Below are 288358 nucleotides of genomic sequence, written 5' to 3' on the forward strand. Positions count from 1 at the left end.
TCCAGGCTGCCAGCACCCACCTGGAGCCAAGGTGTCCAGCACCATGGAGGAGCAGCCATGACACAACATGATGACTGGAGAAAACATTGCACTGGAAACAAGATGCACATTTTCAGCACTGAAAGCAGTTGCATGACTTTCAGAGGCACACAGTGAATTGTGCATTCCCCCAAAGTTCTTTCAGGGAGAGAATAGGTAGCTTTCTGAAATTGGTGCTGTTTCTTCCTCCCAGCCCTTCTGTCCAAACAGATCAGCTGTAGTCACTGCGGGAGGGCAGAACAACAACTGATAATGTTTACCCTGGTCTTAACACTCCTAGATTCTGATACTTTCAGGATAAAAGCTGATGCATCTGAGTGATGCCAGAATGTCCTGAAGCTCCAGGAGTCTGGCTGGTGCTGTCGCCTGGCTTATCTGGCACTTTAATAGCACAGCAGTTAGCTTTACAGCCGGGTTTTGGGAAGGCCAGACTGGTGTCTGTGTTTGGGAATTGCTCTGTGCAGCAACATGGTTTTCTGGGAGAGAGCAGGCTCTTGCTACTCCTTTTGCCCCTTTTTAAAAAAATACTCAAGTCTCATTATTATTGACACTTATAAAACTTGCTTAAAAACATGGCCTGAACTCCTTATTCACTTTGTCTATTTCTTCCTAGCCTGGAAGCTTTCTCTTTTCTCTGCTAATGCTGTTACTCCCAGTGACAGCCCCGGCTATGGGGATGAGCCACTGGCAGGGCCCTGACTCGCCTGTGCTCTCCACCTGGGAGTTCTATCTGTCACAGCCTGGCTCCAGTTGTCACACTGAGTGCTGTATGGACAACTGTGGGCACCCAGACAGTGGGATGGATGGATGGATGGATGGATGGATGGATGGATGGATGGATGGATGCACAGCCCAGAGCTGCCAGCACTCATCAAGAGGGTGGCTCCCTGCTGAGGATGGCAGAAATCCCTGCCTCTTATCCAGCATTTTATAGCAGGTAAAATCTTACTGGTCAAGGGCACAACAGTGGGAGAGACTGGATTGCAGGCAGGGCAATGAAGAGCACCATTTTTTGCTTCAGTAGGCAAAACATCCATGGGACTTCAAATTCCTGAGGAAGGTTTCTACTGCTTTGGAAACACCCAAGGAAGGACTGGCATTTTGGGAGTGTTCAAGGGAGTATTGCCACATGAAGTTACATCACCATCACCTTCTGTTACATGAGCCAGTGGAAGGGCTCATCTTTTCAGAAGTCCTCTTACCTGCCACAGACCTTCACTTGAAAGAGCATTAAGCTACCTGTGTTCCCTTCCTCTTAGTATCACAGAATTGTTTGGGTTGGAAAAGACCTTTTAGATCATCAAGTGCAACCATAAACCTAGCACTGCCAAGAGGATAAAGTGCCAAAGTCTGCCCTAGCAAAGCAGCGTTGAGCACGGAGGAAGAAAGACCAGTTCTTATCAATGAGCACAGCAGTACAGCTAGCAATAAACCCAGGCTCACTGAAGAGCCCTGCAAGCCCCACTCCCACAAAGTCCTGGCAATATTATATATTATTTGTCTTGTGAGGTCCTTGTGAAGGTGATGGCCTGATCAGCAGTGTTAGGCATGCACATTGTGCATATAGGAAAGTGTCAGTCCTGAAGTAGAATCCAAGTCACTGGAGCAGGAGAAGGGAAGGGCTGTGGGAATGTGTGTCATTTCCTTGAGAGGGTATAGGCTGATTATAGTTCAGATTTTAACAGTATTTGGAAGCACAGAGATGTGGGGAGGAGGATTCCCTGAATGCTGCTTGCTGGAATGCTTCCTAGCACAACCTTTGGTGCATCTCTGAGTGAATAAATGTCTTTAGGGATTTGGTCTTTTACTTGTGAGACCTGGGACTTCAGCACCAACTTCCCATCTCTGGAAATCTCCAATGGACTTTTAACCATGGAAGCATCTTTAATTTGCTACAAGGTAAGGCTTCTAGATCAGCAATACACTGGGTCAGATTTGATTGTTTCAGATGTGTGGGTTGCTGTACCAGTGCAGTGGGTCAGCACTGTGCTTGTGTATGTCCTGACACCCTTGTGAATCCTAGTGGATCCTGTGAGCGAGAGAACTGGGGTTTCAATTTTTGCAAGGAGGTGGTGTGGCATAGAAGAAATGAGGATTTTAAACTCTGTGTCAGAGAAGAAGGAGCTGGCATGGTTGTGAGCATTGTCTCAGGTGGGCAGCATCCTGCCTTCCCCATGGGGATGCTTACAGCAGGGTGCAGAGGTCCCCCCTGGTTAACAGCTCTGTCAGTGCTCCCTTCTCCCGCCTTTTTCCCTGTTCCTACAGATCAGATCAGCCCTCTGTACCACAGCCTGTCATCTGATTTATGGGAGCCATAAACTGCAGAGCAGAAAGAAATAAAAATACTAAACACTTAGTTTTTTAAAAGGCCAACAGCGCGTTGAAGTCTTGGTGATAATTTGCTCATAAAGAAATATTATGCTTCAGATCATAATCCCAGGCTGCAGATGGAGGCTGAGGTCTGGCCTGAGTCTCTCACACTTAGGCTGTAAAAGGAAGGCAATGGGATGAAAAAAACCACATAACATGTGGGGATTAGGCTCTGCTGTCTTGCTGTCCATCACCTCCGGTGCCTGGGAGGTCTTGTGGAGAAGAGAAAAAAATCTGTCCTGTGTTGGAAGGACAGTGGGCTCATGGAGGGATGAGAGGCAAGAAGGGAGGGGAGAATAATAATCCATGAGCAGCAGTCCAACAGCTGAGATTTGTAGGCTGTGTGCAAGTGCCCAAGTGGGGAGTTGAGGGCTGTTCCCCATGAGCCCCTGAGTAAGGGGCTCATCTGCATTATCTGTAGTATTGTCAGCATGGCCAGCCAAATTCTTCTCAGTGCTGCTTGGGCAGCAGTTGCCTTTAATAATTGTTGTTGAACACTGATTTTGGTCAATGCAGATGGGTGTCTTGGTTTCCAGAGGTGAAAACCAGCCCTCTGCCAGTAAAAGCAGAGAAGCAGTAGGTACGTGAGCAGGTGAGACCTTCACTGGTGTCAGTGTTTGACTGCTGGAGAGGTCTCCCAGCTGCCCCAGGCAGGGGCCTGTTCTGGGTGGATAAAATTCCTTTCTGGTTTGGCTTCCTGCTACAAACACTGTCTGTGTCTGTTTACCTACTGGTCTTGCACTGGGGACAGGCACATGGTGGTTAAAAGCAATGCATGTCTTCAAAGGAGATCACAGAGTGCACAGCTATTCCAGTGCACACATATTTTCTCCTATCTGATCTTCTCCACCTTACCCTGTGAAAACCACCTATTAGTACACTGCTGTCTCAAAAGAATCTTGCTGTGATGCTGGTAGGGTTGCAGGAGGGCAGGGAGGGGTTGTCAACTGTGGTTTTTATTTTTCTTTTTTTCCTTCTGTCCTTTCCTTATGTTCTGCTGGCAGGAGGGCTGCTGGCAGCACTGTCTTGTGACCTGGACAACACAGAGCTTAGTAGCCTTTCTCAATTCTTCTTCCTACAAGAAACTCTCCTTTGAAAGGAAACTTTTCTTCCTCAGATACACATCCTAAACTTGGTGGTATAGGCCCACTTATAAAGACATGGGAACTGAGAGTCAAGACATGGGAACTGGGGGGAAATAGTAACTTTTGAGTTTTTCCTTTGTTTTTTGAGGGGTTTTTGTGTGTTTTTTTTTTTTTTTTCCCTCTAATAATAAAAATGAACATATATTCTAGGAGTTCTATGAACACTTTTCTGGGATTCATAACACCCATGAAGCATGCTATTCCAGCTCTGTTCCAGATGCAGCCCTAGCAGAGCTGAATTATGCTCTCCCCAAGGCCTGCTGGCCACACTGTTCCTGACTCTGCCTGCTGTGCAGTTTGGGTTTCCAGTGAGACAACTGCTAACTCACACACTGCTTGGCAAGCCTGTGACTCCCAGCTCCTTTTTCACCGGACAATTACTTGGCCAGTCTGTTCCCAGCCCATGTGGATGCCTGTTGTTACTCCTGCCTAGGGCAGAGCTTTGCACTCCTGTTCCTGTGCACCATGAGGCTGCTGTTGACCCAAAACCTGAATTTCTCAGGGTTGTTTTGTATCCTCAGTTTGCTGAGAGTATGATCATTCTCCCAGGCTACATTTAAAAGGTTTTTATAAGTCCTTGAGAACTACTGAGTTCAGCCTTGCTGCATCTCAAAGGCTTGCTGGCAGTCTCAGCAGACACATGTTAATGGTAACCAAAGGGGCAGGGTACTGCTTTTCAACAAGTACTTTCTTAATTAAAATAAGAAGGCTTTAACAAAAACAGATCCAAAGCATAAGTAGCCTGGGTGAAAAGGGAATCTGAAGTATTTAACTTCCCCCACAAAGACGCTGCTCAGGCAGTTCTGGGGTGGTCCTGGGCTAAGCAATGCCTGTGCTGCAGCGGCAGGAGCTCCTGTGCTCCTCGTACAAGCAGGATGGTTTCAAACACTCTTCATCAAGGACGAGTCCAGTTTAACTCTCCCTGGGGAGTCACTTTTACCTTGTAACTTAATCCAGTCAAGAGTGTTCCCTCCTCTGCAGCCCTTTACAGTATTGAGTACTGTTGGAGAAACTTCTCCAGGAGAGAGGGCTCACAAGCCATTTCTCCTCTAGTTAGAATAGGCAGTTTATTTTCTTGGGGAAATCAAAACTTCTGTCTGCCCCCATCCTTTCCCTAGTGTTTCCTGAAATGTTTAACAGCATCCTCTTTGCCTTTTTCCCAGAGACTGAGTTCCTCTTTGTGGTCAAGGTTCCTCTTCCCTCCTCCTTAGTCACTGAGAAACAAGGACCTTGTTAATACATCTTTGCAGGGAAAACAGGTGATCCCGATGGCCAAAACACACCATTTCTTCTGGTAAGTGGCTGCAGAAGTGGAACTTTGTTCCTTTCTCCAGTTGTATTTGCTTCTGCAAACATGAGGGAGGAGGGATGATTTCTCCTACCATATGCCCATTTGTAAGTGTGGAGAGTGTTTAGTGATGCCTTGTAATAGCACACAGAAAGGAATCACCTCTGAACCTCCTTCCCACCAGATCCTGCCTTTGATTAGAGATGACAGGTGATGTGTGTGTGCAAGTTTGGCACTAGGCACTGGTAGCCTGCATACAGCAAAGAACATCTCACTTCTAATAGGGCTGAAATAGTGGCCCTTTCTGGGTCACAGCAAGCAGTAGCAGTGTGTTCTCAACTGATCCCAGAAGTGGTTGATAAATCACCAATTGTTCCAACAAAATGCTTAAAAATTAAGAATGCTTCCAGGAACTTTACTTGGGTGTTTTTAACTCTGACCTTCACAGGGCACAGATATTTACAAAGAATAATCCAATTATACTGTTCATTATAAGGTATGGACATAAACCCTGTGTAAACAACAGAACTATATGCTCTCTGGACATCTGCAGGTTGGGATAAGCAAGCAAGCACACCTGTGCATCACCCTGCAATTCCATGCAGCCTTGTCTGTTGGCAATCAGGCCCCATGCTGTCACCCACACTGGTTTGGGCAGCAGCTGCACAGCAAATGGAACCTGTTTGGCTCTGTAACTTGTGAGCCTGCAGGGAAGACGAGGGTAGTATGGGATCTTTGGTTGCTCTGCTGGTGGGGAGGGACCTGTAACTGCTGTGTAACCTCTTCTGGCTGGGTAACTTGATCACTGCAACAGACGTACACCAGGGTAAGTAGTGGTGATCCCAGGCCAGGCAGGATTCAAAGCATGCCACCTGCTCAGAAACTCTTGATTTGATTTTGGTTTTGGGGCCATCCTGCCCAGTGACACCTTTGAAAGGCTGCACTCAGCTTTATCCATCAATGTTTCTCTCCCAGGTTTGATCCTTTGCAGGTGCTCTGTGTGCACCCTCACTGCATCCAGCGGGGTGACCATGCTCCACATCTGCCAGGGTCACTTTTCCCTCCAAAGGAAAGGCCTCTCAGGAGCAGCAGATAGAAAACCAGCCCTGGGAACTGCATTTTTTGGAGGTAAGCTGCCTAGGGTGGGCTTAATGGCCTGACAGGAGGCTGGTTGTGGGAACCCCAGCAGTCCCCCTGCACAACTCCCAGTGCTGAGGGATACAGCCCCGTTGCTCTCATGGGACTCTGCGCTGCCACACTGACTCCATGACCCATCTCTGCTTGTCCACTTGGTTAATTTTTCAAGTGACATCATCTATTGAACACTTTAAGTTGGAGCACTGGAGGTGTGATTAGATTAAGGTACAATTCCAGCTGCAGGGGATAGAGACACTTAAACAGTGTAATCTGCCTTCTTGACAGAGAACTTCCTCCTAAACCTGGGGACCCTTTTGGGCGTCACTTGGGTGCAAAACTGTTTTGTCACAAGAGGAGGAAGGAGAGGGGTGCAGTAGTTGAGCAGAGCTGGCTCCTCAGGCATGAGGTGGTGAAGGAAGCCTGTCTCATGACCCCAGGTGGTGTGCAGTGGCTGCCTCTGAGCAGATGGGCAGTGGATGCTTTCTCTGCATGTCTCTTTTATTCCTAGGAAATCTGCACGATATGCTTTTCAAGCCTGCTGTTCCAGAAGAGCAACTGAACCCGTGCTGAACTTTGATCCTGTGAGTGCTGGTGTTAATAAGTTACAAACTGACCTGAATGCTCTGCAGGAGCCAAAGGTAGCCCGGGGGAAGTTCTCTGCTTTTCAGTAAGAGGCACCTTGTTACACCTCATCTCAATCCCATCAGCTTCATTAACTCAGGCAGCCCCTCCAAGCTTGGATTTCACAAGGGCTCTTGTATTAGCTCAGCTCTGGGCTGATGCAGCAGCCAGCTCTCCAGCTGCTGAAATGCCACTCTGCAGCTTGCTGTGTCCCTTTTTGCCTGGGGAAACAGGGAGGGATCACAGAGAGGCCAGGAGCTCTGCCACCAGCCTGCTGCCCAGCAGCTCTTTCCCCTTTCTTTCCCAGCTATTTCCCCTTTTCCCTTTCTCTGACTTTTTGAAGATGAAGGCCCTTTGCTTCTATCTGGCTTTTTGCTTTATCTGCTTACGGAGTCTTATTTGGTGGCTTTAGGAACAACTGTCTTCCTTCTGCAGCTTAGATGTTGCTGAGAATCTCTTGTCCATCAAACCTAGTATGAATCTTGCTTATAAAGCACAAATATACTTTATAAGATCTGCTGAGGCTTCACTGTGAAGCAGAAAGTGATGCTGTTTAGATTCAAGGTTTCTACCTTTATTTTGAAGTAGGAATTTTAGAGTTTTCTTTAGGAAAAATGTGTTCCTGAACAAAGCTTGTCTGGACGCCTCCCTGTTGGTGGTCATAGAAGTTTTTCTCAAGAATTTATTTATAATTTATTTAAAATATACCAAATATAATGAAAATATAGGAAGAGAAACTGCACTTTGGGTAGAGTCTTCCTCTTTAATGACACTCCTTAGAACCAGAAAATGTCAGAAACTGCTTCCCCAGAACAAGACTGAGAAATGAGACTTTTTAGTTGCATGCTGCCTCCTCACCATCCCTGTTCCTTGTGGACACCCGCAGGCTCTACTAGCAGCATCCCTGCAGCAAATGTCTTGGTTCTTGTACCTGGACCCTGTTCTGTGTGCCAGAGCTCTCAGCACTGCTGCCACAACTGTGGAGCAGGAGTGTACTGGGGCTCCTTTGTAGTCCTAGGTGCTGTCCCTCATGTTTGCGCCTTTCCTCTCTTTCTTTGTCTTTGCTCCATTGGCCATATTGTTTGAATGACTTCCAGATCCTTGCAGGTATTTCTGTGCATTGCTAGGATTGGTTGTGTGAGCAGTGCCAGTGGAGAGGAGTGAGACAGCTGAGGGTGGCCAGGGCAGGGACTGCACAAGGCAGAGTGCTGAGCCCAGGTGAGCCAGACCTCTTTGGGGCTCTCTTGCTGGAAGTTATCCATGTGCTACAGCTGCCATGGGACCAGGAGCGCTTTGTCCTTTGGGCAGTGGCATGGGCACCGCGAGGACACCCTGCTCCTGCGCTGGAGAGCATCCCTGGCTTTCCCCTTCTCTCTTCCCTGGCCATTCCAATGCCAGTGTGCAGTGGGAGGAGAGCTGGCAGTGTGCTGCAGCTGGGGACTGACCCCTCGGGAGCGCTTGGCAATTACAGCTCTGCCCCGAGACCAGGCAATCTGGATCCTGCCACCAGCCCTGCAGGACCTGGGGGGCTGCAAAGCTGCAGCCACAGACATGGCTCGCACAGGGGGTGCCACAGCTACTGCTTGACAAAACAGTGGAGGCTTGGCAGAGGTGTCTGTGCTGCTCCTAAGGCTGGGAGGGATACAGGTGGCGTGATGGGTGGTGCGTGCTCCCAGATCTGCTCCCAGATCTGCTCCCTCACTGCTCCCTCTAGCCAGCAGTGCCAGCCCTTCATCAGTGGTGGGGGGGTTAGGGCAGCCCTCACCATCACTTCTGCAGGACCTGGTGACCATTCCCCACCTCCCCAAAGGCACTCTCTGGAGGGAGAAGATGCTCAAGAAGGGGCTGCCGAGTGCCCTGTGTGCGTGGAGAAACACCCGTGACCCGTCCGTCTGTCTGCCCTGCTCCTTACCTGCCCCGTGTGGCAGGAGCAGCGTGGGCCCGTGAGCCCAGCGTGGGCCCGTGAGCCAGCCGGGCACGCAAGGCAGGGCCAGGCCAGGGAGCTTTCCGCATCCCAGGGCTCCCTCCAACAAAGCCGTGTCTGTCCTGCTCCCACTATTCCTGCCCGTGCGGTTGGGGACCGGGGGGCCGGAGGAGCACAAAGGAGCGCAGACAATAGGGCGAGCGGGAGAGCCCCTCACACCCATGGCGGCGGGCGAGCGGGCTTTGTGTGCAGCCGCGGCCTCCCTCGGCGGCGGGGGCAGGCGCTGCCGGCCGCCCCTTTGTTCGCTCGCTGCCTGCCAGGGGTGAGACGGGCAGGTGAGCGCCGCGCCGCGCAGGGGGCTGGCGGCGTGCGGCGGCGGCCGCATATTAATGCATTTCTGCAGCCTGTCGCTGGATGCTCGCCTTGATTCATGAGGCTCCTCCGTCGGATGCGGCCGGCAGGGAGAGCGAGCAGGGAGACAGCTATTGTCTGCCAGGCCCGCGGCCCTGCCGTGCTGCTCCGGCGCCTGCCACAGCCCCAAAAGCGCTTCGCACCTTCGCCCCGCCGTCCTTCCCGCCCGGCGTGTCCGTCTGTCCAGGCCGGGGAGCGGCGGGACTGTCTGGTACCCCAGGTGTGTCCCTGCTGAGCAGGGGAGAAGGCAGGTGGGCAGCAGGCAGCTCCCCAAACACCTCTGAGTGCAAGGTGGGGTGTCCGGGCAGGGCCGCGTCCAAGGAGGGCTTGTGCAACTAAAACCACTTCCACCCAGTGCCTTAGTGACACCAGCAAAATACCCTTGGTATTTTTTCCTTTTTTTTTTTTCTTTTTTTTTTTTATGGCTGTTGTAGATGTCACGTTACACTTCATGACTGTCTATAATTTTCAAACAAAGCAAATAGGCAGCTGGTGGACAGGTATTAAGCAGGCAGCAGTCAGTCTGTCTTGAAAAGGCTGATACAGGTACAGCATTTGATAATGCTCATGCGGGAAGGGTGTGGATGATAATCCCAGAGAAGAAAACAAACTGGACAGAGTGCACTCCATCATGCTGACAAAGAACTGGATTGTACATGCTGGGGTGCAAATAGGATTGTTTGCATATTCAGCTGACTCGCTCTCCTCTTTTCCCCTTCCCTGAACATAGGTGGTGCCTGACCTCCTTGGGGAGCTGTTTGAGTTGGGGGACAAATGTCTATGGGGGAGGGGGTAAAGGAGCATGTGGAGGAGAATGAGAGTTGAGAGGATGCTGATTTTAGGGGCTGCAATGGCTAGCTAGTGGGGAAAATGTCCAGGGACTGAATATAGGAAGCTACAGATATGCTAGTCTGACAGCCTTCCTTTTATATCCCTGACATGCAGCTTATCCCACTCTGAAACAGACATTGGCTCTCTAGAGTAAAATAAAGGTCCAAGGTCTGATTTTTTTTTTTGTCCCCCTTTCTTTCTTTTTCTCAGCTGTCAAGGAATAAATCTGAACTGAGGGGGAAAGGAGCATTTATTCCCAGTGGATAAGGAGAGAAAGGCTGAAATGAAGGATTTTCTCCAATGATAGCCCTCCCTGGGCAGCAAACCCCACCTCTGAGTTTCCAGTAAATCTGTTGGGAGTACAAAGCAAACCAATCCAGAAACATCAAGGCATATTTACTGTCCTATTAACCTGGTGCCCCATTCCCTCTCTGGCACACGCTGGCAGCACACAAAGGTGTGTCCAGTGCTGTGTGCTGGGGAGGGAGCATGGCTGTGAGCCCAGCTGGGGCAAGGTGACCAAATGGCTCCTGACTCCTGCTCTGCAGCCATCACAGCATGGAAAAGGGGTGCTGGAGGTGAGCCTGTTCTGGGAACAGTGGTGCTTGGGGGCTGTGCCAGTCCTTTGTGCTGTCTGCTCTCAACGAGGCAGAAATTCAATTGTAACAAGGAACTCGCACACCCTTATCTGCAGCTGAAGCCAAAGCAGCTTCTGTTAGAGATCACCTTGATTTGACTGCTGTCAAATGCTGGTTGCAAGTAAGATGGGTTTCCTGAATGCCATATTTTACTTGGTGACATATCTAAAACTTTTGGAAAGAGGTTTTTAAAATAAGTTTGTCTTTAAGGTTTTTGCAGGTGTCTTTTTTACTTTTTTTTTCTTCTTGTAAAGAGAATTGGGCAACCACAGAATTTTGATGCAAGTTGCCTCCTATTCTCTTGCTTCATAGCCCATGGCCATCCTGAAGAATAAAGGAAATGCTGATAAATTGGGTATATTCCCCATCTAATGCTCCTCTATGCTGTCTTCAGAGCATGTCCTGCCCCTAGTTGCTCTGTTAACTTGTCTCTGCTTATAACACTTGGTACATAAAACACAACCGGGCGCTTTTCGCTCTGATTAAAATCATGCTGTGCAATAGGAAATACAAATTAGCTCTGGCCTTTGGGCTCCTGACAAGTTTCCAGCTCTGCGGCTTTCAACACCACAGAGATTGTGTAACTCCATCTGTGCGTGCTCTGTGTGGTGACGTCTCCCCCTCCGTCATGAGCCGGGCTGGCTGCCACTCACCCAGGTTCAGCTGCTAATACTTCAAGCAGCTTTTAGAAGTGAAGGAGGAAGAGATGCTGCCAGCAGCTGGGTGAAATGCAGAAACCAGCTTTTCCTTGCCAGAGGACTTTGTGGGAAGAGTTGAAAGGAGGAGGACTTCCTAGGTAATTCCCCCAGTCTTGATGTTTGTGCAAGAACCTCCCTTTTGAATGAATGACTGGGGAGCTCAGCACAGCAGAGCCAATGGTTCAGTACAAGATTAACCCCTGAAGGAAGAGCACAGTAGCCTCTTATTCAAACTGCAGCTTAAGTTTGTGTTGTTGTGAAGTGCACGGCACTTTCCTGCTTCCTCCAGGGACTCAAGCCAGGCATGCTGTGTTACATCATTTCAGCATTGCTCACAGGAGGGCTGAGGCTCCAGCTATGGTGTCACATTTTCAGCAGAAACCTTTTAAGTCTCGGCGACTTCCTGTGAGGATGCTGAAGCAAGCAGTGCCCAGACCTGGGAGTGAACAAGTTGCAAATGACATAGTGGGTTTGAAACGCTGCGTGGGCACGGCGTGGGCGAATGTTCCCTGCACTGGGTGTTTTCTAAAGGTCTCTGAAGCATGAGGCATGACTGAATGACTTCTGTTTTCTTTAAATGATGAGTGGGAGAATTTTGAATCGTTGGTCTGCTTTTATTTTTGTTAAATGTGTGTGGGCTGACAACATGACTCAGTATTTTCTCTGCCGATGCAAAGATCACACTGCCAATTCTGGGTATATTTCAGACAGTTTCCTACGGAGAACTGGAACAGTTTTTCAGCCCAGAGCTTTGTTTTTCAGCAGCCTTAAGCCTATTGATGTGAAAATAAGTGATTTTAAAAATGAGTGTTTTGCCAAAATGTACATAAATACACTGAAGAAATGACCAAACATGGGGAAAGTCCCTCTACTCCTATGTTTTCCCAACAGTTTATCTGATTTTTTTTCATGACTATCAATGTCTGATTTTTCTTTCTGATTCTCCCTAGCCTGACTTGCTGCTGGGCCATCTCTTTTTCTGCTGGATATCATCTCTGGTGTTTATTTGGCCATCCATGTCCTGCTGGGTGACAGTCACCATCCTGTGACTGATGGCTGTGAGTTCTCCCCTCCTGCCAAGAGACAAGTAGGCATATTTGTGGGTACCTGTATGTGGTTCAGCCAGAAGTACCAGAAAATTCCCCTTTCTCCCTTCTGGCAACCTCCCTGCCCTGCTCTTCTACTTTATCCTCCCTTTATGTCATGTACAGTGTATGGCATGTGCTCTGGGAGATACACAAAGCCAGGCATGGGCTGTGGATGCTTTTATTGTGCAACAATCAGTGCCCTCTTCTCCCATACCCTCTTCTCTACTAATGTGCAATGTGCTGGTGATTATGTCTTTGATAGGAAGAGGTTTCTGGCTAAGACCCTCACCTGCAGTCAGCATTCCAGGGCTACCAATAAACCACTTTTCTGTGCTGATAGCAGCCCTCAGCCCTGTGGCCCTTGCTGAGGGTCTGTGAATGGCTAGAGGATAACACACTAGTGGATGAAGGATGTTGCACAGCAAAGGTTGTCTGTGAAGATGACGTGCCTGTAGATTCATTCTGTAGAGCGTGCAGAGTGAAATGAATTCCATACACTCTGCTTATTTGGTTGTCAATTTCAACCATAGAATTGCCACACTCAGTCCCTAGCAATGGCCTAATGTGACCTGTACTTAGCACCCAAACCCCACTACAATCCTGACTCCATACTGGCCCCTACAACAGTGAGCTGTACCTGACCCATTTATTCACAAGCTTGCACTACAGTACTAGACAACTGTATCATCTTCCTATCATTCTGCTTCCTCAGTCCTAAGATTTTCTTCCTATTCTCTATCTTCCACTGTCCAGCCATGGCAATATTTCACCCCAAACTTAGGCCTGAGTAGATCCATCATCCCTACAGATCTCATTGGAAGCCATTTGACGTGGTTGACTCGAGTGCCTTTGCAGGCTTATCTCATAATGATAAGAAACAGGTAGCAGGCCTTATAATTTCTGCACAATCCTCACATAATTCAGGAAGAATCCTACACTTAAACCCTTTTTAGCCTACAGCCTGATTCCAGCCTTAAGGATAAACTATCAGCCAGCATTCCTTGAATCACAAGAAGAAGCATTGTGCCTTACTGAGCACCAGCACTCAGGCTTGTCCTGAAGAGCAAGCAGAGGTGGTGCTCTTTAGTCCCTGGTGCCCCAGTCTCTAACCCTGACTTCAGTGTCTGATGAAGATCCAATGCTCCTCACTCACAGTCCTGTACTCTGAGTGCCAGAGCCACTCACCCTGCCAGCCCCAGCCCCATCCATGACTGTTTCTAACGTTGTTGCTGGATTCCAGGCACAGAGATGGGGGCAGTCACTGGGACTTGCTAGGTGTACAAGCTGTAAATTGTGTTTTTCAGATTGGGTTTGATGGGGCAGAGCATGTCTTGGTGGATTTTAGGGTGGAAAGATTACGTTTGGGCATGGCTTGAAGAACTAACTGGCTTGCTCAGCTGCTGAGGGGATGGTGGGCTGGGTACAAGACAGGGCATGGGGCAGAGTGACAGTATCTGTACATCAGTGAGCAAGCAGGCAGTCATGGTCTGTGGCACTGATCGCTCTGCTTTCCTAAAACAAGCTTCATTGTTCCCACCTTCTTAATTCTCACTGCCCTTCCACGGTTTCTTCATCACTGTCTCCAGCCTTTTTCCTCCAGCCTTTGGATTTCTAGAGCTACCAGCTGCTCTAGAGCTGGTTGTTCAGCTCTCCCCAGCTCTCTGTCATTGCTGCCTTGCCTGGTTTGGCAGTTAGAGCCAGAGGCCCATCATATGAACCCTACGCTGGTTCATATGGTATATAGTTCTAGACCACTACTAGAAGGTGGTCTACACACTGTATTTCACATTGATGTGTCTTGCTGGTTGGGAGACAAGAATGGAGACTGCTATGGCCTCAGGTGTCCTCAGGTATCATTGTGCAGTTGTGAATATTGAGCTTGCTTCTGAAGTTTTTTTGGGATTGGCCTTTAAACTTGCTTCATTTAATTTTTTACATTGAAGGTAGGTATTGCATTTTTGTTTCTGAACTGTATTTAGTAAGATTGTCATAGAAAGGCTCTCCAAGTTTCTGGCAAGAATACTTATTAAAAGGGGTTTTGTAATTGTTATGGTGTGTGGTGCTCAGCTTTCCTGAACTTTTGCTATGTTACATTCAAGCATAGTCTACTGTTGGTGAAAGACAGCTTGGAAAGAGAAAAGCTGACAGCAGGTCAGACAGAGGGAGATGGAGCTGGTTTATGATACTTTTTTTGCAACAGATGAAGTTGGCATTCCCCACCTGATTGAGGTGCAGCAGACTGAATCACTAACACACCTTGTTCTGAAATAAATCACAGTGACAAAACGACATTGCTTGTGGCAGTAGGCAAAGCGCTTATTAAACAGCGAGCGTTACTTTGCATGCTTAAATCACAACTACTCTTTTTCAACAAACAAACAAACAAACAAACAAACAAACAAACAAACAAACTTTTTTTTTTTCCCATAATCAAGGCCAGTAAAGGGCAGGTCCCACAGGGTGCTGAGTCCAGCCCGTTTCCTCATTCTCTGCACTCTCACTGATGGGTTGCTTTCTTCTGTGTCAAGTGAAAACTTCCTCACCCAGCCCTGAGCCCGGCCAGGTCCCCTCCCACGCAGTGCAGCCCCAGCCCATCTCTCCCGGGAACACCCACCCCATTCCCACCTGCCGTACCAAGGGGGGCTCAGGGGGTTTGTCCTTTGCAGACACTTCCCCATACGCAACACGTCTGCATTTTTATGGCCGGGTTGGATAAAGACATGACTCCAGATGGTAACTGCAGCTTCCAGATAAGACTGACCCCGTGACAACATAAGAAACACCCAGCTAAGGAGCAAGGAGTCGCCCATTTTCAGGCTCCAGGGTGGCTACATGTGCCAACACTTTGTTGCACAAACACAGAGTAACCACTCTAACTGGAACACTCTCTTGGTAGTCGTTACCTTATCTGTAATTGATTCTGCAAGAGTTTGCAGGCCCTACTATTAGAAAGCAACTTCCTGCCTGTGTCTATGAATCAGATTAATAAAGGGAAACAGTATTTTTAATGACAGAGCCTTTTTGTATGTATTATTTCCTGAAACTCTGAAATTGTAATTTGTTGCCTTACTGGTGTTTCTTGTCCCTAATAAATTTACATCAGCTTTTTAGAAGACTGAGTGTCTACGGCCCCATTTTGAGTTGCTGAAATACCAAGGTGTGTTGGAAAACTAAAGAGTATTGAAACATCCACAAACAACATCCTGCAGGTCAGAACCTTGTGCACTTTCTAAATAGGTCAGGGTTTCGTTCGAGAATCTGGTATTTCTTGAACATATCCTCTACACTTCCTTTATTTCTCTGTGTCATTCTCCATTCAGTCACAGAGCCTGCGCGCTGGATTTATTTGTTTTACATTTCTTTGCTGTCCATTTTGCTGCCAAATCATCATCTCGTGTTGCTTGTCTTATATAAATGTTAACATTAGCAAGCTTCACAATAACAGTCTGGAAAGGAAACATTTACTTCTGAGCTTCCCTCTGGCAAACAAACCTACAGAGTTTGCTTTTTTGTGGCTACTAGTGGTTAAGGCCATGGGTTGTAAAATTATAATGCTGTAGGGAGTGTCTATTACAGTTATGATCACTGTAACATGCACTTGGACATATTTATTGTTTCGCTTTTAAATCGGTACATTCAGTGTGGAGGACATGGCTCTCCATTCCCTCATACAATATAATCTCCATAGGTCCTTGAAAGGCTGCCGGGAAAAAAACCAACTCTGTTTTTAAATCAACTTTTTCGTTCGCGATGACACATAATGAAAGCATCAGTGTTACTTTTGTGTCCTGAAAGGGTGACGGCATGGAGCGGAACAGCGCATGATGCGCACGTAGGCAGCGAGAGCTTGACAAGAAATAAACCATTGCCACCCCCGGCTGGGCAGCGTGGAAGCACCGGCTCCTCGGGGGGTGTCGGGACGGGCCGGGGCAGCACCGGGCAGGGCGGGGCAGCACCGGGCCGGACAGCGCAGTCCGCCCCGGCCGCCGCCGCCGCTCTCGTTACATAACGGGGGGGGGGGGGGGACGGGGACGGGGGGGCGGCGCGCGCCGCGTCCCGCGCCCGCCTCCTGCCGTGTCCTCGCGGCACCCCCGCCCCGCCCCTCCCCGCGTGACACCAGCGCGTGTCTCCCCGCGGCCCGCCTCCCGGGAGGGGCGGCACGTGCGCGCCCCGCCCCGCCCCGCGCGCTCCACGGGGATAAATCGCCCTCTCCGCTCCCGGCCTGCCCGCGCACGCTCAGTCCCCGCCGCTTCGGGCGGCGCGGCGCGGGGCGGGGCGGGGCGCAGGCGCGGCGGGGCGCAGGCGCGGCGGGGACGGTCGCCGGGCGGGGCGGCCGGGGCGGTGCTTCCCCCCACCCCCCTCCCATCGCCGTCCCCGTCCTCCTCCTCCTCCCGCCTCCACGGGGGCCGGGTGACGCACGTGCGCGCGCCCCCGCGCGCTGTTGTCCGCTCGCTCCCGTGCCGCCCGCCCCGTGCGCGTGCCAGCCGGCGGCGGGGGGCGCGCGCGGCGTGCGGGGCCGGCACGCGCGCTGTTGTTATTGGCGGCGCCGCCGCGGCCGCGGCGGAGCGAGCGGGGCGGGGGGGAACGGGACGGGACGGGACGGGGAGGAGCGGAGCGGAGCCGGGCGGGCGGCTCAGTCAGGGAGTTCTTTAAAGATGGCCGGAGCGACGGCCGCCGCCGCGACCCCCGTGTACTGCGTGTGCCGCGAACCCTACGACGTGAGCCGCTTCATGATCGAGTGCGACATCTGCAAGGACTGGTTCCACGGCAGGTAAGGCGCCGGGAGCCGCGCCGGGGCCGGGCGGCGCGGCGGGGCAGCCGGCGGGCGGCACCGGGCACAGGCGGTGGCAGTCGCCTTCCCCCCTCCCGCCGGGGGGGACAATGGCTGCGCGGCGGCAGCACGGGGGGAGCGGCGGGCGCTCGCCCGGTCCGGCTGCCCCCCCTCGCCGCGGGGACAGTGCCGGCGCCGGCGGCCGTCCCCGGGCACATGGGTCCGCGGCTGTGAGGGGGCGGCCGGGCCGGGCCAGGCGGGGGGGGCTGGTTACGAAAGAGCAACAGATGCGGGGCTGGCGGGGCCGGGGCCACCCCGAAGTTGTGCCGACTCTGCAGAGGCGTCGCGTGTCCCCCCGCGCCCCCCGGGGGTCTCTCCCGGGACAGGGCGGTCTCCCGGCGGAGAAGTGCGGACACCGGGGCTGTCCCCGGCCGGGTGCGAGCTCCGGGCTGCCCGTGCGTTTTGTTCGGGGGACGGCGGAAGCGGAGAAAGAGGGTCGCCCCGCGCCTCTCGCCGCTTTGACGTTTCCAGCCCGGTCCCGAGCGGCCGCCGCCGCCGCGCGTGTGTTTTGCGAGCCGAGCGTGTGAATAATAAAAGGCCCGTCGGCAGCGGCTGCGAGCGGGAGGAAGCGGCGGCAGCGGCGGCGGAGGGGATTCACGGGCAGTTAAACAAAGGAGCAAGTTGGGGGCCCGCGGCGGTGGCGGCGGCGGCTCGGCCGGGCCGGGGCTGCGGGGCCGCTCGGTGCCGCCCCCGCCGTGCGGGGAGCGCCGGGGAGCGCGCGGCGCCCGTGATTGACAGCCCGGCGTTTAAATACCCCGAGCGGCAACAACAACAGCGGCGGCCGCCCGCGCCGCGCCCCCTGCCGGCCAGGGCCCGCAGCGCCGCCCCCCGAGCCTGCCCCCGGGCCCGGCGCTCGCAGCGCCCCGGCGGGGGCCGTGCGCGGGGTCGTACTTGTTTTGGTTTGTTTTCCCTTCGTTTATTTTCCCTCAAACAGCAAAAGACAAACGCCGACCGAAAGTAGGTTGCGTACTGAGGTGTTACTTAACAGTAATTGTTACACGCGGGTGTTTTGTTGCCACGTTTGAGGTGGAAAGGAAGGCTCGCAGCGTTTCAGATGTTTACTTGTTTGATTTGTTCTTTGTACATGGGCTTCTCCCGGCTCGAGCTGCAATGAAGTAGAAAGTGTGAAAAGGGCGTTGTAAACCATAAAAACTGGCAAAGCAGGATCGTTGTACCTTAAAAACAACCTCCAATTAATATTTTTAACTAGACTGCTACTACTCTTGCCAGTACTGTTGTTTAGAGAGAGACACAGAGCAGCTCTTCGGTTTACAGCAGCTTAATAGAAGTTTGTCAGAACTCGGTCACTGCCTGCAATGAAGGTGCAGGCATTGCCTGAAGTGTTTGTTACAGGTTCTTTCTCTTCCAAGTCTTCTTCTGCATTTGTGTAGTTGCTCTTTCAGAATGTCCTGGCAATTGCTCAGGTTCCATGCAGGCTTAACTTAAATGCCAGCCCTGTGCGTCAGTATTGCTGGGGTATGGGCGAACTAGATTTCTGAAATTGTTACGGGGAGGAAAGCATTGCCTGATCTAAAGGTGGGACAGACCACTTGGTAGCTTTCTTGGATCTTGATGTGCAAAAAGCTCCCCACAGGCTCCTGTGATTGAGCTCTGTCATGTACTGGGTAGAAGAAGCCTGTTAGCACTGAACTGCCTTGGTAGTCTGAAACCCTAAGAGTGGAAAGTAAGCAAGCAGGCCAGCAAGAGCTGGCAGCAGCCATGCTGCTTTGGGATTTAGTTGCATGCTCACCCAGTCTCATGACTAAGGGGCAGGTTTTTGGGAGACTCCTTTCCCCCTGCCAGCTGTGTCTGCTCTGGGAATGCCTTTCCCCTTGCTGTAAGAGTGTATGCGGACAGTTACATAGCTTGTGAAAGAAAACACACACTCTCAAATCTTGAAGTTTTTGGTGAACTTCTTAGTTTCCTGTGTTCTTGATTTTATTTCTTTTTAATTTTTTTTCCCCTGGCCTGTGGAGTGAGACTGATGTGTGTTCTATCTTAAGAAACATAAACCCAGGCTGTGGTGTGCTAGCATGATACCTAGCGCATGTTACTGGATTATGGACTCTTTGCTGCCTTCCTGTGTATAGTCAAGAGAGTGCCTGAACAGTACAGTGGAGGCTGTACAAAGTCTGTTCTGGCACATTGTTACTTAGTCCCTTCAAATTTTTATGTGATTTTTTTTCCCATGTGTTCTTCTTGCACTCTCTGTCTTCAAATGATTTGTACTTTGGTTTGCTGTTATCAATATATTAGTATTATGAAATACGCATTTTATTGCTTTTGGCAAATATTTGTGTTAAAGCAGATGTGTTTGTTATGCCTGGCAAGGCTGTGAACCTGCTTTGTGGGTTTCAGTTACTCTCGGAGTGGGCCTAACATGCAGCCACAGTCTGGTGTAATTACCCCTTGTGAACAAAAGAGCGTAACACGGGTGCCTGAGCGCTGTTTGAGGCTTCGTCGCCTTCCTGAATGGCTTGTGAGAGTGCAGAGACTACAGAGCTTCAGATGTGACAAACTGTCAAAGCTCTCAGACGTGCAAAGCCATTTATGTTTTAGGCAATTTTTGTGTTTTCCCCATCATTTTATCTGCTTTAAATGAAAATGTCACATTAAGCTGATTCCCGCTTTCTGACTTGTCTAGAATGTACTCCAGCTAGAATGAAGCATAAGAAGTCCTTTATGCTGCTCTGTGTGTTCAACTTTTCTTGGATCTGTTCTGCAGCTCTTGAAACCTCTTTAATTTTTTGGTTTCATCTTCAAATGATATGTATCATTCTATGATACTTCTTGTGCTGTCTCTGCCTTCCTTCATTTTTTGATGCTTTGCCTCAGTTATTAGGTTAACAACATGCTGTCATCTTGTTTGTGTTTTTTTGCTGTGATATGTTCTTTGCCAAAGTTACAGATCTTTTTTTAAACTGCTCTTGCAGTCAGCTCTGTTCTTGAAATATATTTGTGAAGTTTGCACAAATCCTGTTGAAATTTTTGTTCTTTTTTCTGTCCATGATACATGTACTCAACTAGATTTATATGCCTTGCATAGATATGACTTATTCCGGTAGACTAGATCTCAGGTCAGAACAAACTGAAGTTTAAGCATATAATTCAGTTTTTGTCTGCACAGTGTAGGGTTGTCTGTGATATTTCAGAAGTAAAGTACTGTATAATTGCCTTTTGAGCAGGCTGGCTTTGTAAAGCTGCACTGGTACTGTACTAGCTGTAAAGGAGTGTCAAAAAGTCAGGTAAACTGAGAATTAAAAATGCAGGTGTCCCAATGAAGTCTTGTGTGTTGCACTTTTCTGGGGATGTTTTGTTTCTCAACAAACCTACAGTGAACTTCTAACATGTCTCAATGATTAATAGGTTAAGAAATTATCAAATGTGTGCATCTCAATTAGAGATCTCTGCCTTTTGAAATGCCTGCAACTTTTCTAATGTATTTTTACATTACAAAAAGGTGTTTTTTTTTTTTAATTAAAGGAAATGTTGTACTCTTCAAAGTTAGAGCAATGGGGTATAAGAAAGGGAAAGCATAGTTTTTTTTGTTGTTGCTCAAAATTAGCAGTTTACCTGAAAATTTCATAATGATGTCAACTTTGGTGTCTTCCCCTCAAGGAGAAAATTTTTTATGTTTACAGAAATAAATATTTAATTTGAGCAGCTTAGAGGGCAGTCAGGGAAGTACAGACTAATCTGTATGTAGTGTACATAAGAACATGCTTCTGTTGCAAAGCAAAGTCAGATTGATTAAATTTATATGGAATTGTTTTTAAATTGATAGGTCTTGCTCTCAGGATTAATTTTATATTTTGTATAATCTAGAAAGAATTAACTTTGCCCTTTCCTACAGCAGTTCATTGGTGGTATTTTGCCATTAAGTGTTTGATGTTTTTTACAGCTTTGTCACTATTAGAAAACATTTAACAACATAATTTGAAAAGAAAGGGGATTCGTGTATCGTTTGAAGATTAGAATTTAAACTGCAGATGCCTTGAGGCCTTTTTTCCTCACATGGAGGAAAAATTCAGTGTCAAAGTCACATCTGAGTGAAGTTCACATAGAACATATTCTTTCTGATATCGTATGGGTTTGAGCATGCCGTTGTTTGGTTGCTGAAGAAACCCAAAACTTCTCATCCCCACCTTCATGTGATCTCGATGTAAAATCCAGGTTTCCCTCTTGCAGCTGTTAGGTTCTGTGGTACAGGTCTGTCTGAACACACTGATTTGTACTCTGAAGGCAGGCTTTCTCCTTAAGAAAAGAAGGAAATGCATGTGCTGTACTGACTACTTCTCCTGAATTGGTTCTTTGTTTTGGAGCTTTATACATGAGGTTCTGCACCATGGGCTTTGCCAACTCTTTGCTGCTGAAAGAGGCTGTCCTGCTCCTGCCTGTGTGCTGCTATAATTCCTCTTTTGCTGGTTCAGTGCTTGCCTGATTGGTAAATCAACTCTGCTCACAAAACTGACAGAGCCCATTCTCTTGCTGGGTTAGCTTTTTGTTGGGTTACTGAGTTGAGTGGGCTTGTCAAAGGCTAGGATGAGTCCCAGAGTGTTGCAAAACACTTGAAGGAATGTGTTGTTGGAGATTATACTGGTGGGAAAAGACAGAAGAGTTGGTAATTTTTTTTCCTCACTGCCCACTTTGGGGTTGATAGCTCACCCAGTTTTGTAGAGCCTTGTTTTTGTGTCGCAGTCTCCATGTGTGATTCTGCCCGGGGTCCAGTGGAATCAAGGCATTTCCAGTGCAGCTGCAGGAGCACGACCCCAGAACATCACCTGTTGCAGGGGTAGGTGAAGCTCTGGTGTCTGTCGTGGAGGTGGAGGACAAGGCATGGTGATGCTCCTGTCAGGGAATGTGGAGGTTGCAAAGAAAATGCTTACAAACTTTTTCTGGTGCAGACCTTCTCTTTAGAGAAAATTAAGGCCTTGTAGTTAAAAACATTCAGGGACCTGAACTGAATCAACAAGTCCTTGTCTGGTCAACAGAGCTCTGGTCCGGCACCAGAGAACTTTGAAACTTTCTGGCTCTTGTGATGTATGAGCCTTAAATCCTTCATGTGGCAATTTGGTGCATCTTAGGGAAGTGTTTTAGACCTCAAGGGAAAGCTGATGTGTTTAATTTTACTTTTCCTTGGCTTAGCCATGTTTCCTCAGAAGTAAGATGGAAGTCTCAACTTCAGTCCAATGAGCTGTGGTGCCCTCTGCCAAAGAATTAAGTAACTTGAAGTGACTTCAAGCTCTTCTAACAATACAAAAGCTGAAACAGTTTTGGTTAAACTGAAAAGAGGCTTGTTATAATGAGGATACCAGACAAGCACTTGTGTAACTGGATGTCTGTTTCCAATCCTTTTATATTCTTCATTTGGACAAACCATTTTTTTCGTCTTGGTTCCCATCTGTGAAGTGGGAAGACTTATTAATATATATTAAAGTTAGATGTGTTCTACCATAATAAGCACTGAAGAGTTGCAAGTATTCAAATTGCTTCAATTTTTGAAACTGTGTAATAACATGTAGAACTGTGTGCAAGTTTCTCTTTATGGTTTTCTTGAAGAACTGGCTTTATTGGAGGTAGGTGTACTTTGAAAGTTAACACTCCTTTCCTTGAGATCTGTAATTTTGTAATTTTTTTTCATTTGTTCTGGAATAAAACATAGTAGGTGGTTCAGCTTATGCCTTCTGATAAAGCAACTAGGACAAGAAAAAACCACATTGTCCAATGAAGATCTGTAAGAGGACTGAATGGTATTCAATTCAGCTTTTTAAATTAGAGTCCAACAAGATTCTAGTGAGTTTCTAAGCAGTTATTTAATGGTAATAGTTCTGATTTCTAAAGCACAAATTATTACCTTTTCAGTGTTAGTTAAAAGAGTTATTTAAACACTACCTCTAATTTTCTGTAATATTATAGTTCACCTATATTTTTGGTATAATTGTTTTGTTTTCGTCTTGACTGTGCAAATGAAGGCACTGTAAGTGTAGTGAGTTTTTAATTAGCTAGTTAATTTATGATGATTTTATATTCTGAAATGTTATTTGTTGATGCTCATGAAGCACTTCAGTATCTTCCTTTCCCTTTATGTTTAATACATAAATGATTTGAGGAATTGAGATGTTTTCAGAAGGCTCAGCTTTGTGACTTCTGTATCTAAGAACTGGAGAGGTGAGAGGAGTCTGATTGTGGACTGCTGCTTGGTGCACCTAATTTCTGTATATACCTACTAAGTGCTACAGTGCAGAACGTGAAGTATATTCTTTTTATTTTAAACTTATCTTTATCTGTTAATAATAAAATAGAATAAAAATAAAATGATAATAATAATAATAATAAATAATAAAAATAATAATAAAAATAAAATGATGTGTTCTCTTAGAGCAGCACATTTGCAGTCAAATGGCTTAAGCCTTACAGTGGAATATCACTCTGTTAACTGCCAGTGGGCAAAATCACATTAATTTTGTTTTCATTCTTCATTTGTGGTTTCTAGCTTTTTTTTTTTGCGCAAATTGAAGATGAACTAATAGTCTTCATGTAACTATTTGTACTTTCCCTACATCGCATGTAAAATAAATACCATTGTCTCAAAACAGCTCTGAGTAATCAGTAAAGATTTCCATAGGTGCAATGCACATACTTGAAACCATAAACATGCTCACATTTTACATTTCTCATTGCTCAAGTATGAAAATTCAATTAACAGCATTGCTCTTGCTTTATTATCAACATATGAGAGGTATTTTAGTGAAATATATAGCTTTTAAAAAGCTAAGCTATTTTTCATTTTGTCAGTCCTTTCTAATGTATTATAACATTAGCTCATGAATACACAGAACTAACAATCTATGGAGTATGAATTGTCTTGAGATGTCTGCTGTGTGGTGGTAATATGGATTTATGTGGCTGGTAACCCTCTTCAGGTCAATTCTGCTTTTGAATTGAATTAATATTTAATACTGTTTTCTCCATTACTTCAACATTAACTAAAGTAGACTTCAAAACTGGTGTTTCTATTTGAAAATACTGAGTTCATTGTTGCTCAGGCAGGCATAAATGCTGATGTTCACCTCAAAAGCAAGAAAGCTTTTTTTTTTTTTTTTTTAATCCTCCCACATTATTCTGTCTTAAAAGCCAATTGGAGTAAGTATGATTGTTCTAGATTTTTAATATATTGTGGTCTGAAGTCTATTTATTTTCATCTGAAACTGTTGGCTGACATTGTAGCTAGGCTGGGAAATTAATTTCTTAAATTTAATTGTGTTTGTTCCATTTACATGAATACTTTATTCACTTAAAGGCTCTTAAAGCTCTCTTCATGAAAATGAGTGCAAGGAAAGGTGACTCTCTGAGAAATGGAATCTTTGATATTGAAGATATGTGATTGCTCTGTTCTGTCATTCTTGCCACTTATCAGGCAGTATTTTCTAAAGAGAGTGACATTTTTCTTTAGAGATATTGATGTTTGCCAATAAACAAAGTCCAGATGAGATAAATGAAGAGCAGCCAAAGAAATTGCTGTATCTTATTACCCAGCAGTACTTGTAAGAGGTTGTCTTGCTCAACATACAGGTTTTTAGTTTTGTTTCAATAACAAGAATATTTGGATCTTTTCACTGAAAGATTTCATCATGCTGTTGACTTGCACAACTTGGTGTTAAGAGCAAGCAGAAGAGGAGAAATGAGGTGTTGCAAGTCAGCACAGGGCTTTCAGGGTGCTGCTGGGCACATCTCTGAGGTGCAGAGTGCTGTAGGGAGCAGTCTAGAGCAGTACCAAAAGCAAGGTAGCTGTGCTAACGGGGCTCTGTGCTCAGGAAAATATTAAAAGTCTGCCCCCTCAGCATAGAGTTATCCCTTATTCCATGGAAGCGTGCAGTGCTGACATATCACAGCCTCAAGCCCACTCTGTCCTAGGTATTTCTCTGTGCTTCTAATGCTTATGTAACAGAGGACCAAAATCATGTCAAGGAAATTGGTGTGCATATGTAATCTCTTAAATCTCAAGCTACCTTCTGACTACAGTAGTTGTCTGCCCATAGGACACATCAGTGTGAGGCACAGGTGAGCAGCAACTTGCTGCCTCTGATGCTGTGCTCTCCTGTGTGAACAGCTAGATGATCTCTGGGCATCCCTTTGCATCTCCTAACCCTGCAGTAAAGTGTGCTGCCCTGGTGGAATGGGTGTCACAGGAGTAGCTCAGGATGCTGTTCTTGCTCTCGCTGAGAAGGGATGGAGCAGCTGGAGCACTGAGTGACTGGCCTGATGTCCTTGCTGAGAAGTGCTTATTTAGCACTTGAGAACTGAGTGAAAGCAGATGCCTTGGCTGTACCTTCCACTTGCAGCATGGTCAGCTGGCTTGTGCTTGAAGCACCATGAAACTGGAGGATTTAGGTATGAACTAGGGTTAGAGCATCATTTGGGTAGATCAGAAATTGCTGAAGCAAAGGTTCATTCCCCCAGCTCTGAATACCTTCTGCAAATGTTACCTCCTGACTTTTATATCTTAACCAGTAAGGGCAGATTCTAATTTCCCTTTAGTTTTTGGAATTGATGGCTCAACTAGCATCGCCAGTGAGAATATACTGAGCATTCTGTTTCCTGGTCCTTATTTGACTGTGGAAACTAAGTTATTGTCCAATGAAAAAACTACAAACCCTCACTTTAGAGAAGAATAAATCTTTATACTCCTGGTTGGTTCTGATACTGAATAGATCTATCGCTGTAAGAGGGAACAAAATCCTGTAGATTAGTGAAAGGAAAATATCACTGGTAGCAGTGTTCAGCCTCTCAGTGTCAGGTGCTGTTACTTGCTTCCTCTGAAGATGCTTTGCATACTAGTGGTCTTTTCCTGCAGGTAGTCCCTTTCATAAGGGAAGAGACCTGCCATTTCTCTACAACCCTGTTTGCTTACTGCACACTAGTGCTGTTGTGCCTTTTTTCATTCCCCCAGCATATGAATGTTTGTGTCTAGTTGGCTGGATCTTTGTTTTTCATAGGATTCACTGTGTCTAATTCTCCTTTTTTTCTTTGATGTCTGAAATAGTGATGCTGTGTGGGGACTGGGACAAGGAAATGAGCCAATATCATGAGCAAGTGTTAAAACATGGAGAAAAAAAAGCTTTTAGCCTTTCATTATGATCAGTGAAATGATGTTGAGCAGACATCTTGTTTGTCTGGACTAGACTTACATGGAAGAGGCATGGGTGCATTTACACCATGTGATGAAGAGTGAGCTGCAGAGCATTCCTCACTGCTCCTGGTACACCTGTGCTGAGAAGGGAGTGAATGCATCCCTGCAGTGTGTGGTGGCAGTTCTCAATGCAAGCTACATGGAAAATTCCCAGGGAGTTGCTAGTGGACCATAGAGGAGCTTGAAGCACTAAAGCCTCTGTTTGCAGTTTTCCAGTCCATTCCAGGGCAACAATAGTAAACTCTGACATGATTTTCATGACACATTATTAAATGCTTTGAATAGTCTATTTTTTGGTGTGGTGGCTTTTTTTTCCTTTTTTCCTTTTTTTTTTCTTGTACCTTTAATAATGAATTTGGAGAAAGAAGTTGCAGATAAATGTTGTATATAAATGTGTTGGTTAACCTAGTAAAATAAAATTCTGTTTCTTATACCAGTCTGAGGAAGCTGGATGAGCATCTTTCTAGTGTGAGCATATGCATTGCTCTGAGCCCATGAGAAACCCATCAGCTTTCTATGAAGCTTGTGCACAATATTTTGGAACAAGTTTTTGTTAGGAAATGTGCTCTGTCCTTTAATATGCTTGCCATGTGTTTAGAAGAAAAACTGTAAATCTCTGAATTACCATTGTTGGAAACATACTGACTATGTGCCAAGAGGATGGGAGTAAAGTAGATACTTCCTTTTCAAAACTGTACCAGACACAAAATAATTGAATGGAACTTACGGCTTTCAGGTGTCTGAAAAATTGGAACTGAGATCAGAAGATTTTTCTATTCACATGGGGTATCTACAGAGGGGGTAAGCAGCCTTGTATAAAGGAGTCTTGTAGGTGAAAAGCTGGATGGAGAGATGAGGAGAAAGAAAGACAATGTAAAGAAAACTTATCAAAGCAAAGAATATGTGGAGAATATTGACTTGTACTGCAAAAGTGTGAAGTTTTAAATTTGTACATTAATTTGTGACTGAAAAAAGCCTCTGTGCTAAAGTGTCTGCTGCAGTGACCAGTCACTCTGAAGTGATGTGAGGAAGATCCAGGTTCTAAAGCAGCCAGTGGGTTTGGTGAAACTTGCTGATACAAATGCATGGTTGAGTTTTTGACTGGATGGAAACTACTTTATGGTGTGCAGAACATAAGGAGTGATGATCTACATAGATTCAAATCTAACCTAAATCAGCTGCAGCTAGTCCAGTTTTAATTACTGCATTTTCTGAAGATAAATACATAGTTTGAGGTTGTCTTACGTAACTCTATGTCTTGAATCGCTAAAGGAGAAAATATGTCTTTTTAAAGATGTCTTTTTAAAGACTGGGTGTATTTAAATTGATGTACTACACATTATATTGTAAGGTTGGGGAACAATTTGTTTATTTAATTTTTTAAATTTTTATTTAATTCTATTTTTAGTTAGTTTCATAGCTGGTGCTAATGCAATATAAACAAACTGATAAATAAACTTTTCTTCTGTAATTGAATTGTAAGAAAATAGCTTAGTAGTTCACATTCAGCAATATGTCAAACTCATTAAAGGCTCTTTAGAGCTCATTGACCTCTAAATCTTTATCTAGGAAACACTTCTTGTAAGAGATTATTCTTCTGTCAAGTATTTACTACTTTTTGCTAATTATCAAAGAACCTCTTTGGCACTTTCACATTATGTTAGTGGAGGTTGTAAAGAAAAGCAAAACATCATCATTATCATTATTATCATTATCACTTTGAAGCCAGAAAAGCAACACCTGTTAAGTGTTACTTATACTCCAAAAAGCCTGGCAGGTATGCAGCATGTCTTTGGCAAGTTTTAAGTCCTTGCCAGTTCCTGAAATGTTTAGAGAAATGGACAGTTCTGCGTTTTTTAAAAGGAAAACAGGTGCATTTGTAGTCCAGGGGATAGACTGCTATATTTCTGTAGGCAGTGCTTCCTTCAGATTAAATCTGAAGACTAAAAGAAGTACTAGTATGTGTTCAAACTTGGAAGAGGTTGTGCTGCAATTCATGCTCACTTTATCCACTTATTCACTGATGTCAGGAGCAGGGACCAGAACTTAAGATAATCTTGTCAGTGTCTGAGGGTTTTAACCAGACCCTTGTGCTGGGGTCATGTTACATTCTGTTCAGGGCCCAAAATTCTTGGATACTTTGCTGGAGAGTAAGAGGTCCTAAGTGGGGGAGATAAAGAGTATCTTTACATAACAAGTGAGCTTGAGGTGAACATTCCCCTGAGATCTGTGTGTGCTTGAACTCTAATAACCTGAATAAGCACATCTTGGTTGGAAAAACAAAGTAACTTCTCCCTTCGAAACAACTTTTTAGTGCCCAGCACTTTGTCAGCTTGGCTTAGAGACCAGGGAGTGTGGCACAGGCTGGGTGGGAGCACAGAGTGGGCACAATGGGATTTTTGGGTGAGTGGTGAGGTGCTAGCTGAGTGTAGGTACTTCTGAGGTTAGCTTTCTTCTGAGTTTAGGTAGGCTTTAGGGACCAGCATTTTAACTGGATGTTGCCCTAATAGCCATACATGGATGAATGATTTCTTCTGTGTTCTTGTAATTTCTTTTTTTCCCCTGCTGTTTAGATGGATTTCATATGCTTTCATCTGTGGCCATTGGCATTTGTCCTGTCTGTTATTTTTGCCCTTCCATCAGGGCTATTTTCACACATTGATATTTACACATATTGGTAAGAAATTTTCTCCCAAAGAATTAATTTTGTGTTTTTAACAATCAGTGAATCATAATGTCTCCTGTAATTTTTACTGGAATGGTAAATCAGTATTCATCTCCAGGGGACCTTTGGCAATAGGCCCTCTGCTTCATGCTTCATATTTTTCTTGTGCATTTCTTTGAACATTCCTGTTGGAGTCATGGGAATTTTGCTCACTATGAAGAAAAGGTATTTTAAGAGATACATATATGCACACTACACATACACTGATATATGGATAAAATCATCTTCTTTTTCCCCATATAAAAGCACTGGAGCTGAGTAGCACAGATTGTGAAGTCAAGGTTACCTCTAAATGTGTGTATGTCAAATTTAGATTAAAACATGTGGATTTGTGCTTTTGCAAATAATTCAGATTACTCTTAAGTAGTATATGATAGAGTAAAAATGGTTTTGGTAACCTGGATCTGAACTCATAAGAATTTTAGATTAAAATCAGTATGTCCAATTATATCCAGAATAAAAATAATGGATGCAGATAGAATTCAGTGCTGATGTAACTCAACCCCCAAACTCTTTTTAGCTTTGTTCTTCACTATTTGAAGTTTCCACATGGTCTGGAAATTACTGTGCTTCATTAATTCCATCTGAAGAGGATTGAACAGTTAGATTTCTGTAGCTAGAATAATGTGTAAAAGTAACTTCTTGATATGTTATAGACTGCATGGTTGCAGTTTTGACCAGCATGCCCCTTTGGACCTCTATAAGCAGCTGAGAATCCAATAAAGATCTCTAAATTACAGGCATTATCTAGTTGATTGAAGGAGCTTTTTCTACTTACTGCTATGCCAGCCAGCCAGTGTAACATCTGATATTTAGACTCATTATCTGTGTATCTGAAACAGTTTGCTTGTATCATAGCTTAAATAGAAGTTAATGTAATCAGATACTCCATCTGCTTTTGAAACGAGCATGGTGAGCTAGAGATGAGCCAGTTTGCTCTCAGATTTCCTCAGAAATGAAGCATCTGTCTCTATTTGCTCTTGACTGCAAATCTATTTGCCTTATACAAGTAAGGTATTTCAAAGCTATAGGAGCCATCGTGTAAATTTTTGTGTTGTGATTAGAAGATGCAGAAATTATTCAGCTTAATAAAAAGTTTGCTAAAAGTCCCTAGCAATGTCTGAAAAATATTGCAGGCTGGAGGAAGAATTACTCAGTTCAGAAGAAGGTGAGTTGAAAAATGTTCTTGATTTTTATTTTTAATTTTTTTTTTCTTAAAGGAAAACTGTTTAATTAATTGAATTTTGAAGGCACAGGAAGCTTTATTTCAGGTACAGCTGTAGAGGCTCTGAATGCTACTGTGAGTGTTAAGTTACTTAGTAGACAGCTCCAGGAGGTCTTTAAAGCCAATCTGGTTAAGAATTTTTTTAACCCAGTTAGGTGGTAAAGTGTTTTTGGTGTAAGGAGCCAATTTAAAGGTGTGTAAAGCAGGCTGAAGCCAAGTTTGCTGTTGCTGCAGGCTGTAAAGCAAACAAACAGACACACAGTAACTCAGGAGTAAGGGATTTGCAGCAATGGAGTTTTAAGGTTGTGGTAATACTGTTTGCTGGGGCTAGAATGTGGGAGACAGAAGAATGTGCATCCTATTTGTTAGCAAAAAGTCCTATTTTCAAATAATTCCTGACACTGGTTTTCAATTGAAGTGGCTGGCACAATGTAAAAACAACCATAAGTGTCCTAATCAATCCCCTCAGGCCAGGAAGTCATTGTGGGTTTGTTGTTGTTCACCTCCAAATCTTTTTTTATCACTTGAGATACTTGAGAACAAGACAGATCTGATGGCGTCTACTGACAGTGTTACTCAGGATGTCATAAGCTTTGCAGACTGTGTATTGCATAAAATAACAGTGCTGATAGTACTTGATAGGCTTCACAATCTTTTTAAACAGCTCATCTTTATTAGGCAACATGATCTTTCTAAACAACTCATCTTTATTAGACAACCGGAATAACCAGCTTGTACTCTCTCTGTAAGAGTCTGCAGTCCGTGCTCTTTGTAGGTGAGGAACATTTGACACTTCTAGCTGTTGAGAAGGAGATGGAGCTGCTGAAGACATGGCAAAAAATTCCCAAATGGATTAAAAAATGCTTAGGGTGCAGATTGCCTGAAAGAGGTGGTTGAACTAATATTAGAGACACTTGTTACATAAAAATGATATAATAAATGGGTTTTTTGTGAGGCTTTGATGTAGGTAATTATGGAATTTAGAAACTGCTGAGAGTATGCAAGTCAGTGAGTATGCAAGAACCATTAGTGAGATTTTGTTTTGACCAGTCTCTAAAAAACACAGGTATCTTCCCACTTCAGAGTGGTGGTCTTTATGTGTCTCTCAAACTAGAAGGTGGGAATTTAGCTGAAGGTTTGTCCTTTTGATCCTCTCCTGCTTTACAGAAAACTTTGTTTGATGTGGTGTAGAAATGTAGCTTCCAAACTTTTTGGATTACTTGTTTTATAGTTCCTGTTGTACTTCAGTGCATTATTGGAAAGAGTGTTTGTAGGCGAGTAATATATTGGTAGTGGCATAATGTCATACACCTGCTGGGTACTTTCCTTAGCTACTGCTGGAGCTACAGGTAACTGATCTCAAGGAACTGATTAGACACTTCATCAGAGAAGGATGCCTAAAAGAAGCCAGACTAAGACCATCTTAATGCTGTGCTAAAAAACCTTGGTTACATATGACATCTAGTGCTGGTGTATGTGTCTCTTGGACTCAGTAATGCCTCTCTTGATGTTGTGCAGGTGTATGGATAAAGTTGAGGAGGCTCTTCAGGTGTAGGCAGGGAAGTTCCCTGCAGTCTTATTAGTAAATTATTGGCAGTGTATCTGTTAGGCCACAGTAGTTCTGAGTCTTAGTGAATAATGAAGTCCCAACAGTAGGCTTGGCCAGAACTAGTGGCTTCCACTGAAGCAGCAGTCCTGCTTCCCATACCTTCCTCTCCAGGTTACATAGTCCTCGTCCCTCTCTCATGGATTGCCTCTCACAGTTGCCCAACTATGACTTGATAAACAGGCAAAAGACTGGCTAGGTTAGTTTCTGTCAGAGTAGTGAATAAAACAGGTTGCCTTGTAGCCAGGCAGGTGTCAGGGCCATTGCAGGGAAGTGGAGTGGGAGTGCTTGCTTGGAAGGGAGTGGGTGACCTGCTCTGTTACAGCAGCTGCAAGCCATTGATTCATTGCAAGCTACATCATGTCATTTGTTTGTCATTTTGGATTGAACCTCAGTTTCTCTTCACAGGGTGTGTTTTTATAATTCTGTCAATTTCTGTCTTTTCTTTCCCTTCCAATACCCTCTCTCTTTGAGACAAGTAACTAATATGTCTCTTCTGTATGTAAAAGCCCTTGCTTTACCTGATAGGAAACTGCACTGGAAATGGAACTGAAATTCCTGTTTATTAGGCCAAAAGACTTGCTTGGGGTGCAAATAGATCTTAAAACCATTTAATATGCAGTATTTCTTTGAGGTGGCTAATGAGAATTGACAGGAGTCTGTGCACAAGTTGGAACTGAAGAAGATTAGGACAAAAACCTGAGAATCTAAAAGTTGAGGCAGGCAAATGAGTGTAGACTGTATATCATTGAATTGTTAAGGTCAGAAAAGACCTTGTAAGATCATTTGAGTCTAACCATTAAACTACCACTGTCATGTTCCCCACTAATCCATGTCCCCAGGCACCACATCCACATGTTTTTTGAACACCAAGAGATGGTGATTCCGTGTGTATATATATATATATATATATATATATATATTTCTTTATTTACACATGTAATTAATAACCAGGGACATGTAATAAGAAGCTTTAATGTGCTGTGTTGAAGTTGCCATGGTTGCTTTGTTCCTGAGTGAACATTTAATTAACTTGTATACCAATTTCCTTTTTCCACCCTTTTGTTATCTGTGTAGAGTTTAGGATATTTCTTCCTTGCTTCTACTGGGGAATAATGGCAGCAGGTTTGGGTAGTAGTTTGTGCCTTGGTAGAATGCAGCCACACAGAGGTGCTCAGTGGATGATAAGATGGATAGGTGGTGCTCTGTTTCAAGATGGATATGGAGGCTGCTTTAAACGGTTGAAGATTTTGTAGTGTGGTTGGTTTTTTGTTTTATAGAATTCAGACAAGAGTGTTTGATTTGAAAGTATTATTTTAAAGTACCTTATTTTTGTTTATTGTAAGTTCAGGATTTTTTTTTTTTTATTAAGCACAGCTAGAATAACCCTGTCTGGGAATTGAAATAAAGAAATTACCTAAATAAGATGTAGTTATGTGTCAGGGTGGTTTACTAGGCTCTCTTTTATCTTAGTGGGGAAGAGGTGAACTGTTGACTTGAACTCTTGAGGAGGAGATAAAAGTATATCATTGAAGAACATCTTTAATGGCCTAGAAAGCCTTTGTCATTAGTGTATACAGAAGCAGTTATTTTCTCTTTTTGTTTCTCCCTTTCAAAGCCCTCTCTCTCTAAACCAAATGACTAATATTTTTTTTTTCTGTGTGTTTAGGGCCCATAGTACCTAATACTGCTTTTACAGACTGTGCATTGTAACCAGAACTGAAATTCATGCTGGCTGTGGTCAGATAAATTGGGACTCCTGTGTTCCTAGAATTAATTGAAATCCAATGTTAATCCTTTTTCCTGCATCAGTTGTGGGAAGGACAGGATAGTTCTCATTTATTTCAACAGGCTTCATGCAGTTGCAACTTCACTAAGACACAGTGCTTGAAGTCAGATTGGACTATTGTTCCTTCTTCTCTTTGGTGTGTCAGTCTGGCCATGCTGGGAAAATGAATGGAGACAGAGGAGTCTGAACTGCTGTACAGAGTCTTGCTGAATTCTTGAGCAGTGTGCTTTGCTTCGTATGTGTAGGGTTACATACACTACTGGCTTTATAGTGCCGAAAAGAATTTCTTCATGTCAGATGAATGTATATTTTTTCTTACTTTCAAATGAATCTTGTGTCCTGATTCACTGGCTGGTATCATCTTTGTTTCTCTCAATAGTTCCACATTGAAATAAGGCCTTCAGCTATCAGAGCTGCTTTTAAAATGTCTCTTTTTTTTTCTCTGCTCTCTGACAAGTTGTTTAGTTTTGAGGTCTGCTGTAGTTTTCTTAAGTGTTATTTCTTTGATTGTCTTGAGGCAGCTTATTTTGCCAAAATCTACACTAGAAGATTCAGGTTCCTTCAGACCTTCATTTCTGTAAAGCAGTGTTTTTAAAAGAATCTGAACAGAATTAATTGTAAATACTGTTTTAAAGCAGCTTGATGCAAGCAGTCTGGTTGGGAAGAATAAGTAAAAAATTCATTTGGCATAGGAAGGATGAAGAATTTGCTGTATGCTGAATAGACGATACTAAACAGTAGGAGTACATCAAAAGTACTTCAGTAATGTTAACTTGGCTCTATGAGGAAATTGTCATTAGGAAAAGTAACTTCTCATAAAGGTGCTGCACAAAATACATGATGATGGCTGCCATTATGGATTAATTTGGACTGTGTATCTCTTCCTAGAAGTCATACATTTTAGTGAAAATCTTGTTTGACCTCAGTGTATATTTTTGCACATAAAACTGGATTTTCTGAGCATGTAATTGACTTCAGTTTGAACAGTCCTATGACTTCTTTTTGCTTAAATTCCTAATTGTTACATGAAGTGCTTGTCTGGAAAATCAGCTTTCCACACAATCTTTTCACCAATGCTTAGAAATAAGAACATGTTGATTATGCCAAATATTCTGTTGTCAAAGTATTTTCTAAAAGTAATAACTCTCTTACCTTCATTCTAGCAATTTCATTAAATTGAACTTAAAAACAGATCTTGGAAAAAAAATGTTGAGTTTCAAAACCATACCAGTTTGTTTTCAGACTGGACTGGAATTGTGGAATGGAGGAGTCAGTTTACAAATAATGTACGTCACTGTTTTTCCCTGACATTTCAGGTAACACGATGAGTATGTAGATTATGTGGCTACTTTCTCAGTACAGGTAGAAGGTTTGTTGTATTTGTAACAGAATCTATTTCATTATGTAACTCGATAGCTTTGTTCTATTGACCATAATTTTCTTATTAAGTTTCTACATTTCAGAGTCTATTCTTTAGAATTAAGCTTTCGTTGACAACGTATCACATACTGATTTTATTTATTTTAACCTCTGGGCTTTGAGGGAGTGAAAAGCACTGTTTCTTGAGAATGAATTATGTATACTGATTTTCTTTCTCAACAGAAAAATGTGCAAGAGTATTGCCATTAAAAGTGTATTCTGAAAGGACAGCACTAGCATCACTATCAGACTTTAAGTTTTATTTCAGAAGGTGCAGGAAGTCTGAACCTTTGGAAGGTCCTTTGGAATTCAAAATAGATCATACACCTGTCTGCATGTTTGTGTTACTCCAATACTTCATTTCAGATAAATATTACATAATTTAAAAGCAATAGGGTTGAATTACATTAGGGAAGTCTAAACCTATGTAATGAACATTAACATTTTTAATGTGCAATTTGATGTTTAATCATAAGTAGACCAAGGCCTCTTAGGACTTGGGAAGTATCAGAACAGATGTGTCTGAGCAGTCAGAGGTTTTTGTATATTATGGCGTGCAGCATTATTTTTCTTGGGATTATTATCTGTGTTGAAGGATGATGCAATATTTACTAAGTTAGTATATTTTTAGGTATTTTGAGAGTTGGCCTTACATGTAATTTTTCTGTAGTTAAGAACTTGGTGGAATGTGTGTGAGTGAATGTGCAGAAAAACTAGGTAAGCTATTGGGCCAATATGCACTTATTCAATACATATCTTAAAACATTGTGGGCTGTTTGTTTTGTTTTTGTTGGTGTTTTTGGTTTTTTTGTTTGTTTTTTTTCCTCTGAGAAAATGACTAACTTAGGGGAAGTTTTCTACAGAAAGAAAAACAGAATAACTGCTATTTTATAAACAATTTTGAAGTGCAGTTTTACATGTTCTTTGTGTTGTGTCTGATATCAGTTGCTCCCTTTTAAAAGGAATTTTGTTTTGCAAAGTGAATATGGAAAAAGCAAAACCTCAAATATTTTTATGTGAGTTTTTTTTTTTTTGTAATTTAAAGTAGTAATTCAGTATCTAGTGTATAGAATTTTTTAATTTTCAAAAAGTGCTTCATTTCTGAAGTAAATCCTTGTAAGTTTATTGTATTTCTAAAGCTCTAAAGCTTTTACCATGCTTATCATGTAAGATGGAGAGATATTTGAGAAAAACGCCATGTTGCTTTGTGGCTTCTTTTGGTCTGTTTTGTTTTCTTTGGTGTAACTGCATGCATTTTGAAGAGTGGGGCTGGAGGGGAACTCTATCTAGCCTAAGGTCCAGGTTTTAAAAGCTCACAACATTTATTTTAGGTTTTGAACTCTTCTTCAAATAAACTTCATTTTTTCATCCGTTCTTGTGCTATGGGATGGTATGGAGTCTGTCCATAGTATTGTCACACTGACTTCGTCTTTCTCTTCCTAATTAAGCATTTTAATATTGTCCCCTAACAAGTGGCAGATGTGGCTGGTTGTGGCAGTGACATCTTTAGTACTTCCATTGTTTTAACCTGTAAATACTGCCTTGGCATCCTTTTCCTACTTGGAAAGCATAGACTTAAGGAATTCTGGTTAGTCATTTAACTTAAAATCTGCCAGACAGACTTCCTACCCTATATTTTTATTTGCATTCTTGGAATGGAGTAGGAGAAGCTAATGTTTGCATAACTTGCAAGCTCGCTAACTAATTTTGGCAATAATTACAATAGGTTTTTTTGGTTTGTTGTGCTCAAACAGATTAGGACTGAAAGTAGCAAGTGCAGACCTTGTTACAGGTAAAATGCAAAGTTTGCTATAATGCTCAGTATATTAACAGAAATAGCTCTCCTCCTGGGTGATTTGAAATTCAGTATTAAGGCTTGATAGTAAAAGGCACATTAACAGCATAAGATGGCTAAACAGTCATCTCCTTGTTGTTGAAAAATCATTTTTACAAAGAGAAAGAAGAGAGAAGTAACAATATTTTCTTTCATATGTCTTCTTGAAAATAACATTGTTGTATATTTGTTAAGTAACTGCACATAAGTGAAATGTGCATAATTTTATTTTTTATTTATGGAATTTTACTGTCAAGGTTTCTAAAACCTATCTGAAAAAGTGAGTTGAGTGGCATTTTTTTCTTTTTAGATCAGCTTATTGAACTGACTTGTCATGTGGCTGCCTGATGGTTTAGATCTGGTGAGAGAAACAATGGAAGCCGATGGTGGGGCCTGTTTTCAGCAGCACCAACTATGTTCACTTTAATGCAGTGAGAAACTGTACCCTGTGGTAGTGACTTTGGTTTTGGGACAATTGAGGCTGTCCTGTTACTAATGAATCTTTGCTACCTCCAGCATTGCCTTGGTCCTGTCCTCATCACTGTTAAGACCCAGCAGAGAATCTGTATCTCTGTATCTTGGCTGCTCTGTGGATGACTGGAAATAGAAAAAGGATTTTGGCCATCTGCTCTGGCAGATAATAGGAAACATCCCTATACCTGTAGTAATTGTCTATAGCCCTGTGTTCTTGGTAACAGGAGCATGCTTTAATACCCCTAGTATTTTTCCACTCTTCTTTTTTGTTCTTTTCTTTTTTTTTTTTTTTTCCCTACTGGATGTCAAGACCTGTGCTTTTTCCTTCCTTTTATAGATAAAGCCTGGAGTGCTCACTGAGGCACATCAGGGAAAGGTTGTGGGTGCTGATGCAAGGGTGGACAAGGATGTGCTGAGTTCTTGCTCAGAAAGACAAAGGATGGTACAGAAAGGAGAAGGTTGTCCTCAGTGTTTATTCATGGAGGATATAAGGCGATTTTGCAGAATGTAATTTTTAGTAATTTTTTTGCTTGGAGAAGATGCAAGGGTTTGTGCTTGACTAAACATACTGGCAAAGAGCTCTAACCTGCATTTTTGCTGCACAGTGACCACAAAAAAGTCAGATTGTTCAGGTTAGACAGTGGAAAACCAAGAGATCTTGGGGCCTGAACTTCATGTGTCCCAATAAGTAAAAAACTTTAAAAAAATTGCTAGTTTTCAGCTTTAAATCAACATCTAATTGTAAAATAATGTCTATCCAACAATATCCATTGAAGTAATATTGGACATGCTGTGATGGCCTGCCCTGTTTCCTCATCTGCTAGGTGAAGCTTAGTAGGTGCAAAATGTGGTGCTGGTGTGGAGAGGAGTGGAAGCTGTTGTGGGAGACTTCCTAAAAAGTCCAAGTGCATCTAGGAAGGTGAGCCTATTCAATTGTTTTGCACATGGAAGGTGGAAAAGGACCTTATGGAATTGAATCAGTAGGGGGAGGGAACACAAGAGGGGTATCTAAGAGGATGATGTCCCATCTACAACCCAGCTTCTTGGCAAGTTAGCTCTTTTTCTGTAGAAGGTGATTCATCTGTTTTCTGCTGTCTTTTTATTAGATCATTGAGAATTGCTTGCATCTCTGTTTTCAAGATTTTATTCTCAGTATGCCTCATATACAGGAAATCTTGGAATATTCCTAGTAGGAATAGCTCCCTGGTTTCATCTAGGAATTAAACTAGGAAAATGGGCATCCACACTTTGCTCATTTCTTGAGTGCTTTTTTATGTAAGCATTCCCTTTTACACTGGGAGTTTTGTATAATGATAGGGTGCATACACTATTTGCTTTAATAAATTAGTTTTTAAAGTAGTCATATACCCTTAAGAACACTGACAATAATGCTTTTGATCAAAAGTGCTTTGGATTTTTTCTTAAATCAGGATTCTTTCAGTCATACTAGTGAAGGTAGTTAAGCAATCTCTAAAAATGATTTGGTTGTGCTTGATAATATCCGAAGCCGGGAAGAGAAAAGCCAGGCTGGCTTGAGAGCAAGCAGGTATTAGATGCAGAAGGTGCAGCAGCCTGTGTGGTGACTGACACAGATCCAATATTTATTCACACTGTGCTGCTGTAGGGGAGATGTGCCAGGTGCCTTGGGTGGCTCACAATGTACAGCCATGCAGTCTCCAGGGATGAAAGTTCCTGTAACTGTCCTGGACTTGTGCAAACTCCTTGTACAAGACATTCCAGCATAATTGTGAAATGGTTGTTTAATCTGTCATTCTGAATTATCAGTACCTACCTCCTAAAGTCTAAATTAATAACAATACTGAAGAAGAGAACAGCCTCTGCTGGACTTCCCCCTGCACTGTGGAAGAAGCCTTATTTACCCTTTATTGAAAAGCACGGCTCTACTGGTACTTGTCAGATGTTGGAGTCATCTTCTGATTGTTTTTGATTTATACTGGCTGCTTTTACATAGGTACAAATGTAATGATCAAATGGAAAGCTGAGACTAAGTCAAAAGCATGCACATGCACCTTCTAGAGAGACTTAAGTTGGGAGAATGGGTCCCTCAGACTTACAGTGGCAGGGGATTTCTTCAGATGCGAGGGATGGGCATGTTCTTGTGTGTGAAAAAACTTTCCACTTTCTGAGATCTTCTGCTACCTCTTGTTGACCTTCCCTTGATGCTAGATACCATGGGAGGTATGGAATGTCTCACCAGTCGGAGGCTGATGTAATGGAATGTATTTTTAACTAACTTTTTTCTACCTTGCTATTCCTTCTAGAGCATTGCAAGTGAAATTGGGCCTGGTTAACCTTTTCACCTTCATGAACAGAATAAAAGGTGTATTTTTGAACAGTCTTGTATGGCTGTTTTGTTTTTTCTTTTTAATTAGCATTATTGTATTTTATTGTTTAACACTGTAAGCTTTCCAGTGTTCCTGAGGATTAGTCTGTGACCTCCCTGTAGGAGATGAGCAATTCAGAAGCTAGGTAATATATACGCAAGACATTTCAACCCAAATGGATTGGGTTGATTGCAAGGTGAAGGGTAATAATATTTCATACAGGAGAACATCAGTAGATTGGGAGTTGCAGTGTTTGAGTATGTTAATGTTTTCCAGGCTCTCTGCTACCTCTTGGTGACCTTGTTTTGATGCGTGAGGTCTGAAGTTGCATTTGCCACAGTAATTGATTGCTTGCTAGTAGCCAGAGTGATTAATGTCAGATTCATCTGTGTGTGTTGGAGAAAGGGACACGGGGAAGTGACTTGTAATGGTGCTGTGTGTGATTGATGTGCTCTGTGGCATCCCTGGCAGTGCTTGTTCCTGCAGGTGCTGGCACCTCGCTTGCCCTTTGCTTCAGTCAGGCATCTGCGGCTGGATTCGCTTCCACGATCTCCAGTTAGTGTTTTGTGTTTCCAGTGCTGGGTTTACAGGATAAATAGACTGGAAATGTTTGCTTCCCTTATTGAATGGCTATTCCAGACATTATAATACCATTCCAGTCTCTGTACACAAAATCCCATGTGCCTTCATGAAAGGTTATGGAGTTAGTCGTTAGTACGAAGCCTGAAAATAAAGCAGAGATTCTGTTATCTGTAACATTTGATAAGAGACAATAGAATTAAGATTCTTAAACAGAATAGGACAAATAATTGTCAAAGCTATTTTTTGCTATATTTTTATGCAAATTTCTTGTGGTTAGCAAGATAATCTGATTGGAATGATGATGAATGTATCAGATAAACACCAAGAAAAAAGGAAGGGAATAAATGAAGTGCAAACTTGATCAAGATACAGTTCAACATAAATATCTTTAGCTGTTCAAAAATTAGAAATTTAGCTAAAATAATGAGATTCCTAAAGATGTATAAAACCAGCCTTCTGATTTGGGGCTTTTAGAATGTACATTTTAAAACAATTTTCTTATAATGCATAGGATTATGAGTCATTCATCTATTCTATAAAAAGAGAGAGAACACAAGCAGAAGGAAATGGGACATGCATTTTTAAAGACTGCTTCTGCCTTCCTTTTTGTTTATATGTCAGCTGGATTTTCATGTAACAATGGTTCTTGTAGCTGTGGTCTTATAGCAGATGCTAAATATTGCAAGAATTGTGATGAACTATGGCAGCTGAGTTTTGTGTTTAGATTTTAATATAGTATGCATATAAAAAAAGCAAAATAATTTCTGGATTTCATGTGGTATGTAGGGAATGGGGAAGTAGAACCAGCTGAATGTTTAGGGGGAACTTGGAATGCACTTCCCATTGATGGTTACATGGGAGATTCTCTTCAGTTTCAGATTGGATTTGCTCATTGTGCTTCCAGTGCTAGACTGTTTCTTGTGTTGTTTTGGCAGCATGTACTGACACTTGCTGGAGCGTGTCAGCATTTTGGCACAGGGCTGCTGAGGAAAAGACTTTGTGTAGCTGGATCATTTCAAAGCTTCAGTGTATAAGCACTCATTACAGTTGATATGGAGTGGGTTACGTGACTGGGGCACTGTTCCAGTTCTTGTGTTGCTAGAGTGCATTGAGTGTACATACCTCATTTTGGTGGAAATGTTCAGGGTTGTACTGTTTTTCTGTATTAACTGTAAAGTCAGCAGTTTGTAAGTGTCAGTGAACTTTTCACAGAACGAAGAACTCTGCCAGGATTCAGACCAGCAAGCAGGGATTACTTGTTTTTTTTTTTTTTTTTTTTTTTTCTTAAGAACTTTGTGCAAAAGCACATGTTCTCCAATTAACCGCTAGTGTTTCAGCTTCTAACAAAATGTACTTAATTGACTTTAACATTGTTTTGTTTAGGTATCAGCAGAGTAAATGCTTTGTCATGACTTGTAAAAATTTTGCTTTTAATCACATTTTCACTGTTTTATCTGGAAAAAATATGCACTGAGAAAACATTACATCTCTCAAGCACTCTTTAAAATACTTGCTGCTATTTTAAACCAAAACCAGTTCTTCTAAGTTATTTATGTGGTCACTTGTGTAGTTTGAATCCAGTTCTATTGTAAAGATTTCAAGAATAACATTAAAGTATTCTTCATTAATTTGTCTTAGGAGCTAGGAGTCAGTTACATGATTTTTGCAGAAAGAAAAAAAGACAAGGAAAATATCCATTATATCTTCTATAATTTAACAGCGCATAAACCTCAGTTGCTTTTTGTTTTTTTTTAACTCATAGCTTCTGTGAGGAAAATTGCTTGAATGGTTTTGTAAAAACTGTTTCCTGTAATTAGGATCAAGGGTTTTGGGGGTAATGGTGTATATATTGTGGATTTGCTCATTTCTAAAGGAATTTGATTCTTGTTTCATGTTTATGATTTTTTAAATGGCATTCTGTGTTCAGTGATAAATTGTTACTCAAAATTTATGTGGCAGCCCAGTAGTGGAGATAATCTGGCATCTCATTATAATTTTGTAGAGTAAGCACATTTTAATAAAAACCCAAGATTTAATTATTTTTTAGCTTGAAAAGTAAACCCTGTGTGCATTCTCATTAACATGTAAAAAATATTATTCCAGCTGCGTTGGGGTAGAGGAGCACCATGCTGTTGACATTGATCTATACCATTGTCCCAACTGTGCAATTCTCCATGGACCTTCTCTAAGTAAGTATGGGTTATTCAAATTTCCTCTTACACCTTCAGATTGTTTTCTTCCCATATACACCTGCAAAGGACTGTTCAGAAGAATAGTCAAGATGAGTTTGGTTATTTAGAAGGCACTGGTTCTGCATGGCTAACTCTGAGCTGATTAAAAACCTGCAAAACAAACAAACCATCTTGAAATATTCCCTGATGTGGAGATGCAGATAGAGTATAATATAAGGCACAGCTATAGATTGGAGAAATCAAAGTGCACAGGGTAAGTAGAAAACAATCTGGACTTGGCAGAAAGTGAGAAAATGAAAATTTGAGAATCGTAATTAAAAAAAAGGAAAATACAAAAGATGGTTTCAAAGGTCCTATACTTTAATTATCCAAGTTCTGATAAATATACCTAGGAAGCCAACTTTGAAAAAATGTACAAGTTAGGTGTCTTTCCTTTCTTGATGGTTGTAGGTTATATGCTGCAATAGTCAAACACAGCTTTTCAACAGTGACAGCAGAATATGAACATCCTGTGAATGGTGTTTGTTTGTGCTTTTTTGTTTGTTTTTGATTTTATTGTTTCCCCCCATTTATGTCCCTAAAAGTTACACAGTTGCAAATCTCAGGTTTCTGATTTATGAACAAGGTTCCACCAGGGTCAAAATGAGTTGCCAGAAAAGTCTGAAACAGAGTAACAAGAGACATCTCTTTTTTGCTATAGAGATCTGCAGTGGCAAAATGGAACAGATTTTCTTTTGCTAACTACTGAAAGGATACTGCTTTATCCAACTCTTCTAGATTTTCCTTCATGTCCCCCCTTCTCAAATGGAAACAGGGTTGTAAAAAATATATTTAAAAAAAATTACTTTTCCAACCATGAATTAAATTTCTGTGTTCAGACCTGAAAAGTATTTATAAGCAATGTGTTATCACTGTCCAAGCACTGAGCCATGGTCATTTGTGTTTCCTAATGCAGGTTTGTTTGTTGGTTTTGTTGTTTGTTGTGGTTTTGTTTCGGTTTTTTTTTGTTGTTAATTTGTTTTTTTGTTTATTTGGAAATTTTTTAGTTGTTTTTTTGGTTTTGTTTTGTTTTCCCCTTGAAGACACCACATAATGTTTTATAGTTTATACTGACTTAAAAAATATTTCCAAATCTAAATTTACTTTACATTTAGTAATAAGTTTAAGACCACCCTCAGTGATAGTCTTGTGGAGTATGAACAAAGTGATTAAGCATCAATAGCTGATATAATTAATACATGTTGCATGATATGCATTTTCTGTAATATATGAGTTCATGGTCTGTTAGCTAAAAAGTAAAGTAAATGCTGGTTTATGTGCTTGTAGTTTTTAGTATTCCAGTGGTCATTTTCAGTTCAAAATCTGCATGTTTGTCTTATAAATCAGAATACAAAAAACAGCCATTTTTTCCCTTAACTTCTGTCTCTCTTATTTTTTTTCCTGTGGAATAGAGGGACTAGGAAGAGGAGTAGACAAGAGATAATATCAGACTTTTCAAAATAATAAACTAGTAAATTTGAAACTTCTTTTCTTTTCTTTATCAGTGAGAACTAGTCTGCTTTACCCTGATGCCTGTAAATAATCTTTTCTGTAATGTAAGTGCTGTCTCACCTGCAGCAATTAGACAGTGAGATAAGAGGGATTTTTGTTTTGGAAGTCTTTTCAAAAAGACAAGAAGCTGTGGTAAAAATTATCCTTGTTATTTCATATTGCCTCAAGTGTGTAGATCATCTAGATTTAGTAGAAACTTCAGACATGTCAGTTACCAACCCAGACAGAGGTGATACAATTAAATATGTCTTCACATTGAATTTCATTAATTGTTCTCAGCTGTCAAAATCAAATCTATGGTAGTTTGTGGTTTGGGCCTACTTCCTTCAGATTTTAAAGAGACTGATAATGAATGTCTCATGAGTTCAGGTAATGCAGAAATATTCCAGAGTACTTCATTCATATGAAATTATTATCTAAAAAAAAAGGCATTTTAATTTACAGCTTCATATTCTAAAATCACTTTGCCAAAGAGTTTTAAGAGACAAAAATTCAACTGTTGAAGAGGGCAAGTATATCTGTGGTTTCAACAGAATATGTAATCAAATGAGGTGGTGCAAAAAATTTATTTAAAATATACAAGAAACACATACCTTACAGTAGAAATAGGTGGTTACTTTCAGTATCCTACAAAATGAATTGTGTAAAAGTTCCAGTAATGAAAAGAAAGCCACTGCATAGTTAGATGGAAAAATGAAGTTAAAAAATCAATTTTTCCATGTATTTAAGAAAAAATCCTGATCATGATTTGAAAGAACAGTTTTACAAGACCTTTAGCAAGCAGCCATGTGTACAAAATGCTAAATAATAAATCCTAAAATCATAAGTAACTTAAAAAGAGAAAAAATTTTAAAAAATAGTAATATGTGGTGGTTTTTTTTTAGATTATTTGACTTAGAGTATCCATAGTAATTTTGTTAGTTTCAAAGTTTTCTCAGTGATTCTCAAGTCTAAGAATGCTCTATTTGTATGAATGCTGAGTCAGCTGTGTCACCATCTTGTGGTGTCCAGAGCTTTGAGAAAGCACAATGTTCAGTAAATGTTAATAAGACTGTAGCTGTCAGGACATCACTTTCTTTATCTGGTTTTGCCTTCTCAATTCTGTCATACCCTCCAACCAATGTCTTTTTGTTTGTGATATTAATGCCTGTGCTTGGTCTGAGCTGAGACTGAGATGCTGGACCAGGCCTTAGCAGAGTGTGCTGTGATTTACTGCCTGCTCCTTAAAACCTTCCAGTGCCAACATTTCTCTTGCCTTTTTGGCCTCTGGGAATCTCCAGTACCCCTTCCAGGACCTGGGGGCTCATTTTACATGTGTATACCTCTTGATGGTCTCCATTTGAAGTCTAGCAGATGGTGATGTCTGTGGGAAACAGTCCAGTAGTGGGAGAAGGCAGGGAGGAGTGTTTGCCTAAGTAGAGTTATTGGCCCATTGTTTTGAGTGTAGGAGGGATATAATTAAAAAGAAAAGAAAAAGTAATCTTTCCACTTAATTTTCATGAAAACTTCCAGCACACTTTTCTGTTCCTCACCCTCCCTGCAACTGTCTTGTGCAGTTCTCAGTGTTGTCACAGTGGGTTTTACCTCAATTTTTATAAGCACCAAGGGTGAACACTGGTTCCTTCCTTAATTTGAGCATTAGGATCCATTCATTTAAAATGTTTTTATTTTGCAGTTGTTTCTGTAATGTCTTAAGGGGTTAAAAAACTCTAAAATGAAGGGATAGGTAAACAGAGAAAGTTTTCATTACTGTTTCCTCTTCTTCAGTGTTCTCTTATGAAAGGATGATGTACATTGCCAAGTACAAGCAAATGAATGATTATATTTTCTGATTTGTAAGTGTTGCAAAGACAGACTTTAAAAAGTGTGTCTGTGCTATAAAATCTCTTAAGCAGCTGTATCATCTTACAATTTTAATGAGCTGTTGTAACAGCAGTGAATTTATGGGAAACTACTCTGTTGAAAATTAGTATTAGCCACTAATTTCTTGCATTATTATTTATGACTGAGAAAATAGCTTTGAAAACTTAATAAACCTGTCTTCATTATTTATGAAGTATTTGGATAGTTGGCTCATTAAGCAGCACTGGTTTTGAGTTTAGCAAAGATCTATAAATGTCAGTTTATTCTCTTAAAAGTCATCTAAAGGATCCATGTTGTCATGTCTGTGGGAAACAGCACACCAATAGGAATTATTCCCTCTTATGTGTAATGACTATAAATGTCCATTATTCCTGTATAAACAACTGTTTTATCTGGAGAAGCAGCAAGTTGGTGTTTTTTTTTTTTTTTTTTAGAAAGTATTTTCCTCTTTCTGATACATCCTCAGCTTCCTATTATAGTGAGCTATGTTTTCAGTATTGCTAGTGCTTTTTACATTTTGAGTGCATCATGACTTAGTGAATTTTAGAATGAGCTCTGCCATGACGTTAAAATTTGTATTAATGCAGTGGTTTTGCTGGATGTTGTATTTCAGGCTGTTTGGCAGACAACTGTAAAACATTATTTGTGTTGACAAATAACCTTGGCTTTGTCCTCTTCTGAATTTCCTGAGCATATGTAACTGAATTTCTGTTTAACATTAGTGGTTAAATGACAGATCTGGTGTCAGTAAATCTTCTTGGGGCAGTCTTCCAGTAGCAGCTGTCTAGCTGGGGAGCAGAGTTTGGCTTTTTTAGGAAAAACTGAAATGCAGCCTTAAAATTATGGGACCCATAGTGTGTTCCTTAGTACAGTAAGTGATAAAGGTAGGAAGTTCAGCACTCTTGGAGGTTGATTCCCAAATGGTGAGATGGTGGTTCCTTTTGCAGAGACACCTCTTGATGATTTAATAGGGCTTCTCAGCCTGTTGAGAGTTTGAGGATGAGAAATAGAGGTTTATTTGTACAGGGGGGAAGTGCTCCAAAGAGCAGTTTACTAACAAACAGATGATACAACCAAGGGCTTCCGTTCAAGGCTTGTGCTCTTTATAAACGGAGATGAAAAATGAGTGGTTGAGGAAGCCAAATCAATGAAATAACCATTATGAAATGATTTGTTATGAAATTATGAAAATTGGAAGAGAGGCAGTTGAGTTAACCACAATATCATAAGTCACTTTGTCCTCTCCTTCACTCAAGGTCAAAAAATTCAAATGGGGAGGCTGTATACAGCTTACTAAGTTTTACAGAACAACTTTCCAATATGTAAAGGGGGCTTGTAAGAAATAAGATGAATTTTTACTGAGATCTTTAGTGATAGGACAATGGGTGATGGCTTTAAGCTGAAAGAGAGTAGATTTAGATTAAAGAAGATATTCTTTACTGTGAGATTGGTAAAACACTGGCACAGGTTGCCCAGAGAAGTGGTGGATGTCTTATCTTGGAAGTGTTCAAGGCCAGGTTGGATGGAGCCTTGAGCAATCTGGGATAGTGGAAGGTGTCCTTGTTCATGCCACAATGTTGTAACTAGATCATCTTTAATGTCCCTTCCACCCCAAACCATTCTGTGATTCTGTAAAAGTACATACACTTTTTCTATATATGCTTTTTTTCATTTGGGTGTCTGTCATTTGTCATAGGGAGATCATCACAACAAGTTTTTATGAGAATGTCTAGTGTTTCAATTTCCTTGTCCTTTAAGTATAAGGAGCAGTTAGGAATGTAATTTTGCTACTATTGAATTCTCAGTTCCAGATTCCCGAAATTGTAATAGAACTTCATTTATTCTTTATTTTTTATTACTATGCTGCAGCAGTGCATTAAAACTTCAAACTGTTAAGAAGTTGTATGTTTTGGAGTACAGTGCTTTTGTTACATATATTGTCAAGGTCACACCTGCCCAAAACAGTTTGCACACAAAACTGTAACTGTAACATAAGCAGTAGAAATGGTAGTGAATAGCAGTAATATTATCAGACTGGATATGGCTGTGTTTATGGGATGTAATAGCACAGTGGGATTAAGTCTTGTAACCTTGTGTGAATATGTAAAATGAAGTCTTTGGCTTTTCAAGAGCTGTGATTCTTTTGTTTATTTAAAAAAAATGTCTGAGCTTTAAGAAATTAAAGTTCGATTGTTCGTTTTATAGCTGTCTTTTTGGATTTGTACAGCTTTCAGGCTGCACCAGTTTACTTGTGTTGGACTGGATATGGAGTCTTAATTTATGTATAGTGTGCACTGAGATTCTCACGTAGAAGGAGCATAAAAGTACAGAGTTACTGGTGTCTTGCAGATGTCATTTGTTGGAAATAGGTAGAATGTCACCTGATTACTGTGACTAATAAACCTTATTTTTTTTAATGTGATTGAGGCATGTCTGTGTCACCGATGGGATGACTGCTAATCTGAGCCATCTGACTTAACTAATTCCATGTTTAATCCTTCTGAAACTTGTAGTGAAGAAGAGGAGAAACTGGCACAGACATGACTACACAGAGCCAGATGATGGCTCCAAACCAGTGCAGGCTGGAACACGGACCTTTGTTAAACAGCTGCGGGCTCGCTCTTTCCCAAGGTACAGAACTTTCCTTACGTACTCTGGTGGGAAAACACAGTGAAATGTCATCTGAGTATGTCTTAAAGGAAGTGACTAACATTTCTCTGCTTCATATTGTGAAGGTTGAGGATGACTTCCTCCTTCTTCAGAATTCTTCCCAGTGCATCCCTGTTTCAGATGGATACATTTGCCTTGTCATGCAGTAGCTGTTCAGTTTTGCACTGGGATGGGCTATCTGTTGGGACTGCTGCAGGGTGGTCTGAGAGGTTTTGAGTTTTGGGGTTGGTTTGGTGGTGTTTTTTTTTTTTTGTTGGTTTTTTTTTTGTTTGTTTGTTTTGGTTTTGTTTGCTGGGTGTGTTGGTGCTCTTAATGTAAGAATATTGCCCGTCTATTCCTTTAGTTTTCAGTTTCATAGAACATTCATGTGAACTGGTAGAGTCTACCTATCCTTGCATGCTTTAGAAGAAAGTGGAGAAACATGATTATACTTTAATCCTGAGTTTGGTTGGCTATCTCACTGAAACATAATGACTTACAATTCTTTAGAGCAGCTGGTGGTTGTTGTTAGCAGAATGTACTTTAATGCCTTATATGAGAATTCCTTTTCCCCATCCTTTTAAGTTACTCTCTTTGGTCATACAGAAAGACTGCGAGTTTCCAGATGATGTGTTACAGCAAAAATTTCTTTGCTTGTTGAGGTTGTTTCCTTGCTCTATTAGTTAAATGCTTAGTAAAATGTGTGGTTCTTTTTGATTCAGATGTAGCCATGCCTGTCTGTCCTCCCCCAAACTGAGACTTTTTTTATTTCAGTAGTGCTTGGAGGATGCTTTTCTTGCTAATACTCCATCTTTTCTTTCCACCAGTGCTGATGAAGTAATTTTGAAAATGCATGGAAGCCAGTTAACACAAAGATATCTGGAGAAACATGGGTTTGATGTTCCCATTATGGTTCCTAAATTAGATGGTCTGGGACTCAGACTTCCTCCACCAACTTTCTCCGTTTTAGATGTGGAACACTACGTGGGTAAGAGTCACTCTGGAGTACTTACTAAAATGGTCCTGTCTGTAAATTAAAATAAATTCTTCTAATACTAAATGATTAAATACTAAATGATTATAAGAGCTTCCAGAGTGCTAAATATTTATTCTAAGTTCAAGACTAGGAGAGTGTAAAATCAGCGCTGTGGTTTGGAGTGGTTTTTTCTTCCCCCTCCTTTTTTTTTTGTGTGTGTGTCTGTTTGGTAGATGTGTGATAAGACTACAGCCTTATGTCTCAACTTTCAAACCTGTTAATTTCAGGGCAAGCTATATGTGGAATGCTGAAGGTTTTTTCTGCTACATGTAATCCAAGGATAATGAGAATTGAATCAGGATTCACTCTTAGGATTAATAAATTTAATCATTGGTTAGGCTATGACAAAACTTAATGTTTTGGACTCAATATATTGGCCTTTCTGAGTTAAATCTTCCTGAAATTTTCTTACCTTGGCATCCTTTGCCAGGAGAGGCTTCCCAAGGGCCACTTCTTTCTTATCAGATCTCTCACCAATGTGTAATTGTGCCAGCCTGATGTAAGTGTGCAGACAGAGGCTGAGGCAAGTGCAGCAGGACATTTCCTGTAACACATGGTATAGCTGAGATTCTGAGTGTGTTCTCACCATCACCTGATCTAATGATGTGTGCTGAAAGTAGGTTTTCTGTCCATCAATATTTTACAAAGGCACCAGAATATGCAGTGTTGTCACCATTGTGAGGATAAATAGAAATGTCTGTTCTGCCTTAAAGAGTAATTATTATGGTGATATTTCTGAATCTTTTTTTCTGGATTACTGCCTCTTTGGATTCACATAGAAACTTGACTGTCTCATCCTGACCTGCCAAGTTTTCCAGCTCAGGGGAAAAATTGGAATGTCACAGATATACCTTCATATTATTGAAATTAAAAATAAGAAAACTGAATAAGTACTATTTCAGCTGGAATTTATCAAGATGATACAAACCTACATTTTTAAAGTGAATGTGTTTATAATCTACATCTAGGCATGTTTCCAACATTCCAAAATCAAGTGTCAAACTTGGCCATTGTGTAACTAAAAGGACATAAACCAATTGCTGTTAGTCCTTTCTCTTGGCCTGTCTAGTTCTCTAAGTGTATCACTTCAGAACACATGGTCTGTGACCCCCTCTCTGTTGTTATCAGAAATGAAACACACCCATGATAATTATTCAGTGAAAGTACTGTGTGCTTGCAAGTTGTGCCTGTATGTAAGGAAGGTGGGGGGTTGGTGGTGCTTGATTGGAAAAGTGAGGAAGAGATCTGCCTTGATAACTTTGTCCATGCTGCTCTTTGCAATTTCAGCCATAAACCTAATTTTTTTTAACAGATGCAGCCATTCTATACTACTCTTTCTTTTTGGTTAACCACAGGAAAGAGGATTTATTTTTAGAGTGTTTTCAGTTCTGTCCTCGGCTGATTATAGTAATTAAAGTTAAACCTAATAAAAAGTTGGTTTATACTGATCTGTCTCTCTTCCAAGAGAATAATGATAGTAGTAGAGTTTTTCTGCAGAAATGTTTTGATGAAGACTGGAAAAAAGCTAATTTTCTCTTAAATTCCTGAAATGTCTTTTATCTGTGATAGCCTTAAGAAGGTCATCCTGTTTTTCACAGGTGGTGACAAAGTGATAGATGTCATAGATGTAGCAAGACAAGCAGACAGTAAAATGAAGCTCCATAATTACATTAAATACTTCACAAATCCTGACCGACCCAAAGTATTGAATGTGATCAGCCTGGAGTTCTCGGACACAAAGTGAGTATTGACTTCAATTCCTTGACTGTAGGAAGTGGTTTTCACTAAGCTGAACAGTATGTGTAGGAATATAATGCCTGTAGTGGGAAAGACAGGAGGAGGTGTATTTTATGTAGACAGCCACTGTCATGTAATGTGGGTATAAAACATATTTATTAGTTCATAAGTAATGTCTTTGTAGGAAGCTGTCATTTAAAAAGAGGTGTGCTTACTCCTGCTTATATTAACAGTTCTTTTTTGTTTGTTTGTGTTTTAAAAGGATGTCTGAATTAGTGGAAGTACCAGACATTGCCAGAAAGCTTTCGTGGGTGGAAAATTATTGGCCAGATGATTCTGTCTTCCCTAAGCCTTTTGTTCAGAAGTATTGCTTAATGGGTGTCCAGGACAGCTATACAGATTTTCATATTGATTTTGGAGGAACATCAGTTTGGTACCACGTTCTCTGGGTATGAATGCTGCTTGATTTACAGAGTCACAGAATATGCTGAGTTGGAAGGAGTCCATGGGGATCATCAAGTCCAACTCCTGGCCCTGCTCAGGACAGCCCAAGAGTCACCCCATGTGCCTGAGAGCATTGTCCAAACGCTTCCTGAGCTCTCTCAGGCTTGGTGCTGTGCCCACTCTGCTGGGGAGCTGTTCCAGGGCCCAGCCACTCCCTGGATGCCTTTGACTATGTGAAACAAAAGTTACTCGGTGTGCAGCCTTCTGTTGTAGCATTATCACCTGCATGAAACCTTGGGCTTGCAATGCTAAGGGAGGAGGTTGAAAGTGAATTACTAATCTCTGGTGTTGCATTTTTATGCTTTTATTTTAGCATGACTTGTAGACTGTAATTGGTTGACTGATCACTTCAGTAGACTTGTGGGTGATACAGTAAGGTTTTAGTAGGAAAAAATAATTGAATGAAAATCTCAATTTTTTTATTGTCAAAAATCTGACCATGTGTACATCATAGAAGAGGCAAAGTGGTTTCATCCATTCATTATCTCCTTTGGTAGGTGTGGACATATCCATGAATTGTTTATAAAATCTGGATATTTTTGTATTCCCGTGAAAAGTTCTGATTGGTTTGTTTGCTTCCTTTAAATCACAAGACACCACCTGTTTAATATGCTGTATCTAAGCTCTTGGTGGATTGCATTTGTGAGACACTGCCTGAACATGCCATAGTGGGAAGATGGAATACTTTACATTTAGGTCAATCTGTTACTTCATTAGGAGTGATTCAGAGGTTGTAATGTACCTCTAGGAAAACATTAATTTATTTGTTTGGTATATTTGTTTAATAGGGTGAGAAGATATTCTATTTGATCAAGCCCACTGATGAAAATTTGGCTCTCTATGAGTCCTGGAGTTCATCTGTCACCCAGAGTGAAGTATATTTTGGGGACAAGGTTGACAAGTGTTACAAGTGTGTTGTGAAGCAAGGACACACTTTATTTGTCCCAACAGGTAAGACTTTACTCTTGGTATTAGGTATTAGGTATTTTAATCACCAGGAATTATGAATATTGTAAAGTAACTGGATTATCGACATTTGGTATCCTCTAAAATTATAGATAAAAGAGAATAATAAAACAATTAGAACTGTAGATTTTCAAAGCAAGTAATTAGCTTTTAAGATTGACTGATAGTCATAACAATTATCAGGGAATGAAGGGGTATCTGTTACTCAATTAGAAGACAACAAATTAAAGTTGATTTTGATTATCAGGGAAGTATCAGTTCCGATTAATAAATTCAGATTGTTCACTATTTGTTAAGTATTCAGACTGAATTCTTATCCTAATTTTATAATGCAGTTTTATTTTTACAGATTTCAGTATTGCAAGGCCTGCTAAGCCTAATTATTACAGAAACATTGCATAAACTTCTTATGCTGTAGGCTAGAGTATGAAGAATAAAAGTTGGGTGGGTTTTTTGGTTTGCTTTTGTTGTGAGAAGTGTCAAAACAATTCTTTAATAAAAGAATAAAAAACAGACAAATGCTTCAAACAAAACACCTCACCCTACACAAACTCCCAAATGCCATAAGCTTACAAGTCTTTAATAAATCAAACAATATTTTGCCAATGAAGTGACTGCCAGGTTTTGGTATTTTTGCTTATCCAACCTGTCCCTAGAAATGCTTTTTAGTATTTTATTCTTGAAAATTTGTACTGGGTGCTGTCTTCTCTTTTTTGACTGGAAAGAAAGCTTTAAATACATGGAGCAAGAAAATGGTTTACAATTCTAGTTCTGGAAGAAACCTTGAAGATTATGATCAGTACATTATTCCATCCTGTACTTTCTAGACTACTTCATTTTTCTCATAGCTCAGTTCTGTACCTGTGAGGTTCAGTGTTCACTGTTCTAGTTCACAGCTTGTGCAGAATAAGTACTACTTGATGAGGCCCTCTATGTGCTTTTGATATTCCTGAGCAGCCAGAGCTTCTAAAACCAAGTATTTCCAGTAAGAAATAGCATTCATTGTCCATGTACGTAAGTTGCAAAGATCTATGAACAGAGAAAGCAGAATTACAGAATGACAAACTTTATTGTGACTGACAGAAAATAGCTTTCTAAGTAATCAGCTGAATCTGAGCTATCACTGTAATATGGCCGTGAAGAAAAGTATCATCAGATGATAATTTCTCATGTGTACATGTATTTCATTGTGTGTACAAATAAAAGAGTACTTCCAAATACACACGTGCATGTATGTGCATACACACATATTCATATACATATGATGGAGTGCAGCAGAAGAACCTGTAATTTAAACTAGGTTTCAAGACAGGTGTTTAAAAAAATGGGAAATCATCTGTAAGACTGAGGAAAGACTTTGACAAAAAATCCCCTGATCTCTGGTGAAAATCACTTGCTGTTTCTGCTTGCACTGGTGCTAGTGGATGTCATGATTATTTTATAATCTTGGAAATATGTTCAGTGTAGTCTTATCTAAAATTAATTCTGCATGTAGGTGAATAACATCTACTGGGAGGCTCTTCAAAGTTATTTAGATATTATTCAAGATATTCTGTGTGGTCTACACCAAATTTTCATTCCTTGTTATGTAGACTTGGATCAAAAGTGCAGCATAAAAATAGCAAGCAGGAATGAAAAAAAATTACTATCTTAGGTTGATACAGGTATGCCATGAAACTGCTCATCATTAGCTGAATTAGGGCATAGATTTAATGCTAGTTTGTAATATGTAGTTGTTTGTGATTTGGTCTGATCTTTCCTCAAATTGGGGAACTTCCTGTGTTTGTCCATCTTGCCTACACTCGGTGAAAGCATGAAGTAGTCTGCAAATGTCTGGCCAGTTCACCTTGTGTCAAAGAGCATCTGTAGGCATGCAAAATCAGATCTTGACAGAGAAAGTCTCCTTGTAGTTTACTTACACTAAAGCTCCACAGTTTACTTACACTAAAGCTTTCACAGATAACTATTTTTAATCAGGCAGCTCATGTAATGTGTTCTTCTGTGTGCTTAGTTGAAATTATCCCCTAGTAATTAGCTACATCGATAGTGTAACGTTGGCCATGCTCTACCATGTTGAATAGTGGATTTCTGAAGGACAATATTTCAGTTATGTGACAAAGTTTATAGCGTGTCTAGACTGGGTTTTAAACTGATCATAATTTCACTTGACTTAGAATGGCTGTATTTAGAATAATTTATGGGACCACTTCTGAATTCCTATTTGAGAAACTTCAGTATTGCTAAATGATTTTATGTTGTTCAAACAAGCCAGTTACTGTAAGCAACATGTAAATACTGAAAGACATATAATTTTATTTTTATGACTTGATCTTTTGTTCAGTATATTTTTCCATTCCTGAGTTGTTTATATTTGTGGATTGGAGGGAAAACTTTTGGAATTTTTACTCGACAAGTTGGCTTTGCATCCTTACTGCCCCCTCCCAGTGATAAATGTTTTAAACTTAATTATTTCAGAAAACTACAGTTCCATTAGATTTCTGAAAAACTGTAGTTTACATGTTGTTAAAATTACTTGTTCCTAGCACAGCATACAAATCTGTTTGCTTTTTTTCTTTCAGGAACAGCGTTTTTACTTATATGTGTATTTAAGAACAGTCCTAGAACAATTCATAAGTATGTATTAAGTTTCACAATCTGTCATTTCAGGCTGGATTCACGCTGTGCTCACATCTCAGGATTGTATGGCTTTTGGGGGAAACTTTTTGCACAACCTCAACATTGGCATGCAGCTCAGGTTAGTCTCAGCTCTTCCTGTACTTGTTCCCCAGTAAGTAGGATATTCTTTTCATAGAGATTTTTCTTCATGCACTTAACCAGGATCAAATTGGTGCAGGCTCTCTAACAGACTATAGTGGCATTTTCAGTTAGAATGTATCAAGCACGTTCTCTTGTTTTACTTCTGCAAAGTTTGTTTCAAAAGCAAAATGATGGCTGTGCAAGAATTTAAGTGACTAAAAGAAGGAAAAAAAAAAGAAAAAATCTACTTTGGAGATTAGTATAAGTGAGTAAAACAAAACTAAGCAAGCCCAGGTGTGCGACACCGAGTTGAAATGAGCATCCTCAAGTCAGCATTGCTCTAAGGGCAGCTGTATTTAGTTTTTGTCCAAGATGTAGAGCTGTCTTCTAAACATATTGTTTTTATTTATTACAGTGGAATCCCGATAAAATTCCATCTGTTAAAAGATCACACATTGGGTTTGTATCCTAGTTTTATGAAGTCCAACTTTATTCTTAGAAGTGCCGCAGTCAAACTTGATAAGGTCAGAGCCTGAATGAGACCAGAGTTCAATCTTGTCTGTGGTCTTGTTGGGGTTTAACTATGTGGTACTTGACTTCTTTTATTTATCATGGCCATGGTTATTTTATTTCATTTTATTTTGGACATTGTGTCAATTTGAATGATTACATAGTTGAATAATGAATTTGATAATTAAAGCATTCATGTTTTGTAATAATTGCATTTATTCAGGTGTTATGAAATGGAGAAGAGGCTAAAAACCCCGGATCTTTTCAAATTTCCTTTCTTTGAAGCCATCTGTTGGTTTGTGGCCAAAAACTTACTGGAAACATTGAAAGGTAATGCATGTTTTTTTTTAACAGATGCACATACACCTGCTTTTACAATTCTTTTTCTCTTAAATGATAATGGACCATGGCCTCAGTTTTTCTCCCAGGCTTTTTTCATATAATTTAAGATCTTTGAATATCCTTTGATAGCCTTTACTTTAAGCAAAGAGTTCTGTGAAATGATCCCCCTAACTTATATCTGTGAGTTTCTTCTTGGTGGCTTCACAACCAAACACAGAAGTTTTCTTGCACTTCTACAGTTTTCTTTGGCCTTTCCAGTCACAGTACTTGCTGTCCTCTGCTGCTGGTTGTGGAAGGAAAGATGTCTGTGAGGGTTTTTGTAGGAAAGATGTGTACCAGTTCCTATGGGCTGTGTTAAATCACTATATCAGTGTTTATCCAAGAGGTGTCTTAACAGCTGTTGTTCTTCTCAAAACTTCCTCACCCATTCCTTAATTACTGTAATTGTACTCATGTATATTTGAGAGAGTGCCTATCTGACTTCACCTTTTTTTGCTCAAGTATCTTGCCCTCTGCCTGCTCTGTTTAATCTTAATAATACAGTGTATTTCAAAGGACAGATGTCAACCTTCAGAGGAGGCTGCTGAATTCAATTTCTGTTTTGTAATAGATCAGAATTCCATGTAACTGTTTCTAATGTGAAAACAGTACAGGTTATTGAAAATTCTCTTCTCCTTTCAGTAAATTAAAACATTGAACAGCCCTTAATTCCTGAAATGAGTATTTGAAGTCTTGCAGTGACCCCAGAGCAGCTCAGAAATTTTACCAAACAGTACAAACTTACAGAAAACTTCTTCTTCCAAAAAGAGTATTTTTATCTTGAAAGCTTGCTTTGGTTTCTCTCATTCATGCATATTTAATGTTTACAAACTTGTCAGAAGCCATAGGAACTGTGTTCCTGCTGGAAAAGCACATATGTTTCTGTAAGATCTAGCTAACTATAAGCTGTGTGTGTTCACCCACTCTTCCCTCTCCTTTTTTTTTTCCCCATGACTCCTTGAGTCCATAGGCTATGAGCCCCTTGTGTCTTAGGGAAGAGCTGTGAAGCTTATTCTCATATTATATTAATCTTTGGTTTAGCAGATGTTTTGTCACTGAACAGCATTTTGACCTATAAGCATCACAAAAAATAAAAACTGATGTTTCCATGGCTAGGGTGAAGTTTATATTGGATTTTGGCATCAAGGCTCACATGAATTAGGTGTTTGCTAGTCAGAATCCATTTTTTTATGAATTAAGGATGATGCCAGTTCAGTTTTGTGGGGTAATGGTGATGTCCAGCTGTTAGCAGTACTTTTTATGAAATTCAGGTCAGTGAGCAAAATCAGCACAGCATGTCTTTCTGCTTCATTTTATAGAATGGTAACAGGGTCATAAACATTTTGAATTTGACTTTTTATTGCCAGAAGGTGTTTCAGGATAAATATTATTGCATTCACCTAAATAATTTTCTTAATTCTTGGTGTTTCAAAATAGGCGATGTGTGCTGTAGTTCATGGATGCTGTAGTCATTAATTTGAATTACTTTTAACTCATGCAATTGTTTCTATTGCATCTACAAGATTCAGCCTGTGGTAGTCCATTATATTCTTAAAATTTTGCCAACTAAGTCAGCTAATGGGCAGGAAGATTGCTGCTGCCAGTACCTCTCATACCCTTTAATAAGTAGGAGGCCTTGGAGAGAAGAGCAGCTGTTTACTCACAGAACCTTCCTTTTCCTGCCAGCTTCCTAATACAATAATCCATAAGAATGATGTTTTATTACTGTGTTCTTTTAAGGGCATAAAATGAGTCAAATGGTTCTAGTGTTGATCCATTTGCTATTGACAAGTGGAAATATTTATCAGGAACATGAGGAGAGGTTTTAATCTACTTTTGACTGCTTATAAAGGATTTATTTTTTCCCTTCTTTTTTTTACCCCTATGAAGCAAAGAGAGAATGAAATAGAATTGCAATCAGTTGGGAACACAACTTCCCTAAGAAGAGAAGATTCTGAAGCAGGGTGGTTTCCACCCCCTGTCCCTTTGATTTTGGGAGTAAAAATGATGTAAACCATGTGAGGGAGAACTGTGATAATTGGAAGGGTGACAAAATGTTTGGGAAGTGGAAGTATGCTAGTGTGAGCCATTTGCATAGGTATGGAGATAAGCAATGCAAATTCAAATTTAGAGATACATCCCACATCCTGCTGGTCCCCTTTGACTAAAATATTTCTCAATGAAATAAAAGTGATTTCTTTCTTCAAATGTGTTATTTTTTTTTTGTTCTGTATTTTAGATCTGGATTCTTTTTTTCCTAAATGACCTTGAGTATGTTGTAAACTAACCCTAATTAATACAAGAAAAAGTTTAAAAAAAAGGAAGTTTTATGTAGAATCACTCTGGTGTTGGATTTGGTTTTTTCATGGTCATTCTTGTTACAGTATGCACATAAATGCAGCATGCCATGTTTCATTTGCTTGAAAAATTTTTCCTTTACTGTGCTGTTGCACAATGGCAACTTTATTGGCTGAAGGGTAGGTATCTTTGTATTTTCTCTTGATGTGTTTCTAAATTGGTTTCTGTATCCTTTTTAGAACTGAGGGAAGATGGTTTCCAGCCTCCAAGCTATTTAGTGCAAGGAGTGAAGGCTTTACTTACTGCTTTAAAATTATGGATGAAAAAAGAAGTACGTATAAGTGATTTTGTTTGCTATTTTGGTGAGCTCTGTTTTGATATAAAACTAACTGAAGATCTATGCCCTTTTAAAGTTTAGGATTATTTTTATCTGCTTGTTAATGAGTACTGAAAAAGTCTATTGAAAGTATATACTGCTGATTTGGGGAAGAATCATAATGACAATTTTATATTCCATGATTAGTCACTGAACAATGCTATGACCTATAAACTTAAACTTAATAAAAAATAAAAACTGATGTTTCCATGGCTAGGGTAAAGTTTATATTGGATTTTGGCATCAAGACTCATCAAGACTTACATTCCAATAGTCATGATTCCATGATTATTCCAAGTCTGTTAGGCCATTTAATAAGCTCCAGTATTATAGCTGATTGAGGTAGAATCTTGCTTTACCTCAGGATAGGGTAAGAATGCCAGAGGATAAGGTGATAAAGTGGGGAATTTTCTAAGAAATATGTTAATACATTCAATTAATCGTCATCTGAGGCAGTGGAGGGATGGAATACCATGGCATTTTCCATTTTCCATTCATGTCAGTGGTGTGGAAAGCACATTTTAGCTACACCTGCTGAAGAGTCAGTTTAAATTCAGATTGAGGAATATTAACTTCAGTTGAAAACTCTCCTTGCTCAACATTGATTGACTCTTGTAAAATCATAAGTATGCCATCAGTGCTGGCTTTGCTGGTGCTCTTTTCTCCAGGAAAGCTTGTTTTGGCACAGAGCTGGGTCTGGCCTAACTCCATGTGTTTTTTCATGTGCCTGTGCTAATAAACTCTCTTGGAAGCAGTGCTCCTGGGAAGTGCTGTTCACTGACAGGCAGTTTGGTTCTGACTGAGGGTATTAATTCTACTTTGTTGCTGGTTGTGATACTGCCTTGTTACAAGCCAGACTTGAACTGGCTCTTTGAGATCTCTCTGTTCTTTCTTCTCACAAATTCTACTTGTAAGAGAACTTATCATACATACATATTGCATGGTATTATGTATGATAATTGCATAATACTGCATCCCAAAAGTATGAGCTCTGTGGAACTGGACATGAGGTGCAAATGCAGAGGTGGTTTTTATGTGTGGAATGTGCTGGGGTCCAGCCTGTGTAGCATTACTGATCCCAGATGAAACTCTGCTGGCCCTCTGAGTTGGTTCTCCAGTGTCTCTTGGTCTCTGCTGTTCTGGATGAAGGCTTGTTAGCAAGCAATGTCTCAGTGTTTACAGGACCTAAGCTCTTGAACCATGTGTGAATCCAAGCCATCTTTGCATCTGTGGCATGGATAATAAACACAGCCTATGTAAATCCTTATTTTGATTTGAAATTGGATTAGCATTCCTTTTTTCTAGATTGCTGTAGTGTAATATTGTAGCATTTGTGTACTGTCTAGTAGGTCATTGAGTATTTTGATTCATGTGGAATGTGGTACATTCTCTCATTCTCTGTGGAAGAGAAATCAATTGCACTTGCTGCATTCTGAATGCTTATTAATGAGACCTTTGAGTATTCCTAAACCACTGGATGAGCAGACACAGCCATTGTGAGTGAAGTGCAGAGCCTCAGTGATTCAGCCACAGTGATGTCTGCTGGCCACCAGCTATCATGTTTCATACCCTACACCCATCTTCTCTGGCTGCTGCTTCCTCCTTGAGCCAGTCCTGCTGTGCAGCAGACCATGTGTGTGATAGGTTTGGAGCGGTGGGCAGGTGAGGACAGGAGGAGCTTTGTGCGTTGCAGTTTGAGCTGCTCCTGCTGAGGATTTCAGACAGTTCCTGTCCTGAAAAATGGCAAATACATGCTCCTCAAGTGAGAACCCCTCTCATGAGCTTTCACATTTGTGTCATGGAGCATGTCTTTTTAACATAGGTGAATTATCTTAGAGAATTGGTTTGTGCCATTTTCTGGAGAATTTCAAGCTCATCTTCTTTTGAGACAGTGAAGTAGGAAGGATTTAATGATCCTAAAATGACCGATAACTTGATGGAAAAATTACACAGTTTAGTGACAGAGCTACTGTTTTCTCCAGGGTGAATGTGTAGAGGTGTGATGCCTTCAAAGAATGAACAATGGTAAATAATAGCAGCTGATCTAATCTTCCCTGTAGAATTAGGGGCACTGAAATGAATAATCATATCATGATTATATGTTGGTGTTGTTTTTTTTTGGGATGTGGAGAAAGCATTTGTTATGATGACTGAGAGGAAGCCAGGTTCAATGAAATGCACATACAGTATTGAATTGCTTCTAGCAATCATTTTGCTGCTGAATCTCATTTTTGAAATGTGGGTAGCTGAAAGTGTTTGGGATGTTTTTCCATTTAAGTAGTTGATTACAGGAATTCACAGAATCACACAGAATCACAGAAGTTCAAGACTGGAAGAGACCTATAAGATCATCAAGTCCAGCCGATGTTCTAACTGTTCAGCTAGATCATGGCAGCAAGTGCCACATCCAGTCTTTTTTTGAATTCTTCAAGGGATGATGAATTCAAGGCAGTCATTCTAGCCTGTGTGTTAAGTGATGTTTTATCTGTTTAATTCTAGCTAAAAGTGTTCTAAATGGACATTTCAACTACATACAAAATATTTTTTGCTGGATCTAACTAAGGAGTATTTGAACTCTTGTTGTGTGTGTATATATGAAATCTGTCTCTGATATGGTTTCAGAGGATTAAAGGGAACATAAACTCTTACAACTTCCTATATTTTTATAAGGAATAGGCATTATTTTTCTGAGTTGCATTTTCCAACCTGCTAGATTTTAAATAAACTAAGAAGGTAAATTTTAAGAATTGGGTATCAGGAAGATGTCTAATAATCTGCATCTTGGTTACTCATGGTTATTCTTGAGATTAAATTTTTGTCAGGGTGACATTCCCTTAGTCTTAAGGTGTTTTTAAAGTCATGACTCTAATGAATGTCAAAGTATTGCTCTATTCTGACCATGGTAAAGGGAAAAAAGGAGATTACTGTACTGAGGATAAAAAAAAAATAAAGTGGTTGTCAGTATGGCTTTCTGTTATCTCTTCTTTGGAATGCTGGAGACACTGAGGAATATCTGCTTGCTACTAAAGCTTGGACTGGAAGCTCCTGCATGTGTATATCAGTCCTGGCAGTTTGTGATGATTATTACAGAAATGAATCTGGTTTTTATTTTACTTTTATTTTTTCCCTTGTAGTTTTGTTTATTTCATATTATTTCTGCTTTTATCTGGGAAAAAACCCCAAAACTAAGTATCTTTTTCTTCTCTCTTTGCACACAGCTTGTAACAGAACACGCCTTTGAAATTCCAGACAACATTAGGCCTGGGCATCTCATCAAAGAGCTCTCTAAAGTGATTCGTTCTGTAGAGGTAAGAACAGAGGCAGCCCTACATAAGTCTTCAGAAAATAAATCTTTGAATCGGGCAACTCCATCAAAGTTATGCTTCTGGGTGACCATGTGCACCTTTAAATTTATTTACCATTTATTTAATATAGAATATCAAGAGGAAAACTCTTTGGAATACTCAGCTATGGGTATTTCAGCTGAAGAAAATGGACAGTGTGATTATTTATTATTTTTATAATTATGTGTTTTTGTTGATTTTTAGATTTTAATGGTGAAATTATTTGTAGTTTAGCATTTCTAAAGTGTAGTTACTTATAACTACTTAAAATTATTATTATTGTGTTAGTTAGTTCTGGTCCAGTTGTCGTCTGTTTTGCTCACTCCTCTGTTTTGTGGCTGTGTGTTCTAGTCAGTGGGGGAGGGTGGCTTTTTTTTTTTTTTTGTTGCTTTCCCATATCAGTGTTTTGCTCCTTTATTCTTCAGTGGTTATTGATTCTTGAAAAATTTTCACATTTCCATGTGAAGAGAATGAATCTGAGGGGATGTGATCTGTTGTGTACAATACATGTCTATCCTGTGCTGCCTTCCTGAATAAAACCATGTGTTTTGGTGGCACTGTTCTGGTGGAATAGCATAAAAGCTTCAAATGAAAAAAAGGTGCAGTAGAACTAAACTTTGTACATCAAATCCAAATGCAACATGTAGTTACTAATCTAAAATGTCTAACAATTTTCCTTACATAATTTACATTTAATTAGATGAATAAGAAGCAGTACTTAAATATGTGGATTTATTCCTCTGAGACTATTCTGAAAAGTGCTTTTAATTACAGGAGGAAAACAGCAAATTAGTTAAAACTCAGGGAATTCTTGGTGTGTCTCCAAGTTCACGATCTTCACATGAAACAGCTTCCCCTCACCACTCCAGGCGAAGGGTGAGGAAGCTGCGAGACCATGCTACCAAAACTCCTTCCAATCTGGACATCCTGGAACTTCACACTAGGGAGGTGCTGAAAAGGCTGGAGATGTCACCATGGGAAGAGGCAAGTATTGAGCGGTGTGTGAGAAAAAACAGAACCAGAGTAGTTTTCTAATCTGTTGAAAAGAAAATGGTTTTAAGATGCGTAAGAATACAGACTAGAACTCTGTCATATGTGATATGGATATATTGTTTCAGAGTTTGTCAAATTTAAATTGCTTTGAGCTAAGAAAGTTCTGCTTAAGGCAAGTTACTATCCATTATTGATATTTTGCTGTCCTTTAAATCAGTTCTGAGATATTAATATCAGGGAGCACACACCCAACCCAGGAGTTGCTGTAGCAGTTCCAAGCCCAGCTTCTGGTTTGCGTTAGTGTATTGGTATTTCTCCAAAGGAAACATAAAAGGAGTATTCTAGGAAAGTTGTATTTGTTTCAGGTGCTTCAGGAGAGTATAAATGATTCAAGGAAGGAGAAGGTGCAGTCATCTCCTGAAGTTCTTTAAATCCAAACATGTTTTGTCTGAGCTTTTCTCAGTTGGTTTTCCAGGTGGTAACCATGCTAGTAGTGAAATTAATCTTTTATGGAGAGCAGAAAAAACCAATTGAGTTCATAGGAGGAAATAATAAGCAAGATTACTTTTACCTCTTTAGGATATCACAAGCTCAAAACTGAATGGGAGGTTTAACAAGCCCTTTCAGCCCTCTTCTACAGTACCTGAATGGAGAACAAAAGACAATGATCTTCGCCTTCTGCTGTCAAATGGAAGAATAATTAGGTATAAAGGATTGCTTGTGAACACTCTTTCCTGGTTATTATGGTCTGGAGTATGCAAGTTGTTAATATTTCTATTTGTAGAGCTCTTAAGTTCTTACCAGTAAGAGTCTGGCTAGGAAAACAGGAGTGCCTGTGTCTGCTGTCCCCTAGTGGAGCCACAGTTAGGAAGTGAAGAGGAAGGAATTCTTTGCATATTCCTTTGTTACAGCATTTCATTCACTTGCTCAGTACTGAAGGGAATGCTTCAAAGTAGAAAAAGTTGTTTTGTATCTGTTTATAAGAGTGCTTCTCATTAAAAGTACTCTGATGTTAAACTTCATATCTTTATTGAAATGACAGTTGTATAGGAAGTAAGTGGGAATACCTACAATTCAGAATGAAGAGATGAGCATAAGAGAATCTTACTGTTATGTCTTGAAAGTGTGTTGTAAATAGTGGAAGGAAAATGGTTGCTTTAGGTTTTTAAGAGTAAAAACTAATTTTTTTTTTTCTTGTGAGAAGAGATGAGAGGCGTCCATTTACAGATCGAAGTCTTTACACAGCAGACAGTGAAGATGAAGATGACAGGACAAGGTCAAAAAAGACAGCTGTGAAGGTAGAAGAGCAGCCCTCAGGATTTGAAGGAGAAGGGAATGCAGATGCCCAGAAACCACTGAACAGTAAGATTGTCCCCATGTCCTATCAGTTGAACATTTTGATGGTCTCAATGAGGGTCTAATTACCTTTTGTAATATTTCAGTCTGATTGAGTATATAGATGATAAAGAAATAAATCAGAGCAGTAGTATTAGAAGTTACACAAAACATTTCTTAGGTATTTGTCTACTGAAGAAGCTAACAGGATAGAGATGAAAAGTAAAACTCACCTTTTTCTGTTAGTGCTGTCATGAATGCTATGGAGAGCATTTTTCACAGCGGAGATTTAATTGATGTTCTGGATGAGTATTTGTTACTCTAGGTCTGCTTCATAATGTAAGAATGCTGATTGGATTTTGTTGTTAAAACCAAAATATACCTCATTGTGAAAAACTCATCATTTCACTCTGGAGAATGAAAGATCATAATACATAGCCAATTTTAAACCTGGCAATTTCATAGTTGATCATACAATTTTGTATGTTTTACTAGTGAATTGCTTTATTCCATACAAGTGAAAAGACATAATTTAACATTAGTAAAATCTTATGCATTTGAGCTTTGTAATCTGCAAGGTTAGGAAAGAACTTAGGTTATCTGTAAAACACTTTCATTCCACTTTCCAGTGCTTTAAACCACCCTTCACTGGGAACTAATCTTTAGTGGTTTTTGGTAGCCTCCTGCCAAGTGTTCAGCAGTGATGATCACACAGTGTATTAGTAAAGTATCAATACTAAATGCCTGTTGCCAATGCCTGTTTTTAATAGCTCTTACCTGTGTGCAGATAGAATTAGTCCTTGACATAGCTGTTCATAGCTGCTTTATTATAAGTCACATCCATTCACAGTAGAGCTTAAAAGGGCTCAGAAGGTGTCTATTACAAAACTGAAGTCAACACTTAAAAGATGGTTAGACTCCTCTGGAGACTTCCAGTTCTGAGTTTCCTGCACAACAGACCATACCATTTGACTCTGCTGTCAACCTGAATAAAATATTTAATTATTTTCATTAACAAGGCAAACTATAATCCCTGTTGACTGTGCTTCCATATGTCACAGAGGACAGTATTAAAAAACCTGCACATGAGAGAAGTCTCTCTTGGGTATTCTTGAAACAGGGCAAACAGCTTGTTGAGTGAAGGCTTACTGTAGTGGTTTTCAACTTCTAAAATTAAACTAAGTAAATCTAACTAAATTTTGCCCTTGAATCAAAGATTAAATCATACAGAGAAATGGTTACTTTGCTTCAAAATTATTGCTCTTATTTGATACAGAATGAATATGGCAGCGAGTACCCAAATGCATTAAATGTACTTAGAACTATAAGTGAATGTTGGAATTGTTCTTCCAAAAATTGAGCACTCAGGACTAATCCCGATATTTTTAATTGAATATTGAGTGTCTTCTGACTTCCCTGAGTTTGTGTTATGTGTGATTATTTTACCTTAACTGAGACTCTAGAGAGAGAGGGGAAAGGCATTGTCTGCAGAGAATTCTGGCAGAGGAACTACCTGTTCCCAGAACAGCTGCCAACTTTGGTTGTTCTTACTGGGATTGAGGCCAAGAGGAATGTCCACAGACAGATGCCTTTAAACAGATCAGACTCTGTCTAGCTTTGTGTGTCATGCCAAGATCCTGGTTTTAAATGGTGACCCAGTGTTAGCACAGGGACAGAGATCAAGTGCTGTCCTTAATTGAGCAACATACTTGGTGTGAATGAAGGGAAAGTGGTTTGAGATCTTTCTTACTTCACAATGTCTTAGCCTGATCTCACAGATAGTGACTACTCTCACTTACCCAATTTGGGGAATATTCCTCCTTGTCTCTGGAGGCATACAGAGCAATATAGTTTCTTGCAAAAGATAGTAGTCTAAAGGAAAGTTCTTTTGATCTCTAGAATTGTTTTCTGTATTGTTCATACTCTTTCTTATCCTAGAATCTTATTTGCCTTTTTGAAATGAGCCAGAGGCATGAATTATAGTCAGAAATCCCTTGAGTTGCTTTGAGCTGCAGTAATTAAAAGCATTAATTTATCGTTATATGTTGAGCATTACTTTATAAAGCCTAATTTCCTATAGAGTGGTGTTGCTCATTTAATGTGCTTGGATATTCCTCATGGTTCTTTCTAATACTCTCTTAAGTTTAGTCAGTCTTCTCTAGCTTTTGGTCCCAGCTGTTCAATTTACTCACTTTCTGATGACAAATCTCATGTTGGCTTCCTTCTGACTCTAAAAATAGTTATCACTGGGCAGTGTTTAGAAATCAATAATATCCCTTCAAATATATTTGATGCCTAATTGTGATCTTTGCCACAGTCTTCAATAGGAGCAAACCTCAACTAGAATTGCACTGTATACGTAGTTACAGGTACATCCTTTATGCTTGCATAATTATAGTTAGGAAGAATTGTTTTTATGTGATTTCATGTAAAACTATGCTGAAAACAAACAACATTTCAATTTTACTTGTCTTCATTCTAAAGTTAGTTTCTGATTTGTTCAGTTTTGCTTTCAGCATTGTTTTGTATGAAACTATAAATACTTTTAAAGTAATGTTTTTTTCTTTAGATCCTATTTTCTTGAAACAGTAATTATTTTTTTACCTTTTTTTGCTTTTTTCCAAAAAACTTATGCTACCTGAACTGCATATTGTCATCTTTAATGAATTTGTACTTAATCAAAATTTTTGCCAGCAGCCTTGACCCAGGTATACATACAGCTCATTCCTGGCCTTGAGCCCTGGAATCCAAACACTTAGCAATGTGTTTCCTGCTTGTGGTTCCTTGGGACAAATGCAGTCTTTTAAGGGCACATGCTGGTGAAAACTGCTCTGACTCCAGCCTGTACAAAAAAACCCAGAAACTATCCAAGTGACATCTCTGAAGTGGGTGCCCTTAGGGAAAGAAGAAATATAAACTGTTTTTTCCTGTCTTCATCTGTTCAATTACTTGAGGAGTCTGTTGGTCAGCAGTAGAAAACTGACTGTTATCCTAAGCAAACTTGTGAGCCAGATCACTGTATGGCATTTGCCTTTGTTTACAGACTGTAAAAATATGTGTTTCTTGGATTTTGTTTCAAAAATAGCTGTTAAATATTAACATAGTTAATGTTGTGTCTTATATTTTAATCCTTCTCTCTGCAGTGTTCTTTGAAAGTGTGAAATCAGAACTCAGGAATGGATCCTCAGAGTACTCTGATATTTCTGATTCAGAAGAATCTGAGCCTGATTGCACTACACAGGTACATATAAAAAAGCCTCAGAAATGAATGAAGCAATTAAATATAATTTTGCTCATGTGCTTCATATTTGTCTGGTCAAAATTTGTATTAAAGCAGCAATAACAAAGTATGTAGTTCTTGTTCAGATTAATATCAAACAATGTGCTGCTTCATTTTTCATTTATTCTAGTGGTGAGAAAAAAGCTATACTATCTTGAAATTTCATATTCTTTGTCATTGACGTGAGGTTGGCAGAGGATGAACCCTGCTCTGGAACAAAGATAGTCTGAGGAAAGTCAGGTCCCAGTTGCTTTATTTCTTCAATAACAAGTCTAAATTTCTTCATTCAAATTGCGAGTATCTACCACACAGTTTTCTTTTAGAGCACAGTTAATAGGAAACCATCTTACAGGTATTCAGTTTTATAAACAATCTGGAGTGGCTAAATCCTTTTCAGGGATTTTAGACTGTTGGAAATAGATGGGAGTCCTCCATTTGAGGGTCTAGATTGTGGTGATTTCTTCAGAATTAAATGAAGTATGAATGCACATATATGTGTAGATATTTACACACATATTTTTAATACAAGCTCTAGAATTTAGAGATGTGTGAATGTGTCTATAATTTTTAATTTGCAAATTGGGTTTGTACTTAGTAATTTAAATTTTTATTGGTTAGCAGTAAGGTGAAGTGATTACCTGACACTTTTGTTTCATGCTTCTGGAAGGCTAATGCCTTGGTCTTTCTTTCAGTTGTCAGCCTATTATATGACTTTACAGGAAGTCTTCATATTCCTACTTTTTCCATGGTGGTCAAGATTTTTTTTTTATGCTTCCTGTCTTTTATCATTACATAATCTAAATGTTGGAGTAAGTGATAGGAACCTTCATGGTGTGATTTCTTCTGGTTTTCTAAACTGCATTGCCAGCAGCTTTGGCTCAGGTTTCCTTTTCTAAGACACAGAATCAGTGGTGGCTCAGAAGTGATACATTTCATCTTTGCAGGAGAATATAGCCAGTTTTGTGTGACTTTGTAAATGAGTGAATGTTTTATATTTATGCTGTACTTACTCTTTTCCATGTTCTCCTGCTTTTTAATTTTAGGAAGCTGCTTGTGTGAATGAAACTATTATATAAAAATACCTCTTGGTGATAAAATGCACTTCATTCATTCCACTTCTGTTTTTGATGGTGGGGATAATAGTGTCAGTCTTTAAGAATTATCAATGTTCTGATCTTCTGTTTTCAAAACCTCTGTTAAGTATCACATATACTCCTTGGCTTGAGAAAAAAAATAGTGATGTTCTCTGTACTTGTTGAAAATAGATTAGTCTGAATTACCAAGATGGAACATATGTACTGTAGCCCTTGCTTCCTGTAAAGGCATATTGAGTCACATATGGTTGCTCCACCTTTGAGAAGCTCCTGCCCATACAAGCTGTAATCTCAGCAGGAGCTGAAAAGCTCTTTCATTCATGAAATGAGGCTGTGCCTCTGTAAGAGAGGCAGCAGCTGTTGTGTCTGTGTTCCTGCTGTCCTCTGGATTTACCTGGGAGCATCTGTCATTCATCAGAGATGGTGCTGTTGAAAGTTATGTTTTGTGAGAGCAGGAACCAGAAGCAGTTTTGTGGGGCAGAATGTGTCCTGTTATATATAGTAGGCATCAATTCTGTCTGCTGCTTGGAACCATACTTCTGTATTTTTATCCTGTACTTTGAATATTGAAGATAAGAATAATTAATGCTCTCATTAAAGAGAATGCAGTGATTTGTGTATGGTGTAATATGTGAGGTGCTTTGTAAAAAATGGATTTTTGGAGATGCCTTCTGTATTGTGAAACATGTACTTATCAGTATTGCAAAATTTGAATGTGTAGCATCTCAGCTGCTGTATTCAGATTAACTGCATTCTGGATACTATAAGTATAAAAACAGTTGGACTCTGAAACTTTTGAGTTCTTCACTTAGCATAAATTAAGGTAGTGCTGCCTTGTGAAGACTGACCTAGAACAGAGGCTAGATAGAGCTAAAGGAATACAGTAGGTGTTTAATAAAAGGCCTCAATAGATCCACCCTGGGCAGCACAAGAACCCAACCAGAGCTGGACCCAAGATGGACTCAAAAATGGTCACAAAATGCACAACCAGTCACAGGGTCTTATACTTCAATAAGTTCTGGTCCATTTTCATATTGGAGTTAATTGTCCAATTATAGCTTTAGGTTAGGAAGTGCCATCCTTCTTGTTTTTCTTTCTTCAGTTCACATTGTTGATGCTCTTGGACCTGGAATTTGGATCATTTGTCCTTGGTGCCAAGCTAGGAAAGGAATTGTTTTGTCTTTCTACTCTGTGAAGAGAGCTTACTGACCCTTAATATGAAGCTCAGAACTACACACTAAAACAGTACAGAATCTGAAAAATATAAAAGCTAAAACCTAAGGCATCAATTCAGTCTTTGTTTAGGAGGTCTGGTGACCATTCTGCATACTGTTTCTTCTTGTTTCAGCAGAAGGATTCTTCCACAGAGGAGTCAGAAAGCTCAGGTGATGAAGAGAAGCAGGAAGTAACATCCAATTTCAAAGAGGAATCTAAGGTCACACGAGACCTTTGTCAAAATACCCAGAAGCCATCCAGAAATGAAACTCCCAGTAAAAAGTAAGCACATTGTGGGCATTTTTATGAACTGTTAGATCTTTTAGCATGTATTTATGGTTCTACTTTATGGCAATGTAAAAATCAGTCCTTCAAAGGGTTCTGTTTGAACTGCTCACTACTCCCTTGATTTTCCTAGGGAATGTCCTACCTCGACAAGTACAGAAGAAGAAGCTATTCAGGGCATGCTTTCTATGGCAGGATTGCACTATACTACATGTTTACCAGGTCATACTCAAAGCACAGACTGCACAAGTAAAAGAACCTCTCTTCAGGAACACAGAAGCTACCCCAGGAGTCGGCATAAAGACAGACAGCCATCCCAGAGCCACAAACCCATGGAATGTGGTAGGTATCTGAACTGAGGAACTGCTGCTCCCTGCTTTCGGTACAGTGCTCAGAATAATCACTTAAAGTTACATTTTTAGATTTGTAGTTATTAGATTAGTAGCTTTTAAATAAATCAGACTGACATTTTAAAAGGTGTATTCTGTGGGTTTGCATTGTTGTATTTTTCTATTAAAAGTAAGTATGACTTCTGAAAACTGGAGCAAACTTAGCTTATCATCAGAATATTTAAATATTTCTAAATATTTCCTTCTAAAAGTTTTGTGGCATACTTACAAGAATGGGAAAGTTGTGGCCAGAGTGAAAGTATTAAAATTTAAACTTGTTAAACTTCTCTTTAGGTAGGTCTGTGAAGGAGGAGGAAGGAGACTTGGGAACTTCAGCATGGACTAGACACGTGAATGAAGCTTCGAGGATTATCCCTCAGGTAAAGCAATACTTAGAATATATTGGACACATTTTCATAGGAGAAGAGATGGTGAAATTCTAAGTACAGAAGGCATGGTGGGCTGGTCTCTAAATACTGTGTATCTCACAGATACTTCTGGTTCTGGTAACTGGGTTATTTTTGTCATGGATTTTTTCCCTGTTGTTTTGGGTTTTTTCCTTTCAAATTCTTTTCTCTCATAGTGCCTAATGTTAAGGTGCTCAGGACAATATCTTGAAAAATAAAAATTACTGCATTAAAAATGTGTGAATTTGTATTAATTCCAACTGGGGAAGCACTTTGTTTATTCATTGTTATTCCTTACCAGAACATTAGAACAAGGGGAACTTGTTGATAGTATGTATAGTAAAAATGCTTGCTTAGGAGATTGGTACTGCTAAACTGATAGCTTTCAACAGCTAGCAGGTAGAAATAGTTTTGTTTTCTGATGTCCAAATGGAATCCAGCAAGGAATGAAAGGTTGTGTGCCTTACACTCTGACAATCTGAGCTTTTCTACATTGTGAACTTTTTTAATATTTCTGAACCTGTCTGTATTAGAAGTATTAGAATAATTAACTAGAACAACTAAAGTTGCAAAATTACAGCCATTAAATAGGCTTTTTAACTGTGTGCTTTGTGGTGTATGCTTTGTAAGAATATTTGACTGCATGGTACTCCTTTGCAGTTTGTAATTCCCAATTTAGCATTTATTCTTTTATCAGCTGAATATTGAAAACAAATTACCAATAAAGTAGTCAGTGATTATGGTATGGCTTGTTATAGTGGCTGGTTTAATCAAGAACAATTGCATTTGTTTTGGTCACTGCAAACTGAAAACAAGAAGCGGAGAAATTGAGTACATTAGTATGTGTACTTTTACCCTTAGGTGAATATGGAAAACCTTGCAAAAAACTATGTTATCTTTAAGAGTTATCTATTCTAAAAGAAATGATGGACTCATAAAATGGCCAGATTTTGGTGGAACTGCTGAAATACCTGTTTCAAAGACACAGTAGTATAATTGGAAAAACTGGAGTGAACCTCTAGCCAGAAGCTACTAACTTGTACATCTCTTCTTCTCATTTCCATACTAGGATGCAAATAAAACTCAAAAATATATCAAGAAGGAGGGTGCACCAGAAGCCAGTCTTAAAGTTCAGGAAAATAGAAGCATAGTCCACAGCAACAGCTTGAGTTTTCAGCATGGCAAATACACACGAGACTCCAGCCTGATGCAAGCAGAGTGTCAGCTGAGTGATGGCAGCCTTAGCCCTGACAGGCCCTATGGGGAAACGTCCTTGTCTGTCCCACTGCACCCAACGAAGAGGCCAGCATCAAACCCACCCCCCATCAGCAACCAGGCAACAAAAGGTAATGCTGACTTGGCAAAGAGGGCTGGGGGAGGGAAGTAACAGACTGAATGCAAAAACTGAGTAAAGGATAGGATTAGACCTTGAGGGAAAATACCAAGTGAGCATGCTGTGGACACTCAGATTTTGGTACAGAATATGGGGTAGTGGAATTAAGAGAGATGTAACTAGTCTGAATCAGATTAGCTTAATGAAATGTTTAGAAACTCTTAACACTTCAGAAACAGTCTGATGAGCATACTATGTAGGTTTTTGGTTTCTAGTTTATATTCTGCAGTTTACTCAAGAATAACTTGAATAAAATTCAGGAAGCTCAGTTTAAGTTCTCGCCTACTACACCCACTGTGCTTCCTAGACTGGAAATATTTGTAAGTATTTGTAAATGTTAAAAGTCTTAACTGGTCCATATATATAAGCATTTAAGTAGCTTACTGGTATCAGAATGACCATTTGTGTCAGGCTTCATACAGAGCTGATAGCCATAATACACTCATTTTATTTATGATAAACAGTTCCTGGGTGTGTTCTTTCTAACTACTCTGGTTCCCTGCTTGTTTTACAAACTGATTCCAGTGAAAATTTGGCTTGCTTCAACTTGAAAGCTGGGTTTTCACCATTGTTGTACAATAATTAAAATTGGTCCTGAAATTGCTGACTGAAGTCCTTGCTTGGGTTTTTCAGGCAAACGTCCAAAGAAAGGAATGGCAACTGCTAAACAGCGCCTTGGGAAGATCCTGAAGCTGAACCGGAACGGCCATGCACGCTTCTTTGTTTAATGTAGCTGCTACCTGTACTACTGCTGTCTTTCCTACAGACCAGTATTGAGGGCAACAGAGCCTGGAGCTGCTGTTATTCCTCTGCTTGAAGCAGACTTGCATGTACCATAGAAAACACTGCCTGATGAACAAAAGAAAGAAAGAAAAAGAAAAAAAAAAAAAAAAAAAGGAAAAACAAAAAACCCACACAAAAAAACCCAACCCAATGCTGCATTTTCACTGTGCCACACCTGCTCAGCAATAACCATACGGGAACGGGGAAATCTTCAGAGAGACACGGACTGTGAGAAATAGTCTCTCATCAGGGCTTGAATATCATTTGTTGCTGGTAGTTTCTGACCTAAATTAATGAGGGGAAGATGATGAAGGTGGTTTATCAATAATTTATTTCTGATAGATTTTTCACAACTTTAAAATTCATTTAAGAAACTATTTATTTGGAAGACTTTTTCTGTGGGGGGGGGTTATTAATTTAGATTTAATAATGTGAAAGTTTTAAATTGTTTTGATAATGTGTGTTTGGTGCAGTGGAGAGCCACATTAATTGTGATTAGTCTGGACTCCTAAATTTGATATTCAGGTTATAGTCTTAAATAGGGGTGAGATGCATTATTAATTATTTTTTAAATTAAGGCATAAGGAATCTTATTATTTTTTCCTGCTTTTTGTAAGCTATTGGCTGGGCTTCTGTTGACTTGCAAGTTGCATATTCTCTGCCAGCTTGATTATTTTTTGACCTGTCCTTTTTAATATCAGATTTATTTATTTAATGGACTAGAAGAGACTCCTAAAGACAGAAGAATTTTCTTATGTTGGTCCAGTAGCTAACTTGTTTTAAAATACACCTCTTTCCTTCAAATCTGAGTTCATATTTTCCTCCTGATGATCTGTCTGTGATGATTTTCTTGTGTAAAAAGACTCCCTGAAATTGTATTTGTACTAGTTATTTAAGAGCTAGTACAAAGGAGGAAGACCCATTACATCTTTTGGAGGAACGAGTACATCAGTTAAGATAAAAGTTTCTTCATAACAGTTGCTCTCAAATAACTATAAGATACACATTGCAGTTAAAAGATTTGGCATTTTACTTAATGTAGCATGGAAGAAGCATTAAAATGTTATTGTATGTTAAATACATTTTACTGAGGAGTCATGAAAGCAGGAGAATGTGTGCTGCTTTCAAAGCTGGGCAAGACAGCAAATGGAAAGTCTTAACTGGTCCATATATATAAGCATTTAAGTAGCTTACTGGTATCAGAATGACCATTTGTGTCAGGCTTCACACAGAGCTGATAGCAAATGCCAATTCTGAATTATTGTAAATAATTTTGATTTAAAATTTGTATTTTTCTGTAATATAAAATTAAATATTTAACTTTTGAGGGTCGGGGATGAAGGCAGAAAGGGGAATACTTTTACTTGATTCTGGAAAAAGGGCATTTTGCAGGGTCCAGCCAAAATGTAAATGTCAATATGCTAATGACAACAATATTGTTGGTTGGGGTTTATGGTTTTTGTTTTTTGATTGGTAAGAGTAAAAATACTCCTGCATAGCTGTCCAAGTCATCAAATTGATTTTAATTTTCCACACCAATTTTTCCTTCCTCCATATCCTATACTGGAATAATTTTCTCTTGTGGTTTAAAAACAAAGTCAGTTTTATTTTCCGGAATATTTGTGCAGAGTTATTTTTGTTTAGGCTAGACTATGAGTTTAGGAATTTGTGGAAATAGTTCTGATGTCAGGTGTTCTTTATTGCTGCAGGGTCAGAACCAGTTAGCACTATGTTATCCTGTTTCTAAATGGAGAAGCATCAAAATGGAGTGCCACTGCAAAAAAAGTCAGGTAGCTTTCATAGCTTTACTTTGTCTGGAGATTGGAAATTATAGTTTAGGAGTGTTTTTTGCAGCCTTGCTTTTCTATTATGATGACTTAACTTCTTCTGTGACTTGTGTAGGTGAATTTTTAAACTATTTTTTTGTTTGCTAATTAATGTTTCACAAAACCAAGTTTTTAGTCTTTTCTTTTTTTTAATTTAACACAAGTTATCCACCTTTAGAATACTGGGAATCGAGGTAGTCAAGGATTTCTAAAAAGCAGAAGATAAGCTAAGTAGTATTCTACAGGTGCTGAAAATGACTATAAGGACTTGCTGTTCTCAGGTGCTATGTTTTCTAGATGGAAATAGTTAAAAGAGAATGTTTTAACTATCTTCTAATATGTTCTCACCAAAGTAAGTAAAAGAAATAAACTATGTTGTCAATATTAGTTAAAATTCTATACCCATATAAATTTTCTCTTCATTTAAACTTGAGCAAATGGGTTTAATGCCTGCCAGGCTTTGGAAACTGTTTCAGCTTTAGCATATTGAACCAAACTGCTTCCTTCCTGCTGGCTGTGCAATTTCTAATGATAGAAAATTCCAGTTTAGGGCAGCAATCAGATTCAGAGCAGAATAAAGAATGAATTCTCTCTCCTTAAAGACAGATTTTTGTCTAAAGTAAAAGTATGCCAGAATAGAATCTGGAGTAAGGAATTTTCAGATACAGAGTATGCTTTCTTGTACATGTGATTGGTTTATACAGAGTCTCTTTTCTGACCATCCATGCTATTTATCTGTATCTTACAGTTGAAATATAGATATGGCTGGACCCATATATATTATTTCTTCTTGGTTTTATCCTTTCTATTGCTCTAATTTTCTTTTTTTTTTTTCTGAGTGGCTCTCCACTGTCATGAATTTATGTCATAGTCTCTTCACAGGCTGTCAACAGGCAGAGGTTCATTCCCATTTTCTTCAAATATCCATGCTTCCAGCAGAAGTTAAATCTGATGTTCCAACTTAGAACAAGTAAATTCAAAAGAAATTGCCATGTTGAGCAGTATTTAAAAAAAAAAAAAAGCAAAAACAACAAACAAGAAAAAAGAAATCTCCTGGTAGCTGATGAAGAGGATGTGGTGACCTCACTTGTTTTGTGTACTTGTATGTAGAGATATATTTATTGTATTCTAGCTGAAATCACTTCTGCACCAGTCTTTCTGTAGATGGCCTGAACCTTGTGTTATTGTAGTGGAGAGAAAAAGCCCAATTTTTTTCTTTGCTGTCTCACTTGGGGTGGAAGAGGGAGGGAGTAGGGAACACTGGCTAGACAACAGCAAATGACACCTGCTATGGTAACTTTTTTCAAGGGTAATATTTTTTGAAAAGTCAGAGAACTTGCATTTGGCATAAAACTCAATTTTTAAAAAATTTTTGTTTGTAGGCAGAACAATAGGAAATGAAATATTGTAGGGGTTTTCCCACTCTCTTAAGTTCTCATGTTCCTACAATTGCAGAAAAAGAAACAAATATGAAAATGGAAAGACCACCTAGAAACTATATCCAAGATTCTTCCAGCAACTTTCCCTTTTCTTTTCCTATTATACTTGCTAATAAACCCTGGCTACAGGGTAGCCTTTGTTGACCTCTGAGGTAGATTACCTATGCAACCTATAATACTCTACATGAATTCATTCTTAAAGAGAATTTTGGAAGGGTTAGATGTTGAGAGTTAAAATTGTTGTTTTCTGATCACATGAGAGGCTTTGGGGTTTTGATTTTTTTTTTTTTAATTTTTGGTGGTTGAAGTTCTCGTGTTACCTTTGGTAGAGATGTAAGAGAGCACAGTGTCACAACCACTTTTTTGACACTTTGGCTTTGCTTAAGGCATAAGCTACCTTCACTCATGAGACCATAAAGTTGCAAGTGTTGAAAATTTTTGCAGGATTTCAAAGCCAGAGCTGGTGGGAATCTTGCCTACCCCCTTTTTGGTAGCTGTGGAGACTAAGCAGAACTAGAATGACCCAGTGGCTTGTGCCCTCTTCAGGCTCCACGTGCCCACCTGTCCCTTCACACTCCCACCACGACCCCCAAGCCTTGTGTCTTTCCAGAGTGTCAGTCACAGAATACTTCCAGACCATTAAAAGCTGTTTGTAGTTCTGGGGCTGAGTGAGCCCAGCACTACTCTTTGACAGAAGAAATACAAATGGAACCAAGGGCCTTACTGTTTATTGTTAAACAAGATGAAAAGCTGCAACATCCATTTTTCTAAAAAATAAACCCAACAAAAAACCACCCTGGTAACCCTCTTTGTGGGAGAGTATGAATGATAAGTCATGCAGTGGATGGGAAATGAAAGTAGCACTGATAAGGAGATGCATGTTCTTCATAGGCTGCATTTCTGTTTGGAAAAAAAAAAGACTTTTTCTACTTTTAATATAAATTAAGCCATAAGAGTTTCATGCTGTGGGAAGGGAATGAAAGGGATCACTTTAACAGATTATATTGATATGTATTGTCACTTCTGCTGGGAAATGTGTATTGCTGCCAATGCTTTGGTGAATCTTTTTTTTTAAAAAAAACAAACATGGAATTTGAAAAAAAAAAACCAAACAAAAAATGGGGCTAGTTCTTGGCTATATTTACTAATTTTGTAGTAATGTTTTGCTGGCCCATTTGTCTCTTCCTCCTTTTTCTACTCTCATAGTCTAATTTCTATCTTTCCTTCTTAATGTTTCTGAAAATGTTAGCTTGTCTGCTCAGTAGGGGTCGGTGTATGTGTGTCTTCCTTTTTACAGAAACGCACTACTGTGTTAAGTATTTGGCTGGGAAATGGGATGCTGCAGCTTTAAGAGCATTTTTTTCAATTCATAACAGTATTTCCCATCCTCTTTTGCCTGCAGGCAGGGAAAGTGTATGTACAGTATTTATTTTGTTTTGATTTTACTTTAAATTTGTAAGTTTCTATAAGTAGTTCACATTGATTATTCTAGGGGAGGACAAGTGGCTTTGTTTAAATTTGTATTTGATATTCATAGTTTCCACTTTCTGTACTTTAAAATACTGAAATTAAAAAATTGTATGCTTATGTTTTGATTTTAGCACTGGAAAGCGTTTAATTTCTTCAGACTTCTGCTCATTTACTTCAGTGTAAATACAGTAAAATGTACAGAGTATCATCAGGAGAAAAAATGCTTTTCTAGGTCCAGTCTCTGTGCCCTTTGCTTGTTATATTTTAAAGAAGAAATTTGGTGGAGAAATGTGAGGGAATATTCTCATACCATTTTTAAAAAAAATTTTTCAAAGTGCAAATTTCATTTCAATCCAAGTATATTATATGGCAACTTAAATGCATTTTGTGAAGATGTGTATATTCTTTTTGAATCGTAATATAAAAAGGAGGTGGAAGTGTTTGTGATTCATCATATTATTGGATCTAGATTTGTAAGAAGGGTGTCAAATGGTATTTTTGTATTCTTGCTCTTCGTTTCTGTTCAGGTTTGTCTCATGCTACTGATGGCTGACTCAGCTCTTGATTTATTGGTTGGTTTGTTTTTTTCTTTTTCCTTGAAGTGTGTGCAGTTTCTGCAAGAAGAGCTTTCTCTTTCACACTTACATGTGCTTAGCCACACTTGCTTTTGTCCTGGAGGACTTCCCTGCTGCTTTTCCCTCCAGGCATCATCACCTGGTTTGCAGCTTGGTGTGCAGCCTTGTCCTGTGCCCCACTGAGCTGCTGCAGTGCCCTGCTGAGGGTCAGTCAGCCTGAGATAAATGATGCACCAGGGGCACTGGAACAATCAGATGGCAAAAGGGTTTGAGATCAGCATCCTGCTCAGGTTTGCTGCTTACCCTGGCTTCTGGTTTACAGAGAATTTCTGGGTGACTAGGAGTAATGACTAGGAGATCTGACTTGTGCCAGGTGCTTTACAGAAAAGAACAAGAATGCTGGCCTCATCAAACCATGTACTGCCTAAAGGGACAGCTGAAAACCCATGGCAAACTGGGAAGCTGTTTGGCCTAAAGTTTAAAACATGATAGTGTTCCAGATCTGGTGAGCAGAAACTTCGATGCCGTTTCAAAAACAAATTTCATTTGGGTGGAGGGAGAAATAGAGTCAAGTACAGGGGTTGATGATACAATATTTATACTTCAGATATCTGTTCCCACTGTATTTTGACATGCCTTTACATCTTTTCAATTGATGTGTTAAAACTGATTTTAAATTTGGTTAGCCCAAGATTTGCCAAAGATCTGAAAGAACTGTTTGTCTGTCAGAGCAACTGCATATTTTGGAAAGGTCTTAATCACTGTGATTGAATAGCAATGCTACAGCCTATGCATTTCCATCAAATACTCATCTGGATCTGTCACACTCAGCTCGCTGCTCAGACCAATGTTTTGGTCTTCAAGTGATAGACTTAAGAGAGCTCCTTAGTGGGCCACGAATACAAGTTCCATGCCTGTATAAAAACCTAAACAAGCAACTTTACTATTTGGCCTTTTGTTTTTTGCCAGCTACAATTAAAAGATTTTTTTTTCCTGTCTCAGCTATTTTAGTGGATGACAGGATAATACACTGGAAAACATGAAATATCTCAAGTGCTGCTTTAAATGCTGCTGGACAGCCTTCAGTATTTTCATTAAAAGTCAGTTTCTGGTCTCCTGCTTTTCTCTTTGCAGAGAATGGAGAAATAATTACTTGGATTGTTCTTTCCTGAGGGACATAAGGGTTTTAAAGATTTCAAGGCTACCAAATCCAGCAAAAGAATTGAATTTCTAAAGTCAGGGAATGAACAAGATACCCATCTTGGTATCTGAAGACTGAAATACTGATTTTGGTCTTTAATCAATAGTATTCTGCTGTGTTTGAGGTAAAGTACCCACTGGTAAAGTGCCTACAGACTGGCTTTCCATTTCTGTACATTTAGTGAAGTTCAGCTCTCTCCAGAGGGTTTGTCCTGACCTGCTTAAGCTGTGAAGCTTTTGTGGTGTTGGCTCATCAGGTAACATCTTCAACCAAACCTTTTCTGGTTAATTTTGTTTAGGAGGACCTTTGGATTCATGATGGAAACACGACTAATAGCATGAATATGGTAAAGTCAATCATGCTGAGTGTTAGTTTCTGTAGAAACTTAGTTTTTTCTTTGTATAGAAGTGTTTGTCCTGGGAGCCCTTGAAATTACACTTTTAGTGCCGGTAAGTAATGTCAGCTGTCTCAAGCCAAAAGTTAATGAGGACTGAAACTGTAAAACCAGAATGTTATTGTAACTCCTGATACAACCAGGATTGTTGAACTCCTTGGTTTCTACAATGGTAGTGACTGAAATTTTTATCTGCAGAAAAAACAGCTGGTGATCAAGACAGTGAATAAAATCTGTCATTGCCAGAGCTTGTAGTATTCCACCTAACATCTGGCTAATAGCACAGTTTGCTCTGTCTAGACTAAGGTCTGATTTTTCAAAAGCCAATTATATTCAGTCTTTAGAATAACTACTGCAATTTTTCAAAGAATTGTGTTTGGCTTAATAGATCTATTTATCTGTACTGCTTCTGCTGTATTTGCTTTGGTCTTGGAAAAAATACTCTACTTTGGAACTTTTAAGTCAACTAAAAAAAACACCAGTATACAAACAGTCTGCTTGCTTGTGATGCTTTGCCCCAAAGTTTATTCCTTGTAAGAAATTTTGCTGCAATGAATGTGAGTAAAGTTCCCATCCATACTTGGAGAATGTGATATCTGTCTGGAAGAAACATTTGCCCACGAATCATACACTTTGGTGGTAAGTCATAAAGATACAAGTTGGCTTTTTTTTCTGGTTAAGCTAAAAGCCAACAAAACTCTAGAAACTGCTACTCTGGTCTCCTCAAATAGGCTGTGGGCTGTGGAAATTTTGGCTTAATTTGGCAGCAGTTTCAGCCAAGTATTAATATGAAGATATTAAATCTTGTGCTTAATTCTTGAGTTGATTTATAGTTACAAAGGGTTTTTTACTTTTTACAAAAGGTGTTTGAATTGCTTTGTCGCAGTTCTGATCCAGTAGAAATTTTCCTGTGCTCAAACAGCTCCTGTAGAAAGAGTTTTAAATTCCATCATGATGTGGTTGCTGAACAGAGCTGTTCCCATGTGTTAAAGCATGGCACCTCTTAAAGGAGAGCATTCAAAGTGTATTTCCCATGCCAGCTGTCCTTAAAGTAATGTCAGAACTTGTTGTTCAGATGAAGTTCTTCCTTGAGTGGGACCATTTTGCTTCCCAGTCTGTTTGTATTCAGCCCAGGTCTGTTGGGAGTGGGGAGAAGAAAACTCTGTGGGCTGTGCAGTGCACTGCTGTGAATTGGGGTGATTGCATTGCAGACACTGCTGGACAGCTGTGCCTGGCATTAAGCACCACAAGTGGTGCTGACCTGTAGTCTTGGGAGAGACACCAAGCATTAAATGAGACATGGCATGTGAAGGGTGCCTCATTCTCCAGCTTTTGCAGCAGATCAGAAAAGAGGAATTTGTGAGATGCTTTGGGAAAACTCAAAACCACTGTGTAACAAACCTCTTCTGGTGCTACAGGAAGTTATTTTAGACACTGGTTCTGTTAATTCTCTTCACTATTAAGAGGATTTCACTTTAAGAAGTTCAGTTTATACAGAACATGAAAGATACTTTGTGTAATACATCCCAGCTCCCTTGTGAATGAGGTCTGTAAGCAGAAGTGATTTGTGTTGGAACAACTGAAGTATTTGGAGAGTGGGAATTCCAGTGCAGCACTCACTGTTGTGATGTAAGACATTTCCTTCATACAAACCTTATGTACTCACAATACAGGGCCACTGCTATGCCCTGATAGCTTATAGACTGTTTTCAGTAATGCTGGCATTAATTTTCTGTTGCCACTAATATCAGTTTTGAACAGTATAAAATATTAGCTACCAAACTCTCAAACTCTAGTCATATTAGCTATAATTAAAGGAATGTCTTCACTAATCCTTTTATTACACATTTCAGTAGACACCAAAATAGTCCTGTCAATACCTTAAAATACTTAAATTCTTTTCCCCTTGGTTGGGACATTCAGTCATTTTTGTATTTTTTCTTTCATTTTGCACTGATGCAAGCTCTCACTATATTTTGCAGTTCATGGCTTGAAGAAAAAGCTGAGTTACTATTCTGTGCTGCACTGTTGTGGTTCACGGAAAAGGACTTAGAGATTGGGAACAACACAAAAAAGAAATCATTGATCTGTTAAACATTCTGTGGAGCCCATACCTCCAGTCATGAAGCAAATGAGCACAGGTATAACTTGATATCTTAAAGGTGTCATGTTGACTCATCAGATCAAAATGTACATAGTGGTAGAGAATAGAAAGGAAACCATATATATAAAATTAAGTATTTTTTTATTACTTGTATACAGGAATACTAGATTTTTCACTCTCACCTGCATGGAGGAGTTGAACTAAACAGGCTTAATCCTGAAAGATTAGGTTGATAGAAATCACTGCAAGTAGCAGGGCTGTAATAGGGTTGGTTTCTAGCTAGAAGCTCCACTGGCTTGGTTTTTTAGGGAAGAATTTATTTGATTTGTACACCATGTCTACCCTTTACTTCTAACCAGTTCTTATACTGAACATGCATATGATAACTCTGATGACATTAGTATTAATGCCTCAGCTGATACAGTGGTGTATCTTTCAGTATGTCCCTGTTCCTCTGAGGGTTTTCAGGTGATGCTGTGGTTTGTTCTTTTGAGATCCTTGGTCAAGATTTAGGATGATTCAGAACTCCCAGTGCTCTTCTGGAAAAAAGTGATTTGCTTTGTCCTAGCCTGCTGTGGGAAGGAGTCAAGATGACCTTCTGTGGTGCCTGGGAGTTGCTTTCTCCTATGCAGGAATTCTTTGAAGGTGAAGACTTTGGATTGTGCTGCTGAATCAAAACTTTTGTTTTGCTAATGTGATGAGGACCACTGGGGTGTAATAGTGAGGGAAGGGGTCAGAGGAATTGCAGGTCAGCAGAGTATTCCAATCCTGCCAGCCCCTGTGTGCATGGCATGGAAAGGGTGGGACCCTGAAACATCCCTGCCTCCCCCTGCCCGGGGTGGGCAGCTGAGAGGATGGGGAAGGGCTTCTGGTGCTCCTTCCCCTCAGTGGCCTCCTCTTGTCCTTGGCATGGATGTCAGGATTGCAGAGGTTAAGCACATTCCTGTGATAAACATGACAAAAACTAACCTGGAGTTACCCAAGCTGTACCTGGAATGGTGGGAGCTTTCTTATAAATGCAACCCCTGAGGTCAGCTTGGGTTTGGAGCTTTTTGAAGTGTTACTGAAGTCTTACTTTTCCAAACCAAAGTGACTTATGCTACTGTCATAATATGAAGTGAACCTCTCAATTTTGCAATTTTGGAAAAGTTATTTCTAAACTATTGCCATTTTGGTTTGTTTCATCCTTCCTTTGTTACCTTGAAACTGAGTGGAATGTGACTTTGTCTGGTGTTCCAGTCACAGAATAGTGGAGCAGCTTTGCCTGGAAAGTCCTGTTAGTGGCCCTGAATCATCATTTCTGCCACTGCAGTAACAGGATGGAAGGAGGTTGAACAGATATTTTGCTTTCGTAAAAAAACTTCTAAACTAAGCATCTCTTGGAGACTTGTTTAAAAACTCTGGATCCCTCTGGTTGAATTTCTTAATTAGCTGCCAAAAAGATTGGGCTATAATGAGTCCAGACTCTGGTTGGCTTTGCAAAGGATCTGAACTGGAGGATATTTACTGGCTCTATTTTTTTTAATATATCTTTAATTTCTCATGGCTTGACTTGTATACTGTTGCAACCAAGTTTGATACAAGTTAAACATGAAAAATCTGATAAATTTTAAATGGCTTAGTTCTATATATTTTTTAATTTTTGTAGCTGGAAGCTAAATAATCTCAATGAGCATTTTATAGATCTATATTGATTTTTACTTCTTCTCCAGTTAATTTTTTTGGTTATGCTTTGCAGTATTTACGCAGTGAAGTACTGATTCCTTCTCACTGATGTGATTCTCATATGTATACCAAGACATCTCTGGCCTTCTCTTCTACATTTTTCAAATTCCCCAAATCTTTGGGGATGTTTCTGAGTGCAACTCTTGCTAGCTGATTTTCTTGTCTCCTCAAATGCTATTGATATTTGGAAGTGCTAATTAATGACACAGTGTGAGCCCAAAGGTTGGCATACCTGTGAACAGCTAGTACAACTCAACAGCCCAAAGAACTTTCAAATCAACACCATCAAATCATCATCAATAACATCAATACATAGGAAATTTTAAAAGTGTAACAGTAAAATTTAGAAAAAAAGGATTTTTTTCTCTTTTGGAGATGTTATGGCAAGGACTTTTAGACCACTTTCAGACATAGAACCTGCATCATTTTTATTTTGCAAGGTATCTTAGAGCTGTGCAGAAGGAAAGATGCATATTTGTGTCCATGTGAATGCAGCACATTTAATCCATGCTTTTCCCACAAGTAGGGGTTGATTTGTGAGGTAAATGCAGTTGGACAGAGGACCAGGCTGTCCCTCTGAGCCATGGTGTAGTCCACTTCTCTCGCTCTTTGGCAGAACCTGAGCAAAATCTAGGTTTTGGAAGTCCATGGTTTGCACCTCAGGTATGGAATAAGGGACAGTGATCATGTAGAAGCAGCAAGGGAAAAAAGAAAAGGAAGGGATGCTGAAGATTGTGGGGGGAAATGAACCCTCTGATGTTACTTAGGTCAGCTGTTGAACAATTCTCTGCCAAGTCATCAGAAGGATGTGCTGGACAAAACATTTCTAAAGGGAGCTTTTCTAGTGCAAGATGCTGCATTTAATTGCTCTGATGTGAGACATCTTGGGTGTGTACAGAAAATGGGCAGGATTAACAACAGTTTCTGTTGGCACACCCTGAGGAAACTGCCTGATGCCTCCCTCTGAAATCTCCCTGTTGTTTTTTGATGGCAAGGCTCTGAGCCTTTAAAGGCAGATGTGGTGCCAAGGTTACGTTTCTACTACCTGGCTGGTAGAGTGTGTATAATAAATAAATATAAATAAATTTATACATGTATTCACATATTCATATATTTACATATCTTTATAAAGAAACCAGAAGGTGTTCTGCAGTGCTATAATGTCATATTCTCATGGCCAGCCGCAAAGGGAGTGGAAACCATTGCTAAGTGACAGTCTTTGCAAAAACTCTTATTTTGTTTTCTTTCCTTTCCTCCCTCTTGTTTCACTAGGGTGTCACTGCTTGTCCTTTGTCATGTGTCCTTTCTGGGATGGCAGCTGTTGGATGCTGGATCATTGTGCAGTGCCTAACAAAGAGATTCAGATACCACCTTGGACAAGGATTAGTTATAATTCAACTGTCTGTAATATTTTTACCCATGCTGTTTGATTAGGATAGAATTCCCCATTCTATCTGTTCCATTCCAACCCCAGAAGATGGTAGGGATAACTCCTTCCCCTTTCCCTCTTGTTGTCCTGCAGACTCAGCATGGAGAGTGCTCCAACAGCCATAAATGTTTAGGAAGGATGTATTTCCTTGGCTGTGGGTCATGCAAGACTGGAAAGCGCACAGCAAATGAAATCAATTCTTCTGCTTGGAACAAAATGTGAAACTTGTGACTTTTATGAAAATTCCCCAAATACGAGGGGTAAGGATGTGTTCATTCCCTTTAGCCACATGTGCAAGCAGTGAGGAATGAAAGCCTTACATCACTCCCAGAATACGTGGCTCATTTTGCATTTCCACTTTGTGTTTCTTGAGCATACAAGAGTCGCAGAAATCTGTATTTTTATCCTTGAGCTCCTAGCACAGGGAAGTTAATGCGGCATTCCTGACCGCCAGGAGGAGCTCAGACACAGCCTGCAGCCTCCGAGCCTGCCAGGATTCCTCCAGAGAGGGAGCTTGAATGGGAGCAGTGCAGGGGCAGCCACCCCTTGATGCTGTCAGTGCTGCCATTTGACCTAGGAATGCACAAAATAAAACTACACCTGGAAAGGTAAAACCAGCCAAACCCGAGGGCAGTGGGACAATGCCATGGGCAGATGCTGAGAAGTAAGAGAATGTGATTATCCATCATGCTGTGAATGGCTTTGTTTATACAGAGAATCCTAGCCTCAAACAAAACTTCCAAAATCTGTCTTTTCCCCCTTGGTAAAAAAAAAAGGCAAGGTGGCATAAACACCAGCTGGCAGCCAGAAGAGGGGAGTGTTCCCATGGTACAGTGCTTTTTAAAGTTTTAGTAAAGCTCTTTATAGGCCAGTCAGTAATGCCACTCTCTTCACCAATGTGAATGTTCCCAGTTATCCAGGGCAGCAGAACAAATTTGTAAGTTAAAGCCTGGAAGTTTTTATTGTGGAAATGATGCCTGATTTCTCAGAGCACAGAGCTTCACCTTGCAGCTGCTGATTTTCCTCTTCTATGACAAAACAGGACAGAGCCACCAGCATGGAAATTGATGAAGAAATTATTTTAACAATTTTCTGCAAAACTGCAGGATGAATGAGAAGAACCCACTGTCTGTCACATCTGTTCTGCTCTCTATTTTTGTACTTGTTTTAAAATCTAGTATTCAACATTGCCTCAAGACTAATCCATTCCCTTTTCACTGAGGCAAGACACTGATGTCTGTAACCCAGTGACTGTGGGTACCTTTCTTCTTGCTGAAAGAAATCAGTACTGAACAGAGTCTTTTTTATCATGGCTGAGCTCTTATCAGCCCATCTCCCTTTATATTGCTTCCTTCCCCAGCCATTGTGGAAACAGACATCCTGCCTAAGGCCCCGAAATCCGCAATCTGCTGCTGCTTCTGTGGAGCCTCTGGAATTTTGCCAGCAGCCCCTTGGGGTGGTCCCAGATGTGATTGCTTTTTCTGTGCTACCCTGAAAATATCCGGTGGAAACAAAAGACAGCGACAGCTTTGCAGGCCAGCACTTCCTCTGCTCTCAGGGATGTACAGTGGGAGATGTTAGGCACGAGGTACCCCAGAGAAATCATGACTGAAATGGCAGGGTCACAGTCAAAGGGATATTCCTACAATAGAATAAAGCCAATCTTTTTATTGCATTTCTCAGCTGGTCCTCAAGTTTACCTCCTGTTCCCTTGAACTTAGGAGATGTGTATGGGATGTATTTCCCACAGCGTTCTTCTGCAGGGAAAATGCAAATTCCTTGCACCTATGTTGTGTGTGAAAGGAGATTAGGTTTTAATACTGCTCTCCTTCAGTGGGGGGAGGGAAAGGGAAGCAAACAATTCTATTTTTATTTCAAAGTAACTTGAGCTTAAAATAGCCACTGCCCTAAAATAACACCAAAATGTTTTGTTGTTTTTTTTTTTTTTTTTTTTTTATTCAATAGCTTTTCTGGGGACAAGGCTGTGGGAGAGAGGAGGGAAGTGAAAAAACCAACTTGTGACAGTTTTTGTGTTTTGGATAAGTGGCGGGGGTTGTGCTATTCTGGTAGGCTTGGAGTTTTCAGCAGTCCTGTCTATCAGAAATCCAGCATTGTAGTGCTGGCTGTTGCTGTCAGTGGTTGAAGATACCCATGTGAAGGCAGAGCAAATGCCTCTTCCTGCTGGGTTTCCCTGTGTAATGTGTTACAGCCTTTTATTTTTCACTTGGTTCTTTGATCTTCCCTGCAGCTTTCCTGCTCCAGGTTGCCTGACAGAGTTCCCCATGCCTGCTTCACTCCTCAGGTGTTTGTGCATGCTGTAAAACTTTTAGAAGGATTTTAGAACCATCATCAGTTTTTAGGCATTCACTCCTTGAGGAAGCACAGGTGAGAATCCAATGCCATCTTCACTGTGGGTTTATGGTTGTTGGTTAAAGTAAGTGTTGAGTGTCACAGGAAAGAAAGAAAAAGTCCAAGTATCTCTTTGTTGGGATCCATCTTGCAATCTATCTGTCACTAAAATGAAAAGATTGGAGGGAATTCAAAAGAAGTGAAGAAATAAAATATGGTTCACAGTGAAAGCTACACATGTCGTGTCTCACCAGTTCTAGAAAGCCATGTGTTGTTCAGCTGGGCTGAGGCATTGTTACCCCTGAAGGCACTTTATTGCTACTTTAAACTATGGAAAACCTCTGCTCTGCAACTTGTTTTCCACACTGAAATACTTGGAGAAAGTTGATGTTGCACTTGTCCCTTGGATTTTGCAGTGTCTTTTGGAAGAATGTTTATGTAGACCCTGAAATTACTGCAGTTTTTCAGGACTGCAATTTACTGTGTTATTCTCCCTCATGTCTCCTCAACTAAACCCAGCTAGCTTTCTGAGATGCAGCTCTGGCTGTCCTTGGGGCCATGTGGGAAGGTTCTCATGCTGGGGATGTAAGGGCTGTCCAGTATGGCCTTCAGGTTTATTTCCAGAAACAGAAGTGTATCTCTGTGGCATCTGCTCTGTTAAACATTGACTTTCTATCAACAGTGTTAGAGGTAAGGAATCTCCCTGGAAAAAAATCAGCTCATGGGGATTTGCATTGCTTTTCTATGACTGGAACACAACTTTTTAAGTTAATTTTTTAATATTTTTTTTTTTAAGTTGGGACAGAGAGGTGTTTTGAAGCATCTTTTCATACAAGGCAGGAGCATCAAAAAACCAAAGCACAGGGGTTGGTACTCAGTCCTTTGCAAGCAAGGCTGATAAAGCAGAGCACCTTAGTGACTGAAAGTCTGAGATGCATTTTAAATAATGCCTGACTATTTGTTGTTACTTTTCAGAAAATGCCCTGACCTTGCTTGCTTACAGATGGGTTTTTCTTAACACTGGGTGCAGTGCCAGCTCCAGCCAGAAACACAGCACCCTCTGTGAGCCAACAGCCTGAAATAAAGGGCCAGAGGTGGTTGTGAAGTGTCAGGGAGCTTGAGCCCAAAGCATGATGAAAACTTGTACATGAGAGGAAGATGCAAGAGCTAAATCTGATGGTCCATGGAAAACTGGTGATAGCACATAATGGATGTGCAGCCAGGGAGGAGGGAAGTTCATTTGTGCATTTGCAGGCACGCAATGCCAGTCTATAATTGTTGCATGTGGCACAGTCTTGGCCCTTTGCATCAGAAGGGGCTCTGTAAAATGCTGTGAGGTGAGCTCTGTGCCTGTCCCTCTGCTGTGGTGTCAGCTGACTGCTAGTCAGGGAGGGCCCATGCCAGCTGATGGGAAGGTGAATTTCCAAGGGCTGATGCACCACTTGATACCCATTTATTCCAGAGTATTCTGCCAAGGCTTCCATGAGGATGTGTGGGGGAGAGCTCTTGCCCCATCTCATACATGTGTGTCACCCAAACCACAGCAAAGGAGAGACATGGAAGCAATGCAGTGCTGAAGACACCAAAATAAGCTGATTGCAGAGCAGGGACCTCTGCTCTGTTGCCCCCCTGCGTCCCCAGCCTGACTATGAGAGTTGGCTGTAGCTATTTCATTTCCAGGAAAGAGGCTGATGCTATTGACCCTGAGCATTATTTGCCTAATGAAATACAGGGAACTGAGGGGTGGGGCTCGATGTGAGCATCTGCAGCTTGCTGGTTTTCCTCCCTCTCCTTCCCTGGAAGTGTTTTGCAAGAATGCCTCAGCACTGCCAGAACACTGATGGCTGGTAGAGACATCCCTGCTCCAGGGGTGTCCTATCCTGGAATGCTCTGCACTGCTGCCTGCAGCCCTTGCAGATGCAAACCACGTGGCTGGAGCTGTCCTGCACGATGAGGAGCCACGGTGTTAGAACTGCCAGGACCTTGCAGCAGGACAGTGTTTTGCCAGATGCCCCAAGCCCTCAATGGTTCTAGAGAGCCCCTCGTGTCTGGGCCCTGCCTGTGACACTGAGCCTGGCTGTTGCCTTGTACCCGTGGCCCAGGCAGAGCAGGGAGTTGGCTGTGAGAGCAGACTGGCCTCAGCCTGTGCTGCTGGACCAGCTGGGCTCTACCAGGGCTGCTCATTCCAGCAGCTTTGCCACTGAAAGCAGAGGGGGAGGCAGGTCATGTATCAAGCTGACTTCTGGATAGTGTGGCATCTTTGTTTGCTAGAAAGCCCAAATGGATTTGCAGATTCCAAAGAAAATGCCATCTGCCTCATTACTGAGCTGCATTCTGTTCCAACTCTACCCCCCATTTATATTCCCCAACAGGGATTTATTGTTCCTTTCAATCTGATGTTTTAATCTCCAATTCCCATGTTGGTTCCCTTTCCAGAGCTGCTGCTCTCACTTGTGTCTCCCCTGCCTTTGCCTTTGGAGTGAGACACTTGCTTCCCTCAGAAGCAGCTTTACCTGCCCACTCCCGCTGTCTACCAAAGGAGAGGAGCTGCTCTGGAAACACAGCAAATGAAAATACAGCCACAAAGTTGCACTGCCTTTCCTACCGTGTTCCTGTGAGTCAGGTATTAAACACCTGAGCTGGCATGCACAGGCTCTGGGCTTTTCAGGAGACACCAAAACCTGGCTGGGGGCTGGCATTGTATCTGCACTTGCCCCAAGTCCTTTGTAAGCCAACCCTGTCCAAAGAGAAGTAAGGAAGGAGAATGTGCACATAGGCATTGCTGTGGCATGCACAGAGCTTGGCCAAAGTCTGTGCTGCATTCATACTCAACTACTCCTTGCTCCTGAAGGCCTACAGGAAAGCAGGAAGAAAAGTGGCCCTGGCTGCTTGCTTTGCAGAGATGAACAGTTGGTGGCAGCTGAAAATGAGGCTTTTAGTAACAAGGTTGTCTTTCCCTGCAGGTGGAAGCTGTCTGGGAGGAAGGACTAAGGCATTCTGCATTTGAGGAGCTTCCAGAAAAGCCTGACAATTACATATTTCAGAACATGTACCCTTAGATGAATAACCAAAATATTTAAGGGTAAGTCAGCCAGTGATGTGGCACAGCAGGGACAGAGCGTTTGCACTCGAGTCCCAAATCCACACCCCTCCTCTGTGTCCCAATGTCTACGGCGTGTGCTGTACAACAAGTCCCTTCTGTCCCAGAAAGGGCTGTGTTTCCTGTGGTTTGTCCTGTGGTGCCTATTTCTCAGCCTTTCCTGCTGAGAGGATGCGAGAGGATGCCATGGCTGGAGTGGGCGGGTGGCAGCGGCAGGATCGGCCCTGCTGGCTCGTGCCAGACCCTGTGCAGCTGCAGGGCTCAGTGCCAGGGGCTCTGCCTGTGCTGCAGAAAGCCTGGCTCAGAGCTCAGCAGCAGAACCCTCAAGCTGTCTCCAAGGCCTCCTAGAAAAACCATCTCACTGCCGGATGTACTTGCTGGCTCGTTCCGTCTCATGGATAAACATCTTCCATTCTCTCCCCATGGCATGGGCACAGGGCACCCCCAAAGCTTCACCTCGAGGATCCCGGGCTCCTCACTGCTTCAGGGTGTGATCAAAGTGCAAGGGTTTCTGTTTTCTTTCCTTCCTTACCCTAGAGGTCTTTACCTAAAACTTGCTGAAACCTGTGGAAAGACTTGTTGGCTTCTCCATGGACTGAAATTATGGTTTGCTTCTCCATCAGCTTCCTGTCTGTGGCATTCTGCTGGTGCCTTTCTAGGTTACATTTCTCAGGATAAAACAAAGAGTGTAGAGGAGGAAGGGGAAAAAAACCCCAAGAAACATTTTCCATCATTTTTCCTTCACCTAAAAGAGCACCAGGTGGCTGGGGAGGGATGAGAGAGTTACAGGGATTGCCAGGACTTAGTGATTTGGTATCCTCTGTACCTGCTGCTGAGCAGCCACCTGTTAAATAGAAACAGTTGGATGCATGTGGAATAATCTCTTAATACTGCTCCTACTGTCTTGTCTCCAGTGATATGCAGGATATGTTGCATCTTCTTTCTGGATATACTTTGTGAGAGTACAGCAGGAGGCTAGATGTGTTTTGCATGTGAGTACAGTTGCATAATGCATGACCCATTGACCTGGGGCTTGGATCTGGGCTGTTGGAGCTGGAATGGTAACACTTCCCACCAAACTGGTACTCGGATGCCTGTTGGGGGCATCCAAAGAGACACTGGGAGAGGAGAGGGTGATTGACAACCTTGGCCACGTTGGTGAGTCCAGGGAGCAACACTGACCATGACCTACCTCTTTGTTTGTCCCTGAATCTCTCCAGACCCCAGCACCAAAGGGCCAGGTCAGCAGTTATCTGAGGCTGCAGTGGGATGGAAAATGGCTGGCAGGGACTGGCAGTTCCTGGTAGTGGTGGTGGAGTCTGGGGATGCTCAGCATCTTCTGATTGAAAGCAAACACTCTTGGTGGCCCAGAGGTCCAATTCTGAACAGGACTGAGGAGTATTCCTGACATCTGTTTAACTCATCCCAGCTGATTATGTTTCAGTCCCAAGCTTTGACGAGTGCAGAAGCCCAAACTGTGGCCAGTTTGTGCTCCCAAACACCCATCTTTGTGTGGCAGTAGAGGCCCACATGGCTCACTATCACTGTGACAGGGAACAAGGGCTTGGCCCCAGCTGTGTAGTTGCTCCCCTTGGAAGTTTTTCCATTTCTGGAAGGAGAGTCTCAGCTGGTGCAGCCTGTGCTGGTCCCAGTGACGTGTGGAGGCTGTTACGTGCTTACATCAATCACAGCATGCTAGTTTATTTTCTTTCTCCTTGGATGTTTTGTAATACCTTCTCAATTCAAGGGCTAATACTTTTCATAATTGCATTTCAGCAGCTGCATCAATCTGGAATTTGTACAGATGTCCTGAATTTTGCAATGTTCTCACTTGCATGAGGCACCTCTCCCAAAGCACTGATGCCACAGAGGGGGTGTCCCATGAGGCAAGCAGCACTGCTGAGAGTGCTTTAGCCCTGCCAGAGCAGTGACCTTCCTCAGGTAATGGTCTCCTTGTCCTGACTACCTGGGAAGCTGTAGGTGCCCTGAGCAGTCCTCTTGTTCTCCTTGTCTCACATGGCAAGTCAGCTGGGGACAGAAACAAGCAGAGGTTTGAAGCAGATGGAGCCAGGTGGAGATGCCAGGAGCTAGAGACACACTGGCTGGTATTGTTTCAAGGCATCCAGGAGAGGAGCTGAATTCAGATTTTCCATATTCAGGGTGGTGACTCCTTGGCACTGGCCACAGTGACCCCAGATCCAAGGGCCTCACAGGGTGACAGCCGAGTCCTGTGAGGGAAAGTCCTGCCTTCCTCTCCATGTGCATTCTGCATCTGTGCTGAGCTACAAGGGAAAGAAAGCACGTGGTATTTCTTCCTTTGTGCAGCCTGCAGTGGAGCCTTGCTGGGCTGCCCTGGCTCAGTGCTATGTGCAAAGGAAATCTCCTCCTGAGACATCCCACAGGGCTCAGATTTGCCTCTGAAGCAGGAGATGGAGTGACCTCTGTTTCAACATGAACAATCCTGGTGTAGTTCCTGCCCCTCCACTGATGCAGGTCTTTATTAGAGCTGACTGGGTCCATAACCTCTGCTGGCTGCAGGCTCTCCCTGCTGCTGGTGCTGTGTGAAGTGCTGTTTGTACTTCCTTCCATTCATGCTGACCTTACCTGCCAGGAATGATGCAATCAGCCAACAAGATCTAGGGAGGTTCAAAGTCCAGGATGGAAAAAGGAGAGGGAGGGGGGGAAAAAAGCACCAAAAATAGAGTTTCCAAGGCTGAAGTTTATTTCAGTCCCCTGGCTCAGGGGACATCAGAGGCAAGCTGGAGCCTCTAGACTGGGGGGGAACATCCATTTGGTGCCTTTCATTTCCTGCAGCTCTCTGTACTTAAGCAATCACAATTGCAGCTGTGTTGAGTCCACAGGCTTCAGGGAAACCCAAAGAGAAGTGAACCTCTGGGGGCTGGTGGAGCCCTGGCTGCTGGAGAGGGAGGGCTGGCAAGGACCATAAGCAAAGGCTGCCATGAGCTGATCTCTGAGGAGAGCTCCTGGAGGCCTCTGGAGGGACATGGCTGTGGGGAACAGCCACAAGCAGTGCTTGGGATATTCTGAGTGGCCTTTGGGAGAAGCTTCTCCACAGGATGGTGGTGCAGCACTGGAACAGGTTACCAAGAGAGGTCAGGGACTCTGGAGGGGGTTTAAGCCTTGATAGACCAAGCAAGGGATGATCTGAGCAAGTGTTGGCAACAATCCTGCTTCTTATGGGGGACAGGGCCAGAGGCACCCAGAGATCCTTCCCAGCAGATACCTCCATGACTGTCCTTACATTAAAATTGAATAAACATGCCCTTGTGTTGACTTAACCTCCCCAGTGAGCATGTTGATCTGGTTTTGTTGACATGCTTGTTCCTAGAATCCGATTCTCACTAAATACAAGTGAAAATGGGGGTTGGCCTGTGTGTTACCTGAAAAAAATAGGAGTTAGGTGTTTGATTAGTTTCTGGTGCCATCCCTGTGGCTCTGGGGAGCTGGCAGGGGCTGCACTGCCTGAGATGATATGGCGCCATGTTATATAAAAAGACACATGCTGTCTTTACAAGTCACTGCTCCCTGTTAGCCAGGACAGACCAGGACGTGTTCCTGTGCTGTCCTATGGGGGGTGAGGTTGGGGTCAGAGAAAACCCTTCTTGTTCCCCTTCCTTCCATCAGGGGCCTGGAAAATGGTAAGGAATTAATCTGAAATGTTGTGTAGTAAAATATAAATCCCCATTGCCTGCAAATTGCTGGATAAGAGCCAAAAAGGCCTAACAAGAAAACATGTTCCTTCCAGCATAATTGTATATTTGGCTTATATTTTATTAAATGAGTAACAGCTGAGCAGAAAGGCCAAAAGGAGAGACTCCCCCCACCCTGGGCTATGTTCAAGGCAGAGGTTGGGCTGTGTGTGGGTCAGGTGCCAGAGTGGGTGATTTAGCATAAAACACTGAGGTTTAACTGTGGATTAGACTGTGTAGCAACCAGAGTTAGTGACAAATGCAGGTGCAAAGGGTTGTTGTTTTTTAATGTTTAAATTTCATTTTGAATTCCTTGAAGGTGGAAAGAGAAGGAGCAAACTCAGGCTCTGAGGTTGAGTCTGAGGGGAACTGGAGGCCTGAGGTGATAAATCATCAGCACTGCAGTGAGGTTGAGGGGAAAACTAATGTAATATATGAACCAATACAGAAAGAGGAATTTTATTACTTCAGTCAGCTCTCAAAGGATTCCATTCCAGATGGTTAAAGCAGGGTAGATCAGGAACCCCTATTGGTGGGGCCCACCATCTGACAACAGCAAAAGCAGCGGAGGGTTTCTTCTGACTCCAGCAGGAGTTTCACCAGGAGAGACCTGTAGCAGGATAAGATTGCTGGTATTAGTGAGAAATTACCTCTTGGTAAGGAAAGCTGGTGATGAGCGTGACCATTTTGGCATTTTCCCCCATCCAGGAAATGTGTCTTGTTCTTGCAGAATGTTTATGGAGAGGCTTAGGGATCAGTGTGCAGCTCCAGAGCACTGCCTGGCTCTGGATGATGGTGTCATTGGCCTATTGCTGATGGGAATGCTGGCCTTGATGAAGAGCCCACCACAGCAGCCCTGTGGATGAGTAGCAGCTCCCATGAAGCAGCCTGAGTCTCTCAAACTTGTTTTTTCCTAAGTCGCCAAGCAGTGGCTGGGAAGCAGTGTCCTTTATAGCCCTCAAAGGCCTGGTTCATGGAGGAATTTCCCCTGCAGGAGCAGAGCTGTTGAGCATTGGCACTGCCCAATCTCAGATCAAAGGCAGACAAACCCCAGACCTCAACACTGATGCAGTGCCACAAACCATTGGAATGAGGAGGGATATTTCTCTCTGGATTTTTTTTTTTTTAATTTAAAGTGCATGAGAAGAATTCTCATTTGGGGAAAGTTTGGCTGTACTTTGCTACAACATTAGACTTCTCTGTTGGGTGTCTTCTGCTAGAAACGTTTAAATTTATTTTTGTTTGTGTTCTGTCTTACGCAGCTAAGAAAACAGTTTTGAATAGGACAAATTGTCTTGTTCCAGGGAGGAGGTCTGATCTAGAGAGTGAAAACAGCTTGCTACTTGGAGGACTGTCCACAAAAGAACAAAGCTCTGAGGACACTTCCCTGCACTGTGCCCCACTAGAGATAATGTAGAGCCAAGATGTTGGCCTCAGGAAACATAACTATGTGAGACAGTCTCTTGTTAAGTGTTTTGTTTCTTTCTTTTCCTAGGATTCATGTGCTCCAGTGCCTGGTACTCTGGGTGTTATTGCTCCTTTGTATCTGATGGGCTGGGAGGAAAGTGCCTTGGTTATTCTCAGCTCCTGCTTGCAAGAAAGAGGAATCATGTTAGTTCATCTTACAGGGATGCTGGTGCACCTTCCTGACAGTCTTTAATAGCTGGTGCTGTGGAAATAGACTGGGGTCTTCTTTAACCAGGTGTGCATGTCTCCAGATTTGTGTTTTGCATGTCACTGGCAACATGTGAGGAAGAAATACTCATGAAAGGGCCAATGCTCCTGCACAACAACATTAATGGCAAATCAATTCTGGATACACAGAAGTACAAGTTCCTTGTGGCAGCTGAATGGAGAGTTATGGATGCATAGAAAAGTGAGATGATGGTGTATGATCCATGCATCCTGGAAATCAGTCAGCACTATGGTTACAAAACATCTCCATTTGTCTGCTTTGGCAGACTGGTCATAATGAAGAATTTTAAACTTGGTGCAGAATATAAATCCTGGTAGCAAGGAACTCTCAAGCCAACAGGAATTTAGCTGCTTGAAAATCTTGGTCTTGGTTTAGTCCAATTTTTAGCCAAAGTGTGGATTCCACACTTTTAAGTTCTCAATTAAAAGGTCATCCTCGTATCATCAAGCAGTCCAAACTCACCATACCATCAGCCTGTTTTCCAGAAAAATCACCCCTGTTGGAAGGACAACTGGAAATGCCTAAATGAGATGACAGAAATTCTGTGACCTGAGCCAAAAGCAGTTTTGCTGTAAAGGCAAAAAAAAAAAAATTCATTTAGACAGAAGTGTTAGGAAATAGTAGTGTTTTGATAGACAGTTCACAAGATGATATTTGTGAAACTCTGTAGAAAGAGAAGCCAATGGAAATTATTTTTACATTTACACCTAAGGCAATTGCATGGATTTATTACTACATCTGGGGCTGCAAGCCTGAGACTGATTTATTAACTACTGTCCCTTTTGGTTTCTTATCCAGGGTGGCAAACGAGCTGTACAATGCTGAAAAGAAGTTGAGCTGCATGTCTTGTCCTTTCAGCCTGTTTCTTGTGTTCATTTTGGTCTATAAACAAACATCTCTCAGGTCTCCTAAATAGATTTTCTGATTGAGTTCCCAGAACAGACCACCACCAGCCTCATTAAAGCTTATTTATGTTACTTTCATGCATGAATAAAAAAGCTCCCATTCACTGCTGATTTTATTTAGTTAGATTCTGTGCCTTGTGGTAGACATTGAATTGGAGTGACATTTTTGGCACCAAAAAGAAAAAAATAGCGAGACTGCGAGGAAAAGTTTGACACCTGCATCTTTTGCTGTACAAAAAGGAAGGGGTTAACCTGTTCTTGGCAATATGACATTGATTGAGGATGCAAAGAAAATACAGCTGTAAATATTTAGGAAGATTCCCTAGTAGCTGGGGTGCTGTTTAGGGGGTAGGTCATAGAAGTGGGACTCTGGAGGTGTAGTCTCTTTTCCCAGGGATGCCACTCGCTCCCTGCGTGATAGGAAGAGAAAGGTCACTCGTTGTTCTAGGTCTCAGCTCCCAGCTGAGAGTGATGCTGTCTCTCTCCTCTCCTTTTCCAGCTTGCTTGTTTATCTCACTAGCTTTTCATCAGAGCAATATCCCCTCTGCCTCTGTGCTGAGCACAGTGGGTCCTGCTCTTGGCTGGGGCTTCCAGACACCACTACAAGTAACAGGCATGGTTCTCCCTTTATGCTTGTCTCCGCCTTCTCCGTCCATGCTCCAGTGCTTGTGAGGTAAGATTAACAGCTGAAAAACCCCCAAACTAACATTAAAATCAGTGTAAATGAAGAACAAGGAAGGAAAGATCCAGTATATGTGATAAGTTGTGCAATAGCTTAAAGTGGTGTTTTTCTCCAGCCCTGGTGACTGATGATCTCTCCCGTGTAAAGGTGCTGCCTTTTGGGAGAGAAGGGTCTGAGCCTGTCCTTTAAGTCAGAGGGGTGAACAAAAAGCAGCTTTGCCTCTTTCCTTTGCACTAAGCACATTGTGAATATTCTTAAGCATTGCCACAAGGATTAACATCCCTGAATTTTAATGTGCCTGGTGCTGGAATGTAGCTGGAAAGCAGAGCAGGCAGGAATGGTCTCTCTGGGCTGTGGGCTCTGCTAGGTGACTCTTTGAAGTTCTATTCAATAGCTTTCTGTTACTCTTTACATTTTTTCCCTTTTCCACCTTTTTCCCTCCTCCTTCAACCCCTTCTGGAACAAAAAATAATAAAGAAAAAAAAAAGCATGGGGACAGAAGTACAGTTTGGTGTTTACTTTGGATCATTAACCTGGTCTGTAAATTTGATTTGATCTCTCTCTCTCTTTTTTTTTTTTTTTTGTTCCTCCCCTGCTCTCTCTGTGTAATTTCAGAGCCTGCAAAGAGACGCTGTCTTCTGTGGCTTCAGGATCCCAGCAAGGAATCTGATGGATTGTAAATGCACCTGCTTTGTTTAAAACCCCCCAGCCAAACAGATAAGTGCACTTTTAATTCTCTCCAAACGGTGCTTTAGACGTAGCTCTGCACAGCATCTCTCTTCAATTCAGTTCCAGTTTGGTGAGGCTCTGTGTTTCACCCCTGCAAATGAATGCTGTGTGGGTTTCACTTCAGCTGAGAAATACCAGACAATATTGGTGTTTCACACTAAGGTAATTAATTGGTGTCTGAGGGAACTGCAGCTGAGGGGCTGGGAGGATCCCTGGGGTCTATCCCTGCTCTTCCAGAATCACTGTCTCCAGCAGCCCTGTGAGGTTTTGGGACTCTGAGGAGCAGCTCTGTGGGACCAGACGAGGCTGATGTGACCCATCTGAGCCTTAAAGAGCCCTATGGGACTCATTAGAGGTTTAGTAACTAAACTTGGCTGGTTTGATTGAGAAGATGCTTGTGCAGGCTTGGCACAATCTCAGAGGAACCAGCTCATGCTGCTGGCAGGAGAAAGAGCTTTCTGCATGTGCTTGTCATATGTGTGCAGAGAAAGTGATAACCCTGCTTCCTCCCACCAGCTTCCAGGTGAGAAAAGAGCTGGGGAGGGGGGAGAAAAGACCTTGGTTACACTGAGTTTACCCAGGGCAGGCAAAGAAGTATCATGGGTGAGTGGTGGCAAGAATTGTCCCCTCCAAGTTGGGGGAACATTTTTATCTCTCTACCAAGGAAGCAATTTGTGTCTGCTTAGGTCTGCTCCTAGAGGTGACCACTGTCTCCTTGTGGACACACCACTGCAATTACTAAATTATTCAAGAAACCCATAAAATAGGGTCTCATGTAAAGTTTAACTTTGCAATAATATACAACCATGGGGCTGGGGCAAATATTCACCATAAAGCAATTTGCTGTGTTAGAATAATGAAAAGAAAATCACTGAAACTGAGTGCATGAGCATTGTTGGGGATGTGTGGCAGGAGGCTGGACAAGAGCCAAATTATCCACTCCAGTCTTGTCTTGCCTGCTCTTCCAGGGATAATTACTAGTGTAAAACATCTACCTTGCTATTAGGAAAACTACAACTAGGTTTGCTACAGCAAATTAGGCTGTAGTAACTGACCTGAATTCATCTTACCTACCTAAGCAGAAGGTGAGTTTCTTGGTGAAGCTGCCAATTTAGGGGTGATAGAGAGAGACAGGAGAGATGAGGAGAGGGGAAGTGGGAGGTTGCTGCAGTTTGTGAGAACTAAATCTGGATCAACTTGTGATCCCTGAAGTGTCTGAAGTTCCTTCTTTTCTAGGAAAAACTTCACTGCTGCTGTTATTACCAAGAAATTTTTTATATTAATAGAAGAAATGGCACGTCTGTTAGTAATGACTAAGCTCTGTCTTACAACTGTAAACAGTATTTATTCCTGACTCTGCAGTACTTTGAAAGCAAAAAAGCTTGACACTATATTAAGAAACACTGATTAAATGGAGCTCTAGTGAGAAATCAGGGCTAGTTCATTCAGCCAGGGTGGATAGGAAGTTAAAAAAGCTTAAATCGTCTCCGTGCACCAACTAATGCAGCTTAATGTTTTTCTCATCTTGGAGATTCTCAAGGTATTGATGGTTAGGTTGGCAACTTTAAATCTCTTTTCTGCAAGTGAGCTGAAATCAATGCATCCCCCTATTAGATCCCATTAAATTAATCCCAAACTGGCCAGTTCCAGTCTGGGCAATCTGACGTTACTCAAAGTCAAATTTGGGCATCATCCTGAGGTGTGGCTGGCATGCAACAGGTAACACTCTGTGCTGCCTGGAAGAAGAATCAGAAAACACTTGAAGTGTCTCTTGGGAGCTATACTGATGAGATAGATGATAGCAAGGGTGTTCTGCTCACCTGTGGTTTGGCTGATACTTCCTGCAGCTGAGGAGAACAGATTCAACAGCTCCTGTCCAGTTACTGAAAAAAAATTTTGTCCCAAAAAGAAGATCCTTGAATCCCTAACTCCTTGTCTTACAGGTGAACCTTGAGGACACTTGGGAGACTGTAGCTCCTGAATGTGTGACCTTCCCCTGTGATTAGAAGAAAGCCATGGGGAAAGACAAGAAAGAAGAGGCCGTCTTCCTGAGGAAGAAGATCACTTTGCTGCGGGCGTTCTCACTGCTCATCGGCAGCATGGTTGGCAGTGGCATCTTCATCTCCCCCAAGGGAGTCCTGAAAAACTCTGGCAGTGTGGGCTTCTCCCTGCTTGTCTGGTTTTCCTGTGGGCTCCTCTCCATGTTTGGTGAGTGCTGAGCTTTGGAGCCCTTGCTGAAGCACCTGGGAGGTGAGGGGAGCCTGCACGTTTTTATGTTTAGAAAGTTGGGAGATGAATAAACCCAAAATTTCTAGTTCCTGCTGTAACAAAGATTTAGAAGTCAGGGGATGGTCACTAGGAGTTTTTAGTTCAAATTATTTCCCTGGGGTAATGGACAAAGTCCTAGCACTTATGGTCTGTAATATCAATTCATGTACAAGTCCAGGGCAGGGGAAGAACAGTGACTGTGAGTGGAGACTGCATGGTCTGTGCCAGGAAAGCTGGGAGAGAATGAGGGGACTCCTTCTGTAAGGCAGAAAGGAGATGGAGGAACCTGAAAGGGAACCTGAGGGCTGTGCTGTGCTTTTCACTGTGAAGAGAGGAGGAAGGGAGAGTCCCAATGTGCCCCATAGGGGGACCCCTTTCTGTCAGGGAGAATGGCTGGAGCAGAGTGCCTGGGGAGCTGCAGGGATGCACCAGCCCAGGGGGGGTGCTGGGTGTCTGTAAGACATGGTGTGGAGATATCTGATGCTGCCCCACTTTCTGTGTGTTACTATTGGCTTCATTTCTGTCATTTACTACCAGTCTTTTCTCATAGAGGTGGTCTTTTTGATGACAACTTCATTCTGGTTCTTTTGAAATAATGTTGCTCTTCTAAGTTACAGTGGATAAAACATGTGGCTTTTAGTTTCTTTCATTAACTGTAAAAATCACCATCTCAGAAACTCTCTAAAGGTGCTATTAGGACAACTGCAAGTTCTCCCAGCCCAGGAGAGAAATCTAATGCTTATTATAGTGGGGGACTTTAACATTCTTCTTCTGATGTAATTTGTAAAAAAAAAAAAAATCCACCAGAAGAAAAAAATAAGAAAGGAGATATATTTCATGTGGAAAAAAATAAAAAGCAAAGTGAGTGTCACTCACTTTGACACTGGCATGTACATGCAAGTTTAGAAATTGAGACATTCAATTGTTAATAGGGCAACAAGTTGTTCTTGCTCTTAGCATATGTGTACCAATATTTCACATTGCAACTGTGAGTGGCTGTTTGGTGAATTATACACTTCTGCTTAAAGAAAAGCTGACATGTGGGCATGGTGTTTCTTTTAACCAAGGAGAGCAGTAAATGAGAATGTGTGTGTAATGTATGTGTAATGTATGTGTAATGTATGTGTAATCACATAGCCAAGCTCTGCACTTGTAAAGGTTTTTCTCTGTACAGCATCCTTTGATAGATTCTCCTGGAAGGGCCTTGGGAGCCTCTTTACCAAGTGATTGCGTTTTGTAGCTGGATTTGTCAGTTTGTTCTTCTCTTTTATCAGCTTGATGACCTCCCCTGATCATTTCTCTGACACTTTTTTGCAGTATATTTAAAAGATCTGCTTTCTTTTGTGCTTTTTTTTTTCCTTTCAAGTGGGGTATATATAAAGTCCCATCCCATGAGTTCAGCAACATACTTATATGCATGAATACTTGAATGCTTAAATGCTTGTGGCATTTAAAGGGATCCACTGGAATAAACCAGATGAGCTCTCTGCCTATATTTGATGCTTTGAGCAGGAGTTCTGCACAAATTTTCCAACAGGGAGGCAGGAAACATTGAGCTTGTCACCATCCTGCATGACCTGAATATGGCATGATTGCCATGGGACTTGGAGGCATGGCCATGTCACCACTGGCTTCAAAGGAGGGAAGGGATTTATGTGGAGATGCAAGATAAGGACACAAGAATGTGGCCTGGGATCAAAAACAGGCTGGAAATGACAGTTCAGCCATGGCTTGTGGCTGAGCTGCTGTAGCTGCTTTGTGAGCACCATTTCATCAGTCTAACAGTGAGGAGAAGTGAGAATCCAGGGTACCTTTCAAAGGAAACCTCTTGTAGCTCTGTGCAGCATTTCTATCACACACCTTTCTTCAGAGCTTCCATGGAAATGTTGTAGCATTAACCACAAAATAGAGAATTTCTTTCCACCTGACAGGTAAGCCAATAACTTCAGAACTTACTTCAAACCACAGTAGTGCACAAAAATAGAGAAAAGTGGTTCTGTTAAACCTATTTTTCTTCCTCTCATTCACTACTTATTTAAAATTATTTGTTCAATCCCTGAAAAATCACACAGAAAGGGAAAAAAATCCCTGGGATTATTTACTTGGTACATTTCTACCTGAACTTTTCCAGGTGCCTTGTGTTATGCCGAGCTTGGAACAAGAATCACCAAGTCTGGAGGACATTATATCTACATTTTGGAGACACTAGGGCCTCTGCCAAGCTTCTTATTCCTGTGGGCAGAGTTTTTTGCTATCAGGTAAGAGATTTGATTTGCTTGCCTCTTCCTGGATGCAGTGATAATTTAAAATACCAAAAGTTATGGCACCAGGTAACAGTCCAGACAGTTTGTAAAGGAAAGAGTTGAATGATTTTTCAAGATTTTTCAGTGATAAAAGGAAGATGACACAATGTGGAAATAGTTACAAATGTTGAATGTGTTCTGTTCTTGAAGAATATTTCTCTTCTGCCCTGGCAATTCCTATCCCCCAAGAGCTGAGGTATATTTCAGAGACTGGCAATAAATGCCAGATTTATTTCAGATCTTATGTTTTCAGTGTGAAACTTTTTTGGTTTCTTCAGATTCAGAAAGTGGAGACAACTTCCTGGCTTAGCCCCAAGTTAAATAATTTATAACATTGTGAACTACTTCCTTTTTTAACATTAAAAAGCAAGTCCTCACCTCTCAATAACCTGTATCCTTCATGTAAGCTTAGATGAGGCAGAACATATGAACTACACTTGCATTGCTCAGTATGATTAATCTCAACTTTTGCTTTCAAATTGGAAATTAATAATTTTGCAGCATGTGGTTTTTAACCCATTTACTGAGAAAAACCCATGAGAAAAACTCGATGGGGATTCACCATCTGCATGGGTGATAGGATTAAGCCAGATGGGGAAACTTGCTCCCCTTCCCAAGTTTTGTGCAGTTTTACCTCCTGCCATTTTTCAGCCATGCTCAGAGCAGTTTGTGCTTGGTTCCCCCCACACTCCCCACTCCAGGCCTGCCAACAGTGCTGTGGTTTCCCTGGCATTTGGGCGCTACATGCTGGAGCCGTTCTTCGCCCCCTGTGCTGCCCCTGTCCCTGCAGTGAAGCTCGTGTCTCTCCTAGGCTACTGTAAGTACCAACATTTATGGGATTGTCCATCCTGGCCTCCCTGCCCTAGACTAGGAGCACTTGGGGTGTTATTTCCTGGATAGCTGTGGGATAAGACAGCTGTATTATCACCTCAGCTAACTAAAATGTTCCAATTCAAGGTGATGGTGTTGGGCCACTATATTCTCTAGGAAGTGGAATGGGCCTCCCTGTTGACCAGCTGGAGCCCTAGGTAGGGGGATTTTGCCAGGTGTGGGAGAAGAAACTCTCCATGTGTAATTGTGCAAAAGCCACATGAGCTGTGGGTGTAAGGCTAGAGGTTTTGGACTCCTCTCCTGGTGCATCCAGCCTGTGAAGCTGTTCTGCCTGCTCCAGACTGGTGTGGACTGGCACAGGGAATGCTGTGAAGTGGGCTGCTGAGATGTCCCACACCTTTCCCCCAGGCAGGTGTGGATCACCCAGCAGGAACCAGGTTCCTGCTGCCTTTTAGGAGCGTAAGTCAGCTCCCTCTTTAAACACTGTATACTGGACCAATGTTTCCTGGCATCTCTCATCCCAGGCATCCTCTCTAAGGCATAAAGATGCAGCCTTCCCCCAGCATCCCCAGGACAGGGAGAGCTGCTGTATTTTCTCCTGTGTGTGTTGAGCCCAGGCTGCAGCTGTAGCAGTGTTGTTTCCTCTCCAGACACGGTCCTGACCCTCAATTCCTGGAGCGTCACCTGGAGCGCGCGGCTGCAGATGGCTCTCTCCGTCGTCAAACTCCTGGCCCTTGCGCTCATCATCGTGCCAGGGATGATGCTGCTGGCCCAGGGTAGGTGTTGCTGCTCCTGTGGCTGAGGAGGGTGCTCCATGTGACCCCTGTCATGGCTTTTATCAGTGACAAGTGACAAGTGTGGTGCTCACTCAGCTGGCAGGAGCTCCCTCTGTCCGTGTGCCAGATATGAATTAGCTGGGAGCTGAGACCGGCACAGCTGGCACAAGCTGCATCATTGCACTGGGCTGGTGCACCTGGCTGCGGGGTGCTTTCTCCAAAATTTAGTGGGTCTTAGTGCCAGAGGATGTGTGAACCCCTACCCAGGTCACCCTAACCTTCCTCTGGAGTCAGACTTGCCTATTTCCAGTGTAGCTCAAAATCTTTCCAAAGCAGCACATATTCGATGGACATTTAGGATATGTGACAGCATCCCCTGTGCCAATCACAGCTGTGTAATGAGTTACAGCCCTCAGCTGAGCCCTGGTAATGGCATCTCTAACCCTTCTGTGGCACAAGCTAATGTTTTTTACCTCCAGATTGAGATGGGTGGTAATTCAGTGAATTTACAATGAACTTGGTACAGGATTTCATGCCCGTATGCAGAGTGGGGGAGATAAACCCTACCAGTAGGATCTTCTGTGAACCATACAAGAGTACTGGCTTTAATCCAAGCCTCAGTTTATAGAAAAGCCCAAGGCATTCCCACTCAAGGGATGAAGCCTGCTCCCTCTTCATGCTGTTACCTTCTTCTGCAGAGAAAACACCATAGGCAATGGGCTCCGTGTTCATGTTTCTTTCTGATGTCTGGAGCTGGCTCCTTTGAACATGCAGAGCTCCCCTTGGGCTGGCTTCTGAACTAAAGGACTGCCCTGCAGCTAGGAATCCCCAGCCATTATTGTTAGGAATGCCTTCAAATGACAATCTGGAGCCCTGGCACCCGTCCTCTGGTGGGGAGGATAAATGCAGGTGACATCTGGAGGGAGAATTCACCAAGAGACTCCAGTATGACAGGTTGTATTTAATGTGACTCACGGGGGACTGTAAATTGCTCATTAATGCATTGCAGGCAATAAATCCTTTTCATGCACTATCACTTACCAGTCATCATTTTGGAACATAAAAAAGTACCCCAATAGACCCACTCCTATATTTTGGGTTAGTTTTCTTCAAACCTATTTTCAAATTGACTTCATTTTTTCTTTTTTTTTGCTGCTTAAAAATCAGTTTTGTGCTTTTACAAAATTTTGCCTGATTGCTTTGCCTTGTGCTACTTTGTTTAGATTGCACTTCTGTCCTTTCCTTTGCCATTACCTGCTCTTTGGCTCAGGCTTATATTAGAGATTTGCTGGGCCGGCATTTCAAGCTCATGTGCCCAAATCTTGTCACTGCACTTCTTGCAGAAGCACCTCCACAGAAGTGGCCTGACTTTCTCCACATGCTCCATGCCATGTCACACCTTGCCTGGTAAATCCCAGCTAGGAAAGCTTCTCATCTCTTGAAGAGAGTTTATTATGGAAAATTGAACATAGATGTGGCACCAAACCTTGGGCTACCTGGATTTGAAAATATTGGGAATGCAATTCTTTCTGACTGCGTTTGAATGAGAGGCCAATTCAGAACTGCTCTCTTCCCTAAATCCTTTTGTTTTGATTTAGAGAAAATCCTGACTTTGAATTTTTTTTTTTTTTTTGTTAAGTTTTGTTTTGTTGTTTCAAGCAGAGAACTTGAAGGAAAATTAGGGGTAATATTGGTAAATATCTCTACTTTGAGACACCTCTACTTTGGACATGTTATTTGCTTTGCACTCTGCCCTTTCCTGTGGGTGAGTGGTGGTGGGTCAGGCTGGCAGGTGTTGCTCCCACCCCCTCCTGCAGCTGGTTCCCATGCTCTGGCCAGCACAGGGCTGGGGTCAGTGCTCCAGCAGCAGGAACAGGAGGGAGCACAGTGAGAGCTGAGTTAGCTGCCTCGCTGGCTGCACCACATCAAAGGGGACTGTGTCTCCAGCTGCTGAGGGGGCTGGGGACTGAACATGGGGGTCAATCCAACAACTTAATTTTGGGCCTGAAGGAGGGAGAGGACAACATGGATGTGCTCCTCTCCATGATCTCCTGTTCTCACATCAGGGTCTGTTGGAAACAACTAGCTATTGTTGTTGCCCTTCCTGAAATGCCTACCCTAGCTGGACAAGGGATAGAATTTTTTTGTTTTTTAATGTCACTGTAGGAAAGTAAACATATCAGCAGCAACACTGAAGTTAAAGCAATGAAATGAATTTGAATACCCTTGTCCAGGAAATCACAGACACTTCCCAGGCCTGGGCAAGAGGTACAAGGGATGTTATTCTACATGGAAGGAAGCCTGTCTCTGATGTTCTTCTGCTCTGTCTCCGTTGTTTATCTCCTCTGCAGGCCACACGGAGAACTTCCAGCATGCTTTTGACAGGCAGTCGCTGGTTCTGGATAAGCTCCCCCTGGCTTTCTATGCAGGCATGTTCGCATACTCCGGCTGGTAGGTGCGGTGGGAGGGCCCTTCCCGGGCGGCACACGGGTGCCCTCAGCATGACTGACTCTCACCCCGTCTCTTCCCATCGTGCAGGTTTCAGACCGGCTTTGTGCGTGAAGAGTTGGTCAAACCTGAACGGTAAGGCTGGCAGGAAGCTGCCCTGGGTTACCGGCCTCGGGGCTCCCACACCTTTCCCAAGTGCAGTGCAGGATGAATAACTTTGTGGGTTCACCTGACTGCAATCAGTATCACTGCCAGATAAAATCTGCAGTAATGCCGTGCATAACAAGGGATAGCAGCTTGTTCTTTGTGTGTGTGTGTGTTCCCCTTCCTTGCAGAAATATCCCCCTGGCTGTCATCGTGTCTGTGATCACAGTAATTGTGGGATACATGCTCACCAACGTCTCTTATTACACAGTCCTGGGAACAGAAGATGTTCTGGCTTCTCCTGCTGTGGCTGTGGTGAGTTGTCATTGCTATTGTTATATCTGCAGTGTGGCCAGCTTGTGCTGTGGTCATGGCAAGTCTTTCAGAGATGGTTTTCCTATAAAATGCTTTATTGCTTTGTAATTTCTCTGGAATACTGGGCAACAGTAAATTCTTCTTGTTGTGGTGCCTAAAAGATAATGAAAAGTAACCTGGAGATGACAGTAGAAAAGGTGAGATTTATGACTTCTATACTCCTTCAATGGAAGAAGTTTTCTTTTTTGCCCCTGATGTCACCTAGAGATCACCACATGTTCCCTAAAGTCATGTTTGGTCTTCCTCCAGAGCTTTGTGCAGCGAGCCTTCAAAAGCCTGATCTCCGTGGTCCCTGTCCTTGTCGCACTGTCCTGCTTTGGAACCATGAATGGAGGGATCTTCACCTTTTCAAGGTCACATCCCTAAGGGTCTATTATGATTTTGGCTCATTGAATCAGAGGGAAGCATGACCAACCTGTGCAACTACCCATCCACACAGTGGCATTTTAGCCACTCTTGTGGGAAAAATAAGGCTTTTGACTCCCAGGCTGTCAGCTACAGGATGGTCCCTTTTGGCTAGGAGTCTACTTTTTCTATTTCTGACCAGATCCAGACTTTGGTACCCAGGACTGGTCACAAACAAAGATTTTTATCTTCTCCCCTACCCTTTAGTTTAAATCTCCAGTTTAAAGTGAAATTTCAGTGTTTCTGGTGAACTAAAGGCTCTGTTGATGTTGGCAGCTGCTCAGTGAGACTGAGTCTTCTTCCACTGGGTTCACCCAGCTGTGCTGCTGGAGGGCATGGCGTCCCTCTGTTGGGAGGCTCTCTAGGCAAACTCTCCCTTGAGAACTTTGCTTTGAAGTCAGTGAAATGTCATTGGGATGGGCTATTCCTAAAGCAATAGTCAAGGTTCAAGAAGTCTTGTTATAGCAATAAGAAAAGCTTTGTCCTATGGAAAAATAAACTTGCCAGCTTCACCGTCTGCCACACTGTGTCCTTATGGGAGCCTTGAAATTGGAGAGGAGGGCAGGCCTTATGGACAAGATACTTATGTTGTGCTGGTCCTGTGGAGCTGAGCAAACTCTCTGCAGTGGGTTTTGCTTCACAGCTTTGATTGCAAAGGGAAAAATGAGTTGATCTGAAAGGAATGTCTCATAGCCTGAAAGCTAATGAATTATCTGATCCACTACTCTGAAGTCCTGTATTAAATACAGGTGTGGATGATCATTCCCATTAGCTGCTCCAGATAATTGTTTTCTTTGAGGATGAGAAGTCTCTGGGCAGCACAGAGGTTCTCAGTGTCCCCCACTGACCTTCTCTCCCCCATCCTGGCATCATTAACATAATCACTGCAGAAAGCCCATATAAACACTGATGGGGCCTCCCTGGCTGCCTGCCAGCCACACCCCTGCAAAGCCACAGAGACAGCAATAAAACCAGTTGTACACTTGTGCCCCAGCTGCTTGGGGCCCTGCTTCAGCCCAGCTGATGCTCTGGCATGGTTTGTTTGAGGATATTAAATTTCTAAAATTGGATGTGATTGTCTTCTCCCTAATTGCTCTCTCACGAGTCAAAGGAGGGATGCAAGCAAGGAACTCTCTGCTCTCATTTTGTAGCTGTTCTTATGTGTAGCTGGTCTCTTGGCAGTATGACAAACTGTATTTTCCAACAGCTGACCAGAGGATTGGAAATCATCTGTCATTTGAGGAGATTGCACTTTATTTTTTCTTTATATATACATGTAAGAATATAGGCTTCAAAGCTGACAATGCCCTTTCATAAACTCACCAGTTTCTCTTATAAAAAATTGAAGTTTGTGACCTCTCCACTTCCTTTTCACTGGAAAAATTAATTCCTTTTTTGATGGCAAGAGACTTTCTTACTCCTGTTTCCAGTCTGAGTTCATTCATGGCCACTTTGGACTTGCCCAGAGGTCTCTGCAGATGAGGCACCCAAGGAGACCCTGCCAGTGGCTCTGATGGTGGGCTCTGAACTGCCCTGAACTGGTCTTGGCAGAGCTGTGGGAACTCAGCCTTGGTTTTCTTCCAAATGCTCCACAAAGTGGAGCTCTGAGCAACTTGGTCTAGTGGAAGCTGTCCCTGTCCATGGCGGGAGGGTGGGTTCCAACCCAACCCAAACTTTCTATGAAAGTGCAGCTAAAGGCAAAACTGTGGCCTCGAATAGCAGCAGACGTGCTGGGGAAGGGAGCGGGTGCCTTGATGCCTCAGGTCAGTCCAGTGACTCATCTCATTTCTAATGTGGCTGTAGAATGTTGATGTACATGAAGTCCTGTCTTTTCCTAGGACTCTGTTTGTGGCTTCCAGGGAAGGGCAGTGGCCTCCTCTCTTCTCCATGATCCACATTCGAAGGCATACCCCCCTTCCTGCTGTCATGTTGATGGTAAGGAGATCTGGCTCTGTGTGACACGCCCTGTTCTTTTGCTGTCCTGGCTTTCTTGCAAGGACTGGATAAACTGAGGAGTTTTAGAGGGTGTTGGGACATTAAATTTCTCCCAGAAAAAAAAAGAAGGCAGGATACAGGAAATGGCTGCAAAGTATTAAATCCCCTTGAGCCAGCAGTGGTATCCAAATGTACAACCTTGAAGTCCCTGCCTTATAACATTACACACCTTTTTTAAAAGTACAGTCCCTACAATCTGCCACAGGTGCTGCTTGATATTGCCCTATGAAAATAGCTCTGCCAGGCTTTGGCTATCTGGAAATTTAAAATTCCCAGGTGTGGTGAAAATGCAGGGAATGAGCATTTGTAGAGATGGTCTGGTCTCGTGTTTTGGTTTGTTCAGGGTTTTTTTGTGGCAATGGTCCAGCTCCATCCCAACTGTGGTGCAGTGTCTGTTGTAGCTTCGCTGAGCTTGTAAAACCTTAGCAGATGTCATTGTAGATAGCCTGTGTACCAGCAGGGCAGGCTTTTGGATCATGCATGTTTTAATTGCCCTGGCTTGGACATGAAGCATCAAAGATGCTGCTGATCTTGGAATGATCACTCTTTTCTGTAGCACTACAGATCAATGCCTTTAATCTTTTGCCTTCAGTCTGTGACACTGTTTTGTGAAACTCTCTGACCTCCAAAATGCTGGGGCTGTGAAGTAGTTGCAGGGGGCTTGGAGGAGGTGATCCGTGGCTGTAATGACTGTATTTCATGTTCAAAACGCTCAGTTCCCTTTGGTCACTGCCATGGTGTGCATTGGAGACATCTACCACCTACTGAACTTCTTCAGCTTTTCCCGATGGCTCTTCATAGGACTGGCCACCCTGGGGCTCATCGTCCATCGCTGCCGTCACCCGGAGCTGCACAGCCCCTTCCAGGTAATGCACAGCACGGACCTGGCAGCCAGGAACCTGCAGCCCTGCCATCCCTCTCCTTGATTTGCTCATAATTACAGCATCACATGGCCCTGGCTGCCTTTAGGCTCTAAGGGGTTTCAGTCTCTGATGCTTGGTAATGTCTGTGAGGAGCTCCTGACCAGCACTGGTTGGTGTGCCCAAACAGCCAGATGTGATAAATCCTATAAAGCCAGTTCTACATGGGCTCACCAGATGCACCTGTTAGAATACTGCTTGGTACAAGGAACAAAGTTTCAGGCTTGGGACTGGGAGATGTACGGACAGAAGTTCTCTGGCTCATCTCCTGTGGCCTACAAGAAGGATGTTATTTGCCTGGATGTTATTTCAGTGGCAGCTAAGTCTCAGCTCTGGCTGAGAAGCAGGAAGGTGTCAGGCTTGGGGGAAAAGGAGCATGGGTGGAGGGGTCCTGGGAGCAAAGCTGACTTGGGAGGAATCATCTGCTTGTATAGAAATATTGTCTCATGTAAAGCAGTGGGCCCCTCTTGTGGCCTTTCTCACTGCTCTGGGTGCTGGGATCCCCCCTCATGTCAGCAGGGGATGCTGGAGCAGCTTTCCTGTGCTTGGGCACCTTTCCCACTGCCGGATAATGTGCAGGAGGCATTAATTAGGTTGGGGCGGTGCTTGAGGCGGGTGCAGTTTGCTCCTGACTCTGGTCGCCCCTGCGTGGTGTCCCCTGGCAGCAGCTCCCGGGAACAGAGAGGACCTCCGGGGCTGTGGGCACTGGGCAGTGAGGAGCTCAGGGGACAGAAATGCTTCCTGCAGCTCCCAGGGGTCCTCTCTGAGCTGGGTGCATCCTCCTGCAAAGTTTGGGGTCATTTTTCTTCTCGGTCTCCGCATTTAGCAGAGACCTTGAGGCTTCTCAGTTTGTTGGTTGGCTGCACTCGCATACTCCCCCAGAACCAAACTGAATAAGTTTAGTTTAGTTTTTCTTTCAAACCAATCTTCTCAGGGGAGATTTATTAGTGGCTGGCACTGCAGATGGTTTCAGATGCTGAGATTTTGCCCTGGTTCTAGCGGCTCGTAAATGCTGATTAAACGAGGGAAGGAAACACTGGCCCTTTGGTCAGTTCGGCTCGTTTCCCCTCGCCTTTCCTCTGGTTTTTGTCAGCTCTGTGCAAGGGCTGCGCGCAGGTGGCGCGGGCCCGTGCTGCGCTCTAGTGGCCGCCCGCGGCTGTCGCCTGCCGTGCCCGGGGACAGCAAAGCGTGGCACAGCGTTGGCACTTGCTCTCTCTGTAGCATTCTGAGTTAAAAACGGTGAGAAAACCCGGGAAAGAGGAGGGAGCAGTCCGCTCGCACACCTCTCAAGCAGATGTGTGCAGCGTGAGCGTGTGCATGGAGGAGCGGCTGGCAGAGGATGCTCTGGCTGGAAAGACAAGAGTACCTAAGTTTGATGGCTGGATGGCTGCCATACCTAGAGCAACAGAACTCTTCCAACTTGGCATGTTGAGTATCTAAAATACAATCATTATTACTGGTAAAGATTTTCACCTTATATGAGAGCAGCTCCTTCATTCCATCAGCCGTGGCAAGGAGTTGCTTGGCAGAGTTTGCATCCAGAGACAGAGGGAGTGTTTCACAGTTTTATTATTTATTGCAGTCTTCCTATTTGCTCTCCAAATAACCCAGATGAATTGGCTCATCCAATAGGGTATGGCTGAAGAGCTGAGTGCTGCTTTGATTTTCACCATGGTGTCACTGAAGCTGAAATTCTTGCTGCAGGTACTACAGAGATAGGGAGTCTGGTTTGTCTTGGTTTAGTCACTATAAGTCCCAGGCAAACTGAAGGCAGGTCAACACTAGTCATGGATTTATAAGCAATGAACAGTTTGATTCAAAGTGTCTCTTCTTTCTTGGTTTCAGATATTCCCTCAGTGGCTGCCTTAGGGGGCACATAGGTATGTGTGTGCCTGTGCATGCACAGGTGCAGGACATTCACAGAGCCGTGGGCTGTAGGTGGCTTCTCCCCCTGCTTGGCTTCCAGTTGCAAGTGAGGTTTAGATTTTGGTGCAGATGAATATAGGAGGCATGCACCTCACAGGGCACACTGGGCTCTGAAGCTGATGCAGTTGTTTGCAGTCTGATAGTACAGAAGCATTCTGCAGGACAGGTTATGATTATTCTCCTTTTCTTTAGGCAGAGAAATGGATACAGCGTGTGCTGGCACATACAGAGGCTGATCGGCTACAGCCACCAGTTTTCCCTGATAGTCTCCTGTGCTCTTTTCCTCAGGTTCCCCTGTTTGTTCCTGTCTCTTTTACCATCATCTGCCTCTTCACAGTGGCAATGTCTTTCTACTCAGACCCTGTGAACATCAGCATTGGATGCACCATAGTTTTGAGTGGTTTTCCAGTCTACTACCTCATCATTCACAGGCAGATGTCAGACCGCTGCCGCAACCTGTTTTGTAAGTATGCATTTCACTTTCAGTATTGTGGACCTAAACATGCCCAAGGGTCTGGGGGCTGGTTTGTTGCCAGGGCTCACCTCTGATGCAAATTGCTCCTTGACCAACAGACCTCATGAAACCTAAATCATGACTGCTGGCATCACTCTGGTGTCTTTCCCAAGGCACAGCCTCCACAGCCAAATTTGTTTTAATAAAGACAAGGCTGAGGTCTACCAACAGGGGGGAACAGAGAGGGTCTATTTCCCACCCCAGCCCTAGTACCTACTAAATTTTATCACATCTTTGGGATCCCAGCTCTGGGTGAAATTTGTCTGACATGGAGCAGAAAGATGACAAGTTAGGATGGAGGGGCTACAGGCAAATGCTGTAAGCCCATGCACAAACTTGCTTGCTGAAAGGCAGGGGAGAGGACTGCTAGGAGAAGAGTACTGCCAGAGGTCTGTGTGCTTGGTGAAGAGGCCAGGATGGTTTGGGTACAAGTGTAGCTGTGGAAATGAAGTACATCTCCACTCCAGGCAGTGTAGTACAGACTTCCTTTGGATGTAGGCATGGCGGCACAAGGGGTTTTTCAGAAATGAGAGCCTGGGTTTGAGTTTAAATTGTTGTTTCTGTTCCAAGTCTTGTTTTCTTTTGATTTGATGTTGGATGGAGGTGCATCACTAACCACTCAATAGAAGACAACACATAGCAAGAAAGGAAACAGATACAGTGATCTGCCAACATTAAGTGCTCCAGCCATCAGTGCTGATGCTCTTGATTTTCATTCATGTCTCAGGATTGCCTCTGGACTAAACTTCCTTTTTTTTCCACCCTTTCAGATTATCTTACACACAAACTACAGTTACTGCTGGAAGTTGTCCAACAAGAAATCAAGACTTACTGAGAAAACCATCAAAACTCAGAGAAGACAATAAAAATCTGCTCACACCATTTTTGACACCTTTGATCCTACCAAAAGCAGTCCATGCTTTTATTCTTTTTAGTCAGGGCAACTGAGGATGACTGAGCCAAAACCTTGCTGCAAGTGTTCCTAAGCTTGCCAACTGGGATCTGTTCCTGCCCTTTTATTTTTTTTCAGGAAAGCAAACTAGTTCTCTGAAATGAGCTTGCTTTGCCTGCGGAGTGTCTTTGAAACCAAGATCCTAATTTTGCAGCCTGGCCCAGTCCTGAGAAAAATTGTGTGTGTGTGTGTGAGTACAGAGACAGTATTTTGTTTTCCTGGCTTGGCAAATAGAGGAAGTGGGCATGTTGCAAAACTTAGAATCCAATACATAGAGGCCAAATGCAAGTTTCAAACAGAACCACTACAGCAGTCTTGTTGGCAGAGCTAATTAGAGATAAGGCAGATGAATTGGAAAGGGGAATACAGGGGGATAAAATTTTATCCACCAGAAACTGCAGACTGAGATACTGAGAAGATACTTGAAATTCAAGTATTAACAAACTAAAGTCAGAATATTTTGCTTTGATTTTTGTATAAGCAGAATGAGTTTTTTAGCCTTGAAATGATCTTTCAACTTTGAAGCTTACTTTTCTGAAATTGCATTTTTAAATGTACAAGTGCATTTTTAAAACAATAAGTTAAATATCATCTAGAATATGACAGGAGACATCCTGGTCCCTCCCCCAGCTTCCCAGACTCACTCCTTACCCGTGGTGTTGAAAATTCAGAATTTGGCCTAGCTCCAGTGAAATACAATTCCTCCTTTAATTAGACAGGACCACTGATGAGACTTGGGCAGATTCCTGAATAAATGCATCTTCTGGTGCTGTAAAAAGCCATGAGTGACTTCACATCCAAGCTTTAACTTGCCAATTGCGCACGACTTGCTGATTTAATCCATAAATGCTCATTTGAACTAATGGCATAAGAAAGGTTTCCATTATTGGATTACTTTGGTTTACATTATTACATTATTAATGTGGTGATGTTATGTCCAGATAATACAGCAATTACCTATTTACAATCATGTAATTGTTAATTGGTTCCTAAAAGATGGGAAGTAGCATGCTGAGGCACCTCTAATGACTGCTGGAAAGAGGAACAGCAGAATGTGGAGCATTTTTAAATCTGTTGTATCAAACATTTATGTACTTAAAATAAAAACAAAGTACCATTTACAAATCCAATGTAATCTACTGAAACATGTAAAATTTTGGAACGCAACTTTAGGGTTATTTTCAAAGCAATTGAGAATTATTATTCTTGTAGTGATTGCTTCCTGTTCCTGTGCTGAATTAAGCTGGGACAGCAGCAGTGTGGTTGCAGGGCTTGTTTCCCCACTACCCTCCAAGAATTTAATTTACAAACCACTGGACGTTGTCCAACAGGAAACACAGTCTCACTGGGAAAATCCTCACAGCAGAAACCATCACACCCTACAGGAGAAGTTACTGGCTTTAAACGATAGAATGGATTCAAGTGAGATCTGGAAATGCTTCCAGGATCCCAGACAAGAGCCAATCCCTCCTCGTGCCAGGCTTTCCTGAAGCTGAACTGCCTGGCACACCTTCCCACAGCACCCAGTGGTGGACCAGCACCCAGTATGGGTGGCTGGGGGACCAACCTGCAGAAGACCTTGCAGAACCAGGTGAGCTCAATCACCCCAACATTTCCTGGGTCCACCCACTTTGGTTTAGGGGATTTTACACATCTTAAGGTAAAAGCATGAGGTACTGCCAGCCTGGCTGCAATACCCATGTGAGCACAGTGTGCACGTGTTGTAGGACCAGGACTCCCACACCAAACCTTGGAGCAGTCTGAAATTGCAAAGGAGATGCTGTGTGTCACAGAGGCACACACAAAGGGTGAAAAGTCCCTTCTTTGTCCATTTCCTCTGAAGAGAAAAAGTGAACAAGAATTGAAATTCCTGGGAGGAACTAAGTAATGCTACCTGCTGGACCATGGCTTCTTTGTAAATGATAAGTCATTTGACATATGCTGGGAAACCACACTTGGGTGCCTCCGCTGACTGTGCAGGAATATGATCTTGCAGGGCTATACATAGGAAGACTGCTCTGAGACCTGTTCCATTCCCAGATACTGAAAATGCAGACAGATATAGTACCATGACTGAGAAATCAGAGGTTCAACAGCTCCACAGATGACATTGGAATTGAAAGGGATAAAAATAAAAAATACGGTGTTCAGAAGATATCAGTTTACAGTGAGCTCAAGTTTCCAGCTTGCAGAGAGGTGTTTGTTTTTTAGAGAGGATGGTGTGCTGCTCCCAGCAAAGATATGTAAACATTTTCTACCAAGCCAGAATGCTCTTCCTAAAGCTCCTGTCTCATGTCTACTGAAGCATTTAGGCCTCAGCGGGTCTAAGAGCTTCAAGAATGGCCAGAAGCAAAAGAAAGTGAGTTCATAATCACATTTGTGGTGTTGTTTTTTTTGTTTTGTTTTGGTTTTTGTCTGTGTGTGCTAGGGGTTTTGTTGTTGTTGAGTTGATTTGTTAGTTTTAATGCTATGACTATAGAATGCACTCAGAGTGTACACTTTCTGGAAACTCAGAGATTTATGTGTTTCAGCCACTACTGATCTGGTATAACTGGAATGCCAGGAAAGAAAAATGTTCTGGGCAGTTCAACTGAACACAATCTGAGATGAAAAAAAAGTCAAAGAAATGCTTTTGGCTTAACAAGTTTGCATCTTAAGACTACTTGACATGCTGTTAAGCTTTATGCCTCAGAGCTCTGCTGGGAAATGTTGTCAGCTTCTGAAAGGCTGGAGGTCAGAGTGGAAAGCTCCTAAGCCTTGTCTGATTAGTGTGGGGAGGAGCAGAGAGGAGGTTCAGACTTCAAGGTGCAGGAACACAAACACCTGGGACCATGCAGAGCTTTGAGGGCTGAGCAAGCCTGTCTTGCAGAGCTCTGTGCTCAGCACACACAGGTTTGGGAGGCTCAGTGTGGCTCTGCTTGCTGCAAACCCCCCAGCAGTGCCCACACAGCCCTGGAGAGAGGGGGATGGACAACACCCACTTCCTGCACTGAGATTTGGGGGGGCACTTTGCAAGGCAATGCCAGCTGTTGGCTTTCCAAGAATGATGTTAAACAGAAGCTGCATGTTATAGAGAGGAGCAAGTCCTGAATATCCCCAGCCACTGGAAGGCTGAGAGGAATTGGCTCTAGGTAAGTGCAATGACAGGAACCCAGAAGCAGGGATAAACTCTGCTGGTTTGCAGTGACACTGATTTTGCAGCTGTATCTGCCGAAGCCCTGGGCCGTGCTTGGCAGAAGCGCATGCGTCTGTCGCAACCAGCAGAAGGAAATGTTACTCAGCCCCACTTCCTTAAGGGTCTGTGGCAGAGAAGCACCGTGCTCCACGGAGAGGCTGCGAGTGACACAGTGAGGTACAGATGTGCTGTGGGCAGTCCACAGGGAGTTCTCACAGTTCTGCTCACCCTCACAGCCAGCTCTGGCTCACTTCGCTGCACCCGGGCCACCTTTGCCATGCAGAGCAAGGGTTAAGTAGGCTCATCCAGCCTGGCAAGCACAAGGCTGATGCCCTCAGCTCCTGAGGGTGGTGACCGGGCAGCCCAAGGACAGAACTGTGCCAGGGAAGTGGCACATGCTGGGCTCTGACAGCTTCCCAGGATGCAGCTGAGAGGGGAGGATTGGACACACAGGAAGTTCAGGTTTCATAGCTTGTGGGCTTGGCTTTCGGGTCTGCTGGAGGGTTACCTGCTTGCACTTTGTCATGCTGTAAGTTGTGTTTGTATCTTCATTCATTCATCTTTTTTCTTGTGTAAGGGAAAAGGTGGCATGAGGCTGCTTTTTAAGTATAACTTTTTCTCTGTATAAAGTTATTCCTGTTAAGATATAAAAAGCAAATGCAGAGTTGCACAAGACCATGTAGCGAAATCTTCAGCAAAATGTGAAAGACGCTACCTCTCTTGCTGGCAAAACATTTCTGTCTGCTTTTGAAGTGTTTCACCTCTGTTTATTTCTAGTTGGGCTTAGTTGATTAGTGGAGAATCCCAGCATGGAGCAGAAATGCTGGAAAGTGAAAAGGAAAGAATGTCACAAAGGGACAGATTTGCAAGCTCATGTGATTAGGGCAGACTGGGAGCCCCAAGTCTCGGCAGGGGAGCTGGCAGGGGTTAGCAGCGGTTATCTGGAGTGGGGATAGAGGGAAGAGAGAGTTGGGCAGCAGTGGAAACAAGCTGCCTGGAAACATCATCCCACCCCACTTCCCTGCTTTCCTTTCCATTTCCCCGCTCCCCACCTCCCTCCTCAAATTCCACCCTTCAAATCTGCCAACTTCAAATTCTTCAGCCGTGCCAATAGCAGCAGCATCATCGTGCTGTGCAGAGGGGAAAAAAAGGGACAGCCATGTCCAAAACATCTCCTGGTAGTGCTGGATCTCTTGAATGCCCTGCAATGGGAGACAAGAATAGTTTGGAGCATTTTTCTAGGATCGGGCCTGGCCGGTGTTGCTGTGTACACAGGCAGTGCTGGAACGAGCTCTGTCTGCGAAGGAGACCCGGGTTCTTCCTCACTCTTTGCTCTGGCAGTGCGGGGCTGCCACGCCTTTCTTTTGGGGACCTTTGCACTGTAAACAGCTCTGTGAGGGAGCTGCTCCTGTAATGATTTCCCCTCATTGGCCTGCTCTGAATACCCTTGATCCCTGCCAAAGTACAAAGGGCGTCAGAGCTGGATACATGATCGTTTCCAGTTTCTGTTTCGATATCGTGTTCAGATTCTTCAGGCAGCTCAGAGCAGCTCTGTCACAGACCCTTGGAAGCTCAATAGCTGGCAGCTTTTGGCTATGGATATGTGATCCATGATAGGCAATGTTGTAGAGGCAGTATATTGGTGAGATACATTTAAAAAGGTGTTCTCTGGGTCCAGTACGGAGAGATTAAATGAAGGGTGAAGCACAGCAGGAAGAAAAGTAAAATCCCATGGGTTGGAATTATTGGTGGCTATCTGTTTCATTTTCTTCTCTTTGTAGGTGCTGTGTCTAGGATAGAGTGCAGAGCAGAGACTTTGCTGGTAAGTAATGATATCCCTCCTGCAAGTGAGAGCTGCTTTCTCACTCCTGTCCTCAACAGGACAGCAGGGAGAAAATAAGATTCATGAGCTGAGATAAAGCCAAGGTGAACATTGGGCAAGACAGACTTCACTTGGGGGAAGTTAATTTATTGCCAATTAAAATAGATTTAAATTGTGAGAAAAGAAAATTAGATCACTTATTCCCCCCTGCATGGATTCCCAGGTTCAACTTCACTCCTTCATTCCTGAATTTTCTACCCCCTCCTACCAAAGCAATGCAGAAGGGAAGGGAAATGGATGTTGTCCTCAGTGTGTAAGACTTGCCATCTACTCCTCCATCATTCTCAAAAATTTCCTGTGCTGCAGCAGGGTTCATTTCCCATGGGCTGCAGTCCTTCAGGATAAACGTGCTCTAGCATGGGTTTTTCTCCATGGACTGCAGCTTCCCTGTCCACATGCTGCAGCATGGACTTCCCCATGGGCTGCTGTGTGGATCTCTGCTCCATGGACCTCCACATGCTGCAGGGGCACAGCTGTCTCACCATGGCCTTCTCTATGGGCTGCAGGGGAATCTTGGTGTCAAGTGTATTTTCTTAAAATGTGTTTTTAGGAAGATACATTTTGGAGAAAATCAGTGGCACAGGTCCAAGCCACAGAGGTCAGGGTCATTGTAAGGTACTAACTATGCCCCATAAGCATCCAAACACAAATTCTTCAGTTCTGCATTTTCCAATTGGAGGGAGGGGTCTCCTTTTTTAAGAAGTGAAGAGATTTCTGATCAGACCAGGGATACTGCACAATTTAACAGTTTTGGAAAAGACCCCTACTTTGATCTGGATTTCTTTTCCAATGCAGAGCAGAGCAAGCAGCCAGGTGCCCATCAGCTCTTCTGCACTTGTGTTGTCTCCTGACTCATCTGCCTGCTCCTGAAAATGGAGTATGTCTGGTATTGGCTCGATGATTCCAACCAGTGGATTGAGTATGGGAAAGAGGTGAAATTCATCTGCTGTTCATGCCAAAAGCTTTTGTTAAGCCATCTTTGGAGAGTCCTTTAGAGTGTGTTGTTCTGCAGCTGGTGAGCTCTACACGCACCGCTGGGTGCCCCTGCAGTGCTGCTCCAGTGCCTGCATGGAATTGTCTTCTTAATTGTCCCTCAAAGCAGGACTGGAACTCTCTGAAAGCTTTCAAAGGACTGGCCTGGGAAGCGGGTGCATTTTCCAGAGCTGACAAACATCATTTGGCTGGAGCTGACCACACAGGCTGTGGGGTTCTTTGTTGCTGCTGTCAGAAGCAGCTGTGCTCGGTGGGGAACCCTTCCATCTCTGTAGAACAAAATGCTTGAAGCCACAGAGACTTCAAAACATTCTCCTGCCATAGGGGCTGGGGAAACATTGATATTTCCCCACAGTAGCACCCAAACCAAAGGGTGGTTTCTAACACCTGTAATTTCGTTGTTCTTTCTGCAGCACCCAGGTCATGCCACTGCCACTGTAACATCTGCATTTCTGGAGAATGAATATCAAACTGACAAGAATGGTGTTATTTTCTTCAGGGCTGGTTCTCAGCAGTATCAGTTAGACTTTGCAGGTGAAGTATCTCCTTGTTTTAATTTCATTTCATAGTGCAGCTGGCTTGAAGGTTTTCACATTATGTCTGCATCTCTTTGAACAGCTCTTCTTCCTCCTGCAAATTTTCTCCAAGCAGAAATTGAGTAGTAGGTAAATTTCTCTAAACTTTTGACATGCCCCACTTGAGCTTCTACACTTGGGGCATCTGTAGTCAAAAAAACATACCTGACAATATTGTACATTCAGAAGAAGAATTGAGAGTAAATGGCACCTTGGCTTATATATTTGTGTTTATACACCTGAAAAAGAAGAATGAGAAATCGGGAGGGGGGAAAGGCACTGAAAAGTCAAAAGGTGAAGAAGTGAGCCTATACTGAACATCTTGGAAGCTTCTTACAGGGAGAGAAAGCACAGTGCAGCAAACAAAAATTTAGGGCTGGTTGCATAGAGAGAGAAATGGGAAAATGAAAAATGCTTTTCTGTTTCTAATTTATTTACTCATCTTAAAACTCCTGTTAGCTTTCCAAACTTTAAATGTTTCCTGGCATGAGTAAAGAGTGGTGTTTAAAGGAGGAAACAATGGATAATTAGCCATGTCACACAGCATGTGCTCTGTGATATTGTTACAGGACTGAGAAGGGAGGGCAGGCTTTGCTTTTAGCACCATGGAGCAGCCCTGTGCTGCCAGGAAAGCCAGGTTTGTGGCCCCCATTGCACTGAAAACTCTTTCCTGCTGCAGGCCTGCCATCAGATGTGGTTTTCTCTGGCCAGCAGCCTGGATGTGAATACCAGTGCAGGTGCAGTTGGTGCTTGGTCGCCTCCAAGTTTCACAGCCTGTGCTAGCAGGTGGCTGACCTTGCTGATCTCCAAGTAGGAGCAGTGCAAGTGGGAATGAAGTTTGCACTGGGGTGGGTGGGATAGAGAGGGCACCAAATGCAATATTCAGGGCTACCTCCTCTTTTATTTTTACTTAACATGGAAGAGCTTGTCCCTAGACAATGAATTATCTCATTATTGAGTTAGTGTGTTTTTCTTTCAAGACATGGTCCAAACAAATGTGCTCTTTAAGACTCAAAGAAGTGTTATTCGACTGCCTAAAGAGTCTGAAGATGGACAAGATGGAAGGTAATACACATTGTTTAACAGTGTCTCTAGAGGACAGCACCTTTCTGCTAAGAAGTTCCTCCTACCTGCCTAGAATGCAATGTTATATTTCTTAAATTAATTTTTAGATACCTTTTTGTGACTGGTTTAACAGTACATTTTGCAGTGACAGTATTTGTAAATTATGCAACGCTTCTGTAAAACTCTCTGGAGGGATGTTCGCTGGCAGTCTCTGGCAGCTGTGACAGACCACTAGAGCAGATCTGCTCTCTCTGTGAGAGGCAAGGCCACATAGGGCTGACACAACTGTGCCAGGAATTTTTATTCCTTGATTTATGCCCCAACACTAATAAATAAACTGTGCAGCAATTAGGAGCGAGGGACTGCTAGTCCCAAGAGCTGTGGTGCATGTGGATGTCATCTCTGGGAAAGCTGAGGATAAACTAAAACTCAGAACAGGCAAATCCACTGAAATAAAGTGAATTAGAGACACTTACTTGAGATACCCTATCTTATGGCTTTTTCTAAAATAAGTTCAGCTTAATTTAAACATATCTGCTTATAAATGTTATTTGTGCTACTGATTTCTTTTAGTAAAAGCTGTCTCTGCTTTAGCAACTCACCAGCAGAGAGTGCATGCGAAGCTGAGGGTTCAATTAAAATGTTGGTTCAACCTAAGGTGTGTTCATTCAAAAAGAAAACAAACTATAGCTTGTGAATGGATGCCTGAAGGCTGCTTTAGAGCCCATGGTTAGATTCACCAGAAGGGGGATTTGGTTAGGAGTATCACCAGCTGACTGGCTCCTTTTTCTATTCTGTAGCCAAAACATGACTCTATCACATCCTGCCTATCCTCCACAGTGGGACCAAACTGCACTGCCTGATATTGGGTACAAGGTAGGACTTTACAGCTCTCCAGTGGGTGGGGAGGACTCTCTCCTGTACTGATTTTTTTTCCAAGACCATAATTCAAGCCAATTGAGATGTTACCAGCTTTTAAATGTGTCTTGTAAAATAAGCAGCTATGGTGTGAAACAAGACTGGCAGTTTCATATTCAGAACAGACGTGCATTTCCTGGGAGGCTCTCTGAGAATGATCTGGTATCATCTCCCCTATAATACCACACAGGGTAAGAAAGGCCATTGCTGCTCATACCTATCCTTTACACTCTCCCAAGGCACTTCATCCCCTGAGAAACCAGATTAAATGTATCTTAAAGTGGTATTTCCTCTGTCAGTTTGGGGCAGGATGTTATTTGCTGTGGTAAACTGCAGCTGAGCCCTGTAGGGCAGAGTAGACTAGTGTGTCAGATAAAGGGGAAACTTTCACTCTGCTTCAGCCTGAATGCTGCTGTGCATTTCAACTTTAGGTTACTCTGAGCTACAAATAGTCCTGATATGAAGGTGCACCCTCAAAAGGAAGCTTATGTGGGGGTGCACTGGTTTCCCTCAGTTGGTGCCTGTGCTTCCACATGGAGATGGATGGTAAAGGAGGGTTGATAGGAAAAGCAGAAGCAGTTTGTGATTTTTGTGGAAGGACTTTTCAGCAGATGTGAGAAGGCTGAGGAGTCCTTTGAAAGGACTGGGTGTTGTTACTCCCAGTAATACCTTATTTTTAGTGCTTAAAAAATTTTCAGTTAATACAGCTCAGCACTGATTCCCAAGAATATATAAAAATCAAGAGGCTGTTTGAGAAGACAATGAAAGGTTACTGCATCAACCAGCTGCAGAGGATTCAGAACCCAACACTTTGGGACATCTTTCAGTGGTTTGTATCTATTTTATTTCGTTATCTTTACTGTATGAGAAGACTGGTATTTCCTGATCTCTTCTCCTCCATAGTCTACATTTGGAGCTGCCAAATTCAGCAGTCCAGCAGAGGTGAGGCTGACACATATCTCTCTGCCCAGGTCTGGCTGGTGGCCCAGACTTATGACTGTCCCAAAACCTGGCTCCCTGAGGCTGAGGCTTCCCTGGGGCAGTCATGGAAGGGGACTGGGGCTCCTCTCTCTGTGACTGAGTTGTTAGCATTGTATCTGTATTCTTTTGTGTGTGCAGAAATGAACCTTTCATCCCTAGCAAGATATGTGTGTGATTCTTGATAGTGTTATTCAAAAAGTAAATTCTTTTCCTTCATCATAACTGAGCTTTGGTGTTTCAGGTTTATTCTTTTGGTTTTAGCCTCTTCCACATAGGAGTTAGGAAAAAAAAAAAGGAGGAGAGTTTTTTTGCTGATAAGGGCAGAGATTATACAATTCTCACTGTAGTTTCACACAGCTCTGTTTTATAATCATATTTATGTATTCAGGATTTATATAACGTGGGAACTGACCAATTCCTAGTTAGAGATGTTTGTCTCTTTACTCTCTCATGTGGTATGAAGTTGTGGGAGACACAGTCCATAGTGCTGCAGAGAACTTTTTGTTTTGCTGGCAGGAGCCAGCTCTGTGGCAGAGTACCAGAAGAAGTGCAAAGCAGGCAGTAACCCCACCGAGAGTGGTTTGTGTCACTGTTCCTCCATGACCCAGAAGTAGGAGGAGTTGAGTTGGGAAATTTTCCTTGTTTGAACCAGGAAAACAAGTAGGGGTTTGTTTTTTGGTTGTTGTTTTTTTTTTTTTTTTTTTTTTTTTTTTTTGTTATGTTGTGTTTTTGTTTGTTTTTGGTGAGTTTTTTTTAATTTTGTTTTGGGGTTTTTCTGGTTTTTTTGCTTGGTTGGTTGGTTTTGTTTTTTTTTTTTTTGTTTTCTCTAGGCAAAAAGAAAAGATGAAGAAGCTTCATAAATCGAAAGGGGTGAACGAGAGGCTCCTGTTCCATGGCACAAGTTCATCCCATGTGTCTGCCATCTGTGAGCAGAACTTTGACTGGAGACTCTGTGGGACTCATGGAACAATGTATGGAAAAGGTACAAGTGCAGAAGTGTGTAGGGGCTGTAGCAGCAGGGACTGCAGACCCCAGCCAGGCTTGGGGATGTGGGTGCAAAGTGACTGATGGTTCCTGACCCAGGTACTCCTGCCTTTAGGGCACGGTCACCTGTGCACATCTGCATTGCTTTAGGTAGCACCCACAGCAGTAATCCCATTCCAGGAAGGACTAAAATCACCTCTCTTTGCCTCAGGTGCCTGCTCTTGGACAGGTGAGATTGCGAGGTGATGGTGAAATGTGGACTGGAGTTGGTCGGTACTTTACAATAAGCCAGTGTGGCAACACCTGGCAAGAATGTTCCCACACTGGGCTTGTTGGATTGCTGGCTGCCGAGGTGGTGGTAGCAGGTGCTTGTCCCTTGGCTGGTGTGCTGTCTGACCTGTGGCCTTTTCTGCTCCCTAGGAAGCTACTTTGCCAGAGATGCCAGCTATTCCCACGAGTACTGCTCCTCTCTCGGCGGGCGCTACCGCATGTTTGTAGCTCAGGTTCTCGCTGGAGACTTTGTGCGGGGCAGCCCTGAGTACTGCCGCCCTCCGCCCAGAGACAAAAACTCAAACAGACTTTATGACAGCTGCGTGGACGACCCCACAGACCCTTCCATCTTTGTCATCTTTGAGAAGCAACAAGTTTACCCTGCCTATATCTTGGAATACAGCCTTGAGACCAGCTGTGTGGTCCTGTAGTGAATGGTGGAATGTCTTTTGAATTCACACTGAATAAATTACTCTTCAGTACATTTTTTTAAAGTGTTTGTTCAATTTTAGTTGTAGCTTTAGAGCATTTTGTAGTGCAGTGAGCCATCAATCCCCTGATTGTTTGGGGGGCATAGTTTTTTGTTAGGGGCTATTCTTTCCCCAGAAGCAGTGCCAAGCTTTAGCATTCAGCATATCTCTAGCCTGGAATGGGGACATACCTGCCTTGCATACCGTGATGCAGTGACACCTGCTGAGTTGAAATGACCTTGATCCACTGATATGCTCACCTTGGTTTGATTCTTGCCTGTGATGGTGCTGATATGCCAAAGGGAGGCTGGGCAGGGAATGTGGAAGAAGGAAAAGTGAAAGTACCTACTTCATGGTGCTCAAGAGAGGAACCATGGCCTGTCTTTGAAGTAAATGGCAGGAAGCTCCTGCACCCTGAAGGCTTTGTAATTAATGCTGGCAAAGAACTTTGCTTTGTTTCCTGGTCACATTGCTGACATTTCTTCTTATCTTGTTCTGCTGTGTCAAGTCTGCATGTCTCTGTGACACCCTGTCCTTCCTCTATTCCCACTGGATTCAGGTCAAGAAAAGCAAGGATATGTCAGCTGCTGAAGTCAGATCCCCACCATACCATGACAGCAGCAGTGAGAAGTCCATGGTGAGCTGAATAATGGCCCACAGCAGTGTCCCACCAGGGCTGCAGAGCCAGCTCCTGCAGCAGTGAGCAGTGAGACACAGGGGCTTTGTGAGGGCATGGCCACCTCCTTGCCACCCTGCAGGCTGGCACTGGTGGTGGCTGTTCTGGATTACCCTGCTGCTGCCTGAAACTTCTGATGATGGAGAAGTGTCCCAATGGTGTGTGCTCCAGCTAGGATGGATGGTGGAGAAAGCTTGAATTGTGGTCACAGTACTTGAAACTTGGTGGATAATGGGATAACATTTGGGATGAGTGACAGCATGGAAACAAAAACGAATGTCTTATTTTAAAACAGTCATGAGGTGTCAGTTGTAATTCAGCAGAGGAGTCACAAGTAGCTCACCTGTGTGTGCCATAGCTGGGAGGAACCAGGAGGAGGGCTGTGTGTAGAATCTCATCAGCTTTCCTAAAGCTGCTATCTTCAGGCACAATCAGTGCCTTTAGAGAATTTTGAAAGACAGGTAACTGCAGTAAGTCTCTAAGCTGCACTAATTCATGCATGTCTCACTGCTTTGCACAAACCTAAAAGTTCTTTTGCAAATTAGTGATCTAGTCTTGTCAGCCACAGGTGAGCAGAGAACTTTCCACAGTCAGGAAGTAAAAATGAAAGTCACCTAAAGTGACTTAAAGTGGATGGCAAGGGACTGAACAGTGACCATTTTTAGCTGTCACCCTACATTGGTCCTTGCAACATTCCATAGATGTCCTCCATGGCTTCATCAGCTTAAGGGGACTTGGATGTGCAGCCTTTGGGCAGGACAGGGGCTGGGAGACGGAGGGTTTGGGAAGAGTTTTGCTATTATACAAAATACTCTGTGGAATGATGCCTGTGTATAAATCATCTTCCCCCATTCTTCTCCTCCATGACAGAAGAAACCACTCATCATGTGGGAGAAAGTTATTTCCAGCAAGGTGGGCTTCAGAGTATGATTGCCAAATTCATCAGAGGCAGGAGAAGGTAAGGAAGAGCCTGCTGAGAAGCAGGCCAGCCACAGGAAAAGGAGGGGGTTGTTGATCTGAAAAAGAGGAAACCAGGCAGAGAACAGAAGACGGGTGCAAACATGCACAGTTTGGAAGAGAAATAAGATTTTCCAGTAAGTCAAAACTATTTCTGACTAGAGGGAGAGTTTCTCACAGCCTCCAGCTGCCTCCAGAATGAGGTGCTGGGTGTTATATCAAGAGGATCAGGCAGGATCTGGTGTGAGCAGCTGTAACAGTGCGCAGTGGTGTGGCACTGCTGGGGCTCTGCAGGTGCTGCAGTACCAGATCTGACATGAAAGTTCTCCCCGAGGAGCCCGTGCTCTTTCAGGGTCACTCTCTGCAACTCTCCCTTCGTGCTACTGCTCAAAGGAGCACTCCCCCCTCCAGGTGGGTGCTGCTGCTGTTTCCCCCACACCTGGATGGGGGGAGCAGATGCAGGGAATTCACCTGCTTGAAAACTGACCTAGCCAAAACCCCCACAAAACCCAAACCCAAAAAATGGTGTTCAGCATGAGCAGTTTCCAGTTCTGCTCGTGTCAACACCAACAGAATGCTGCGCAGGCTGCAGCATGATTTTTAATTGGCATAAGATGATCCTGAACCTCTAGCCCAAACAGATCTGGGAATCTAAAGCTAAAAGATTTGGGAATATTTCAGCCAGTGAGGCATTGAGAGCAGAAGCTCCTAGTAAAAGTGAAAATCTATGAATACTTTTTCATGGGACTTTTGTTCAGGATCATAAATCTGCTAAATCTTCTTCCCAACCTGAACCTCTGGCTGCTTCTGGAGAACCTGGGTGCCTTCAAAGTACTAAGCAGAAAACATTCCTCAGCACCCTTTTAGATGAGAAGTGCTTGCAAACCATCATCAATGTGTGCACTAGTTGGCAGGAACCAAGCATGGATCTATTGGCTTTTCATTCACTTTTTTTTCCCCCTGAAAAAAATTAAGATCTCTTGAGAAAGGGTTAAATTGTTTCTGATTCATGCATGTGATTGACAGTTTCACAGTCACCAAGATGGTGATGGGACAGGTCTGGCCTGAGGAACACTGACTTCTGAGGGGTTTGCTTCTTCCTACCTCAGCCAGGCTGACACAGGATGGGCAGGGCTGCAGGAGGCTTGTTCTGCAGCAGCAGCCTCTCTTTGTCATCTCCTGGACAGGCTGCTGTGGGCAGCAGCAGTTTCTCCAGTGATTTCTTTAGCAATTGCTTTTCAGGAACCAGCAACTATTCATAAGGATCAATGGATGCATTTTGTACTCATATAAATAATGTATTTTTTCTATGTGTTCAAATGTACTGTCTTTGCCTGAAAGGATCAAGCTCAAGTGATCTTTTCTTCATAATGTATTTCTAATTGATTTTACTGTGGTTCTCTTAGGGCTTCACAGCATGCCTAGCTTTAACACAGTTGCTTACATATTCATGCAACTGGTGTAGGCTTTCTATTCAATAACACCTCAGCAAGTTTTCAGGCTTTCTTTTCATTTACTGGTGCCAAGTTTGACTTCTCAGTATTTTTAAGAAACCTTTTAACAATTTTGACAGAATTTATTACAGGAAGATTAAACTGCAGAAACCTAATGCTTGATTGAATGTGCTGAATGACATATTATTTTCCAAAACATTCAAACTGTTAAAAATCAACCTGAGCCCCATAACCTAGCATGACCACTCTATGGGTGCCAGGTGAAGAAAACACAGATATTGTTCTTGGCATGACATGCTCCACAATTGCATTATTTAACGAGGCTGTTTCTAGATTGAGGGAACAATGAACCCAGATCACTGTGGTAATGATGGGGGCTGAGGGTTTGGGGAAGGGCGGGAGCCTTTAGTTAGGGGCCTGTAGGAGACAGATCCCAGGCAACAGCTTTTTCTGGTTGTTCCTGTTCTTCTTCAGTGCCTGTTGTCTGGCATGTTGAGTCCCAGGCACGATTTCCCAGAGCATCTCAAACTGTCTTTACAAGGTTACTTTTACATCTAGCTTACAAATAGGAGCAGGGAAGGCTGACCTGGTTCTTATCCATCTGTTCTTAATAAGCTGAGATTTCCCTTCCAGATGGTTTCCAGTGATGTCAGAGGGCCCATTAATTGGTGTGCCAGTGTTCAACTTAGAAATGCTTGGGAAATGTCTACGCGTGATATCCCCACCACCGGAGGAAGCTTTGTCTTTACTCACTCCCAAGGAGAAGTTTTATTTCAGTGTGTGTTCTGCAAATAATTTTTCTTGGTCTGTATCTTCAGCTTTGGTCTCCTTAATTGAATTTTATTTTCAATATAATTTTCCCTTTAGTAAGTCCAAAGCAGGTGTTGGAAGTCACATTGGTCTCTGGTTAAACAATTTGTGCACCCTTTCATTCTTGCTTCTTGCGGGCTCTTTCTGACTGCATTTTGCAGATAGATCCTTGCAATTTCCAGTTTACTTTTCTGTAAAAAATTCCTGCAGGTTTATTGGGTTTTTTTTACTATGTTCTGTAGCATCCATCTCAAGCTGTGATCCATTCTGCTGTCCTGAAAGCCACCTGACCTTTGTTTTGTCTCTCAGCTCAAGCAAGTTCTTCTAAGAGTCTTTTTTAATATCCTTTTTCCTCTTAGATCCTCATGCAATATGACCTCATTTTAGCAGTGACACAATCTGTCTTCATATAACTTATTTGATTGAAAGTCCTCATATCAATCCTAATGTCTTTAAAAATTCCCTTTTTGTTTGTTTATTTTGTGGTGTTTTCTGGTCAGTTGGTTGGTTTGGTTGGGTTTTTTTTTCACTGAGCAAGTCAAATTTCTTACTAACAGACTGTCTTCTGTACATTTCCCTAGAAATGTGATTAGTTTCACTGTAGGCTACTAACGAGACCTGAACTTTGAGAAAATAGTTTTCCTATCAGGATCTTCTCCACCTGCTGCTATGCCTAAACAGTCTGAGTAACTCAAGGACATGTCTTGATCACTGGCTTTTCTTTTCCTTCCCAGACTGACCTTTGGATGGTTTTTCTTTTCTTCCCCTCAACTTACAGTTCTATTTTTCCTGTAAACATGTGGCATCTAGGCAGTTTCCTGAGCTGAAACATAATTAATGACACTCATAAGTAAAAAAGCTGCATTACATAACTGGGAAGACAACTTGCAGGACTCTTCTCTATCTAAATGCCATCAAGCAACATAAAAATTAACATAATCCTCTAATGACTGTTAATTCAAGATGATTGTGAAAGTTGTTGTTCATCAAGAGAAGCAGCTCTTTGCGGTGGCATGAGCTACATGGATTGGATAGCCAGGTGATCTATTCCCACACTTGTGGAGGTTTAATTGGGGAACTTATAAATAAAATCTTGCCTTTTTCATTAGGCAAATTCAGAAATATTGACTTCTACAGGCAAAACATGGATAACAAGCAAATAATACTATTGTTAACTAACCAAGCTCGGGTGTCAGCTCAGTGCATGTTCTGTGGGCTGGCACACTCAGAGGGCAGAAAATGGCATGCCTGAGTTTGAGCACAGGCAAAAAGAAAATCCAAACCTTTTAGGACTTGTTTTCTTCCCTGAGGATTTGGAGGATGGACAGATTTTGGGTTTCCCTCTCAAGACTACCATTAAGCAAATTGCCAGAAGCTGATAAACTTTTTCTTCTCACTCCCTGTCTGTGTGCTCTCTGCAGGTCTTGTGCCTTGCCTCAGATTCTCCCTACATGCATTTTGATGTATTCTGCAGCCTCTCATAATTTTACTTATATCACTCATGAGGGGACCTTCAGAGGCTGAGGCCTGAATGTTATTTATTTTCTTAACCAAACCAGAGCATTCCAAATTTATTTTATTATTTTTTAATATGTGTGCATCTATGAGGAGAGTGTAAATCCTAACTTACAGCAGAAAACAGTGCCAGAAAGCTCTCCTATGTACTGACAATTGGATCATTTGGAGACCATTTTGAGAGCTGTGGTGATGTTCTCTAACCCTCTCTGGAAGGGCTGAGGAGAAAGCAGCAAGCAGCACAGACTGCAGAGATGGATGGGACTCTGGGGAGGCACCACCCCACTAGTCCCCAGCCATGTGTGCTGTGATGGGAGGTGGGGTTCAGCTGGAATGCACTGGGAAACTCCAAGTGGTAGGCAATTGCATCTGGTTAGCAAATAAAATGCTGTTCTGCAGGTCCTTTAAGCTAATTGTTTTTCTGATGGATTATTTTATTTTATTTTATTTTATTTTATTTTATTTTATTTTATTTTATTTTATTTTATTTTATTTTATTTTATTTTATTTTATTTTATTTTATTTTATTTTATTTCTAACTCTCCAAACTACTGTGCTTCTGCTTTAACCTCTTCACAGTCAGAGAAGGTATTTCAGGCTGACCAGACTGGCACTCTCCAGTTTCAAGCAAATTATTGGAAGTAGGAAATCAACTTCAAAGGTGAAGCATCTGTTTACTTGATCTCTGATGCAGGTGGGATGTGACTGGTGCTGCAATGTAGCACGTCCTGCACAGGCAAGGCTTGCAGGCCAGGACATAAGAGGAGTGAAAAGCTCTTCATTGATTTTAAGCAGTCAGTGCTTACAGCAGCATGGAGGGGAGTGTGGAAAGAAGGGGATTCTCTGCTAAGCAGGCACAAGGATAAATGCAGATGTTGGTGCAAGGAAGGATACAGTCCAAGCAGAGAGAGATGTACAGGATGGGAGCTGAGGGTGGTTTTAGGAAGCCCCTGACCATGGCTGCAGGACTGACTGTGCCGGGTCCCTTATCTTTTGGTCTGGGTATCTCCAAGAAGCAAACAGCTCCTTGAAACAGAGCAAAACAAGGCGACGATCTGTTCTTCGGCTGTCAGACAGGTCTTGATGTGTGCGTTCAGAGTCATCGCGATCGACACTGAAAGTGGAGATGGCACATGACAAAAGGAGAATTTAAGCGTGCCCCAAAAAGGTGAGCCGAATTTCCCTGCATTTCCGCCGGTGCCGGGCGGAGAAGGAGCCCCTGGAGCGCTGTCCGGGACCATTCCCGGGGCCCTGTCCCTAGGTGGCGGTGCCCGCCCAGCCCGGAGCCGCCGCCGGGCGGACAGGCCTGAGGAGCCGGCCCAGCTCCGGCGCCCTGCGGCGGGGCCGGCTGAGGGCGAACTGAGAGCAGGGCAGCATTTTCGGGGTCCCGTCCCTCACGGGCATCTCCCCGGAAGGTCCCGCTTTAATCGCTGCTGCTGAGCACCAGGTGCGGATTCGTGCGGAGCGGGGCCCTCAGCGGGCAGAGCTGCCAGAGGGTCTGTGAGGGAGGGCGCTCTGCAGAGCGCACCGGAGGGCTGCCCGCTTACTGCCAAGGCTTTTGGCACTGCCAGAACAGCATCTGCCTCTGTCATTGCCCGTGCCCATCGTTCTGCACTTCTTTCATTGCCCATGCCCATCGTTCTACACTATCGGCCCATCTCTGACGGCCCTCTGTGTGGGCAGGATGGAAAGCTGCCCGATGGGCACAGCCACTGGGTTGAATACAGAGAGCAAGTGAACATCTCCCTCTCACACCCAGCACCCACTTTCCTTTCCTCCTCTTCTTACCCCACAATGTAGGAAAGACTGTCTCACATCAGGACAAGAGGTGTACCAGAGCCTGTCCCTATCACTGGATTACAGAGGTGCCCAAACAAAATTAGAAGCTCAAGGCAGACTTGTAGCAATCCTTTCCAAACTGCTCTGCCTGCCTGAGGCAAATTTTGGCTTGGAGATCTCTTGCACCAGAGTTGGTATCTATATATGTAATAACTCTGGATGTGTCTTTGTTTCAGTGATTATTCCATAATTTTTTTAATTGATATAAAATTTTACCTTCTGCAACATCTTGTAGCAAATATTCCCACAGCTGAACGGGATATTGCTTGAGGGAGCCTCTCCTTTGCCTTGCTTTGAACTTAGCACCTGCCAGCTTTGTTTAATAAAAGGGGTGCCGATATTCTCCCAGTGCTTTTTCATCACCTCACACATTTTTGCTTTTTTTAAAAATTTTCCTCAATGCTCCCAGGAAGCACAGCTCTGAGAACAGGCTGCCTTTACAGATGGCTTGGGAATTTGCTGAAAACTCATTTTAATTTGAAAGTTCTGGTGTGTGAGAAGAGCTCACTTTCTGCATACTTCTGCTGAAAAACAAATCCCAGAAAATCACCTGCTTTTCCCATCAAAACTATCAAACCAGGAGCCATAACCATCTATAAGCTGACTTGGAAATAGCTCCAGAGCCTCTATTCCACCTCTGAGAGCAGTTAGAGGAGAGTGAAGGGCATCAGGGAGCAAAGAGGGTGGCACTGCAGGGGTGAAGGGAGGTGATATGCACAAGTAATCAGATGGCACTGCAGCCACAAGTGGTCCTTGGTTGGGGGACACAGAGAGAAGAGATGGACACTCCAACCTGCTTTAAACTGAAAGAGGGTAAGCCAAAATTAGATGTTAGGAAGAGATTCTTTCCTGTGATGGTGGGGAGGCACAGGTTGCCCAGGGAAACTGTGGATGCCCCATCCCTGGAAGTGCTCAAGGCCAGATTGAGCAGAGCTTTGAGCAGTCTGTGGAAGGTGTTTCTGCTCACCGCAGGAGGACTGGAACTAGATGATCTTTGTGGTCCCTTCCAACTCAAACTATTCTAAAATAGTTTCTAAAATTCTATTCTATTCTAAATATTTCTAAAATTCCATGAAACACATCAGAGGAACCCTGACACAGCTGAGAGACAAGCCCATGATCTGACTGGTTTAAATCACTGGTTCTCCCTGTAACTTGTGTAGATGCTAAATCCAAGATGCTGTCTGTGACACCTCTGTGGCCCAAAGCCAACTGCTAACAAATATCTCTCTTCTTTGTCCAGAACAAGGTGCTGCCCCTATAACTTCTGCAGATGTGGTGCCATGGTTTCAGGTTCATCTGCACACTTTTGAATTTCAAGTGGATTCACAGAAATACGAGAGAGACTTCAGGTAAAAAAAAAAAGGTAAAAAAAAATCTGTGTACTTACCTCTTGACATACTTATGGGAGAACTAACTTTCATGCAGCTTCTTTTCCAAAATGCCATTGAAAATCTTTTTGTGCTTGAATGTGAAAGCAATGAGGGAACATTTCATCTATTAACACTGGAAGAAGGGAAGGAGAAGGAAGTGAAACATAAAATAAAGAGAATGGAAGCAGTTTTTGTGAACTCATCAAAACTGGTGGCTCTGTTTAAAGTGGAGACTTTTTAAAGTAATGTCTCTGTCTCCTCGATATTATGATAGGCTGAGCTAAGATTGTAAATATGGGAGCCTTCCTTATATGTTTGTAATTAGGACATAAAGGGCTGAAATAAGGATACAAGTATGTTGAAGGGAATGAAACTGGATAATCCAAGATGGATACGGTGTCCCTCTTGTGCACACATGTTGTGGGTGGTTGTTGGCTCCACTGTAATTTGACTTTCTATATGAATTCATTTTGTCCTGGTGCACAGTGAGCATGACATGCTGGTGACTCTGCCTTCCCTTGAGTGTGACTGTACCATGCAGATAGGCCTTTTCCAAGCAGAAACCTTCTCTCCTCCTCCCCCCACCCCAAACTGCTGTGACCATTGCAGCCAGGGAGAGGAACAGGGAAGGAAAAAGTTCAGGGGCATAGTAGCTTAAGCCAATTATGAGATGTATTTGAGTTTCTCTGGTACATACACATCCTGTGCAGAGCTTAAAGAGAAGTTGTGTGCAGTGATGGTTGCTCATGGTATGTTATATTTGAAGGAGGCTGTAAGCTGTGGAAGGCAGCCTTGATTAAAACATTAAAAAGTGTGTATGTCATTCACATCTAGAGGAGATGGTGTGCATTGCCCTGTAGTATCTCCCAAAACCAGTCCAAGGGAGCAAGAGGTAGGTAGGATGTCTCTTCCTCAGGTCTGGAGCTGGAAGAAGCACGTGGCTTCTCTGGTGGCCTTGTTCAGCAGCTGGAAATAAAGAGAAGTTTATTACAGCAAGTGAGCTGTAAGCAGAGCAGGGAATCAATGCTCAGACAGTGGCCAAGCACTACCTCAGCAGCTCCTTCTGGCTTTTATCTTCTCACAGCTCTGCTCCATCACTGTGCTCTTGTACATGAGTGTGTGGAGTTCTTATCCTTACATCTTCCCTGGTGCTAAAGCTGAGCCTGAGTCATCCAGCATAATCTGGGCACATCACTGCATGGGAGCTGGTGAGTCTGGCATTCACTGGAGAGACTGCCAGGCCTCTGCAGGCTCTGGGCTTCCCCAGCCTCTGAGGCATCATCTGGTGCTGCTGTCTGGTGGGCAGCACCAGCTGCCAGGTTGTGAGGAGAGGCAGGATTTTTCCTGAGCATCTTTGGCAAGCAGCAAAGCAGTGAGAGCACCTGGGAGGAGGACTGAAACACGAGGTGCTATGTCTCATCAGTGGAAAACAGAAAAGATGTAGTGTGAGTAAGGCAGAGGCTAGAGGCCTGGAGAGGGGTTCTGCAGCTCAAAGAGGTCTGGTTTTGTCATAGGCATTTACACCACTATGAAGGGATCCAAATGTTTGCTCTGTATCACCACTTGGAGTGAGGCACAGTTAAAAAGACGCCCACAATCCTCCCCAAAACTTTCACAGGCAGCACTTCAGGTAGTCAGTGAGTGTTTTTTCCTGTGCTACCATCACAAGATCACAAAAGAGAGGGTCTCTTCTTTCAACACCACAAGAAGAGCTTGTGCTGGTTGGAAGTCAGGTCAGAAACCCTCTAAGGCTTGGTGGCTTTGGAGACAGATTCCATGTGAAGGGAAGAAAACATGAAGTTGGGATAATCAGCTCCTCAGGCAGTCAGCACAGCAGGAAAAGGCTGCACAGATACCTCCTTACTGACTGAAGCAGGAGCAGCAGGGAGCAGAGGAGGGGCTGGATGTAGGAGCAGCACAGGAGGCTAATCCCCCTGTGTTTCACAATGACATCTGCTCTCCTGGGAAGCATTCCCAGGGAACAAAAACCTCCTTTCTCATTCACAGTGCATTTATCTTCTCTTTCAAAAAATGGTCCAGACACCTGAATCTTCATTCTGTGATAAAAACCTGCAGAAGTCCTAGCACTAAGCCCATGCAGTAAGTGGCAGTAGGAAACAGAACAAGAAAAGGTATGGGGTGTTATGCTCATTATTTTCCTGACTGTGGAAAATAATGTGTGTTTATTGAGTCCTCTCCTGCTTCAGGGTGACTCATGGATCTGCTGATGTAGCCTGGGTGCAGGTAGGCTGGGTGGTGGGTTTGACAGCGTTGGCAGGCTGTCACTGTGGCAGGCATGCTGCGAGGGGAGTGCACTGAGGAGACATCCCAGCGGCCTGGGGACTGCCAGGGCAGCTTCCCACTTTCTGCTGATGACAAGTTACGTGGCTGGGGTTGATCAAAAAAGTCGGCTGGAGATGGAAAAACACCATAATGGCATTTCTAGAGTTGTGGTTTATATTTTTCTGTTAAGGCTGGTGCTGGTGACAAGGTAGAAGGGCAGGTCCAGCTGAGGCAGCCTGCTGGTCAGCTGGGAAGATCAGGGAATAATGCTGACATCCTGTTTTTTGAATGCTGTAGCCTAGAGCAAGCAGAAGAGTGGGACTGGAAAAGCAGACATATCAGGAAGGGGGAATTTTTGCAGAGTTGTTGGAACAGGAAGAGTCAAGAAAAGTAAAAGAGAAGAAAATGAGTCTTCCAGTGGGAGCAAAAGCAGATGTTGATAATCTGTTGTGGTTTAGGTGATCTTTTCCTTCTCTGACTCCTCTCCCAGTTCAGGAAAGGGATAGTTTTAATAATTTCTTAGGGTCTCAGCAGGTGTTGTGTGAACAATTTGTGCCACATTTTCTTTTTAATCTTTTGGCCTGAAGAGGACAGTATGGCCTGGCTGTGGTTAGGGGAGGTAATGCAGGGATCATGCTTGAAGAGCTGTTGGTAATTTCTTCCTAGATAGGTCTAGGTTATGATATTGTTAGGCATATTTAAAAGCACATAGCCAAGCAAAGAAGGAAAAGCTGACACTTAGCTGAAAGCCCAATGTGATGCCTCTTGCTGCAGAGCTGCACTATAACAATGGACATTTACTTGTAGCTTGTAAAAGAGAACAGTCTATACAGAATATAAAGACAGAAGTTTTCTGAGGCAGTCCCCGAAACATGACCAGGAGCTCTCTTGTGGAAATCCCTTGAGTTTTTTAGTCTTGGTCAAACTTGTTTCAAACAGTCAATCAGATGCTCCCTCACACAAGTTTCCTTCAGACTGGGACCATTCAGCACTGCCTGAAATAGGATATGAGGTACATAAATATCTCTTCACATCTGCACACTAGGTTGGGAAAAGTTGTAGTTCGTAACAGCTTGCATCAAGTAAATTTAAAATACATGCCTGGGTCCAGGAACTGGTTTTGTTAGTTTGCAAAACTGTTACTCCAAAATCTGCAGCTACAAGAGGGACAAGGATGGTTGAGCAGAAGAGCTTTGTAGGGGACACAGTTTTGTCCATTCACACCATGGTAATGTGTATCTAAACAACCAGTGCACAGAAATGTTTGTTTATCCATTGTACCTTTAGTTTGACCTAAATGACAGCTGATGATCTGATCTGGAGGTTGAGCCTCAGTGCTCACTATTCACAGGACTGTTTCTCCTTTAAAACTCTGTGTCATGCTCTTGAATTTCAAATCAAAGCATGAGCTTTGGGAGACCATCAACTCATTTAGCATTGCTATAATAAGGTTTAGGTCTTGTGTGTTTTTGAAACATCAGGCAGAGTGATTATAAATAAAGTTGCTTTGATGACTCAGTACACTACAGTAACACAGGGCTTGTCTATGAGGATGAGTCAGTGCACAAGAAAGATAAATGTGCACTTGATAAAGAACAACAATTTCACCTTCTCTTTTCCAGCTGGACACCTGTTCTTAAATCCCAGTGTCACAGCACAGCTTTGCTTCAGCTTGCTTAGGAGTGTAGATGTTCTCTGGGCAGAAGAAATTTGCTCCTCAGAATCCAATAGCTCCTTCATATTAATGGAAAGCTCTCAGAGGAGGAGTTTAGAGTGTGCTGGGACACGGGGGGAGGACCGTGAAAAAGTGAGAGAGGGCTCTGAAAAATCCAGGCCACGATTGCATCCCCAGTGGGTGTTGGCCAGGTCCTTTGGGAGTGACCAGGGAGGTACAACCAAAAGTGTTGTAACACCTTGGTCTGTGTTGCATTCAGGTTTTTTTTTCCCAGCCAGTAGCAAATTGAGGCATATTGAAGCCCTACTTCAGCAGACAAGGATTACAGAATCCGCAGGCTCTGGAGGACCCGAAGCCTGACACTTCGGCAACATTTCCAGCTGTTTGTGTCCGCTTTACCTCACTCCCCTGGGCGGCAGCGGAGCCATTGGGATGCTGGCTGGCCCCCGTGCCGCTCCTGCAGCATGTGGGTGGCTCCCCCTTGGCAGAAGGCAAACCCTCCGCGGCGCAGCCCCGATCCCAGGCGCATTCCTCGGGAGCCGGCCGCTCCGACTCCCTGATTTACGATGGAAAGAAAGAGAACCAAATCCAAAAGTGGGAGGGGACGTGAAGTAAAAGGGTTGGGGCCCTGTGGAATTACATCTCGGTTTATAGAAAATTTATGTTTTAATTAGGAAAACCCAGCAACTGGGAAGATTTTTATTATAATGATGGCTATTATAAACCTGGGGTTTATGCTTGGGATGTATTCAAATTTCGTTTTGTAAGTCTGGTTTTATATAAGCTGTTTTTAAAACTATCGGATTCTGTGACCTTTTTTAGGAAAAAACCAGCAAACCATTTTAAGTTCAAGTTGTACATACACTCCTTGTTGGTAGAACAACATGAGTTGGGGGAATGTTTTCTTTGCTGTTTGGCTTCTTGCAACTGTAATGTTCTCATTCACAATGGTGAAGGCCAATGTTTTTTTTTTTTCATGAAATCTGAGAGGTTGATTAACCACAACCAGAGGGAGTGAGTGGACTGTTTCCCTAGGGTATGGAAGACCTAGATTTAATCATGTCCTTGAACTGAACCTAAAGCTGCCTGTTTTGGGTACCTACCACTGTAATTTCACAAATGGAGAGAGAGAACAGGACAGGATCACTTGGGCTCAAGGGAAGTAACTAGAGATGCCAGTCCAGATATGAAGTTTTCCAAGGAACAAAACAGCACCAAAACAGAATGTTCCTGGAAAAAAATAAGTGGTTCCAGTTGGCATGAGCATTGTCTACAAATTCAGAAAAAGCATTAAGTCAAAATCCTGGTGGGTTAGCTCTTTGTTTTGAAGGTGTAATGTGTGGTTTACACATTTCCTTGTGTCTGACTTGGTCACAATTGAACAGACCATGAGAAATTAGTAGATAGGTTTGATTTAAAGGCCAGTGATGGAATGGGTATAACTGATTAAATTAATTTTACCCCTCTGATAGAGAGGAACTGTGAATGTTTCAATACATCTAAACAAGTGACCCCTTCAGTTCTTCTCTGAAAACAAATATACTGCATTTGTAGAAAATGTGGTCTGCTTGCTGGCCAGTGTTTTGTCAGAAAAAACCTGCAGTCTGAGACTAAACCTTAATGTTATTGCTATTGAGACTTAGAGTTCAGGGCTGCAGAAGAGCATGAGAGCAATATTTGACTTGTGATCTATTTTCTTTATCCCTGGATGAGATGTGACTACCATCTAGCATATCCTTTTAATTCTCTTCTTCCACATCAAGACAATCTTGTATTTTTGCATTAGGTCCTATTGTACTAGCAAAGTTTTGGTTAAATCTGTTTGAAACACGGTGTTTTCATGTATGTAGAAAGAGCACATGGAAAAGAGGTGCCTGGGCAGGAGGTGAATGAGTGCTTCCTGTTCTACAGTGTGAATCTATCTGATATGTCTGCTGTCTGCAAGCAGCATTTTGACTGAAGGATCTCTGTGGGACTCATGGGAGACTATGGAAAAGCTACAAGGGCGTGGGATGTGTCTGCATCAAAATCCCTGGGGGGTTTCCAGAGTGCAGGGAAAATGCTGTGCTTCCTACTGCGTGGGTCTGATCCTAGATCTTTTGTAAGCAATAAAGCAACAAAAATCAGTGATGGAAGCTGCTAGATCAGCTCCATGTGTTGGTGCCTTAAAACAAGCTCAAGCAGAAGCACCTGGCAAGGATGGTTTTGGAGCTACCTGGGAAGGAAAGAGAAGAAGGTGCCTGTGGAGGAGTTGGCTGTCAAAAGGCTGATAATGGATATTTGTTGCTTTAGTTAGGTGCTTTCTTACCCAAGTTTTTAAATGATTCTTAGGAAGCTGCTTTGCTAGAGATGCCACTTTTTCACATCAATGCTGTCCATCCAGCACAGACCACCACAGCATGTTTGTAAGTGAAGTTCTTGTTGGAGATTTTGTTCAGGGAAACCATGACAACTATTGCCTTCCAACCAGACCTGAAACTTCAGACTTTTGAACAGCTGTGTAGATAATGGAAGAAATCGTTCCATCTTTGTCATCTTTGAGAAGAACCAGATTTACCTGGCATATATCTTGGAGGATACACGTTCATCCTGATAAAGGTGATGCCAGAGGTAACAATGTCTTGCCTGAAAATAGCACTTCAAGGTTCACGTTTTTGGAACTCTCTTGCATATAAGAACCACAGATTCAGCTATACTGCAGCTGTTTCACTTACAGGAAGGAAACTTAAGTATAACTTATGGAATGGCTGGGTCCACTATGAGAGTTGTTTTCCTTCTAAACAGGCTGGTAGCAGTTAAATCATAATAAATAATGTAACCATCACAACGTGGTGATGATTTGGATACAAGTGCAATATAAATTTAAATGTGCCTTGTGGTTAATTTCTAAAGCTAATTGCTTCCATGTAAGGTAAGGTACATAAGTAGATGTTTTTTAGGACATACTTGGGGAAATTTATATAGAAATGGGGGAAATAGAGTACAAAAAGCATGTTTGAGGGGTGACTCTCTGGACTTGTTTTTCCATGGAGAGAAGATCCATCAGCATTTGTCAGTGTAAGAAAAGTAGACAATAGGCTCTGAGCTGTTTTTGTCCTGTGGTTTGGCTGCCTTGAATTTTGTGGCAAGAAAAGGCTTTTAGATCATATCCTAAAGGACTGTTACATCATGTTTCCCTAATTTCTCTGCTGGTCCCATTTGGTTATCTTGCAATAAGAATCATAAGGGCTTTAATTCATATGGAAAAAAAAATATTCCTGGATAACAAAGAAGCAAATGACTCCTTGGTCTTCTTCAGTTTACCTTGGCTATTGATCGTGTCCTGAAGCCAGAATGATGAGATCCTTCTTCACATAACATGTCTGAGAGAACAGGGAGATGCCACAGACTGTAATGGGGTCCAGTCATACCACAAATCAAAACAACAGTCATCTCCTGCTCTTCTAGGAAAGAGTGAAGTTATTTTGAGCTGTCAGTGCCCTCCTGATCCCAGGCTGGGCTGGGATCATGCCTTAAGGTGCTTAGACAAGCTCCCTCTCAAAATTTGAAGGATGACTGCAAAACCTTCCTTGGATTCACAGCAGGATATTCAAGTGGAGTTCTGCCTGGTGTTGCCACACAGGTGTGCAGCAGCTGCTGTGTGCCTGGCCCTCCCGTGTAGTGGGCAGTGTTGGGATGTTAAAGTGGATCTGCTGGGGAGCAGGGGTGTGGCATTGCAGGCAACTGCTGCTCAGCTTTTGCTCACAGTTAGGGAAGAGGAAATAATTTAGGACTGAGGTAACAGGGAGTTCTCCTGTGCTTGCCCGAGGATTGGTCATGGGCCAGCTCCCTAAAGTTCTGCCCTGGTGCCAGCCTGTATGCTCAGCCATCCCCCATGGGCAGCCCTGGCCCTGTGGGTGTAGGAGCACTTCAGCAGGGCACCACAGCTGCTTTGGGTCATGATCACTTTGACTTCAGCAGCTGCCATATCCCTGCTGGGAATGAGGTCTCCCACTCTTGCCCAGAGCTGAGTTTGGGGTCCTAATGCTGGAAACACCTGAGTGTTGGTGGCCCCATCGTGGCTGGCCACTGGGAAACACTGAGGAGTTCTGCAGCCTCTGCCAGTGGGAAACCCTGGGAATATAGGAAATTGATACTAGAAAACATCATGGGAAGCCCATAACTAATGCTGGGGATGGAGTTTGCTTTATTTCCTGATTGCTCTCAGGACTTCTCACCCTGTTTTTCTGTATGAAGTCTGCCTTGTCCCAGTGGTGACACTCAGTCCCAGAACAGAGCTTCCCTGGGCTTAGGTCAGGAAAAGCAGAGATATGGCAGCTGCTGAAGTCAGATCCCCACCATGCCATTTGTGAAGTCCATAGTGAGCTGAATAATGGCCCACAGCAGTGTCCCACCAGGGCTGCAGAGCCAGCTCCTGCAGCAGTGAGCAGTGAGACACAGGGGCTTTGTGAGGGCATGGCCACCTCCTTGCCACCCTGCAGGCTGGCACTGGTGGTGGCTGTTCTGGATTACCCTGCTGCTGCTGCCTAAAACTTCTCTGGGGGATGGAGAAGTGCCCCAGTGGTGTGGGCTGCAACTGGGTTGGATGAGAGGTTTTTCTGCCATCTGAACTTTAAGCTCTTTTCAGGTACTCTGTAGGAAATCCCCAAAATCAGTTAGCCCCTGGGCTGCACTGTTGCATTTTGTTTAATTCCGTTGTCTTATATTTTTGAGGGGAGTTGGGGAGATTTGAGCAGAAACTGAAAGTTTTTCTTATGCAAACTTGTGAGCTCATTGGGAGCTTTGTGTACAGAATGGATGTGGATCTTGTTTGCCATGCTTAAGGACAGGGCTTTTTTGAAATCTGTAGGTAAAGATGCATTGGAAGGGGTGATATTTACTAGACAACTCTTCCAGTTGTTGGTAGGATTGTTCTTTTAACTTTCCAATAGTTATCATGCCAAATCCAAATCTGTTCTTGCTCCTCTAGCCCACCTGTCCTGCTTGGTGATGTTGGGGTTTGCTGGCGTGTAGGTGCTTTGTGTTGCACTGTTATCAAACCTGCTGTTCCTCCCCATGAAGTGCTCCTGTCTGTTTGGCTAGCCAGGATTTCAGTTCTGTGCAGTGACAGCCTGAGCACCCCATGTCACTGAGTAGTTTCTGACCGAGGGCTGGAGCTGCCTGTGTGGGTGTCTGAGATGGACTCATGCCATTACTGGGTACAAATATTTTCTCTGCAACACAGAACACCCCTAAGGGTTTTAGTTAACTGCTTCCTGTCACTGACTGTGCACACACACACATGAGGGTCTGCTGGTAAGTTTTTTATGGAAGTAACTTTTCAGATTTCCAGTTTAACAGAAACACCCAACTTTGACGGGCTTGTAACAGGGCAAACACTGTTAGTGAAAGCACATGTATGCAAACAACTCCCTTCCTTCCTGCTCCGTTGTTAAACCTGGTAACTCAAAATCCAGCCCCCTCATTTCAAGCTTTTCTGAAGGTGAGGAGGGAGGTGACTGTACTTTAATTTCCCCAAATGTTATTGTGCAGAGCATTTTGCATCTTTGAATGTTTGAACACTTCTTTTCTAATGAAGTGCTGGAGGACTGAATGTAATATCTTGCTGTTTGCATCTTCCTTGCTGTCTGATAAACTTTCACATCAGGGGTATCACACCACTAGAGCACACTGTCCCTTCACATGGTCAAGTCCCAAAGGCACTCTTATAAATTTACTGTTGTGTATTGATTCAATTATTGTGTGACAAAGATTAAAAGTGACTTCTGTTCTTTGTGGTGGAGAAGGAAGTGAAGGAGGTGGACATGGACCATAAGAGGGGAATGAATACCTGCTGGGCATGCATAGATGGCACAGCTGGCTGCAGTGTATTTACTGAGAGAGGATTTGGTGTCTGACAAGTAGGTAAGATGTTGTTTAACTACCAGGAAAGCTCCATGTGTCCTACAATGATTACTTATTTACCCAGCCCACAATTAACTCACAGTGTCCCTATACACAAAGAAATTACTGTGATTAATGTAACTGTTCTCACTGCATGGGATTTGCAACTCTTATGGGAAAAAATAAGAGTTGGTTCGTGTGAGTCTAAGTAAGCTTTCTTCAGGTTTAGGTAACGTTCATAGAAAATGCTCCAGTTTTGTACTGGGGTCTCATATCATGGTGTTCCTTTTCTGGCATGAAGTATGGATTGAAAATTCAAAAAACCTTTGAACAATTAAAATTTCCCTTGAAATATTTCTGGGGAAAAAAAAAAAGAAGAAAAGAAAGATACTTAACCAGAAAGCAAAGCAGAAAGAGAAAGAAAACCAGTGGCCTTTATGTGGATTTCAGAATCCCCTTTTCATTTTTTGAATTGACTTAATTTTTTTTTCTAAAGCATGCCTTGATCTCAAAGCCACATAATCAAGAGTCCTCCATCATCTTTTATAGTGAAGTGTCAGTCATAGCAAGATTAAGGTAGTTTATGTTATCCCTTTTTAATTTGATCACTATTCATTATCAAATATTCTGTTGTTTAAAACAGAATGGTAGCTCTGATCCATATTTTTCTCTTGAATGGGGTTAACTGTTCAGGGTGAAATTAAGCCCCACTGGTTGATAGTTTTGTACTTTACATTACAACAGGAAAGAGCATCACTAAATCCCCTCAAACTTTTGCCCTCTCAAAATTGCTGGCAGGTTAGACAGCTGACTCAAATGTTGAGTTTGATCCAGAAAGCTGACTCAGGTGGAATTGCTGAAGGTCAAAGCCTTTGCCAGGATGCCACCTGCATGAACAGCACCAATTAGATGTTCTGTCTTGTGTGAATTACTCAACTCATTTGCTGGTATTAAAATGTAGATGTGGAGATGGCTATCACTGATACCACCATCGTGGGAAGATCATTGAATATAAAGGCTGGATCTGCAAAATTGGAATTTACAGCAGCAAATTTTACATTTCCAACAACCCTCCCTAGTTTTCAGGAAATAAGGAATCAAGTTTTTTAAAGCTGAAATTTAGTAGGAAAAAAGTTCTTATGAAGCAGCCAGGAGCATTTATTTGTGTGGCTCCTTGACACTTATTATTTACAGCTGGTCCCCTCCAAAGCAGCTTGGAGACAGCAGATACCTAAATGTGAGCTGGGCTCTGAGGAACATCAAGCACATTCATAATTATGTCATTGTGACTGTTTTCTATGAGTTTGTTTCACCATCAGGTACTGTAATATGATCACAAAACACCACTTATATTCAGAAGGTACAGGGTGTGTGAAGGCAAGCACCTAAGATAAGCAAGACAATCTAAATGTCAATATTTAGAAAATGCATCTCCATCAAATACACCAACATAATATTGTTCTTTAAAGTGCACCTCTCAGTCTCTACTGTTGTTCAGCTTGGTTCATTGTTCAGAAATCCTTGAATATTCCACAGACCAGAGCCTGAGATTCCACTGACCATTGCACAGAAAGGAGTGCAGGGTCTAGATAAATCTCAAATGCAAGGATCTAATCATGCTTTGTTTCCTTTAGTACATACTGGAAATTTTCTTTCCCATCTCACTGGTTCCAGTATTCCTCTCTGTTCTTGGTGTGAATATTCTCTGTACCCTGTTTATTTCTTTACACAACTTTTACTGCATCAGAGTTGTTATGAGAAGCAAAGGGAAGGATATTTCAACACACACTAAAAAAAGAGTTGGGTTTTTTTCAAATTTGAACATATTGCAAAGACACTGCAATTTACTAAATTACTAGGAGTTAATTCTAAAAAAAAATTATTTGAAGAAATTCTGGAACTACTTTAGTTTTATAGTAGCATACTATGAACACTGAGTACATAAGCATGTGAAATTCTTCAGCCCTGACAGGACAACCCCTTTAGCTGAAGAAATTGATCGTTCTATTTTTATTTTTTTCCCCACTCTTCTTACTAAGCATTTAACAACATGCAGACCTTAATAAATGATAGAGACAAACATCTGTCCTTAAATAGCAGCAATTTCTTCTGCCAGTAAAATTGAGCCATGAGTTGGCAACACAAGGGCTGGGCAAGCAGAAGACAGCACACAGAGAGACCCCCATTTATTGAGGCTGGGGATTACCATCTGGTTTTCTGCTCCTGCCACAAAATGAGTCCTAATAATAGTGGGGGTGTGCTCAAAACACAGAAAGAACACAATGTCCTTTCTCCAGCTGATCAGGTCTTGTAATTTTTTTAAATAGTATTTTTAAATACTCAATCCCTTTTTAGGAGGATGTATGTTCTATGCCTCTTTAATTGCTCTTATTTTGCAATGTTGAGTGAGAACAAGTTCTATGGCTTAGGTCACACTCATCTGGATATTATTTCCTAATGCTTCTGACAAAAAAATTAGGGAGTGCCCACCTAGCAAACGAATTAACGAGGATTCCCAGTTCACTAGGCATTTATTGAATTAATGTCTATGTTTGGTTTGGGTTTCTTAGTTTGAACAAGGCTTTCTAAAGTGATACTACTGATCTGAATTCTGTGTGCCATTGAAGTGATGGCTCTGGCCACTTCACTTGCCAGTTGTTTCAGCTGCTTAGCAACTGTGACCATGGTCCATTAGATCCTTGGTGTCTCTGAAGGGTTTTGAAACCATAGTGGTTCATGCCTGTCAGCCATACCAGACATGCTTTAGTACCTGCTGGTCTTTCTAGTTTAATATCCTTTAAAAGCACACAAGAGGTTATCTTTGTGTTTCCAAAAGCCTAGCCTGTAGTGCACCTAGTCTGTCTTCCATAGGCATGTTTTGGATTTTAGCATCTTAGCAGAGAACTCTTCCTTTTATTTTAGCTCCTCTCTAATCTCTACAATTTGTCACATTCTTACCTGTTGTCCTCCCTCCATTCCACTCACCACTGTTTTATTTTCTATATTTTATGACCACTGAAAATGCCAATTTTATTAGATTAATTCTAAGACTTTGTGTGCAATGATAGGTAGTTTTCTTTCCGAACAGTTTTGAGTAAACTTGTATTAGGTAAGTACACATGTGATGTGAATGTTAGTATATATTAACACAAACTTTTCTCCAAATGAAGCCTGATCAATTTTGATTTGCAGTTTTATCAGTGAAAAATACATTTACTGATAGGCTGTTATGATTTTACCTTTCTGTGTGAATGAACCTGAGAGTACATTAGAACTTAGGATAAATCTTGAGATACAGGCATAAGTCAGAGCATATTTCCTTTAAAGCCTAGAAGGGGTGGATGAATATCCTAACATGAGTAAGGGGACTGTGACATACTTGGCCTGGTTTGGGAAACAGGTGGGTTTTGCTTATAGCTCAGGATCATCAAAAGCATATTTTCCATCCAAGCCTTCCTTGTGCTCCGTTATCTTTCCCAGAGAATGGTGGGGGAAGAAATTTGCATTGTAACTGGGGACCAGCTCCTACAGTGCAGCTACATCATCTAATTTTCTTGGTCAGAGCCAGAGCCAAACCCATTGCTCCCTTCCTCAGTGGGGCAGGAACTCTGTTTGCTGCCATCCCTATCCATAGCAGTCTGGTAGTAGCAACATTTTTCCGGGGAAACCTCTGTGGTGCAAGCAGGGCTGTCCAAGTGGAAACAAGGCTGCCCAGCCATGAGGTGTGGAGCTGGGTGCAGGGAACCAACCCTTCAGGCCTGGGGGCTGTGTTAATGAAATAGCCAAGGAGGGCATACAGAAAACACCTTTCTCAGTGCTTCTTTCTGTACTACCTCCCCAGGGCTGGCATCCTGGAAGCAGCAGGAAAGGGTACACCAAGGGATTGTCCTGCTGTAGTGTGTTTTGTAGGAAAAGAAGGATAAGACAAAACAGACAACAATAATTGCAAAATATCCTCACTCTGAAATGAGGCAAAGTGCCAGAGAGCTCTTATGCAAAAAAAAAAAAAAAAAAAAAAATCTGGAGATTCAGCTGTCCCACATAAACAGCTTCCTTTCAAAGTCAGAGTCCAGGCTGAACAGGCCCACAATTCATATACATTCTGCTCCCTGCTGCTCTTGCCCAGAAGCCTTTAGAAATCAAGTATGTGCCACTCAATCAGTGTCAACATCATTTCTATCATAACCACCACCAAACAGTGCAAACTTGAAATTTAGCAGAATTCAGCACAACCTGTTTGCTTTGAGTAATTAGTTACTCTTCCCTGGTTCTGCCTTCCCATGCAGGAGGGAAGGAATTGTTATCAGAAGGTGATGCTTGCCAGAACACAGGGTGCCCTCTGAAAAGCAGGACTTCAGCTCCATTAAACATCCCCACGCCCTCTGAACAGAAAACTCAGTGTTCTGTATTCTTATGGCTTGGAACAAGTAAATATTTCCTCACAAGCAAATATTTCCTCCTGTACATTTCTAAAGCGATCTCTCTTGCACAACAGCAGTATGCGTTCAGGCGGTTCACTCTAATTATCGCTTTGTAACATTTTGCATCGGCTTCTGTGAAGTCACTGAAGTTGCTAGTATGTTTTCTTGAGTTTTTTAAATTTTTAAACAACTTGTTTCTGTGTCTGTCTGTCAACAGCTGTACTCTTCATTTTATGCACTTTGAATGCATTCATTTTCTAGAGTGTGTCTTGATACTGCAGCTCAGCTCCAAGCTGGAACCCACAGCAATCCTTTGACAGGCTGTCTGTTAGGCTTTCAGGTCATCCCTAATTTCAGGTTTTCTTCCAGACTCATAGATTTTATTGTTAAATAACAAATAATACAATTTAAGCTGTCACAGAAGTGTAAGAGCTGCTAGTTCTATTCTCTCCAGCTGCAGCCAGAAGCAGGCTGGAACACATGGGTGAGATGTTTGGATCCTTGGAGTTGGCTGGTGTCACCCACTCCATCAAGGTGGGTGTCAGTCTCTCCTCCCAGGTAATAAGCAATAGCACGAGAGGAAAGGACCACAAGTTGTACCAGGGGAGGTTTAAATTGGATATTAGGAAAAATTTCTTCACTGAAAGGGTGGTCAAGCACTGCAACAGGCTGCCTGGGGAAGTGGAGGCATTTAAGAGTTGGGTAGATCTGGCACTCAGGGATGTGGTTTAGAGGTAGACTTAGCACTGCTGCTTTAACAGTTGGACTCAGTGGTCTCAGAGGTTGTTTCCAACCTTAATGATTCTCTTGTGGGTTCCATCCCATTTGTAGTAAAATAATGGAATTCAAAAAAACCCTCAGAATAAAAGTATAGTACTTTAAAAAGTGTATTTTAAGTTTGTTTTTATAGTTCCAAATTAAATGCATTTTCTATTAAATGTTTAAGTCACTTTAAAAAATAACAGATTTTTATCCAGTGGAAAAACTGTTGTCTAATATAACTGTGAGGCAATCTCTCTTGGAAACAGTCTACTGCAAAATTATAGATGTTTGTGTTCATAGATCTCGTCCCGATTTTTTTCTTTCTGTGGTTCATCAGTGCATTTTCTGAAGTGTGAATTTGTTAGATTTAGTGAGTTCTTTCCTTTCTAAGTTGTACCAGTTACAATCTCAGATGGTGCTACACTGCCACAAGCCCAGGCAGACTGGCAAGCAGTAGCAGTGGCGTGCTGAGACTGGTTGAGGTGCACAAATGGATGAGGACACCTGTACATTCCATTATTCTTCTCTTGGTGTTTGAGAACATTCAAGTCACCAATTAAGCAATTAGATGCATATCAGTGTTTGCTTGGCCTTATCTTCCTCATAAAATACCTGGGCAGCACCAGTTTGGACAGAACTCAGGGATTAAGTAGCTCAGGTGAAAAAGCTGAAGTTGGTATAACTGAGGCAGTGACATTCTTTCAGGTTGCTCTGTGTGGCTGTGTTATTGCTGATGGCAGCAGCCAGCACTGTTACTGTGCTCCAAGCAGTAAGGCACACTAAGCAAAACTTCAGTGATGTTACTGTGCTTCATAATTTTCTGCCACAAGCAGGACATACCTTAATTTTAAGATTGAGCTTTGGTAAAGTATGACTTTGAGACTGCTAAACAGCAAAGGTGTGAGTTGCCATGTATTGGTGGGATTCCATACTCTTCATGACCAGGGAGTGACAAAGCTTGCCCTGTCCCTGACAGGTGGTGTGCCCAGGCTGTGTCTCTGGGGCAGAGAGGGTTAAACCACTTTGAACAAAGGCTTGATTAATGTCTTTCCTTCCTTGAAGGGAATGAGAGAAAGAAACAAAAGCAAGATAGAGAAAAAGCTGTTGTGAAACAAGCCCATTGCTGTTCTCTGGAAAACAAGTATGTGAGGATTCATTTTTTGAGGCATGCTGAAGCAGCGGGGCACCGGAGGGTGGCCACAGCCACTCTTCCTCCAGGGGCTGTCACTGCCCTGCCAGTGCCAAGGACTAAAATTGTCTGGCTTCTTAGAAGAGGACGTGGTCCTGACTGTGTGCCACAAAAAATGTCTGCTGTACAAAACCACAAGCTATTTCCCACTCCAGAGCAAAATTTTTAGTCGTAGCTGTTGCTGCTGTAGTTGGGGGATGGCTGCTGTGTGAAGAGGACTCCTTTCTGTCAGCATATCAAGGGGCTGGGAGGTGTCTGCCATCTCACACAGGTGTTTGCCTGTGTAAACGAACATTCTTTTCATGGCCAACTGAAAGGTCAATTTTCAGCTGACAACTGAAAAGTTTAAATAAGCACATGCATCTAGGGAAAACAGCTAATTCTATGGTTCATAGCAGTGTTGGCAAATTTTACCACAGAAAATGAGTCTATTGATTCTGCACTCCTTGACCATCAAGAAAGTAGTTATTACAGAAAATTTTTTGCATTGATTTATTAAGGGATGGTTATTTAGTGTTTGGACATCCAGAAAAGCAAGGGACTGCACTTCCTGAAGCAGGAGGAATGGTATGAAACTGCAGTGTGTGGCTCTCACATGGTTGCCAGTGTGTGCATCTTAGCACCCAGCTCCAGCAGCTCATTGCAAATACACCAGAGCATGCTCCTAAATGGAAGTCTAGAAATAGTAATTACAGATTTCAAATGTTCCCAGGTAAGACCACTAAAAAGAATTTGGAACATAGGGAGCTGTGGACTTTTATGTTTCCTTGTATGTAGATATAGATATGTATTTTTAAAACTATTAAATGTAATCACACTCCATTAGGCAAATTCTCTGAGAATACAGAGGAATATATGTCTTTGAAAATATGTGTTTGTGAGCTTGATACATCACAGCATTTTAAATTACTTTTATTCTGAAAGTGCTAAACCCTATAAACTTTAAATGAGACTTTTCAAAACAGGATTAAGCCTTTTCAATCCAATTGCAACACGTTTTATTTGAATACACAAACTGAAACATAAAATGATGACAACAATTATTCCTGGAAGGTATTAAAAAGTTGATCTGTATGCATAAATTGAATTATGGCTCTGGCAAGCGTGCTCTATAAGCAAACAGACACAGTATAAACACTTCATACTCCTCTAACATCTACTGCCAAGGTCCTCTAATCATTTTAAATCAGTTCAGACTGTTGCTGTGAGATAGCCTGCCTGTACTCGATTACATATGCACAAAATAGGAAGATTAAAGAAAATATCATGGGGACAAAAGAAATTTCTTCAAAAACTTAGGGAGGGAAGGCCGGAAATGAAGGTAGTGAAGATGGCACCATCTGCAGTCTCAAGGACTGGTTGTTCAAATTCCTGAGTGATACAGAGAAACCATAGGGGAGCCCAGCTGCCAAGAACTCTAAAGGCATTTCAACAGCACATTTGTGAAGTGCAATTTTGCAAAAGACTTATAAACTGACCACACTGGGCAGATTTTCCTGGGATTAGGAAAAAACATGGTCTTGCCATGAAAACCACTGCTCTGCCAGACCTGATGTTCTGCTACAAAGTGTAGTTTTCCTCATGGAATTGATGTTATAGTGTTCCTTGGATATTAGTGTTGTTAAATAACAACAATAACCACAAGGAAGCAGCTCTCCTACATGGAAAATTTCAATATTTGCACAATATTTGCTTGCTGCAGTGAAAATCAGTGTTAGAATACCAGGGATGAAGCAACCCAGCAATAGTGTGTGTTGTGTCCTCCAGCCACCCCAGGGACAGAGGAGTACGTGTTTTGTTGCTTTGCCAGCTAAAAGTCAGCACTGACAACTCATTGCCTATCCACAACTGTGTGCTTCTAGTAAGTAACAACAATTTAAAAAACTAATGGGAAGGTGTGTCATAAAGTGGGGTTGCTGTTTTGACCCAGATGAATGCTCTGGGGATAAATGCACTCAAGACTTGGAGATGCATCCATCTTGCAGTAATGAGGAACCACCCAACCTAGTGGCCTGGATTGTTAAAGCCTCTTTGCTTCTGTAAAAGTTACTGTGTCATGTAACTCAGTGTTGATCTTGTTGCTGAACTCCAGGACTTGATCAGAAAATAGGGACTATTGCCCAGACATTGAATTTTAATAGCATTGTTAAGAATAAGGCAAATGACCTAACACAACTTTTCACCTTCAGTCTGTATGAGGTTTGCCCAGGGTCCCTGTGTTGGCCGCAAAGGTAGGATGCACTGTGAAGGTCCTGAGCTGGGGAAGAGGTTTTAGCTCCATTTTCTCCTATGTCTTTGGAGGCTTTTTCTCTAGGACATCTTCCACAAACCCTGTCCAGAGTGCTTGCTATATTTAAAAGAAGGGAGATCCTTGGAAACCATGTGCAGATAGCCTAAACCAAGCTAAAAGTGCAGAGAAAGAACAGACAGCCTGGGTAGGTGATGAAGCATATGTTCTACAAACCCAGACTGCCTTAAGCTAAAGCAAACAAAGCAAGCTGGGGAAAGTTATAATGGCTTAGATTTCCTAAGTACAACAATTTTTATTTTATTTTGAAACAATTTTCCCTTAAGGAATGTCCTTTCATTTTAAGTTGGAGAAGGCTGACAACTCATCCTATGATTTTTTTTCCTTTTGCTGGAAAGAATTAATTTTTTTTGGCTAAACCAAAACATAATTTTCCCCCCTGATGTTCATCACCCACCTTTCAGTATGACTCCCTCACCATTTCAGCCCAGTACTTGCTGGTTACTTAGAAAAAAAGTAGATTTTCCATAATAGTTCTCTTATTATTTTTGCTAAATAACCTGATGTGACAGTTTGTATGCTTTAGAATTACAACTTTCTCAAGTACTCAGGTGGCATGAAATGGAAATGATGCCAAACTTAAGCTACTCATTGCCAAAACATGATGCTGGACAGAGAATGGGCATCCCCTTGAGACCTAACCCCCCTGTGCTAGTAAGGTGTAAATGTCCAGTTCAAGAGTCTGCACTCCAACAGCTCAGAAAGCTTCCCAATGGCCCCAAGAAAACCTGGAGGTCCGTGGTAAAACACTTGGTACCTTTGTGTGTTATTTGATGGGAAGAGGAGAGAGTGAGTGCATCCTGACTTGGAGAGTCGTGTCCCTGTTGGTCAGAGCAGGAGGCAGAGACTGTGATGGGCAGTAAAAGAAGATTTGCTTTACACTTGGGTGAAATGTTTTGTGCTAATAAGGACAATTCAGCCTTGCTACAGATTGCTGGAGAGTGAGGATCCCATTCAGAAAAGTCTTTATGAATACCTGTCAAAATGGTATGGCTGCTTCATCCTGGGGTTGGATGTCTTTCTCTGGTCCTGTCCAGATTGTTCTCTGTATTTTTTCTATGATTCATAAAATATTTGTTGGCTGTTTTGTTCTCTTCTGCCATGACTTATCTACAGTGGTAAAATTCAGATTCACTTCTGAAGCAATTTTCCACTATTTCTTTGGAAACAGCATTCCCTGCCTGTTAGCACTCTAAGCCCCTAATCAGAGGAAAAAATAACAGCTGGAAAATTACCTATCTAAGATCATATCCACAGGCAGAGGAAATCCTCAGAAGTAATAAGCACCTTGGGGATCTCCTGAAACTATGGCTTTCAAAGAGTTTAGCAGAACCATGTCTTCACACCTCTTTGTAACCATCCCAAATTAGCCTGTGCGCCACCTTTTCCATTTCTGGGAGCACATCTGTTCCAGCCATGCTCAAACCGATCCCACTATCCACACACAGAGTCTCCAGAACCTTCCATTGATTAGTAATTCTCATGAAGGTGGAAACTCCCTGTGATGCTTGATCCAGGAGTTTGCTGGTGGACATCAGGTCAATGCACAGGGACTCATGAGTGCCAGTGACACAGAAGTGACTCCAAGAGGATTTGGACATCCACATGGTGGTGGAGGTCAGTGCAGGCAGGGCCACAACATTGGCTGCAGCTCTGAGAGGGACATTAGAGTATTTTGCTCTTCTGACACCAGCAAAATGAATCACTGTGGTAAAGTTTGAGATCCATTTGTGCCTATTGCTGGGAACAGGAAGAGGAGCAAGTAAATAAGACTGGATGTGTTATGGCTAGCTGTCTTTCGTTCTGTTTGATCATTTGAAAAGACAGATGACTGCTTACTTTAGGCTATTAGGCATGTTTGTTATACATAAGGATTCATGAACTTTCAGTTATGCTTTTTTAAAAAAAAAACTTGCTAGAATTACAGTGAGTATTAGTTAAATTTCTGTGACTGTTCTGAATGAAGATAGCAGTAAGTATTGAGGCACTGGGTAAATGCACTGCTCTCTACATTGTGCTAGTAAAATGTTTCCTTATCTTAAAAGACAGCACAAATTCACAGAGGAGAAATGTGGGTAAATAACATGTTAATCAGTGACAAATTTATGCATAGACACATACATAAATAAAATTTCATAACTTTATGATGATTTATTACCAAAGCCAAAATATTTCCAGAGGAGTAGTTTTCCACTGGAGGAGAAAATTCTGTGAAGCTAGGAACATAGTGACAACTTCTACATATTGTTTGGAAGAGGAAAATTTTATTAAAACATGAAAGGCCAAGTAATTTTATTTTGTGAACTACTAGAAATCCAGAAAACAATTAACTGTGGGCAAATCCTAAGGAATTACTTGTCTCTGAACTTGTTTAGAGAAATTTATTCACAGACAGTTCACATTGAACATCACCCTCAGTAACCAGCAAAATACATTGTTTAATGGTGATCACTTATGGCATAGAAAAAGAAACCAGTAAAAAAAAATGTTGCTTTGCAAAATCTGTTTTGTGTAGCTCCTTCTGTCAAAACCTTTGTGGGTAGACTGATCCCAGCAGGAAAGCAATTTTCTGGAAATTACAGCAAAGTGGAGTGTTTCCCAGATGGGTGGAAAGTTCCATCTTAATGCGTAATAGTAGCTCCAAATAGGTGAGAGCCATGCTTGTGGGATCCTGGGAGTGTTCTTGGGGTCTTCTGCTATAAACAGTAGGCAATAAAGACAAGCAAAGTTTAACTTTCCTCATAAACTGAAGGCTGCAAGAGTTCTCTGGCAGAGGCTGTTGTCATTTGTCTGAACTGTATAAAGTGAAAAAGCTGTGAAAGCACTGGTTGAACAGAGCTCCTGAAACCTTGTGCTAGGACACCTCCTCCAAAAATGTCAAGGAGAGCAGATATTTTAAGTTTAAAAAAGGGTGGAAACTGAGACGTTCTAGAGTCTTGCTTAATGCTCTGCTCTGCTTATTGACTAGAGAAGTGATTTGGTTAAAAGGCGGTGGAATTTCTTTTTGTTCTTCTCACTGAGGTTCTGAAAGGCCAAATACTTAGCCTGTGGATTTTTAGAGGGAAAACCTTAATGTTTTTCTCAAGAAGCAAAGTAAATTGGAAATAGGAGCCTTCCTACAACCAAAACATGAATGTTTAATTCACTCTGAAAGTCGGCTGAGCCTTACAGCTCTCTGAACTTTCTTCTGACAGCTGTGCCCTTTGAGGACTCTTTGAGGTCCTGCTGCCCACCACAGTCCCAGATGCAATCTTAGACAGTCACAAACCTGTGGGATCAAATGTCAGCCCTGCAATGGTTGGTTCTACAACATCCAAGGCCCTCACCCTGCAAATAGAGATTGTAACAGATCTCCTTCCACCTACTGCTCTCCTGCATTGGGGAGGATAACTCACAAAACTGTGTGTGAACAGCCCAGTGCAGAGCATGGATTTGAGCCCCCTGGGACCCACATGTAGGAGGAATTTGGAGTGTTAAATGTCATTTATCTCAAGCTTCTCTTTTTGCTTTTCCTTGCCTGCCTGCTTTAATTTTCAAGGTATGAGGAAACTGTATATGTAGACATCCCAGCCCAGAGGCAGGGGATCTGTGTGAGGTGCTCCTGTAGTGTGCAGCCCTTACAGGATGAATTCTCCCACTGTCTCCTGGTTCAGTGTGGGCATATCCAGGCCCCTGCCCAGGTGTTGGGGGTGCCACTGCCCATGAGCACGAGCTGCTCCTGAAGGCAGGGGCAGCAGAGCTGTGCACAGTTTGCTTTCCTGCAAAGCTGCCTTGGTGACCCAGTCCCTGACCCCGGCACACTCACAGCTATGGGCTTCAGCTTCCTCTGCTTGGGAAATACAGGAAAGGCAAGGGGGGAGGGAGGGAGTTCACAGCAATTCCTGCAAGACTGTGATTCAGTTATTTGTTCTTCTACGAACACCTTAGCCAGATTACTAAGGCAGATCTGCTGACCCAGAAACAGTCAAGCTAAATTTCACATGTGGTGGAAAGGCAAAGTGAGTTAAAAGCCATATACAGACTGTTATCTTCCTACTTTCAGTGGTTTACCTCCCAGTACAAGCCCCGGCCTACACCAAAGATATAACACAGAAATTTGCTCAGGGGCTTTTCTCTTTTTTTCTACCTCTTCCTCATCTCAGGAATCTGGGCTATCTGAGGTTACCTACACCTGTGATTTTTGAATTAGCAGCACATAAGCTCACCACAGCTGTTGGGTCTCTCAGATGGGAGGGTTGGGGTGGCCTATTTCCTTTTTTGTTGACGTTCAAGCTGCTGGGATAGGGGCTGCTGGGTCTACTGCACCTTTTCTTTCCCTTAGGTAAGACATTTTTCCTTGCAGGGCAGGTGAAAAGGAGAAGGAAGAGTGTCAAGTGTAATAAATCTGTTCTGGTAGCTTGGGCTGCTGAGCTCCTGCTGGGGAGGCAGGAACCTGTCTCTGCCTTATCAAAGCATGGGTCTGTGAGATTTCTGAGGAATTGAAGATAGACAGGATAAATTTAGGGGGGAAAGTGCTTCCTGTTTTTGCTTCAGATGTCTGTTTGTGAAAGACCTTTCTGCAAACAGAAAGCATCAACCTACTCTGCAAAGTGGGTGTGAAACAGTCTACTGCAGACAAACTGGTTAAACCATGCCTAATATCAACCTCGTGCTGAGACAATGCAAAGGGCTTAAGTATTTTGTTTGAATTTTTACATTTCTTTTGACGGCAGTGATATTTCCTGGGAGGTTGTCTCTGGTGCCACTGCTGGGTTTGGGCTGTTGGGTTGCTCTCAACCTGTGATTCCCTAGTGCCAGAGAAGCATTGTACTTCTTGGGGTGCTCTGGGTGCCTATGGAACCTGATGTGCCTCATCCCAGCACCTGCTTGTGGGAACATGTGGCAGGACTCTGTAGAGGGCAGGATTCCCAACCTGTGTGTGGGCATAACTGTAGGAGCCTGCAATCATAAATACATTGAAACTCTTGGCTGAAAATCTCCAAATATATCTGTTTTCTGGTCTTCCTTTTGGAACACTAGCTTTTTTTTTAAAGGTACTTTAATAAAATACAACTTGAAAGTATTAAGCCCCAAGCAGCACATGACCCCAGCACTGCAGAAATCCCTTTAGAGTCCTCAGTCATGTAATCCTGTGTGCAGCATGCAGGGCAAGATGGGAAAGTTATTCTCTTGTCATCACGTTCCTCTGTCCAGGTGACTAGGCAGCATCTGACATGGAGGTGGTGTGCACTGGCCATTACAGGAGCCACTACCTTCAAACCCCAATACTCTTTAATAAGTGTAGCCATGATTTCCAGAAAGTGGCCCTGCATGGTTAAAAATTAATTCAAAAGATGAATATTTATGAAAATACTATTACCTTTGATTTCTTCAATTTTTTTGAATATTTTGTCAAATATATGAATACTTTCTCATTCCTATACCATGATATAATCTATAAATGTAGAGGCTAGTGCAGCTCCCTTTGCAAAAGGAGAATATTTGTTGCTCTCCATACCACACTAAACAGGTCAGTCTCCACAATCCATCAGCTGGCTTCCTCACCACCATTTTAACCCTTTTCCTGTCTTGATTCTGCCAGAGAATGAATTCTGTTGGGCATGTCAGACTTTTATTCCACACCCAGTTCATAAACCTTCACAGGGTCAAAATTACTAAAAAGTAGTCTTTTCCATGTGTTTCCTTGTGCTTTTTCTCTCCTGATTACTTTTGGTTTGTAATTTCTCATGGTTAGCACAGCATGTCCACACTTCCATCGTAAATGCTACTGGAAAGATGTACTTCACACTCAATACTGTTTTTAAATGCTGGGTTTTCCTAGACCTGGGAAATACCTTAGGTGAGTAACCTTTCCCTGGAGGTGGGCCATGTCAAGGCCTCTTTCCTCAATGAAAGGAAGAATCCAGAAAAATGAAGGCAAGCATCCGAGTAATCTTTGCAGGGAGTGAGAGTGTGTGAAGCGAACCCTCACTCAGCAGCCAAGTTTGATTTAGTTGTTCATTCATGTGGCAAAAAGAAACTTGTGAAAGGGGAGAGAACAAGAATGGATGTGTTTAGCTGCAAAGAAGGTCAAGGAATAAGATTTGGAGGCAGCAAAGAAAGTCACAGAAGGTCAATCACTAATGCCTGTGGAGTGCTGGAGCTATTGGGTGAGAAAGAGGTGCAAATCAATTCAGTTGTTTCTGTAGTATCTTTGCAGCCTGCTAGGGCATGTGTTTCCTTGAGGGATGCTGCAGGGCTTGCTGTCACTGTGGTAATAAATGCCAGAAAATTTGCAGTGAAATTCACATTTACTCATATTGTGATGGAATTGGTACTCATATCATCCGTTCCAGCTCAGAGGATCCTCTCTGATTACATAACTGGTGTTGAGTCCAAAAGAAACAGCAAAGAGAGCAACTTGCATAGTACTGGGATGAGCCATAGTACAAAGGGGGAAAGGTTTGGTCCCTGTTTTGTGTTTTCCCATCACCAGTGACCAGGGTGAGGTCTGGACTGTGAGTGCCCTCCTTCCCAAGAAAGTACATTATGTTTCTCAGCTATTTCCCCCTTTTACCCTGATGAGTGGCTCATGCAAAGTTGAAAAGTTCAGTGTAGGTGGAGCCAGATGCCTTCCATGAGACTGTAGGGCTTGGTAACTGGATAAGGTGAGGTATGTTGGTTAAAACCCCCATAAGGATTTGAAGCTGACTTCCTGTGGCACTTCTCAGTGTTCTGAGTGCTGAGGAAAGGGAACTGCAGTGCCCCCCTTTCTCCTACCATGCACTCTGAAATTGCTCTTACAGCCTCAAACTCTTGCACACTCAAAGACCAATTCTGGAAGCACAGGGCTGTGAGCCAAGAAACTTGGTGGGCTTGGGCCTGGAGAGGTGTAGATTGCTGAGGAAATTCATGACTCGTGGTGTGCTCTAAATGCCATGATTAGAAAAAAACTAGTAGAAATCCTAAATCAGTGCTTAACTTTTCTGCTTTTCTCTCCTGCTTTGTTCTGGAAGGACTGTGCTTCACAGGGGACCAGAGAGATAGTATGTTGGATTTCTGATCCACAGAGAAGAACCTTTCTCAATGTTGGAGGTTCCTCTTTGAAGTGCCTCAAGCAGAAATCAATATGGCTAACACCTGGTAAAGGCAATCTTCTCATAATCCTGTAGAAAGAAAAAAGCAGGACTGCAGTCTCCCCACAGTGGAAAGGCAGGGATTGACTGCAAGGGATGCTGCCAAACAGCTGGTTTGGGCTGTTCTGGACTGTCTGAATCCACTGCTGAACGTGTGGGATGGTGGGATCACTTTTCTGGGAAACCTCCCTGTTTCACACGCAGGGCAGGGTGTCACCCTATAGATGGAAGCTGAGGTAGTGGCATGAGGAGCAAAATAGTTTTCTCAAGAGGTCACAAAGCAAAATACCCTTGGCTAGCTTTCCCAAGGGGCTGTCCTGGCTTGGCAGAACAACCCTGGTCTGGTTAATTGGGGGAAGAGAAAACTTGGGATGAGTTTCCTTGCAGTGAGGACATGGGGCCTCTGGTTTGTGCATCTGTACCTTGTGTCAGCAGAGTCACTCCTGATCTTTATGTGCTCCAATGTCAGCAGGATCCTACCCAAAGTCCTCAGCACCCTGCCCTAGCATGGACTTTTGTTATGTGCAGGGGTTCTCTGAGACATATTCTGGGTCAGCATGAGCTCTCATTTATCTTTAATTGAGTGTACATTTGTCCTGATGCAAAATTTTGTCTTTGCTGCGTTCAGTGATCTTGGACTGATCTGAGCCCTCCACCCAGGTAGCTTTGCAGTCTACAGAGCAGGAATTGAGCAGCTTCCTCCAGTGGTGCCCCTGGTGTCCATGTGTAAGTGTTTATACACACGTGTTGTCTTCCTTTCCAGCTCCTTCTTTCTGTCCTCTTTTTCCATTTGGTTCTGCTTTGCATTTTATTTGCAATGTGTTGTCCTGTTGTGAGTATTGCTCATGCATGTTGAGTTAGGGTTCCCCAAGGAGTCTGTCTGGCATTGGAAAATTAAGTTTTTTTGGCTTTTGCACTCTCAAAGCCCTTTATTATAAGCTGGGGGTTTTGCTCTGGGGTAGTAGGATGTTGGGAAGAGCTGAAATATGGCACTGCTGAGAATCAATTAGTGTAAAAACTGCTCTAGTACCCAACTACGTGCTGATTACTCTGCCCCCAAAGGCAAATGTGTTTGCAGTTTAGGTCACAAGTGAAATAAGCCTGCTGAATCTCATTCTAACATGTCACTCTCTTATGGACTTTCTTTTCCACCCCAGTGCTTACCTCTAGACATGTGAATTTTCTTGTTGAGGGCTGGGAAAAATGTTCTGGAACAGCAGATCCCTTCCTTCTTCTTCCCCCAGAAAATAAGGAAATCATCTTGCAAATACGAAACTGATTTATTTCAAAGTGTTTTGGTCTGGCAGATAGCAACAGAGACACTGGTTTTAGTCAGAGTAGAAAGGTTGTCATCTCATCTTAAACCTTCAAATTTGACTTGCTCTACACAAGGGATCTGAGTTTGTCCTCACTGCTTGCTGTGGGGATTTGAGATATGTCTTGCACATCCCAGGCATGTGATTTCTTTTCCTTCAAGACTCCCTGTAACACTGGCTTTGCTTCCACACTTAAACAATTCACACACCAAATTGACACATCAACTCTGATTCTAGTTCCAAGATGATCTTAATTAGCTAAGGAATGTACCAGCCTCTCTGCTGTTGAATACCTTTGCACTTCCCAAGAAAGTGGTAATGGTTAAATATTCTGCCAGTCTGATGGTGAGCAGCTTTTGGGCTTTGTTTGATACCAGAAAAGAATGAAATGAAGTGTTATTAAATGAGGACCCTCCTGCATGCAGCCAAAGGCATGACCTTTTGTGGTCACCCATCCTCTCTGACTGTTTGCCAAACTCACTATCTGCCCTCAGTTATCATTACACTTTGACCAGGAGAAGAGATCTCATTGTTGCACCCAGGCCTTACTGGCAGGCAACAGGTGAAAAAATACAGTACTACAGGTACTTCCTTCCTTTCCCTGTGTCCATTTCTGTCTACCCAAAATTGCATCCTAATTGTGGCTCATGGCTTGATATGGCTATTTGCATTTTCCTCCACACTCTTGTAAGTCTCTTGGCAGCTTTGTGGTATGAAAATATGATATAAATCCAAGGGGCATTCTTCAATGTAAGACTGTCAAAATGTACGGCGCCCATCCCACTTTGCCTCTTACTATTTTCCCTATTTCTCTCGCACAACTTTAGGGAAAATTGGATGCATGTCCTTTCTGAAACAGACTCCTATTCCACATGCTTAGTCTTGGGGGAGAGGAAGCTCTGCCTGCCCGTGGGGGAACAAATTCCTGTCCCTGTGCAGTGCAGGGTGGGGTGGCTGCACGATGGCTGTGCCAGTGCTTTCCTGTTGCTTCACCTGCTGAACGTGAGCATGCTCATGCTGCATCCAAAGCCCTGAGCTTGTTTAACAGCAGGGAATGCCAGGTAAGCCCGGGCTCTAATCAACTGCTGTGGTAGCTGCTATGCTGCTAGGGATGTTAGCACATCACCTGGGTTCCTGCTGACCCCACCAGCTCTTAGCCTGTTGAAAGAATCTGAAGTGCTGCATAGTTTGTTCTCTTTGCTGTAAAGTAACTTGTGCGTAGCTGATGCAAATATCTTTTGGATTTCAGTTTGCTTTACAGCTATACAAGAAGTCACAAGCAATTCAGGTTATTTACCATAAAAGTGAGTAAATTTTCCAGTACATGATTTGGTCTATTCTTGTCATGTGTCAGTCCTGTCAGAGCAGGAGGTGCTGAAGGCCCCTCTGTCCACGCTGGACCCTTCCAGTTGGAGCATTCCGTTGGAGCATGTATGTGACCATTCCAAGTGATGTGTTTCATACCAGGCAGTGGGGCCAGTAAGACTCTAGAATGTGCTAGATGGAAGCAAATCATACTTGGAGCTGCAGTTTGGGCTTTCCTCTCTCCTTGTCCAGCTGCTGGTAGAATGGGTTTCCCAAGCTCCCACCTGCAGGCCCATTTATATTCCTCATCTAAACCTTTATTGGGCAAGTTGGGGAGCAATGGTCTGAAAGCAATGGTCTGAAACTGAGCAGAGTTGGGGGAAGCAGTTTCATAACTGATGGAAACCAGTATGGGAGCATTTGCCCCTGGGAAGAGACTGAATCTTTTTTCATCAGATACAAATGAGGCAATGCAAAGGAGGAGGAGGAGGATTCTATTAAAATGAGAGGGGGGAGGAATTTGATGGCATGACTTGGGCAGGATGAACTCTCACAATCTGTCCTGCATTATTTAATCAGTATAGGTTATTTGATTATATGGTATTCCCTGTTAGAGAGGTTTCACTGTATTGTCTTCCTTACTCAAAAAGTACAAGGTCACCTGCTTAACTAGAATTGCCAGTGCTGCCTGACCTCAGGGAGGAGGATGCCTGGAAAGAGTAGTGAGCTGTAAAAGGGACCGGTGTGAGCATTTAAGCTAAGCACTAGTTGACATTTGCAGTTGTAGACAACAAGAGCTTTGCCAAACCTGCCCTGAATGTTGGCTGTGATTGGAGAATGGCACCTGGTCAAGTTACAGTGCAAAAATTTGTACAGTGCTACTGTTAAGCAGTTGAGCCTTGTGAGCTCTATTTAGGGCTTGTACTTATGAAGCAACTGGAATAACATGTTGGGTATGGTGGTAACTCCTCCTCTCTGGCACTTGAATTTAGACTTGGATTTTATTCAGTTTTTTGACCAGGACCTCAGCTGTTTGCAAAGGGGCAAAGCAGGACTTGTGACAGTGGTTCTGAACACCCCTGGGTGCAGAGTTCCACCTGACCTTGGGATTGTCCTTAGATCTACACCAGGAGATTTCTAATGTACCTGAGGAGAAAGAAGAGACATCTGCCCCACTTCTGGTTTTTATATTCCCCTCTGGTCTCAGTGGGTAATAGAATAAAATGGGAATTGCCCTTGGGTAACTGCCAGGAAGCAGAATTCTTCTTTGTTGGCATAGATTTATGAATGGATTTATAAATGCTACGTGAAGGCCACCCCTGCTGAAGGGGCCTGACTTCTCCAGTGGTGCCCACTGAGTTCATCCAGGGATGCATTTGCACTTGACCCTGTTGGGAGCCTTCCCTGCTGCTCCTGTGAAGTGCTCATCCCTGTCCCTGTTTGTCTCAGCTCTGAGGAGCCCACCATGACCATACAGAAGAGTTTCCGTGAAATGTACGCTCTGGCATTTTCCTGCTCCAGTCACTCCAGGGATAATAAATAGCAATGGTAATAAATGTATGACACATTTTCCAATGTACATACATTCTGGTACATGAAGTAGTCTCTCTCTATGAGTGTATGGTTTCATTTCTTCTCTGATACCTCCCCAGTGTACTCCTTCAGTGGCAGGAAACTGGGGTTCTTGGGCTCAGGAGGGAGGCAAAGCAGCCCTCTGCAGGTGTGGGTAAGGGCAGGTGCACCTATAGGCTGCAAACAAGTGGTCTGAAAAAGAAGTTCATGCTGAAGGAGTTGGTCTTCCTTACCCCGGTGTACATGCTTCTGCCTTCATGCTTGTAAGAATTTTTAAGTGAACAGAAATTTTCTTGGTTTAGTATCAGTTAGGGGAGCATGAAAGAAGTTTAAGGGATTTTTAATCTCATGAGATGAAGACCTCCCTAGTTGTAGCTGCAGGTTATGTATGCAATGCTAGCTAATGCCACCCTTGAATAACGAGTACAGTGCAATACAAGTGTCATACACTGACTTGTGTTTTACTGAGGTCCTCAGCTGAGGGGGGTGTGTGTGTGTGGGAATGCAAACGTGCTTGTAATGCTCTAGGGCTTGAACTAGTTCCATGTGGAACCAGCTGGGATGTACCTATGGAATAAAGCTCAATTTGTGAGCTGCATTGTGAGCTTTAATGTGCGGCTGCAGAACACTCTGGTCAGAGTTAAATGTGAAGCAATGCACATATCTAGGTCATATCAGCAAAAATATGTGCATATATATCAGATTCAGTTAGTTCACCACTCCTGATTTTCTCTTACTCAAGCTGCAAGAGAAAATGGTACTGGTTTGGACTACACGACCCCTCTGTGGCCTCTTCAAACTTTGCCCATTCTGTAATTCTGATTCTGCCTCACACCTACTGAAGTGGAAGGTTTTATTTCAGATTAAGTGGAGAATATTCCATTAAGTGAAACTGATTTGGCTTGAACTAGTGAGGTTGTTTTTAGGAGAAATCTTCAGTTTCATCAGCAGTCAGTCTTGAATGTTCTGTGTTCAGCATTAAAGCCTGATATGCCAAAACCAGAAATTCAATGAATTAAATAGATTTGGTCACCAATAACAAGAAGAGACTGACAAGACAAAAAGAAATAAATGTCATGTTTTTAATGCTGGTTTGAACAGCCTTACATGAAGACAAAGCACCAGACGTTGAGTGTCTCTCAGCAAAGCCTGACAGCATTGGTTGGCTGTCCAGAGCCACCTCTTTTTCAGTACTCATCATTGAAGGGGTACTCTGGATGGTCACGCCACCTGTGGAAAGGTCAGATTGGACAAGTGAGCTCCTTGGGTGAAGCAAGACATCAAATCACTGCAATCGACCTGTGCCCAGCAAACCTCTTCCTTGCAATATATGTGTGGCCTTCATGGAAGGCTCTCCTGCTTATCCACAAGCTGTTGTGCTCTGAATGACTGACCCTGCAGAGTTGGAAGCAAGCCTGTGTATTTAAGTAGAGGACAGTGAAGGACCATTTTTCAGGCCTACAGACTGCATATCTTAAGGAGAGATGAGGGAAATCAACAGGACTCTGGATGTCAACTATTCCCACTATTTAACTCAGGTGAGTAGAAGTGTTTTAGGAAAGGGGGCTGGTTTCACCATGTGTGCTGTACTGTGGAAGGGGAAATCTTTGTTCAGATGTCTAGAAAGACACCTAGAAATAAGGGCTATGTGTGAAGAAGAGGTAGAGACACCAGACTGTTCTGCTTTGCTTTATGCCCTTAGAGCTGGCATGAACAGGTCTGGGTCTAGGGTGGTGCTTTCCCCAAGCAGCTGCCATACCTAAACTAGGTCTGGCTGTCCTGTAGCTTTGCCTACACATAGATATTCTGCCAGTATCTACTGTGGCAGAGAATTTACAAATAAGATTTGGGAATGACCCTGTTCAGGGGAGAAAGGGATGGTCATGGGTGCACCCTAACAAAGAGACATTTCAGGCTTTGTTTTAGAAACTGCATCTCAGGGAAGATGCACAATTCAGGATCATTGTAAAAGGCAAGAAGAAAATTCCCAGGGTCAACTTCAGGTGAAAAAAATAACGCTGTGTTTGCCCATTATTGGCAGACTTGAGAGAGAGGTAGCTGTTTTCTGTTGTGGGTTTTCTTGTTTGTTTGAGAAGCTGATGCTAAATCACAAGCCCTGGCTTGACAAACACTTTCCATTAGCTAAATGAAAAATTTCTGAAGAGCATTCTCAGGTGCACCATGACAGCTGGCTGCCTTGCCTTACAGCACAGCACAATAAATACTGGCATTTACCCAGCTGTGAACCGTTCCAGTCTGGGAAGGACACATTTCACAATATTGAAGGTAACTAACTGGAAGGCATCAAACATTTTGAATTGGTTGTGTCAAAACATTTCATTCTGATATTCAGCCAAGATCAAGTGTTTACACATTAACAGATTGAGTTGGTTGAAAAAAAATCCCAAAAAACAAAACAAGCCACAACACTTTGACTTGTTTGACTTCAGTATAATTTAATGATGTCTGAGTTGCCAGTATCATCTCTACTTTTCATCTATTGAGCATGCTTGCTAATCAGATCTCACATATTCAAAAGTCTGAGTCCTTTGAGTGAAAATGATTCACTTGGAGAAGTCAGTGCAGCTTGGCATAGCTGGTAGGGAAAAACATCCATAGCAGAGAATGGGAGCATAAGATAAATCAAGCAGATACATTAATGTAAAACTTGCCCTGCACAATGCTTCCAGATTTCTCCAAGAGGAGAAGAAACAACTTCAGATTAAGATTTCCTGAAGTACTCATATTTTTATAAAACCTCCATTTTCTTCTCAGATGCTCAACTTGCTAATTCATTCCACTGATTGCGTTATCCTGTTTGCATGGGCTTACTCATACCATCGGAACAACAGGTTTGCACACAGTACCCTTTATGGTAGCTGATAAGGGGAAAAACCAGAGAAAAGCTGGATTTTTCCATTCCTGCTGGCATGTGTATCACAGCAGTCAAAGGTTTTGCATGAAATTGACTAACCAAAAGTCTTTCTGTAGTGTGGTTTGACTTTTTCAGCTACAGATTGCTGGATGAAATAAGAAATGTAGTTAGGCTGGTAATTTGTCTGATGCAGTGTCAATTCCAGACACTTCAGTGTGGTAACGCAGAGTAGGCATATATATCTATATATATCAATCTATATATCTGCTCCTTACGTGGCAACATCACTTTTCCAATAAGGCTTTTTTCATAGCTGAGATCAGATTGTACTTAAACATTTTTCCCCAAACACGGAGCTCTTGTGAAAACTAGAGCTGCAATGCCCCTCCTATGCATCCTGTTTTCCTTATATCCTTGGAGGCCTCCTATGACCAAATTCAGTCTAATAAAGCAAAGCATTTAACTTATTAGTTTTTTAGATTGGTAGCTTAGAAAGTTCTTCCCCTGTGGGCATTTGCAGCCTTTGACTTTGATTCTGGGAAAGGCTCTTGACTTTGCACCAAGGTTACATTTGGTGTATATAATCTTCAAGATTTAAATGATGCTATAACTCAATTTTGCTATATAAAACCAAACTGTGTCAGATACCCAAACACACTTAAGAATCTCCGAGGCCATTTGCGAGAAGCCTTCTGGATCTAAGTACTGCTAATTGATGGAAGGCTATTTTAAGTTTTAAGAAACAAAAGCTTCAGAGCACCTGGCTGAGCTTAAATGTGAAAAATGAACTCCATTATGATGCTTTTAACTCAGTGCATATTTTTGATCATATTTATGCAGCACAGTAAGTGGTTTGTTTGTTTCTTTGCAACATTTCCCTGTATCTTTTGAGCAATGGTCAACATTTTAGAGTGCTATTGATGCTGTTATCAATGCTTTTCATTTCACGCTACAATTTACAGGACACAGATAATCTAAGGTAAAAGGAGAAATGCATGGAAATTAATCTCTAGCATTTGGCTACTTACTGAGTGCCCTGAAAAGGGGAAAACAAAGTTTGGCCATAAGCTGTAGATGCTTTTGAGGTGAAGGATAAACAAACAGCCTCATCCTCTGGAAGAGAGGTGTTTTTGGCTAGGTCGGAGCTTTCGGGTGAAGCAAGAATATACTGGGTGGTGACAAGCTTTAGGTGACAAGCAGCAAGAGATCAAGCCGGGATAGGTCTCAGAAGAGATAGTTAGGAAGTGGTCTAGCAGTCAAACAAGCTTTCTGTTCTTCTGTTTTTCTTAGAAGAAGATAAAATTCAATTTTATTTGAATTTCCGCTCTAATATCCACACCTCTAGACAGGGATGATGCTATGCCTTATCAGTGTCTGAGACGCCCATTCACCACATAGCAGAAGGAGTTAAAGAAATGGAGGAGAGATGGAATATTAATATACACTAACTTTCTACTGGGTGGGCTTTGAGAACCTGAGCTGCAGGCAAATATTGTACACTTATTTTTGCAATGGGTCCAGGAGCATATTCAGGCTGCATTAAAAGTCTCTCATGTTCAAGCCTTACCTTAGAATAGGGTTGTTTATGCAAAAGTTAATATTAAAAGGAAGTGATGTTTTTTTCCTTTATGATTCTCTGAAAGAACAGGAATGCCCTATGAGGATCTAGGATTTCTTCTGTACTTACATTAACAGTTCTACATAACGAACATTTTTGTTCAGGGCTTCAATTTCTTTCATCTCTTGCTCAGTGAGGGAGAAGTCAAAGATCTAATGGAAGAGATGTTAGGAATGTGTTAGTTAGCATTTCTTCTCATGATCAACCTTCATATGTTCCAGATTCCAGAAATTCAATCCCTCCTTCTCCCTGTATCTCTCCCACAAACCCATGCTTACTTGCATTTTCAGGAGTCTCGAGGACATGAATAAGCCCAGTCACATTTGCCTACACCTGTTTTGCAAAATGTGGAAGGTAGTCTGGCAATACTGAGACACCAGCTTTGAAAGCAATGTATTTCCAGGGGAAGCAGGGAGCAGTGTGAGTACTGAGTGCTGCAAGGGATGCAAGAACAAAATAATCTTATTTTTGGGTGGTAGTCAAACCAAATGTTTTCTGGTGGCGTGGTTGTGAACCTTTCTGTCACACTTGTGTGCAGCTATCCTTCCCTAGCAGAGCTGTCCCATACCTGAAGACTGGGCAGAACAATCAGTCCTTCCTGAGTTCTTGCAGCCTTGGGCTGCTCAGCTACTGAGTTACCTCATCTTGCTTGTCCTGCTCACTGCAGCAGCAGCTGCTCTGGGACACACCACCAGCTGGAGCTTTAGCTGCTCCAGAGAGTAAAAAGGCACCAAAATTTCCTCTATGCCCTGTTATTGTCATACCTTGTTACCATTTAGTGGTGGGGACAAGAAGCATCAAATGTGGCAAAGTTTGCCACTGATCAAGCCTTACATATGTCTACAGAAAAAACAGGAATATTACCTTATATAGGGGCTAAGCCAATGTAAGTGGATTTGTCCGTGTACTACTGGGGTATGAATTTACCTGGAAATTCTCTCTGATGCGTTGTGGATTGAAACTTTTTGGAATCACCACCACCCCTCGCTGGACGTTGAAACGCAAAGCGATCTGTGCCGCAGTCTTGTTGTACTTCTTGCCAATGGCATTCAGCACAGGATCCTTCAGTAAAGGAGGGGAGGACACATTTACCCTGGAAAAAAAGTGGGAAAAAAAAGAAAACCTCCTCATCTTTAATGTCAAAACATAGGGGCATCTACTTGTTTGTGGACAGAACATTGCACCTTTTGACAAATAGGGTGAAAGACAGGAGAAAAGCTTTGGCTCTTAGGTTGGCGCATTGTCAAAGGCAACTTCCTGTGTGATGTCCTAACCTTGACTTTGTTTCTCCTTCCTCACCTAAGCCCCACACCTTCCCCATTCCAAACACTTGCCTGTTGTTAGAGGAGACCTTAGGCAACCTCCTATGCGGACACCTATCGTTCTGTTTATGAGAGCATGCAGCAGGAGTGTTGAAAGTTTACACTCACAACAGTAATATTTAGACACTGAGGTTCAAAACCACTTTAAAAAATGGGGGCAGAGGTATTTTGCACAGAGATCCAGCAGTGGAGAACTATGTTTCCCTGAATATTACTCCTCTATTTGAAAGTAATATGGGGACTTACCATGATTCATCCCTTGAGGTTCCCAATGGGCTGTACCCAACAATAACGATGTCATGTTGTCTGCAAAATTCTAGGAGTTTGGGTTGGGTGAAGTAGGGATGGCATTCTACCTGCAAGAGTAGCACAGAAAGGATGACTAATCAACAGGACCAGACACAGAGGCAGATATTCCAATATCTGTGAGAGCTACAGACCAGGTGATGCTTTCAGGAGGGGATAGATGTAAGTTAAGGAATAGGGAGAAACACCATCTGCGGCTACTATTCTGATTGTACATTGCTGGGTGATTGATTTTTTTATTAATTTTTTTTTGGAGGACAGCAGATTAACATCTGCAACCATAATTTGGCTGCAGGGAATTTTTATTGGCCTGCAGTGGAAAGGTGGCAATAAGTGGGGATTCTGGAGGTGAGGCAAGCTCACTAGACAAGTAGACCGAGAAGAAAACCCATCTCATGTGGGTCAGCTCTCCCTTTCTCTGCCTCTTGCATTCAGGATGACTAATCTGATGTTGTTTTTAGGGAAGTGTTGGCATAAAGTGTTCCAGTTAGAAAGGTGGGGGGAGTATTCAAAAGGTGAGATTATGACCTTGTTGCGAGCTGTGCCCTCCCACGTTGCAAACACTGTTCCCTCACAGGCATGGATATTCTGGCTGTGATCTCAGACTCTGGGAAATGGTTGTCTCAAAGGTGACAGAGCAGCCACTGTTTGCAGTGGTTGCTATCTGGCAAGTCTGAAGCTATCTGGCACTTCTCTGCTTGCTGGCCAGCTGCCCTAAGCTGAGCTTAATCTTTTGCCTGGTTTTCCTCGACCCCAGGAAGCATCAGCAATGCTCAGTGCAGTCTTAGGGGCACGCCAGAAACAGCAATTGCATTTTGCACCCGCTGGGCATGTTAATACCAGGGAAGGGTGCTGGAATTTCCTATTCTCGCAGGCAGCCTTTTCCTCCAGGCCAAGTACAGAAATGAAAGCCGTGGCCTGCCTCTTTGCCCTGCCTCATGGCCATTCCAGCCCTCCAGGCCACGCGCTGGGAGTGGGAAGTTGGTCCTGGTTGGTCCCTGGCCTCATCTCGATTACTGCTAATGTGGATATTTGTGCCAGACTAGTCAGAAGGGCTTCCCAGAGATTTCTAGGAAATGCAGAGACCTGCCAAATGCAAGAGCCAAAGGTACTGGGCACTCAGATGGGTCGCTGCCACTTGTCACCTTCTCAGAGTCCCGCTGCTGTAATTTAACTCGGATGTGCCTGTCATCTTCACGGGATTGTTCCACTAGGGCCAGTCACGTAACAGGGTCTCCTTTAATTAAACATTTTCTCTATCTCTTACAAATGTCTTATAGGAAAAGTACAAGAGAGGCAAGTACAGGGAATTTAAGAGTTGCTTCTAATGGCTTTTACCCTTGAGAAGCCTGGAGTGACTCAGGGCCTGTAGCGTTGTGCTGGTGTTAACTAAGGTAGACATGGCTTCACTGAGCACTGGTTAGCTCTGAATGGCTTTCTTGGGAATTTTTGGACTTGAAGTAAGGTACATGGCAGAAATCTAAGATCTGCTTTGACTCAGCATTCAATCTTGTTATGGAGCTTTGGCACAGAGGCACCGGTTTTATAGTCCTGGAGCAGAAACTGAGGAAAGCGATTGCTCCAGAGCCTTCAAATATTGATCTTTAGCCTAGATAGGAAGAGTAATATTTTCAAGCTAGAAATGGAAGCATGGAGGGCAGCATCTGTGGCAAAGTACACATCACCTTTGTGTACATGGAGGCTTAGGCTGTGTGTTTGCATTCCCCAAAGGGCAGTGGCACCGTGGCAGGCACTGCCCTTGGCTTGCAGTCATACCTGGTTGCTGACAGGTTTGTACTTAAGTCCTGGCTTGTTCATGATCATCTCCAGTTGCCTGCGGTTGAAATTGGATACTCCAATAGACTTTGCCAAGCCAGCATCTTTGCATGCCTCCAGAGCCTATAAAGAAAGCAAAGACAAGAGGAATCCCACAGGTTGGCTTGATTTCTTGGAGCATTTTAGAGAGAGGTGGAAGATAGACCATTATTGAGAACCTTTGCTGCAGCAGAGCTAACAGCTCTATTACCATGAGGGGTGGTGTTGTCCAGACAAACCAAACTCTATTCCTGTGTTGACCTTCTTTCCAGACCAAGCCCTAATGTTTTTACCTCCTGTGAGGGTAGAAATTGTCTGGAGAGCAGAAAGATTTAACCTGAGATATAGATACTTAAGTGTCAGGGAACTGCTTTTAGAGAGTTTTGCTTACTTTATGCTGCTTTAGCAGTGCCTCAAAGCTGGAGAGGGCAAAGCGAACAAAACAGATTCCTTTCCTGATAAGTCATTTCACTCCTTTTGATTGTAAGACAGTTTTTCATATGAAGTCTTTATCCAGTGAAATCCCCAAAATATCTGGCAAGGCACATCACAAAACCTGCACAGAAAACTTCAGTACAATATCAAGCAGGAAAAAAAATTGTGGATGGGAGAGAGGCATTCTGGATATTTTGTGCTTTAGACAAACCCTAGTAGCTGAGAAACTCTTATGAATACTGGACATTAATATATTTGCTTCATTTGCTTCATTTGCTTCATCTGCTGGGTTGTTAAGGGGAAAGGGGGTCCTTTCCTATAGTCTTCCCCTTTTCTGCCTGAAACTCTGCACACAAACAATTCAGTGACTGTTTGAGGCAGAGCAGACCCCACCATGGAGCTGGATGCCCTTCTGGGTTTTGTTATTCTTTCTGTCTTACAGGAGCTGAAAGCAGGGAGGTAAGAGGCACTCTGTTTGATGACCTCTAGTTGGCCTCATATGCCTTCTATCACTCAGTGACAAGTCAGCAAATACAGTCATCTGAATTAATTTTTGCCAGCTAGCTTTATTTCACTGAGAGAGTGAAATTATCTGGATTGAGTTGAGCCATTTTAATTCAGATTAATGCTGCTATTTGCAGGCACTCCCCTGCACCTATTTTTCTCTTGGCTTATCAGCTGAAGAGAGTGGCCTGCTATAGAATAACCTTTATATTAAACACCACTCAAAGATAAAAATATAGCAGTGCTGGGTGAGCTATTGCTTTTAATATCTGAGCAACCATTCTGTGAAAAGAGGGGAATGAACTGCATCAGCCAAATTCAAATGTAACATAAACAGCCAACAGGGAAGTCCCCCTTCCCTCTGAGACCCAGCCTGGATGGCTCAGCTGCCAAGGGAAAGTTCAGGCCCCCTCTGGGCTCTCTCCCCCTTCAAAATTTCACTCAGAATTTCACCATTCTTCATCTTTATCTGCTGTACCTCAAGTAGAGCTAAACTGGGACATGACTGTCCAGATCTGGACAGTGCAAGCTGAAGTGGAGCACGTAGTAGCACCTCTTATCTGTCTTGGTGTGAACTGGATGTAATTAGTGATGCTATTTCATCAGGCCTGGTGCAGAGGGAGAGCTGAGAACTAAAGAGGTGTCCATGGCTTTGAGAGGCAGAAATGTGAGGAGATTGCTAGTCTATTTTCTCTCTCACCCGAGATCCTGAAGCCAAGTGACACTAGGCTTAGTGAGACATCTGCCTAAAGGGGTAGAGCACATCACAAACAAATCTAGGGTGCAATCTTTCAGGCAAATGCTACTTCCCTCCAAGTTTTCTTACCACAAAAATCTTCTGTTCCCATCTGATAAGTAAATTTAGAAGTGAGTGAACTTGTTCTCATGGCAAGTGATGGCAAGGTCTTGGGTTTTGGTTTTTTGGGGGGGGTGTTGGGGTTTGAGTGGGGAGATGTTGGTTCTTTTTTTTTTAATAGGATTTTTGGGTTGATTGTTTGGTGGGGTTTTGTGGGGTGTTTTTTGTTGGGGTTTTTTTGTTTGTTTTTGCTTTTGTTTTTTATGGTAAGCTTTAGGGCAAAATCTGTTTTTTTTCCTGCAAGTGAAAAAGATTTTATTTTTTTCAAGATGACCTAGTCTCTCCTGAGGGCTCCAACTTTCTCTTTCTGTGAAGATCTGATAAAGGGGAAGGATTGGTAAAAACCTAATGATAAAAGCTTCAAGTAGTGAATGTAGAGTGCACTCTCTTAAAGAGGGAATGTGGATGTCTGATGTTTCAACAGTGTTTTGCTATAAAAATAATTAAATGACAGCAAAAAGAAACATGCTTAAAGGATGTTTAAGGACAGAAGTGAAATTTATGCATGGAGCTAGTAGAATTCGATCCATTTGCCCTGGCAATTTGCTTCAGTTATGTTTATGAAAACCACAAGTAAAAATGAGAATGAATATCTGTGGGTTTAAAGCATATATGGATGGATGTTGTGTTTGCTTACCTCCCAAGTGGCACATAAATCTGTCTCATGGTAGATAAATTTTCCATTTTCATCTTTTGGGTAGAGTGCATCTCCAGGCTGAAACGTAAAACCATACTGCTGTGCTTTAAAGAAAAATTTTTCAGTCCTTAGAGCAAAATTTTTTTCATGGACTCTGTTTCTACTAGTAAACAACAAAAAAAAATTGAGTAGTTTTCTGAAACACCCTAAGTTCAGCAGGTCACTCATGCTGGGCTTACCACATCCTCGTCTGCTAGATCGTCCTTGGACACGCTCCTGAACTCTCACATGAGAGTGCACTCAGGAGTTCCTGGATGGCCTTGTTTTGCAGCAAACTTTTGACCTTTATGTTATGGCATCCAGAAGACTCAACTCCTTCCAAAGGGCTGGGTTAGAGTACCAGCTTGTGTTCTCTTCTACTTCTTTCCTCTTCGCTTTGGCCCTTCCCTTGCTTCCTGCTTGTGTCACCTGGGAACTGGACTGAGCTGGTACTGTCCCCAACAGCTGGAGGGTCCAGGAGCTGCTGGCAGTAATGGGCTATTGGCATAGCTAACCTCTTAAGTACATTATCCACCTTTCTTTGGGCACTAGAAACTCTTTCCTCCAGTCTCTGTACTCTGTAGGCTTCAGAGATGATTTATGAGCTGGTATCTCACAAGCACAGCTTTCTCTTATTTGCTGGCTGTTTCACTGCTGTTGCAGGCAATGCATTAACACCTCCCTCCCTTGTGTCTGATCACAATTTCACTTTTGTGTTTTGCTGGAGTTTGGTTTTTCTTTTTTTTTGAGCAAAACCCTTCACTGATGTTTGACATTTGATCTGACTTCAAACCGCTACATTTCATAGGCCTGGGTACAAGATGTTGACGTGGTAACTCCTTGGGAACATGCAGCTGTGACTAATATGATCAGTAACTATCACCTCCCAATTCAGTTGAGTTCAAATCCAAGGCATTTAATGGGAAAAGTGAGCCTAAGGAAAACACAGAGTCAGGTTTCAGAGGGCCAAGGTCTCAGTTACAGGCATAAGCCTCTCTCCTCCAAATGTGCTGATTTTCCTCAGAGAATTCCACAAAGACAACTTGTTGCTTTTGTTGCTCTGTCTTGCTGGAAAAAGAGAATACCTTGACTAGAAGGAGGTAGATGGCTGTTGGGTACATTCTTTTTCTATTAGAAGGCAAAGTGTTTGCCATCATAGCGTGAGGTGGAAAAACTTAACTTGCAAAACCACCCTGTGGTATTTTGGAACAAACCATTCATCCCATGATACCCCAGCACACTTTCCAAGGACTGCAAGTTCAACATATTAAACAGTTGGACCTGTTTAATTTTAGTAAATGAGTCTGAATTCAGGATCTTTTTACTCTGCCCCACTTTTAATTTACTCACTTCTGTTTGATTTTTTTTTTATAGTAGTCAATAGGCACCAATTATATCAGCTAATTTACCATCCTCCTATTTTCCTCTATCTTTTGTGTTTTAAAAATGAACCAAGTCAGGAGGAATGGTGCTTGAAGATTAACTTCTCTTGACTGAGATGTGGTGTGAGCTACTGTGGATTTCTACAGTGATCAATTCCTCCTCCTACATGCAGAGAATTCTGCAAGGTGTTGAAGTGCAGTTGTTTCTGCTCAAGAGTTTCCAGGCAAAACTTCTCTACCAAGCTATCTTTTTATGAAAGGGAATTTCTGAATGGAAGAACTGCCTGCAGATGGATAAAGTGCTGAGAGAAAGGCAGTGTTTTGATGGTGACAGGGTGGTGACAAGGTCTTTCGGAAGCTGGTCACGTGTTTTAGCTCTGGGTTCTCATGAACTACACCGCACCAGTGATCCTAGAAATGCTGATGTCTTCTCTTGCAGTTCTCTTGGAGATAGTTTTGTGTTTGACACTGGATAAAAGGCATGCTGCATGAGCACTGAAATTAGTGTGGCAACACTGTACAGTCACTGCCATTGTGTGGGATCACATCTTATCATGTCATGTCCCAAGTCTGGAGGCACTCCAAAAGATACCGTACTTGCTGGTTTAAAACCCAGTAACTCTTAACCACTGAGAGGAAAAGTCCTGCTCCCATTATAATTTTATAACAAACACGCAGGCAGGAAGACAATTCTGCACATCCCCTTGCTTTCATAAAATGGTCTTTGACAAGCAGGCTTTCTTAAGAAAGCAATTTTAACAACCTGTGAATGCCTGTCCTATAAACAGAAGGGCAACAGGAAGTCAAATAGTGATGCCAATGGTCTGTTTTGAGTTATTCTTTTAAATTTACAAGATACTTAAATGAGACTTGTTCAGTGTAACACTAAAATATCTGCTTTCCTATCAGATGACAGAATCATTAGTTTGGGAGAGATTTGCAGATCATTTAGTGCACAAGTTGATGCTTACTGATAAATCAGTCATCTGAGAAGTGTCCCCCAAAAACCTGCTGGTTTTTTACCCCCAAAATACCTGTGGGGTATGAGCTCCCCAGGCAGAGGGAGGGCATGTGGGGGTCTGAAGAGACCTGTTTCTGCTGGTTACTCCCTTGCTAGGGTGGAGGGGCCGAGCAACACTGCAGGGGGCTAAAGGCAGGAAGGACAGAAGTCCTGAATGGGGAATCTATGTGGGAAAAAAATACAGGGAGGTGTAGGCTAATGTTGGTAGGTCAGTGAATAATTGCATCCCACGTGGTGGCTATTCATGAGCTCTTGAAAAGCAGAGGGGCTTTGCTGAGTGGTGCTCTCTGAAACCATAGTGCTCTTGCTCTGCCTGAAAGCCCTGTGACAAATTGCTGCCTGGGCTCTGCCGGGGCATGCTTCTTACTGTTTTCAGGGTGGTGCTGTAAGTTCTGTCTTAGGTACATCACTGCTTCCCACCAGAGACTGCTTTTGCTGGACTTTTGGGGAGGAAAGCACCCATGCTTGCAGACTAGAGGGGAGCAGTAGTTTCTTAGAGTTACACCTGCATGCTCCTCATCAAAGGCAAGCATCACAGGCAGGATGGGTGTATTTGTGAGAGAGAGAGAGCAAAGAAAGGAAACCTGTCACCACTGCAAAAGGATGGGTTTTTTTCATTTTGTATTTGACATAGAAAAGTGTATATTTTTCAGGAAGAAAGTGACTTATTTTTTTCTCTCCTCTCATGAGAAACATGAATGAATCTCTAGGTCTGCTACTCCTTTAACTACTCAAGATTGTTGATACAAGCCTCAGGGAGTCAGATGTATATTACTTTAAAGCCAGCTGTCTATATCTTTATATTGTGAGACAGTGACCTTCACTATGTGGGAGAATGAACTACTAAAGAATACAAACACAAGAAAAGGGAAACAGGAAATTGCAAGTGGTGGGAAATTTTCAGAAATGTACCCAAAAGGATTCCATAAGTGTGACTCTATAAACAAAATTTTAATATCAGAGTCTGGTTACTCCTATACAGGTCTTAATAGGATATGGCCTCCTCAGGGGGAAGAAAAGGGCTGCAAGTGTAATGTGATAGCCTCATTGGTAAATTACTTCCTATCTGATAGTTCTCATAATTTGGAGTCTGCAGCAAAATATTATTTTAATAATCAGAGATCTACCTTTCTTGCAAAAAGAGGCCAGTTTAGAGCTCAAACCTTGATCAGAAACAATTAACCAACTAATTGCCTGACCCTATTCTCTCTTAGAAGAAAGATTTAGTTAGTTCAAAACCACTTAAATGTTTTGAATATAATTCTCTTCATTTCATTTGCCTTGGTATCATGTACTTGTAGAGGAAAATTGTAAAGCAAGGTAGAAACAGCTGTGAAAACAGAAAGTTTGTGGATTTGCAAGAGGGAGGCATGCAACTATGATGTGAGCTCCCTGCATTCAAAGGTTTTGCCTACAAGTTGCCCAGAGCCAGTAGTATGAGGGAATATCAGACTCTACACTGGCATTTAAGAATGAGAGATGGACAACCCATGTTTGGCACCACTTGTGATCTAGTGAAGCTGAGTGCTGCAGTTACAGTGATTAAGATCATAAACACAATTTTCCCAGCAGCTTTAATTTAGGACAGAATAAGGAAACCAAACTTGACTTTCTACCTTTCTCCCTCTCTGAACTTTGCCCCTGGCCTGTTGCTGCTTTGTATGAGCTCTTTCCTCCAGCGGCTCTCTCCTCATGGCTCAGAGGGAATTCAGACACAGGTACTGCCCAGCTGTGCAATTTTTCAGAGTAGGAACTGCTCAACCACAGCTGGGAGACCTGTCCTTCCAGCAGAAACGCTCCAAGCAACATCTCTCCTGGCCTGTTCTCACACCACCTGATAAATGGCTCTCTTTGGGTGGGCAATGCACAGAAATACATGTATGCAGTATATATCAAAATATATATGTTATCTGCTCAAAATGCTATTGACAACCTAGGTTGGAAGCTGCAAGGAATATACTAGATGGAGGTCTTGGTTCAAGTTAAGTTAATGCACTTTTTCCAAACAATTTTTCTTTTTACCTTGAAAGCCATTGGCAGCTCAATAATGTAGAGGTCAACATAGTCCAGCTGCAGGATCTTCAGGGTTTTCTCCAGTGTGGGACGCACCAGCTCCGGGGGGTGGCAGGTATTCCACAGCTGGGGAGGAAAGCACAGGCTTTCTTTGGGTGCCAGGAGGAACAGAGAGCCAGCTGAAGACCCCCAGCACATACTCCCTCCCTCTTGTCCTTGTGACAGAGCCCACTATGCAGAGAGCAAAGGCATCGTGGGCTCCATCCCTGCAAGGCAGAGGTGAGTGCCTTACCTTGCCTTCTGGCAGAGCCAGGTGCAGAGGTTAAGACAGCAGTTCTTGCCCAGGACTGATGAAGTGTTGACCCAGTAAAGCCATTACATAATTTTTTATTACAAAACAGGTTATTCTGAGCTGAGTATATTACAAACTCTTGCTCAATGAACTTAGATTCCTTTTGTTTTCCAAGCATATGCTTTCACTGAAAAATTTTGTTCCCACAAGGAATCTGTGGTCAGTTTTATGCTTGAAGGCAGAAGCCTGGATCATGTGAGTTAGCTATTGAGCAGCCAAGCACCCAGCACTAAGAGAATCTTCTGGTTTTTCTCCTGTGGTCAGGGAGCCTGAGAGACTTCCTGGCCTAGGAAAGTTTTCTCTTATTCGCCAGTCCTCACAGAAAAATGTGTATGTGATTAGTCACTGCAGTGCAGGTGTGAGTAGTTAAAGTACAGTCTTCTGTACCTCTTTAATGCAAACTGCTTCCTTTCAGGGTTATGCCCTGAGGTTGCTATGGAGTGTGCTCAGCTGGTGGGTGTTCAGCACTATCTCTAACTGAACTGTGCTGATACAAGTCTCTTGCAAGGATAAAACCATAGCATGGTAATTAGTAACCACGAGCTCTTTGTAAACTGATTGAGTTTTGTGATTTTAACTGCAGCAGAATTAACACACAATAGAAGGTTTTGAGTACCATTTGAATGCACACAATAAGTTGGGCTCTTTTTTTTTTTTTTCAACTCACAAAACTAACATGAGGAGTCGCATTTAGGTTTTTGTCACTTTTGCTGGTTGGAAAAACCTGCTGTTTGCTCGTATGGTCATTGTGTAGTCAGTTCTGCCACCAAAGCTGACAGCCACTACATGCAGAGGTATAGAATAAATTTGTTCTACAGACACAAAACTTGAATTGTGACTTATGGGAGAAGAGGTTGATTATAGGTGTTAAAGGGCATAGCCTGTGTAAGTTTTAAGTTATTTTAGATGCTTGGTTTTTTTCTTTTAACTATGTTATAATTATTCCCTGGGAAAACAATCTGCTCTGTTCTGCCCTCAGAAGCAAGGACATGTTAAGCTGTACTGAGAACAGGACATCTGACCCTGCCCTAAGGTGACAAACCAAAACACCTGGAAATTCATCCTAGGCCATTCTCAGCTGTATGCTGCAAGATGTGAAGAGTTTATGATCAGCAGACAGTGGTAAGCGGCTGAGGTGTACTGCAGTAAGGGACCAAGGTCCTGTTCTCAAGAGTTTAAGTTGTTCCACTGGATTTACTGAAAAGCTTTGGTCTATCTGTTTTTTAAGCATTTTACCTGCAAAATGAGCTTAAGTTGTGTTTAAGTAAGGAAATTACTTTCTAGACCCTTCATGTCCAGGTTGTTACTGTGTTTTAGAAATTTGGTGACCTGAGATATATTGCCTAGAAGTAGTTTTTCTGAGTGCCCTTTCGAGCCCAGTTCTATTGAGCTCAGCATTTGCCAGTGAATATACTTCCCTCTAAAAACTGCAGAGGTTCTGAAGAATCAGCCTTTAAAAACAGCTGTACTATGTTTAAAAACATTTGTACTATGTCAATACATCGATGCCATGGAAACTTGAGAGTTTTATAACTGTTCTCATGATTTGTACAAGTTATTGTATTATCTACCTAAGTAGAACCCATGTTTGAGCAGTCAAAGCTGCCAACTGGCTTTGGCATTTTAGGACACCACATTTCCTGGAAATGTTACTTCTAGTTTAATGAAAGAAATATCCTGGGATGAAAGAGGAGACCAAAAAGGTCTTGCTGTATAAGCCAAGTGAGATGTTGGCAGTTGATATAAAACCTCTAAAATTTCTGGATGCTGAGCTGCTCTGCCTGATCAGGCAGCCAGCAGCGAGAGCCAAGTGCAAGTGCTGATGATTTCAACTGGCAGATGCAGCGCGATCACACCAGGTCACTGTTCCAGCAATGCTGCCACTCAGCAGGGCTGCTCTCGTCAGTCCCTGCTGATGGATCAGCCCTCCATCTGCACCATCTTTGCTTCAGGAAAGATCTGCACGAGGGGCTTGAGTCTGAAGGCTCTTGGGAATTCCCAGTACTTCTGATGTCAGTAAGGAAGAAAACATAACTAACTTCCCTAGTGCCTGGTGCTTCCAAGAATGGTCTGTGTATCTACCATGTTTCCTAGAAGATGCAACAGTTCATATCAATCAGTTATTGATCAATGCCCCAAGTATCTACTGGGTTGAGATTTGCCTGTACTTTGTAAGCTACCTAAGTTTGTGAGGCGCATTAAACTAAAGATACATAAGGTGAGGGAGATCCCCTCCCACTCCTTCTGGGAAGTTCAGAGCTGCTGTGAGAGCTTTGAGTGAAACCTGTGAAAATCCTTGATTGTGATGGATTGAATTAGTTGCAGAGTATTTTCTGTTTCTGCCTTTGAACTCTTTTAAAGGTTGTAGGAATGTTATGATGGACTACCACCCTGAGCAGCTGACGTTTTGTCAAGCACAAAGAGGACACGACTGTAAGAGAAATCCATGTGTGTGTCATGTCACAGACACACCTGTGTCTGCAGGCTGGGAGCACAGGCATTGGCTGTTGTGGTACCATGTGTTGCAGCCCTGTGGCTTGCAGGAACTGCAGTTTTCCAAATGACTCAGTGTTTAAGTAGTGATTATCGACTAGGAAAATGATCTGGTGATGAGATCAGACAACTGAATACAGAAAGGCTTAATAAATAAAGGAAGTTTGGAAATTTTACCAGGAGATCTGCTTTCATAGAGCCTAAAAGTTGATATAGACAAATAAACTGCAGGGGAAGCAGTTGAGAAAGTTAAAATACTCAAAATTGTTAGGACATCTGGTTCTAACCTTTTGGCACAACTTGGTGGTTTTGATTTGTAATATTACTGATAATTTGCAGTAATGAAACTGTAAAACTGTTGAAACCAAATATTTTAACTGATCCAAATCAACATATTTGGCATATAAGAGACTGAGAAATTCCCCTGATAAAGCCAGAGAATTTGAGAACGTGAGGCTTTTCTCAGAATGGCAAGGTTGTTATCAGTAGAACCAAGCAGGAAACTTGGAAAAGAGGTGCATATTTTACAGATTGGAAATTGCTGTGCTTGGAAATTCGTCTATAGCTGCTGAAAATCCACTTGGTCTGCAAACTATCCAATATGTAGTTTAATTTCCCCAGATCATAGAACTTACTAAATTGCTCACAGTAATCCAGACCTCTCGTCCCATGGGATCTTTCACTCTAGGAACAGTGGTGTTTATTTGCAAGTCTGTTGAGTAATTGTGGATTACGTGTTATTTGGGAAAGGAGAAAGGGAAAATATTAGGCTGATGTGTTCAAAGAATCACTGCAGAAAGGACTATTTGAGGCCATAAACTCCCTTAGAAACTGGACAGGCACCATTGCACTACAATGTGCAATGACCTCTCTTATACCTGGGTAATTCATCGTTGTTGTGACAGCTTCTGTCAGACACTTCATTCGACAAGGGATTTCATTATTTTAGGAGAGAGTCAAGTCATAGAGTTAAGACTTGAATGTATAAAATAGCTCATGCATTACTCCAGCCTCATTGCTCTAGAACAGAAGTGTAATGACATCTTCTGTCCAAGTAAGTTGATTCATCATCCTAGAACTTTTTAATTACAAGTGATACAGTAACTAAGGGTGTAGCTTGATGAGTAATTTTCTGGCAGTAGTACCAATCTAGGCACTTGCTGTTCTCCCATACACAGACACTGGCATGCACGTGCTTGCTCCCACCCCTTTCATTGTGCAACCTCATGGCAAACCTGTGCAGGGAATTGCTCTAACAGAAAATAGCTCAGTTGCAGGATCATTGTCCAGCTGGGGCTCTGTGTGTGACAACACAACGTGTGGCACAGTAACAGGTTAGGCAGCACTTTAGGCTGAACTTAGCCATGGTCTTCACTTGCAGGTGCCTAGAATACTAAGCAAAAGGGATGTTGCATGGCTCCCACTGTTATCAGAGATTTACACAGAGAACAGTGATTCCTGTGCCTCACAGCAAACCTAGTGTTCATAAAGATCTGCAGCATTCTGGTAATGCTAGGAGAGAAAAATAAAGGATGTTGCATCTGGAAGGAAACATTCCAGATGTTGACTGCCGGCACTCTTAAGAAAGACCATTCACAGAAATCCTGAATTTAGTGTAAATAATCTGAGTGCAGGTTCTCACCTTGCCACAGTAAAATATGTCCTCTCGCTTGATCTTCCCTTCAGCAATCTTCTCGCGGATGGCTTGTCCCACTTCATGCTCATTGAAGTAGACAAAGGCTCCATCAATGTGGCGGTAGCCAGCATCAATGGCAATCTTCACTGCCTCCAGACAGGAACCTTTGGGAGTCTGGTGGGAGAAGGAAAAGAATGAACATCGTGTCAGCCTAGTGCTTACCTCTCCTTCAGTGATGGAGGGTCCCTGAGATCTGTGCGAGATTCGTGGTGTAATTCATCCTGAGTGACCATCCCTTTCCTCCCAGGCAATCACATTCCAACTTCTAAATAAGAGAGGGCTGTGCGCTTTTTCTCAAACCTGTTGAGCGTGTGGGATTAGACTGGAAAAGGCAGCAAAACAAAAAATTGTCTATCTCTATGAAAGAGAAAATACTAGTGTCCTCAGGATGTAGAATCTAATGCATTCGATATGAAAATAATTTCAGAATTTCTTATCTAGCGAGCAAGGGCTTACCTACAACACCCATTTGATTAAATGTCTTACTCAAGGGGAAGATGACTTTTTGGTTGAGCAGAACTGGTCAACCACCTGCTGACCAGAGGCTCTTTGAGTAGCTTGGACCTTTCAGCAGTGCAGGAATTTGGATTTGACTTCTTTCCCCTCAAATCAACTTACAGTTGTTAGTATCATAATCTGAAGGTCAGGACTATCTACTGGTATTCCCAGTTCTGAATAGCTGTTTTACTGTGTGGTTAAAAAACCGTAGTTGCTTTAGTGTATATTAATGTATATTTTACTGCCTCAGTTTAAGATGATCCCAAGAAACCTCCTAATAAGTGACATTTTTGTACTGTTTACTCATCATTGCCAAAATTCAGAGTAAGCTTGTTTTTTCAGAACAGTCATATTTTCCATATTTTCCATAAGCCAATATGGCAAGCAAAATTACACGTAGGCCAAACTAAGCAAAAAAAGCACAAAACTGGTTACTGAAATTATTTGTCTGGTCACTAAAATTGTACTGAAAACAACTTATGGTTCCTACACTTTTTATAATGACAGAGCAGCCCTAAGTCGTGGTGGCCAAGGGCGTGCAGCAATGCTATTCTCCCTTCCTTTTCATGGGCTTTGTTCTGGTGCAACAGGGATATCTGATTCACTTTAAGAAAAACTGAATAGGGCAAGTCAAACTGCTCTGCTGTGCTGCTGTCTGTCAACAAAAATGGCAAGAGTTGGATTCTGCTATCTGCAAGTGCAGGGCCAAGACCACACTGCTTCTCCTGTGAAGAAAACAGATGCCAGAGGCATCTGGAAATGAGGTAGTATGAAGAGAGGATGTCAAATTTGTTGGTTTTGACAATGCCAAAGGAAGAAGAGAAGCAGGACTGGCAGTAAGTGTTGTTGGGAAGGACCATTTTACACCGTAGCAATAGCTCTCCTTCCTATCTCTCCTTGCTGTACGTTTACAGCTGCCATTGGCTGTTCATGAGTTTGTCATGAAAGAAACAGCTTCTCTTCCACCACCTGCTGAACTAGAAGGTATGAAACTCATAGCTGCTATAGGATGCTTTAATGATTAGGGACATTGCTCTTCCCTTCTATGCATATGAAAAAAAAGTCTTTGAAGGACTGCTGAAGACACCTGGGGATGTCTTCATCCCTGCCTTTCAGTCTCAGAGCTGTGGGCTGGTGGCAGATCATTCTGGGGTAATGGGACCATATTCTAGCCTGCTTGCTCAGTGCCCCATCTTGGCTGACTCTGAGGGACACAAAATGGACCAACTTCTGTTTGGGCTAGGGAGGAACTTTCTGCTCCAGCATGCAGTGCCTAAAGGTTACTTAAAATACAAAGGTGCTCACACGTGCCCTGATTTATTATAGACCTGAATGAGGGCCTAGAAGCAAAACAGCACAATTTGGCACTCTAGAGTATTTACAGCAGTGATGGTGCAATACTCTGTGCTTAATTGAGGAAGACAATGTAGCACTTGTTTCAGTGCTTTGCTGCTTTCATTGTGGAAGCGTCCCAAAAGCACGCCCGGCCCCTGGCAGGGCCCTTTCCTGGTTGTTAGTGGGATGTAACAAAGACCACGGCAGCTACCAGCTTTTCAGGCACACTCAATGGTTGCTTTTCACTTGAGGCATGCCGGGCAGCGTTACAGAAGCGCGAGGCATGGAGCAATGACAACCTCCAACATGTTCTCTGCTTTGTCCCTGCCTGAACCTGCAGGACAGGATTTGAGAGAGGCATCAGGATGAAAGCTCTGACACGAGTATTACAAGCCTGTGGTGACTGATGACAGTAACCTCAGACCTCTGCCCCAGCAGTGAGCCGCCGCACGAGGTTGGAGCCGCTGTTGCAAAGCTCAGGCTGACTGGCACAGAGAAGCAGGGCTTAGCTGAAAGGTCTGGGGAGCTCAAGCCTAAGTCATTATTAGTTATCTGAAAGACAAGTATATTTCCAAAAGTGTTATCAGTGTTTTTTCTCTCTGAAATATGATTTTGTAAACAATGTGTATTCTAGATTTCTTCAGCCTGTTTGACTTTTGCCATTCAAGTGTATGAAACCGGATCTTTTAGAGGACAGTGATGCATTACCACAATATACATTTTGAGAAAAAAAAAATTCTTTTTTTTTTTTACTTTTTCCATTTGTTGAAGAGACTGAAAATGGAATGTGAACCCAGTACTAAAATTTCCCCTCTTTACACTCTTGAGAGATTGCACAAACACGGCTCCCTATTATTTCCTGATGCTGTAAACTAAACTCAACCAGGCAAGGAAATGTTGATTATTGGGTTGTGTCTTTTCTCAGTCACCAGGGCCAGTTTGGTCAGTGAGAAAAGCAGAAGGAATAGATGAGGAAAGGTAGAGTCTCACAGGTAAGGGACCAGCAGAATTTCAGACATGGAAGGAGGGTAGGATAGAGGAAAATGCTTGCAGTCATTGCATCTGCTTTTGGCTGAATCAGTTGACTTCTGTTAGAGCTGAACTTCTGTGTATTTCTTAATTTTTTTATATGGGACTTACATCTGTACAAATAATCTTTTGAAAGACTCCTCCATCTCAAGGAATAACCTTATTCTTTAGGGGCTCGGGGTGGCTTTTTTTGGATCAGGTCTTGATTACCAATGGCCGGAGATGGGTTTACATTATATATGTATGTTTTTATTGCACTAGTCCATTTCATCTGATGTGGTATATTAGTTCTGACAGATTCTGGTCTAAGGTGCTTCATATAAAAATGCAAAGCAATCTAGGGAATAGTTTTTGGAAAATATTGCCTCTATTGAACCATCCCAGCTGAAGGTCTGAGACATCTGTGAGTCTGGAAACTTTATACCATATGTTTATTTTCATTCTAATGGAGAAACTATCATTTCTGGCATTGCACATATTTAATCCTTCCAAATGCTGCAATAATGGGCTGTGGTAAACTGTGCTGATGAGTTGCACAGGCTAGTCATGTTGTGGTATTGCCACTTTTTAGAAGTGTTGCTTTAGGTATCGTATCTTATTCCATTGTTTCCTGACAGACTGTACCAAAGTTGGGTGATTCAAACCACCACTGCTCATCCATCTTTCCATCAGAGAAGGCACAAACCCGGATCTTTCCCCTCTACTTCGCTGCTCAGCTTGAGGTGTTTTAATCTCTTCTGTCTTTCATAGGTTTTCAGTAGTGACCAGATCAAAGGCTACCAACTGAAAACCGGCTTTTATTCAAGTGCAGATAGAAATTTGTGATATGTCTATGTTGTATAAGGGTTGGCACCACTAATCACAGCAGCTGATGGAACAGCACTTCCCAGGCTGTTTGGCCATGGGCCTTATTCTACTCAGACCCTCAGACCTCTTCCCCCTCCTTCCTGCAGGTTATACTCACTTTAGTACATTACTTAAAATGCAGCTGCCTGTGCTGCCTGCTCACTCCAGACAGGGCTTTATTCTTGCACCATTCCTGAATGAGCAGGGTTCACTTTTAGAGTAGTACAACTATTAAATGAGGTACTGAAATGTCATAAACCTTTGTGCTTTGTTAGTAATAATTCAGGACTCTCTAGCTTTGGCCTTAGGACAAATCTCTGCTTCTTTATTACTTCTTATTTAAGCATAGATGAGAGGTTTCTTGATCCTTCACCATAATTAATGTTTCAGTTTCTAATCAGCGTGCCTTGCAACTATGCTACTTTGATCAAAGACTTGTTTTAGAATGGGAGTTTTATAACCACTTGTGCACTATAAGCCAGACATTTATCTTCAGTGCTTTTGCAGACAGTCACTAATTTGTGCCAAAGAACCATATTAAATTTATTGCACATTTTATGATAAAAGAATAACTGCTTGACTAGGAGGACTTGCTCAATCACTAATAAATTTCTTCAATCGCATCTGTGTTATTGTTAAGATCATAAACTTTAAAGAAACAAGAGACACAATTATTCCCTCTATCAATCTGTAGCTTGTAAACCAGCTGATTTACCATCATGCCTGACAGATTTAACTGGTATCTGTTTCCTTCAGGCTCCATGATAAATAAATCCAGCAGAAGGGCTGGGAGAGCAGACTCAGATATGCACCTTCACTGAAAGAAAGGAAGCAGCAATTTGGCCCCTTCTCCACAGATGAAGTAGCCAACTGGCCAGTTACCACTTTCTGTGAGTCTGAAAAAGCAATGTGCTGTCTGTCTGAAAGGGTCTGCTCTCTTTTTCCTCTGAAGCCATAAACTTCCCTAATTTTTAATGTTTATTCCAGACATCTTCTGTCACATCCCATTTTGTCAAAAACTATTCTCCCTACCATAGCAAATGGTTCAGCTTCAATTTCTTTTGTGAGTACACATGACCAAGCCACAGGAGAATATTTTTTTGCAGGCATACCCATGAGTTTTTCTCTTCCCACTCAAGTACAGTATTTTCTCAGCAGTGTTAGTGGTTGTCTGACTTATTACTGTTATTTAGTGTCACAGTTCAGCTGCCCTCCAATTCCTTTGCTTTTTCTATAGCATCTTTCTCTAGTCAGCAATTTCCATTGGTTTTCCAGCTGATTAAGAGGGTTATCTCCAAAGACAAAGCTAACAGGACACACTGCCAGTCGATTGTAATCTTGCAAAGCCATGTGAACTGCTACTCTGGTCGTTGCTTTTATGTCTTAACACCAGTATCGCCATTTATTCTTTATTAGTGAGTACGGTAAAGGAAAACATTCTGACTCAGGCTCCCAGATTCTGCTCTGCCCTGTTTTACAGGAGCAGCTCTACAGAGTTGCACCAGTATCAGCAGCATATGAGAGCAGAGGGAGCAGCACTTCAGGGAAGAAGCCCCTTACCTTAGTTCTGAGCATCTCACCTGTTTAGTGCATTGCTTTGCAGTCTCTTAGCTGGGAATAATGATCCTGGGGGAAAAAGCCTGAAGTGTTAGGAGACACAGGGCCATCTTCTGGAAAAATCTGAGTTTAGCTGCAGCAGAATTACACAAGATATCCAAGCCATGGGCCAAGTGCTCCAGTCCAAACCTGTAATTTAGGATGTGGAGCCGCTGTTTAGGAATCTTAGTCAGCTAAATACAGGAAGGAGAAAGTAGGTACATTCCTGGGCTCAGAGCCTCCTTCATCAGAGCTCGGCACTCACACGCAGATTCTTATGCAAGTTTCTAGAAGCCCAGTTGCTTATTTCCATTTGCCTGTTTTCTGGACAAACTGGCAAAAAGGATTGGCTTAAGATGTTAGGAACAGAGCATAGAAAGCATGTGTACTGAAGGCCCTGCAGGAAAGCACAGGTTGAGTTTACAAAGCCAGAGGATATGAGCCACACAAGGGTACATTCTTAGAATTGTTTAATCTTGTAAAAGAGAAGCTGTACTGTACACCTCTTTCTTGGAAAATGCAACCGCCAGCACATCCCTCTCTCTTGTACACATGAAAATCTGGCTTTCATCCCCCGGAAGCACTGGCAGCCACCATCCAGGAAGCAAAACCCAGCAAAGGGTTCTCTGCAAAAGCAGGTAGAGCTGGGAATGGAGGCAGAGAACACAGATAAGAACCACAGGCTGCTGTGCCAGCCCAGAACTTTGCTTTATGTCATTTAGTTTGTTGCATCGAGAGGTGGAGGACAGCAAATAAGCTCAGAGAAGATGGGGAGAATGGTGTCCTTGTGTCACACCATGAATGAAGGTGGAAAAGGGGCGCCTTTCTCCTCTAACTTGATGCGCTATCAGTGGCCTGAAGTGTGGGGTTTGTCCATACAACAGCCATTAGATTGCATAACTGCAGATTTAGCATTTCTAGAATTCCTGTGACATTGTTATTCTAGGATTTAGCCAAAGCTGTCTTCAGGAAAACCTTATTATTGTAGCTGGCAGAGGGTGCTGGAGTTATTTTTAACACTTGATGGCAGAATCCTCAGTTTTAGGAACTCTGCAACTTTTCACTCGACACAAAGTCAGTTAATGCAAGGTGAACCTGAAGAGCTGCCATACCTTTCTGCTGGCAGCTAGAGGATTAAAGCAAACCAAGAACATGATGTGCACACCTGGGTCCCTGTGCTCACAGTGCTAGGGGGGTGGACTGGGAAAGTTTCCTGAAGACCTGGAGAACACAGCAGCCATCTGGCTGCCCTGGAAAGCATGGATCTATCTGGGAGGGTGGGTGCTATCAAAATACCCTTCAGACAAGCAATGCAATCAAAGGGATGCGTGAGGTACAAGTGGAAGATAAAGCAGCAGCTTGTGCAATAAAGGAGAAGAAAAGGTTGCCAGTAGCTCTTCTGCTTCATTCCCTAGAGTTAAAGGGGAGAGGTTTCTGGCGCCAGTTCGAAGAAGTGTTTGCAAAAGCAAATGTAAAACTTGGGGAATTCCACCACCTAGTTAGCTGAACCAACATGAGTTGGCTTCCAAGCCTAGAGAGGCATTTTCTGCACAGTGCTTTCAAGTTTTGACAAATCTGGCCTCCTAGGTCAACCAAAGAGACAATCCAGATGTTAGCCTCCCACATGAGCTGCAAGAACATGCTTACACTGTTTTTTGGAGAACTGTGAGGAATCAGGGGCACATAGGAGTGCACAGCCATGTCTAACGTACGGAGTCGGTCAGGGACATTTTAAAAATGGAGCTTTGCCTGGAAAATTGGGCTCTAAATGTTCTTGCCAAAAAGCGTATCTTTCAGTTGTGGTAATCCCTATTACTCACTCGTAGGGGTTCAGTTTTTCCCCTCTTCAACAATACCAGTGATTCCCTGTCTTATCTTCTGTAAAACAATCTTCTTAACTTTTATTTAGATAGATAGGCTTTCCCTGTGGCTTTTGATCAGGCTTTAAAAAACCCCAGCATATTTAGAAAGCCATAGGAAAAGAGAAGAATAAAAGTACTATTTTTTGGGTGTCAATATTTGGCTTAGTATTATTGCACTGGTAACAGCTAACTTTGTAGTTTTTGGAAGAGGAGTATATTTAAACAGCTAGTGCTTGTCACTGCAGCATGCAGCTATGGAAAAGGTCTGTTTTCTGTTTGGTTACTTTTCAAAGAAGAATCCCTGGTGACTGGTTCTGAGTAGTGCTACTGTCCTAAAAGCTTATCTGGATTAACCCTCTATTAGTTTTGGATCTGGACTGATTAAACATGATTCTACCCTGTGTTATAGACAGACATGTAGTTTGGTGGGTCATGCTGGTACCTGATACCCGCCATTCAAAAGTTGTCCTGACTCCCAGACAAAGTTGTCACCCTCTAAAGGCGCCCTTGTTCCAGGAGCATTTTCCTGTGGAGCGCTCCTGCCGTGTCCAAGTCTGCGCGTGTTGGTACTGTGTTTGGGAGCCAAATGACACGGTGCCAGGGTGGCTGCAAGAGCCAGCCCCACTGCTTGGATGAGGCAGGCATCACTGCACAAGGCCAGGCAATTATCTGGCTATCAATGGATTCATTAGTGCAAGTCCTCGCCTCTCATTTTAAGAGGAAGGGTTTTTGTTTTAGGCTTGCTGAAGTGGCCAGGGAGAGGGGAAGAAGTTGTTCTGACGACAATCTGCTCCTTATAGCAAACTAAAAAATTCAGCGTTTTCCAGGACCAGCAATTTTGTGTCCATTTTACTCAGAAGTCCTCCCTTTGTTAATGAGCATTGTAGCTAGAAAGTTAGTCTTTCATTCACACTCATCTACAAGGCTGGGCTCTTTCTCATTAGGAATTTTACATGTTGACCACTTCAGTAAACACAGCTTTTAATCTGCTACACATGATTAGACACTAATTGTGTTCACAACTGGAAACAGAAGCCATTAGCACAAAGTAGAGATTAGTAATTCTATCAATTTGTTTTCTATTAAACTTCAGGTTTCATGGAAATGAAGAGCCAGAGAGATTTCATCAGCAAAGATACATGGAGGTAAAAGAGCATTTTGCAAATTCAACATTGTCTTAGAACCATGGGTTTGGTGCAAATCAAAGTATTAGGAGCAAAGCTCGTGTCTCCAAAAAAGTTGCATGTAAGAATCTTTCCTCCAGATTGACAGAGTGTGGTAAGTCATTTTATCAAATCCAAATTTTAAATCTGGTTTAAATACAGTTCTTATACAAAAGCTAGGACTTTCTGAGTCTGCCACATTTCAGGGAAAAAAGCATCTACCTCTTCTAATTACGTGATTTTTCTAATTAAATGACTTAGGTTTCATTTCTTAATGAGGTAAAGATGCAATCTTGCATTTATGAAAGCCAAAAATGTTCCATTGTATAACACAAGATTACAGGGAGCTAGCAGGAACTGAGGCATCTAGAGGCAGAAGGAGGCAGAGGAGGAGAGGTCAAGGCTAAACATGAAGAAGGAAGTGTTAAAGACGAAATGGAGGAAGACTGCTCCAGTGGCAGAACAGAAATGTTGTACAGTTGAGGAAAAAAGGAGAACGCAAGATAAATCACAGGTAGTAAACCTGCCACTTGAGCATATAAAAAGGGAATTTTAAAATGTGTCACACAACAGTAAGCTTTTAGCAAAAGTCACCAATGAAATCAGAACTTGTTCTGAGACCCTTTTGATTTAGTTTAACCTTCTGGTGTGTACCCTCACCTCTTTGTTGTAAGGAGCTTGAAAGAGTGAAAGCACTCTTTCATGTGTGAAACCACTTATTACCTGGAATATTTGCCACCTCTGTAGCAAACAGCAAGGTTGAATTAAGGCAATACTAGAGCCCAATACTAGAGCTACCCAACTCTAATACTAGAGTTAAGAGCTGCAGCTTCTTAACTCCTCACACAAGCTCTTGCCCAAGAGTCAAGTTGGTCTGTTGCCTGCTAAAAGCTGATGCCTGCTGCTGCACTTCCTTAAGGCATCTGGGCAGCAAATATCAAGAAATCCTGCCTTTATCTGCTCTTGGCAACTGGGTCTTGCCAGTAACTGGCTTAGTTAAGGAATAAAATCTGAGCAATTAATCAATGGGGGCATCACTCAACACCAGGATACCAGCCACTGAAGGAAAGGCATGCCATCTGCAGTCTGTGCAAGCAGAATTGCCTCAGTATAGCTTAGTCCTTCAAGCACGAGACTAACTGAGTCACGACTCCGTGAGCGATCCGGCTGCAGATATTGGGTTTCAGGATAAATATTGTTCAGTGGGAAGGCTAGGCTAAGAGTTTACTAACAGGCAGGCAAGGAGCCCTCCAGCACATGTAGCAGATCAGGCACAGTTGTCTTTCTGGGCTGCAGTCATGTGTCTCCTTCCTTTAACCCCTACTCAAGCATCCAAATCTCCACTTGGACTATGATTTTAGGATATCCTCAGAGACTGAGGGAGCATGGGGCTGCCCTCTGAAACACCTCAGAAATCCCAACCCTGAGAGACCTCATGTTGCTATGTGTCAACCAGCTGTGGCTGTGCCACTCCAAACAACTCCCTGAAGACAAGAAGAACTAGTACTGCATGAAGTAATGCTGCTGCTTAAAAAGCAAAGAGCTTGAGAAAGCTCTTGGTGGTACCAAAAGGGAATATGAAGGGACACAATGTCTTTTGGAAATGCTGGTTAGGAGATATAACCCAATAACCTTTAAAAATTTTATTTTGTTTCAGGAATTTTATTTACTTCTTAAATTCAAGGCATAAATAAGAGGTTTTATAACCAAATATCCCAGCTGATTCCCCCTGCTCTGTTCAAGTCGGGTTCCCAATATTTTACATCTGAAAAAAATAATTCCCTAGTAATTTCATGTAGGTTCATAAAGAGCACTTCATTAGAGGGCTAACTTCATACTCAATACTTGCTGAGTTCAAAAACATAATCATGTGTAATATACTTTAAAAGGACTGAGGTATTTTCTTTACGTATTTAATAGCATGTCATGGGAAATAAGATAAGGCTGTAAGAACACTTGGATGTTAGAACAGTTCCTGCTCTTGTCGCTGCCTCTCTCATCTCTTTCAAGAAAAAAAATCCAGAAGCCAAGTTTACCTCAAGAGGAAGACAGTTGTCTGAGTCAGAGTAAATTTACAGGTAAGAAGTCAAGAAGCTGAAGCCTTTAAGCTCAACAGTGTCTGCAGTGTTACTTCACCCAGGAACGTTCAATACATGATTAATTTTGTTGCTTTGGGTCAGGCCAGGTGACTTTCTTTACGAGTCACCTGAAATCATTGCTGTCTCCAGACAATCCTGTTTCAGGAGCCAGTGGTGGCTTTCTAGGAGGAAAACAGGGGGATTAAGTTGTGTGTAATTCCTCCCTTACTGCAGCTCAGAGATCCAGATCCCATCATGGGGACAAATCACTTATTACCTCTTTTGACTTAATAGCAGCCTATGACAGCTCCCAAGACAGGCAGCCTGCAGCAGGGGTGCAGCCAGCACTGTTCAGAGTGATTGAAAAAGTTTGTGCCTGCACATCCTCGTGCAAGGAACTTGGCATAAATGATCCTATGAGAGCATTAGAAGCTGTTAGACCTGTACAATGAAAAATTACTCTGTTCAGCTTCTAGCTTGGGTGTAAAAAGTAATTCAGAGTGCCAAAACAGTGTTTTTACTTATCCAAACCAGATTTTTTTTTAACTTGGTCACTCAGACTGGATCTGGGAGCCCTGGATGAACTTTTCCTCTCCCTGATTCAAACCAGCAATTTCTTCTTAAACAAAACCCAGACTGTCTGGGCACTTTGGGCACAAGGGTTACTTTGTGGTAGTTAAAGATTTGGGGAAATGGGTTTCTCTTCCTCCTGGCTGCATGCCATACCAAGTTCTTCAGCATCCAGCGCTATGGGGCTGGTGGGCAGTGCGCTTTCCCATGGGCAGGGTGCTCCTCCTGCTCCAGCCTGTGCTTGTTTCTTCTTGCCTCTCTCCAGCTATCACCTACCCCACAATCACGTTATTTCCCTGAGCTGTCTGATATGAGTTTAATCCCCAGAGGGTGAGAGGAGGACTGAATCTGGTTTCCCACCGCCCATGTGGATTGCCTTACCAGCGGGCTATTCAGGAAAAGGCAACTGCTACCTCCAAGTGCTTTAATAATTCTTTGATTGCTCAGCTTGTACTGCCAGTGCCCAAAATGAAATGCTTTGCCATTTGTTTTGCCTGAAACTATTCCACAAAACTGCTTCCAATTTATGAATGGATTTGGCTACCTCAGAACCTCATTTTTAGCTAAGTTGCAACTTGCCAACAGCCCTCACCCAGTGCTATTCTTGAGCACTTTGCCCAATCTTATGTTTCAGAAGCAGCGCCTGTGTACAGTGCGGTTGCTACAACCTTCTCTCCAAGCCCTGTCCTCCCTCAGTCAAAACAGGAAGGCAGGAGAGGAGCTGTGGCCAAGGCCCCTTGACCTTCCAGGGAAACAGCAAGTATTTATGTGGAGACACTGGACTGATGATCTTAGCTGTGTTGACAGGGATGAGTTATAAAGTGAAGCAGGCATAAGTGCAGTTTTAACGAGGCATAGGATTTCCAGGATTTAGGAGTGTTTTTAGCACCTTTCCCCTCTAAGACTGCTTGTCCCCACACCTCATCTGCTTCCAGATGGGTACCAGTACCACTCAATGGGCTGTGCTGGAAGCTAAGAATCAGTGCTGGGAGGCGGTGGGAGCCTGCCATGGACTGGTCTGGTTCTGCTGTTGCACAGGGCAATGCCAGGGGCTCATCCAGGGGCCTGTCCTGTCTACCACCCTCCCGTGTGGGACTGCCCTCTCCCTCCTCCCACCCATCTATTTAATACCCTGGAGAATTGGGTCAACGGCTTGGGGGCCCTCAGGGAGGGGGAGCTGGACACGGTGCATCGCTGGAGCCTTGGCAGAGCCACTCCTGCACTCGCAGGGCTGTGCCAGAAGGATCCACACAGCCAAACAGAGGTAGAATTGGCCTCAAATTTTAAAGCTGTCTGGAGTGCACTGGTAGTCCTGATTCACAGTTCCCACTGTGGTTCCCACCCAAACTCATGAGGAGAAGGAATATTTGGGGAAGGGAAGAAAGAGCAGTGGAAGGAGTCAGTGACTGAGATTTCCACTTTTTCACTTGTGTCCATCCTTTGGTAGGATAAACAGCCTAATTTTTTTATGTAGGCAAGAATCTAATACAAATCATACATTTCCTTCCCTGCATGAAGGAGAATGCAAAACCAACTTCAACACACTGAAATCTGCCTGCAAAAGAAAATTAAGCTTAATAGTTATGCAATTATTGCATTCCTTTATTTTCAAAGAAGCACAGGAAACATGAATTAAACCTGTAAATTTTTTATGTGCTTCTCTTGATAAATAACCCAAGTTTATGACTAATTCTATTCTGTGACCTAGTGAAGACTCCTTCCTGTTAGCAGATGAACTGATAGCCAATGGATTCCTTGTACTTTCTTGCTGTGGTAGGAGAGTAAGGTGAAAAGAAACCCCCAATGTTGCACTTTTCAGTCTCAAAGAATTAGCTGAATTGTCATCCCAACCTCTACCCAGTCAGAAGAAAGGCACTCTTACATCTAGGGGGAAAGAGCATTCAATTAAAATTAGTCTGATTATCAAACAGACCTTTTCCACAGTGGTCCAGCTCTGCTCCTGTTGAGTGATGTACTACTTTGAGTCAGTAAACTTGTATAGGGGGGCTTTCTGTCAATAGATGTATTTTTTGTTGAGTATTTCACAACCAGAGAAGCATGACTTATCTCCCAAAGTTGTCTTTGGGAGAACAATTAAGTTATTTAAGATGAGCAAGGCAATCTGCTGACACATTTCAGTTTTGAAGGCACTGCTGATCAGTTTATGCAGACAAAGCCTGAAATGTGAAAGCTGCCTCCTGCCTTTGTTTTCTTCTAACCGACTGCTGGAGAAGCAGATTTCCCTGTTCCATGGCTAACTAGATCTGCCTGGTTGGCTTAACCAGCAAGCACATTCCTGCACTTCAGGAAGAACACTCCGGGCTCATTACGAGCTACTGGGCTACAGCCTGACACTAAGAAAACAGATTTGTTTTGGACAAGTTGCTCTGACATGGAGGTGCCAGGGTGAATAACCTTTGGGGAAAAAAAAAAAAAATCAAAACAAACCAGCTTAAATCAAAAACCTGCCTCCAAGAGCAAGATGAATAATCTGACAAATGAATGGCTCTGTATTTTATATCAAAGCACAAAATAGCTAGAAGTTGCAAGGATCTGACTCATGAGCAGAAATAGAGTGCTGGGGCTGGCTTGAGCTGTCGCTACCACCAGCTGCCTGCCCCCACCGCTGGAGAATGGGTGGCTCAGATGCTGCTTCTTAAGCAATTCAGCCACAAAAGGCTACAGCTAAGCATTTTAAGGGAAACGTGTCAGCGCTAGTTTGTAGCCTCACTCCTCAAGATAAACCTTGAAACGGTCCTGGGTTGCCACAAAGCCTTTCAGCTGTTGAGGCAGGAGGAGCAGGACAGACACCTCGCCAGGCATCCCGTTGGAAGTTGCAACAGGCGCGGCTCAGCGCTCGGCAAAGCAGCTTGTCCCAGCCAAGCAGCACTCTGCTGCCACAGCAAGGAGTTGACAGGAGCCCCCACTCCCCACCCCCCTTATCAGCAAAGCAGCCTTTTTGAAACGGGCAAATTTTAAGCCGTGACCTATTTAAACATCCTGCCCCATCACCGAGCGGCAGCACAATTCTGCAACAAATCCCAGAGCACGCTGCCGCCGCTGCGTTTCCCCAGCTGCTCTCTGTGACAAGTTCTTCGACTCAAATAGCGCTCCTAATCCTAGCGTAAAGCCCCAGCCCAGCTCCGCCAGATAAACACACATTGTTTCACCTGGTCTTCTGTGAAAATGAGACTGTGGCAAGTGCTTTATCACTGCTATTTTCTCTACCTCTCCTCAGCTCCTCCTTCCACCCGTAACTTTCTAACGTGTTTATCGCGCAGAAGGAGAAAGCTCAGAAAATCAAACTCCTACAAACGCTGGGGGAAGGAGAAAGGGTGATTGTATATATGCACCCATCCCCATTGAGGGTACAGTTACACAGCGGCTTCGATCGCTCTAAATTGGAGTTGCCGTAGCAATGCCTGCCCTGCCTGCATTATCCTGTCCTCCCTACCTTCTGTTAGCAGAAAACAAGGGACGTATATGCAAAGAGCAAAAAGCCACTGCCTGGGGCTGATTCTGCTGAAAACCAGCACTCCCTAAAAATGATTCATTTTGGCTCATTGAGCTCCATGCAAACGCTCGCTGTACACCTCAAACCACGGGAGGGCAAAGGAAGGAACCGTCAGGATTTTGCAGGACGGGGGGAGAAGAAGCAGATCTGTTGCTCTGTTGATTTTGGGGCAGCTGAATTCCTGCGGAATGAATTCTTAGCAGGGTAACAGCAGTGCCGAGAAGCTGCCTCTGGCAAGGGGAATCCCATCCAGCTCCCCTCTCAGCTCTGTCAGGTTACTTGCTACTCTGGACTCCCTGCCTGATTCCACCGTAATGGGCCACTGATTGTCCAGGCTGCAGGCAGGAAGTGCAGCAAGGTAGGAGCTCTTGTGCTGGCAGCTGCATTTTTCTCAAAACTAGGGCAAAAATTGCAACTTGAGGGTTGGGGGCATGATGTAGACGTCTGGAAAAAGATGCTTCAAGTTCACTCAGAGCTATTTTGTCACTCTATTATGCAACATTCTGCTTTGCTATATCAAAACTCCTGTTAGAGACCTTAATTTTGTTTCACTAGCCATTATTCAAAGAATGCACTAGCTGAAAATGTCTCCTGAAAGTTTAGAGATGTGGGGGACGATGCCCGGGCTCTGAAGTCATGAATTCCTATTGATTCTCCCCATGTAAACCAGCATTGTTAATCAGTGAGAACTGCACTCCTGGGGAAGTCTTACACCCTTTCTGCATCACTCATGCATTGCCTGCAGTAGTGTTTGTTGAAAAATCGACACCGTTATTGATGCACCGTGTACATTTAGTGCTTGGTAAACGGCTTTAATCAAGAGTTTTCTTTACAAAGGTACCTTTAAATACCTTGTTATATGTGGAGTCATACACATACATTGCATGGCAGCTATTACACAAGAGGGGTTCTGGCCACGATACCTCTTTTCCAACTCTTCAAACAAACAAAAAAGAGAACTGATGAAAGATCAGGCAGTTTAGGAGAGCTTTAAAAGACAGTGGCTACTGAATGCCCTTTGCGCTCCCAGGTCCGCAGAGGGAAGAAGCATCAGGTGTGCTTCCCCATCCTCCACGGGTCCAGCCGATCGGCACGGTCAGACGGGATGCCTGCCCGGCGCAAAACCGAAGGATGCAGTATATCTGAGAGTGGTTTGGCCACTGGCAGTCAGCTGTGGGAACCGCAGGAATCAGGATGCAGGAATTTGGATCTTTGTTTCAGGAACATTACTTGGAAAGTATTGGGGGCAGCCGCAAGGCGGTCCGAAATCCCTCATCTTATCTACGCTTGTCGCAGGGGGCTAGGCAGGGGAGATGACGGCACCGTCCCTCCTGACTCCGGGGGTCCCATCCCTTCCCGACCCGGGCATTGCACGGCACCGTCCCGACTCCTGGTGCCCCGCGCCCCTGCCCGTGCGCCCAGCGGCGCGGGGCGGTGGGCGACAGTGGCAGCCGCCGCGCACGGCAAGCTGGGCGCGATTTTTTTCTTATTTCTTCCCACCTTTTCCTCATCTGCGGGCCGCGCACTGCCCGCGCTGCTCATGGTAGAGCTGGGTCTAACTTCGCACGGGGAAGGGGGCAAAGAGAGAAGTAGCCGGGACGGGAGGAGAGGAGGAGGGTGGCCGCGGCTCGGGGGGCTGCAGCGAGGGCAGCCGGCGCCTGCCCCCGCCCGCGGCGCGGGGCGTCCCGGCGCCCCCGGACTTACTTTCTGCGGGTCGGCGTAGGTGCCCAGCCCCAAGAGCGGGATGCTGTTGCCGTCGCTCAGCGGAATGCGGTGGCTCTCGGCGGTGAGGTTCATGGTGCCGGCAGGTAGGGCCGCCCCGGACCTGGGGCTGATTCCGCAGGGGGCGGGAGCCGCCGCTTCGCAGCCAACACAGCGGTCCCTGGCACCGGCGCCCACCGACGGCTGGACGGAGCGGACCGGCGGTGGCTCTGGGGGGACCGAGGGACGAACTGCCCTCTCCCGCCGCCGGAGAGCGCCTTTTTGGGGGGCTGAGCCACGTGTGCCCGCGGCTGCCCTGCACCGCGCCCCGCCGCGCACCGCCCCGGCCCCGCCCCGGCCCCGCGGCCACCGGCTCCCCGCGCACCGCCCCGCGCCGCGCCGGCCCCGCCGCGACCCCCGCGGGGGCTCCGGCCGGGGCTGCTCCGAGCGCGCCTCAGGGCGGGCCCGGGGCCACCAGCACCTTGAGCGGCGTGGGGCGTTGCTGCCCAGGGGCCAGAGAGCCCTCGCGGGCTGCCCTACCCGGAGCTGCCGGCAGCAGGGCACCGGCTTCCCGTGGTTTGGGGTGGTAGGTCTTGGAAGTTTCCCCACAGAGGTGTAGAACAGTTTCCACCTCTCCACTCCAGTGGTTGAAACCCACTACTGCAGAGGCAAGCAGGGAAGGAGGGAAATCCCAGACTGGTGAGCAGTTTCTCTGCCTCAGTGTGAGTCCCGAATTACAGTGAATGGACTCAAGTTCCTCACGGTCTTGTATGTATTTCCTAACGCTGATAGCCCAGAAGGAGACAATATCCTTTATAAAATTCATCACATAGCTCTTACTTGTCTTTTCTGGTCCTCGTAAAACACTTGGGGCCATGCTTTTACACCACTCTGAGCCACCTGCTTTGTGACATCTGAGCTAAGTTCCCCCCATTTGATCTGGAAGTGCATGGTCTTTTATGCCTTCCTAGATCAACCTGTAATTAAGCCCTCAGGGAACATTATTCCTGAGCCGTAACAATGGTCTTTGCCTGGCAGTTTATTTTATCTCCTCTAATACCCTACTTGGCTTTCTGTGCATGGTAATAGTTCATCAGGTTATGCAATTCCAAGAGGGGTTAATGGATCCATCATGATAAGTTATCTCTGCAGTTTTTGAAATCAACAGGTGTGTACTAGTTTGCATTCAGGGAAAGGGTTAGTTGCTGCTAGGGCTGGGAAACTACCTGGGCAATTTCCTACCATGAGACCCTTTCAGTGTTACTGGTTAGATACCTCCAAGGGTCTCCTGAGAAGATGGGAAAAGTGCCACTTCCACATTTAGGAATGTTCCAAGAACTTCAGAACTAAGTGCAAGCTAACTAGATCCCAACCCAAAAATTTCTAGTTAGGATGTCCTGCAGGACAAAGGTGGTGTGTGTAAAACACTCCTTGGGAAGTGGACAGAGTGTGACTGAGGTTTTCTGAGAGCCTGTGCTTTACATGGACAGCGCAGTGCAAAGAGCTGCCTCTAAGGTGGCTGAGTTCCATCTCAAGGGGGGAAGCTGAGGCAGACTGCAGCCTGGCTGTAGTTACTGTGGGAGGCTCATCCTGCTAGACCCTGTCTGTGTGCTGCAGGGAGCTGTGGGTACCTGCAGGAGGAAGGAAAACCAGAGACCACCTCCATGCTCCCCTGTTGTTTCCATGTAACTGATTACCCCTTCCTTGCTACAGGAGCAGCTCCCATCTCCTCTCTCTGTGCCAAGCACACTCTGTAGAAGGAGAAGTCGATGCCGGCTGCATGTCTAAGCTATAGCCATCATTCTGCTGTATTTCCAACAGAGGAGCAAACACATGGAGAGATGGAAGTGGGGTGAGTAGAGAAGAGTCTGATGTGGCCGAGGACGTTCAGAGACCTACTTATTTCCCGTCCCATACTAGCATTCCATGAAGAGGCTCTGCTGCCCAGTGGCCGATTCCTATGCCTTAACTTCTATGCTCCAAATCCACTCCACAATCTGCTTTTCCATCATTCCTCTTATTCCAGTATCTTTTGGGGAGTTTTAAGGCACAGTTTTGGTTCATTTGCTTTGGGCTCAGACCCCATCAGTTTACTCCTGTGCTCTGGCAAGAGAGCAACGTGTGCCCAGAGCTGCGCGTGATCCCGAGCTAAGCAAAGCACGGCTGTGTCTGCGGAGCCTGTCCTGGGGAGAGGAGCAAGTGCAAGGAGCCTCTCTGGCAGGAGTACAGGAGCCTGATATGTGATAGCCTTCAACAGCAACTGTGAAAGAAAGATTGATGGATTTGCCATAATTCACAGAATGGGGGAGCTTGGGCAGGAGAAGGAGCTTCTAGGAGCAGGCAGGCAAAGTGGTCCATCACTGGCGAGGCAAGCCAGCCACACCAGGCATTCCTGCCCTGCCACATGCATGAGCTCCCAGCACTCATCAGGGTAACAGGCAAAAGTCACCTCACTTCCAGCTTCACTGCTAGACTGGTCCTTACAAGACTAGCTAATGTGCTTGCCCCAGAAATTGGAGAGAGGCAGATGGTTTTACAAGTCCTTCCCTCCACTCCTACACCATAGCTGACAGCAAATAGTGTGAACACGTCTTACACATGAGACTTTTAAAGTCCCATAGCTGCTCTAGCTCCCTACCCTATTGTTCTAGTGCCTTTGCAGATTTTATATGAAACCCCACAAAACAGATAAGAAAATGCATTTTCCCCCCTTTACATCCAAGCTACTAACTCAAAAAAACGCTTATTGCATAGAAGCTAGAAATATTAGCAGGTTTTCAGTTGATAATGAATATCCTTTAAAGAACAAAGGAAGCTGAATATTAGAGCCTGGAGCCTGTCACATGTAATTCTTGTTAGTAATAATTTCTGTTAGCTGCTCAGGGAAGCACAGTTCTCGATTTCAGACCATAAATGACTTAACCAGGCTTTTTACAAGGACACGGTATCTAGCAACTCTGACTGCAAAACAATGTAAGTTTCTAGAGGCAAAGCATTGTCTGCTGGTTGTTGTCGATCAGTAACAATTCAGGAGCTTTTATAAAATGCAGATGTGATCTCAATTCTTTCTCTAGGAAACAAAAACAATAAGTTTCAGCCTGGCCTGACTAGGAAGAAATGAGTGCTGCCATCCTATCAACACAAGTTTGCCTTCTCTAGTGAAGCTCTTAAATCACACATAAACACCTTCAGAAACCAACTAAGGTAGGTTTGTGATTCATGTCTTGGTGGTGCAGGATTTTAGAATTGCATTAGTCATCTCAGACCTAAGTAAAGAGCAGGGATTTCAAAAGCAACATCTTATATGTGTTCTGTTCCCCACCCCCTGAATCTCCACACAAATAAGGTAGATTAAAAAAATAAAAAGAAAAATTAGATCTAAGTTTTTTGCAGGAAAAGTAGGTCAGACATTTGAGGATTCTTGCTATTTTTGCTGTTAAAAACTTGCTGAAATCTCAGGTAAAGAAAGTACTTAACGGCCTCCTTACCTGGGCAAAACTGGTAAAGGATCTTTTAAAGAAGTAAAGAGGTCACCTTTTTACTCATTTTATCTCAAATTGCTAAGTATCCTGGGAACAGGAGAAAATGTGTGAAGCCTTTAAATATAGAATCCCCAGTTCTTGGAAGGAAGGAGAAAGAGTCATTGATTGAGAAGGACTGGCCTTGTCATCATTCAGATTTCATGTTTCCTTGGACATTCATGGGTTGCCCCCCTCCCCCCCCCTTTTTTTTAAATTGTTCTCCACAAGAGAACATGTTAAAAAAAAATTCTCCTGAATCTTCTTGATCTAGGTGTGTTACACATTGTAGATTAGATCAGTGAGATTCTAGAGGTGGGTGACCTGTACTGCCTAAAAATGAACTTTTTTTAAAAAGGAAAATTGAAAGTACCTTTATAACACTTGTATTTGTTCGATAAAAAATGCATATTGCTACAGTTTCTATTTTCTCTATGAGTCGTGCTCCACTCTGTGTAATTATCTGCTAGAATGCATACCCTGCATGTGTTTTTAGTTAAAATTTCTTAAAACACGGTCTAAAGTCTGCATATTTTCAGCCTAGTCCTTTAATAACTCACATAAAATAGCATGTGTCCATCCTGCATGTGGAATATCTGCTGATGTATTTTCAACTATTTAGCTTAGAGATTTTGATTGCATGTGTCAAGACTAATATTTATTTTCTATTTTGCCATTACCTGAAATAAACTAACACATATAAAGGAAAACTTCTATTTTAAACTCTAAGAAATAAGGTCTGTGTATGCTTAGTAGAGGGCCCATACATGAAGTGAGATTGCTTTTTTAGTTCTTGCTACTTCTGCCACAAGTGATATAAGCTGACCTGGAGAACACTTCTCTGGTTTAAAAAAAAATCTTGTAGAGTCTTTTTATTCTATTTTCACAAATTATCACAATAATCATCACATATATCCCAATATACTTCTCGAGGGCAGCTGATGAGTGGTACTTTACACTGCCTGCATGATTCCTTCATTTAGTGATGAAGGGATTCCTCATATGGAAGCATTTTTGATCTTTTCCCTTTGGTGATGTTTGTTGCACAATGAGGCTGATCACTGCCAGGATAACAGCCTGGGCTTTGTTGGGAAGTGTGATGTAATGGGCATTCCTAGCAGTTTTTATGCAAACACCTTTTTTTCCCTAGCTCCCACTGGTCCATATAAATTTCGTGGAAACAATGAAACATTTAAGTGATGTGTTCTTTTTTTATTTCAATAACTAATTACATTCTTGATAAATTCTTCTTTGAAAGACCAAAGATTGCTTTCAAATTTTCAAGACTTACAGCTTGGCAGTGAATATGATATATGTACACTTTTAGTGAAACTCTTCATTGCAAGTTCTGCAAAGCAGTATTTGTCCTCCAAAGACCTCACCTGACCTGACTTTTCCAGCACTGGTACAGCACTTCTGCTGGATCCCTAAGGAGATCATGAGGACAGGGAGAAAATGTGCCTACCACTTGTACCTGTGGAGAGATTTAGGAAAATACTTGATGGCTGGGTCACTTATCCCTTCTGCTTCCTATAAATGCTCTGTGGCTACAGCTGCGATAAAAGGGAAATTCTGATGTATCCTTGATGCTGTTCCATTGCATCTAGTAACACTGGAAAAGTGAAGCCTCTGCAAGCCTTTGATCGCTCCTGGGGTACAAGAAGAATGCCAGCAGCTGCTCCAGATTATGCTCTCCCCATTCCTGTGGGGATGTGCTCACACTGCACCAAGGCACAGGGGCTTCCCCAGGGATCAGCTTCCTGTGGCCATCCAGGTCTGTCCCTGTCCCTGTGCCACCTTGGGACAGGTGCAGGCCACCGGGCTGTGGCCTCACCCAGAATGCCACAGCCACAGCCCTTGTGCTGGGTGCTGTGGGGTGCTCCTCCAAGGGGGGTGGCTGTGCAAATAGCCAGAGCCTGCTCAGCAGTTGGACCTCCCTCTGGTTTGGGTGTTGGTCCCTGGGTGAAGCTGTGGTGGATGCTGTACCAGAAGCAGCAGCCACATGGACAGTAGAGGAAGTAAAATCTCACAACACAGGAGCCAAATTAGCTAGGCTGTTTATACAGCACCATCATGTTTCCCATGGCACAGCAGGAGAGGGGGCAGCACTAGCAGTACAACCCCTAAAATGCACCTTTTCCCCTTTTGGTGTCCACTTCAGGAGCTTGTGTTGCTCCATTAGCATGCAGGGAGTGTTACTTATGGGCTGAAAATCCCTGTGGAGGATCAGAAACTGCTGGGAAAGGGAAAGAGATGCTCAGTTTGTAAAGGTAATCCTCTTAACCCTTTGGAAAGGTAATGCTCTAGTCCTTTGCCAGTGTTATTTATACAGGCACTGTCTCGTGAGCTTGCTCTCTTTTGGGCGCTGTCCTGCCCAGAAGTTTGGTGTTAGCAGGGCTTGTGGCAAACTGAGCCAGAAGCCAGCTTTATTTCCTCTCCCTGACACTCTCTTTACTGATTTATCACTTTCTTCTAGCACCAGTGTCTTAGTTTTTGCTGCTGACTCTCTGCTCTGGCACGTGACCAACCTGGGAGCTGGTGAGCCCTGCCTCTCAGACCCCCAGCCAAAGGTCAGTAGCTGCATGGTGGCCTCTGGAATCCTTGGATACTGACACTTGTCATGTGGGGAGGCATTAACCTTTGGCCCTGAGTAAGTGTCCTCATATCTCACCTCAATTAGTCTGGCCTGCTATTTGGTCCTGCCCAGTATAAACCCCTTTTCTTTGGCATCCTGCAAATCTAAGCTCTGTCTTGATGATTTCCATTCACCTGATGCTGGTGGGAGATACCCTATGTGTTGCACCCAGGGCTGAGTAATCAGTGGCATAAGGGGCAGCTCAGGAAGAGCTGATTGTCTGTTCAACAGCCCCTCCTGCATCCCAAAGGAGCAGTGGTGGTGGCTACCTCTGTTCAACCTCTCTTTCTCATCCACAGTAGGGATAGCTACTGTGGGAGGATACTGCCTGTATCATGCAACTCAGGTATTTTGAGAGTTTGAGGTTTGGGGTTTTTTTAACTCCCGATTCTCGAGGAGGGAGTCACTGAGAGTGCCTTACTTTGAATCAGGCTCTTGGGCCAGAGTCACACTCACCACCAGATCTTAGCATGTTCCAAAAATTTGAGCTTTCTCTTGCCTCTTTTTAATGCAGAACTTAGTCAGGGGTTCACCTCAGTGCACTATTCCTGCCAGCTCCCATGATTACTTGACATGTAACCTCACACAGGTCCCTTGGGTCCATCTCGGGGCTGTACAGGCGTTCTTAGTTCAGCTCTGATGAATGATCGTTTTACCTCCTTGCACTGGGTAAACAGCTGTTTTCCATGTTACCTGCTTTAGGAGCCTCACTGGCACGTTGTTTCTTTCCTTGCCTCCAGCAACAAGCAGACACAAGTGACTAATTGCAGCAGGGCTGCACCAGCACCTTCTTGCAGTCAGGACAGCATGAAAAACACACAATTTTCATGCAGCACACCACATGTCAATTGGCTGCAAGATGAAATAACAGGGAGCGGGCACTTGCAAGTCTGTTTTCTGTATCTTTTACTAGTCAAAAGAACAAAAGCAACACAGGCTTGGAGATGAGTGTCCCAAAGTGGCCAGTCCCCTTTGGTCACAGCACTTCCAGCTTCAAGTCCCTACTGGGGAATCTCTCCCTCTGAAGTACATCTCACTTGGGCAGGAGCCAATGCCAGGAGGAGGAAGCTATTAGCTTGTAAAGAGAACCCCACAGGTGAAGTCTGACCTCCTGCTGGTTTCTTTGCTTGCAGGTATTTTCTGTGGATGCTTTAAAAACAGATGGTATTGTGGGGTTTGCTCGTGCCACCTGCTAGTGGGCAATGCTCTGTGTCAAAAGGAACAGGGAATTTAGAAGAGTAGACTTTAAAACATCACACTGATTTGTTTTAGCCTGCCTGCATGCTTTTAAAATTGTGCCAGTGTGTTTTAAAAGGCCAGATAAGCTCATCTTTGTGTGGGTTAGTCCTTGTCCTGAAGCTGGCAGCCCAGGAGGAGGGCAGTGATGGTGGGAGCAGAGTCATGCTGCCAAGGGTGTGAAGCCCCACTTGAGCACCCTTGCTTTATGAGCAGAGGTTGTATCAGGGCTGGTGGGATTTACAGCTGTGTGCAGCTCTTCATTCCACATTTCCTACCAAGGTGCTGCATGCAGACCACAGGGCACGTTTTTCCTCTCAGTATGTTCTCAGTTTTGCAGTGGCCATTTCTTTTGTCTGCTTTGCAGACAGATATATATTTTTTTTTCCATCTTCTTCTTTTCTTTTCCCAAATTGCCACTGAATTTTTGATGTTTGTATGTACTTTGGCAGATTGAGAAATCTCCTCATGTGTTGTGAGATGTCCTTATCATATTCTGCCAAGCTCTACCAGCCTATCACTTCCATATCACCTTCCCTGCCACCTTCTTTTGCAACTTTATTGTAAGGTCTACTCAAGCCTGTGCCCAAATATCTACATTTTATGAGAACCTCATCCCTCTGCCCTACCACTTTTCCATGCCTTTTGTCATCTTGTGCAATGAGGCTACATGATGTTAACCTTCTCTCTCCAAGGCATTGTGTAGCATCTCTGCAAATCAAATGGTGGTGATCCAGTTTGGGATTAGGAAATAGAAAGAGGTGAACAATTCCTTGTTTGCATAAAACTGCAAGAACTGTTGGGGCAGAGCTGGGGCTAGAACCCAGAATAAGTAATGGCACTGCCTGTCGTAACAAGAAAGGGAACTTGCAGCAGCTTCTTTTTCTGAGAAGGTTTGTTAAATCTCCTGTAATTGGTTTAGTAAACACTAAAAGATGGGAAACAAAACAGAATGTTCTCTTCCAGCTTTTGTAGGCTGCATGGTATCTCTCATTGCCATATGGGATTAATGGTGGCTGTAGGGTAGGATTGTATCATAAAACTTTTATTAAATGTTTTAAAGCCAATTAAAGAGACACTGCCAATTTGAGCTTTCTAAGATTTTACAAAGTAAATTTTTCCATTGTTGTAGTAAAAGTGCCTTTGAAGTGCTAGATCCTGAAATTTTTAACCATTTAAGAAGTAAATTGCTACATACTCTCTGCTGATGCTGAGCCTATTCAACTAGTTATGCACAGTACTGTTGTGGGCAGACAAGGAATAAAATGCTCCTAAAGCAGAAATTAATTTTTCCTATCTTCCTTCAGTTACAGAAGTATTTTAAATCTTAATTGAAGCCTCATTAAGTGACATTTTGGACAGGAAAGTTTGGGTTCTCCTACCAATTTGATGATGTGTCTTTCAGATAAGCATTTCTTAAAACCTTCATGTCTCCAAACAGAGAAGCGAGACCTTTTCTGAGTGTTATACTGATTATTAGAAAATCCATATGTCTGAATTCTTGAATTTCATTAAAAACCAAGCTTCCATTTCAGGTATATAGTTCCCCTTATCATAAGATGTAAAATGTCCTTTTTTTTCCCAATGAAGAGCATTCAGCCTACATTTCAAGGAGCAAGCAGCCCATGACAGGAAAACGATCTGCAGGGCTCAGTGTCCAGGGTAGAAAGGAGATGGGTGAATGTAGATGCAGTCACAGTTTGCTTCCCTAGGTAGCATTGTACTTGCATTCATGTGAGAAATATGAATCTTTTGATGGAGCTCAGGATGCACTTGGGTTTCTGGGCTGCAAGCTCACACTGCTGGGTCATGTCCATCCTTTCATCCTTCAGTATGCCAAAGTCCTCCTCAGGGCTGCTCCCTATCCCTTCATCCACCAGCCTTTGTTCATACCAGGGGCAATTCCTTTTCAGTTGTTACTATGATTAAAACTTCAGAATCCTTGATCTTTAGATGAGCCTGTCAGGGCACCTCTTGGCCCTGTTGTAGCATCCTCTGAGCGACAGAAGCATCTCTTTGTTACCCTTGTGCCTTGGATGTGGTCTGCCTCTGTCTGTGAGAGGGCAGCAGAGGCTGGGGCAGCAACACCTTCCCCTCCTGCCCGATCCATTTGCAGGGTGCTCTTGGTGCACATGCTGAGCTCTGTGTGTTGCAGAAGGCTGGCACGTCCCTGCAGCGTGCCTGCTGATTCCCTGCACACTCGCAGGGCTGATGTTTGAGCCTTGGGGAGCCCATCGGGGCTGGGGGTGAGCGGGGCTTGGCACAATGTCACCTCCCTGGTCTCACAGCTCATTGCTCACCCGCAGCTGGGACCTGACAGGCTTTTTTTGTCTCTGTTTTGTATAAATCTTCGTCACTGTAGCACTTCATCTGATGTGACTAACACGCATGGTTTTTCTCTGCTCTCTCCCCTGAGGAAGGTGGGGGGAGAATTAGTGTGGGCAGTGCAGTATTTCTGCTTCGGTCTGGTTATTTTAGAAACAAACTTAAAAACATATGTTCATTTCAGTTCGTTTATGTGACAGAGACAAGGTCGAAGAGATATGCCTGGAAAGTGTAGCTGAAACCTCCCTAAGAGCTGGGCTGTGTGCAGGGATCATGTTACACGGAGTTTATTGCAGGCTGGTATTTAAATTCACTGTAGCCTGCCCCATCATTGCATTTTAAAGGTCCCTTTCCTTTACCAATCTCTTCATTTTGTCTCCTTCTCCTATTTGTACTTTTCCATTTATTGTTCTTTTCGGGACAATTTCATTTTTTGAAATATTCTCTGCAGGAATCTTATGTAGGAATCATCATCTGTACTATAGAAACCCATTTGTATAAACCTTCAAAGCCCAAATTTTCTCCTCACCTAGATCCTCATTGTGTTGCATGTTGTGTCCTTGCACCACAACTCCTACATATATTTCCAGTACTGGTGAGACAGACTGTACCCTTGAAGCGCTTGCTTGTTAATAAAGCAACAATTGGAATTGGCAGGACATGGTGATGGAAGATTTCCTCATGAAAAAGTGAGGATTGGCACGTCTGGTTTTCATTTTTCATCAAAGCAAAAGCAGAGTTTTGTAAACGATGGTGGGAAGAAACCCGAGGAGGGGAGATTTCAGGAGATGAAAGCCTGTCTGCTGGGGAGGGAGGTGAGGGGGCAACTGACTTCAATCCTCAGCTCAGCTGGACCTGGATGTATACCTGAAGCTCCTGCCTCTGTGAGATTGTTGGCTTGGGCTGCTCCCCTCCTGACCAGTGTTTAAAGATGTATAAAGTGAGAGGAAAAATGAGAAAACAAATGGTGATTAACTTAATCATGGGAGGAGAGCACCTGAGTGTGATGTAGGAGACAGAAGTTCAAGCCTTTGCTGAAATCTGTGACAAAAAATAATTAAGCTGTCTCTTTCATGTTCTCCTCCAGTGCTGTAATCCCTGTGACTGCCAAAGCTCATCCTGTTTCTCACCAGCCAGACTTTCCTTGGGGCTGGGAACTTGCAGCCACTCGAGTCCTTCTTCTGGGAAAAAGGTCCCATAAAGTGCTTCCCAACACTTGCAAGAATGCAAATAGTATTTGAAGAAGATGGTTCTCATTTGATTATGCCTCTAACCAACATCTTCTGGTCTTTTGCACAAGTATAGTTAAAAGTTTCTATTAAAAATGGAGGGGGGGGGAGGCAAATTGGGATTTTTGGAGGGATTTTGGTAAAGTCTTGCACTTTGTTACTGTGGTGATACCATGGAAACTAGATTTGTGAGTCCAGGGAGAATCTAAGTTGTGAAGAAAAAAGCTGAGATTTTTGGTAGGAACACATAGTTCTGAGCGCTCTTTTTGACTTTTCCCCCAAGTCATATTGGTGGGGATGTGGTTAATTTTAGTGGGAACAGGATCAGTGTATAAACCATGATAAGCCTTCACTAAATGAAAACTGGAACATGTCTGCTGAACTGCTTTTGGAATGTCTGGATGTAAGTAAAAGGGATCAGAGGCCTGTTTGTAGCTCAGAGAATATATTTGACTCTGGACTAATAAATTTTCCCAAATTTTCTTTAAGAAGTTAGTTAACTGAAAGGTCAGTCCCATTTGTAAACAAAGCTGTCTGAATTTATTGTTAAGTAAAAGCATCAGGGGCTTTTGCAGTGCTTTCCTCTGTGGCTGAGTGCCGGCACAGTTGCTTTTTAGAAAGCTTAGTGCATATGATTCTTTTTTATTAGAAAATAAACAGAAAAGACATGCCAATCAGTAGCTTCAAAAGGTCCTTGCTGCAATATCAGTGTAAGAACTGTGCAAGAGCCTCCTGATGAAATGGGAAAGCATACAAGTTGTTTTCAGGCACTGTGGTAGAGAGTTGAAGCTCTGGCCAGCTTAGTGAAAAGTTTATGGACCTTCTGGGGAGCCTCTGCTACATTTGTTCAGCCTACACTGATTTTTTTTTCACTGATTCTTTGGAACCAGGTGAAAATCAGTAGTTTGAGCATTCAGACCAAACAGAAAAGAGAAGGACACTGAGGATGTGAAATCTTGTACAGACACCTGCAAAAACCAGAACAGCTGTTTGCTGTGTTGCACTGGTAGGAGTGCTGTGCAGAGCAGGAGGAGTGGTTTCCTCACAAATTTTTGGGTAAGGACATCCTACTCACTCTCCCCCTACCCTGTGGCTGATGTTGACAGTGCTGCCTCGTTCTGTTATCATTATCTGCCCAAACTAGAGGTCTGTGAGGCATGTGAGCACCCTGCAATACAGCAGGGGAGATCAGCTCTGCATAGGGACCCAGGCTGCATGAGATCAGCAGCAGCAGAAGTGGGGTTGCCTCTCCAGCTATCCCTAATTATTTTGCTGTGGCAGTTCCAAGTTCAGCATGGGCTAAGATTCTGCTTTTGGGCAGTGGTCACATCATTTCAGTGTAGTGTGTGAAGTGCTTTGTATCCCATGCCTGTGCCTCCTTCACTTTTTATATAATGTGGCTTGTGCATGGTGTCATTTTACTAGAACAACGCTCCTGAGGCACTGCTGTAACCAGAGATACCCTGACCTTACTGTCACATGCTGGATGTTTCTTGTGCCAAAACAAAAAGGTGAGAAAATAGAAACTAAAAGGATAGAGCAATTGCCATGCATGTATTTGCATTTCTCTCTCCTGAGCCTGTGAATAATCTAGTTGGTGGCAATGTTTCTGTTTGGGGTTTCTGCCTCATTTCTGCTTGGCAAATGGCTTTGGAGAGGCTTGGGAGGTTTTATTTGCTTTTTCAAGGGAGAGAGAAAAAAGATAAGGAGGGTTTGACTGAGGCTGTTGTGAGGTCAGTGAAGCTGCAGCACACCAGCTGGGAGCATGGCTCACTCTTCACGTGTGCTTAGGGAGGCAGCCAGGTTCCCAGAGAGGATGGACAGCTAGCTGGGAGGAAAATGACAGCTCCAAAGGTCATGTGGTCACATGGCTAGGTTTTCCTTGGGCTGGCCTTCAACCACTGTCCCCATCACCATTCCTAGACAAGGCTGTCTCTTGAGGCTTGTGTAAAAAAAGAGCTACACCCTTTTAATTGAAGCTCGGTGTTTAAGCAGGTTTCCAGTAAACTAGTGCATGTGCCTGGACTCTTATTTCAGCATGAAGCGGGTTTTTTAAATTTGTTTTGGTTTGGTTTTCCTTTGTTTTGTTTGACTTCTGTGTTATCTTAGCTTAAGAAAAGCAATTAAGAGAAGACTGCAATTAATATACCATTTTCATGCCTCCTCCAAAAAAAATGTGTGATACAGTGTTTAAATTTGTAGAAAATCATGGTAGACAAGGCTTGATAAACTTTGGCTCCTTTCCAGAAAGGTGAAGAGGAAAAGATTTCTCGTCCTGGTTTTCCAAAGTGAGCCCCAGGCAGTCTCTGCTGTGCCTCACTGAACCCAGACTCCCTCCTATTATATCAGTGTGTGGTGCCTTATAGCAGTTCCCAAGACTTTAGCCTGTGACCCCTTAAGGAACAAATGCATGCTTCTCCTTGAGTTTCTCTATGAGAGAAACTCAAGGATGTGAACATGAAAATTTCTGGCATTTAAAATTTCATTTCAGTGTTCAAATTTTAGAAATGTATTTCTATTAAGTAATTAAGAGTTTGTTGACACTAAATGAAAATCAATTAGGTTGTTGTATGGGAGAGTGACTTCTTGTGTGTCCTACCAGATGAGGAGACTTCATAATAGCCCAAAAGCTCTTCTGGAATCCCCAAATGAAGGGACACAGCTTTTGTGATGGCCACATCTTGGCTATTAGAGAGCTCATTTATGTGAAAGGCAGAGCCTTTTTCTTGCCCACTTTGAACTAAGAAGCATGAAGCCTAAGGGACGCTGTATGACTTCCTGAGTTTTGTGTTATGCATGGATGGTTGAGCATTGCTCATGCTGAGCGTTCAGATAACAGGGGAGACTTTGCATGCGGTGCGTCCCCTCTGAATTGTCCCACAGCCGCCCGTCCCACCGGACCACCTCGATGGCTGAATGAACAGCAGCTGTTCATTAACAGGGAACAGAGATCCGGTGCTGGCCATAGGAAGTAAAAGCCCTAGAGCACACTGCAGTAGCCTTGTTCTCCCTTTACAAAGCTGCTCTCTGTTAAACTGCAGTATCAACCCTCACTGGCGTACAAATGCCCTTCGTTAGGGTTTGCACGCTGTGTTATATGAGTCCGCAGTTAAAAAGCAAACGAACAAAACCTGCTTGTGGTAATTTACTGTAACGGCACTGGAAGTCAGTTTAATCAGCAAAAAAAAGTGATTGAGGGGATTATGGTCAACTGAAGGAGCAGGACAGCCGGACGCTGAGGTGGTGACTTCACTGGGGACTGTGGAGGAGATGGATTATTTGCAAAATCTCAGCCTGACATGGCTCTCCCAGAATGCAGCCTGTTCCTAAGACACACATCCGTATATGTTTAATAAGGTGTTAGAACAGAACCTGAAATGTTCGTTCACATTCCCCTGTTGTGGATCGTTTCAGTGACCATCTGGTGCCCCTCTGATTTTTTTTTAAGACTCTCTTGCATCCTGCACATTACTTTCTGTTTACCCTTTGGGGCCCTGCTTGGCAGAGTGCCATGGAATGTGCTTGGTGTCCTGTCCTTTCCTAACTCAGCAAAGCACCGAAGACAGTGCGGAACGATAAACCCTCGTTTCCGCTCCCACCTCACCAGGAGAGCCTCATCTTACCAGCTGCGAGAGCAGCCTTTGCTTGGAAGGTGGGAGAAGGATGTGAGAGTTTGTACAAACAGTACTTTTATTCCCAGGGAGATTTTTAACGCTTGTTTTGGTGGCTTGCTCAGATTTGCATACTTGAGTAGAGACAGCAGCCTGGTATCCAAGTGGTAGGAGAGAGATGTGGTGAAAGAAAAAAATAATTCCTTTCATGTATCCAAGAGTTACTCTCTGACACCACAAGCTGGAAGGCTTCCCAGCTGAGCCCCTGTTTTCCATGTGTTAGTGCTACACTTGCAAACCTACCTGGGGTTTGTAGTGTGCAAATTCAGTTAATTTCCTTAGCTGGAGGGAAAGCAGTAACTCCACCCTTTCTGGGCTGACCAGCATGGAAGTTTGCATTTTAACCTTAAGAAGGGCTTGAGGAATGCCAGTAGGAAGTGGAACTCAAGCAATCACACTGAACAAACAATGAATTGCATATATTCCTAGTGTGTCTGTTTGCATGGATGTGATTGGGAGAGGGGAAGGAAGAGGAAGGATGGACCTGACACAAACCATATTCAGTTTAGGAGGCAATGCAGAGAAGACCGTGGTTACAGACTGATTTAGGAGTTCATTGAGTCCATTGAAGGAACCTGGTGTAAGTGGCTGTGGGTTGATATTTTTCACAAAATGGTGGCAGCGGCCCAGCTGTGCTGTGCTGTGGGCACATTAAGCCAGCAAAGCTGCATCACCTCCAAGAGACACAGGCTGAGACAGCTGAGCCCATTTCCACCTGCACCACTGCATCCCTGCCCCAGCTGCTGCCAGGAGAGGTATTTTGTTGAGGGGATGATTCCCAGACATGGCAGGCCTTGTTCTGCTGGCACAACACTGCTCTATGAATCCTCTGACAAGATAGAAGACCTGAACTGTTTTACATTTATTTGTTTAAGTGGCCTTGTGCAGTGGCGTGAGTACACTGAACATTTTAGTTGTCCTTCTCTGGATATCTTTTGCTTTGTCATGTTGATGATGTTCTTACTCAATTTATTTAGCCAGCACATTTTGGCTCACACTATGTTGAACTCTGCTCCAGGCAGCCTCTTTGGTTCAGGTGCCTCCACAACTTCTCTAGGAAGCAAGTCAGGATTTTTCTGGTCAACAGGAGCGCATTTGCATTTGTTCACTGTTGCTCCTCTTCCCTTATCTCTGTTTGTATTACAACTCAGGGTGTTCCTGCACTCGTCTCATGTTGGTATGGTGCCCAAAAGCTGACACTTCTGTGAGCTCGTAGTCCGTGTGTGGTACAAAAAGTACCAGAGAGAGTGGCTAGGGATTGCTATAAAAATCTCAATGTTGTATTTCGTTCTCCTAAATGAAATTCCTGCTGTAGATCCTCCTACACACCAAAGTAAGGAATCTGTGTGAAAGTGTCTTCACTCCATGTGTGTTTATTGTCAAAGTCCTTCAGGCTTTGTTTGCCTATTTTGATGTCTCCAGTTTCTTATCTGATGCTTTCTGGTTACCTTTCCAATTCAGGGACAAAGTCCAAAGAGAGATTGGCATATGCTCATGGAGGGTGGAGTTGGCAGAGAAATAGTTTAGCTCTGCCCCCTTTTTGATTGGAAAGCTGTCCTTGTAAAATAACCCCAGCTGGGGTCTGAAAGAGAGAGAGTTTCTGCATCTCCCTGAAGTGCTACTGTCACAGTACCCAGAGGAATATATCTCATTTTAAATTTGAGGAGCATGACTGTTCCCTCTGTGACATTTAGGTATCACAGACAGGTGATGGGGCTGGGGGATGTGTTCAGAAGGAGAATCAACTGCAGGCAGATGTCTCTCATGACTGTTTTCATGAGCTGTCCTCGAGGATATCCAGGGTTCAAGGTCCCACACCACCCCAGGTTCTCTGCTTCATCATCCCACCTGCTGGAAAGCAGGCCCTTACACCCCTCCTGAACCTCCCTTCCTGTGGTTTAAAGATTATTACTTTTTGCTCTAACCCCCCAAAAACTCCATTGTGTATACTTTATATATGCTCTAATGTAGAATGTTTGCATTCCTGAGAGAGCACAGAAGAAAGCCAACTTTCTCAATGCCTCAGAAGGTGACTCAGAGGTCTTTCTGGCCAAAGACAAAAAACTCTGCTCTTACCATACCAGGCCAGATTAGAAGCACCTAAGAGTGTCCTGACTGATGGTATTTAATAGGTGGCAAGGCTTGGACACTCTGTGAGAATGGAAGGAATCTTAGAAGGTTTATTACAAACAAATTTTGTTTTCTTAGTGGGTGCTTGTGATCTGCCATTCATCCAGAGCAGGAGCAGCAGTGATTCTGCAGCCTCACTCAGGTCAGGGTGAGCAATTATGGGTGTGGGCCAGAGTCAACCATGGAACACCTGAGCAGAGCAAGACAGCAGGAGATCTTGTAGAGGTTATTAATGAAATATTTGTAACTATGTCCAGGCAATTTACATGATGGGTAATGTAAACATAGAGGTTTTTGAAAGGGGAGTGAAAACTATCAGGCAGGAGGTTAGTGGTTGTTGCTTTAACTGGGGGCCAGAAAGAAAATCCTCCCTGGGGTCATTAACTGTATTCTCCTGACACTCTGCTAGAGCAGAACTTACCTCAGCTCTCAGCTGTCCTTCTATCTCAGCTTGAAATGCCTGAAGTGGTGGTGATGATTTCGTTCTGTGAGCTATGACATAAGCTGCAAGTGGGTGTCAGTCTCAGAAGATGACTGCATTTCTCAGGGAAGTTTCCTTGAGAACCTTTGCTGGTAGCTAATCAACCCACTTCAAGCTGATTTTTCCATGTTTCACCAAAGCTGCAGAAAAATCAGTGGCTTTGAACAGTGTTCCACAGCCATTGCTTTGATTTTTGAAAATTGATTAAGAAGAACAATTACAACAACAATAAAAAAAATCATTCTAGTGAGCTGAATAAAGCTGAACTGGCAAATCCCAGATACCCAGAAGAAACTGTGTCCTGTTTATAAGGAAAGAGTGTGGTTGCTGTGGTCAGACAGCTGGGCTACAGGCCAGGCCATGCCTCCTAAACATATTTTATCTAACCTCATGTCACAGGCAGGATGTGGGGAATGTAAGATTTTCTCTTCTGAAAGGTGAGGGCCATTCACAGAGAGCATACACAGGCATTGCTCCCTTTACAGCTGCTTTGCCTTACACGCATTGAACCTCTATTCCTTTATTAGGGAATCAGAGGAAATTTCTAGACCTGATGGAATCAGGATTGGGACAGATCCATCTTGGTGGCTTTCCCCAGGCACTCAAAAAGGCAAAGACAGTCTGCAGCCAGGCCTGAATGGACCCATTCTCCTCAGCCAGCTGTGAACACTTGAGGTATGTCTCACCTAAGCATGGGCTGTGATTGTAGCACATAAATAATGGGTGCAGCTAATGTGCTCCAGAAACTATAAAATTGTAGATTTCCTGGAGAGTCCTTGCTCCTTCCCTGGCTGCTGGTGTTGCATAGGGTGGCTGGAAGAAGCCATCAGGGCTACAGGAGCACCTCTGCTTGGTTGGCTGAAGCTAAGGGGACATCCAGTGGTGGTATTTTAGGGTCCAGGTTTCCCTGTAACTAGAGTTTTTCCACAAAGAAAACTGATGCAGCTTCCTTGAAAGTGATGGGCAGAGTCAGAAATGAGGATAAATGCATCTTGTGTAATTTTTCCCTTGTGAAACAAGCTGCCAAATTTTATTACTGGATACAGGCAAAGTCATCTCAGTCTGTACAGCAAACCCTGTGATGGTAGTGGGGCTTCAATGGACAAAGCTGGCATGAAATTGATGCAGTCTTCCTGACAGGCCTGATGGGTTTCATTCTGCCTCTCTCTCTGCAAGTGGAGACCCCAGAAAATAACCACAAGGAATTTAAGCCTTGTTGTTTGAATTTTTTTTATGTGAATGCCAAGAATATGTGAAGCATTCATAGCTTAGACAATGCTGTGTGACACAGACATGCAGAAGTCAGCTGCTGGTTTCTCAATGCAGGGCATTTATTTTTTCAATAATATATCACCTCCCCTCAGACAATAACTGGGGCCTTGGTGTCAGGTAAAACTAAAAGAGACAAAACTACCACCTTTATCTAGATGCTCATGTGCTGCTGTGACTAAGGAGAATGTATATAACTATAGGTAGCAGTGTGAGACAATTCAGTAACTAAGTACTGAAGGGAGATTAAAGGAGGATCATTAATATAATCCTATTTTCTTTTAGAATTTACAAAATAGCAAAAATTATATGGTTGGCGGTAAGCTTGCTCTGTGAGGGAATGTAGTCACACAAAGCCAACTCTCTGGCAAAATTATCTTGGAGGCTGTGCCAATAGCAGGTAGAGAAACTCAGGTGCAGCTCCCAAAGGGCTGCTCCTCCCTGATGAGGATCACTGCAACAGGCACACATGGTAATGTATTGCTAAACTGCCTCCTTTTATTTTCCTCTCTAGGAAATGCATAGTTTTCTCAATATAAGGGAACTAATTACTTATTTTTCAGGCTTTTTAACCAAATGCAGTGTATACACGTCCCCCTGGAATGTGCTCTGGAATTGCTGCTGCTGCAATCACAGCAGGGAGGGATTTTGCTGCTCCTGTTGTCAAGTTTTTCTTGTGGCGCAGTATTAGACAAAGCTGTTTCTTGTTCTTGGATGGTTTCTTTAATGCACTGGGAAATTTCTGCTCTGGCACCTTTGCCAATTTTCTTTTTGGAAATCCAGATTAATTTATTTGAATGTTTCTTTGCTATTTCTCAACAATTCTTTGTCTTCTTTGTATCTTTCTCTCTTTCCTATCATGAAGTCTTTTTTCCCTCCTCAAACCAGTGACCAGCATAAAGACTAAGAACCTCTTGCCCTTAACCATCTAATCCATTTAGACCAGACTTTTGTCTGCCTGCCTGTCTTGTGTGTTCAAGGCCAATCATAACCTTGATTTCAGAGCAACCCTCAGTGATGAAATAGTTCTGGTGCTGAGCAGGGAGCTGAGGCAGAGCTCAGACACCTACACTTTCTTCAGACAAGCTTTCATGCTCCTGCACTTGGAGATGGATAAAATGCCCAGTGTGAAGTACTGAAGTGGTTTCCTTTTTCATAGATTCACAATGAAATGTGGTTGGGTTTGTTTTAGTTTGGTTTTTTAAGTCCCTTTCTTCTCACCTCCCAGATGTTTCCAACTGATTATCTTCTCATATTTTTAAATTTGACTTGTTCCTATTTAATTCTTCATATATTCTTTGTTATTTAATGTTTTTGCTAAGACATGTACTACATGTACTGAAATCCAGGAGGAGCAGTTCTGTGGATGGAGGTAGTATTTTCCCCCAGTAAGGTTCTCCCATCCCTGCCATACAGGTGTAAGTAGTTTAATTGCCTTTTTTGTTTAGTTGCTCATTTGGAGAGTTTTTGCTTGTTTTTTATGTTTTTGGAAGGAGGCAGGGGGAGCAGGTAAGGTAGTTGTAAAGCCACAAGATTTAATTTTACATTTTGCTGCTCTGTGACTTTTCCAAGGCTTGTGAGGTACTGAAGGGCTGTGTGATGGGGACAACTACCAAAAGCCTTTTTATTCATATCAGCATGTTCTGCAAGGGCTGTCTTTCCATTGTGACATCCCCTCTTCTGGCCTTGCCTCACTCATTCACACCACCTGTCGCCACTGTGGGCAGTGCTGCAAACTGCAAATCCCTGGAGGAGAGGGAATAAAAGAAGGCTTCTATTTTCTGGTCTTGCAGTGAGTTTGGAAGTATGTTGTTGCTTTTGTAAAGGACTTTGTCATTGGCTGTTTTGTGACACATCAATCTGGATTTCCCAACTCTTTTGAATAGCAGTGCTGCTTTCCCAGCTGCCCTGACCAACAGATTAGATTGAGATTTGCACTTGCAGTGTCTGAGCGAGCAAGGGTGGTGTTTGTATGCACGATGGAAATCTTTCCTCCTTTCTTGTGACATGTCCGCACAGAGCGTGTGTTTCACGTGGGTGTGCTCGTGTGCAGGCAGCGTGTGCCATGGCTGTGTCTGCAGGTGATGCTCTTTGGGACATCTGTCCCCGGGCTGCGCTCCTGGGGCTGCTGCCCATCCCTTCTGCAGTGGAGCAACAGTGCCAACTGCTGGCTGCCATCCCCTAAACTTCATTCTGAGCCCTGCCTAAAACACACCAGCGTCCCCTCTGCTGACCGTCTGGCTACTTAGCAATAATATCTCCGTTTGTTAGTCCTTTTTTCCATACCGAAATAATATTCTGTTGAGCTCAGGTAAGCCTCAGGTTACCTTTGCTCCGACATTTCTAATTGTTTCATGTTGGTTTAAAGCTGTGTGTCTCTCCTGGGCTGGCTGCTTGAAGAGGGGAGGAGGTTTCTGCTCTGAGCAGTGGAGTGCCATGAAGTGCTGCCTGAAAGTTCTTTAATCATTCACTTTGCCAGCTATGTATTTGGGACACTCTTATTGTTATAGCCACAATGGGCTCTGGGCAAAACAAGATGGTGATTTACATATTTCTGCACAGAGTACACACAGCACTTTTACTCAGTAAAAAAAAAAAAAAGGAGGGGGTAATAAAAAGGAGATAATCTACTGCTGTACATATAAGCATCGTTTTATTTGAATTTCAGTGAAATATTTTAATAGAAAAAATAATTTGTGTTTTTGTTTTTCTTTTCCCAAGAGGAATAGGAAATGGAAAAGACAAGTTTGTTTCTTTAAATGTTTCCTGTAAGAAGGGAGTTACAATGTTTGCAGGAGGTGATGGTAGAGGGGACGCATATATGGGGAGCAGGAAACCGGGGAAGAAAAAAAGTATAAAAGGAAACAATTAAAAGAGCTTTTCAGAAGAAGGAGAAACACAGTGAATGGGTAAAGCAATAAACCTGGCAGAGATGATCAGGGGAATTTTGCAGAGGGGAAAAAAAAAGGAGGGATAGGAGGCAGCCAAACAAACTGAAAGTGAGTTTGATGAGTCAGGGTTTCTGTGGGTTTCTTGCATCTCCCAAAAGGCCAGTTTTTTACTTCTTCTCAGCCACAAATGTTCTTCATTATTTTTGGAACAGAACATGAAAGGAAAACTAATAAATCAGCTATTCTTAAACATATGTGACAAGTCCGGGCTGAGGCACAGGTGGACCACAACCACAGGAGGTCTCTTAAATCAAAGTCGCAGAACTTTGGATAGCCAGCAGGTTTAGCGCTGCTTCCAGCCCTCTCTTACTCTTTCAATCATGTAGTGTTTTGGGATTTGGATAGAGAAATCTAAACCAAGCAAAAAGAATAAATAAATAAATAAAAGCAGCATTTTGATGCAGCCTTGATAGACAGGACCATCAAAACTCCTCCTGTGCAACTGAAACCTCAGTAAACAATTTCTTCTTCTTACCTAATCTAAACCCACATCTTTCAGTATGTACTGATCTGTTCCAACGACAATATCTTGACTTTTTATTACTGATGTAAATACTTAAGCTGGATGTAATGCCATTATTTACTATTTTCTTTAATTCAACAAAATATTTTTTTCCAGGAGATGTGGTTGCAATTTTCAAGAGTCACAGAGAGATATTCTTCTGAAGCAGAATAAAGGGAGTAGGCTCCACGCTTTCTTATCCACAGCAGGCCTTTGCCACTGAGATAACCAGCCTCTTACTGAAAATAAATTGTTAAATGTATAATATATGATTATGTTATTAGGGAAAATTAATGGGAGCAGGGCTGCAAAAGCTGGGCAGAGCTGATGGAGAGAGGAGGATGCACCGGAGTGTAGCCCTGCACACAGAGGTGGGATGTGAGGCTGGGGAAGGCAGAGGGCTGTCACTCCCTGTACCAGCCGTGGGTTTTCCCTACACTGGGGTGGGATATCGTGGGGGACAGGTGAGGTGTCTGCTGTCCCTACAGGCCGAGCAGGGACAGTGGTGCTGGGAGCCAAGATGCCGCTAGATGTCCCTTGTCACCCGAGTGAGGCAGGCAGCTCGTCCCCATCTCTGCACTTCAAGCATGAGCGGTGTAGTGTTATAAAGAAGCCTGCTCTTTAAGTGTTAAATATGGAGAAAAGTTCAGTCTGTATTTAAAAAATAAGTCCTGTATCATCCTGTCATGAATAGCAAGGAGAAAGTTACTTCCTTAGCCACTTTCATTTTTATTGGAAGATAGGGAGGGGTTTTTTTTGAGGAGGTATTTACATGACAGTTCAATATTTCCTGGAGAAGTCATGCTAGAAAGTGCTGGTTTGGTGACCTAACACTGTGGTTTCAGCTAACCCCTCCCTGCTGACACAGGCTTGTCCCTGGTGCAAGGTGGGGGCCTGGCAGTCTGCACCAGCTGAGCTGGTTGGGGGGAAGAGACCTGTGGGATTTCCTTCCTGTCTTCTGAGTGACTCTTGTAGCCATGATATTTTCTGAAAAATTACTTTGGCAGGATTTTTTCTCCTGAGGCCTCAGGAGCAAAATGTAAACAATGATTATCTGCTGCTGTGGAATGCAACAGGTGCATCTGTAATTGGTCTCATGTGGTTGTTTCTAATTAATGGCCAATCACAGTCAGCTGTCTCACACTGTCTGGTCAGTCACAAGATTTTATTATCATTCCTTCTATTGCTTGCTAGCCTCCTGATGAAATCCTTTCTTCTATTCTTTTAGTATAGTTTTAATATATCATTTACTTTTAATATAATATATATCATAAAATGATAAATCAGCCTTCTGAAACGTGGAGTCGAGATTCTCATCTCTTCCCTTGTCCTGGAACCCCCACAGACTCTGCCATTTTAGGCATGCTGATGTTGCAAAAGGAAGGTAAAAGAGGTCACTTCTGTGAAGAACTCAGCCCTTCCACCTCACTGGTGCAGCCATACAGCCAAAGGCTCAGCGTGCCCCTGCAGAGGGGGAAAAGGCTGGTGGAAAAGGAAGCAGCTGCTGAGGAGGTGGATTGGTGCAGTCATGTAGAGTGAAGGGCAGGAGTGTCTAAAGGGGTCACAGGGAAACCTCCCAGCCCAAACCTGCTTAGACCTGGCCCCTCTAAAACCTCTTCTCACACTTCCCAGCCCCTGTGTCACTCAGCACACGCAGAGCCATGTGGAACTCACACTGCCCAGACACATGGCTCGTGTTTGTCCCTCCAGCCAGCTGTGCTGGTCCTGCCTTGCCAGTGGTGCCCGTGCCTCTCCACACCAGTTTGACAGCTGGGTTTGAAGAGTGGCCTCCAACAACAGGAAAGTGCCTACCTCATAGCAGTCCCTTAAGAGTTAATTCCTCCCTGTGCCCTAGGCAGGTGGCCATGTTTTCTCCACAGTGGAAGCTGTGTTTCCATATGTCCCTACCTCCCATGGCTGGCACCTCGGCGTGGGCATCTGTGCCGCTCTGCATGCCTGTGCCCTTGTGAAGGCTGCTCTGAGCTGCCATGGGCAGCTCCTGCAGCACCCTGTGCCCTCTGCACACACCATGGCTGTGTGAGCAGTGGGGAGGGATGCCCTAAACTGCCCTGACAGCAGCTGCAGGGCTTTACCTGCCCAGACAGTGCCATGGACTTTGCTCCAAGGTATGGAATACCTGACTGACTGTCGCCCATTTCTCAGGGCGTGCTGCTGCCGTGCGTGGCTTCACGGACCAAGCTGTTGAGTATTCAGAGTCATATCTGCCTGCCTGAATGACAGAAATGAAACATTTGCTGCTTTCTATTTCATTTAAACCCCTGGGAGCTGGTTGAGCTCATCCTCCTCATGCACCAAGGTATCCATGTGTGCCACTTACCAATCAGGGGCTTCTTCACCAGTAATGTCTGGGCAAATCTCTTGATAACAGAGGGACTACACACAGATTATTGTGATCATAATTTGGCCAACATAGCCTTTATTACTAATGGTGATGTTGGAGATGGAAAACCCAGCTTGATCCTCAGATCCCTGCTGAAAAGTAATAAAATAAAGAGGAACAAAATCTGTGTGTGAATTTGCTACCAAACCTTTGAAAAACACAAAAGTGGAACCCTGCCAATGCTATTGCTGGCAATTTTTCATCTTGAGGTAGGATTAGAAGTGGAAGTGCATTTTTTGTCTCTGACATTAGTATCATGTTGTTGTCTGCAAATGGAGGGCTTACAATTATTTGACATTTGTTGTATTGTAATTATTGTGTGCCCCTCTTAGACCTACAGAGTATTTTTTAATATCATCTGATAATAGAGTAATTAGAAAATTACTTCAGCTGTCATAAGAAAAAGGTGTCTATTTTATTAAAACAAAGAACAGACAAAGGAAGCACATCAGTGGAAGTGCTCTGTTAAAAATGGAGCCATGTTTCTTTTTGCTTTGTTGAGAAGATAGATGAAGGCAGACTGGCTTTGTGTAGTCTTTTTTTTCATCCATGAGCAATGGCAGAACTCACAGCTAAATTCTGTTGTCAGAAAATTCTATGATGGTAGCTGAGAATGATATAATATCATGCATACTCATTTCAACAACAACAAAAAAAATTCCTAACCCATAACTTGGATTTTGAATATCAGAAAGAGCCTTCACTACCAAGAAATGAGCCTTCAGTACTAAGAATACAGAAAAAGCAGCTAAAATTTTTTAAACATAAGAAGAGCCACTTGATATAACCAGTAGCAAATAAAAAAGGAATGTAAATGTAATTTTAAATTATTTATTTCACTCTCTTTTTTTCATGTTAATATATCCTTGGCTCTAGTTCAGAATGACATGCTAATTATGGATGTAAGAAACCTAACTTTTTATTGTGCTAATTAAACTGTGTGTCACATAGTCATTTGGGGAGAATTTCCCATGCTTTCTTGTGTGAATGGAAGGAAAGAGCAGCAGTGCTCATTTAAAACTGGAATTTTTTTCCTAGTACCTTGCAAAAAGGCATCCTTGTATTTTGATTAATCCATGCTTGGTCCACCTCGGATGTTTCTATGGAAACAGAATTTTTTCCTTGTTGGAAATTGTTAGGCTCAGGAAAGCTCCTCACTGCACAAAACCATTTGAGCTCCTGAAGAACTACTTGTAGGAAATTTAATGTGCATAAACAGAACTCCCAAATTCCTCCTTAGTGTTATTGTTGTCAATGCTAATACAGAACTGTTTTCTTAATGATACACAGTGGTGGTTTTCCAATCCACAAGAAAATAGGGTGAGAGTGGTATTATTTCCATTGCAAGAGAGCACTTTTCCTGGTCCAGAAAGAATTAGCCTGCAAACCATCCAAAATTAAATTTTATGAATTCTGATGTGTGTATATTATTTAGTTCTGGATCCAAATATTTCGGCTTGATGGCTGTTAAAATTTAATTAATTTTGTTTTGTAGATTGGCAGTAATTTACACATATTCTTCTTGTGTGCCTCAATTTTGTATATGGAGTTTTGTTGAGGTTTGGTTTGTTTTGGTTTTGCTTTTTTCCTCCCAAAGAAAATACACTGTCTAACTGGATGCTACTGTGATATTTGGAACACCTTTTCAAAGTAAACCGACAGAGGGAGCATTTGTTTGTTATTATTAATTTAACCAAATGGTTGGAAACATGACTCTCATTTTTCCCATCATTTCTGGACAGCATATTTATTGTGTAAAATTATAGGATTTCTTGACCATTAAAATATCTTGGTTTGGAATGTTTCAGTTTTTAAAAAGTCTGATCTTGAATTTAGCTGACAGTGCAAGTAGCTATTTTAAATTGATTGACAGGTTTATATTTTTTTGTTTCATCTCTGTTCATCATGGCAAGGAATCTGCCAAGTGGAAAAAGGAAAATCACTTTGAAACCAACCACACTTTTCAAACTTCTTCCAGAGACATACTGAAAGCAGAAATTAAATGTCAACCAGAGAAAGCCTCGGTATTTCTTGGTACCTCTTTTATGTGCTCACTCTTAGAATGTGAATAATAAGGATGATGGTGATGTGCACAGCATTAGAATGTGGGTGATGATGATAATAAAAAGAATAATGATACAAATGTTTTGCACCTGCATTCTCCCAAAATCTTTCTATAGTAAAAACAGGTGACCCCAATGTCTGGGAGAAATGACAAGGAAGACTCCATGGATATGAGAAGGCTAATTAATTAGTTTATTATACTATATTATTCTATATTACATTACACTATATTACACTGAATCTGCACTCAACTGCCCAGAATCTTGTGACTGTCAGCCAACAGTCCCAACACACATATGGATTCAATTGGCCAATGAATCAAAACACTCACACCAGAATCCAATTACCAATTCCCTTCAGGTAAACAATCTTCCACAATGCATTCCACTTGTGAACAACAAGAGGCACAGCAATTAAGATAAGAATTGTTTTTTCTTTCTCTGAGGTTCAGAGAATGTGAATCCCAGAAATATCCTTGGGAAGTTGTGTCTTGCTTTCCTCTGTGAAGAGAAATGCAGCCACATCTTTCCTCTTCAGCTTTTGGGGCACTGTTATTTTTAGCCACTCTCACTGCAATTCTGTGTTGCCCTCATGAGGAGTGAAGCAATTGCTGCCCTTTGTGGTGTCTCAGCAGATCAGAGCCAGGAGCCCAAGTGAATGATGTGGGAGGCTGTGCAACACTTTAGAACTATGAAATAACTGGGAGGCACCAGGACTTGGCTGCAGAAACTGGAGAGAGACTTGATGCAGCATCGGAGCTGAGCATCCCTCTTGGCCGGGAAATGTGACACTGCCCAAAACGGTTCTGTAGTCAGGGTCTGGTGGTGATGTAGCACCAGGGTGACTTTGAAGAACTGTGCTGCCCAAACCCAGGGCTTCTTTGCAGACAATACCTCTCCTTTACAGGTGAGACTGCTTTAATGAGTGCAGTTCATTTTGAACTTCAAGGGAATGATATGTTAGATACTCTGAGTTAGTAAGGTCTTTCAGTTAGGAAGCCTTTTTTTTCCCCCCTTCATTCTGCTTTCCCTGATGATTAAATTAGGATGCAACTCTTTGCCTAAGCCCTGAGAATGAGCAAATCCAGGAACCTGTAATGCCTCTGCCTCTTGGGGACTGGAAGACAAGGAACTATTTTAATGGCATTAACAGCACCTTATAATTAAGTGGAGAGCAGTACAGTTGCAGCACTGCCATGTGCAGCAGAGGGAGAACCCTATTTATACGCCAGCAGGCTATTCTGGGAGTGCTAACACTGGGAGTGAGCAGCTGTGAGAAAAACAGAGAATAAGTGCTAGTACACTCTGAAATGGAAATCACAGCACAGCGCCATATGTGTTGACTAAGTAGTCCCGCCAGTACCCTCGTTTCAGGGCTCTGAAGTGATAGTTTCCAACTTGCTTGATGAATTTCCACAAAATTGCTATTCCAAGCAGCAGTCTCCAGAAATGTAGCCATTCCATTTATACAGCACATGGGATAACACGAGTCTGCAAGCTTCAGTCTAACACTGCTGGAAGAGCAGAGCAGGCAAGAACTGAAATATTTGCCTTCCTCACTGCAGAGCTCATTAACCCACGTACATATCATCCCCTGGGAATGCAGTTTCCTGATCCTGATGTTCTCCTGTGAGCCCCACGCAGATGGCTTCCTGTGTGCAGGGCTCATGCATTCCAATGTTTACCTTCACCTCTTAAAGATTTAAAACAAATATGAGAACAGAATATGAATTCCCTTGGCAAGGCTGCTTTTCTACATGGTTTGGTTATTTATTTGCCTACCATGACACTGGTTACTCTCAATAGTTTCCTTTTAATTTTGTTCTCAGGCTCTCTAAAGATTTGAGAAGATCCTGTGAAACTGCGTTTGTGCAATGGGAGTAACTTGTGCCAACCTGTGGCACCTGTATGCAGCAAAGGTCAAGCCAAAACTTGTGATAGTGGGGACCTGGGATGGATTTCCTAAAATTCATGAAAAGCCAGTCTATTAAAAGCAGTCATGTCTCTGTTATAGCCTCATCTCTCAAATCCCTCTGCACTTAACATTGTAAAGCACTGAAAATCTGGTGGTTCTTGAACACTTTGGCTCCATCACAGGTGTTAAGCCCTTCTCAGGTGTTAAGCCCTTCTCAGCATGGCAGCTCCAGGCACCAGCTTGGAGTCACTTTCTGCAGTCCTTGGTGTAAGTGCAGCCATGTGCCCACCCTAGCATGGCCTTCCAGACCCAGAGGTCTGTGCCACCTGTGGCCCCCCCCCACTTCTGTTCCCTCCCTCCTTCCAGCTGCAAATCCTGGTGGAATTCCTCCTCAGATCATGCATTGCTCCCAGGACATCAAAGTTCCCTGTCCTTGCTGTATGTGTGTTGCTCTGCTGGCACACCTGGTGGTGTCTCAAAAATGCCACCGTGTTTTCTGATATTTCCCATGAGGGAAATACACTGCTCCCTGCCCAAAAAGCTTGGGACCACATGGACATTCTCACTTCCTCTGTGCTCAAGTCCTGGAGTGATCTAGGCCAGGCAGTGTGTGATAGCTTCAGTACTCCCCACCTAAAATCTTCCTTAATGTTCCTTTTCTATCTCAGATTTGTGTACATGGGCATAATAGCAATGAATCCAATACCAGAGGTTTTCCAAGTAACTCTTTTAATTAACCCTGGAAGTTTTGCAGTTTATTAGCTTCTCAGAAAATGTATGCATTTGTCTTACGGGAAACACCAGATAGATGCCAGAGGAACTCACTCTGCCAATTTATTATTCTGGATTATTTGAAAGAAAGAAAAAAGCAGTTTGTGGTTTGGTTACAGAATAAGGTGTGAGTCAAATACAGAGTCTCAGCAAATCTGAGATTTATAGAGAGAAATTCAACTCTGTGTGCCTCACTGAAAATCTTGAGGATGCAAGTACACAGTAAAATATGTAACAAATCCGATGATCTAACAGTGCTGTGAGCAACCCAAGAGATTTCCAATTCTGTAATCACTGTAGGCATCCAACTCCCACTGGCTGTTGAGGTTATGTCTTACTATGACTCTTTAAAGGTCATGCTTAAAGATTAAACACAAGAGGTTTCTTGCTGGTGTTGATGAACAGGAATAATTTGCTGTCGTGATGCAACAGCAGCTGTACATGAGAAGATTGTCAATGGGAAGGTGCCCTGGATTAAGTTAAACACAGGTTTCAGGGCCACAGTGTTGTAGAACTCTGCAACATCTGCTTTCATCTTAATTGACTTCTTATTTGGGATTGTCCTCTTACAGCTGTAAGCTCAGGGATTGTGGAAGCCCAGGGTGAAAAGGAGGGCAGTGAAACCAGCTCCTGACCAGAATTCCTCTCGTGGCTCAGATTCCTCTCACCTCTCTGCGGGTGCACGATGCTGATGTGAGAGCAGCAGGTCCCACGAAGGAGCGCAGTTCAGAGAACAGAATTTTAGGCACATGCACACAGTTGTGTGGTTAATCATGAATGAGTGGAGTGTGTTTTGGAAATGCTGCATAATGTAATTACTCACTTCTGAGCTGCAAACTCCTCGGGGAAATTACTGTTGTATGACTGTACGTGTTAAACCATACAGCCATTGTATATAATGTTCAGGCAAAAAAAATAGGTCAGTCAATAATTTGATCTAAGTTCTTCTTATGGGTCATCAAATTAGTCAGAAACTTACTTGCTGAACTTTAAAGTCTAGCTATTTTAGGACCCATGGGATTTGAATGTTCTGAGTCGAGGGAACAAGCTCCATAACTTTTTTTATTGACAATAGTTAAATATCCTTTCCTAGCACCTTTATATGCAGTAATGCTTTTGCATGCCTGAAATACAAGAAATTTAATCATTAGTTTTTCTAAACATTCATCATTTGAAAACTGGCTACTTAAAAGAGCTGTGAGCTAAGTAGAAACATGGCTTCAAATAGAAGAACTGAGACCAGGAGTGACATTTGGAACCATCATTCTTCAAAAATTGTTGCCATGCCAGGGGAAGGGAAATAGCCGAGAGAACTTGCGGTAATAGCGTTTAAAAATGCAGAGTGTGAGAAGAAGAGAGACATTGTAACAAAAAAAACCAAAACAAAACAACAAAATTTAAACATGATATATATATATATGTATCAAGTGGTCGTTGATCTGCTTTATTCCAATCTTTCTTCAGAGTTGTCCTATTCCGTATTCAGACTTTTTGACCTTGTTTTGCCACATGGGTTTAAGTGTAAGTACTGACACCTGGAAAGGTTCTAGAAGTTCACAGATGCAGAGCCTTATAAACTGTACTGTGCTTGGGGCCTTTCCCAGCCTCAGGGACCACCTGTGGAAATCCCTAACGGGCCGAATGATGCCATTGACCAGCCTCAGCTGGACCCTCCAACCACACCATGGCCTGGGGTCAGTTCAGTTCAGCCTGGTGCTGCTGCTCCTTTCCTGAGCCTCTGTGGGGCCGTGCTCTCCTGCTGCCCCTCCTGGGTGGCTCCTGGCTCATCCTTGGCTGTGCTGCAGACCACCAATGGATACCATTACCTGTCCTCCATGTTCAGCACTGTAGGTCCCTGCCTCTCAGTGAGGCCCTGGATGGTGGGATGTGACCTTCTCCTGCTAAGTCCCTGCTGTGGGGAAGCCAGGCCTGTGTCCTCCTGATGGTGAGGCTGATTCCCAATCTCCAGGAAGATGATGAGGTTGTTGTTGCCTGGATGCAGGTCAGTAGCTATTTTTATGCCTTGCATCCGAAAAATTTTTAATATTGTCTATTCTAAATTCCAACCCATATTGTTTAGTGTTCATTCTTGTTTATCGTAACTTGTGTGTTTTATTATGTTTTGCTATTATTTGCTGCTGCCTTTGCTGATGTGAAAATTTTCATCCAGTTGTGATGAACATTAAACAGGTTAGCTCTGTACCATCTGAAAGACCATAAATTGAGGGGTTTAATTCATTTTAAGTAAGCCTCGTTTCATCTTTGGCAGCCCTAAAATTGCAGACTTCAAAACTATGTTCTATGTCTATCTTTAGTTTCAAAAAATATTGTAATTTAACTTGAATTCCAGGTTTTATTTTGCTTCTCATTAAGCTGGAAAATGTTATTGTGTGCCTGTAATTCGGAGTCTTTGATCTCAAGACAGTCACAAGCCACATGAGGGTAAATAGTCTTTCATGTGAAGCATTCCTGTTTGCACTTGACAAAAAAAAAAAAAAAAAACCACAAACAAAAAAAAATCACCAAACAAAAAAAAGGCCTCAAAACCATCACCTTTTATTATAGAAGGCAGCCACAAAATAAAGGAGGGGTTGCCAGAGGCTCTTGGCAGGACCAAGCAGACCTTTGTAGCCTACACAACTTCCTTGACTGAAGGTACAGTGCTTATGTAGATGGTTTTGCAGGCTTGAGATGTGTCCACACAATCTTCTGCAAACCTGGGCTTGTTCAGGGCTCCTGGACAGAGCCAGCTCTGGAGTGAAATTGCTGTATCCTGCTGGATATGGCACTTGCTAGAGATGCAAATCTCTGTCTCAAGGCCCACCTGGTGAATTGAAGTGCTCCTTTTGGTGGATTTAATTTACAACAGTTAAATATCCTATCTGGGGAGGGGGGAGCCAATCAGCTCTATGGGGATCTGGAGAAAGAAGCCTCCTGACAAAAGGTCTAAGTCACAGTGTGCCCCTCTGTCTTGTGGGGCTGCTGTGTCTCAGCACTTTCAAGCCACAGAGGGTGTGTGTTTCTCAGCTGTCCTATGGACTGGAGATGAATTTTTTGTGCATGTCAACCTTGTATGTACTTAGTGACCCTTGAAATAATGTGTGTGGTAGGTCTGGTTGGTATTGTGAGGGAATGGGGTGTCCCAAGGGCTGATGGGGCACTCTCGTGGTGGGGGAGAGAGGAGCACACCCAAAAGCTGGTATAGGTTGAGCTCACTACAGAAACTCAAGGCCTGCGCCGAAAATGTAGCTGCTAACAGTGACAAAGTGTGATTGCAGATGAACTCTGATGTTTCAAGGGATATGCTTCCCCCCTTCCTTTGTGGTTTGTCATTGGCTTGGCAAGAGGTAGACCTCCCAGCTGAAGGCTATTTTCCAATCTAACTCCTGGTATCTCCTCCAAGGCCTAAGAGCCCTAGGCAACTCATATTAAAGATCAGTATGTTTTTGTTGAATAGAAATTTATCTTTATGTAACTGCTGAAGTAGGGAAAAAGCAGAGCAAAATCTCCCCAAATCTGATTCTTACATCCAATGCTTATAAACCTTGCTCTTGTGTGACAAGTGATTTGGTTTCTTGAACAAAAGGACCCCTTTGTAAATGAAATTGTTTTCATAACAGCTAAAGATCCTTTTGCATTTTTGGTTGTGATTATTTTTTTTTTCAAGTAAGGAAAAGTTTATTGAATTTCTCACATGATCTATATACTCTTTCTGGCACTGATAGAACATTGCTGAGCTATTAAAACGTGTGACCAGAGCCCAGGCATGGCCTGGCTGGCACTGACTTCAGCAGCACAAGCAGCCCTGCTGCTCTACCTGTGTTCTGTCCCTTGTCTGTTTGGGAATTTTGGCCATGCAGGGCATGAGGTGGAAGAAAAGCACTGGTGTGCTGAGGAACCTTGTGTGCAGGGGCAACAAGTGTGCTGGGAATTGCTGAATCTGATATTGCCCCAAAAAGGAAATTTTAGTCAAGCTACAGGCTCAACTCATGTATGCAAAGAGGGTTTAGCTTGGGTGGTGGAGTGGTCAGAACCATTTATCCTGCAGCACATAAACAGTGTTTGTGCTCTTGCCTCTGTTGACACAAAGAGATGCAGAAATGCTCCCAGTGCTGAAGGCTGGGTAAATTATTATGCTGGCTGATGAGGAGGTTTGTATTCCAATTCCAGTGGTAAGTTTCTGGGAAAATCAGTTTAGCTTCATTTTAGGCCTATTTACTTCCACCACACTTGGACTGAATATCTTTCAGGGACACTTAAGAATATTTGTGTTCTATAAAATGGCACAAGTAGTGAATTTTCTGAAGGTATAATACATTGGTTTGAGGCTTTCAGTGGCTCACATGCCTTATGACAGTCTTCTACATAAAGCATTCATAAAATAAAATCCGGTGTAGTTCATTTCCCACATCTTACCAATAGCGTGAAACCACAGTCATCCAAAATGCAAAGTATTTCTTATGGCACATACGGTTCCCCCTTTGTCCTGTGATTTGGATCTCCCTTCTTTCTGACTATAATAACTATCCATCACTCTGAATTATTTCTTGTTAATGATGTGTTTGTTTCTTTGATTAAAGGGTTTAATGCCAATATATGTTACAGTCACTGTTTATCTCAGTCTTCCTGATCACCATAACAGCCACCACAATGTCTGGTCAAGTAAATTCCATTTTGACCTTTTTTTCCCCGAGGGAATGCATTTTTAATTAAATTGTTCTTTTAAAATGTTGGACTACATTAATGTGGCTTATCATTCTCCCTAGCATAAAATAGTTTCTAGCAGTCCTCAGATCACCAGTTTGTTCTTGATAATGCCACTGGACATGAGGCTAAAGGTAGGAAAGTTGGGCATTTGTCGGTGTATTGTGCAAGCCTCCCAAAACAAAGATTCTGCAACTTGAAAGCAGCTCTCCTGTTCATTTTATGGTCTCCCTGCGCCTCCCAAATTCAGATCTGCTCTGGCACTGCAGGGCTGACCCTCTGAAAAATGTCACAGTTATCTACTTTTCCATTCGAGCTTGTCTACAGGGAAAAATAGTGCTGCTTAAAATCTCCAGCCCTCCAGCGAGGGGTGTACGTGATCTGCATGCTCTGTTCTGGCACACAGCTAGGGAGGGCACCAAGGGCAGTTCTTTTTCATGTTAAGCAGAGGGGAAGGAGGTTGGTGGTATTTCTGGGTTCCTTAGTGAGCACTTGTAGCAATGTCTCCATATCCAGCATGGGAGTCAGCAGCTTTGTAAGTGGGACCAGGACAGAGAGAATGGGTGAATTTTTAGACATGTCTAAAGCTAATTTAACCTGAAACTTGCTTGGCTATTTGTAGCAGCCCATTCATCACAACCTGTAATGCTTACCAAAGGTGACAGATCAACATCTGGCGTACTGGTGGTGATTCCCCCAATTTTTGCGGTTAAATTGCTTTTAGTGCCTGTTTTGCTACCATAAAAATAATTTGGACAGGTCAAAGTGAAATGCAGTTGAGATCTACTTTCTCATATAACATGGAAAAAATTATCTTCCACAATTCACTTATGAAAATTGCTTTAAATGTACTTATTCCTGTGTTAGCAGCATACTGATAACAGATGGAAAAAGCCAGGGTATGTGAAACTGTTACCATGGTCAATCAGGATATAAGCATAGAGAGAAAGGTAAATAGGGCCCATGTTCCTTACAGCAGAGTGTCTGGGCCTCAAGCTCCTACCATAACTGACGAGCATTCAATGGATAATCCATAATTCAGAAATCAAATTTTTTGTGCATTTAATAGATAGCAAAACACTTGGTAATTTGTGTCTTGTACTTTTTATTTGCTTTATATAGGAATTATCTTTACAAGAGTGGGCTTGCAAGGCTTGTTTCCCACTCACAGTCATCAGGGGATGGTGTGGCAGGTATAAAAGGATGTAACTGTGCAGCCCCCTGCTTAGAGGGGCCACAGACTTCTCTTTGGCAAAAAGGCAAGAACATCTCTAGTTGTCATTTCCAGGCAGCAAGCTCTTCTCCCTGCACAGTTTTCTACATCAAAAGCACATGGGTCAGTTATTCAGTGAACATTTATCTCTGAATGCTAATATGAGAGGTGTCTTTACTCGCTCTCTGCTATTTTCCCCCATCTACTTTTTAAACTTTTACTCTTTCATGAAAATATTGTGCAGGAAAAACCCTCTGCATGTTTCTGTTCTGTCTCCTTACCCTTCACCACCTCTAGAGTTCTGCCCTCTACAGATCCCATGCTGACTCAGCCAAGTTATCTGCAGTACAGCCCCTCACTGCTTCCCTGCTATGGTCATTTTTTATTCTTATGACCACCTCCCCTTAATTTCAGCTGGCCTGGATTAGATATCTTTGGTGGAAAATTGAAGTTTTTAAAAAAAATCACAAAATTGTTGTTCTGTCTTTGTCAAAGGCTCAGTAAATTATATCAGTTTTGCTCTGTCTCTGGTTCAAATAATTCAGCCTTCATTTACCATCCTCACCCAATGAAGCAATTCAGGGGCTTAAGTTTTCCTGGGTGTCTTCTCCCTAAAAGCCACACAGAGCATTGTGAGCCTGTGGATCACCCAGGAGTTTGGAACACCATTTGTAAATGGCATCTCCAGGGAGATGCTGGGAGCACCCTGCTTCCCTGGGGTCATTCAGAGCTGTTCTCCCAGCTCTTTCCCAAACTTTTGCAGTATACCTTCTTTGGGCTAGACTTTGGGGTCCCAGTGATCATGTCCTTTTCTGCTCAGCTCCAGGAGAGGAGATACTGCAGTGCTTTCCATCTGTGCCCCTTTGTGTCCCCTCTTCCTTCGCCCATCTGGGAAGGGACCTATGCACTGAAGAGCTGTTCTGCTTCCTTGCTCCAGACATTCTGGGATGAGCCCTAGCTGCCATTGGCATCTGTGTGATACTATTCCCTGCAGTGGTTACTGCTCCTCCCATGTGGCTCCTTGAAAAAAAACCCAAAAAATAGATATTGTAGGTAAGGGAAGGGTTAAATCCCTTTGGCCTCTATCCCATCTATGATCATTTGCAGCTCAGCCCATTTGCCAGGGTCAGTGTTTCTTAATTCTGATTAAGCCTTCCAGAGACATCTCCATCTGGACTCAGTCTAGGTATGAGAACCATTGCTAAGTACTCTCTTCCGCATGGTAACCACAGTCTCCATGATAACATTCTTCAATTGATACAAATAGAATCTTGATTTTTGTTTTCTGGTGGGTTTCTTTGGTGTGGGTATGTGTTTTGGCTGGTCGGTTATTAGGTTTGATTGTTTTCATTTGAGGTTTCTTGTGGTTTTGTTTGATTGGTTTTTGTTTGGGTTTTGGGGATGTTGAGTTTGTTTGATTTTTTTTAATTTTATTTTTTAGGGTTTTTTGATTGGGATTTTGTGGGGGTTGGTTGGGTTTTTTGTTTGTTTTGGATTTTGGGTTTTGTTGTTTTTTTTTTTAGTTTAGAGTTTTTTATTACACCTTAAATATTTATATTTATTGGTTATAAGTAGATTAGTTCTTTGAAATTAGAACAGACCTAACAACAACTTTATGTTCACTGTCAGAGTTGCCCAGGGGCAGCTCTTACTGTATGGATGCTGTGGTTCATGATCACTAGAGCTCCACAAGACTGGGTAAATTCTGCCTGAATCTGTTCTTATTACACTAAGCGTGAATGTTTCATGCACAGTCAGCAAGGCTGGTGTTGCATCAGAAATTGAAACCCTTTGTGACAATACTGTATACACAAACTCTATTTACACTAACCAAAGTGTAACAGCAGACCCACTACTGTAATTTTGTTACAATCAGTAACAATTCTTTCTTGCTTTTATAGCATATTGTTCTATAAGGTACATGCAGGACATTAAGATGGAAACACTATCATAGTTTTCATTCTTCTCTCTCCGTGTCTTTGTTACCCACCATCAGATTTTTTAATAATTGATCTATAGGATAAGTTTCTACTTTTTTTTTACAGTTCTGTAATAGATATCAGTTATTAATTTGTCAGTCTGGCAGGAATTGACATGTTCCTATTTCATAATTATCAGGACTTCTGTGGTGATGGTCAGGTCATTGGCCAATTGTCCAAGTTCCCTTTAGTGTTGCATTCCAGCTATGAATTCCAAGGGTATTGGATTCACATTTCTGGTTCAGTTCTAAATTCTTGCCTGGTATTTTGCAGAAGTTCAAGACTGGATTAAAAAGTTTCTATGGTTGCTAATGACTCAGTTGTCTGAAGAAAATGGAATTCATTGCCTACAATTTCACTTTCACAGAAATCCCAGATGGAATCTGAATTCCTGAGATTTCTGAAAGATCTCATAAAAGCTCCCTTGTTTGCCTAGCTTGGGAAAGATTTGCTGATAATTTCATTCCCTTTGCTGAAGCTTCACAGCTTACAGCTACTCTTTTCCTGCAGAAGTTTTAGTAGCATTGCAGAACAAAACCTTGCACAAACCAATTGCTGTTCAGCACAAATCAATTCCAAGGCAACCAGTTACTTTGTCAACATCAGTAAATCTTCTGTGGGTTTACCTTCCAACTTTTTGAATATACTGCAAGATATATTATTGCTGAACCTATTGCTAGGAGTTCCTAAATCCTAAATTCTCTGATAGGAAATAGGCTGCCAAAATTCCATCCCCAAAGGTCTGGCTAGCTGTGGAGCTGGCCATGTATTCCCAATAGATGTGTAGATGACACACTCACGTGTACACAGCCCTGGGTCTCAGGGCTGAGCACAGACAGAAACACTCATTGCTCATGCACAAGGGGACATCTCCTCCAAAATATAGTGCATGCTGAATACAGAAAAGCTCCTGTTTATATACTATATTGTACATACATATTCATTGATTTTCCCAGAATAAACACATGCATGATAATGATTTCCCTGAAATTATTAACATATTTTCCTCCCCCTCTTATGCATGCATTCTTCTGTCCTGGTGGTCTCTTTGGTGGTCTTTGGTGGTTGACCCCAAAGTGATGCCCAACTGCCCAGTGAGCTGGTGAAAGCTGGCACAGTTGGGGTAGTTGCTTTCCAGTTCTTCTTCCTGCAGAATGGGCATTGTGCAGTTTCACAGGTCAGTGGTTTTTGAAGAAAAAGCATTGTGTTACCTCACCAGGTGCAGGCAATTTTTCATCTGGCAACTGTCTCCACCCTTAGGTCTGGATTTCCTGAGCCAGCTGTTTGTGTCTCAGGAGCACAGCTGTGTGCACCCTGGCTCCCAGCCCACTCACCTCCCTCTCTGGCTGTCTGGCCTGATGCTCACCAGAATCACACGCTGACAAGTGCACCCTTGCTTGCTGCAGTTGCAGGTGCTGCCATGGTGAAGATGTGATGAAGTGAGGCCAGACAAGATGCCAGCTCTGCTCACACATATCTGGCCCCCTTTTCCCCCTCCTATCCTCTGTTATACTGAGCATATTTTTCTGCAAAACATCCTGCATCCTCTCTTCTTTCACTGTTCAGTTCCTCTGTTAAAAATCCTTTTATAAATCCTTTTATAAAGGGGAATGCTCTTCCTCTCTGTTCCATAACGGGTCTCATGCTTTCATGGGTGGTATCCCACCCCTGCCTGGTGCAGGGCGTCCTCCCGACCTCTGGGGTTGAGTCTCCCTTGAATCAGCCCCGAGAGGGACCAGAGCTGGGGCTTCTCTTTCTGTTATCAGGTTACTGAGGTTTCCTCGGTGCTCCTTTTGTGTTCGTGGAAATGAGCCTTGCATTGCACAGCCTAACACCTAGCACAGTTTAAAGGCTTCATTAATTGTTGTGACTAGTTGAGATGCCTCCTTGGAGGCACTGAATTGTGCAGTAGCTTCATAGCAATTAGCATGTTCCTCATGACAATAGTATCTGAATTCACCCTAACAATTCTTTTTCTGTTGTAAACCAGTTTTACATTCTTTGAGACAGTGTTTCCTCAAGTGGGTGCTTGCTAGCTCAAAGCAGAGGGATTTGGTGTAGTAGGGCACACTCTGTGGCATAATGTAATCTGTCTTGGTTTGCTGTTACAAGAGATTTTCTGTGAATAACAAAAAAACTTTCTGAAAGGTAAAATATGTAAATGTTGGTTTTGTCTGTTAAAATTTTAGATAATGAATCTTCCTTTCCTGGCTGAAGTGCTGCACCTTGCACTTACTCATATAATTAACAAGCATAACAGAAAAGTTCAGCAGTAATTAGGTAAGTAATGAAGCAGTTGTTCAGGAAGGGTTGCAATTAAAGCCGAACTAGATACTTTACTCGATTTCACAGCCTGCTTACCAATTTGTGGAGAAGAAGCCTGAGGGCAGAGTTTCCCATCAACTGAGAATGACATGTCCCTTTACTGGCAAAACCAGGGATTTTTCTGTTCATCTTCATTACTGGAACACTTTATACTACCCCTCTGCACGTGGCATCTTTTACTTACCCAGCATTTCGGGAGTTCTTTGGGTATTTTTTAAGGTACTTGTTTTTATTTCAGCAAAAGATATATTCTGCCTTGCAGTATAACACTGTTATCCCATGTAGAGCCAGGTGGCTTCTTGGAAATTTCTCTCTTGTTCTTCATCAGGGTCGTTGCTGTCCTTTTATTTCAAAACAGTGGCATCAAAAAATGTGGGCTTTTTGCATATGCTGCAGAGTTTTTGATGGCATTGATCCATGGCATTTGGCAATGACCTGTAGTCAATTGAGAGCAGACCTGAGTTTGTAGGTGGAGAATACTCCTTCGTTTATGTCCTTAGGTGACACCAGACTGGCACCGGGGCTTTCTGAAGAGATGCGACTCATAGCTCTCCCATCATTGTTAGGAAAGGCATTGACTTGCTTATTCTTTTCTCCAGAGCTTCACAGCTATTGCTTACACTTCAAGTTTGCGATGAGTCTGTACATTATTCTGAAATAATTGGCTTTGCTGAGATCAGAGAAGTGCTAATAGATATGCAAGCCAAACTCATATTGTGACATTTTTACTTTTTTGAGTTGGCCATCTGAGAAAAGCAGTGTACCCAATCATATCAGTAAATCTCCCTGCCTTAATTTTTTTCCTATTTTTTAAAATTTCTTTTTACTTTAGAGGATGCTACCAGGGACTAAATGCAAGAAATTGTCCTAATTGCTGTGTGAAAAAGGACAAATTTTTTTGTGTCTTCTGGTTTATACCTTTTTAAACTTTTAGCAGTAGGCATGTGAAATATGATTGAGGCTTTTTCCATCTTGGCAACTGAATAAAGTTGAAAATCAAAATGCAGAACGACTGGAGTGGATAGCATCTCAGGAAATATTTCTACAGAATCTGACTTCCCACAACAAATTTCTTCAGTCTAATAGTGATTAGGTGTGTCCTGCAGTCTTTCTTTAAACCCTGAGGAACACTCTTGTTTGTGCTGCATTTTTGAATAATTTCAGTTGTCTAGGCTCAGGTTTGAAAAGCTTACAAAAATGCTTTCTTGATGGGCTAAGTAAGACTTCAGTTGGCCTTAGTCAGCTCAATACACTTGAAAAATCTCTTTTTGTTTAAACTGTTTCTTACAACACTGCTCAGTTTCTTATAATCCAAGAGCAATGCTACAGAATATGCAGAAAATAAATAATGAGAAATCCTGCAAGGGCATTTGAATTTGATACAGAAAAATATTGTGGTGGTATAGGATGGGTTGCCAAACTGCAGACACCTTTAACATTTCCAAGTTTGAAAGATGAGTATCTACAAATCTGTATCCATCCTGCAGCAGAAATGCAGTCTTCCCTTAGGTTATAAAGCAGAAACAATTATTATATTGATTGCCATCATCCTGGACTTAACAACATCTAGCTACCAAAACCCAGTAGCTTCTGCAATGACTTCTACTGATGAAGGTATAATTGCTTCTCCATAATGAATAGTACAGCATTGTCTTCATGCAGGAGGTTGCAGAGTGGGTAAGACAGCCCTCCTCCCCATGCTGACAGACTGACATTCTTCTTCTAATTCTGGTGGTGCAGATGCCTTTGGTACTGACCAGAAAAACAGTTCTGGTCCTGTGAAGGTGCAGGTACTAGTGTGGGTGGTGGTTGAGCTGTTTTTCCCTTTCATTGAGAAGAGACACAAGCATGCTCAGGACGGAACTAATCAGAGAATTTATTTTCTCATATTATCTCTGTGCAAAGTGGAGCTGCAGCCCAGTGCACGAAGGAGCCTGACAACAGGGTGAGGTGCCCATCAGATACCAGGGCCATGGTAATATATATTTGGTCTCCTTAGACAAATCTTTTATTGTGCTATTGTCCATCTGTGGTGTTCTCAGCCACTGAGAGCCTCCTTGGGCTGGGCCTTCAGGTCATGCTGCCCCTGAGGCTGGAAGCTCCTAGTACATTCCAGGTAGTGTTTGCTGTCCTAAGCAAGTCATGCAGCTGTTAGTGCCTTGCATTTCCTTTGTGACTGCACACTAATGCAATTCTTGCTCTTTACCCCCTAAATGGCCATTTCTAAGGTTTGTTGTGCTGCATTAATTGCTAATATCTTTCTGTCCTGTTGAGTAACTGCAGTGCTGCTCTTATTTTCCACTGTGAATCATGCTGAAATTATCTCCTTTGGAAGAAATCAGTAGAAGGCCTCCTGCACAGACTTGTCTTGGCAGTGTCAAAAATCTGATGTCTTAATTTCTGTGAAAAAAAATTAAATAAATTTAAGAGAAGCTGCCAATAAAGAAAGAAAACAAAAACTAAAATTTATTTCCACATGTCTGTAAAGTGCTCTGTGAGCACGCAGAGGTTAGCCACGACTGCTGGCAACCTGACCCCAACTTTCCAGAGGGTCATCACTGTGGTTTGTAGTAGGTCATGTGAGAAATTTCTCCCTTAGTCCAGACTTGCAGGACACTTTCCACATCTGTGGTCTCAAGCTGGTGCCAATGTACTGGTCAGATTGTGGAGAGAGGTAAATCTTCTCAGTGGGTAGCCCTCTATGCACTGAGACATCAAATGAGTCAGTAGAGTGCTAAAAATAACCAATGGTGGTGTCTGAAGATCTTGGAAAGTAGGTCAATGATGCTCACATGGAAGAATTATGGATGCTGCTGACAAGGATCAAGGGAAATCTTCACAGATACTGAAGGTGCAGGGGAGAGTGTGCAGCAGATCAGTGTTTTATCCAATGATTCTTGTGTGTAGTGGAGGTGAGTCACTTGTGGACTTAACCTTAAGTGTGTTCTGAACTATTTTGTTAAAAGAAGTCTGGCTTCTTTTCAACAGTGTGGGTTTTTCCTCTCTCCTCTTTTCCTGGAGCAGAAATAGGAAGAAGTACAAACAATCTCTTGGTAGTTCTTAATTATTTAGCACAGAGGAGTGCAGAGCAATGAAGAGAAGCAAAATTTTTGTTGAAGTGAACTGTTCAGGTCACAGTCTCTACTACCTCCCTTGTGCTTAATTTTATTTTGTAGTGTGTTGTCTAGATTTGTGTCTTGTGGAATTGGCATGGTCTTTTTGGAGGAAATGTATTAGCAGAGATAAGGTAAAACCAGAAAAACCTTTTAAAGATATCTCACTTGATTAATATGCCTTCAATCTAAAAGATGTTCAATTGAAAAGCAAATCAGTTTGGTGTTGTGATGTACAGATAATAATTTCTTGTGTCTGCCCTTGGTCTTCTTTATTGCCTGTGACAAGAGGAGCCCAAATAGAATAAAAGTGAATTTTGGATGTTTTACTTGCCACTCATTTAACATGAATTGATGGCTGTTTGGGTTATTAATCTGTTTGTATAAATAGATGAGCAATTGCATTTCATTGCAGGAAAGCTTAAAACTCAATGTGAATGCAGCTTTCATTGGTGAAAGACAATCTAAGGAAAAAAAAGAAAGAAAATTAAGAAAATATTAAGTAAACATCGTGTAAAAAATCACAACCAGGTGAAGATAGTTGAATGACATTCAATATAAAGGACATATCAATGTGAATAAATCCATGAGAAAGCCACAACAGAAGATAAATACATATACTCAGATTTTTCATATTTTTCTGAAAGAAACATGTTGTAATGAATAATGAAAACTGGTTCTTTAGGATTTGTCCACAAAGGAAGACAACGCTTCCAAAACATTCAGTTGTTTATTTAATAACCGAAGCAAGTCAGGTTAAGAATCAGGAAAATTGTTCACTTGTAATGAAATATTTAAATAACTTAGGAGCAAAGGGCTCAGTCCTGTATTTATTTAGCTTTAAAATATATATAATGCCTTTGAGATCATCACCTTAAATAAAGCCACTGAGGAGAACCCAAAATGAAAAGCAGCATGAGCTGATAAAAATGGAATAAATGAACAGAAAAAAAAAGCACATGAGCTTGTTAAATTGAGAAGGAAGAAAATCAACGTATAATCAATATGAATGAGCTAATGGATAAACCAGAATTATTGCTTATAAAAAAAGATTTACTAAAGAGCTTACTGCAATAATATGACAAATCTGAACCCTCTGGGTCATTGGTGGACACAGAAAAAATATTTAATATAAATTACTGCAGTTCAAGAGCAATTATGTCCAGGTAAAACTGCTTCCAGAAACATGTGAGATAGGAAGGAAAAAGTAATGTACAAATCCTGTTTAGACACTATATACACACACACACATCTATATATATATACATATATATATATATATATATATATATATGCATATTTAAAATGAAAGTACCTGTGTACTCAATCATATGCTCTTTTAGGGAGCATATAAAGTACCAGTGAAAATCTGTCTTTATTTTGCTTATTTTTGTGATTGTTCTAAGCCAGCCATTGAGATGATTGAGTTTCACCTGAGAAGTGAATGTGTGTTTGATCTTTGAACCAAGATGGATGAATAAGCATTTGTACATACTTGTGTATATCAGTTTTAATCAAACATACCTGAGTTGCTTCAAGTGTTCTTTTCTTTTTTTCATCAGTTCCTCAGTATGCAGAGGAATGTCAATGATTTTAAATCCATTTAATCACTTTATTAATAGAAACTGTGACAGCGAAATCAAATTTACAGGGTGGAGCTTGGGTTTGTGCACCTAGTATGTAGTGTGAGTAGTGTGAGGTGGTTAATTGTGGCTGCAGAATACACAATTTCATTTGATTTTATTTAGTGATGACATATCTGTCTGAGGAGAATAGCAAGTTTGAGATGAGAATTACATTCAAGGTCCACGTTATATTCTGTAAGAATCACTATAGGTTTAAATTAGCATGTTGTCTCTTTTCTAGTATTTAGCTCAGGTTTTTTTACCACCTTGGAGTCCTTAGCCATTATTTTAAGAAAAGAGGAAATGAGCTCTGTCTGATCACTCAACCCTAAAGAAGCTTATGGCTGGTAAAGAATAGTATGTCTTTCAACCTTTTGTGGTTTATTTTTTGCAGGGTGGAGGTGGTGTTTGTGTGTTTGTTTTTGTCAAATTTCATGGATCCCAATTTAGAAATTTCAAAGAGGCAGTGCATTTCACATGGCCCTAAACTGTGATGATAAATCAGTGCAAGGAGTAGCATGTCAACCACCAAGTTAATAATTGCCAGAGATTTGAATGTATTTTGTGTTGGAAGTGACAGCTTAAAAGCTCTCTGTATGGCAAAGAGTCATTTCCTATGTGAAGTGATAATCAAATTCTAGTCCCAGATCATGGAGAAACCATCTCCAAAACAAGATTAAAATAAAACTTTTTCTTTTTTTTTTTGTCAAAGAGACTAAATCCATGGCATTAAATTCAACATACAAAGTTTATCCTTGTAAAAGGAACAGTAACAACAATGAAAGCAATCTGTAGTAAGAAATTAATCACTGAAGGGTTTTCCTCAAGCTTTGTGACAAAGACTAACTGCCTAAAATTTCCACTGTTTTATGGAACCCTAATGATTGAAAAGTGGGTATAGGGGATTTAGTGAGATTCAGGATGACAACAAATTTTTTTTGAGGCTTCAAATGTTCAGTGAAAAACAGCATGTAAAGATTTATTTGTTGTTAAAAAGTGCATTCAGTTGGAGTTGTCTACTTTGAGCAGCCTTCCTACAACCCCTAAGCCATATTGGTGCGATAATGCTGAAGTTCTTACAGAAGTGGGAACATGTTTTAATAATAAAAATATTATTTTATTGCTGAAAATATTTTTAAAGATAATCCATTACATTAATCAAAATAATTTAGTAATTTGGTATGAAAAAGGTTGGAATCTATTTTCCAGTGCTTGAGGCTAGACTAGATTAAATTTATTCAAAACAAAAATAATTTATTTGTGTATATGAAAATGAATTTTAAAACTTTCAATCAACTAACTTAGAGTGCTGAATGTGGAAAGCAGAGTCAGACAAGAAGTCACTCTAATTGCTGGGTGCTATGAGCAGAATTGAGGACAAGAAGTGGTGCCAGAACAGCTGCGTTCATTTTGTTACCAGGATATTTTTTATGTAATTTTAATTAACATGACATAATTTTAATTTCAGGGTTATCCAGAACCAAAAAAAGGGAAAGATTCATAAGAGGTGTGCTAAGATTAGCAGGTCAAGATCCCAACCCAGCCATAAGGTTTGGTCAGAGACACCCCAATTAAGAAAACAAGGGTCAGCCAAAACACAAGGCCAGTCTGCAGCCATGAAAAGATATAATGGGAAGATAAAAACCTTGGAGATAAAGCACCTTTTTAAGAAGGAGCAGTGAGGAAATAATATTGATTGGCAGAGGTGAGACACAGAGAAGAGAGAGAGAATCACAATTGCTATTCCTGAAGGGGACGTATATCCAAAAATAGCTTTTGAAGAGCCCTGAAGAGGTGGTGAGGATTTGATAACTGTACACCTTGTCCTCCTACACAGCAACTAATCATGGCCAGATACCTTGAAGACGTGAGCCTGGTGCTCAAATGCCAAACTTGGACCGGTGCATCTTAGCCCTTATAGCTACAACAGTGTCAGTGGTGAAATCTGTTCTGCTTTGAAATAGACTTGCGCCCTGACTCCTCCAGTACAGTCTAGAATTGAGGTTTATTACATTGATACCCTTGTGTTGCAGCATTACTCATGTTCCTTCAGCTGTGTGAATGGAAAAGGTGATGTTTGCAGAGCTTTCAGACACAATGGCTACTCCCTGTTTGTGCTGGGATTTGACTCCAGCCAGTGGCTGAGCCCCACACATCCACTTGCTCACTTCCCCCATTGTGGGATGAGAATCAGAAGACTGAGAAAAATAATGGGCCAGAATAAAGAAAGTTTAATAGATAAAACAAAAGCCATGCACACAAGCAAAGTAAAACAAGGAATTAATTCACCACTTCCTGTGGACAGGTGGATGTTCAGCCATCTCCAGGAAAGCAGGGCTACTCTATCCCAAGCAAAACCAGGGCAGTTTGAAAGCACAGCCACTGCAGATTTAGAAAAATCTGCAATTAGTTTTCATTCTGGCATGGCTAGGCCATAAAAGCAGCGAGCGGACAGCAGAAATTTCAGCCTGTTTTAGCCACCCAAGATACATTACCTGTCTTCAATGGTAGTGGAAGTGATAATTGAGAGGTTCATCTTCAAAATGTTTTGGACGGTGATAACAAAATTAACATTAGAAGCTAGTTCCAAGATAGTTTTTTTGCGGCTTTTTATTCTTAAGAAAATACATCAAAAACATCAATCCATCTGAGCTGGAAAATTATGCAAAAAAGTGAGAAAACAAGCTGATACATTCTAGCAAATGGGAAGTTAAACAGCCTTACCTGAGTCTTGGTCCTGATTTGGAAACTGTGTGCATTCTCCCATTCAGGTAGTCCTAGGAAGTAAGCATCTTATCCATGGAGATACAAAGGAGTGTCTTTAACTGAGCTCTTCATAGAATCTTCTGTGAAACAGACAGTTTTTAATCAAACTTGCTTAGGAAGGTATATTTCTGACAAAACTCAGAGAGCTTTGAGCCTCATCTAAGCTCTGCAAATTTCAGGAACTGATTGCGCTGTCTGTTGAAGCGAAGGGAGTCGACCCATCCTCTGATCAGCATCGAACTCCGATTTATTGATCCACCAAGCACATTTTATAACAGTGTTAATTAAGTTCATACATATTGCAAAACCCGAGCTCATCATAGGTTACAGATTAAACATTAACCCCTCCTTTTGTTTTCAATACCTGTGGTTTGTTATTGAAACCAAGATTTATTTTCTCACCCTGTTATCAAAGTTCTCAAGGCCTCCATGTTTGTCAACTTTTGCTTTCCCAAAACTTATCCAAGGACAAGATGTTTACTTGTTATTAAAAAACAACCTGAGAACTTCTGCTGTTTACATAAACGTGCCTGAGAACTTTTGTTGTTTACAGAAACAGGCTGTGAGAATTTGCTCCTCACAGCTGCCTTTTACTTTTCCATCAGCTGTATATGATTATGGCATGTCTGAACAAAACTCTATAAGCCATTTCTGAGCAAAATTCTCCAACAACTGTCCTAAATCAATGGAATTTAAACAAGTCCTGAATGTTGCCCAGGTGCCATCAGACAGCCCCATGCTCTGAACAAAGAAATATTTATCCCACTAGAGTTGTAAGTGTTGTTTTTCTGTAAAGCAAGGAAAATGGGGACAAAAACCTTTGTGACATAAATCTTCACCCTTTGTGATGATGGGATTCAGATTCTCTATGGAGCATATTCCATAACCTCAGCAAAAGCCACACAGATTATATAAATATTCTTCTTCAATTAATGAAAGGAGTACTGCAATAAAGGACACAAAGAAAACCATGTATTCAAAAATACTAAACCCAAAAACATGTACTTGTGTAGAAGGAAAATTTTGCCACACCCTTACAGGAAAACTACTGAGGATCTCTAATTCTGCTTTGGTGCAGAATTTCCTTATCTTCTTGGCATAATTTACAGCCAGATTGAAGGGCAAAATCTGATTATAAAGTAAGTAAATTATCTTTAAATTGTAGTGTGAGGTGTCATGATGTTTTGGTAGGAGTGTGATGCAGGGTTGTGTTTTATTTCTGTTTGTCATCACGTTAAATTGGCTGAGTTGGGAATTGCAGTAAGGACATTAGCATTCACAGCCATTACTGCCTTGAACACTGTCCAGCCTTTTCACTTCCCTCTCCCTCTCCCCACTCGTTCAGTAATTCTGCTTTGTGCCTTTTTTGAATGCAAAATAGATTCTATCAGATTTCCTCTCCTCTCCTGACTGCCTTTGCTGGGAGCTGCTGTAGAGAGGAAAACTTTCTTTAAATTCTCCACCTTCTTTCAGATTTGTCATCATGGGTGACCAATTGTTTTTTGCTCCTTTGAGTTTTGTTCATTTTCTGTATTGGTGAGCTGTAAAAGCCCTTACAAACAACAAAAGTTTGAGCACTTCAATTTTCACTTATTATTTGCATGTGCTGGAGAATCTGGGCACTCAATCTTAAAAATTAATAATTTTACTTCCACAAATGCATGTACTAATAGAGATTAGAAAAGTCAGGGGTTTCAACACATCTAGAATTGGACTAACAAAAAAAATTGTGTTGGGAAATTTTTAAGTAACATGTTTCATCCTTTCTGAATATTTTTTAAATATATGTATCAAACTTGTTTTCCATTTAAAGTGTGGATTTTATCCTAATTTTCCAGTGGTAGTGAAATAGAAATGATAGAAAACCCACTCTGAGGTTGGTAGAGGTCTGAATTGGACTTAGTGGAAGCTGAGTGAGCCCTGAGTTGCACAGAGACTTGTGGAAGGAACCTTCTGGTTTCATCCAGCTCTACCTCCTGCCAATGGCATGAGGAGCTGGGTCAGCTTGTCATGGTCTTGTCCTGCTGAGCCCTAAGCTCAAAGACATTGACTTTGCAGCTTCTCTCAGTAACTTTGCCAACAGGTGACCACATCTGATGGAGAAAAGTGTTTGTTAAGATCCAACTGGAATTTCTCTTGTTACAACTTGTGTCTGTTGCCTGTAGCACTGCTCTGAATCTTGTGCTTTTGCTGTGTATGTCCAAGCAGGTTTCTCTGCCTTCTCTGCTAACTACCATCAGTTTGTTGAAGACAGCCATCAGATCTCCCCTGAGATCCCTGTTTTCCTCCTCTTATGGCTGAACAAGCCCAGGGTCTCACTTCTTACACTTGTGTGAGCCAGCACACCAGTGGTCCCATGTTCCTGGTCTTTTGGTCTCATTCCAGTTTGACAATGTCTGTCCTCTACTGGAGATTCCAAAACTGGACATGGTACTCCACTTGTGGGTCTAATGAGTGCCAAATAGAAGAGAAGGAAGATAAAATTATTTAAGTTGCTGGGTCAAGTCTTGCTAATGCAGCTTGGTACCTGGTTATTGATCTCAATCTTGAGGGCTCACAGCTAAACCACAATGGCCAAATGTGCCAGAGAAGACAAAAAGATGGTCAGGGTGACTAAAGCCTGTCAGTGCCACTGGGGATTGACAGTTGTGTACCATCCTACATAGACTTCAAAAGTTGCCCTGGGTAAATCTGATGAAGATTCACCATCAGTCCAGACCCACCTCTAGCTACCAAAAAAAGGTATAATTTCTAGGTGTTCCAAATAGGTGGATTGAATCACTCCCCCAAAATGTTTTTGTCTGTGTGCAGACACCAGGGGAGAGACTTAGACACTGAGCTGAAATTTTGCTTTTAGGCAGCTAAATTCATATGAGCTGACAGTTCAGATGGGATCACACCATCAGATGATACTCTTGCACCCTTGGAGTAGAAAACAAATGTTTACACTGTTTCACTTCAATGTAGAAATTTCTTCCTCAGCTTCAAGCCTCAAGGTCATGTCTTCAGACTGTCTGGTTGCAAATCATGGTTGTGTCTTGTCTGTGTTAGGGCATGGTAGAGTTTTTTTCATTTACTGATGTGGTTTCCTGTGCTTTCGACAGACTTTTAGAAGTCTCTGCAGTTATTCTTCAGGGGTTTTCCAGCTGAATCTATGTAAAGCATGGCTTGCTACTGTACCAAATAATGCTCAGGTTTGAATGAGATTTTGCAGCTAGTAAATACTGGTAATGGGAGTGTGCCCAGGATGCTGGAGGCATCTAAACAGATGCTATTCAATATCCACCTAACCTGCTTTTGGATGTATGGTTTTAAAACCACTGGTGAAAGAAAAGCTTGGTGAAAAGCACAACTTGCTAAGCAAGGCTAGATGGCAGGGTTGAAGGAGAAGGAATTTCATCTTCTGAAGTATTTCAGCATTGCTTTTTCCTGAAAGCAAATCCAGGAGACTCCAAGTATAGATGAAATTGAAAAATCAGAGCTATGACAGTCTTACATCATGCACATGATCTGTAAAGTCAAAACAGTCTTAAAACTAGAAATGATGCATCAGACTATGGAGAAAGAAAAGGACTCTTTCCACAGGTATCTCTTCAATGTTTTGCCTATTACCCTGGCCTTCAAAATCTCAGATTTCCAGCTGTTGACATTATTACTGTAAAACTACTCTGTTTTCATGAAGTGCTGAGAATTAGCAGATCAGGAATTGCTCTGGAAGCACCAGCAAATGAGACTAACCATTACCACCTGTGAGAGAGCAAGTGTACTTGGTTCCATTAACAGCTATTATGAAATTTGGGAAAGAAGGGAAAGAATTACAGATGGTTAACAACTTTGTAGAGGGTGTTGATGTGGATGAGTTTCTTCCTAAACTTTGTGGGGAAGGGGGACCACTGTCACAAAATCACTGAGGCTGCAGGGTGCTGGCAGTCCTCACCAGTGTCCTGCTGCTGGGGAAGGACTTTGCTGTTGTGCAAACACCATGAGGGGCTGGCACCAGCCCTGACCCCTCTGATTTCCACCAGAGCACAGCTTTTCTTTCTGAGAACCTGGGAATGGCATCACACCAGCCAGCACAGAGAGATTCAAGGCTTACTACACCCAAGCCTGATTGCTTTCTAGCTCTCTTGAAATCACATTTAGCAGAAGTAAAGATGAAAGCAAATGTAAATGAGAATTTGTTTACATAGCACAAATGCTGGTGATGCAATTACAATGAATTTAGAGACAGAACTAAGAAGAAAACTCTTCTTTTATCCACCCATACTTTAATGAACTTAAAGAGGAATTTTCTATGCAGGGAAAAAAGTGTTTAACCAAATTTGTTGCCTGGGATCCTTTCTGGATATAATGTTCACACCTAATTTATTCTCTAAGGCTTCATTTAAATGTAGTTTAATCAAAATGCTGATTTCAATCTTTTCCCAAGGATTTGCCTCCCATCTGCCATCTCACTTTCAGAAACTCTTAGTTTCACATAGCCATGCCCAAAACTCATATCTTCTTCCTTGATGGTAAACAGTTTCTGCTAGCAGACTTTCTTCTCCATAAAGAAACCCCAAATTTACTCTAAGCAAAATACTCTTGTTGGCTTGGTACAGTTGTATTCACAGCTCAAGGTAAAAAACTTTTTTCACATGCTGAAAATCACATTTGCATCAATGCTAAGCTTTGCCTCCAACTCTGCAAGCCTATTTCAAATAAACTGGTACAGGCAGTTGTGTGTACATGCAGCACACTTAGTGCTTGTTTTTGGCTGGTGTGGCTGCCAGCCATGTGGTGTGGCCCTGCCCTTGAGAGACCTGTCATGTGATTTAATGAATATTCAGATTTAATTTGAGTTTTTACTAAGATTTAAGATCTAATTTTTACTTAGATTTAAGTACAACATTCTAGCAAACATGGTGTCTCCCAGAGACCATCAGAAAGAACTGAATATGGAGAGTGATTTGGTTGTTTTGGGGTTAGAGGTTTTTTTGTGTGTGTTTTGGTTTTTTTTTTATTCTTTCTTCTTTTTTTTTTTTTTTTTTCCTGATTACACAATTTTCATGGAAATAAGCTCATTGTTAGTTTAGCATTAATCTGTTCCTGGTACTTAGTGTTTATTCGCTTCAGAAGCTCAGTCATAATATTTTATTTGCAGATTTAATTATCTCCATAGCAACTAATTTTGATTTATTAATAATAATACTAGTAGTAATTGAAACAGAGAGATTGGTACATAGTATGCTTCTCCTAACATGCTGATAAAATAATTTCCAAATAAAACATCTTTCAAATTATTTTTAAGAAACAATGGGTGAACTTAAGGCAGCTATTGTATAGGGAGATGGGAGCTTTTCTAGACTCTTCCTGAACAAAAAAATGTGTTTAGATATTTGTACAAAATTTGTGTTGTGCAGCAACTGATCCAAAACTCATTGAAAATTTTGCTTTCAGTGGTCATGGGATCAATCCCTTGTTTAAGTAATTTCTGAACCCCTTGTCAAGCAATCTTTCAGATTTTGCATCTTTCATGTGAGAACAATTAAATTAAAAATAAACTAATTAGAATTTAATCTGCTGTTGCAGTGAGGATCAGGAAATTAAGGATTAAGATTAAGGATTGTGTTTGACTGTGGAATTTATTCAGTAGTCCTAAATTCATGGAGAAACAGATTTCTTTCCCACATTGAATAATCAGGCTTTCCTAATTTAAAGAACTTACTCCTAGAGCCACAAATCCAGGCTCATACATTTTTTTTAGAGAGGAATAATGCAGAGCTAACCAGGATTGGATTTTTACATGTAAATCCCAGGGGTTACAGGAGCCCTTCCTGCCTCTGTGCTTTACACCACTCTCCCAAGTAAGCCTTCAGAGTGGGGCAGAAAGCCTAGAAAACATTTCAACAGTCACCTTGAAATGTTTTTTCCTGCTTATGTCTTGGTTGTGGGTTAGAACAAAAGTCTTCTGGAGCCCCTGGATAGGAAAGCATGAAGTTCCTGAGAACACAGACACACCACAAAGGCTATGATGATGAATCTGCCCCTGAGTTTGCAGGTATTGTCTGCTCCAGAAGGATGCAGACCCTTCTCCTGTGGGGTACTGAGCAGGTTTTCTCAGCAGCAATAGGGCAAAGCATGTGGGACTGCTGCTGTGTGAAAGGCTTGCTCTGCCTCGCCTTGAGGAGTCACCACTGTGGCTTCTGGCAGAGCCATGCTAGCACTGAGATCTCTGACACTGGTATGGGGAAAAAGATTTCAAACAAACAAAAATACCAAAACCAAACCAAACGCCCCAAGGTGAATTAGTGATATTTGTTGCAGCAGTGAATACCCATGCAAGTGACTCCGAGCAATAAGATCCTACAATAAATATTTACTCCATATAGAAATATATATCTATATCCTGTCCTCCTCTCATAGCTTGCCCCAGGAAGTCCCATGGATCTTTTGTGTTATGGCAAGATCAAAGACTCAACCAAGGGACAGAACGTGGCTTCTTTTCCAGGCTGCTGTTTTAACACACAGGAGAGGGAACCTGTCCAGAGATTAGGTTGCCAGCCTTGAACTTGGAAAATTGGATTCTGTTTTCTCTTCTGCACTGATTACTTGTAAGACGTGAGGAAAATAATTTTGTGTCAGATTCTTCAAGGTATGATGCCCATTTTTTTTCCATGGAAATTGGTTAAGGTTAGATGCTAAGTACCTTGACGTTCTCTGTGGGGCCTTTGAATTTGTACTGAGAAATGGAGATGGGATGATTCATATATTTGATAAATGTGCTAACAATTGTGAAGTTCTTATACCTAATAGATACAGATGTCATAAATTTACTGCAGGTAGAGCTAAATAATTCCAGATGCTAATTTAACCTTTCCATCTTGTTTGAAAGGATATTTTTGGCTGTAAAGATGAACTTCTTGTAATATTCAGATCAGTGGTAAATTTTATTATTGACTTCTGTGAATCCACCAACTCTTTAAGGATTTTATTCTTATTTATATTTCTTTTCCCATGATAATTGAAATAATGCCTTCATCACTAGGCCTGTAAATGAGCCATACAAAAGAAACATTCAGCATCAGTCATGGCAATTAACAATTTGTCTAGATGGAAAAATACTGTACCTTGCAGATGGCACACAAGAAGCCAAGGCTACATTTTCACTGGAGCTTGAGAGATTTATATTCAATCATCCTCTCAGGACTAGACACAGACTAACCAGGATAAAGTGATATTCTTGTTCTTAATGCACTTCTCAGAAGGGCTTTAGTTACTTTAGTTCTTTGAGCAAGTTCATTCAGGGTCTCTGTGTGGCCTGATATTGTGCCATGAAGAGTATCCTGGGACAATGGACAGAGTTTAGAGGTGAAAATAAGGATTGCACATGGCCACAAGCTAATCTTGGAGCTTAACTGATAGAGAGCTTCTGCCTCTGAAACACCTCAGAATGTGTTGGCTGCTCTATTCATTTGACCTCTGCTTTTTGCCACCTTTTCCTTACATGGTTGTCTTCTTCTACCTGTTAGGTGTTAATTTTTTGGCACAAACCTGCATTGTTTCTTTTCATTTCATGGTGCACAAATACTTCAGGGAACATCATTAGTATGAAAATTTACAACAGTGTACAGAACACTTATTCTTTACTTGCTGATGGAGAATCAGTAGAAGAAAAGTGGTATAAGATTTTCCCCCCCCCCTATATATTTTGGGGTTTTTTTCTACTGAATATTTTTTAAAAAAGGTTGATTCATGCCTCTTCCACCCAAGATGCATTGACTTAAATTAATGCACTTGTCAGAATAGAATTAACTTCCTGGTCACGATGAACCAAGAGGATCCTCAACTTCATCTTCCATGAATTTTAAGAAAGGAATATTTATTTTTCTTGTGTACCTTCAGTCTAGGAAAGAATGGAAAATGTTCCTTTGCATTGTGCTGAATCAATCTCAGGAAATAAATAGTGGTGTCAAACTGCCTTTTAGAGGACCTTTGGTACTTTATCTCACCTTACAGACGTGAGCAGTTTTTGGGCAAGTGACAGATTGATACAGACTGGTCAGCACAGGATCCAGGGACCCAAAAGGATAGCACAGTCCAATGGTAGCAAATAAAACAGATCAGTTCTCAGAGCTCATTTTTGTAAGAATTTTCATCATCAAGCAAATAGAATCTGCTAATAGCAGACAGGCAGTCGTTCTAATGAAGAAATCCTGATTTAACCATTTTGCTGCTATTAACTTTAATGCTCTTTGTGTTCAGAGTTGATCAGACTCTGACTTACAAGGGGTGACAGGGACACTCAGTTACACCTTTTTTGTCTGCAAGACTGTGAGGAGAGAGAGAAATGAGCAGACCACAGGACTGATCTTATCATGATGTGATAAAAATCTGTACAAAAAAGAAAAATGCCTCTGTGCAGACTTTACCAGACTGCCTTAACATTGTACACATTCAATATTCAGAATTATTCTGTGAATAATTTATGCAAACATATTCCAGTGGTACAACCGTTTCAGTGGGTATTTGCTATTTTGGGACTTGTGGTTGGTCAGCTATTTCCGTGTGACAATTACCACTTTCTGCATGCCTAATTCTTACATGTGGCTCTTTAGGGTGAATATATTTAACTATTTGCTTTCCTTATATGCAAATAAATTTTGCTTTCAGGAGTGTACAGGAAAAAAAAAAAAAGAGAGAGAGAACTAAAACCAAACAGAGATAAGGGGTTGCAAATATTTGAGGGGGAACATGAGTACCAATGAAATGAAACTCTACAGAAATTTTCAGTGTTATGATGTTCCAGTTGTAAAAACTGCATTTCCAAGGGTTTAGCAGTCTACCCCTAAAAGCTACGCCCGAGGTGAATTTAGGGAGTGCTTGAAGGTGTGCCTGGAGCCTCAGGCAGCTCTGATCCATAAACTCATAGGAGAGCTGGGGTGGAAGGGTGGAATTTAAGCATCATTTCATCCAACCCTCTGCAATGAGCAGGAATATCTTCATCCAGGTTGCTCAGAGCCCCCTCCAGTCTGACCCTGCATGTTTCCAGGGAGCAGCCCAGCAAGACTGGGTCTCTTGCCCTTGCCAGCCCAAGAAGCAGAAAGCCATGGTGTGAAGTCCAAACTCTGGATCTCTGCACTGCATAACAGAGCCCACCTGGCTGCAGGGATGAAAATAATGATGGTGGTTTACTGTGATTTATGGAAACTTGTGAAAAATATATTGATTTTTCCTGCTTCTTTCCTCCCCATATATTATTTTATCCTTGCTTTTGGTTAGAACATCCATCTTGGGGAGGAAAAAAACCTTGGAAAAAAACTCCAAAATGCCAACACATCATATGGGCATAGATTTTCATTTTTATGCTCTATCATGTCCAGTTGCCATCCCCACATCTTGAAGACTTCTGTGGTGCAATTCTGTGCCTTGCAGCACGCAGACAACAAAGCTCCTGGCGCTCAGGGTGCAACGTGCGGGAAAGGGACATGAATAAAGCCAGGGAAATTCCTGTGCAGGCTGGGCAGGAAAGGGACATGAATAAAGCCAGGGGAATTTCAGTTTTCTCTGGATGTGAATTTCGCTGTGTTCCCTCCTGCTGAGCGAATGATAATGAGGGATCGATCGTAACCAGGTGCGGGAGGAGCTGCTCTGGGCACGGCAAAGCTTCGCACTCCAGCGCCGTGCTCGGCGTCTGAATCTTGCTATCAGTCAGGAGGAGTGACAGAATAATAATTCTCATCTCGTGTTAAGGTAGAAACTTGTTAAATTCAGAACCTTCTGGAATTAATGCCTTTTTTTTTTTTTTTTTTTCCATAGGTTCTTTGTGTTTACCAAGCTTCATTTCAGGAATTCCTTGAGCAAGAAAATGCACCTTTAAGAATTATTTGTGTAATGAATTATTTATTCATTATCTGAAGCTTTATGGCATTTATAAACCCTTAAATACTTAGAGATTTTGTAGATTTCTAATTTTTTTAATAGTCTATATTTTAAATTAATTTTTAAAAATGGATTGAGTCCACCTTTATTCCGACCAGGTGCTGTGGTCTTTACCACCTTGCTTTGGAAAGCTAGAGCAGAAAATCCACACATGCACATGTGCACAGATCTTTATAGTCCTAGTTTATTTAACCCATGAGCAAAAAGCTAACACTTGATGGATAGTTTCAGCAGAGCAGCATTCTTTCTCCACAGAAAGGGAGAGAGGACCTGCTGTGGATAAGTATTGACTAGGCACGATGCTGACATGAGGGGATGGCACAGTGCAAGGCACCTCCTCTCACCCTCCTCTTCCTGCAATCAGCATCTTGCAGAGGGGTTTTTTTTCTATTCCTCCTTTTTCATATTCTTTCATTTTTTCTCTATATATTAGATGTTTTATCTCTGTTCAAGATAAGTTCTTTGTTCCCTTTTTTTACAGCTTCTTTGTTGCACCCTGAAGCAAACCCTGCCCAACTCTCAGGCTGCAATCCTTCACTGACCATCCTTGACAATTCCTACTTGTGCTTTTCCCTCTGAAGTCATCCTCTGCCTGCACTTTCAAGGCCTTTGCTGTCACTCTATGAGCATATTCTCGGGGACCCCCTGTGACATCCTGCTTAAGAACACCTAAAAGAAAAGCCACAATGCCTCATATTCATTTGTGTCTCAATCCAGGAAACTTCTGCTCAGCTTTAAATATATGCTGAAACAACTTTTCCAGTATTTGATTAATATATTTTAAGTTGTCACTGGAATGACATCTTTTCCTCTTCCTCTTTGAAAGGATTTTATCTGATCTTTTCACTCTTCTTTGTGCCTAGAAACTTCCATAGGAAGCTCTGCTGAGAAACATATGTACACATGACTTGAAAACCATCTGCTTCTCTGTCACCTGAAAGACTTTGCACAGAAAGCTAATGCATAATTTATCATACCCTTTTTTTTTTTCACATTTGGAAGTGCTTTTTTACCTTAGCTTTATAAAGGGGAAGATGCTTTTCCTGGACTAAAAAGCTTGAAATCTTAGTACCACAGATAGCAATTTACATTCTTGGCTTGGGCAGCATCTGTTCTGTACCTAGCACAGTGATGTCCCTCTGTGGCTCCAGCAGTGCAACCCCAAGCCTGCAGGTTTCATCTACTTTTATTGGATGCAGTCTTCAGAAATCTGGTCTGCCTGATACACATAACTAGTGACATGAATGGGAATATAAATCATCTTAATAACTATTTTCAAGACTTTTGTAAGGCAGTTTAAATACAGCCCATTGCTGTATCACTGGGGCTCCACACAGCATGCAGCCAGGTGAGGAAGCAGGTCCCTGGGTGAAGGATGCTGTCCTGTATGGAAAGCATCAGTGCCCTTGCAGTGACATCCTGTAAGCTGTGTGGAGCAAATACTGTGGGCAAAATGTACCTGGCAGACAAAAAGCTGCTTGCAGACAGAAGGATGCAGAGGTAATTTAGGCTTGACAAGCCTGCTGTCTAAAGAGAGGGTCTCCAGACTTGGTTCTCATTCTGTTTCATTCATGACATTGGGAATTGATACTAGTTCTGGTGATAAGGTTTTAAGACTTTAATCTATGTTAATTACCGAAGAATACAAGTGTCTTTGAAAATGGGTATTCGGGTATTATGATCTCTGAACAAGTGCATTTGGTTTTCTCTTTGAGTACCATATCAAGGATGTTGACTGTGACAGCTCAGATTCAAAAGAGAAAAGTTTAGTAGATATAAAAATAGTTGTATATTCCTTATTTAGGGTTTGTTGAAAAGCAGCTGCTGAGGGTACCAGACCACAATGGGTGAATCTGAGATATGGCTTTACTGTAGAGTTTTGACTTATGCTTCAGCTATAAACCTGAAACACAGAAAATGAAACTCCCACCTGTTTGTGCCACGTGCTGAATAGTAATTTGACACAATATCATGTTTCTGAATCTGTGCTTGTTCTTTTGGGAACTGCTCACAGCAGTGTGGGAATAGGTGTGAGGATGCCACTGCATGCACATTACCTAGTTTTATGTAAGATCTTCTTTTAGGTACTTGTTTGAGCCAATGGCTGCAGTGCCTTTGCCTTTTGACAGTGGTATTTCTGCTTTATTGCTGCCTTACTATATATCACATGGAGAAATTTTATAAAATATGTCTGAACATAAATTGTACCATTACATATTTTAAAGTTATTCTGCCACCATGCTAAATATGAAAAAGCAAATGTTTCCCTCTTAAGTTCTCTTTCTCCTTGTTATATCTTTGGACATTTCTAGTAAACTGTAGCATAGTAATTTGAGTTTCACTGGACTATTAAATGTTGTTCTATCATCTCTATGTCCTCCTATGGTCTTAAGCAAGTTTTTATATAATTGTCAAGGTTCTTGGCTGTCATGTGTGCTGTGGAATGTGCTAATAACCACTGAAAATATCACTCCTTATTACATTATTCTACTCTCAGTTTTCATGACAGTACAAAAATGATACTCTTAAGCTCTTGCATGCATATCAAAGTGCTCTGCTCCCTGTCTTTACTTTGTCATTTCTGTTATTCTTCCATTACAAACAAATTCTCCTGTTTACTGTTCTGTCAGGAAGAATATTTCTGTTTTGGCTGTAGAACACACAGTGTGTTACTTGTTTTCTCATTAAACAATTAACCAGCAGGTTTGAGGGGGTACTAGCCAAAGGGGTCTCTTTTATTCATGTTTACATTGTTTATTAATTCCACATAAGGTAGAGGCATTCTGTGATGGAGCCATAGCAAAAAGTGTAAAAGGGGCATGAAACAACTCTTCACCTGGCAGCAAATGCTGCCCTCAATCCCCCAAGCCCCAGACACATCATTGATATAGGGGCACATCACTGGGGGTGATGCTGGAAGCTGAGTGCTGTCAGGACTCCTCCTGCACTTACTGTTCTGTTAGCTCCCATTCCTTATTCCTTATCTCTGCTCTGTCTCCATACATTTCCTGCTGAAGACAATATATTGTTTTGAGTTTTTTCCACTGAGAAATGAGCTCTAAAAATTTAGTTTTGCCAAATACACATGAAAGGAATTGAAAGATGCTGCTTTTCCTGATGCTGGCAGCAGTTCAGTGATCCCAGTGGTGGCAGAAATGGTCACAGGAGCTGCAGGACTGGGAGCACAGAGCAGCAGAAGGCTGTGCCTGTCTCATGAACCATCACATCTTGCCTACCAGAGGACATTCAGCATTACAAGTGAGAGCACACAAAAATTTAAGGGATTTTACAGCTAAATTGGGTTATGTCTTTTGAAATGAAGAATGTTACAACACAGCACAAATAAATAACCTCTGAAGGCCAAGACAATACCTGTGCTAGTAAAAGGCAGCCACTGTTTCTCAGTGAAGTCCATTTTTAAAAAAGTTTTAGGCAGCACCTGTCTGCCTCAGCAGCAGTATATCACTGGTGTGTTTGGCCAGCTGCCTAGGGAGAAATAGGAAAGGACAGAGGGTGACATCCTCCACCACATTTGGGCTCCAAACACATCCTCCTATTCCAGAATCCATCACGTGTAGCATTGCATTGTTCCTTTGTATTTCCTTCAGCAGTCAGCAAGCACAAACAGCACACATCTGCTTTGCATTAATCTGATGCTTCAGCATCTTAATTTTGGCTACTTTCAAATGATGTTACCTTTGCATGGTTTCATTCAATGACTCTAATAGATCCAGGCAAATACTGGTTTGGCTTTTTTTTTTATTCAGAAGCCAAACCAAAAAAACAGGAAAAAATGTCTTAAGTCAGAATTTTCTCAAGTTTTCTTTGGCAAAATGAAACTGAAAATGTATTATGCCAAAACCTTAAATGAACCAAAACATTTCATTCCCCCAAAACTGAATGTTTGTATTCTGATTACTCTTGCCTTTTTTTTTAATTGAATGACACTTTGAACAAAAAAAATCACAAAATTTTACTTGCAAATGGTTGGAATGGAAATATTTACCATCTTCAGGAACCTATAACTTAATCTTTTTTTCAGCCAAGGATTTAGCTGAATTCAACCTACATTTATTCATTGTTTCAATATTTTATTTTTCCTTTGTGTTGAATATGATCATGGAAAAATATCCCCCAGAACTTTTCTTCCTGCTACTGAATTGATTCTGGAATTTTCTTCCTGCCATTTCAGTGAGATATTCTCCTATTTTTACATGGTTTCTTTTGATTTTGCTTTTTCATGATGAAGAATATATCAGTTTTGTTTCTTAATTATCTGAAAATTCCTGTCATTTAGTGTGTGAAACTGATAAGACTTCATCAGCTGTGCCTTGGCCTTCCCCTGCTTATTCTGTAATAGAGTTATAGGCTAAGGAGGAGTAAGGTAAATTCTGCCTGTGCCTTTTTAGAGCAGATGTTGCTGTCAATACATTGCTCAAAATTCTTCCTAGGCTTGCTTTGATTTTTCTTTTTTTTTTTTTTTTTTTCCCAAACAGTTCATTTAAACACAAGTGTGAAACTGTGCAAGGAGAGAGGAATAAAAGGTTCATGTTTAGCTTGGCATGGTGCTCTTTAAACATTTCTTGCCTTGAGGATGCTTGGCTCTGCCAGGGAAGCCCACAGTCCTCCAGGCCAGAGTCCATCTCTGCCCAGAAATGTTCATGTTCCTGTTTGTTTGCTCCTTGGCCCTGAAGCCTGGAAATCTGGGCTTTTCCCAAAGTATATGTACTTGTGGCATAGGCCACTGTAGTGCATCCAGAGTGTTTGGAAGATGTCTGTTTTATTATTTTATTATGGAAATAAGAATTCTCAGCAAGAATTTCCAGTGAATTTCTCTACAAAGCTGCAAACTGATATCCTTCCATCCATTTACCTTTAATCTTCTGCATGTGATAAAAGTGTTATTATTTTTGGAGAATGAATGTTGTTTCAAAGGCTCATAATAAGCCCCTTCCAACTTTGAAAGCATCACCCTTTTGAAAGAGGTTTTCTAAGTCTGCTTTGTCTCCAAAAGTGAGTTTTAAATATCCCCATAAAACCTCTTCATTTCCTGTGCCATGTGCCTGAAAACATACTGTTAAGTTTGTTGGGAATTTGAGATTTGAAAATAATGCTGCATTTATATATAGAGTTAAATAGGCTTGGAAATAATATTTTTAAGGACTTTATTTACATGACCAAAAATAATCAAGATCTGATTGTTTGAGAACTATAGGATAAAATGTCAGTAATACTTTAACAAGCAAACTAATCAACTGGTCCTCCTACTGCCTAGAACTGATGAAATAAAGAGATGCTTATTAATTCTGCTTGTAAATGCTTGGGAGCCATGCAAATTCTCACTGGTGAGAGCCAGATGGGTCCCTCGACAGTGAGATTCTTTTATAGGTTCATTGCTCATTTCTGTGGCTAATGCTTTCCTCCTGATGAGGAGATTGTCCCCACTCATCCTATTTCTGGTTGCACTGTTGTTCTCAGAGGCAACAGGAATACAAATCACAGCTGGCACCTCCTTCTGTGGCTGCACAGAGACTTGAGCTCACCTCTGAGCTGTTGTTGCTGCTGGGGATGAAACCCCACACTGGACTGAGGGTCTCCACTTGTGTCTGCTCTCTGGGGCCTTCCTGGCAGCTCAGCAGAAGAGAAAGGGGGCCAGGATGGGTTGTCCCATTGCCACTAAAAAAACCTCTCCAACAACATTTTTAGTATTAGAGAATCAAGGCATTACTTTATTCTGGCCAGGATGTGCAACAGAAATAATTTCATCCACACATTGTCCAGGTTGTACAGAGAAAATCATTCCATCACACATGACTCTGTACTAGATTTTTCTCATACTTACACAGTCAAAACACAGAAAACTCCTTGGTTCAATGTTCATTGACCCCAAGTTATGCAGTTCTTAGTATTTGATTTCCTATTGGTTATTGATCCCTTCACCTTCTGTGTTAATGTCTCATTCTTCCTTCTCTTATCTGTCTTTTCCCCAACCAGGTGTCTCCAACCATGCTGGGGTGATGTTTAGAGTTGATGTACATTAATAATCATTATCTTTTTTGTATCTTCTCTGTTGCTTCCAGTCTGTTGAGATGTTAAGCTCATCAGGCCTCAAATGGTGAAACAATCCTTTAAAAAGAAGCTTCAATTCCTTTCCCCTGGGCAAAAGTGAACAAAGCCCCTGACTAAAGTTATATAAATGAATTTCAAACTTTGTATCATTTCCAACACCATGCATTGACCTCTCTGAACTTGATTGCTGGGCTTTTTGTTTGGATGGAATCTTCCTCTGTAGCTCAACAAACCTAAAGTTTGCCTCATCTCTAACACATTTTAGATATAGTTACATCCTTTATGACTCTTCATGTTTGGGGGTTTTGTGACAATTTCCTTCCATCTGTGTTTATGTCCAGCATAAATATATCAGCATGCCTCGTGCAGAGTTGAGCCTGGTGAGATTGGCAGATTCACCTCTTGTAGATCCTTTTACTGAACAACCTCTTACAGGTGTCTCAGGCATCTTTAAAACCCAATTTCCCAAGGATTCTTTGAACTTTTGATTCAAAGTCATTATTTTGCACTTCCAACAGCACCACACACATCCTGGGCCCAGGGAAGTTGCAGACCAGCATTTTCTGCAGCCAAAATGCTTTCAGTGGTTGAAGGAGCAAAATCTCCTAGAAAAAGCACTATTATTAAGCTGCATGGAGGAGCCTTTCAGAAGGGAGAAAAGGCAGATTTGGGGTTACTGCCATCCCTTCAAAGGGAGGGATTTCAAGCCTGTGTGTCCCCAGTGGGTTAGAGCACTCCAAAATGTGCATTGGAGCTGCAGTGTGAGCTCTCCCAGCCTGGGCAATTGCCCTTAGGAAGAAACCCCACTGAGAAGCAGAGACTGTGGGAATCAGGTCAGCCTGATGAGCAGCAAAAGCCTGTTCAGGGATACAAACAGCCATATGGGACAGGCTGGCTGAGCCCCCTGGCCACGCAGACCTCATTGCTTATCAGCAGTGGGAGCCCTGCCCTGGACTTCAACCAGAACAAACCCATAGCTGGAAAGTGACAGATCCTGAGCTGGGGAGCTCAGAGCAGCAATGTGAGGAGGGAGGCAGGAGTGTAATTACAAATCTGCAGGAGGGCAGGGAAAGGGCCAGCTGGATGCTGGGGGCTTTCGTGGGAATGACAGTGAGTTCTCCTCCCTACAACCAGGGATGCTGAGATGAATTGTGCATCTCTTTGGTTAGAAATAGTGCCCTGACCAATGTTTGACATTAATTACTGAGGATTACATGAAATTTGAGAATGCTTTGGACAGCAGGCAATTTTGGAAACTGAGATTTTGACAAGGAGTGTATGCAGATTAGAGCTGAAATCAGGTGCAACCATGGCATGGGCTTTCACTTGTCAGTAAATTCTGGCCTCTGAGGTGACAGAGACCCACTACAGAGTAAGGGGTCCCAGCAGAGTTTATGGCAGGGATTTTGTGTTGCCTGGGGTATGTGGTTCTCCTGCTACACATTTCAAAATTCTCTCCCTTTGAGGGTAAGACTGCCAGTAATATATGTTGGATGCAGTAAACAGTTGTCAAACAAATTGCTCTGGGATTTTATGGTGACATGAGACTTTTGTCAAAGAACATAAATTGGGACTAATTTTCTCTGGTGAGGAACAGGATCTGTCTCAACAGATGCTCAAGGCTTGACACCTATTTGGGAAATGCATCCTTTAATTTTTGGCTGCTGGGGTATCTAAGGTACTTATAGGGGAGAGTATAGTGTTAAAAGCTGCAACAGATAAAGAATATTCCAGCCCAAATGAAAACATAGTAACTCAGAGCTAGAGATGCCTACAGAATGACTTTTTTTACAAGAAGGCAACACGTGCTGTTGACTTGCTGGTTTTTTTTAGCTATACTTTGCAAGATAGGATATTTAGTACGAGAACCTCAATACAGATGCTGCTAAACTAGGGAAGATCTTGTATTATTCTGTGGAGCAGGAAATACTTCATGAGAAGTGTAAGACAAGTGTTGGCCAGCCTCTCCCGTGGTGGTGCTGGGAAACCTGCGGGTCCCATCTCTGTGCTGCTCCAGGAGCATGGCATGGCACATCCTGTCTAACCAGGAGCAGGCATCCATGGTCAGCAGGTTGCACTTGGGTTGTCTCTTCTGCTTGTTTTAAACAAGCATCTGCAAATTGCTTCCAGAGGTGGAGCATCTTAAGAGCTATAATGGTAATATGCACATTTGTGTGTGTGGGTGTGAATTTGCACAATTTGCTTCTTGTCCATCCAGGGTAAAGGTTATTAACAGCTCTAGAAAGTGAGCTGTTTCTGCTTCCTCTTCAGTGAGTCTGTTCATGTCTGCCTTACCCTGTCAGCGACTATTTGCTTCTGCTGCCCACCAGAAGCAGACCTGGCATGGGATTATACAGACAGCTATTCATTATTGCAAATCATGTGACAGACCTTCTGTTTAGTTTTCTCTTGCCACATTTCCTCTGCTCCATTCACGTGCGTGCAGGCAGCGTGTCTGCAAACAGTGTGGTTGCCATCCCCAGTGCCTCCTGTAAACCACTGCCTCTGTGCCACAGCTCCCAGTAGCACACTGGCTGCCACTTCCTTGGCTGTCTCACTTCACCAGCCCTGACAACACTCCTCTTCCACCCCAAGGCAGATTGGAAGCACAGCAGATCACCAGTGTTCCACATGGGATCCATGGCTGTGGCTGCTGGCATTGGTGTGCCTGGCCAGGGTTTCCCTCTTACCCTGCCTGCATTGCTTAGGGATACAGGAAGCTTTGAGGGCCAGGATCATCTTCTCCTCTGGCAACACAGCACCTAATGAGTTGGTCCACTGCTGAGAACACTCACAAGGAATGTCATAAACCACCAAGGATACAGACACAGCATTCAAAGGAAAAGCATCCTATCCTGGCATCTGAACCTTCTCTGGTAGCTCTCAGGGACTGCTTGATGTAAGAAAAGTCTGTTCTGTGACAGACACTAGTGGGATAGATCCCAGTTCTGTTTCCTCCCCTTTTTTTACTGTCAGAAGAACTCACCCTCAAACTCAGGGTATTTTTCTCAAGCATTTTACAGGGAATTAGTAATACTCACAGACTATGTTCCTAGAGAAAGACCTACAATAATCTACAAATTCTTGGTCTGAGACCATGATTGTAAATAAATCACAGATGAAGAACTGAGTCTCCTTTAAAAAGTGCTCCCAGTGTGTTGCAATGATAATTATTGTGATCCTAAGGGAAGCAGTTACAGACAAAAGGCTGGGGAAGAGGTTAATCGACATGGCTCACCCTAGTCTAATTGTATAAAGCACAAAGTGATATAATTAAATACAGAGTCTCCATAAGCAGCTGTGCTGTATAAGTTTTGATGTCTCTAGAAAAACGTGATAGAAGTTTGCTTGTGTCACATAGGAAACCATACAGTGAAACTTAGACCAGAAATTATTAGATTACAGGCTTTGATGGCAGATGTGTAGTAGAAAACAAAATATCTAGTCCAGTCTGGTTTTAAAATAAGTTTATTTGGAGTCTGTAATTCTTTGGTTTCGAGGGTATTTAATGTAATCAAAATAATGAATATGTGCATCTTTCTGGTTGTATAGGCATCTTAGGTGACCAAAATAGGGAATATGGCTTCCCAGGCTCACCTGTCTGTCTAGCTGTGGGCAAACTTTCATGAATTTCAGGCTTCAGCTGTTGGGGTTTCTGTAATTTTTTACTTTTTCACAATAAGGTGAAGTTAATTAATTAAAATTTTCATTAACTCCTCTGTGCTGTAATAGACCAAGTCATATTGAAATCAAATGACCTTTTAAGGACTGCTGTCATGGTCTGTTTGGGTATTTCAGATTTATAGGGCAAAGTACTCTGTAAATTAAGCTTTATTTTATAAGCTCATTGAGAAAGAAAGTGTCTTGGTTTCAAAAGACAAGTGTCTGCTAAGGAAGGCAGGAGCCTCCACTGAAATAAGAAATGTAAACCCCCTCCCTCCAAATTGCTATAAATTTTAAATTAAGGGGCTCTCAGGCAAAAATATGGGAGCAGGAATAACAGATCTTTATAAGGGAAGAAAATAAAATAAATGATGCAGTAAACTAAAACAACACTGACAGAGTCAGAACACAACCTGACACCCTGCTACCAGGGTGTTGGTAGCAGTCCAATTGGAATTGTGGCTGCAGCCCTCTTGGGGTGTCAGGTGTGGTTCTGTTGGAGCAGGGATCCTGTAGAAGGGTGGAATCTTCCTCTGAAACTCCAGTGGAACAGGCAGCTGCTGTTCCTCTGGGAAATCCAGTGGAGAAGCCGTGCTGGTGTTCCAGAATCTCAAGAGTATATCTGGGTAGGAATGCTTGGCTCTTCCCTCTGGGTGGAGCATCTCACAATGGGATGCTGTAGTTCTTATCAGTCAGGCAGTGACATTCAATAGCCTGTTATCAGCAGGTGTCTCTCCAGAGGGAGGACTGGCTGTGGAAGAGATAAGGAAAACTGCCCACTTAACAGAAGACAGCTGCCATGCAGATGGCAAATAGAATACAATTTGCTTGCATATCCAGGGCAGAAAGGAAAAAACACAACAAACAAGGGCTCAATTGCCTTTGCACAGAGTAGTCTGCCATGTGAATTCACCAATTCATCACATAAGTTATGAGGTTTCTAATTCTTAACTAGTAATTGACAACTTGTAACTCAACTCATGCACCAATGTGCAGATCAGTTACCTAACTGGATGGGGAGATGCTCATCCTTCCTACTCTGTCCCTGCACAGGTATCCCTGGTATCACACCACGAATCACAGCAGCCCCAGTGCAACTGCTCTTGGATCAGCTTCCAAACCTTTTTGCTTAAACAGACATTTTTATACCTTCCAGCCAGGAAGCTTTGTCTGTGCCATTTCCATGAGTTAGCAGATTCTGACTAAACTGCCAGACAATCACCATGCCAAGACAATGACTGCAGGAGACAGCAATCTGCAGGTGATGATGGCCCTTTATCTCTTCCTGTCCCTACTACCCCACCTCTTAGATATTCTTCCTTTGAATTAAGGTCACAGCTCCCAACATACATCAGGCATGAGCTGTGTTAGCCAAAAAAACTGACCTTATTACTCTCTCCAAACACCTGAAAGGAAATTATAGTGATTTGGGGGTTGGCCTTTTCTCCCAGGTAGCAAGTGAAAAGAGGAAAAGGCCTTAAGTTGCACCAGGGGAGGTTTAGATTGAATATTAGGAAAAAAGTTCTTCACCAGAAATGTTGACAAGCACTGGAAAGGCTGCCCAGGTGAAAGCAGAGAATAACCATCCTTGGAGGTGTTTAATAGATGTGTAGACCTGGCACTTAGGAATATGGTTTAGTGGTGGACTTGGCAGTGGACTTGGCAGGTTAAGGACTGGATTTGATGATCTTAGAGGCCTTTTCAACCTAAATTATTCTAAGAGTTGATTAAACTTTGCCAGGAGCTGTTAGGTTGGTGAGTCTCCAAACTCTCAAAAAACCATCAGCTGGGTTTCATATGGTTTTGGAATCAAAGAGGATAATTCCCTCTTGCAGCCAGACCACAGTTCTGTCAAGGACAATGATTTCACAATACCTGGTCAGACAAAGGTCCATTTTGAAGTAATTGTTACTATAACCACATGCAGGATTGGAAAAAACAACTCTGACTTTTTCACTTCAAGTCTGAATATCTTGAAGTGAGCAGGTTTGGGGATTTGTATGCATTTATCATACACAGAAGCTAGTTGATGGTTATGTTGTGTTGATTTACTGCTCTAAAGCTCTTCCTGTATTGTTTTATCACATTACACATGTATTGCTGCTAAATACGTGTGGACTTATATTTGATCAGCTGTCTCACCTAGTGTTTACACTTCATTGACCATTTCATAAGACTGGACTTTCTCCTGAATGTACTGCCATGGGCCTCTCAGTGCTTAGCTCTAAAATATAGCGTCCTAGTGACCTGGAGGGAGGACACCACAAAGATCACAGAATGATCACAAAATCATCAAATTGTTCATGTTGGAAAAGACCTTTAAGATTATCAAGTCCAACCATAAACCTAACACTGCCAAATCTACCACTAAACTAGTCTGCTATGCTCTTAAAGGATGTGTCAATGAACTCCATGAGAGTGTTTGCATTGTGTAGCTTCAGCCTTCTTTGACTACCAGTAGTGAGGGCACAAGAAGCACTTTACCCTTCAGTATTTTGCCACACAATTTTCTGCTGCTCTTTTCCACCCTCTGTGCAAACATAGTTACTTGTGCAATGAACTAGATGAGGGACTTGATTGGGCTGGAAAATTGTCGCAGTAGAACAGGCACGACACAACACACAAAGTTCACGTAGCAAAAGTCAATTTTTATCAAGTTCAGTTCCATTTAAATAGTGACTGAAAGTCTGCATGGTTAGTCCTGATTGGCTGAATTAGCTGCCTCCCAGCTAACTGGCCAATAGCTGCCCATGTCCCCGGTGGCCTAGAATGGTCGAGTTATATAACTACTACTTATGTAATTAGTTATATGTTTAGTTATATAATAATAATTAGGATTATTTATAACTGTGAGGCCTCCAGGCCAACTCTTAGCCACCACAGAAAATATTTAAAGAGCTTTGAGCCTAATCGACAAATGTGTCCTCAGACTGTTACTCAAATGGTACAGCTGTACTGTGCAATGTCTTTGGCCATGATTGTCACTCTCACTGACGTACCCTTGCACTGCTCAAGTGAAGCAGAGGAAACAAACTAGTCCTTTGCTATCTATTTTACTGTTATTTTCTACTTGCTTATGATGGCATGGACCTGTTTTAAGATAAAGGATTAGCTTTTAGATATAGAAAATAACCTAATTCTCTGTGAATGTTGATTGTGACCAAATATTATATTTGTAGCTAGCCATGCAGTGAAGCAGTTTATTTTGCCTGGCAATAATCAGGCTACTGTGTCTGATTGTAGCCTGTTCTGCAGTAATTTAATGGAGCCCAAACTAAGAGTTTACCTCTAAGGAGGGCAGAGTATGGTATACAGGAAAATACAACTACAGCGTGTGCTACTTATTCACATGTAAGCAGAGGTTTCAGCCCAGATGGCATAAGGCTGCAACTTTTATTTGCAGTACTGTGTGAAAATGAAATAGTTTGAATCTCTTTTCAATGCCTACCTCTGTCAAAATGATCCTATATGGATTGCTTCTTGTTAAAAGTGCTTTGAATATTAAAATGCTACTTATGCTGATGTTACCACTTTCTTATAACACACAAGAAATCCTCACTTTGTGAATTACAGTTGTTAACGCTTTCTAGTGTTACAGTTACCTACAAAATATTTTAGTGCTCGACCATAAATGATGAATAGGCGACTACCACAACCTTGTAAAACATTTAAAGGTGTGTCTATAGTTACGTGCAGCAGGAGTTTGCAAAGTCATTAACAGGCGAGGGAGGAGCAACTGTTTGTAAAGACTCTGGAGGCTTCAGTATTTAGAATCCCCTCCCCAGCCTATGAAGTTTTGCTGGTGCCTCAGTGGATTGATGACCTAAACTTTGCAGGCATCTGGGAGTGGAGATCAATGTCATCTTTCTGCAGTAGTGAGGCAACCAACACAGCTTATCAGTGATTACAAAAGACAAAGGGACAGGGAGTGATGCTGGATGGGTGAGATCATATTTTGAAATCTGTGTAGCATTCCTTGAGCAATGCTCAGATGCTGGCTTTCAGCTATGTCCCTGCACAAGAGCCACAGACATACACCCATGCCCGCCCAAAACCCTTCACTGTGTGCTGACTCTTCTCCATGATCCAACCTGGGGCTCAAATCAGACATGATTTCTGCCAGGAAATCACACTTGTGAGCGTGTGCTGCTGCTTAGCCAGTGCAGCTGATTTGTACATTGAGGCTTTACTTGGTGGTAGGGGAGCCATGGAGAGGCGTCCAGCATCTAGAACTGTTTTGCAAATCTTAGCTAATGGAGCAACCCTCAACAAGAGGAAGCATAAGAAAGAAAAGTAATTCTATTTTGTACAAACCAGGTATCACTCAGGCACAAGCATTCTTCTTGTAGTTTTACTAGTTCTTTCCTATTGAGAAGCTTGCAGGTGTGTCTGCACGTGATTTGTACAAAAATATTTGTGGCCACAAAGAATTAGGGAAGCTACCTATTTAGTTCTCATTGTATCTTCTGGATTGTTCTTAATGGCAGTCATGTGGTTGAATTCTGAATGTGCCTTTTACACCTTTTAAAAGTTGCCAGTGACTGTGAATCATTTGTCCCTCCTTTTGTCCTACCTCTGTGAGTCCTTAGGTAAAACTGCTGATTAACTCATTGTTCTTTTGTGTCTTTCTGGGTGTAGGCTGTTGTATTTAGGTTGTCCTCTATTTTTCTCAATCTGGATGTTTCTGTAAATAGAAACTGCAGATAGTTGTGAGGGAGACTTTATGATCTACTAATTTAGATGCCATTAACACATGTTTTTCTTTCATCCCTTTTTCCTCCACTTCTTCCGGTTCTCCCACATCAAAACGTTTCTACTTTTGCTCCATCCATACCAAGGCTGATATTTCTTGGAAAGCTCATCACAGAGTTGTTTGCAGCTCTTCTACTTAACTTGGGATCTGATGGGTCTGGGAAGGCAGAGGATTGAGAAACGTGCTTGATGTTATTTTCCATTGGAAAAATTTCCTGCTGGTTATGGCAGCAACTCCGGCTTGTTTCAGCTTCACAGGGAGCAATGAAATATCAACTTCTAAAAGTAAAGGTGCCTCACGTGAATGTACAGGATCATGATAAAAGAAGCTTAGTTTACCTGTGCTCTGACTCTGATTGCACAATTGTCTTCTCAAACAGTAGGTTTGTGTGAACAATGCCAATCACTTGTTTTAAAATATTTAAAGTTCAATAGTAATAAAATGGTTATAAAAATAGTAATAAAAATTAGAGCAATAAGAATGTGGACAATCAGAGTTAGGACAATAAAGGACAATAAAAAGAAAAGAATCATGGGCGTCTGGGTGTCTGGCACTCTGCCATAGAAACATATTCTGCTAACAAAGGATTAACCCTTAAAAGCAATAGCCTGTTGCATATTCATATATCTCATACATGATGCAAACATTCCTTTCAAACTATGGATTTTTCTTTTTATTGTCAACTTCCCCCCCTCAGCTTGTAAATCAATGGCCTTGGTCCCCGTGAAGTCTGGCTTTTCCCAATAAGGAGGCAATAATTCTCTTGAGATCTTGGTGTCTTGTTATCTCTATGCGAAGAATTTAGTGATTATTTTATCCATTCCTTGAGGTAGTTACAAAGAGTATCTTACATCACATAGTTTCTATTTTAATATTATGCTATAGCCTAAAAACTACATTTACCACACTACTTAAAACAGATTAATACAGCATAACTTTCTAACATAACATATAGTATTCATTTTAATATTTGCCAAGAGCCAATCATATAACAGCCATTTTTTTTGGAAAGGTGAAAAAATTCACTTTCTCATCCTGCTGCCCAAGAAAATGCCTGATCAGAGCTCAGGCTGCAGATGGCCCAGTGGGATAGACTTGCCCCCAAACAATCAAAGGTAGAGATTCACTGTCTTGCCAAATGACATGGTATTCCTGAAGAGGAAGGGGTTCCAGCTTCACATAGGGATGGAAAAAGGAAATGGTGAAGGGCCATTTCTTCTAGATGAGGCCCACATAAGAATCCACCACAGACAAATGTGAGCTTTAAAAAAAAAAAGTTTCATCATCTCACACTATTCTAAAACTTAATATAAGAAAAATTACCTGATCTTACAAGGAGGTTAGAGATATTACTTAATGTTTGTGAAGCAATAAGTAGTATAGCAATAAATTACATGGGTGTTCCTATGAGAACGTTACTAATTGTGTATTCAGGCCAGAGCTTGAATAGGATATAGTAAATGAGGCATGAGGCCATGCACTTAGCAATGAGGACAAAACAGGCTAATGAATCACTGCTCATTAATGGTATGCCATCCATGTGCACAGAAAGGCTAAAGGTGCTATGTAAAAAGGTACATGTTATCCTGTAATTAAAGATTTTACAGTGCATGTAAGAGTTACAAATTTAATTTGTCTGGGAAATGTCAAATCAGGCATTTCCTATCCACATGAACAAAACTTTGCAAATCTTACACTTTTTGAATAGAGGCTTTTTACAGAATTCAGTAAAAAATGTTTAAATATTGTGTTTCCCCAGCTTGTTTTGCCCTTGTTGGCACTGAGCTCCTTCTCCCATGCTGCCTTCGCCATCTGGAACAGACTAAATGGTTTTCTGAGTCACCTTAAATCCCATCACCAAATCCTATCTTCTAGGCCTATAATTCCTGTCCCTCTTTCTGGTAGGAGAACTCAGTCCTATTTCTTGACCAAGCTTGTCTCCATTAAACTTAAAGCTCTGTTGGGTCTTGCCTTTTTTCTCTGTGTTTTTATACCACAGAGACATGAATCTATAAGATGCCAATACATCTGCCTACATTTATTAATATAAAATGAGACCATCAGTGCTTTAGTATTCTGAAGTTTTCCATGTCAGATAAATCAGTTCAGAGAAATGTTTAGTTCAGTCTAAATTTGTTTTAATGAAAAAGCAACAAACTGACTATGTATGGAAATTCAGACTGATTGTTCTCTTTCTAAAGAAATCGGAATTCCAGTCCCCTGTTGAAGATAAAGGTAAATGAAAAGCAGAGAATCAGATTGCATCCAGAACTGGATATCATCCAATATGTTTCAGTTTGGTATCAAGGTTATATTATAAATACAGTCAACAGGAAATAAATATCTGATAGTAAAATGGATATTAATCAAGTTCAGTACTGATACCTAACTTTCCCTCATGCTCAGCTTACACCATTTCTTTATGTTTAGGTGGAGCTTGAGTGACTCTAGTCATGCATACGGTTGTTACTGATTGGTGTAAAATCCTCTTGCTTTACTTTTAAAGACACAGTTAAAAAAAATATCGAGCACGTGTCCAGTAAGGAGGGGTTGTACCATTGGGATGGAGGTGTGTGTTAAAATTACAATTATATCATGAACCAAGTTCATCCAAGGGGAATGATTTCACCATAGAATTCCCCTCCCTGCAAAGATTTCAACAGCGCCTGGCTGCAGTCTCTCCACACTGCTCCGCCCTCCATCCCATCCCATCCCATCCCATCCCATCCCATCCCATCCCATCCCATCCCATCCCATCCCATCCCATCCCATCCCATCCCATCCCATCCCATCCCATCCCATCCCCCTCAGCAGGTGCTCACAGTTTCAGATTTGGGGAATCACTGTGGAGTAGGTCTCTGAGCATGCCAGCCCCATTCCATCCAGGGACCAGCCACTGTATTGTACCCTTTAATTTCTGTACTGTTATCATCTCTGTTAGGATGTGAATGACTCCTCTATTTCCTCCAATTGCACCCCCAGTCCTCTGTTCAAGGGGTGTCCCGTCATCTTTCCACACCTATGTCACAACGATCTCTCTGACCAGCACATAAATAATGGCTTTCTGATTCAGGGTAGAAATAACAAGTAGTGCAGGGGATGTTTTGACATGGGCATCCACAGAAAGTGGAGATGGCACTTGGTGTCCTTTGATATTTTGTTTCTAATATGTTTTTACTCTAATTGTTCTAGTGTTCTGCTCCTTTACATCATTTATCCACCATTACTTTATAAGATATATTAGGTTATTTTGTTTTCCACTAAATTTAACATATCATGCATGTTGGTTCTTCTCATCTCTCTGAATTTGTCAAGTTGCCCCCAGTGTGATCTCTCTGTGCTTTGGATAAGGCTGGTACAGAGATGCTATTATCTCCACCCTTCTCAGCCTCCATGGATGGCAGAGATGACAGATCAAATGGTCACATCCTGCGATTTTTCCTGGGACCACAGAACCAGTGATTGTCCAGACACTAAAAACTCTCCTTAATGTGAGATTCTCAGCCTGAAAAAATACATTCATTTGTGTGACTTTAAAATTCATTTGTATAGTATTCACTGTGTTCTGTGTTCTTTAAAAAATGAAATAACATTAAGACAGCATGCAGATGAAATTGAAAGAAAAGAAAGCAACCCTTCCCTGCTGACAAGCTAATTTTCAGTGCTTTAAGAATTACAGAGTGAAGTAAAATTATTTTATTGCCTTCTTTCATCATTATGCCACAGTACTAATTATGCTCCTGGTGTTCTAAAGTTTATAATGCTATTTCCTGCCACTGAGTTCCTATTTCTTTATTCAATTAATTCTTGAAACATATGCTTTATGCTGCTAGTGAGGCCCTGGTAGCAGACTATCATCTTTGAATGACACCAGTGGGTAAATTTTCATCCACTGCAAAGATGGAAATGATGGAACAATGGCTGTATAGAATAAGAACTGTAGAAAAATGATTAATATTTTTCAGAATGATCAGCATATGCTGCCACAGAGTGAATATGAAATCATCACATTTCAATATGGAAAACTGATGAAGTCTAGAGCATAAATAATAAAAGTTATGCAAACATATCTTTGCACGCATATGAAAGACTGGACTGTGGAAGGCACTATACAGCCTAAAGGATACTTGCTTTGTTGCAATCACTGCTTTGCATAGACTTCAGAAAGAGTGACTGACATTTCAGACACATTCCCAGCTGACTTCAGAAAGATCTTAGGAATTTCAATCAAGAAATGAGCACATTTCTGATAAAGATGGACCCACTGCCACAGCTCTGATAGGCTTAACATGGAACAAAGGGTTGTTGCTGTCTGGTCTGGGAAGTGTTAGCAAACTGCTTGCCAGCATAGGCAAGATTAATAATGACAACCAGCTTCAAGGTGCTTCCCAATCACTGCTAGAAAGAGATGCATGAAATATGACTCTATTCTTGTTGAGTATGGTAAAGTTATTGCCAGACAAAATACACAATTGAAAGACTAACTATGAAGGAGAAACAGTCCCTCATGGGAACCATGATTGTGCCACTAAAGGGAGAGACTTATGACAATTTAGTCCAATGGCCAACTGCAATAAGACCTCAAAAACATTTTAATGTAGTTCTTAAAGAAATGTTGTGCTTTTTCCCTTGGCTTCTAGAGGCCTTTTGGCCCCTGGGGATTTCTGCACAGGTGGGACCCCTGTGGCACCCCTGGGACTGAAGCTGCCAAAGGTGATGGCAAAGGGTTTGGCAATAATAGCATAAAATAAATTAAAGCAACAAAAAAATAGGCAGCTAAGTGCTGGCTATAATGCACCTGGATTGTGCTGGGGAGAAGTTCTTGGCCAGGTAGGAGTTGAGTTACTGCAGCTCCTTTGCTCTATTTGAGCAAAGAGAGGCAAGCTTGGGACCAGGGCTGGAGGTTAACAAATGCTGAGGAAAATTAGGAAATAGGAAATTCCAGCATAAGACTAAGGTTCTGCTATTAAAGAACACATTTATGCCTGAATGAGGTCTCCAAACACAGGATGCCTGTCATCAGTGCACTCACCTGGAATAATTTAGTGGTGTGGGTTCCAACCATACTTTCAGCAATTGTCACAGGCTTGGTTTCAGACACTGTCAGACATCATTCTGGAGTCTCTGTTTCCATGTCCATATTTTTCCCTCCATTCACAGATTACAGGTGCGACCCCCAATAAAGCCATCAGAAATCACATCCAATATTTGGGAACAGAAACTTTACCTGATCACTTTTCCTAAGATCTTTCAGCTATAATCAGGAAGTTGTTTATGTTTTTAATAAATTGATGGTAGACAGTTTTATTTTTAATGAAAAAAACTTTCTTTTTTCCTCTCAGTAATCACAAAATTTCTGGTATTGACTGAAACAGTACGTAAGTGTGGCAGATCATAGCAAGGTCTTGTTTCAAGAGCTTTGTCTTTCCCGTCTTATTACTCTACTTAAGTGTTCAAGCTTTTCTGTGTGAAGACCACTAAGTTAGATATATCATTATAGTGATTTTATCATACAAGCAAGTGCTTGAAGCAAATTTAGATCATCAGAATAATTTCCCATTTTTCCTACATTTAAAGATATTTTCTGTCCTGTTGCTAATTACCCTAAAAGGGGCTTTGTAATAGAAAAGGATTTTAGTCACTGAATCAGTAATTTTTCTAGCACACTGCACTGCTAGTAATGCGATCGCTTAAATAAAAATTGGTGCAGCTTTAACATCATAATATATTCACTCATTTCTTTGTCTTTCATTCTAATAATGTAAGATATAATGAACTCTTGGTAGATATAGTAATATCCCATAAGTATTTCCACAGGATTTATGTTGTCATTTAATATTATTTCAAAGGACAAAACATAATTCTTCCCATTTTGCTCAGCTACTCATTTTGCAATTTTTTTGTTCTCCCGCTATCACAGAAAAGAAATGATCAAATTAACCATTTTAACAAGCATTTGCTAGTTGTGCCTACATACCATTCATTTAAATGACTTGTGAAATCAATCAAATAATGGAGCCTAGTCTTCTTTCCCTGAACAATGACTTCAAGGAAGATCCACCTCCCTCTCTGAGAAAGAATGGATAGCTGGGAATGCTCAGGGGAATAAAAGGATTTAAAGCACTGCACATAAAAGGCTGAGTAGAGGAGTCTTTGAAAATAAATGCAGGCTTCAACAAAGGATGAGAAAGAAAAGGGTACAGAGGGAGCGGCTTGGTGTAGATATGGGCAGCGCATACAAAGAGGCTGCTGAGGAGATGCATAATACCCCAGGAGAATGAGCTGTAGGTGCTGGGCTGCAGGCTGAGGAAAACACATTTTGATGAGGGGCACAGGATGTGCAGAGGCTGGCTGCGGCTGATGGGTTAATGAAGAGACCTCAAATGGAAGCCAGTCTGGAAAATTAAACTAATTATCTCAAACAAAGTGTTTGCATTTCCACTAGTATGCAATGAGCCTCTCCTCATACTCAAAAAATTATGAAGGAAAAGGTCTCTGAGCATGCCAGCCCCATTCCATCCAGGGAACAGAGAAAAAGAGATTAAGTACTTTTAATATTTTAAAATTTATAACAAATCTTTTTCCTATTTCCCATATTTAGGATTAATTGACAATAAAAGGTGCCTGATTTCTTATCAATCCAGAGTGGTGAAAGGAATTGCAACTTTATCTCACAGTTACACAACTTCTGTCTGATTTTTTTTGCATTTGTAGCAAAGTCTCACTGGAGGATTCTCTTAGAGCAGGACCGAAGTAGGCTGTAGCATTTCTAGTGAGTGTTTATGTACACTTCTCCAGAAAGCAAGCAAGCATGGAAATGATTAAGGAAGATGGTGAGTAATCTTCCTAGATTAGCATCCTTAGCATTCAAAAGATTTTTTAAAAATTTAAGCTATTTTCTCAGTTGTTTCAGTAAGTTGTTGGGTAAAACATGTAATTAAAAAGGAATGCATACGTGGTTAACATTTTCAATTGCATCAGAGCTAAAAACTTCATGGAGAAATACTAGATCATCATCACTGCCTGACAAAATTCCAATAATGTATATTCAGCCACCTCCAATTATTGAAAATAACAGTTGAATCACGAGACTTACTCATGGATACTTGGCATTACTCTCCTCTGAGACTACCTATTGGACCTGACCAGTCATAGGTCTGACCAAGTATTGTAGTAGCACTGTTTTTCTAGGAGTGTTTGCAGTGCTTTGTGAAGATCATGTTTGAGCAGTTCAATAATGTTGGTCTGGAAGAGCATAAAATTGCCACTGTTCTTCCATAATATTTGTTGAGACTCAAATGCTGCAGCATTTTCTGAATATAGGATACAAATTTTAAAATAAATGTAACAATTGGGACTATGCTGATTGTGACAGATAGACAGGATAACCTGAGGTGGGTGCAGGACTTTTGGATGCTGAAGAGCATCATCAAGGCCCTCTTCTGTAAGTTGGTGCCATACTTTCACCATCCTCAGGTGAGATTTCAGAACCCAGAGCCATGTCCAAATGCCTGCCATCCTTTGGTCTTGCAGCCTCTGACCATTACTCCTTGGTCACTAATTCCTTTGAGGAGAGCAGGTACACCACAGGGCAAGAGGATTTGGAGATTTTGTCCTTAGTAATACTATGGGTGACATCTGAGGTCTTCAAGGCTTTGATCTCCAAGACTTGTGAGGGAGAAGCCTTGATAAGATTCTTATCTTATTCTTGTACTTCCAGCCTACTGCAGCTAAAACTACACACATAAGGCTTTGCTCCACCTCTGAGTGGCCCTGGGTTATCTTGCCCCTTGAAAAACTCCTTTTTCTATCATGGTACGTGTTTGTTGGAAATGTAATTTCCAATTGCAATCTGCAATTACCTGAGTGTTTTGGCAGGTGTAAGAGGGTGCTTCCAGTGTGGTAGCAGAGACTGAAGTGTAGGGAAAAGAAAGATAATGCAAAAAAGATGGGTTCAGCAGCAAAAGGCAGGGAAAATAAGAAAGGAAAGGTTTTAGTTCTGAAATTTGGTTAACTGAGGATAAAGCAGGAGGGATAGACACTGCTAAATTGATTGAGGAAGGGCAGTTGGCAGCAAAGAGGAACATACATGCAGTACCCCACTGTGCAGCTTCCTTCAGGCTTTGGGACCACTCTTCAGGGTCTGACAGCTTTGGGGGATGCCTGCACCTTAACCACATACTGGAGCTTCTTGTCATGGGAAGTCCACATGAGGATTTGGGACCAATTACTCCATTGAGTTGGAATGCTGTAGAGTTCTGGTTTCATGCAACAGGAAACTGCTTTGTGCACACCAACATAATTTTGAGAAGCCAGTTAATATGTGGTTTTGTGGGTACAGTCTGTGTATTTGCTTCAAAACTACCCTATTGCTATGAAGTAAATTACTGAAGTTAACAGAATGACTGTACCTTAGAAGTGCATGAATATGTCTTCATGACCATGACCAAGATTTTTTTTTTTTTCCTTAAGGGTTTTATTGAAAGGCATATGATTAAAAAGAAAGAATATGATTACTGCTATTGTTTCTGGCTTTCTGCAAAATGGAGAAAACTAGAAAGAACATTTTGTTAACAGCACAGCTTTGCAAAAATACAAAGAACATTCTCTACTTTGCTTTTCTACCATGTTGTAAATATTTCAAGCCCAAATAAGTTTGTGTAGTAGCTGAAAAATGCATTTATTTTGTAAGTGTAAATCTTTGAGCAATGTCATATGCTTCTTTCTTTAAAGACCAAATGAACTGAAAGATCTGCAGCTCTGAGGAAGTAAGAAAATAGTAACCAAGTGTGAAACTTGATTTCTGTATTTGCACCATAATGTTGAATTATTTGCATGTCATTTGTCTAAAGATTGACTTTTGTTGATTTCTTAAACCCTGAAGAATAGACTGAGCCCTCAACCTTGCAATAGCTGAAGCTCTGCAGAACTGCCATGGACAGGCCATACCACCTTGAAAATGAGCTCTTTTTTAGCTTTCATGTGAGCAATTTTCTTTCATGTGCTTGTATTGCTAAGTTTAGCTTGTGGTTGGGTATCTCAAACCATGGCCAGATGAGCAGATACAGCTGGAAATAGACATCCTGCCCTTGCTCTGTGCCTGTGTCCTGTGCACCAGCTGGGGTCTGGAAGCTGGGGAGCTGGTTGAGATGAGGGTTCAGGGGTTTTCAGCAGGAGTGGAGATCCACTCTTGTGCCTCTCTAGCTCCCAGACTAGCCTGAATCTCAGCATCCCTTGGCACACACAGTTCATTTTGTTTCTACTGGGACCCTGTCCAAACTACACCCTTTGTTAATGAAATTTCATCTTTGTGGAGGCTTTAGACATCTTCTACAGTAGACCTCCTTTTACTTACCAGGTATCCTACTACTAATATAGTAAAACTAGCAGTGCAGGCTTGGGTTAGTTTAATATGTGATGTAGCTTTCAGGAGCCCCAGAACGTAGCAATGTCATCCTCTGTTGGTAATAACCATGAAAGCAGTCTTAAGTGTAGGGTTTGTCTTGCCTGTTGATGATTGCACCTTACATTTGTGAAAAGTAGGGATCTGAAAGATGAATTAACACCCTTTTCTCCTCAGTGCAGACATTCTCTGTATTTGATTCTTCCCCAAGCCTATCTTATCAAAAATCTCATAAAAATGGCACCAGCCAAGTGAGTTCACTGTTAACGAATATTCTTTGATGCAGTATTTCACTATTTTTAAGGGTGAATCTATAGCTGACTGCACATTTTTTCCTAGTGAAGATAGGCTATAAAATCATAACTGGCAAAAGGAATTTTCCTGTAACTTCTTCATTTTGTGGAAGATGGTTCTCTGCACCTTTTTCTGAGAACCTGGAGCGGAGCAAGACCAACCAATAAATGCAACTGTGGCAGAGATCTGGACTGCAGAGAAATACCCTCACAATAAGAAACCCATAGAAGCTGTTGCAGCAAGATAAGATATAGTTTGCAGAAGCTCTGAACCTCAGTTATGTTTGTCCCACAAGCTGTGACCAGTGTGGCCACTCTGTGAAGAAGTGCGATCCCTAAGATGGACTGGTAGAGAACTTTGCTGTAATTTCAATGCAACATCAAAACTTCAAAAAAGATGTGTACAGATATTCCTATCTCTGTCACTCCACTGCTTTATTGAACTAAAGTTGTGGCCATTCAGCTTCTCTCAGCAGTTCTCTAAGCAGAAACACAGGATCCAAGAACAATTCTACCTAAGAAAGGGCTAGAGATGGAAGATTATTGAACTGCAGTGTGTGAGGTGGGGAATGGCAGAAAGAAGTTCCTTTTCTGGTTCAGTTTGTCACTTCTCTTCCTCTGTGAGTTAATGCCTTTCTCTGTTCATGCTCAACTGATTCTCTCTCCCACTAGGCTCAAATTCTGCTTCTCTGCAGCCAAGGAGTATGGGGAATAAATCCTGAACGCAGACAAGAGGCACTGAAGATCAGGAATCTCAGTCTGCAGGATGAACTGAGAAGCTGGATACCCTGGCTGAAGTCTGCCAAGGCTCAGGGGAGCACAGCAGCATGCCAGATCCTCCCTGGATTTGAGCATATCAGCCTGCTAAGTGTCCAGCAAGGGTAAGTGTTCTACTGCAGTGCTGCTTTTGTGGTACACTATCACTGTTACAGTGGCTTTACTATAGAACTCGTCTCAAAACCAAACCTATTTCCCAAGCTAATGCAGAACAAGGCCTTGAAGACAAATAATAATATATTTATACTGTGCATTTCTTTTTACCAGCAAACATGAAAAAAACCAGCAAATTGATCCCAGATTACAATGTTAGAGATGCATGAAGAACATCTGTCATTATGACAGAATCATAAATCATCATGCTGAAGCCCTGACATGCCTTTTTTCATTGGCAAAGTAATTTTTTAAAATGGGATATAATTAAGTTGCTTAGAGCCACATATTATCTATTTTAAGCCTATTATTTTTCTCATGTGAAAACTGTCAGGTGAAACACACTGGTTTGGTTTTGATTTTAAAAGAAACTAATAAAAAACCTGACCACTGTTCATCACAGCAAATCAGAGTGCTGCTAGGAACGGTCTCATGTGAAGAAATTATAAGGAAAATAAACCTGTAAGTGAAACCATGCTGTAGATGCACCAGCAAACCATCCTGACATGAAAGGCAGATAAGATAGGCCAGCATATCTGCATAAGGAATCCTCCAGTGACTTGAATATCAAAAAGGAAATCCTACAAAGTGTGAAATCAAGGGCATATTGTAGAAGCAATGGCCTGCTTGGGCAACCCTGACCTTGATTAACAGCTCTTCTCCCATTTGAAAGCACATACCAAAGGGTAAGTCCAGCCATAAATACCTGTGCTTTGATGTACAGCCCAGAAAACTGGGCTGTGAATGTGTGTGGGATCAATGATAAGAGCTAGAAACATCAGCTCTACTTTTCTTGTTTTTTTGTGGTTACTTTCTCTCTCCTACTGGCTGTCTGTCTAATTGATCATAAAACTTGTACACAGAAGAAACATGTAAATATTCAAGTGAGTTTTATAAAGACAGTCCTGCTTGATGACAAAGTGGTGGTCTGTTATTCTTAATCTCAAAGCATGTAAGTGAGATGGGTAACAAAGCGCTGGCAAAAACATCTAGGGATAAAAGTAGAAAGAATCAGTTGCAAAATGAGTTACAACTTTCCTGGAGCATAAAATGGAAGAAAGAGGTTCTATAAATACCGAGGAGTTAGAGGGAGAGAAGGGCAGAGGCACAAATAAAAAACACTCAGAGCTGAGGGAAAGTTTTACTAATTTTGCTACTTTCTTCATATGCACATAAGTATTAATGACAGGTACTTAACAATGCTATTTTTCTTTAACAGAATGACACATGCCTGAGTAGGAAAAAACAAGTAAAAAATGTTTGAATGAGTGAGATGTACGCAAGTCTCTAGTGCTTGCTGAAATTCACTTGATACCTACTGGGCTCTTGACTTATCCCTGAAAGTTCCTGAAGGACTGGATAAGTCACCAGGGCCTACAGCAACTGTGTATCCTAAGAAGGAAATAGAGTCAGCATCATACTTTAATTTTTTGGTAATTAGCAGAAATCTGACATTATAATATACATTTTGCACATTATTTTAAACCAAACACGCACTTGATTTAAAGCTTTGCTCTTCCTTAATTCTTCCCATCGTGGCACCTGGGTTTTAAAAAGAAGAAAAGAAAAATTTAGTGAGGGTTTTTTTCTTAAATTTGGCCTTCATAGCAGGCTTAGATTTTGACACAAGAAGTTGTTGCTGTTTGCAGGGTTATAACCATTCCTGCTTTTAAAAATGGGAAGGGAAGAACCTAGGGAATTACAGAGTACTCTGCCTAATGTCAATACTGAGAAAGATAATGAGACAAATTATTGAGAAGTAAATTCATACACACCATGAGAAGGTGATAAGAAGCATCCAACATGAATTTGTCAAACTAATCTAAGTTCTTTCTTGAATAAGGCAACTGGTCCAAAAGATAAAGAAAAGCAGTTCAAATTACTGTATGTAAGACCCAAGATGTATCTTGACCTGAGTAAGGCTTTTGACATCATCCTGCATGCTCATAAACGAACTGGGGAAAGCTATTCCATTTGAAATCACTCCTATCCTCTGTCAAAAGTAAACCTAATACATGGTGGTTGGTAGCTGCACATGGAGATGTCTTGCACAGCTCCTAATGGATAGGCTTCTGTTAACATTTCAATGAAGATTCAGATGACAGAATTAGAAATAATTACATTCCTATGAGCTTGGTAGGTGACAATATGTAAAGATTTGCAGAATGTTCTCAAGGACAGAATTAGAATTCAAAAATATCCTGGTAAGTTGTGAAATCCAACGTGGAAATTTTGAACGAAGGCGATCACAGAGGGCTACATTTGGGAGGATGAAATCAAAAGCATAATCACAAAATGCCACTGCAGATAAAGATCTAGTGATTAATGAGAGCCATGAATTAGCCAACAGTGTGATGCTGTTGAGGAAAAGAGATAAATGTAACTCTAGATTTTCTTGAATTGTCTGCTCATGGCAGTGTATGTAAGATGAAATAATTAGCATGCTCTTCCGGGCACTGGTGAGGCCTCAGCTAAAATATTGTTTTACTCTGAGGCACCATAATTTCAGAAAGATGTAGATCAACTGGAGGCAATCCAGAGATCAACAAGGATGAAGATTGGAAAATTGGATACTTAAAGCAAGGTTGCAAGTTCCAGTTTTGCTTTAATATTTAAAATAATAATAATAATAGTAGTAGTAGTAGTAGTAGTAGCAGCAATAATAATAATAATGAGGGTGATGATGATGATAATGGTTATATGGCATTCAACAGTCTTTAAGTAGATAAAAGGCTACTACAGAGAGGGTAGTTTTATGGCTTTTGATGCCCACTAATGACACACATAATGCCAAAGAAACCTTTTTCAGCTATACTACAATAAATAAGACAGTAACCCATTCTAACTAGAAGAAAAGATTACTGCTGGAATATATTACCTAAGAAGGTTGTATAATACTTGCCATTATTGATTTTAGATACAAATCAGAGGGACTGCCATCTGCACTTATCAAGACAGTTGTGGACTTTCTTTGAAGCTAGGAGATGGCCCAGGTGCATGTTTTGTAGCAGGTGGCTGAGATCACTGGAACTGTGACAGAGTATACAAATTATCACAAGGTAATCCATACCATATTTTCACTAAGAAAGCATTTGAAAATTCCATGTGTGGTTCTGATCATATTCAATTGCTGTTATGGAATATTGCAGAAGTTGTTCTTTAGTATTTTTTAAGCATCTTTCCTTTGATTTTGTGTTGTGGCGTTTTTGGTTTGTTTTTATTTTACTTCAGGAAGTCTTGGTACAGCTTTGATTAAAAATGTTGAGGAATAACAAGCTACATAACCCCTTGAGATTCTATCCAAATCTGTACTTCTATGATTCATGTGCAAGCTACTGTATTTTTCTGAGCTGTTGAAGAGCTTTGCAAGCACAAGTTAATTATTAAACTAGTTCTTTTCCCAGGGCAGTAATGACCTAATCATTTATGACAGTGCTCAAATGAGGAATTAAACAAACATATCCAGAATAAACACAGATCAAATAATCTTTGCCAATGGTAAAGGACAACATCTTGTTTTCATGCCAGTGGGTCTGCAAAACAACAGCACAGATATAGACGTCAGTAAAACTAACAAGTCCAGGCTTCTCAACCTGAGAGAAATTCTGTTTTAGTAGTTCTTTCTATTCAAAGTTTTAGGACATTTTTTTATTTTGGAAAATTGGAAGAATGGGAATGAGAAAAAAAAAAAGTAGGTGTTTTGAAAAGGTTGGAAAGTTTTAAGGGCTTGAATTATAACTAAGCATTTCAACATTCAAAATCCAAAATGTTGCAGTCATGGTGCACCACACACATGTATGTGTGTGTATATATTTATATGTGTGTGTGTTTGTGTATATCTTAGCTAGGGGAGCACAGAGCCCTCACGTACACAAGAAAATGCCAACCAGAATTACTGTACAAGTGAAATAGCATTCTTCAATATGATCTTTTTTTGTGTTAGCTCAAAATAAATCTCTTTAAAATCATACAAAGGAAAACTGAGCAAACCCATTTATTTTTCCATTTCATTTTTTTACTATTTAAAACTAAGTTTTTTTCAGAAAATATGCTCTTTGTTAGGAATTCAAATCCCTATAAAACTTCTGACAAATTCTAGTCACTACTTAATATGAAAATAACTGGCTTAAAAATGTCTTCTAGAAATCTGTGCTCATCAGAGTGGACTGTAGTGTTACCGAAATATGACTGTAAACTGGAAGTGTTTTCAGTCACCATTTTTATTTTAATCTAGCAAAAGATGATCCTCAAAGATAGGATCAGGGTTATGACTTCCCAGAAATTTATAAATATTTCATTTCAGTGTTTATAGGCTATACTTCTGTTGGAACCCAGGACATTCCTCTGACTGCCCTGGAGGACTCAAGACCCTGGCAGGGGGCTCAGAGACCTTGGCACAGAGTCAAAAACACCTGTGCCTTTGATTTTAGCCCATGGAAAAAGTTACCAACTTTGTGCGAAGAGTTACAAGCCAAGAGTTTGAATAGAATGATAGTGAATTTATCACAGGGTGTAAAAGTACATTTTTGGGGTTTTTAGAATGGGGGTTCAAGAGGCAAGATGGAGGAATCTGGGCATGTCCTGTCCTCCTTCTTCTTCTTCTTGTCCTCCATCTTCTGCTGTGATGGTGGCACTTCTGGATTGGTTTAGAGTAGAGACAGACTGTCTAACATAGGTGATATGTATTGGAAAATTATTGTAAATAAAGTACACATTGTTCTTGGTATAAAAAGATAACACCACCCTGAGGGCGGTCAGTGTGCCATGAACTGACCTGCCAGACAGATCTCAGTGGGTCCGAGAAAGAATGTTATAGATAAGAGAAAATAAACAACCTTGAAAACCAGAGCTGAGAAATCTCAAATTCTACTTTGGTGGCAGGGCTGGGAAAAACGACTCTTTAATACCCTGGGAGCCATTTCAGCAACAACAAACCTGAGATACTTCAGTGAATATCCACTGGTTCTTTTGTTCTTTTAAAACTATACAGGACATTTAGACACCAGAATAAGGATTTCATACTGCACAAAAACTTCGTTTCTTATAAGAAAACCACTGGAGCTTGTGAATTTTGCTGTGCAAATGGATGAATACTGACAGAATACGTGTGCCTTGCATCAGGTATATCATTAGGTACCTCAGCCTTGGATCCATGGCAGTAAAAAACTTGCAGAATTTCAAAGATCCTGGTACAAACATGTCAGATGTCAAGGGCAGCCTTAATCTCAAAGTACAGGGAGGGACAATTGGACAGTGGGAGCTGGGGTAGATGACCTTTAAAGGTCTCTTCCAAACCGAGCTCTTCTGTGATTCTATGACCCAAGAGGAGAGAACTCAGCTGAGGTGAGCTTGCTCAGGGCAGCCCCAGTGAGGTGATTTCATTGCTGGGACTGTAACTATCAAGGTGGACTCTTTGCTTTGCAGGCCAGGGTGTTGGTACAGCCCCATTGCACACGCCAACAGACTAAATTGTCTTAAGCGGCTTAAATAGCTTTAAGCAGCTTTGAAGGCTTAGATACTGTAAGCTTATAAAGCAGTTTAAGCTGCTTAAACCACTCTAGGACTTTAACAAGGGCCCCACGATGCAGCTCCTTGCCTGGTGAGTGAAACAAAGCTGGCTGCAGCTCCCCCACCATGGGCTGGAAGGATGGAGCTGCAGGGCTCTCACAGATCCAGCCAGGAATCTGCTGATATTGACATACTTTGTCAATGGTGTTGTATGAAATAATGCATCATATACTTTCTCCCCTTGGTTAACTCGTTACTTTCTTTCCTCTTAACTACCTCACTTCCCCAGCCACCGCTGTGTCTTTTTTTCCCATTTTCACCAATTTAGCTCAGGTTCTTTCAGTATCTCTTTTCTGTCTAATTAATTCTTCCTAAGAGATCAGTGGGCTTTTCTTACTGCAGTGATACCTTTCATGAAGAAAACACGTCTCAATTCAGCCTATTCAATTCACAGAGCCGTGCTGTTACAAACTGTTCATTTGTATCAGGATGGTTTAACCTACATCTAGAACTTTTTTTTCCTCAGAAGAAGGGCATGAGTTGATAGAAGCATTGTGGAAAAACCCAACCATGTAATCCCAGGAAGTACCAGTGGCAGTCATTAAGTCATCACCTACAAAATCAGGAAACCAGAAGGGAGAGCTTTGTTCAGAAGAAGGAATACAATGCACTGAATCTGTGTCACAGTTTCTGGCATTTTGGAGGTTTCGTAAAGGATGTAGGAGGAAGAAGTCTGGGAACAACTGTCCAGAAAAATGGGTAAATTTATTTTCCTACACTGAATCTCTTAGGGTTGAAAGGGCTTTGTTTTCAGTTTTTACTCCATCTGTCTGAACCTGGGGTATGCTGTGCAAACCACAAGTCATGTTGTTCCTACCAAAGGATGTAACACCCCCTCCCTCTTACACAGAAGACAGCAGCTGAGTGCAGGTTTG

At 42.2% G+C, this 288358-nt stretch overlaps 4 protein-coding genes across 10 annotated transcripts; 3 read left to right on the forward strand and 1 right to left on the reverse strand.

Moving 5' to 3' along the window:
* The first annotated feature begins 16802 nt into the window (after positions 1–16802).
* KDM7A (lysine demethylase 7A) lies at positions 16803–96594 on the forward strand. Of its 7 annotated transcripts, XR_009274811.1 has the most exons (23): positions 16804–16961; positions 42314–42399; positions 48330–48447; positions 49293–49453; positions 51100–51241; positions 51501–51687; positions 52531–52693; positions 55376–55463; positions 56199–56305; positions 58894–58985; positions 62249–62338; positions 63149–63358; positions 63947–64071; positions 64572–64729; positions 67846–67943; positions 70425–70573; positions 70710–70918; positions 71260–71345; positions 72442–72718; positions 73399–76476; positions 87960–88096; positions 91024–91142; positions 96366–96594. XR_009274811.1 is itself a non-coding variant. In XM_058806139.1 (20 exons), exons 1-20 carry the CDS (start codon positions 16846–16848, stop codon positions 73491–73493), a joined length of 2754 nt encoding a protein of 917 aa, XP_058662122.1. In that variant the 5' UTR covers positions 16803–16845; the 3' UTR covers positions 73494–78798. The 7 variants fall into 7 exon arrangements, 3 of the variants coding, with proteins under 3 accessions (XP_058662122.1, XP_058662121.1, XP_058662123.1); XR_009274814.1 differs by lacking the exons at positions 87960–88096; positions 91024–91142; positions 96366–96594 and having other exon boundaries at positions 73399–73861; positions 75258–75338; positions 76257–78798; XR_009274812.1 differs by lacking the exons at positions 87960–88096; positions 91024–91142; positions 96366–96594 and having other exon boundaries at positions 73399–75338; positions 76257–78798.
* Positions 96595–100897: 4303 nt separating this feature from the next.
* Positions 100898–124177, forward strand: LOC131557685 (cystine/glutamate transporter-like). The gene is made up of 17 exons (XM_058805087.1): positions 100898–101090; positions 103282–103408; positions 104155–104270; positions 104935–105060; positions 107412–107511; positions 107599–107643; positions 107844–107967; positions 108277–108380; positions 110271–110367; positions 111144–111293; positions 113562–113736; positions 119696–119736; positions 120592–120728; positions 121203–121323; positions 122345–122429; positions 123230–123305; positions 124046–124177. The coding sequence occupies exons 1-13, from the start codon at positions 100898–100900 to the stop codon at positions 120664–120666; spliced, it is 1473 nt and encodes a 490-aa protein (XP_058661070.1). The 3' UTR covers positions 120667–120728; positions 121203–121323; positions 122345–122429; positions 123230–123305; positions 124046–124177.
* LOC131557686 (protein mono-ADP-ribosyltransferase PARP12-like) lies at positions 123572–126035 on the forward strand. Its single transcript, XM_058805088.1, has 4 exons — positions 123572–124176; positions 125159–125310; positions 125524–125541; positions 125733–126035. Exons 1-4 carry the CDS (start codon positions 124109–124111, stop codon positions 126011–126013), a joined length of 519 nt encoding a protein of 172 aa, XP_058661071.1. The 5' UTR covers positions 123572–124108; the 3' UTR covers positions 126014–126035.
* Positions 126036–165573: 39538 nt separating this feature from the next.
* On the reverse strand, positions 165574–200293 carry AKR1D1 (aldo-keto reductase family 1 member D1). Its single transcript, XM_058804853.1, has 9 exons — positions 200065–200293; positions 183816–183983; positions 179338–179454; positions 174874–174951; positions 172403–172525; positions 170567–170676; positions 169926–170091; positions 169068–169150; positions 165574–165735 (listed from the first exon to the last, which is right to left on the reverse strand). Exons 1-9 carry the CDS (start codon positions 200155–200157, stop codon positions 165693–165695), a joined length of 981 nt encoding a protein of 326 aa, XP_058660836.1. The 5' UTR covers positions 200158–200293; the 3' UTR covers positions 165574–165692.
* Positions 200294–288358: the final 88065 nt, after the last annotated feature.

The sequence above is a fragment of the Ammospiza caudacuta genome, chromosome 5 (assembly GCF_027887145.1).
Source record: "Ammospiza caudacuta isolate bAmmCau1 chromosome 5, bAmmCau1.pri, whole genome shotgun sequence".
NCBI classification, from domain to species: domain Eukaryota; kingdom Metazoa; phylum Chordata; class Aves; order Passeriformes; family Passerellidae; genus Ammospiza; species Ammospiza caudacuta.

Bases quoted from the DNA above. Each gene is read 5' to 3' on its own strand.
- KDM7A (XM_058806138.1), top strand. From the start codon at position 16,846: ATGGCCGGAGCGACGGCCGCCGCCGCGACCCCCGTGTACTGCGTGTGC. The intron at 42,400-48,329 runs GTAAGTATGGGT...TGAAACTTGTAG, and splicing joins TCTCCATGGACCTTCTCTAA to TGAAGAAGAGGAGAAACTGG. The intron at 72,719-73,398 runs GTAATGCTGACT...TGGGTTTTTCAG, and splicing joins CAGCAACCAGGCAACAAAAG to GCAAACGTCCAAAGAAAGGA.
- LOC131557685 (XM_058805087.1), top strand. From the start codon at position 100,898: ATGGGGAAAGACAAGAAAGAAGAGGCCGTCTTCCTGAGGAAGAAGATC. The intron at 107,968-108,276 runs GTGAGTTGTCAT...GTCTTCCTCCAG, and splicing joins CTTCTCCTGCTGTGGCTGTG to AGCTTTGTGCAGCGAGCCTT. The intron at 108,381-110,270 runs GTCACATCCCTA...GTCTTTTCCTAG, and splicing joins GGGATCTTCACCTTTTCAAG to GACTCTGTTTGTGGCTTCCA.
- LOC131557686 (XM_058805088.1), top strand. From the start codon at position 124,109: ATGAAAGGTTACTGCATCAACCAGCTGCAGAGGATTCAGAACCCAACA. The intron at 124,177-125,158 runs GTTTGTATCTAT...TGTTTTCTCTAG, and splicing joins CTTTGGGACATCTTTCAGTG to GCAAAAAGAAAAGATGAAGA.
- AKR1D1 (XM_058804853.1), bottom strand. From the start codon at position 200,157: ATGAACCTCACCGCCGAGAGCCACCGCATTCCGCTGAGCGACGGCAAC. The intron at 183,984-200,064 runs GTAAGTCCGGGG...TTCTCCCACCAG, and splicing joins CCTACGCCGACCCGCAGAAA to ACTCCCAAAGGTTCCTGTCT. The intron at 170,092-170,566 runs GTAAGTCCCCAT...CTTTTTTTCCAG, and splicing joins ACCTCAAGGGATGAATCATG to GGTAAATGTGTCCTCCCCTC.